The sequence below is a fragment of the Brienomyrus brachyistius genome, chromosome 13, assembly GCF_023856365.1.
Source record: "Brienomyrus brachyistius isolate T26 chromosome 13, BBRACH_0.4, whole genome shotgun sequence".
NCBI lineage: Eukaryota > Metazoa > Chordata > Actinopteri > Osteoglossiformes > Mormyridae > Brienomyrus > Brienomyrus brachyistius.
In genome coordinates this window covers 10,736,755-11,025,112 of record NC_064545.1, presented here as the reverse complement: position 1 = coordinate 11,025,112, position 288,358 = coordinate 10,736,755, and the positions used below count along the sequence as shown (strand labels likewise).

The window sequence follows — 288,358 nt, the reverse complement described above, 5'->3', positions numbered from 1 at the left end:
CCCCTAGAACAGGAGTGTCAAACTGCAGTATTGGAGGGCCGGAGCCCTGTGTAGCTTAGTTCTTTCCCTGTTCCATCACAAATGATTCAGCTCGAGACCAATGTGGTAATTAATACAAGGAGTTGACTCAGGTGTGTTAAATGAGGGGAAACCCAAAAATGTACAGGGCTCTGGCCCCCCAGGACTGGAGTTTGACACCCGTGCCTTAGAACATCCAATTGCTGATAACACCAACCCAGTCCATGGGGTACACATTAACTTTAAGCAAGTGATGAGCTTTTGGATTTCCTCTCTATCATTCAAATAATTACAGAAGATTAAAGTGCTGGGGATTTTAATATTCATCCTATAGATTTTATATTCATCTTCAAAACTTTTATCTTTCCATAATACAAGTCTAATCACACTCATTATTGGACTCACATTTCAATTTGGCAGTGTGTTTAGACCATGGAATTAAGGCATTTAATGTAACTTCATGGCTTTCTGAGGCAACTGTGAGCTTGTTTTGAGGCTACAAAATTTGTATCTGGTATCGCAGGTCAGACCTGGGACACCAGATACCAAGTTTATTGATTTTAGTCAAGCATTTAAATTATATTTTAAAAGACGGCTGTCAGTCAGGCTTGTAACCTTAAAAATGACAAGCGTGCTGTTTGATTGTATTCATAACAAGATTGTTTCATGTTATTTAAGAAAACATTTGCAATGCTTCTGTACTGTGTCTTGTGCTCAGTCTAAAGCTTCTGGGCAGCTGCAGCTGTGACTTACACAGTACACATCCATGTTTGTGAGGTCTTGTTGGGCTGCCTGTTTCACACACGAACTGACATCAGTACACAACCATCTTTGTGAGGTCTTAGTGGTCTCCCTGTGTCACACACTAACTGGCATCAGTACACATCCATGGTTGTGAAGTCTTGGTGGGCTGCCGGTGTCACACACTAACTGTCATCAGTACACATCCATTCCGCACATAAACACAACTTGCTCTGTTTAGTTGCTTAGAACTACATGTCATTTCTAGTTGCATTTTTGCCTTTCTACACAAATTATTCCTTTACAAAGACACTGCTTTGACAACATGACTGATCTAAACTGTATCTGAATGCTGCTTTCATTCATAGATCTTCAAGACAAGAACTATTTTATTAGCAAACATGTCTTTACGTTTTCGTAATTTTTAAATGAATATCTAATCTAATCCTTTACTCTTTGCAATGAGTAGTCATTCATTCCTTTTAGGGAGGACTATTTTTTTCTTCATTGCAGGTAAAAAAATCCCATTGGACATGAGTGAAAAATGCATGGGGCTCAATGTGATTTCAGCTGTGCGATTCATTCATTCAGTCTATGCACAACAGCAACAACTTAACCAGATGAAAAATGAGTACAAGCAGTGGGAGCAGATATGTATCAGGCTCAGTATTATTCAGCCTGATGAAAAATCAAGCCCAAACCATCACACGCTATAAGGTAACATTTAAACAAGTCAGAACACTTGCTTGGCTCTATCGCATTTTTGGCAGCGCTAACTTATCAAGGATCAGATTTGTCAACATAAATAAGACCTACATTACTTTTCTCAGCCTAAAGGTGGCGCCGTGAAGGTTGTTGCATGTTTATGTTTCCGTAGACGATACCTGGAAACCTCAAGCGAATGGCACTGTCATCTCTCAGTAATAATGCACCATGTTAAAAATATTAGATGCAATTATTAATAAGTAATTATTGCTTTATTCTCAAAATCTGTATTCATTGCCTGCTTATGCAGGTCACTCAGAATTTTTAAATATTCTAAATATTTATACCTTGCTATATATTTTTGTTTCCTAGATGTTTTTAATCGCCCTGCATGAAAGAGTTATTATCACATTTTGTAGATGATAGAGTAGCGACACAATTCAAAATAGCTTGACTAAGTAGAGGTCTTATACGTAGGAATTTTCTTTTTTCTGTAAATGTATCACATTATATACGTCTTGAAATGCTGACTAAATGAACAAATGTAGCAGATTGTTTGTACTATGCATTATGCGTTGAGAAATTGAGAAAGATTTCCAACACAGGCCGTGGAACAAGCCAATCCCATTTGGGTAACTGGTTATTTAGAAAGAATGGACGAGCTCAGCTCCTAATTTGCATGTTCGCATCTTGGTTGCTTCAGTGAAGATTCACTCCATCCATCCATCCATCCATCCATCCACCCATCCATACATCCATCCACCAATCTAGCTGTTCAGTTACATCCTAGAGACGTTTAGCCCGCAGAGCCTGTAGAATATGATCCCTATTTCAAGCTTGCTAGATTATATACCAATTCTGATGTGTCCAAAAGGACTGACAAATAGTTAGTTTAACACATACATCGGCTGTGACTCTCCAGGACCTATTAAAATTAACAACGGAAAAACTGAAATTGTTCATGCGTCAGTAGGGCTTATCATTCTACACAGAAGCCCTGTTCTGTTACAGATTTGCTATAACACCATCTGATCTCTTCACTTCACAGGACTAACACTCTCTCACGGACTCCATGTTCTCGCCATCTACTGGATGTATTCTTGTGTGTTAGGGTTGATGGCAGCATGAACGCTTTGGTCTTTTGATGGTAGTTTTTCTTCAGAAGGTTTTCTGATGATCATAGATCTAGTGCAATGACTGAAAAAATGAAGAAACTTAATGTCAAATATGACAGATCACATATATACAAAATATGTGCATATATACCCAAACTTTTCCCCTGCGTTTGTTTCTTTAGCTAATTCAAAAAGACACGACCTCAGAAATGAGTACAATTAGGTCCAATGGCTGGTAGTAGCTGTGTTAGATCTTTATGGCCGAGTTCGTTTTTTCAGCTGAAATTTTGAGAACAGTCTGGGGAAACATCAGACATCAAAATGGGACCCCATCAGGATGGTAACATGGCATAGATTCGCGGTGGTGGAAAAGCTACGAGATGCGTTCGCAAGTGAGCATCTGGAGGAACGGAAACAGCGAGAAGCAATGCTGTCACGCTGTCTGCAGGGGGTTGGAGGAGCGTAACCGTGAAATGGCGCGTATTTCACAGCAAGGCCAATCGCTGAGCTCCACAGAGCATTTGTGACACTATCTTGAGAGAATGCCATGCTTTCCATCACTGTGAAAGCAGAACAAACCGGAGAAGCTCTGGAATGAGCTTTCTTGGAGGCCACATCCTCCTTCCCCCACACTGCAAATTCACTGCACACAGTGGTCAGTTGTAAATTCTCTGTTCGCATGCACACACATACATACATGCAAATATATATAGTGCCCTCATTCCAAACGGACTGTCATGTTATAAGTGGCAGCGCCAGAGTGGTGTTTTGGGGCAGGATGTCTCACATATAGTAACATAACCACACAAAGGCCAGAGAATTGTATTCAAACTTTTACTTAGGCCCAAAATTGGGTTGGTGTTTGGCTACGAGAAAACTAAACAGAGGGCAATCCTCGTAGAGAAAGAAATTCAACAGTCGATATATGAACGGAAAAACATATATAGTGTTTTTGCAAAATGGCCGCCATTGCGTCATCCATGTAGGTGCTACGCAGTGGCGGTGGTTGAGTTAGCTTCCCCCTGGTTCTGTAAAGTGCTTTGGGCGTCTTGAAAAGCACTTTTTAAATTTAACATTCATATATTCATTCATACAGGAGAGGATGGCAGGTGTAGCTTATTGGTGAGAATGAGGCTCTCAGTTCTCGTGTCTTCATCCAGCTCAGTACAGATAATGAACATCCACCACACATGGATAGTAAATGTAAATGCAATCCTGGTGTTATTTTCATGGCCAAATTATTGTATTTTACTACCAGTGTTGCACTAATCTTGAATACAATTCAAGTCTGATTCATGAGAGTCGATGGGTTTACACAGAATGTCCAAGTCATGAGTCACAAATGCTAATTAAAATCCTAATTATGAGGCACTGCTTGCAGTTTTTGAGCTAAAACTCGATCCTTGCTTCTGAGCTTCTGACTCTGCTTTGCCTCAGATTTTATCAAAGGATCAGAACTGAATTATTCTTATCAACACAATGACCACACCTGTCATAACCTATGAGGAAAGATGTGACTTAAATTAAAGGAATGCTTTCCACTTACCCGCCATGAGAACCAAAATCGCATCTCGGATTAGGGAATGTCTCGATAACAAGAGCAGGTGTGCGATGGATTTATTTATTGCGATGAGATAAGCACACATAATACTTAATGTTTCCATATTCCAAATCCTGGCATCACAACCCCTGGTACTTGATTAGTAAAAACCTGGAGTTCTTGTGCAAAAGAGCATAAAAATGTAGTGTTGCTATTTACTAGTCACAATGCTTGGATGAGCAAACTGAAATGTGCGCCATGCATGGTCCAGTCTGACGTTACTGGGTAACTGGCAGCCAAAAGGGGAAGCAGGCCATCTTGCAAAGTCCCTAATTAAAATCTCTATCCTGCTCTCTAGTTATTTCTGAATGCTGCATCCTTTATAACGTCTGTTATTAACCATGCTGCCAGCTCTGAATTAGAAATATATTTTTTTCAAGTACACTGGATACCATTCTTTCTGATTCTTCTTTACTGTTCTTATATCTTAATTCACTCCTAATGTTCTTAAGAGCTACAAAAAAATATACAAATGCTATGTTTTTTTTTTTTGGTAAGCCAAACAATTGCCTGGATTGAATTCAATAATATTGTAGATATACTTTCAATAATTAAACTACAAAATAAAGATTGCAGTTGAATTTATTTTCAAATAAAAATTCCATTTTAAGGGGTTGAAGCACAATTAAATGAAAAAAAGGAAAGATTTTTATAGTCTATGCAGCGGCTGTGGCAGTAACAAGCACAGAGCTATGAGGCTGATATAATATTCAAAGCACATTCAATGGTTTGAAAATAAGTAATGGTCTGTCTGCAGGTTAAAATGGCCTCATTTCTCCTGACTGGACAGGTTGTGGCTTAAGCACAGAGGTTCCACTCTTCAGCTCATTTAAGATAATCTTCATTTTGATGCTGTCCAAAAGGAATATTTCATGTGAAACACTCAGACACAATATATTTGCCTTGTAATAATGAGCAATAAGCCTATACTCTGTTGACTCTGTGAGCCCCCGCCCAGTGCTAAAGTAGGGCTGCTACAGGGACCCAGGCGTTACCCAGACAGTTTCCAGGGCGACACAGTCCTACCGAACAAAATTAATCATAAACGAAAGCCGAAGGATCAGGTCATAGCCCCCTGCATGGGGCTAGACCCGCAGCGTTTGGCCTGCTCTCTTTGATCATCGCTGGTAAAATGTATGTAGGATGTGCCTCAGTAGCTTTGCATAATTTCCAGGGGCTTGAATCTCCAATGTGTGTATATACACCATGTCAAAGAGGGAGGTAAGACCAGGTTGGAGAATTCATTGAGGTAGAAGAAGTGGGCCTTCTCTTTGAATAGCAAAGTAATGATTGAAGGCATTGAAGTATTCTATATCACGCTGGATGAGTAGAAATAGATAAAGCATTGGTCTCCTTCAAACCATTACGTATCTTCTCTTTGTTGGAAAAGAACCATCATTCCAGAAAATAGTACCTTGTTGAGACGAATGGTGAGAATGCATGCTATATGTCGTCTTACAGAATGATCTTCTCCTTCTAGAAGAAAGGAATTAAAGGTTCGCTTTGTATGTGTCTTGGTGACATGCGTCAAAGGACAGTACAATCTTAATTATTTAAGCCAAAATAAAAAGGGATAATGTATTATTGCTGAATTATTATTTGCATTAATTAAATTATTGAAATGAAATTCGAAGCGTTAAAGGGAAAGGAGATGTAAAATGAAAAAGCAACTGGAAAAAGAAAATGGAAAAAAATAATTTCACAGAAAGATAAAATGCAAGAGGAAGGTTCTCAATCTGAAACCCGATTGGAAATCATATGAAAGTGTTTTATTATTACTGTCCTTCAACTTTCATTTTGTATTTCAAGCAGTTTTCAAATGACTATAATTCATACAGTCTCAGTCACAATATGGAAAAAAATGTGTTTTTCCCAGCCAATAAATAACTGTCATCTTGCTTTATGCGTGTCCTCAGAGATGCATTTTATTTGTCTCTTGACCTTTTCGTTTTTAAAATTTTAACAAGCTGTCTCCATCCAAATCAATGGTCATTCATAATTAAATAACCATATACTATTACTGGAGAGTAACAAGGTAATAAGTGACAATTTCTCAGGTGGACAGGTTATAATTCAATTCAATTATACCCAATAACCTGATTAGACAGCTAAGAGTAAACAAAAATATCAGCTGTTTTGAATGAACATGTGAGTTTAAATTACATCTGTAATACGAGCCGTCCAATCATTTGTTTGTTTATTCATCTACAGTACTGTGCGAAAGTCTTAGGAAGGCAAAGAAAATGATGTTTAGATTATCCTCGTGTTGGTGTAAAACTATGATATTATGCCTGTCAAAGTGTGTCAGCTTAGCCATTTCAGAACCTCTGCTAAAATCATCCAAGTATTTGCAACGACCGTCCAGTGCAGCCATGTATTTTTTGACTTTTTAAAACGATGTATTTAACTATTTAATTGAGCTGTTGGTGAAATTTAACAAAATCATGGAACGACTGAGGTGAGTTTAGGAACTGAAGCGGTGTTCATCTAGCCATCCAACTAGATATCAGTAACTTTTTAGAAAACAGAAGAAATTGTTTTTATTGTGTTACTCTTAATTTGCACATGTTCTAATGTTAAATTGTGTTTTTGTTCTAAGCCAAAGTACATCTGCTACCCAGATAAACAGCATTAAACATTTCTTTGGACTGCCTAACACATTTGCACAGTACTGTATATTTCAATTAGTCAAGATGGTCACAGTTGTGCTTATGTTTTATAATCACAGAACAACTTGGCCTGCAGTGAGGTAATAAAAAATGATAAAAACAGCAAAACTGATGCTGTTGGCAGCTGTTAAATATTTTTTGCCTTTCTTGCTGTACACAGAATAAGACATAGCACAGTAAATAAACACAACAGTGTAGCTTAGCTCTTGCATTTTTTCTGTGTCTCTTTGAAATCCTTTCGATGCACAGATTCACACCCACGCACTCCACAGCACAATAGCAAGCCCTGGGGATCCGTGCCGGACAGGGACGGCCTTTTCAGCATTAAGCGATTCCCTGATTCTGCTGAAAGCGAGACCTCTGCCTCAGAGGGCAATCCCCCAGTTACCCTCATAAATAAATTAAGTTCTGTCCAACTGGCCTTACCAGCACCCCCACATGTTGAGCTGTTTAATTGCGTGAGTCGGACCCAAATGATCACTCTGAGAACCACAGTATATCCACATTTCTGTAGCGCAGTGGCTCTCAATCCGATCCTTTGGCACCTCCTGACAGTCCATGTTTTTGCTCCTACCGGGAGCTGAGAGGAAGCAAAAATGTAGAGTACCTGGGGGTCCCTGAGGACCGGGTTGGGAAATGCTGTAGAGGAATATAAGCATGTGTGACACCCGACCCTGGGAGTCCATTCGAAACCTAATTGTACTTGTTGGTCTTCAGCTGAAAGTCACACCACAGGAAGGAGCACACCTTGAGGACAAGGTCATGGCCTCATTCTTTCTACAAAGCTAAAAAAAAATTCCTGCGACGCCCAGTCTTGTCTCACAGATGGAATATTAAAATCAACCCAAACCTGCCGAGAAAATGAAAGGGAGTGCGGAGGATCTTTTAAAGACTTACAATGAAGGGTCACTTTCATCTGTCCTGAGGGCTGTATTTCACGGTTGACTGCTGGGTGGAAACAGACACACATATATATAGATTTGGGGAAATAAGGGTCAGTCAGGAGTAAATATTGCTCGGATGTGGAGCTGTTGTTGTCCTGTCTCAGCCTTTAGTGGAATATGACGATGCCCCAACTCCCACATAAATCCCTTTTGCAGTACAGATGTTTCCACAAAAAAATTGCAGCAAACAGCAATTATATTGCCTTCTTTCCAACATTCTTTAACTCTATACATCCATCTGGCAGTTGTATTCTACAACATTGGTTTATCCTCTTTAATTTTACATGATCCAATATCATAGTAGGAAAGTGCACAATTTAATGCTGAGAAGATGTTTTATTCAAAGCCATTTTTGATGCATTTTGTGATTGAAAGAAGCCAGCTATATGTGCTTAATCACCAAGTAGGGCGGATAGTCAGATATTAATCCCCTGAAGTGAAACAGAATGTTGTTTTGAAGCCTTCATCTGTGAAATATGTGTAAGATGTATCAATAACTCGCTGGACGAGTGGCCATGTCCAGCCGGGAGCCCTGACTAGGGATTCTGGAAGAGATTTCATTGTGGAACAAATCTCTACAAAGGGAGACAGGCCCGCAACAAATATTATTTCTTGTGTAATTGATTTTTTTCTAAGCTGTGGCAACGGATGTATGTAAGATGTCATAAAATATTCAGAAACCAAGCGGAGGCAATTTCCAGGGTCAGCAAGCCATTCCTTTCCACAGTAACCCATAGTGATAAAAATACAATACATAAATAATACCTTTTTTAAAAAAAAATCAAAGAATCAAAGAGACCTGTACAGAGGAATTCTTCAGTGTTTACCACTGAAGTGGATTTATCCAGGTTGAATTATTTAAGAATGAAACTGCAACATGATCAGCAGGGAATTCCAAAATATTGGTTAGAAGGGAACTTAGTTTTCTTTACGAAGGCATGATATGTTCATTGGTACTGCAAGCTTAGGATTCTGGGTAATCTGCATAAGATCCTTGTACATATTCACCTTCCATATTACACTGCAGTCAAATTTAAACACAGCAACAAAGGAGTAAATAAGCAAATCCTGGCGTATGTGGTAATGCTGTTGTTTAATAGTATTCTTGCATAACTATTGCATAACTTTTACTTATTTGACAGATGCATTTGTCAATAGCAATGTACAAGCGAGACAGATAATTCAAAACAAGCATACGGTCAACAAGCCAAATTAGGTGCTGTTAGCCTATACTTTCAGTGATTGGCCAGAAACTATTGCAGGTTAGTTGCTGGGGAGAAGAGCTAGACAAACACCACTCAAAAGCTCTCGTCAGAAAAGCTATACAGCCACTCTCTCAGGCCTGCACCATAACTGTGTTTCTGACTCTTGTTTGTTCTCCACACAGTGGTACTCCTGTAATGGGTTGTCACCTATTTCTTTAAAAACCACACAAGGTTTATGTTGATTCAACAGCTATACTTAATCAATAAAACCATGTCCGGAATTTCCACCTTTTCTTACAATTTGTAAAACTTACAATTCGGCTCGGCAAGTACTTTGAATTAAAAAGGACAGCAAAGACTACTACCAGTATTATAACTGCGTCACATTATGTTTTATTACTGTTCATTTATATGCCAAGGCAGGAGAAACATAGTTATTTGACTAGATATAAGGTGCTATAGAAGCATGCATGCCACAGTTTAAAATTAACACACCATTATTTATTTCAGGTTTTTTATATGGAAAAATATTTCTTTTTCAGTGAGCTATTGTTTCATGAGGATTTTATAAGGTACTTTAAAGTTGGTTTTTAAATATAGCTTACCACAGCTTTGAGGGAAAAGTTGCCCTACAATGGTTCCACAATCCCATTTTAAAGCCAATAGTTCATTTCCACCAATTTACTGTTGGTTTATAAAATATCAAAGCAGTGATTAATTTATTAACTGCAGAAAGCTAATATTTATCTTGAGACTTTCTTGTGGTTAGCTATTAATATCTGAGGTTTTCATACTGGGAAGTGATTTTCCATTAGGATATAGTATTGTCCTTGGGGACAAATGAAAACAGGACATTAAAGAGGTTTAATGCAAGACGAATTATCTCCAGATTAAAGGGTAGCAATGAGAGAATGAACAGCTAGAGTGAATTTACATCTATGCAGGTAGAGTAGGAGTTAGAGCAGTAAGCGCTGTACTTAGGACACAGTGAATAATTTGCCTTTGCAGGCATTTCCTGTATGTTTCAGTACAATGTTACAATACACGGCTCTGGGCTGTTTAACTGTCGATACGAAGGTGTCACCAGGGACCCTGTGTTTTCCCTCATATGGCCATGTGGCCTTTTACTCGCTGGCCATATGGAATGCAGGGATAGTTAATATGACATCAGCAGGGTCATTTCCCCCCCCCTTTTCTTAATTGGTGAAAAATGTGAGGCACCCCAGGGAGTGACCAAATCACCGCAAGGAGCCTAAACAGGCAGCTCAGAGTTAGCAGGGAACTTTGTGTTAGTGTGTAGCTCAGAGTTAGCAGGGAACTCTGTGTTAGTGAGTAGCTCTGAGTTATCCGGGAGCACTGTGTTAGTGTGTAGCTCAGAGTTAGCAGGGAACTCTGTGTTAGCGAGTAGCTTTGAGTTAGCTGGGAGCACTGTGTTAGCAAGTAGCTCTGAGTTAGCTGGGAGCACTGTGTTAGCAATGACCTCTGAGTTATATGGGAACATTGTGTTAATGTGAAGCTAAGAGTTAGCAGGGAACTTTGTGTTAGCGAGTAGCTCTGAGATATCTGGGAACACTGTGTTAGTGAGTAGCTCAGAGTTAGCAGGGAACTCTGTGTTAGCGAGGAGTTAGCTGGGAGCACTGATGCCTATGCGGCCTGTTCAACCATCAAGATGGCAACCGTATGTTTGGACCAGTTAGCATGGAAGTCAGCCACTTTGGTGGTAGAGGACCTTTAGTTACTTTCCAGGAGCTCGCCAGCTAGGCTTTACTACTCAGTCCGCAATGACTTGTTTTGTCGAGTTTGTAAACAATTATCAGGCTGTGACAAAATATTACATCATCGCATGGGAGATGTCAGACTGTGATGATAAGTATTGCTTTGGCTTAAAGTATCACCAAACAAAAACATAATGAAATGAAACTCTGTAATACAACAAGCACTACTCTGATTAATCGTGAAACACTCATTGATGATTTCAGCAGGCTAATTAAATTAAACATCATACATTCTCTTTTGCATTCAAAAATTTCCAAATTTGTTGTTTTACCAGATACTAAAATGACAGTCACCTAGCTGGTGAGTGTGAATATTGAAAATCAGAAATAGGTTAATAACCAAGAACAAAAAACTGTAAAAAAAAAACCCAATATTTTTCTGTCTACATATTTTCTTATAATGACTTATAAATGGCAGTTCATCACTCAGCCAGTGTCAAACAGTATCTGACAGACACTGCAGGTTGTCTACATGTCATATCTACACAGTGGCAGTTAACATGCTTTACAACATTAGTCAAACATTAATAAACTTCTCATTCGTTCACCATCTTTAATAAGTATCTGTCAGTTTCTGTATCCCTGTGGCCTTTAAGACCTGTACTCTGTGTGAAGGGGATAATCACTCCGAAGCTGAATGTTCTCACCAACTAAACTCCAATCTGTTTTCTTCATTTTCCCAGAAGAACTCTTCTGGAAACTCAATGACAAATGACACCATATATACCTTTATAGTAGGTCCGAATGGCTCAGGGACGCTCTACTTAATGCTCCCAGAGGGTACAGCCTTCCTTTGATACCCTCTCCAGCGGGAGAGCAATGTGTCAACACAACACTAAATCAGCCTGGATCCTTTTTGGTTTTTAAGCCCGTCTTTCATCACTCTTCTCAGCAGAGCCGGGAGAGGATTCTGATGAAGACGCTCGGCGTTTGTTAGCCGACCAGGGCTCTTTTAATGCTGCTCTTTCAGCTTCTTCTCCAAAACCAGCATCGGCTAATTTTCCTAAGGATACGTTGCTTGTACTCAGTTTGTAACTCAATGAGTTGTCATTATGCCCAAGAACGGGGGGGAGGAGCATAATCACACTACATACAGCCCTCGGCATGAGCGCCTTCTGCTGCTGTTTTCTCTTTTTAAATGTATTTCGGGTTCCTCTGTGGACCGTATAGGGAGATCGGATAATTGGAGCTGACGGTTCAGGACCAGTCTGCGATCAACATGAATGTTTTTATCCCAGAATGTCTGTAGCACTTCTAATATGCAGCAATTACAGGTTGCTAAATATCACCCACTCCCCACAGCGCAAAGAAAATTAGCAGAGTCGAAACAATCACGCTGAACAATGCTCTGCCTTTGTTTGCTCAACACAGATGCGTCGAGCACATCTATCACGCTAAGCGAGAGCATACGAAGATGATTGAGTTTCGGCCAAATATTCTGGAAGGCAAAGTGCTTACACATGCGTGATCCCTTTAACCCTAAGAACGCATTTCTTTCATGTGAGATGGAATGAAGATTTGTTTATGATTCGTTTGGGAATGGCGGCCGTGTCGGGCTGGGAATGTGGACGCCTTTCCTTCTGCGTTGTCTGAGGTCCACACTTTCACAGACTGGGTTTAACCTACAGCGTTTTGCAGCACATCAGCAGCAGAGATGGTCTGCAGAGTGTCCATGCACGTTTACGACTAGCTTGGAGCCTATCCAAGGGAGTACAGGATGCATTTGCACAAACTCACACACACGATATGGGCAATTCAGAAACACCCAGTCACTTATCAGCATGCTCATGGACTAGGAGTGGAAGTCTGCAAATATGGAGGGAACATGGACTCAGAGAAGAAACTGATCCCCATTCCCAGGAATACACAGAAAGGTCATTACACTGTAGAAGATTATGCTTCAGAAATATTAAGAGCAGATTCATCACATGATGAATAGATCAGTACAGTCTGTAAAATGTAAGCCCATAACTATGATTAAAATATGACCTATCGTTAAATTTTCATTCAATATTTTTTTAAATATGTGATCTTCCCAAATACAGAAGCTGGCCAATGCTGATACTTCACATGCAATGCAGAATCAACTCTGCTGTTGTCTAGTTAACAAAATCAGTCTTCATTTATTTCTTCCAACAGCCTTACTGAAGAATCGGTTGTGAAATGAGGCCTGCAGAAAACAGCAGGTGTGCCTGATGAAATCATCTAAGGGGAAACTTCACAGCTTAGATTAAAGAGGGATTCCATTTTGACTCGTTTTGTTCCTTAATTACTTTTTATGTTATTTCCTCCAGACAAAATTGAATGTGTAATACATGGGCCTTGACCCTCAAAGCTGTGAGTCTGTTTTCTGAAAAATCGGACCATCACAGAACCTTGGGTCCGGATGGTGGGTGGAACCACGTGACAGAGGGACTTGGCAGCATTCAAAGGGACCCCCCCCCCCTTTCAGGCAGGGACAAGGCCGGCACAAAACAAAAGTACATGCCAGAAAATAAAGAGGCTTTGACAGGGGGGGTGAGGGGGGGGGGGGGGGCAGAAATAAATCACAGTCAGGTCCTAGATTGTGGAAATAAACCAATACATATACAAAAAGGTCTGTGAACATGATTGTGAGTTCTGAGATGGGTCTCCATATTTCGGTCCAGGTTACAGGGGACATTGAGAACATGACACGCCCATATATACAGACTGCCATCAGTGAGGCGGTAGGCAGACCAAATGATTACTGACAAAGGCAGTCGCTTGCCTCTACATTCCAATGGCTGTGCCTCCCCCCCACATACACAGACGTTTCTGTTTAAATAATAATAATGTTTCATCTGTTTCCCATGCTAAAATTTCATGGAAATTTTGCAGGCTATTCCAACACCTTTCACATGTATTCCCAGCTGAAAGTGCTACTTTTCCGTGAATCCTGGGTGCTAGGAAAGTGCTAGTTCAGATAATAGTGAAATCAGTACCGGGAAACCAGCCTCGATAAGAAAAATACATGGACACACAGGGACAAGTCTAATGTGTATATGCTGCCCTCTGAATTTAAGTTAAACTAGTTAACTCAACCAGTGATGGATCACATAATAAGATAAATTGCTGTTGAAATGATACTTCAGTATATTACAAAGATTATTATTAGAAACATTTGACTGAATGGCCTGTATAATAATGGTATTTAATGGGGGGGTTGTTATTTCTGACATTGATTGATGACCACAGTGTTAAACAGATCAGTAGAGAGATATCTGCTATTTACGGTTGGCAGAGAAGCATTGTTGACTGTGTCTGTAACACCACCACCCAGAATGCCTAGCGTGAAAAGTGCAGAACGCGTGTGGCGCTCCGCCTTTGTGTGGAAGGTGTCAAAGTCCAGCCCCTCCCTGTAAACAGGACGACTGGAAACAAGACTGAACAATAGGCGAAAGGGACACGGACACTTGCGAGGGTCCCTGGAGACCTGTGCCGCTCGCTTCTGCTATCATCTGGTTTTGTCTTAGATTGTGCTGTGAGTTGGGAGGGAGGAGCAGTGCAGGTAAAGCGTCGGTTACTAATGATATGAAGAGAGCCGGTCAGAAACAATACTGCGGATCAGGGCGGTGTTTCACTGTAAAACGCTAACCTTCAAAGACGGAACTTCGGGACCCGATTAAGCTATTTTAATTAAGACAGGTCATTTTAAGCCAGAATAGTACTTCTAAAAAAAAAAAGGTGAAATTAAATGCAAATTAATTGGTAAAGACAGCGGCTTTGTGTGCTCGCAATAGGAACATCTGACAGTGCGAATGACCCAAAGACTTTGGTTGAAAACGCTGTGAAGGAAGATAAACAGGCAAGTATTTCATCGTTCTTGTACAAATGGCAGTAAAGCTTCTGAATCCATGAATGTCTGGGAGACGATCAATAATGAGAACATGGCGGCTTTAGTGAAAATGAATTGTGACCGTAGTGTCACTGATTGAATGGGGTTGGTCTGTTGGAACACAGAGCACTATAGTATATCTCACATGTCATGAAGGTAAAAATATGTGTTGCCCCCCCACACACACACACACACTCCCCAATTGTGGTTGTGCAGCAGCAGCAGGTGTGAACGGACTCCAAAAGGGTTAAGCCTCTTACGTCATGAGTGTTTCTGCTCCATTACAGCAGTGTCCCTGCGGCTGGATCGGGTTTCTGCTCAGGATGTGGTGCAACAATTAATGCTCAGATTGTTCCACTTCCTATTGAATTGCCCCCAAACCCATCTGTAATTCAAACTGTCCTTGTGAATCTTAGACCTCTCCTTCAATTGAAAGAAGGCTGCTTGTTTGCATGTCTTCGTGTCGATCCTCCTCACCAACACACGTTCTTTCACTCTGCGATAAATTACTGATGGAGCTTAAAAACCATGGTGCTGCACTAAGACAGAAAAGATTAAATGATGGCAAAGCCTAATAGAGCTCATATGTTGTAAAAATCAAAGGAAAATGGGACAAAAAAAAACAGTCTAACATCAAATGTGTGGTAGGTGTATGGTATCTTCATGGTTCTTTGCAGATAAACATTTTAATTGAGTCTGGTTTTTTTTATAGCATGACATCACAAACACTAATATGCAATACGCATTGCTAGCCTGACTGTCTATGTTTATTAAATGTAAATTGAAAATACATAATTACGTTTAACCCTAATCTGAAAAGGTGACTAACTGGATAAGTGCACGACAGTAGATTTTACCCAAAATGCATCTGCAGCTAAGAATCCAGCCAGGAAGTCAGTAAAGGTGTTACCAGGTATAGATTACAATCTGGCCAAATCATGGCTCGATTTTAAAAAAGGAAAAATATCCGTGCTCTTGCTTACTCAATGCCTCTCCCATGTCCCTCCCCGCCCCCCAGCAGAACAAGAATGAAAACAGAGAAGAGTTAATTGTGTTTCACTTTTGCACAGCACATAACAGAGACTGACAGTAAATGCTTTCTATTTGTATCAGGGTCGAATAATCTCCAAGAGGCCAATTTATGGGGAAACATGATCTTAGAGGTCTGCACAATAAATAGTTATTACAAGATTAAACTAATGGGTGTCAGATTCTGCATCCTTCCCGTCTGCCCTAAGAAATTTGGGCAACATTTTCAGGCGAAGGCAGCTTTGTTGTGATGGTTGGAGAGGCTGGACGAGGGGCAGGCGTTCAGCCGTGCGTGACCTCAGCTCCACGCTGCTGATGGGAGCACAGCTGTGTACCGTGGCCATCATTCTCTGGAGTGTGTGTGTTTGTGGGGGGGGGGGGGGGGGGGGGGGGGAGTATATACTGTGTGCATCTAAATCAGTTTGCTTCTCCTCCAAATCCTGACAGCCCGCTCCCCACACAGTCCTCCAGTGCATAGTGAACCTAGTCGACTCGGCAGAGGGAGGAGGGGGGGGGGTTACGCAGAACTGGCTGTAGATGGAGCTGGTTGGTGCCCCAGAGAGCAAACCCTCAGTTGCTGCTGGAGGGACGGTCGCAGGCTGCTTCTCCCCTTTCCCCGAGGAATCCCGCGTGACCATTTGCGCACATGCTAGTTGGCTAGCGGGTGACGCTAGGCGCTTGCGGGGACCGGGGACGTCCCCAGCAGCAAAAGGACACTTACATCCAGATTACTTCCCTGGATTTGGACAGCCCGGACTAGAATAATCCCGAGTGTGGCAGCAGCACAGCATCCGCATCCCCTCCTGTAAAAGCTGCCTTTTGTAGTGAGTCTGGAATTGCCGGATTAGATAGAGGCTAATGGCTAAACGCCCAATCTCAGATCTCAGCAGCATACAAGTCCTCCTTTCGATAACATTCGCACAAAAGACACAATTTTAACTTTGTAAAAACGACTCTGCCTGAACCTTAAATGACTGTTATCCGTCTCCTTACAGTCTCACTTCCCAAATGACAGTAAGGGAAATGAATGCAGTATGCTTCAGTACGGCAATCAGAAATTCCTGTTTAATCGTTTTGTTGACAGCTATTTGGAGGTAAGTCTAATCCTGTCAAGAAATTTTCCCTGAGTATTCTCAGAGATGGTTGTGATTACTGTGACGTGCCAAGGAGACTCTGGGAACACATTCATTACTGTCCTCTGTCAGCCTGTCCCAAGGAGAGTCATGCAGGACGACACAGGCTGGCTTATGCATGCGTACAGATTATAGGGTTTAATATAAGGTCACATTTATATTTATAAGGTGCAGCACATAACAGAAGCTAAACCACATGGATTATCCTCCGGGTTACACTGATTCACACTCCTTCAGTCGTCCACTTTTCCCATTACCTTTGCATAATAAAACACTTGAACAACAGAAATCAGCCTGAATGCCCAGTTTCCTTTATGATTTCTATGCAAATAGTATCAAATGGTATTGCTTTTTTGTATCACTATTGTAATTAACCAAACAATAAATCCCTCAATAACCTCTCAGTGTTACACCAAGCACAGTAATGCGTGTATATATGTTCCATAATTTACCAGAAGAAAATGTAACTGTATGGCTTGTAGCCAGACTGCATATGGCACTGGTGATGGTAATTGTTGGTAATGATAAACGCTGGTAAACATATAGGTTGGTAATGGGAAGCGTTGGTAATGGTAAATGTTAGTAATGGTAATTGTTGGTAATGGTAATTGTTGGGAATGGTGAAATGTTGTTAATGTAATTGTTGGTAATGGGAAATGTTGGTAATGGTAATTGTTGGTAATGGACCAAATGTCCCCACAATGTAAATGTAATGTGTACCTGGACTACACACACACACATACACACACACACAGGTTTGTAATTATATCTTTGTGGGGACTTTCCATTCGTTTCAGTGTAGAAAACTCTAATAACAATATGACAACCTTAACCCCTACCCAGCCATAACCTTAACCATGAGTATCCAAACAAAATACAAGACTGCTGGTATTTTTACTTTTTTGAATGCATTCACAGACATTTGTGGGGATCAGGAAATGGTCCTCACGATGTCAAAAACAGGTTGTGCACATTCTACACAATGTAACATAAAGCTAATCCACACACACACATGCTCACAGACAGAAAGACACACACACACACACTTACCACCACGCATATGCAAATGCACCCATGATCTTGAACTTCAGAGCTTGCAAAGCCCCTTTGAAAGATATAGGCTTAAAATATTTATTAGACATCTATTTAATACATTTGAAAGATGTCTTAATCTTGACAAAATCCATGTGGTGATATTGATTTTCTGCCAAGGCGCAGCACACATCCCTCTCCTCATTTCCGTCAGAAGGGGCAGCGTTACATTTTACGAGCAAAGAACAGTCAGCGCTGACCTGCATCCCATAATAACCTTTGACTATTGTACATACTGTTCCATGTCTAAGTTTCATTTTACAAATGGAAGAAAAGCACTCCAGCAGCAGCATGTGAGTTTGGCTTTCTAATGCATGAACGGCTTCTTTCACCTTCACACTGTATTTATGTACATATGCGTCCAGCAGGAAGTGATGATTTCCTAAGCCAAGTGCAGCAGGTAACCAATGAGAGCATCACAGAACTTCAAAGGACCATGGCAATGCATTTAAACACCTTACCGCCTAGATAGTCTGGTGGATGAAGCACTACAATACAGTGTATGTGTGGCAGCAGCAGGGTAACATTCAGGGTAACTTTCAGTGCGCATTGCAGTGATGCATCTCCCTGACTGACATGAGACCTGAAAACCTCCACATGGTGAACTCTTATCTTGAAGAAGATATTGATTTCTACAGGCCGGCGAGTGATGAGGCAGCCTTGTCCAAGATCTTTGGTCTGTGAAACATTTAATAGATTCTTTTATTTTTCTTTCTTTAATTTCATCAGGTTGCCACTGCAGTGTTCAGAGTCAGAGGGTCAGTGAAGAGGCTCCGATGGCTGGGAACAGTGTGGCGCGCAGGCAGATAGGACTCAATAAGATCTGATACACTTGGAGATGTAGTAAGATCCTGAAGTATGGCTCCAACAAACCTCTGCATTACCCCCTGTCCCTTGCAGGGTAGGTTGGGGTGATAAAAGTCTACTAAGAAGCCTAAAAATGGAGCTAAATAAAATTTTAAAGAGAAAATGCAAAAGGAACAAGAATATTAATCTAGATAAAAGCTTAAAATATAATAGAAAGTTAAACATCTTAGTCTTTTCTTAGTTTAATTTGGAGGGACTTTAAATGACGTGTCAAATTATCACACATGCATGAATAGAGTGTATGAGCAATTATAGCCATTCAGCCAGCTATGTGATGTAATGGAACATAAACATAAATCAAATGTATCTGTCCGTTTGTCTATCTATATATCTGTCTTGCCTGTCATGTAATACATAGCAAGCAATGACCTTATAACTGGGATGTGTGTATTTATAATGTAAATGCAAAACAAGTCAGTGTAATTACAGGTAATGATACAGTACGGCCAGTCGATCAAGGGAGGAAAATCAGGCCGGGGGGGGGGGGGGGTTGCCCCAGGCGACAGGCGGGAGGGCAAACGCCAGGTTATGAGTGACTCAAGTGTGCTTGGGCCCAGAGTCCTGCCATTTCCAGCCGTCCACTCATGGCCAAACGTGTGTCACACCAAGCCAGACACATTTCACTCTAATCACTTGCAGATTCATAATGTCATTTTTTTTTTTTTTTACTGTTTTCATGTGTGATGTTGCCTGAATAGGAAAAGCGGTTTCAGAAAATGGATGGATGCATGTGTAATGTTGCTCCTTGACTGTACCGTGATGTAATTCACTAGGACATAGCTAAACAGTGTTTAATTATTTTGCTATAAACACTTCATACTCAGGTGACCCTAACTCTCCATTAAAACAATGTCAATGATAGACAGAGAGAGAGAGAGAGAGAGAAAGAGAGAGAGAGAGAGATGTCCATCATGGCATCTCTGGGCAGGTGATTTATTTACGTTACGTTAAGTTACTTCATGTTATATTTTCACGTTGATTGCGCTTTGCTGCATAAGAGCTTTTCCACTTTTCCAGTAAAGCAGCTACCAAAAATGTATCTCTAAAACCATTTCTTTGGCCCGCTGCCTGTACATTAGGCGTGAACCGGCTCAGTATGGCAGCGGCAATTATCTTACTGATTGAGCAATTAGTGAGGCCGCTAACAGGTGAGGGAGCGCGTGAATCGGGGCACACAAAGGGCCGGCCCCAGCTCCTGTGTCACCCGCGGCTTTATTGTGCTGTAGCACTAACTAGTTTCCTTGCAGGTACTTAAAGTGAAAAATACCTAGAAACACAAAAGCAAACATGACAATAGACGAACAATCAAGAACATGTATGTATGCTTTCTTCTCATGTTAACGCTCAGACGTTTTCTCAAAGATTCCTATTACCTTAAACAGGTGCCTTCCACTCTGAGAGCTCATGTGTCAGGGCCGAGCCCATATATGGGCGCTAATAAAACAACAATGGATATAAACAAGGAAATGCAAGCCATTGCTTCAGAAAAGAAAATTATTTTTAAAACTGTAGATAAAACTGTAGGCAGGTTCCCATAATTCCATTTTTTCACAGGTTCTAGAGCCCCCATTCCAACCCCCCCCTCCTTTTTAAAATGAAGCCTTCTAACAGGTTAAAAAATATGAAAAACACAAGTGTACGAGCATCACATTATTTTGATACAGCTATCTGTTTTATAATGCCGTGATTTACAGTCCGCTGGAAGAAATTGGTAAAAGCGAGTACATTTTTTATTTTGGTTATTATTTCTATTCTGAGATGATTATGCCAGTTATTACTAAAAAATATTATGTACAAGTTTGTGAGAAATCAAAGCCTGTTTTGGTCTGGGAACAGACCGATGTTACATGGGGAATTCTCAGAGGAGCAGAACTGTATTTTTGCAGTTCCCCTTTTAAGGGATGGAGAGGAGGGGCGGGGTGGGAAGGAGGGAGAGGCGAAAGGGCAGGGGGTTTAGCACGAAAACAACTGCTGCAACTGCATGAGCGCACACTGAACACAGATGGTGAGCTTCTTTGCAGAAGGAAGCTTCTCAGCGCCTCGGGCTGGGTAAGGTCAGGTCATGACCAAAAAATAAAACGCTACCTCTCCATTGTACTCCTCAGCTTCTGCCCTGCCTCCTGGCAGTATGCATTATTAAATTGATATTCATCCGGGGTTTGAATTTAAAAGACACAGAAGTTCTTTAAGAAGGACAGGTGTAGGTTTGATCCACGCTGACAAACCTAGTACACATAATTATACAAGAACTACACATTATTTATCTTTTAAAAGATGTAATTCGACCTACTTTGGAAAAAGGGTCATATTACTTCTCTTTTTGAGTGCTGCTAGACTTGAGCTAGACTTTTTTTGAATAAAATTTGTTCTTTCTCCTTGTTTTGTTGCATATATAAGATTTTTTGTACATGGAGTGGCTTCTTCAGTAGGGCAGCATGGTGTTTTAGTCAGTAGCACAGTTATTGTCAGGATCGGTCCCTGCCTCATCCCATCCTGTTCATTTCCCCATATGGCCAGCAGGTGTCGCTGGCCATTCCGTTTGTTCCTCTGTGTTTAGCAACTTCACTATTTGTAGTGTTTTCCCCAGCTGCCCATGCTGCCACATGGTTGAATGGGCTCAGAGTGCATCCCTGTAATGAAGTTTGTACCATTGTAGTGGATATTTTGAGATGTCGTGCCCCAACACTTTATCTTTTCATTCTATGTTTATCACATTTGTTGTGTGTTTGTATTTCTGTATCGATTCTAGTTTTGCATCCTTCCCCATGTCTAGTTTCGTAGTTACGTCCTGCTCCTTGTCTCATAGTGTATGTATGTTTAGTGCCTTGTAATTGTTAACAGTCCGCACCTGTCACTCGTTTAGTCTTCATTACCCATGTATACTGTATATGTGCCGGCCTGTGGCCTGTTACTCTGTTAGTCATTGTGTGCTAGTCTCTCACGTGTTATCTTAATGTGCAGGTGTTATATGTGGTTCTTGCTTGGATTTCCTTCAGCACTTCCCCGTGTTTAAATATTGCTATTTCTCATTTAGAGTTCCCATCATTGTTTTGACCCCCCTTTTTTTCTAGTGTAATTTTTGTTCAGTTTATAAGAAAGAGACCCTGGTTCCTGAAAGCTGCTCTGTGCATCGTCACTCCTTCCCTGAGGTTAAGGGGGGGATGTGAATTCCACTCCTGCTCTCCTTGTGTTGTGCTGACTTCCTCCCACAGACATGCAGTAAGGTGAACTGGTTTCTGTAAATGACACACAGTGTGTGAATTTCTGCACGTGTGCCCTGTGAGGGGCGAGCAGGAAGATTAATGGATTCTTAAGTATTCTCAGTGTTAATTACAATCAGAACAATAATCACTTGTTTCATCTACAAATGCCAGCTCATTTAGTCGCATTTAGCTTTGAAGTCATGGAATATACAAGTTTCTTCAGGAAAATGTGTACGAATCATTACACTGAAATACGAGGAAAAAAGACACAAAAACATTCAGTTTTCAATGAGTCATATATAATGTAGAACACCTTGTAGTTTTCAAACAAAATCCATGGTATACACCCCCATACTGGAAGTTCAGATGGTTTCTTCCTGTTCCCTGGCTGCTTAGGGACACCTGTGTCTTCTGGGCCCGGCAACAGGCGTGTCCCACCTATTACTCAATGGTATCGCTACTGCAGGTGACTTTGAAGAAAACCTAAGGGCACAGTGCCGAGAAAAAGCAGAACCGTATTAATCTGGGGAAGAAAAAGGCACCTTCACCCTGACACACGCATTATTTCGCGATCTCGTTCCCGTGCCCGCTTTCGTCTGGCAAGTCTGGGACTATGACCAAAAATAAATGGTTTGAGTTGTTGGCAGTGACCGAGGCCTCAGACTGTCGCTTTGAAAAACGACAGTGTTGCACGAATGTTTGTGATACATTAGGAGGGAGTAGGAGATATGCATCACTGTGGCCCCCGGGGACATCAAGATAGCTTTATCAGTTACCCTCCCGAAAGCCAAGGATGAATAGAGGTTGAGCGGCAGAATTCAACACCGACCAGAGTACAATTTGCAATTTCATGGCCAATGCAATCTGCAATCAAAACAATAAAACTCAAACGGCACACAAAGTCTTTAGAAAGAGGGCATAATGAAAGGTAATAAAAACATGTTATATAACTGAACATTACACATGCCCTATTCAAACAATCTGTGTATACATAAAACGTTCAAAATGACACTGAGGCACCCCAATTTATCACCCGTGTTTTCCTGCCAGGCTTGTGTACACATTGCATGAGCACGCTGTACCTTAAGGTCTGATGTGAGGAGCCGCATGTAGGATTGTACAGAAACATGACCTCCCAAGGGCTTCTGTGATGGCGTGTTTATAAACTGTGCTCCAGCAGTTAAGTCCTATAGAAACCTCGACTGTAGGGGGGACTCGACAGTCTCTTCAGCCTGGGCCAAGAGTCTGTACTGCAGAGGCACCATACAGCTGGTCACAACTACACATGTGGTCCTGCTGGCCTGCTGGACCATCAGTAGAAATTGTTCTGGACAAATAATATAACGGCGAGAGTCGAATAATGTTGACAGCTTGAGATATTTTCCATTTAGTTTCCCCAATCCAGTTGTAAATATACAATTTTTTTTTTATTACAGCTTCTCCTGCAATGTCTCACTTCTAGCAGGTTCAGCACTTGTGTTCGACAGAACCCTGAGTGACTTGAATCCTCTGATGTGCCACATTTCTGTCACCGAGACAGGCTCCGTCCAGTCTGAGAGGCGGCCTGTCCAGGTGAGAAGTGCAAAGTGAATTTAAGCATTCCATGGACCTATTTTCAAATAATAGAAGCCAAAAAGGAAAAAAAATGCTTATTTGGATTTTTAGCATTTATGCTTTATGAGAAAATAATTATTCCATACTAATGGCCCAGGCTGTAAATACCAGCAACACTTCAAAAAAATGTATTAATACTATGGAATAAATTGAAGTTGGAACACAAAACCGTCAATAAAATGCAACAGCTTCTCTCAGATGGTGACCCCCTCAACTTCTGAAAGGGCATTATTTCGAACTGGAGAACATTTAGAAAGCCGAAGGGTGATAGGACATTTGGCCTTCAAAGCTTAACTAGGAGGACCGAGTAACTAGGGAAACACAGAGAAAGAGTGTTGGACAAACTTAAAAACCCGCTGTCACAGTCCCTAAATCACACTGTGGAAGTCAGAAGACACCGTCTAGTCTGAGCGGAGTCCTAAATGCAACACACATGTTGCAGGGGCCCTCGGCCAACCGCTGCCACACCAGAGCTGTGGGATGCAGTTTTGGGGCGACCCAAACTCCAACACGGGTGGCAAAGGATGGTTTGCTCACAGCCATCCGCTCCTTTGATCTCAGTTCATTGCAGTTTATGGCGAGTGAGCCAGTGGCTTGCATCAGGGCAAAACGACAGCAAAGGCGAAGGCCAGGAAACGTGTTTCTCTGTCTAATGTGACCACGGGAGCAGAAGATACTTCCGTGTTTTAATACGACTCAAACGTAGCTGTCATGTGACCCAATATGCGTTTTTATTCTAGTATACTAACATCCATCTATCCATTCTGCATAACCATACATCCTCGTTGGGAAGGCGGCGAGCTCAGAACCAATCCCACAAAGCACAGGGCAAGGATACCAGTCCATCACGATGCTGGCAGTGTTTTCGGGACTCTGTTTCACTTAAACCGCATGTTGCTGGACGGCGGGGGGGGGGGGGGGGGGGACCCACACAATCACGGGGAGAACATGCAAACTGCAAACGCACCGAGTCAGGGGGAGCAGGGATCAAACCCACAGCCCAAGCCACGCCGCTAACCACCCAGCCACTGCTGAACTATTGACGTTTGCATTGTAATAGTCATGGGAAGTGGAATAGTTTGTAAAACATAAAAGAGGGTAAAACTCAAAATATACTGTGAGCTACGGCATTCTGTCACTGAAACTGATGCCTGTTCCATTTCCCCCATGACACCATTTCAGTACATTTTTCTTCACTGGAGTGAACTGTGATACTGTAATTTACCTGCTGCACAGTGTCGGGTATAAAGTTGTATCGGTGCTAAAGGCGAGTCAGTCCTCAGCTCCGTTCAATGCACACAGTCTCCTTTGGTGTCCATGGGGACCGGTGTCATGGCAACAAATCCTTTTATGCTTTTAATCACCTCCTGAACGGAAGCGAAATTAATTCCTTCATATTGCAGCTACACTTAAAATCACAGTTCAAATTTGGAGGAGACGTGCATAAATTCAGTTTTGATGGGTGGCCTTTTGTGTTTAATTCATATTTGTAATAAACTTTAGTGGTAATTAGATGAATGTGGATGAATTCACAGAAAAAAACCTCAAATCACGCCCAATACTCAAATAGGTCTGGGGTACAAGTATGGTACACGGTATATTGACTGTCAGATAACTCCTGGCTATCTAATAAAGTCAATTAATCCTTAATCTTGTGGTGCAGACGACGAGACTGGTCACTGCAAACTGCGGTAAGAGCCGTTGCAGTTATGACGGAGAAATCTTCTCATTTAAGCTCCTTGTGTTGTGCGAAAGCCAGTTTCCATGGATACGGGTCCCCTGAACCAATGGAGTAATTTCCTGCTGTCTTCAAATCAAGCTTTAGGAGTTTAGGGCACAATACACTATGTTTGGCTACTCGCATGTTGCTCCGACCTTGTTAAAGACACTTATTCAGAGAAAGTGCAACATGTAAGTCATGGAGGTATGAATGCCGCTTTGGGTGTTTCTGCATCAGGAGGCATTCAATACGCACAGAGTTTATGGTGCCTGAGACTGGCACAGCTCCCGATTTCATGGGGAACACAAGCTGCGTGCCAAGAGATAAAAAGGCGATGCTGTAAATCACATTGATCACCATGATGTAACTACCCGCACTTACATTTCACTCTGCCAGATGGTTGAACGGAAGAGCAGCTCAAAACTAAGATGTTTTTCTGCATAAAATGGGAATTTTTCAAAGGGGGACTCGATCTAGACTATTTAAATAAAGCTACATTAAATCTAAGATTTTTTCTAGGAAACGTTTTCAAAACAGTGTAGCAAAAGATGAGTGACTGGAAACTGAAGTGCATTTCTACATGTAAACGTTTGTGACTGAAGTACTTGTGTGTGTCTCTGTGCATGGCATGTGTGTACCGTGTGTGTCTGTGTGTGTGCATGCGCGTGCACGCGTGTCCTGTCCTTCTACATGCCTTTTATATTTCAGGTCGCCATACTGTGAAAGGAATAGGTGGCCTTTCTATATATTGAAATTTTTCCCTTGTTTAATTCTATCATTTAATTAACATAAAAGCTCAAGGGGGATTTTTGCTGTCTATCATTCAGGATTTGATTCTGTTCTGTCTGATATATTCCCGGAAAAATGAAGCTGGTGATTCTACACCTTTTGACATATTCCCAGACAGCTGAAGCTGGTGATTCTGCATTGTCTGACCTCTTCCCAGACAGCTGAAGCTGGTGATTCTGTGATGTCTGAGCTCTTCCCAGACAGCTGAAGCTGGTGATTCTGTGCCGTCTGAGCTCTTCCCAGACAGCTGAAGCTTGTGATTCTGTGCTGTCTGACCTCGTCCCAGACAACTGAAGCTGGTGATTCTGTGATGTCTGAGCTCTTCCCAGACAGCTGAAGCTGGTGATTCTGTGATGTCTGAGCTCTTCCCAGACAGCTGAAGCTGGTGATTCTGTGCCATCTGAGCTCTTCCCAGATAGCTGAAGCTGGTGATTCTGTGATGTCTGAGCTCTTCCCAGACAGCTGAAGCTTGTGATTCTGTGCTGTCTGACCTCGTCCCTGACAGCTGAAGCTGGTGATTCTGTGATGTCTGAGCTCTTCCCAGACAGCTGAAGCTGGTGATTCTGTGATGTCTGAGCTCTTCCCAGACAGCTGAAGCTGGTGATTCTGTGCTGTCTGAGCTCTTCCCAGACAGCTGAAGCTAGTGATTCTGTGCTGTCTGATCTCTTCCCAGACAGCTGAAGCTGGTGATTCTGTGCTGTCTGACCTCTTCCCAGACAGCTGAAGCTGGTAATTCTGTGACGTCTGAGCTCTTCCCAGACAGCTGAAGCTGGTGATTCTGTGCTGTCTGACCTCTTCCCAGACAGCTGAAGCTGGTAATTCTGTGATGTCTGAGCTCTTCCCAGACAGCTGAAGCTGGTGATTCTGTGCTGTCTGATCTCTTCCCAGACAGCTGAAGCTGGTGATTCTGTGCTGTCTGACCTCTTCCCAGACAGCTGAAGCTGGTGATTCTGTGCTGTCTGACCTCTTCCCAGACAGCTGAAGCTGGTGATTCTGTGCTGTCTGACGTCTTCCCAGACAGCTGAAGCTGGTAATTCTGTGATGTCTGAGCTCTTCCCAGACAGCTGAAGCTGGTGATTCTGTGCTGTCTGATCTCTTCCCAGACAGCTGAAGCTGGTGATTCTGTGCTGTCTGAGCTCTTCCCAGACAGCTGAAGCTGGTGATTCTGTGCCGTCTGAGCTCTTCCCAGACAGCTGAAGCTGGTGATTCTGTGATGTCTGAGCTCTTCCCAGACAGCTGAAGCTTGTGATTCTGTGCTGTCTGACCTCGTCCCTGACAGCTGAAGCTGGTGATTCTGTGATGTCTGAGCTCTTCCCAGACAGCTGAAGCTGGTGATTCTGTGATGTCTGAGCTCTTCCCAGACAGCTGAAGCTGGTGATTCTGTGCTGTCTGAGCTCTTCCCAGACAGCTGAAGCTAGTGATTCTGTGCTGTCTGATCTCTTCCCAGACAGCTGAAGCTGGTGATTCTGTGCTGTCTGACCTCTTCCCAGACAGCTGAAGCTGGTAATTCTGTGACGTCTGAGCTCTTCCCAGACAGCTGAAGCTGGTGATTCTGTGCTGTCTGACCTCTTCCCAGACAGCTGAAGCTGGTGATTCTGTGATGTCTGAGCTCTTCCCAGACAGCTGAAGCTGGTGATTCTGTGCTGTCTGATCTCTTCCCAGACAGCTGAAGCTGGTGATTCTGTGCTGTCTGACCTCTTCCCAGACAGCTGAAGCTGGTGATTCTGTGCTGTCTGACCTCTTCCCAGACAGCTGAAGCTGGTGATTCTGTGCTGTCTGACGTCTTCCCAGACAGCTGAAGCTGGTAATTCTGTGATGTCTGAGCTCTTCCCAGACAGCTGAAGCTGGTGATTCTGTGCTGTCTGAGCTCTTCCCAGACAGCTGAAGCTGGTGATTCTGTGCTGTCTGATCTCTTCCCAGACAGCTGAAGCTGGTGATTCTGTGCTGTCTGACCTCTTCCCAGACAGCTGAAGCTGGTGATTCTGTGATGTCTGACCTCTTCCCAGACAGCTGAAGCTGGTGATTCTGTGCTGTCTGACGTCTTCCCAGACGGCTGAAGCTGGCGATTTCTTTGAGTCACTGGACTTGGTCACGGTTCCATAGAATGAGGAGCAAACATTGGTCCTTCTGGGGTGCTGGAGGGGCCATTCCCAAGACTTGTTTGCTCCTCCTGACTGCTCTGGGAGGGGGGGGTTTCCATAACAGGGTTGCACCCCCCCCCCCCCCCCCCCCCCCCCACGAGCAGAGCATAATCGCAGCTGGCCGCATGGTAGGTTCTTAAATGTATCCTGCGGCCTTGGGGTTACTGCCAAATTTCAGCCTGCAAACAACCCACCGGACCTGGGGATGATCACTCGCCCCGAAAGAGAACAAAATTACGCTGCACGCCACTGTGCAGTGTGTGTGTATCACTATGAAATGAGGCTGAACATCTTGTTTTGCATGGCGGCGCCATGACGTAACCTCCCGCCTCCCGCCTCTGCCCGCTGCCCCCTCCCCCTTTTCCTCTGGGGTCCCCTCACAGACATGAGCTAAGCTGCAATAAAGTCCCTAAATTATAAAAAGTTGATGATTCACTAATGATGAACAAAAATAACATCAGTATTTCACTTATGTTATTCGTTACCTGCTCCTTAAGTAGTTTTATAGATTTTGTAGGTTTATAGATTTGCTAGATAGTAATAGATAGAGTAAGTACAAAAGCAGTAATTTGCTTGAAATTATGACTTACTTTGGGGTTAATTAATACATTATGCAATTAAGGCATTAAGAGTTGATTCATGATCAATTAAGAGCAAAATAGTATGTTATTTGTGCACTCTCAAGTAAAGTGTTACCAATTCGTTTGAAAAAATTAGCCGATAAATGTGTGCATGGCCAGTAATGGACAGGTGGTACCGAAGGTGGATGGAGACTGCAATGGCATGAACATGAATGATGAAAAATATGTTAACGGTTAAACTTAAAGGGAGCGTCATATCATCGGACTTAAAGAAAAGAATTATCACTGTAAACCTACAGCAAGATCCTTACGCCTTTAGAAAGGAGGTCAGCACTGCTTCTTATTCTGCGCTACGGAAATGAAAAGCTGTTGGCGTGACTCCAGGCCGCGTGCGTGGGAGCAGCTATTGTTTGTGTCTCCAAGGAGTTGCGTCTCCGCCGGCATCAGCCGCCCCTGTCAGCGCCTGCGTGCCCGACCACCCAGCAGCAGGACAGAGCAGCCAGGCATTCTCTGCTTTCTACGGCGAGCGTCACGTTAAAGGGAAGCAGCCGGCTGTGCACCGAGGCCTGCGAGAACGATGAAAGGCTACGAGCAGATGACAGACACTGTAACCGCATATGGAGCGTCCTACAGTACTGCAATACTCTGCAGTGTTAAAGGGAAATTACACTGGAAAACCACAACTGAATATTACCAGCTTGATTATATCCTAATGGAGCAGTACCTTATGAAGTAAATCATGCAGATAGGCAGATTTGGGACTGCCAGACTAGTCCAATCAATGGCAGCACAGTCCAAATCTACATTCCTGGAACTGTGAGGGGGGAATGGGATCCCCCTCACGGATCTGTACTCATATCTTTGTAGGGTTGTGGGGACCGTCCAATCATCTCTATGGATCACAATACCAGCCCTAACCAAACAAAATACAAGTCTTTTGCCATTTTTAGTGTTTTGATTGCAGTCACTAATTTTTATTAAATTGAATTGACTGAAAAAATTGTCAGTACAGCACCAAAATAACAGGTTTTTTTAATGACATTTTATGGACGTTTGGTTCCCAAAATGCAGTGGACACCTGAACTGCACACACACACAAAGAAATTGAGGGACCACAGGAAAGCAAAGGCCATTGGCCGGTTTACACTGAATCGTGAGATGTGGTTTATAATGAATGAATGGATGTAATCATTTCCGGGAAGAGAAACAGGAGACTGTCTACTGAGGAAGGATGCGTCACAACAACGACAGTGACCAATCCACCACCATAGTTAGCTACGAGCTAACTGACCAAACGGGACCTGAGATTTTCCCGTACAGACTGATCACAGAAAATCTGAAGGTAGACAGCTTTAACAGAAATATAGCAGTGAAATCAGATCATTTTTGTTCTATTGCATAGATAAATCCCTTTTAACTGGGGGCTGGCAAAGTAATTTGTTCGTTTCCACTCAGCTGTAATGCAGAGCGAGATCTCATATGTGAAGGAAGGGAGTGAGACCCGGGTCCTACAGAAGCCAAGGCCATCCCACCTGCGGCCTCGCTGCTTCACAAATCACCCTTTATATCAGCCAATCACATGCTTTATCCAGACTAAGCGTCGGGCAGCATAGAATCAGGGGCCCCTTGGGGGGGGGGGGGGCTGCATATTTGGATCAATATGGAGCCACTGCTGGGAGGTGGGGTCACGACTCAGCAAGGCAGTTTGTGCTACCTGGCTCTCTTCCACCGGGCCGTGTAAGATGATGAGGTCGAGCAACCCCAGACTTGACAGGGATCCATGGTGCTGGGGGGTGGGATCAGCAGCCATTCGAGCATCAGTGGTGCGCATCACCGGGGGGGCCGTTCTCAGCGAGATGCACTGCATTTCCAGAGAGGGGTCGGTAGTGTTCCACCAGCCATCTCTCCAGGAAATTTTAAAAAATTCTGCACAGTATTGAGAAATGTGACTGAAGTGTTGGAAACCAATAAAGACTCATTTTGTGGAGCAATCACATCACATGTAATCTATCCCCTAGCCTGTGCCTTTCCGGGATCGGCACCAGGTCTGCCCCGTCCCGGACCTGTCAGCGCATGTAAGGAATGCACCCAATTTAAACAGATATTGACGGTACCCGCCGGAAAACAGGCGATGCCAGGAGAATGGCGGCTCGCCAGGATGGGCTTCAACACGGCGGCATTTCTCTTCATCGCCCAGCTCGAGGAGCAGCAGAGGTTGTCTCACACAAGGGTTTTTAGTCAATGAAATCCCCAGTGATGATTTTATTTTAATTAATGTGACACCCCAACACTGGAAACTGCCTGAGCTGTGCTCATTTTTACACAGCTTTGCTTCAGGGCCATTCAAAGCAAAGATCTCGTGACATTTACCGGCATATTAAACTTTGCCTTCCTAATTCGTACATTTAAGATGCCCTCTTTGGTATCATGCATGATCCATCTTCAAGAGGATGTGTCCTCAGCTCCATCAAGAGGACAGCAGGTGAAAACTATCTGTCTATAAATAGATCGAGCTCATCGCTGCTCACGTTTCACACTACGGGGCATGTTTCACTCTGGACACTGCAAGATAATCCTGTTGGAGTTCAGATGAGCCTTATTGGTCCCAATCCACACAATGATCTCAAAATGGGGGTTGGGGGTGTGGCTGCCGGTCCTGCATGCTGGGTATGACCGACAGGCCGATGTAGCAGACCGCTGTATGTTCTTACCACGTTCTACAGGTTCCTGCAAACCCGAGGCATGCACTTTGGCAAACGATTGTCTCGAATCTGCTCATAGGGCGTGATCATGGGCAAATGTGCCAAATGACAGCCTGAAATCCTTTCCAGCCCACCCTCTGCTTCCTGTGGTTGAAAGATGAAGGGCTGGCATTGAACAGAGGTGGGGAACCTGACCCATGGAGGGCCGCTATGGGTGCAAGTTTTTGGGATGGCCTCTCAATCAGCCAATAACAGTGGGTCCCCAAGGCTGGAATTGAGAAATACTGCTTTCTTATTGGCTGATAGAGAGGTCATCCCAAAAACTTGCACCCATAGCGGCCCTCCATGGAACAGGAATGATAGGGTACGAAAGGTCTTTATAAAAATTTGCTCATTAACAAATACAGTATTCTTGATGTCTCTACTACACTATATAGCCAAAAGCACACCAGCTTACCCTCATCTCATTACGAAACCAAAGGTATTAATATGAAATTGATCAGTTCACTGTTGCTTTAATAGCCCCTACTTTTCTGGCAAAGCTTTCCATTGATGTTGGAGAATTGTTGGATTTGTTCCTATTCATGTTGACTATTGTCATGTTGGGTCTCTTTCTGTGAGTATGTGTGGCATAAAACTTCACAAATGAACTTGCTCCCAGATGTGTTGCCTATCACAATCACTTCACTTGTGTTTGAGAAAAAACATCTCTAGCAGGGCATAAATGTGGCAAGCTAACGTGTTGGAAAGATGGTGTCCTACCACGTGGAAAGTCACTAACCTCCCCTGTACAACAATCACCCATTCTGCTGATGATATTTGTTGCAAAAGATTTGCATAGCTTTGAGCTTAATTATACAAATGTCAGCAGTGGGTGTGGATTAAATACGAAATTCCTCTGATTATGGTTTCCACATACTTTTGGTCATATAGTTTATCATCATTATATGCTGTATATTTGTCACCATTATATATACACATCTCATTATATAGGCAGAGGATGGATGAATAGATGAGGATGGAGATGTTCTGTGTGCTATGCAGAAATGCATCTTACATACGAAAAAAAAACAGCTGCAGTCAAAAATGGGCCCAAAACCTACATATCTGCAAATCAACTAGTTAAGCATAAACCAGTATTACATTTGGCTCTGTATTTTGCTGATAAAGGCAGGTATGGAATTTGTAAAGGGGTATTTCCCTTCGGGGCACAGGAATATTTATGTTATGGCAGGGCCTGGCAGAGGAGAAAGATCCACGGATTGGCACACGGCAAACAGGACTTTGTTAACAAAACAGAACACAAAGGGGAAACCACAAAATAAGAGGGACCACGAAGGGTAAGAAACCAAAGTGGGCAAACAAGAACTAAAAGTAGGGAAACTGGGAGCCCTCCTAGGGGAAACCACAGCTACACACACAGAATAGCAACTACAATGACTGACTGAAGAGACGAACAAAGGCAGGCACTTAAATATACTGATCACAACGACTAACAACTGGCAGGAGTGGCCATACAGAACTATGGGCAACGAGGAGCAGCTGAGGTCAATTAACAGGTATGGTAGGTTCAAACTCCAAAGGAAACAAAACAAGGAAAACAGACCATAATACTGGGACTGAAGCTGCAATACATACACAAGAAAACCAAGAGAACATAAAATAACAAATTTTATATAAAAAAAAAGCAACTAGCCTTGAACCCGCAATGAAAGGGAGCCAACCAAACAGTGGCCAACCACTTAACCCATAAAGCGACATGGTGACCCAGGGAATAGGTAAGCGCACTAGGGACTAAGGGGCTACAAAAACAAAGGAAGGAACAGGATGGCCAGTGACACCTGCTGGCCAGACAGCAACAAGACACATGGCTCAGGGCCAGGCCGGCATCGATCCTGACATATTTATGTGTGAGATATCCCTTGTGACAAGAACACGATTAGCCCTGAGCTGTCTGCAAAGAAGCAGACCACTCCTGAGCTTCTGTTAGAGCCAACAAATTACTCAGAGCCCAGCCCCCACACTCGCCTCCCCACCGAGGGACCAGGCGGATTATACTTACATTTCCAGCCGGCCAGAAGCACAGGCACTCAATCCCCTCCATCTAAGGAACATATGCATTTGTAATTAGAAAATATCCCCCTGCAGTGCTCCGCCCTTCTCTCTGAGTGGAGGAGAACCCAGGCCTGACAGCTTAATCGCAAATGTCATTGTTTATAAAGTCATCATTGTCCAACTTGGGAGGTTCATTACTCCTTTTTTCTCGGTTGTGTGACAAAGTTCCTGTTCTAAAACAGAATGTTCTGGAAATACAAATGCATTCAAACATGCATCCATGTGTCTACATGTGCACACACAGTGTGGAAGAATTCCTTACAGGAAGGTAATGCATTCCTGGGCATGTTTTCCTACTTTGGGAATGTTTCTATATAAAGAAAGGATTGGGGCTGGTACTGTATTTCCAATCTGTGGAAGTGAGCCCCAGAAAACAAATATCCCATAATCATCCTCAATTACTTAATCAGTTTCTAAATGTAAATGGGCGAGGGGGGGGGGGCATCCAAATATTCTCTTACCTTATATCTCAGGTGGACACCTACAGCATAAGGAGATCCCTGCCCCCCTCACCCCTCGAGCAGTTACCCAAGCTAACGTGCGACAGACATCTCCCTGCAGTGCTCCGCCCTTCTCTCTGAGCGGAGAAGGACCCAGGCCTGACAGCTCAATCGCAAATGTCATTGTTTATAAAGTCATCATTGTCCAACTTGGGAGGTTCATTACTCCTTTTTTCTCGTTTGTGTGAGAAAGTTCCTGTTCTTTTCCGTCAAATACTCCTCCCACATTAAAGAGGAACATAATACAAACGGCTTTTAAAAGGATTAATTTGCACATATTTATTTCAGGATATTTTTTTCCCTCCTGAATATTCCTGTACTGTGCCGCTGAACATACACAGCACATTGTGAAGTTACAGGTGTCAAATTATACTGTCGCACTGCAACAAAAAAAAATATGAAAGGGGCAGAAAAGGGAGTATGTTACACTAAATGTTTCCCTCCAGCAATTTCTACAACAGGTTCTCTGGTTCCCAGAGTGTTGTCAGCTATCTCCGGCCCCCTGAGACTGACATATGGCCAGACTGAATTTACCAGGGATCCCGAAATTTCTGACTAATCTCAAACTCGGCCGCCCACAGTCACATGGCGCTAGACGGGACCGCTGCTGTTTTTCCCTTCAACCAGCAGGTCCGGTCCGTGCAGCTAATGGCTCGTTCAGAAAATGCACTCAGATCCAGTCGAGATGCTCGGTGACTGATGCCTGGCATCCCCATGGAAAACTGCAAATCTCTGGAAGCTCCCAGTTCAACCCCGGTGCTTCTGGAATCCAGAAGGGTTACCAGCAATCTGGGTCAGTTGATATGCAAGTGGGTAGGATGCTGGAAAGGAAAGATAAATCGCCGTGATAATTATGAACGACACATATCAGAGCTGATAACATCTCCCGTGGAGGGGGCGGTTTCGGTACCCGTGCACCTACATGTGGCCTTTACTCATATTTTGTGGAACAAAAATCTGCCTTTTATGAACCAATACTACATTGACTCTCCATCTTAAATGCTCTGGAATGTTAAGTATTAAGTCTAATGTGATGGCCATATAAAAGGATATCATGTTTTTATATGTTGCTTACTCAACATTTAAAATTATTTCTTGAGCGTTGGGAGTGCTAGTGTTCAGTGTCGGGAGTAAAATTGCCAAAAATTCAGTCTGATATATAAAACTATTCACTCACTAATGCTCCTGTTCCTTCCAATGGCACGTACATCAGAACAGCACAGTTATAACAAAGAACCAGACGGTCTGACACAAGGTTCTCAATATGCAAACCACTGGCCAGATCTGGCCCATGCCATAAATTTGTGAACCCAGATGTTATTGCTGCAGTGTCACTTAAGTAATTACATGGAGAATGTTCTGGAAAATAACTGCTGTGGAGCTGAATGTCACCAGCACTATAAATAATAGAAAATTGCAGCATTACAACGACAGCATTACAATACTGTACCAGGCCGTATGTTTTTCAGTGGACTCTTGTGTAAATCAGCTTTGAGCTGCAGGTGGTGCAGTGCTTAAAAATAATAATATAAATAATAATGATTTTTATGATTATTCAGTTGAGATGAGAGCGTGTGACCTTTCGAGTCATGAATGCTATTTCCCTTCTTTTCAAAGGTAATAGCCATGAATTATACATGTTTGATTTAACCTTCTCCCTGCAAGGTCAACACACATTACCAGCACTTTCAACCTTCACATTCGGGCCCTTTGCAAGACCTTTTCAAGAGAAACATGGGCCGATTGCTGTATCGACGCCGGCTTAGAACAGACATACTCAGTGTTTCGCCCTAACTACAGAAATGGCCTTACATAAGATCTTTATAGCTTTGAAAGCACTTTTTGCATTCAAAAACCACACATAAATGTTTATTTCGACAACCAGTGATCGCTGGGTGGAGCTAGGGATGCACTATTAGAGCTTTATAAGACAGCGCATCATGTCTTGAGTGGATAGCTTATAAATGTGCCATTCAGCACTATCAACAAAGAATGAGGTTGCATCTATCTCTAATGCAATTAGACTGAATTTGATAGGGTGTCCAGGGTGTAAGAACAAGCCACAGTCACATGCATAGTCTAGATAAAATAGCTAGTTTCTGTAGCAGCAACTAATCCCACAACACAATATCTAGTTTCTATCAGATAAAAAGAGCAATAAATTTTCTACAAAAAAAAAAAAATGCACAAACATCTAAATTTAGAAGTAGTGGCTAGATTTCAAGTAGCCTGGTTGGCCTCTTCCCCGGGCTCACTGCCATCAGCAAAGCATTGGGTTTTTAATTTGCAAATTATATACCTAGTTACAATGGTATGGAATATTAATGGCCCAGCTTCCCTCTAGGGACTTTCAGCTGAAACTGAAATAAATGACTAAACGTAATAACGGTATTATTTTCTTGCCACGAGATTTAGTGCTAACCCCTGGCTCAACAAAGACGTTTTCTAGATAGCGTGGTGAAAAACTAAAACAGAGGTGGTATAGCTTCCCGACCTACAGGGCGGCGCCCTGCTTTGCGAGCCATCGGAATGGCTGCGTTAATGGCCATCCCTGCTCCTGGTATTTACAGCTGGGTGCCCGTGGTCCCATCTTCTATTTCACCCTTGTGGTGTACCTTGATATAGCGCGGTATGACTCCATAATTGAACGAGCAATTATATATGGGCCTTTCACAGCGAATCTTCCTTTCTGCACATTTCCGCTGTTATACCTATGAGCTGCGCAAAATCTAGACCTTCAAGCATTAAATGTAACAAACATAAACTATCGGCTTAGATATGATGAAAGGCAGCGGCTTGACTTTGTCGCTTTTGAGACACGCTGGCATGTTTAGGAAGATCCCCAGTGTGGCCTGGCCTTGCCCTCTGCGATACGATCCCTTCTCACCCAAGGCTGTTTCTTCACCTTTGGAATCACCCCGGCCCAGGGTTAAGTAAACTGGGGCGCCTTGCTGGTGATGTCATAAACGGACTATAATTTAATGGCGAGTGGATGTGAGTGTTCAGACTGCCTGTCGCTCAGTCTTAAAGGAGACCTCCTTGGGAACACACACAGCCTGCAAGCAGTGCCCAGTGACAACACCGGTGCCCAGTGCATTCTCTGTAGCAGCGATGCACTTCGGCTACAACATGCAACACATGCAATGCAGCTTGCATAATGGTTTACATTGTACACACGCATATGTGCACAAAGTGGACCTAAAATTACACACAACCGCAGATTCAATGTCTGTAGCACAGAGAGATTTAAAAATGGAAATATACACAGGAAACAGTTGGCTTTTATTTGAGCTGGTGGCAGTTTCTCTCCAAGGGAACTATCAGGACATCAGGCACAGCTGTGGCATTTCCCAGCAAGGCCTCTGAGGGGCGCTAGAATGTTTTTACAGCCTGGCTGTGACTCCCAGTCCAATCACCAGAATCACGTCTGATATTGATCAGTGGTCAGTTAGATAAAAATGTTAACAGGTACATGCTGACTCTCGACTTCTGGAAACAATGCATGTACCTATACCAATATGCTATACCGATATCTCGGTCTTAAAAAATAAGACCAACATTAAAAAAAAAAAAAAGCTTAAAAGACTAAGGTCTTTGGTGAGGAAACCACAGCTAAATTTAAGCAGCTAAATGAAGCATTTTTCAGGAGCAGGAATTAAGATTTTGTGCTCTTGGAGAGGAACACTGCGCGTCAGACCTTTCAGCCCAGCGGAGTGGCCTTGGAGCCATCCTTTAGGGACTGCAGCGCCCTCTGGTGGTCGCAGACTGCGCTGGCCTTGTGGCTGTCACTGCATACATACAGTCAAGGCCCTCATTTAAACAGCCCCACCGACATTACCCTAGCCACAAGTGTAGATACTATAATTTTGTGGTTTAAGGGCTTGGACTGGGAGGCTACCTCACAGAGTGCTGTGCCTAGCTCTTTTTAACGAGATTTATCCATCTGGATTATTTGACCCCCTCAAATATTTCTGCTCGGGTATACACAGGAAATGTCAGTTTAACCGAGCAAAAATAAAAGATTAACGTACAGCAAGTAGAAAGGATAATCTGTCCCGTTTCTCTTTTCAAATATCTTTAACAGTTTTACCTGGAGCTGGATGTGACTGATGGTGTATTGCGGTCACCACCACGAACACTTTGGCCTGGACGTCGCACTTTGGTCGGCGGAGAAAAGGCCAAGCCAGCGATCAGTGTCAAAAAGAAGGTCTGGGCTGTTCCTTTTTGGATGTGTAAGGCAGGAGACCCCTTTGAAAGAGCCACCTCATTACATTTGTAGGGAATGTTCATATTTATCTAAGAATTATGTGGAAAAAAGGAAGTATGCCGCCAGGCATTCTTATTTAGGGTTTGTTTCCTGCATTCCTTTTTGTAGAGTACAGTATTTACAAATATTCCTTGGTGTCAAAATATGTAGAAAATAATATTAACATTCATTTCATTTTTGTTGAACCTCCTTTAAAATTGGATGTTTGGGCCAGAACACGAGGACAGTGAAAACACATCACACAAGCTAATTTTGGCTCCGACAGAAAGTCCCAAATACTGTCCCAGGGCGGTGCCACTGGTGCGAAGGTATGGGAGGGAGAACCAGCTCCCCCATCAAACGGGGAAAGTGAACGTGAGAGAAGCCCTTTATACAGCACGATAGCAACCTCATCAAAACTCTGCAAAACATCCCCAGGCCGAATACCTGGCTGGGATCTGATCACATATTCTGGAGGTTCTGAAGGTCTCCCTCTCTGTCTGCCTGCATTTCTGTCTCTCTCCTTTTTTCATAACACGCGCAACTTGCATTACATGCGAAAAAAGCAGAAAACCAAGCGGCGATGCATTCCCATACATTTTAAGCTCGCTGGCTCTGGTGTCATACATCAAGGTGAATTTCGCCCTGTCAAAGTAAAACGCAGCAATATGGAGCTTGTTTAGAGTTGCATATTAAAACCAGATGCAGATTATTATGAGTAGTTTATCTTTTAGGAGTCTAGTGTCTGATGGAACTTAATGTAAATTTGTTCCAACGGCAGTCTTTCTGTCCAAGAGACGAGATGGGAATAATTACCGGACTTGTGAATCTGAATCTGATAGACAATGGATTCCTTTTCAGTCATACACAATTACCAGCCGCAGACAGGATTCTTGCATTCTAAATTTCGGAATTCAAGTGAGACCAGCAGAGAGACCAGGGCCAGAGTGTTTTTGGCGTAAGGCTTTCCAGAGAACCAGTTTAAACCAGAGACACAGCCTCGGATTCTTCATCCTGACCAGGCAAAATCGTGGAGCAAAGTATTGCACTTACTACTGAATGAGACCAGTCGGATCTCGGATGGTCCACAGAAGGAGAGGCGTCGACGTCATTCCAGTGGTCACTGGAGGAAATGCAATGTCACCCTGTGGCCAGGAAGCAGTTCATCCTTCTGTCGCGAAACTCTGTATCTGTCTAGCTTTCATCTGCATATCCAACGCCGGGTCACGTTGGGCCTGCAGCACTATCTAGGAAACCGGCCACAAGGGAGGGGGACACTCCGAACAGGACACCAGTGTCACACAGGGCGCACTCACTATGGGCAAGTCAGCAATGCTAACTGCATGTTTTTGGACTTGCAAGGTGACACCAGAATACAAGAAACAAACACACAAATTCTACAGTGGGGGGCTGGTCAATGAGACCAAAGCATTAAGAAGTTCATATAGTTTTGCTGACCACTTTCATTTTTCTTTAAAGGTATAAAAGAAGGTGAATATGTCTTAATAAAAATAAGTACAACAAAAATGGGAATTTGTCAAGCCCAAATAAAGTTCAGAGACGCCATTTATTTATTGGCAGGCAGAGGGAAATAAAATCGTTTTCCCACTGGCGTTAGAAACAGGCCCCTCTAGAGGTTTTTGTTTCTTTCGACGGCATCTGCTCGTTCACTGCCTCAGGATGAAACCATTTTCAAATCCTACCTAAGATCTGACATGTCTAAGCAAAGCAATTTCAGGCACAGCTGCCCCAGCCAGTATTGACATAACTCCACGGCCCAGTCTAGCAGGAAGACAACAATTTGTCTCGTTATGGCAGAAAATGAGGTCTCTGGTATGGGGGCGGGGCCCATTGCGGAACATGGAGCACGTCTGAGTGCCTGAAGGGAGAGCTCTACAGTGCCCCCCTCTGGCATACTGGCGCATTGATTTGATGTTAGAGTGCCAGCAGACCAATGGGTTCATCGGGGCCTTAGCAGACCTCTCAGCTAATCTCACGGCCCACTGCATGGAGTGACCGGATGGCTGCCCTGCCAAGCGAGCGCATTGGCTCCCGGGGGGAGGGTGTGTGTAGAGGCTGCATGTGACAGGAGAACTTCGTCCTTCACTCTCCTTCTCCTGTCTGCTCTCACCAGTGCGTCTCAAACGCAGGTGTCACGTTTGACAACAGCTGAGGACACTGACGGGGGTCAGCGAAACTAAGCGTGATGTGACAGGTGCCCTGGAAAAAGAGCAGTGCGTAAGAGACCGGGGGGGGGTGCGAGGGGAGGGGGGAGGGTGGCAGGAGGGAGTTGGCAGGAAGGCCTGCTGATGGGCTCAGAACCTGTGCCGGGGGTGGGGAGGTAACACTGCAATAAAGGCTCAAATCTTTAGTGAGGAAAATAACCTACATTCATGAACACAAAGCTTTACCTTACATTTCCCAAATGGCGACTGGCAATCCTCCTAAATGACACAAATATAAGCAGGATTGTTGTCTGTTTGGTTTACAGCATCGGGAAATGTTAATTATCACCACTCTTAAGAGTGTGAGTTATTTAAGGGAAAATTATATATAGACGTTAGTGGTTCCTGATGTAATCTCCCCTGGTCCCTGCTCTCTATCATCACCTCCACCCCACCCTCCCACCACTCCCCCCTCGGTCGTCCTTCATCATCACATTCTGCTCTCCTTTTGTCCATCTCCTCTTCTCAGTCTCCTTGACACTGAAAGTGACTGCATGTAGCTAACAGGCCGGTCTGAGTGGCCAGAGGACCGCAGTGGGTCAGGTGAGGTTTCTCCGGGTGTGGCAGTACTGCGAGAAGGCAGGCAGACAGCATTAACAAGCTTCAGCGTCCCTGTATCATTGCCACTCTCCCAGCCAGGCGAAGCTGACACCTCAGCAGAAGCGCTTGTCTAATTTACGACACGCTGTGCATCATGCATTTTTAAATGAATGACCGTGTTATAGCAGTAATCCATTAAAACTACGGTCACTGCATATTTGGGTCACACGTTCGTACCTAAAGACATTATCATCACATTTATGAACCAAAAGTAAAACTCGCTTTTGGCAGCAATTAAACATTTTGCCTATATGACCCGAGCCACCATCATTATTTTAAAAAAATCATCGTGTGTTAGTCATAAATTAGTCTTGGGTTTGAAATTGCCCCTTGCTAATCGCAAAGGCTGGTCTTTTGCTATAAATGTGGAAGCCAAGTGTGCAGCTAATGTTCTACAACCCATGCATTATAGGTTTTTACACCTTTGCAGAGGCATATATATTATTTTATCAATTTAGTATTATGTAATTCTCGGTATTCAGCTGCAATATGGGTAAAATCTGGGTTTTTTACGGTTTACCAGTTATTAAAACCAGACTTGCGTGCCATCTCATTTACACAGATAATTCAAGGCTATAAAAGTATGACTGATCTACAGGTGCATTACATTGTAAATTATTTTGGTATTAAATCACTGACCTCGGCCTGAAGTAATGTGTATGTCTAACTGAGCTGTAGCTTGTATAGTTTGCGTAAATATTAAATTGTGTTCTTTGTTATATTTATTATCACCCTTCTAACCAATCAGATTCAAGAATTCAACAACATTGTGGTAGAATTCTGCAGGCAGGGACCATGTTTGACTTTCTTGACAAACTGTCTCAGCTGACCAATGACACGACCTCCTTATAAAGAGGCCCCCCGTTTTCCATGGCCTCTTCTTCATATCAACACAGTCTACAGTGCTAGTTCTGGCAAAATGGTATAATCTCATCTCTAAATTAAATTAATTGTGTCCCTAATTGGACTCATTCACCTTCATCTCTCAGCAGGAAGGTAGCCTGCAGTTTAAGGACTGCTTGGAAGCCAAGACGTGCACCAGGATTTCAAGTGTCCCGGGGCTGCCTTTGTCGTTTGGTTGTTGTAATAATATTTATGCATAAGGATGGCATGTGTAACATCACTGTAATCTCCCTGTGTACTTTTACTCATTCCATCAAAGGAAGTTACACCTCTATAAGAATGTGTTTTATAAATTTCAATAGGAACAACAACTTTGAGACTGCAGTGATTTTTTTTTATTTTTTTTTTGGGGGGGGGGGGGGTGGTGGATATGACGTTCCAAGGGACTATTACAAATGCTCTGGGCCCTCAGAGATAATTCTGTTTCTAGACAGTTCCCTGACAGAATGGGGACGCATCACACAGACGTATTCCCCGAGGCCGGTCACAGATCCATCAATCCATCAGCCTCAGCTGGGAAAACCTGCCTGCCTGTGCGTCACGCGAGGTGAGGAACTGTTTGAACTGGGTCAAGGAGCCGTCACTCAGTAATCTGTTCTTGGATCAGAAGTCAGTCATCCATGAAAAAGTGACCACTGGCAAACAACACAAGCCAAACAGCTCTGCAGGTCTGAAACAAGCTATGGACATGGTACTGGATAAATGTGCTATCCCGGTGCAATCTGTTCCCTGATCAGCAGTCACTCAGCCATGAAAATGTGACTCTCCACAAACAAACCAACTTGAAGACCTCTACAGGTCTAAAGCTGGCTGAAAACCAGATGAAGGTCCAATTGCTGAGTAATTTGTTCCCAAACCAGCAGTAACTCAACAGGCAACTGAAGAGCCCGACCTCCTGTCCAACAGCCAATAGCTAGCCAGTCTATCACACCCACAAACTCTAGTATCTTTTCCTTGCTGAATATATTTCTGCGATTTTTTTCCATCATATGTCTGCTATAATCTCAAACTGCTGTTGCATGTCACCACATGGGGAAAGTAAACAGAGACAATACACTGGATTCACAAAATATATTTTTAATGCAAATTCTGAAAATATTATAACAGAGTAAAGTAGAGACACTGAACAATGAAACAAGACATTAAAAATCAAAAACAGAAAACAAGTAATATTGCTTAATTGTTAGTTCTTGTAATAATTCCTCAGATATAAATAAAAATACAGTCTTGATCGTTGTACTACTGCTCCTGTTCTATTTTATTTCAATAACTTTTATTCAATTGTATTTTAAAAATTTTTATAAATGCACATACTTTTCTTGGACAAACACACTATTGGAAGCGTTGGTCAGAGGCCAAGGTTTCTGTTCACTATCAGAAGGATTCTCTCCTGATTGGTCAGTAGACAGCCTTGCCAGAATCTAACACAGCCTGTATATGGGTGCTGAGGAGGACCTGAAGGAGGCCTTGCTAACTGCTCAGATTAATATGTCTGCGTGGGGCTGAGCCAGACCTGGACACCCCATGGCTGAACACAAAACGTTTTTCTCCCATGCGCTTTTTCGGCAACATTTGCTGCACAGCTGCACAGGGCTACGTCTGGCACAGCTGCGACACCAGCATTTGCTTATTTGACGTCCGCAGAATGTTTTTTCGTTCGCTTCAGCGAATCGGCTCAGGGCTCTGACCCCGCACTCCCCCCCCCCCCCCCCCCCCCCCACCCCCACTGCGCTGGAATTGGCGCAGGCCGCCAGCAAGTGGCTCTCATTTCTAGTGTCATCTTCTTAACAAATTGCTGCCCAGGTCCCACAGCTGGGACACGCCTCCCTGGAAGCTGTGTTGCACTAAGGCGTGGAGCGGACCTTCTGCATCTGATCATGATCCATTTATCCGACTGCCCCCCCCCCTCTCCCAAGCAATAATAATTCCTACCTCTACAGTTCTGCTTTCTTTGGAAAGAGAGAAGGAGACACAGAGTAAGTCATAAAACCTGATTCAAGTCTTCTCTATATCTATAAACCTACGCCTCTATAGTTTACGTTCTCATTTCTTTTTTTATAAACTGGCCCTCAAAGAGAATGATATACACTCTCACGGCCCTCTCCCACAAAGCCAGAAAGAGAGGACAGGGCCAGAATGCAGCCTTTAATGTGTATTTAGGATGTAGACACACATCTCTTATATAAACACAGTCACATGGCCCGGATGAGAGGAGTTCTATCGCTGCAGAGGTAGTTCCAATGCATATTTACCAGATGTCACGTTTCATGCATCAGAACGGCTGCTTTATTCCGAATCAGAGGTTTATGTTTTTGTAATAAACTCTGGCGAAACGTTATAATGGAAGAGAGAAAAATGCAAGGAGGTGGAAGAGCCAGTATGTTCTGCACGCTGCTTTTCGTGGTGATTTACAGCACACAATATTTAAAATAAGCAGTTTTGGGCAATCTAATTTAGGGCAAAGGTGCTTGACGTTACAATACAAACATCCCCCCCTTTCTCTAACATGCCTGACTGATGCCGCACAAGATGTGCACGTAGAGACAATCCAGATGAGTTTTTTTCAGCGAGAATCGCCGTTGCGAAAGCAGCCTGGAATTAACTGATTTCATCTGGAGTTGGCTGGCAGCTCAAAGAGATCCTGGAGGAATTCTGACTGAGTGGGTAGATCATCTGAGGGCACCTGAGCTACACCGCTGGCTGCAGCACAGCAAAGATGGAGACAAACACTCTGCTAACTGCCACGTTCTTCACTGCCAAAGAATAAAGTGGTAACTCTGGCCATTTCCTATTCTGACAAACTGTCTCATTATAATCATGATTGGACTAAAAAAAATAACTTTTATCCATCTGAAATTCCTTTTGGCAAAGTCCAGTTCATTTTGAGCTGTTTGCTGCTTTTCTCAAACAATGAGGAGAATATTTACATTAACAGTTCAGGGAATATTGTCTAGGTCGCATCAGCGCTTAAAGCGTGTCTATAAAAGGGTGACAGGTAGCACAGGGCCCCAGGCAGGGGATACCCCAGGCAGGGGATACCCCAGGCAGGGGATACCCCAGGCAGGGGATACCCCAGGTAGGATGACAGTCCATCTCAGGGCATACACATTCACATAATAAGGGCAATTTTGAGATATATAACCACGCGTCTTCCGACTGCAGGAAGAAATCTCAACACCCAGAGGAGTGTGAGAAGTAAATGCAGAATAATGAACTAGTCGCATCCAGCATGGTGGGCGGGCAGGGGGCGTGGCTACACGTGGGCTGGGGTGAGCGTAGTCTACCCAACAGAATCATCTGCTCATCCAATGAAAAATCTGAAAAAATTGCATTGCATCATACTATACTGAGGTTCCAAACCAAAATTTGCTCTCAGGTTGTCCACTCTAATGCATCGTACAGATGCTTATCATAAAATCTAAATCTTACAGAGTTTAAGCTCTATTTTCCTTTTCGCAGGATAATGGCCCCAGGACTCCCTGCACAAACTGGATTCCGTCATTGTATTCCGCCCGCCCCCCCCACCCTGGATTAAACAACTCCCTTGTTTACATACCATATTTAGGAAAAGCAACATTTTTTTTGCTGTTGCCTCCCCAAATAATCCAGATGTCTTCCCAAAGAGAACATCCTAGTGACGCCGCAGCGGGTGGTGTTGGCATTACACAGTGACTTTGGGGGGAGCCCTATTGTGACTGGCTCCCCAGGTCACATGCATGCACATTCATATAAGTGCACAGTCAATAACAGGGTTACTACGTAAAGCATTCTACTATTACTACTGCAGGCAGTTAATACTGTCAGTAACATTTCATATAGGCACCACAGGCACGGAATTATGTTAATTAGTGGAGACAAATGTTCGGAAAATGGAATATACTGGAATGAACAAGTAAAGGCACAACATTGACAGGGGAGATTTTCAGGGAAACTCGTGTCCTCTTTGGGGAAGGCGAACTCCCCTTAACTCCCTTCGTAGATCGAACCGTGGAGCTGAGTGAGTTGGGATTCAGCACTGCTGCAGTTCGATTCCTGCTCCTATACTTCAAATGTCCTCTCCGTGTTTTGTGGGTTTTTTCCTGGGACTCCGGCCACCTCCTGCAGCCTAAGCACATGCACGTAGCTTACTCGGCACCTTGAAATTTCCCATAATGCAGTGCTCCCCAACCCGGTCATCGGGTGCCCTCAGACAGTCCATGTTTTTGCTCCCTCCCAGCTTGCTAATAGCTACAAAATGCAAGATGGATGATAGGAGACGCATAAAAACAAGCATGTCTGAAATGATTCAAGAAAAACAACTGCAGATGCAAATCACTTGTTACTCCGACAAACAGCAGACCAGTTAATAGCATGATTAGATATCACAATATGCGCAGCTGAATAGTCTTACAGCTGAATTATGACTGACTAATGAATAGTCAAAATTTAGTTCCCTGCATATTAAATACACAAACCTACAAAGTACTTGAATTGAAATGAAACACACTAATTTTGATAATGTCAGACTTTGTGCTTTCATTTTGTAAGCGATCTCTCACATCTGCACCAGGGCCAGTAATATCAAGGGCAAACACCTTACTCAGCATAGTAGGTCATGCTTGAGGTCTTCTGCTTGCTCCTTTGATCAGTTGTACATGACGGTAAAAGTGGAAGGAGCACCCCAAGCAGCCCCAAGGAGCAAAGCCCGCAACAAACACTGCACAGAACTTTGTGACCGGACGGAAAAGGCTTTTTTACAATGACAGAGACAGTTTGTGTCCACGTTGGCATTCTTGACTATAATCTCACAGGGGAAATCAAGCTCCGTACACCAACCCCCCCCCCCCCCCCCCAGAACAAAATGAGCCTGAAAACATTACCAGGTGTTTCTGCAAATGTAGTTACCTGAGCACTGAAGCAGAACCCCAAAATGCAGAAACACTCAAAATGCTGTAGCTGTGATCCAACATGTGCAAGCTAAGCTCCCTAAGACTTAGAGTTAGAACAGAAGGAAATGCAAATAATCCAGAAATGAGTTATAAGATTTTGGGTAGCTAGCCATGCTAAAACCAAGGTGGTCACTTATTCTGTAACAATAAGCAACAAGCAAGCACAACCTGAGGGTATAATTCAGCATTCTCTTGCTTTCTGTGACCCCCTGGCCTCCCTGAAGCTTAGCTTTCGACTGAAATGCAGTATATGCAGGGACACGGTACGGACAAAGAGACCCTGGTAGATTCAGGGGGCCTGGCACTTTATAGGGGGGGCCCTAGCGAGGGGCACAAGGTGACGTTTTGTCACGGAACAGGGAGAATATGAGTGCAAACCAAAGCAAAGTCTATGTCAATATAAGGTTCAGAGCTGCCCTCGGCTAGCGACTCCTGAGACGATTGACGGGCCTCGAAACGTGACTTGCAGGTACAGGCACTGCATTTTTCCAGATAAAGGCATCGCACCTCTGCTGCATCAAGTTAGGTCTTGCAGCCCGATTGTTTGCAGTGCCTTCCAGTTGAGCCCAGGAGATGAGTTCACAAGGATGTGAACTGATTCATGTTCCAGCCGTCTCAGTAGGGTTTGTCGAGGACGTGTCAAGCTGGACGCAACTGGGAGCAAACTGGAGGTTGCTATTGCAAGGAATATATCTGCCAGAATCAAGAAGGTCCATAAGTTGCAGTTATTTACTGTTGTACTGGGGACTCAAACGTACAGTTGATGACAGGGCTGGACTGGGATAAAAATTTGGCCCTTTTTGACGTTGATACATTTTGCCAACCCGCATACCCATCGAGCCACCCAGAAAATGCCCGATATACCAGATGGGTAGTCGAGCTCTGGCTAATCACAGTTGGTCCCAATGACAACTGCAACCACACAACAGCCAATCAAAATTTAATTAAACTAATGGATAAAATGGTGCACACTCTGCCTACCCTTGGCATTTACAATACGCTTATTATTGATAAGCTAACTCGACATGTTTTTTTTGCCTCCCTATATCTGCTGTTAGGTACCTTATACATATTCTTCTAAGGAGTTTGGCAGTGGGTTTCCAGTCAGAAATGGAAGATTTAAAGTTGCCCTTCAATATGAGGCAGTGTAGCCCTGTGTGGTGTAGAGTTCAGTGTTCTTGCACTCTATATACTTTGTTAATGAACTTTAACACATTTTTTCTATATTTGTACTTAAGCACGTTTGACTCCCAAAGCCTTTGTTGTTGCAACTTTTACTTTTACTTCATTACATTTCTGAGCCAAATAACAACTTCTTATTCTGATGAACCATCTTTAGTTACACAGTTTAAAAAATATGCAATTACATCTGTATGTTTTTTATTTTTTTTGCTTAGAATCAAAATTATCAGTCATGATTCTTTAGCAATTAATTTCTCTTTATCATTATTTTGCACTATATATTGTCTTTAAGAAGGTGGAACAAACAATATGTAGAGATGCACGTTATATCAGTTAACAAACCGATGTGCTCAGTGCTTTACCAGTGTTCGACGTTAGCAGCACGGGAACTAAAGACACTGCTGTTTTAAAAATGGAGATGAATGCATTGGATGATCAGTCATTTTCCACAGTGGAGAGCACAGGATTTAATCGGCTCACAAACCACGTATAAGAGGTCTCAAGTAGCGGCCTGCGACATGTTTATAAGTCATTATTAAAGTCTGGCCCGCAGATTTATGATTCATTTTCCACAGAATAAGAATCATCCATGATGGAATGTTATTCCACTAATCTGTGCCACCAAGCTAGGCAAGTTTCACCGATATTGGCAATATGAGACTAGAAAATATCAGTATCAGTCAAAATTGTCCGCATCAGTGCACCACTAACAATATGATAGTTACTAAAATGGGATAAACTGTGCGGAACAGAAAGGGCACCTGCTGTCACATCGCAAAGACAGCTGACGCCACCTACCACCACTTAACAGACGGTACTTAAACCCCACACAGTGTGCGGTATTGTCGCTAAGCACGTGCTGAGTGGTTTGACTCTGTTTTCTCTCCTCGGTTGCGGTCTGTCCTCCTTGCCCTTCCTGAACTTCCCGTGCCTCCTGCCAGCCCCTCTGCTCTTCCAACCCCTTCCGAGAAAACCCCTCGTGTACTTCCCCGTGTTCGTCGTCCACGTCCTCGGATCGATCTACCGGCTTCTCGACCTTCGGCTTCCTCTCTCCCGACCCCCGACTTTGGATTGCACTCGGGCTTTTGGTGATACGATCGGACGGCAATTGGCAACGACTTGGACCCGGCTCTTGCCGACTCCTTTTGTGACCCCGAATAAACTTGGTTGCCTGGATAACCGTGTTCTCATCATGGTTGTCAGGACACCTGCACACCTGGCTTTAAACAAACAAAATATTCCCAAGAAATGCTAAACAGAAAATGAAACCTCACCTGCTCTTTATTATATCACCTGTATTCCTATCCCATCTTCTGGTCACGTGAACTGCAATGCAAAGCTGCGGGGGCAAACCCTGAGATAACATCCTGCAGGTACCCCTGGTTCTACAGTATAGAATTCATCTATAGCATTCATCACAGAATTCTGTTGATGGGATTCATATAACAGCTATATTATAAAACTTAACATCCATCCATCCATTTTCCAAACCGCTTATCCTATTGGGTCGCGGGGGGTCCGGAGCCTATCCCGGAATCAATGGGCACGAGGCAGGGAACAACCCAGGATGGGGGGCCAGCCCATCCCAGGGCACACTCACACACCATTCACTCACACATGCACACCTACGGGCAATTCAGCAACTCCAATTAGCCTCAGCATGTTTTTGGACTGTGGGGGGAAACCGGAGTACCCGGAGGAAACCCCACGACGACACGGGGAGAACATGCAAACTCCGCACACATGTGACCCAGGCGGAGACTCGAACCCGGGTCCCAGAGGTGTGAGGCGACAGTGCTAACCACTGCACCACCATGCCGCCCCCTAAAACTTAACATTGCTATGGTAATATTTTGATTACATCATGTTTAATTCAGCTAAACTTGGGTTTGCTGAGCCTTGATCCGTGATTGCGTCAGGTTTTCCAATAGCCATGCACGCCCATAAAAATGAAGCGGGAAACCCATTTAACAATGGTGAACATGGGATCTGAACCCCACAGACATGATATGTGACCCTCCAGCACAAAACTGTACACTTGGGTCGAAAATTAGAAATTAGGATTATGGTATCAAATGAAAGAGCACAAAAAATCCTCAAAAAATATCTAAAAATACGGCCATGCGACTTCCGTACAGTTTTGTTCTGGAGAGTCACATATTAGCATTGCACATCGTGCAGGCTTATCAGAGGTGGCGATTTCAGGTCCAGAAATTTAAAAAATCCAGACCAGGATTTTGTTTCAACCAACCAGTTAAGTACTATGTGACTGTGACTCTTTATGCTCAACTGCTTGGCTGAAACAAAATCCTGGTCTGGATTTATACTCTCTGGACCTGAAATTGCCACCTCTGAGGCTTAGATCATACGGATATTTATGTCTCTAAATTCTTGGCACATACATGAAATCTGCGATACTGTTTGAATGTATAACAAAATCTAAGAGTGGTATGGAAACCAAAACTGCACTTTTACATTTAATCACCTTACAGAAGCGCGCTTGGCTTACGTAGCATCATTTATCTGTTTCTCATCAGGATTTCGTTTTTTTTTTTCATTTTGAACCACAAATATGTAACCGTCTTTTGCTGTTGTGCCACAGTGAGGTAATTATGCAATATCTTTGCTTCATTTGCTACATATTATAAAGCTCTTGTAATTTCAGACTAATGAGTCACACATTGCATTACTGAGTCTTAGAGCCTGCAGATTTCGGAAAATCTGAGAGGATAATAAGCCGTCTCTGGGTAGCATTGTCCAAAAGAATGTATTATGATTTTCTTTCGTGCTACGTAAATAGTCTTTAGAACTGAAATATCTGCCCTGTCATGAACGTTACACTGTGGCTTCAGGAGGAATGTTATTTCGTATTGTACATGGCAGGGATGACAATAAAGCTTTACTTGACTTGTCTTGATATAGGTGCAACAGGCTGAGAGTTTTGAGTTTCACCCAGTGCTGAGGTTGCGATTTCTCCCCGAGTCCGTGAAGCTTTCGTGCCGCAATCCAGAGACATGCTGTTCTAATGGCCTTGACAGTGCAAGCAACCTAGCAAATGACTGGCATAATTCCCTTAACTACTAAACCCTCGATAAGATAAAGCTTAGCACAGAAGTTTATTCAAAAATCCTGCAAGTCGAAGTGAATTCATTTTCTTATCGAAAGGCACTTACAATATTATTAATCAGTTAACAATATTAACAATCAGGAAGCTGTCAGTTCTAATTGAACTTGTATTGGGTACTAGGAACACAGTGTCTACAAGGTGTTTGAGCTAATTCAGGTTTTATGCTTCAGGTAAAAATGTATCTATTTCAGGAATTTATATTACATCATCCAGTTTGTAAGGTTGACTTTTCTTTTGTCTGTAAATTTTGTGTGTGTGTGTGTGTGTGAGAGAGAGAAAGAGAGAGAGAGAGAGAGAGAGAGAGCGGGTATACCTATCCTTATGGGGACACAATGTCCCCATAACGTGATAAATATCCATTTTTTTCCTTTATGGGGACTGGTTTCCTGGTCCCCATTAGGGAAAACTCATCCATCCATCCATCCATTTTCCAAACCGCTTATCCTATTGGGTCGCGGGGGGTCCGGAGCCTAACCCGGAAGCAATGGGCACGAGGCAGGGAACAACCCAGGATGGGGGGCCAGCCCATCGCAGGGCACACTCACACACCATTCACGCACACATGCACACCTATGGGCAATCTAGCAACTCCAATTAGCCTCAGCATGTTTTTGGACCGTGGGGGGAAACCGGAGTACCCGGAGGAAACCCCACGACGACATGGGGAGAACATGCAAACTCCGCACACATGTGACCCAGGCGGAGACTCGAACCCGGGTCCCAGAGGTGTGAGGCGACAGTGCTAACCACTGCACCACCATGCCGCCCCTAGGGAAAACTCAATTTTATAAAAATCAGTGACTGCAATGAAAAAGTTAAAAATGCAAAAACTCTTGTATTTTGCTTGGTTACTTGTGGTTATGGTTACGGCAGGGTGGGGGTTAAGGTTGTCATAGTTAGCGTTAGCATTTTCCCCATAGAAGTGAATGAGCGGGCCCCATAAGGATAGGTATACCCTACGTGTGTGTGCGTGTGTGTGTGCGTGTGGGTTGTTTATATATTACATTGTGGGAATCCACACAATATGATAAAAACCTGTTATTCTGAAGTTGTGGGGACCGGAAAAAAAGGGGAAACTCAATTTTATAAAAATCTGAAAAAACCTAAAAATGCCAAAAGTCTTGAATTTTGTTTGGTTAAGGTTATGGCTGGGTAGGGGGTGTCATTGTTATGCCTATAGAAATGACTGAATGGTCCCCACATGAATATGGGTAAAAACGTGTGTGTGTTGGTTTGTATGTTTGAAGAGCACCTTTGAGTGTGAGAAATGTGCCACATAAATAAAACATTATTATTATTATTATTATTATTATTATTATTATTGTAAACTGTGGAAATTAATTAGAGGCTACATTAAAACATAACCTGAGTCACCCTACGTGTCCTTTTGTCTTTAACTGAATTTCTATTGAGGATAAACAGAAAAAGTGGTTTCTAAACAGTCACTTTACGTCCCTTCTTTTGATGTCAGTGGAAAACAGAAGGTGAAAGAAGAGGTCTGGGTAACTTGCAGCTGAAAGGTCCGTATTGTGGGTGTTTGTGTTTCTTTCCATGTTCCTGGAATAAAACAATGACTGAGTAACAAAGACTCTTTACAGAGTAAATGAGATCTGAAAACACACAGCTGCTCAAAGTCGTGACTGGAAAAAAGGCAGCAGGCAGGCAGTACAAAGACGCCGCAAAGGCAGCTGTACCGTTAACTCCAGATAATATTAATCACTTTCAAAATGTTAATGTTATTGTTTTTAACAAGGATGATCTGGCAGTTCATAAATCTAAATTGCTTAATTTAAAGCGACATATTGAACAAATACAGAGAAAAGATAAAAAAAATTCTAATTTCACGGAGAATAATGGGTAACAATACTGACCAATGAAGTCAGCATGGTGCTGTTGCCAGAAGTGAGGACTCAAGTCACTGACTCAGAACTTGACTTGGATTTAAGTCACAAATTTGCAAAACTGATGGAAAGACTTAGACTTGACTTGGCCTTGAGTGCAGATGACTTGAGACTTGGACCTGACTTCGACCCTACGACTCGAGAAGACTTGAGGTTATAATCCCCCCTCTGGATACCATAATGTTAATATTATAATTTCAGTGTATATTAATTCTTTGCTGTCTGCATTTTCATTTAGCTGTACGCAAGTTCTCCTGATAGTTTGTTGGAAAGATGCCTCACTACCTGCATATTCTTATATACATGGATGAAAAAGCTGTGTTAGGACAACAATGACAGAGTGGAGACCCTCACCGGAGCAAGGCCAGATCTGCCCAACTTAGAGCCAGGCTGGATCTGCTCAGCTTAGCCCCAACTGAAACCAGGTTCAATCTGCCCAGTTTAGCCCCTACAGGAGCTAAACTGGATCTGCCCGGTTTGCCCCCAACTGAAGCCAAGCTGGATCAGTTCATGGGTTTCAGGCAGCTAATTGCCTTCCTTGTTCTCTTGTTACGCCCAACCTCCCAGCCACCTGCAGAACTCTTCCTCCTGGAAATTTCACTACAAATTGTTCTGTGTCCTTTACCCCCAGTTATCCCACCCGACCTCCGCCCCCATCAAAGAGCTACAGAAACATGACCCCAACCCCTCCCCCCCCAAGCTGTGTTAGACCTCAGTCTCATTCCTTTACTGCAGAGACCGCTGCAAATTCTTTGCGTCTAGGCGTATTGTCTCTTTTTAATACAGCAAATTGTGAAATGTGAGGTTTTTAAGGAGAAAATTAAAAACAATGGTGACTTGACCTTTACTCGAGTCAGGAGCTGTTTGTGTTCAGCTAATTAGCTAAGCATGCAAAGTACTAACACAGACATTTGCATGCAGTGTTCTTTGCTTTTGTGATTTGATACATAAATACACCCTATAGCGGATCCAGTTGCACTTCACCTGGGGTGTGCATTACCAGCTGTACAAAAAAAAAAGCACGACTCACTAAATATATTTGGACACTGGAGAGAGTTCCATGAGGCACTCTGCCCCCTGGTGGTTATCCTGCATAGCTTTGGAAGATTGGCAGCAGCATTGTGTGACTCACCAGCGAACGTGCCAAGAAGATGAGTGCTGAAAGACCCTTGGAAAAAGGATTAAGGTTGTTTCAGTGGCCAGCTGCCAGCTGTGCAAATGTGTGCTTCTTAAAGCCATAGTACATTCTAGACACACAAATTCTTTAGGCTGCACAAACAGTACAGACAGAGCATTTATTTATTTAGTGTTATGGATGCAGAGGTTTGGAGGATAAAACCGAGCCATTAAGGTGTTGCTTCGGGTGCAAAGTAAAACTGGATTTAGTCTAGCATATGTACAAGAAGGTGGCAACCAATAAACAAAATATTTAATTTAACTAAATCTGCATTCGGCTTCAGTCCGGATTCCATCATCATAGTTAACATCACCAGAAGACGAATCAAAGTACCAAAACAGAGAAACTAATCAAATAAGCTGTAAAAAAACTCTTTATTCTTAGAATCATATAGCAGAAAGATAGCTTGTTTCTGGATTTTTAGTACAGTGAACAATTGAGTATAATGATCGACATTTTAAAAAGTTACTAAATATTCTGTGGTATATTTTGAAATAAATTTTAAATGTTCACCATTTTCATCATTTGAATATTGAAAAGCAAGTGAATTGTTATTCTCGCCAGAAATTACCTTTATAGGTGTTAGTTTGGCTGCATTTGATACATAAAGATTATTACTCTTTATACTCATATACATTTTTATAATCACTGTGGTTAAAAAACTATTGGCGTTGCAGCCTTTGAAATTCGGCAACTATAATGCCAAGCCTTGCATCTGAGAGGTAATGTCTGCTTTTTTAAAAACCTTTAAATCTCAAACGTTGTTAAAGTGCCTAATAGTGAGGAAACCCAATGTATACAGATGCTAACGTTTCCCATGCAGATGCCCCTTTCGAAAGCTTTCCCCCGATTCGCTGTTTATATTTCTGCAAACACGTTATCAGCCTCAGGACAGCTGGGCGTGTTACGACTCTCACGCCGACTGAGAGAGATGGTCCCCATTTGGCCAGAGAAGAAACAACCTGCTGAATGATTTCACTCGGCCCGGGAGTCAATAAAAGCTTTTGTTCAACAGCTATAAAAAAAAAAAGTAAATGGTAAAATCCAACAAAGGAAAGTACTAACTAAAGAGCAGTGTGGCAGTGAAGGTGACAGGGGCTTAATCAGAAAGGTGAAATGCTGCTTCACTGAAATGAAGAGGGGGAGGGGTTTCCATTGATTGGGCTGGGGAAGCACTTGTCTAGCAGTGGGGGATGTGGCTCTCAGTGGGGACCGGGGGCTGGCAGGGCGCCAAGGCTGTGGGGTCTGGCTCAGGATCAGAGCAGGGGCTGTTGCCTTAAACCCACGTGAGAGACAGAGGTCTCCCATTGAGAGAGACCTCCAGCCACTGGCTCCTGCAACTGCAGCTATTCTGTTTTTCGCTCCATAAATTCACAGCCTGTTCGGGGTTCGGCTGGGTATGTCCCAAAGCCTGTGTGCCTTGGTTTCCAGTTTTCTGCACAATATTCAATCTGAATAATGTGAGGCCTCGCCGATGTCAAGGCAAGAGAGAAAGCAAAACAAAAGCAGCACCTGCAGAACATCTTCTGCAAGAGCCCCCGCCACAATAAGAATCTCTTCAGAGCAGGATATACACACTGGCTTGTGAATTCAAAGTGCATTTGTCTGCTTTCCTGTTAAGTGATGGGAAAGATGGCAGATGTGTCCATAGACATGGAGTAAAGCGAGACTCAGCAACAGTTAGATGCCAGAATATATGTTGTCTCTTCTTATAAAGTGGCAGTGTGAGGTCAGAGCACTGCAAGAGAGAAATATATATATATATATATATATATATATATATATATATATATATATATATACACACACACACACACACACACACACACTGGTGTAACATTTTGATTCATGTGTTTATTGACACAGGGTGAAATTTATTGCAACCTCTACAACAGAATAACATTTTAAAGCTAAGCTTTAACTCTAGTGAGATACTTGACATTTACATTTATTTATTTAGCAGATGCTAATTTGTTCGAAGCAACAAACACACAAACCACACTTCAGTGGAGATTTTTCCGGCGGAACAGAATTAAATTTAATTGCAATCCTGTAGTTAAAGTTACTGGGGGAAACCTTTACTTAATGATTTTTACTTCACCGTAAGCACTTCAGGTAATGTCAGCCGATACGTTAAACCTTCCAACACAAATAAAATATTAAACAGCACTGCCATCTGGTGGTGATCCTCAAAAACAGCAGCGACATAATGCTAAAGCGCACGAGCAACCATAATATTAAAACCACCTCCCAAATATTATGTATCTCCCCATCGTGCCGCCAAAACAGCTGTGACCTATTGAGGTATGGTCTGCACAGATCTAGATCCTAAAACCACAGTTAATTGTGAGGGGGGGGCTGCATGTTTTGCTTGTCCAGCACATCCCACACATGCTCGATTGGATTGAGCTCTGGGGGATTTGGAGGCCAAGTCAACACCTTGAACTCCTTTTCATGTCCCTCAAACCATTTCTGGACAATTTGTGCATTGTAGCAAGGGTATTATCCTGCCGAAAGAGGCCACTGTCATCGGGGAACATCGTTGCCATGAAGGGATGTACCTGGTCTGCATCAATGTTGAAAGCTGCCATTGTAACAAGACAACCAATATTATTCACTTCGCCCATCAGCAGGGTTGCCAACTCTCAGGCAGCTGGTGTGACACTCATGCTTTCAGACTCTCACGCTCACGCAAGAAATCCTTTGGCAAAACTGCGTTATTCCATTTTAAACCTAGATTTAGCTACATCAAACGCACTGGGTTACTATGCAAACCCTACAGACTATTTACAGGATAATAAAACTGTTGAATACATGTAAATGCATGTGCAGACTTGTCTAGAATTGAAAATCTCACTCCAGCCAGCTGACCAAAGTTGGCAACCCTGTGATTTTAATGTTATGGCTGTATTTTCTAACTTGCTATATCCTCAACACAATAGCCAGGTTCCTGCTTGCCACTGCCATTCATTCATTATTTTCATCCATTTTCGTTTATGTCCTTGTCAGGGTTGCAGGATCATTGATTATTTTGAAAGTCTAATTATGGTAAGAGATAAGAGAAGGTTTATTGGAAGTTTATTGATCTTAGGGGGGAGCTTCCTGAATAGACAGGAGCAGTGGGCAGTGCTGTGGGCAGCACATCTCCCGGGTGGGAGCCTCACTCTCCCCCAGCTCTGACTGTGTGCTCTGTGCAGGTTCTCCCCACGACTGTGTGCCTTTCTAGTGAAAAGCCATCTCTAGTGAAAACAGATGTTGCTTGTCTGAAAGGGCCTAAACTTTACCTTTAAATCAGAGTGTTGGTGAGACGTTCTCTGGCTGAGATGGTGACCAGAACCATTTGACGTGGTGATGGGAATTAAAGGGGATGTATTTTTTCTTAACATAACTGGCTCCTTCATCATTCCTGGAGTGGAACAAAGACAAAAAACAGCTGCTTTAGCTCCAGCTCAAGGGAAAAATACACAGTGAAACGAAACACTCATCAGCACTTGGGAGGGGCTGCGACTAGAACCAGAGAGACTGCTGACCACATGCCTGTACTGCATGTTCTGGTTGTTCAGGTGACAGTAACAATACCCGAGTATCTTGCCTTGATGTTATTAGGCAAATTCAAAAATGTGTTTATTGCCATTTTTTGAAAGGCATCTTTGAAGGTAACCTATTGGTTTGTTGTATAGTACCGGTAAAATCAGGCTACGTTTTACCAGCTTTTACTGGGCAGCTTCTCTTAGAAAACATGCGTCAACGACCAGTTATTTTCCAATCACAGCTATGCGTGATGCTTTTTTTCTTTCTTTCTTTTGCTTAAAATGTAAAAATCACACATTTAAGCAACAATCACAGCTGGGACAGAAAGAATGAAATGGTACATATTATTACTACTACTCTTATTAATCATAAGTATAATAAATACATATCATAGACTGATGTTCCCCGAGTAAAAGCATTGTAAAGTATGTCAATGCATTTCAATTCACTTCCTGGAGTTGGAATTAAAATTGGTAATGCTCACTGTCCTTGGGAAGCCCTGGAACTGCATTGGAAATACGGGACACATGAGTGAATTCCACTAAATAAAAAAAAAAAGAGGTTGCCTTGATTTGCTAAATATTGCACATGTAATATTCAGTTATCTGTAAAACAGATAAAATATGATTCTGTGCAAACCCTCACATGTTCTGCAGGGCTTCAAGTCCCTGTTTAACTCACAGCAAATGAGATCAAGCTAGTCAAAGAACTCAGTGAGACGCTGGAGCCTTTTGAGGAAGCATCAGATCAATGTAGCATGATAAAGTCGAGGCTGTGAGTTATGTTATGCGTCTGAGATCTTGGCTATGCTGTGACAACCACGTGACTAAGTAAAATTGTCATAAAAAATTCATTCATTGGAAAAAACAGTGTGCCCTGCGATGGGCTGGCCCCCCACCCTGGGTTGTTCCCTGCCTCGTGCCCATTGCTTCCGGGATAGGCTCCGGACCCCCCGCGACCCAGTAGGATAAGCGGTTTGGAAAATGGATGGATGGATGGATGGATGGATGGATGGATGGATGGATGGATGGATGGATGGATGGATGAAAAAACAGCTGGGTTGGTTAGAAGATTTGACGGTCAAACTTGACTGGTGCATGGGTAGTGAAAAAGACAATGTTGAGGAGTTAACGATAAACAAGATCTCCTCTCTGTCCTCCGAAGTATTAATTAATAAGGATCCCACTACACCATCACAGAAGAAAGGAGAGCTGTTTCAGGTCATGGATTTCCAAGTTGCATCCAGAACCACACACATATCAGCATCAGGCTAGATGTCAAGTTATCTGAGGTTACCGTGCCATGGCGAGGAGTCTGATGATCCCCATCACTGGAAACAATATATACGTATACTTAAGTAATGCTTAACCAATTCATGACTGATGATGATTTAATGAATGAATTAATACAAGATGTACCATGAATTCCTGTTGCTCGCCAGGAACTAATCATGGAGTCACAATGACTTTATGTGATTACTTCACACTGACTAGATCATCAGTTAAGAAGTGTTAATTCACAGCTACTCCATTCATTAATTGATATGCCACCGAATTCGCTGTTTTCAAAGTAATGGCAGCCGGTGGCTACAGTGGCATGCAGTGAGTAAACCTCATTCCCTGACGCATTAATTAAGAGACATGCTAACGACAGATGCTAGCACCCATGGGTTTTAGCTTCCTTGCCCTCCTCCCAGCAACTTTGAACCACATAATGCAGGTTATATCCACAAACTTTCATTTCGGGGTCCATGCATTTGAACAGCTTGTCAGTAAGAACAACAGTACCTATGAATTAAACATAAATGTACTATACTGGAAGGACTTCATTTTAAAAAGAAAGAATTTTCTGTTTATTTTACTTAAAAAATAGATTTTGCAGGAAGCATAATCAGTGTATAGTAACTATTAAAACTGTATTATTACAAGTATTATAAAAACTACTAATGCAATCTTTTTCAGAAATAGATATATAGGTATATAGTGCTGACTGATATGATGAATGTAGATTACGATAAATAATGCAGTGAAAGTGTACTGATCATATCGAACAAGATATGCTAATGCTCAGCAAAATGAGCTCACACATGCTGACATGTTTCCCCTTTTAATATCATTTATCATCAACAAAAATGATTCAATATAGGACGTGACTGCAGACTTGACAGGAAAGCAGACAAATGCAAAACATAAAACAGAGAAGTAATTATGAAGCTGGACAGTGTGTGGTCCTTAGAATGTAACAGTATATTTTCTCATTAAATGTCACAATTGAAAAATATGATGATATTTACCATGAGTATATATATATATATATATATATATATATATAAGGGTTGCAATAATGTGTAATCTGATTCTCTTTAAAAGGTCACTTGTTCTCTCTCCTTCTTAAATGTCCCTTTTTAGTAAAAGGGGCACCATGAAGTACATACATTAACAAACCAGCTAAAATAAAATCGTGTTCGTACAGCTAAGCATGCAGTAAGTATAAACGTAGTCGAAACTGGGGATGCCCATTGCATTTTAAGTCTGCTGTTTAGAGCTATTTTGGTTTTCCTATAAAAAAAACAACAAAAAGAAAATTGTCGATGAGTTTGGACCCCACAATGTCCCCCCCAAAAAAATATTTTTTATCTTGTGTGCACAAAAAATTGCATTGTTCACAAAAGGTATTTTCTTGAACAAACAATAAATTAACTTCTGCACACAATACATTTATCTTGGCACACAATATTATTCTCTTCTGCAGCTATATTAGGTCTATCGCGAGCACACAAGAAATCATATTGCGTGAACCAGATAATCAGAAAATCGAACACATAATAGAGAAAAGGGGTCGAATCGAAAAATAGTCGGTGTGAATTGGCATTTTTATACCGGACATCAAGAATATGTGATTACAAACCATATGCCTTGCTTTTGTTAAAAGATATTATAGCTGAATATAGAATAAGAGGAATTGAACTGCTTTCTCAATATGCAACACTAGCCTTTCACATCTGTCTGTGATGTGTTTTTATTATACTTATGGTTAATGAGAGCAGTAATAATAATATGTTCCACTTCATGTAATTTGTCTATTGTTTCTGTCCCAATTGTGTGTGCCTAAATGTGTGATTTCTAAATTTTAAGTAAAATAATGAAAAAAATTAAAAACATCAGCCAGAGCTGGGCTTAGAAAATAACTGGCCTGTGACACATATGTTCCAACTTTATCGTGGTCTAACAAGAATGTCTTTGTAAGACATTCTAAGATTTAAATAAAATTTTATGAGCTGTGTTCTCTGCTCAGTGTTCACAGAAGTGCACGCAATATGCTAAGTATACTATAGAACAGGATAATATATTGTTTGCAGAACATAATTATTTTGTGTGTGCAAGATAATTATATGATGAACACAAGTTAATTTATTGATTGCTGAAGATGATATTGCAACATGACAACTCTCCTGCAGCACAGCCCTTACTGACAGTTTTCTACCAGAATGACCCAGACAGTGTCACCCATACAGTGCATTCATCTGTCTGCTTCTGCTCCTGATATCTGGCTTAATATGCAGATTCACTCACAATATCTTGTTGAGGTCTTACAGGGTATAAAGAAAGGAAAAGACTCGTCCTAACTTTATATTTCAGGTTCCTTTCAAAACCTGCTACATGTCTACATTGTATCTATCCCCATAACCACTTAATTCCAACTGGGGTCACAGAGCCTATCCCAGGAACGAGGAGCACAGGCAAGAATCAACACATACACACGCGCGCACACACACACACACACACACACACACACACACATACACACACACACACACACACACACACACAAGTTGGTCTACCTATCGATGGGGAAACCCCTAATCCCAAGTATGACACCCTAACCCCCTACCCAGCCCTAACACCCACCCATTCCTAACCTTAACCCTGAGTAACCAACCAAAATACAAGACTTTTGGCACTTTTACTTTTTTGATTGCATTCACAGATTTTTATAACATTGAGGTTATCCAAATGGGGACCTGAAGAAGTGTCCCCACAAGTAAGGAAGTTTCAGGTTTTATCGCACTTTGGGGACATTTTGGTCCCCAAATGTGATCTGTGCAAACCCACACACACACACACACACACAGGATCTTCATGCTGTGATGCAGCAGCCCTAACCACTAAAACTTGCCATGTCTTGCCTTACCTCTTCTTGTCCTATAGAGGGACCCCTCACATAGAAATTTCTTGGACAGAGCAGAACCCCATTAGGCAAAAAATCAGTTGCATTAAAATATTGTTCTGTTTTCTTTAAGGCACAAATCTAAAGTTTTGGTCTGAATATCCTGGCACAAACCATCTTTTATGACGTCAGAACGTCCTTGATGTGCAGCATTTATGAGAGGCATTCTCTGTATAGTATAAAAGTAATTTAAATGTTAAATTACATTTTCCCCAGTCCCAGTACTTTTCTTTATTATACTGATGGTTTTTTCTAATGCTTTATTCTTATTTATTCCAAACACCAAGACCAATCATTCAATTCTACAATGAATATTGAAACAATTCATTATGTGAAAGCATACAGTAAAATGCACAGCTGACGATCACGTGCATAACTGTGTCGACATTTTGTTGCAATCAACCATTAATTTTTTTACTAGAATGGAAGAAATTAGCAGATCTTGGTGGCCCAAAGCCCTACTAATACACTTAGTACTGTTTATACAGTTTTTGTTACTTTTAACATTTTAATTCTGTTTCCAGCATATCTAGTTTAGAACTTTTTGTGACTTGAAAAGGGTAGAAAAACTGAAAATGTGTGAAATGTGTATAGAAAGACAAAAAATGTGATATCTGTCACGCCCAGCTCGTCCGATCCTCGTGTGTGCCACGCCCCCTCATCGTCCACGTGTGCTTCCCCGATCGTGCCCAGCTGTTTCCTGTTATTTTCGGCTTGTCTCTTGTATATCAGTCCACGTCTTGCCCTGTCTGAGGTCGATCATTGTTGAAATGTACGTCTCTCTACCCCCGTTAGTCCGAATAAACCCTCGTTTGCCCTCATTCCGCCTGTCTGCCTCATCCTTCGCCGCTTCCAGCCTGCCCGTTCTCCTTGGATCCTGACAATATCTGTAAAACATTAACTCACTTTTCTTCTTCATTAAAACCCAGGAGCTCAGAAGACTATTCTCTCTGCTTTGACTGTTTATTGCTTACAGAGTATTATGACTGGAAGAGGGAGTCTTGGGGACCAGTGAGACACAATATTTCTAGGAATCCCATGAGCACCTGCTTTTCCATGCCAGTGGATCCAGAACAGAAGGAAGACAGATATACTGCCATCTATTCTGGGTGCTGTCGTACATGCACTAAACCAAGCACCCAGCCAGACACACCCAACCTCTCCTGAATGCCAGACACACCTGTAATGTAGCAAATTAATCAATTAGCACAGGTGAAATGCCCCTGTTTTCTATCCACTCCTTGTAAAGTGTTGAGAATGAGAATTTGGTTATTGAGCAGCTCTCTGTGTGTGACTCCTGTTTGCTTGCTTGCTTGGTCTTCATCTAGTCTTTCGAATGCTATTATTGCTCTGATTTCCCTCTTCAAACCTTTGCCTGTGTTGTACTACTACACCAGTGACACCCAGATTTAACCTGATGATAGAGATAGCGATTTTGAGTTTTCACTTTTAAAATTTAAAACATTTAAAACGACCAGTGTTCCAAAGAGCTTTGAAGCATTTTGAAATGCTGGCTGTGCTCCACCTGCTGGCAAAAACCAGAGCTGCAGCTATAGCAAATATGCCAGAACAAACCATTGCTGCAGGTTTGGAAGGACGTGAAGCTGTAATGCACTCTCCGAAGTGTGTGTAATAGAATATAATTTCATTTTGATTTATTTGTTTATTTGTCAGGATCCGCTGTCATTTTTCCGTTTGGCCAGCAGAGGTTGCTGCTGCTCATCCCTTTTCTGTTCTATTGAGTCGATTACCCACACCTGCATCTCATTTAATCCTCGTTAGTCCATGTGTATCATTACCTGCTCGCCTTGTGCTCCTCAGTCTGGTCGTTGTCATCATATACATTGTGACCTGAGCCCTTCCTCTCAATGTAACACCTGTGACTGTATAAAACTCTTACACTCTCTAGTCATATCAACCAAAGAACACCATTACTAGGCTACACAAAGTTGATCAAACAACCGCTGAATGGAAAAGGTTAGTGGTGAACATACCTAGATATGGAGCAGCAGAGCAGGCATTGCTGGAGTGGAAATGCAAGCAATATTGTCTACATTAATTACCACTCTGTCTGCTTAGATCAACTGAATGTTTAGACTGTAGGTATCTAAACAGAGAAGAGGTGTTGATATAGTATTTTAACTCTGCACTACACTTTATCTCATCCATGGATATTAACTCAAATTAATCCCAGGCTCTAGACCCCCTCCATTCAAATCTGGCTCTCAATTCCAAATCCAGGCCTTGTTTTCAGTTCTCCCAGGTAATTATTTTAACAATTACTGATTCTGATTGGCCACAGAGGCTTCATACCAGGCTCACACATAAAGGAAGGCTGGGAAAACAGCAATGCTTGGCCCTTGAGGAGCATAATTTGATAGCCCTGCTCTAGACCACGGTCTCTTGATGCCTCTTCCCTCCATTATTCCCTAGTATTACCTAAATGCAAACTGGTGGTAGTTTTCCACTGCAAAGTGTGCAAACCGTAGCCGATCCATACCCACGCTGACACACCCATGCTTACTAGCATCTCTCCAAGAATGAATGTCTTGTCTTCCCTGCCAGCCCTACCATCCATCATGACATCACCGTTCAGCTGGGATTATCGACACTCTCTCCATCAAAGTCCACCGGGAACCTAGGGGTAATGATAGATGATCCTTTGCTGACTACATAATGGTACTCTCCCAGTCTTGCATATTTACTCTGTAAAGCATCAGCAAGATCTGGCCTTGTCTGTCTGAATATGCAGCTCCGCTTCTTGTTACCTCGAAACTGGACTGCTGCAACTATTGCAAGCACTGCAGGTTTACCAACCTGTGATGTCAGACTGCTGCAGACGATTCAAAATGTGGTAGCACATCTGATTTTCATTCAGCCCAAGTCCTCGTTGTCTCTCTTCACCGGCTTCCTATTTTCGCTCAAATCAGTGCTGGCTTACTGTCCATTAAAGGACAGACACCCCTCTCCATCAAAAAGCTCCTTAATCAGATGATTTTTAGAAGCCGTCTTGAAAGACATCTATTTTCTCATTACGTCAGTCACACAGGAAAATGAAAGGAAGTGTCTTCTGGTCGTCAAAGACCAAACCCGAAGGCTGACGTGTGGTGATAGAGCCCAACGAATACACCACACACAAGTTTTGCTAAAGATTATTTACTATACATATATCCACCAACTAATTTCATATTCCTTAACGATTTTGTACTTTAGTTAAAAGTATGTTTAAGACAGGATCCTTGTTCCTAAACCAATCCAGTTTAAAATGACATGCCATGCTTCCAATACAAATTTCTCAGTATGGGATACAACAATCGTCGGCTGCTAAGTCATTCTACTAGAAATCTGTCCAAATATAAATCTATCTATCCTAAATGTAATTTATATACATGTGGTGTTCCCCATTTCAAGTATTTATTATATAAATTATATGCAAATATTGCTCTACCAACAGTTGCAAACATGCTACTTGTATCAATCTCGTAAAGATATCCGGTATCACTGAAATTCACTACCACCATCAGAAGGTGAGCCCGCATAATGCACTGGACTTTCATACTTTTTCCTAATATGCTTTTGGATGCAGTGAACTGCACTCTGTTGCTATGGACACAGATCACGTGGGTTTGTGAAAACTGTGTCCATGACAACGAAATGCGACAATCACGGAAACCTACATAAGCGGTGCTAGGAATTTTTAATTGATAAGGATGGGATAGAAAATAAATACACAAAATTTTTATATAACATTTTAATAAACGTAGTTTTGGAATTTATAGATTTTCAAAGAAGGAAAAATTATTTAAAGATGAGTTTCACTAATATTTGTTTGTATAGTGTTAATCAGCTTGTATAGCTTGTATGTAAATACATTTTCTGTTTACAGCAACGACACAGAGTTCAAAAGCATACTAGTGTACATTATACACTGATAAGCAGTTACATTAACGCCACCTGCCTCATGTTGTGTAGGTTCCCCTCATGCCCACAAAGCAGCTCTGACCCACTGAGGCATGGATTCCACAAGACCTCTGAAGGTGTCCTGTGGTATCTGGCCCCAAGACATTAGCAGCAGATCTTTAAGTCCAGTACGTTGCGAGGTGGGGCCTCCATGGATCGGACTTTTTTGTCCAGCATATCCCACGTGAATTCCAGGACCCAGGGTTTCCCATCAGAACATTGCCCAGAGCATCACACTGCCCCTGCTGACTCGCCTTATACCCATTATGCATACTGGTGCCACCTGTTCTCCCAAATAAACGATGCACACACACCCGGCCGTCCACATGATGTACCAGAAATTATTGCTCATCAGATCAGACCAGCACATTCTTTATTGCTCCATGGTCCAGTTCTGACGTTCACTTCCCCAGTGTTGGTGCATTCGGCAGCGAACAGGGGTCATCGTGGACAATGTCACTGGTTTGCAGCTGATGCACTGCGTTCTGGCACCTGTCTATCATAGCCAGCCAGCATGAATTTTTTTTTTGCCATTTGTGCCTGATTAGCTCTCCTGTGGGACTGGAGCAGACAGGCAGGCCTTTGCTCCCCACGTACATCAATGACCCTTGACCCTGATGCCAGTTCACCAGCTGGCATTCCTTTGACCACCTTTGGTAGGTACCGACAACTGCGTTCTAGGAACACCCCACACGACCTGCTGCCTTGGACACGAGAACCCAGTCATCCGGCCGTCTCAGTTCTGCCCTTGTGAAAGTCGCTCAGATCCATACACTTGTCCATTTTTCCTGCTTCCAATACATCAATTTCAACAATCGACTGTTCACTAGCCTAATGTATAATGTCACTCATGACTGGTGTTATTGTAATGAGATAATCAATGTTATTCACTTGACCTGTCAGTGGTTAAAATGTCATGGCTGCTCAGTGTACATACAGAGAGACATAATGACATGACTGCACACAGAATAATGCTGCTTTTCTAATCAATGTAATCAGACCAAAAACACATAAAGCACGGATCACATAAAGCCATGTTAGCACTCTGGTGAGGAGAATGACCGGGGGCGGGGGGGGGGGGGGGGGCATAAGCCTCAGTGGGCTAAGCCTCTGTGCCTGTGATCAGATGCTCTCCGGTTCAAACCCAGCCTTGGCGCATCTGCAGGTCCTTCAGCAAGGTCCTTACCCCCCATGCTGCTATGGGTGGCTGCCCTTCACAGCCAGCTTACTCTCACCTACAGAGAGCAAGTTGGGCGATGCATAAGGAGAATTTCCCTACAGGGATCAATAAAGTATCAATTATTATTATTAATGATTGGGCTCATATGCTATACAGGGATTTCATTTTTCATTCCTTTATTAGTCATCTACAGAGGGTTTTGATGGCCTTGGATTTCATACATTGTGCAAAAATGTTACAGTGACATTATTCACAGTGACCATTTGCTCCTCTCTGTGATAACAAATACTTCTTCAGTTAACCCTGTGCAACTTTTCTTCAAACAGACTGCCATACACAGATGAATGTGGGGTGTAGGTGCAGAGTTGTTAACAACAAGGCTGTTCCTTGGTCAGTAGGGGCATATCTGTGGGGGGAGGCCTATGTGGGCCCACCCATTCAGATTAATGAAAAGAAATGTTTGTATGATACACTTTTTACATTTCCACTACACTGAATGTGAATTGTTTTATTTTGGGAATTATTAGAATTATGTATCATTGATAATAAAATTCATAACTCTTACGTCTGCTGACTGTAGGACACGGCAGTTGTGGCTCTATTATTGTTGCAGTCAACATATTGTATATATTTAAGCCTGTTTACGAAAATGTGTTGTAATAAGCCTCACTCAGGCCCACCCACATTTAATCCAGGCCCACCCACATTTAATCCAGGCCCACCCACATTTAATCCAGACCCACCCACATTTAATCCAGACCCACCCAGATTTAATCCTGGCCCACCCACATTTAATCCTGGCCCACCCACATTTAATCCCGGCCCACCCACATTTAATCCCGGCCCACCCATCGGCCGCCTTCTGTGTCACATGTTAGCGAGACAGCTTCGATGGATGTGTCAGCCTGTGTACACATCTTTTAGGGAAGATGTTTGGGATTTAAACACACAAACTATAACACTGCACAGTACACTGAAAATTCATCAGCATTGCTACTAATAGTCCAAACCACTAGAGGGCACACTCCACTATTTAATGTGCTGATTTCTTTATCTCTTCCCTGTCTCAGTGTTCCTGGGCATGCTATGACAATCCTCTGGGTGCTGCCTCTATTCTACGCATTTATAGATCTTTTCAAGGCAGGTCTCTGCGTAATAGCCCATAGTAATATCTGTACTCCTCTGTGCATAAGTGAGAGAACACAGCACCAGACGGCCTACGGTTAGAACAACAGCAAGCTCCCAAATTAGCTGTAATATGTGCAGCCGAACTGGGAAGCATGGTCGAGGTGCAACGGGGGCGTTTATATTTGTACTTGACACTTGTCTGCATTTTCATTGGTCATTTAATTAAAACGGAAAACTTAAATGATGTTTTTATCATTTAAAAAAAATTCGTGCAGAAAATCCATCTTGGTTGATGACATGACAGCCAACCAGCTGCCAGAGAAATGGTTGACCGTTGGTTGTCATATAAGTATATGAAACATCTGCTTTTTTCCAGTGCTATGTGATCTCACTGCCTCCACGCCATCAGTCAGTGTGGGATCTGTGCACTCTGTCTTTAAAATGCGGAAACAAATGCGGACAACAGTTCCAACAGCTCAAAGCAGGCAGACATTGGTTCTCATGTCACTCGAATGTCACTTGGCACCACGAACCATCCTTGGAGGTACAAGATGGACTGGCATGTCATTTTGGGATCCAGGGCATCGCCTATCTTATTCCAGCCTTATAATGGGTAAGGCATGTTATATACTATACACAGTTAATAACTGCCAAAGATTTCTTCTTTGAATTTTTTTGTATTTTTATATAAATTTTATTTTTATATTTTTATTTATATATACAATTTTCATTCGATATTTAATTTTTTTACGCATGCCTACACACCACAATAGAGAATCTTCTTAATCAGCAGGATATTCTAAATTGCCTGCATGTCTTGTCTGTTGTTCTCCATAGCTTCCACCAGGGGGTGCTCAAACACATCATTTAACGTGAGGCAGCAGAGTCTGGCCATAGACAGCAGGTCATCGCAACGAGAAGGCATGTTCTGTCACAGGAGGTCTGCTGCAGGTGTAGGGTGCAGCAGCAGGCAGGTGAAACCGCCATGAAGGGCACGCAACCAAGTGCACGTTGGAGTTTTGCTGGAGGAAAGCGACTGTCATTGTTCTATCCATACACTGGGTCAAGTAGGGCATTAGCACAAAAACATCTGCTTCACTACGTCATATGTAAATATAAAAACATGATACAATGCTTCAAACATTAATATAATTTCAAAGCATCCAACATTACTAGAGGACAGAAAAATAAGTATTAATGTAGTATTTACCTCACGTGTGCATTGCTTTGGACAAAAGTATCCACTACATAAAGGAAATGTAATGTAAATATAAATATTGCATATAATGGTTGCAAAACTATATCTGCTGGGATTTTGGTGTTCAAGATTCAAATGACTGAAATACAGTTAACTGGGCTCATGAACGATGTGGCTGTGGTCTTGTGTAAGGTATTTCTGTGAGAACTGATAAGCCAATGAGCATCGCCCTTACCCGGTTGCATCACTCCGATACGTCTGCTTGCCCCGCCCACATGGACCAAGCTCCTCCCACCAAACGACACACCACGCCCTGCACGCCCCATCACCTCTCCTTCTCCTGCATGCCACCCCTCTTCAAGCTCCCACAGTGGTGCGAACCCTCACATTTAATGGCAACTCAGTTTGCTGCTTTGATAAATTTGGTTTGCTGCTCTAAATGAAAGAAATTCTATCAAAGGGAGCAAAAATAGAAGACGTAAGTGGCACACGGCCACATCGTCTCAGGAAAGGTTGAATTAATGTATACAAAATGCCTAATAAGACGTTTTATGCTTAAGCATAAAACAAAAACTGAGATTCGAGGCAATATATAAAGTTTCATTTTTTAAGGCTGTGTTCCCAAGTAGGAGGTCCAGTTTCCCTTAATAGTAACAGCACTAACAGCTGCAGTTTGTCTATGTGCTTCCCTAATATTGCGACAAAGCAGAAGTTGGGAAAAGACATTGAAATGCATTTCGGAGCACAGCTGCAGTGGATGAAGAAGAGAGAAAGGGGGTATTTAAGATCACAACCTCCAATACATTTCCTGCCATTCTGTTGCCACATCTTGTTGCTATGGTGACTGCATTCGACTGCAGGTGTGTGATAGGGAAGCTGAAGCCATGTTCTCTCTCTCCCTCTCTCTCTCTCTCTCTCTTTCTCTCTGTCTCTCTCTCTCTCTTTCTCACTCTCTCTCCCTCTCTCTCTCCCATATGTGCTCACACACTCAAAGACATACCTACATCAGCAAAAGAGCGATGTATATAGCAGGATAGCTCAGCTGTCTGAAAAATAATTGTGAACAATTAGAGGGATTTTTAGCAAAATGAAAGGACGTGTCGTCACTGGGGCTATTGAGGGGCTAATTAAAGACTCCATGATCTGGATGGACTGAAAGCAATCAGATTTCCTCACAACATCAAAACAGTCACTGCAGCTGGCTTGCAAGTTAAGTACAGTGGTAACTCGTTGCCCTCTAGGGCAAATACAATATTGTCACCTGATTATTAGAGGAAAACACTATTGGGAAGTAGCCCTAATTTAAGTATTTATGGGACGTAAAACTGGTCACCACTGAGCAATTATAACAGCAGATATTATTGACATCAGTTAGACAAGCAACTTAGGAACTGGTGTTGGGGGATTAACAGACACTGTCAATCACCAATCGGATTGAGCCCTATTTCCTTGGGCGTTGGTGTTTCCCATTGGCTCATCAGGCAGTGATTGACAGTGTACAGTAATACCTCCCACCCTCAGATTTGTGTCCTCATTTTCCTCTTACTGATTAAATTACTGCAGTCATTTTCCTGCATGTTACATAAATGAGTCGCTTTCTTAATGGTTCTTGGGCCTTTTGGTAGATTTTGTTCAAGCTGAATTATTGATTAATTATGCTTAATTACTGCTCATTAATGTCTGACTATGTTTGATTTGATTTTATTATTTTTTTCTCCGAGATACATTTGTATTGGTATGTTTTACAAATGTCTCTTTTGCTCATACATAATTATATACATATACATAATTATACAGTGCTATCTATGATCATTAGTTATTATATTAAGCAGATTAGTGAAAGTTCAGTGCCCCCAAAATGTCTGTTTCATTATAATGAGTTTGAATGGAAACAAACAAGCCAAGTTCACACAGTATACAGTAAAAAGCATTCATCCCACCATCCATTTACCATGTTACTCAGGATGGGGGGTTTGGACCTTACCCCAAGCAGCTCACGCAATAAGGCTGAAATATACCCTGGATGGGATGCCAGTACAAATAATTCAGAAAGTCATAATTCAGACGGACACAGTGCCCAACCTCACAGCAGATAGTAACGTGGCGACTGCAGTGTCCGGTGGAAGCTTATGCATCATGAGTGAAACCCAGTAGAGCCTGTGGTTTTTTAGGATCTCTCCTCCAGGGACCGCTTCATGGGGGCAGTTATCGCGGTGTCCTGTGGAGGGCGCTGCCGTCAGAGTCCCTACTATGCCGGTGACTCTTGTGAGGTGGGTGCATGCTGTTAACTTTGGCAGTGGCAGCATAGCACTAGTGTCAATAAAAGCAGATCTGGGGCAGTAACTGAAACAAGAGGACTATCATTCAAACCTGGCCAAGGTAAGTGCACTGATCCAGGAACTGCAGGAGCTTGCACTCTCTGTTGGCTGTGGCTGATCAACACAGCTTCTCGCACTACATATAAGGTCCAGCTGCCTTTCCCTTGGTCTGCAGGTTCTATGTGTGTCTGAGTTACTGTACAGTACTTATGCAGAGCAAGCTTTCTCAGGAAACAGGCCATAGCCGGTGGCTTTGTGGGCACGTACATGTCTGGTCTGCAACGTGACAAAACATATAATAAACTTGGAGAAAATGCAGTATTAATGTTCAAAAAATCATTTTATGGTTTATCTATTATGAGCAAAACTAGGCATCTAAAAGACAAGCACAGGTGAAATGTAAAATCCATATATAAAGCATGAAGTGATATTTTAACACATTTACAGTCAGCTATTGGCATCCATCATGAAAATGAGCTAAAATTAATATATAAAAAGAACCACACATGAAATAGGTGATTTGTTGGGGTTAAACCAATGGGTTAGCCTCACGCTGTTATTTTCAAACAGATTTTTGGTGCAAGATATAGTTTTCCTTTAGTATCACAAATTGTTATTGAAAACGTGGATTCCAAAAATATTGGCACCCCAAATTTCAGTACTCGGTGGAGCCTCCCCTGGCGAGAATGACATCACTCTACTGTTGCGATCGTGGGTAGACGGGCAGGCAGGATGCACATTTCCAACTCATTGAGATTCTTTGGGGTTTCTCTTCTGACCTGTCCTCTAAAATTGCAGCCACAGATTTTCAATTAGGTTCAAGTCTGGAGACTGAGAGGGTCATCGCAATACCTTGATTTCAGGTTGCTGCAAGACTTCGTCAATTTTAATGTGTGCTTTAGGTGGTTGTCTTTTTGGAAGACCCAACCATGGCTCAGTTTCAGGCTTCAGGTACGGGCAACCGGATTTCGGGTTAAAATGATCTGGTATTAAATTAAATCTACTGTGTCACTGATCTTAACAAGATGCCCTGGACCACTTCCAGGAAAACAGCCTCAAATCATCAAAGCCACCACCATAATTTACCGTGGTTATTAGGTGCTGTTCTTTGTATACAGTCCCCTTTTTTCACCAAACGTGATGAAGATGTGGCATGGCCAAAAAGCTCAAACTCATCTGATCAAACACACAATTCCAGTTGTAACTGTAATGTTTGCTAGGCAAAGCTGACACTGGGATTTGTGTCTTGGTCTCAAGTAGGGCTTCTTTCATGGAACTCATCCAAAATGGTTCTGGTCATGAAGGTGGGGTGAGTGTGTCTCATTGTTGACTTTTGAAGAGTGAACCACCACACTGCGGTTGTCGGACTGTCACCTTTGGGCTCCGCTTTGCCTTCCTCATCATCCTCCTCACCGTGCACAGAGGCGGTATGTGGATGCGGTCCCTGCCTGGCAAATTTTCAGCAGTTCCTTGCTTTTCAAACTTCTTTACTATGGCCCTGATTGTGCTTACTGATAATTTCAACTGACTGCCATTTTTTTGTAGCCATTCCCCAATCTACAGTGGGGCAAAAAAGTATTTGGTCAGCCACCGATTGTGCAAGTTCTCCCACTGAAAATGATGGCAGAGGTCAGTAATTTTCATCATAGGTACACTTCAACTGTGAGAGACAGAATGTGAAAAAAAAATCCATGAATTCACATGGTAGGATTTTTAAAGAATTTATTTGTAAATTAGGGTGGAAAATAAGTATTTGGTCAATTCAAACAAGGAAAATCTCTGGCTCTCACAGACCTGTAACGTCTTCTTTAAGAAGCTTTTCTGTCCTCCACTCGTTACCTGTCTTAATGGCACCTGTTCGAACTCATTATCTGTATAAAAGACACCTGTCCACAGCCTCAAACAGTCAGACTCCAAACTCCACTATGGCCAAGACCAAAGAGCTTTCGAAGGACACCAGGAAAAGAATTGTAGACCTGCACCAGACTGGGAAGAGTGAATCTACAATAGGCAAGCAGCTTGGTGTGAAAAAATCAACTGTGGGAGCAATTATCAGAAAATGGAAGACATACAAGACCACTGATAATCTCCCTCGATCTGGGGCTCCACGCAAGATCTCATCCCGTGGGGTCAAAATGATCATGAGAACGGTGAGCAAAAATCCCAGAACCACACGGGGGGACCTGGTGAATGACCTGCAGAGAGCTGGGACCAAAGTAACAAAGGTCACCATCAGTAACACACTACAACGGCAGGGAATCAAATCCTGCAGTGCCAGACGTGTTCCGCTGCTGAAGCCAGTGCATGTCCAGGCCCGTCTGAAGTTTGCCAGAGAGCACATGGATGATACAGCAGAGGATTGGGAGAATGTCATGTGGTCAGATGAAACCAAAGTAGAACTTTTTGGTCTAAACTCAACTCGTCGTGTTTGGAGGAAGAAGAATACTGAGTTGCATCCCAAGAACACCATACCTACTGTGAAGCATGGGGGGGGAAACATCATGCTTTGGGGCTGTTTTTCTGCTAAGGGGACAGGACGACTGATCCGTGTTAAGGAAAGAATGAATGGGGCCATGTATCGTGAGATCTTGAGCCAAAACCTCCTTCCATCAGTGAGAGCTTTGAAGATGAAACGTGGCTGGGTCTTCCAACATGACAATGATCCCAAACACACTGCCCGGGCAACAAAGGAGTGGCTCCGTAAGAAGCATTTGAAAGTCCTGGAGTGGCCTAGCCAGTCTCCAGACCTCAACCCCATAGAAAATCTGTGGAGGGAGTTGAAAGTCCGTGTTGCTCGGCGACAGCCCCAAAACATCACTGCTCTCGAGAAGATCTGCATGGAGGAATGGGCCAAAATACCAGCTACTGTGTGTGCAAACCTGGTAAAGACCTATAGTAATCGTTTGACCTCTGTTATTGCCAACAAAGGTTATGTTACAAAGTATTGAGTTGAATTTTTGTTATTGACCAAATACTTATTTTCCACCCTAATTTACAAATAAATTCTTTAAAAATCCTACCATGTGAATTCATGGATTTTTTTTTTCACATTCTGTCTCTCACAGTTGAAGTGTACCTATGATGAAAATTACTGACCTCTGCCATCATTTTCAGTGGGAGAACTTGCACAATCGGTGGCTGACCAAATACTTTTTTGCCCCACTGTATATAGCTCGAAACAGCTTTTTATTTTCCTCATTTGAGCTCAGGGATGGCAAAAGGATTTTACCTGTGTGTTATCTCATATTTATATCCAAGTGAAAGAGGAAATGGTCATAGACAATAATAAAGTTACTAGACACTAAAAGTAATATCAAGAAACATTTTTTTTTCTCTAAAGACACAAATTCCTTTGCTTTTATTTATAGCTTTCTTCAAGGGTCCCAGTCATTTTGCCACATAGGGATTTGACAGAATAAGCTATACTGAAGATAAAATGACACATTTCCAGTAATAACTTAAATAAATAGTTCACAATCTCTCCAAACATTTGAGGAAAATTAGAATCATTGTATGTATTACCTATGTTGCATTAACGTTTTTGTTCACTTTCTTGAGGGGTTCCAATATTTCTGGAGTTGACTGTAGCTATACATACAGAATATGTGCTTTGTGAGGAAACAAACAATTTTCAGTGGGCAAAATGCTCCTTTGCTCTAAGGTCTGCTTCTGTATGTGATCAATTACTGAGAAGCAGAATCTGACTTCCGCTGCTCACTGGAGATGCTACAGTGAGGACCAGAGTCAAATGTATTTAGCTGCTAGGGGGAGCAAGAGAGACCACGAGGAAAGCATGCAGAAGTACAGACCAGGGGCACCTGGGTGGCACTGTTGAGATTCAAGATTCATCTCATGTACAGCATGCAGTGAAATGCATCCTGAGCCGACCTTCACAGACTGTGCAAAAATTTAAGTTAAGTAGGTAAGTTCAGTAAGTAAAGTTTTTTAGTAGGAAAAATAAAATAAGAATGAAGTTACAGTTATAATTCAAAAAGGAGGAGTATTCCAACAAATTATTTTGACCAGAAAGTGCAAGTGATTCACAATTACGCAAAAAGACAAAGTACCAAGTCCCAAAAACAGTGGCAGCAGTGATGGTGTTGAGTGAGTGAAAGAAATGCCTTCTGACTCCTGAACCTTTTCCCTGAGTGGAGCAGCTGAAACAGGTTGTTACCAGGCTGGGACGCATCCTTTATGATCTTTGTAGACCTTGCCCTGCATTTCTTGTTGTAAATGTCCTTTAGAGATGGGAGGGCTGACCTACGGCCGTGTCATCGGTTTGGGGATGAAGCCCAGTAAACTTTACGGTGATGTTGGAGCAACGATTGACCATACAGTCATGGGTGTAGAGGTTGTACAGCAGTGGACTTAGCACACATCCTTGCGGAGCTCTAGTGTTGGCGATAATACTGCTGGAAATGCAGTTACCAACTCTCACCACTTGCGTTCTGCCTGTGAGGAAGTCCAACACCAACACACACAAACAGTTGTTGTCTACTGGGTACTATCGTAATGAGTGCTGAACTGTAGTCAACAAACAGCAGTCTTACATAGATTTCCTGTTTCTTTCTCCACGTGGCGGAGGGTGGTGGGCAGGACGTGGGAGATGGCATCCCCTGTAGATGTGTTGGGGCGGTAGGCGAACTGGAGTGGGTCAGTGGAGCTGGGGATGGAGTAGGAGATGATGACTTTTAGCAGCTTCTCGAACACCTTCATAACTACAGATGTAAGTGCTGCAGGTCAGTAGTCATTCAGGCAGGAATGGAATTCTTCGGTACTGGGATGATGGTGGATGTTTTGAAACATGTGGAGACTACGGACTGTGCCGGAGACTCGTTGAGGATGCTCGTGAAGCCTCCTGAGAGCTGATCAGCGCAGCAGGGGCCTGGAGATGCCGTTTGGTCCTGCCTCTTTTCTCACGTTCACCTGTTTCAGCTCCATGCACACATTGTGTTCTGTTATGCTGATGATGTGCTCGTCGCCGATGACATCACTGTCTTCCATTCTCAGGCTGTAGCTAAACTCGTCATGCAGCTCAGACTGGGTCGTACCTTCGTCCGCCTAGGGTGGGATGTGGACTGAGGTAACCTCTCGAGGCAGGTAGAATGGACAGCACTTGAGGCTCCGGTGGATGACATGGAGAACTGGATGATGGTCATAACCTTTTGTAATCTGTCCTCTCCTTCAGCTACTAGAATTTTACTCATTAATCAGCACATTTTTTAAAAAAAGTTACACAGTTAGAGGATCACACAATGTAACATCAAGCCAACGCTTCATTAAAGTGACATTTTGTCATTTTATCAAAAGCAATACGAAGCCTGTCATTCGCATTTAAAGAGTATTGTAAAAAACTGGTCTGGGATCAGTGATGGATCAGCTCCTCGTTCGGCTCCTTCTATTCTGTAGTAGGCTCACTGTGTGACCCTCTTTGTCCTGTGGCTTTGAAGCTAACCAGGGAAGACTGAGAGAAATCTGGCAGCTCCCCCCCACCCCCTGTCCCATATCCTCCAAAGGCTGCCCTACATGCTTGGGCGTGGGGGCGTGGGAGGGGGTTGAGGCTTCATCACAAAAAGGTGTCTAAATGTGGATCGCCTCATGTACAAACCGAGGCAGAGGAATGAGCCCTGTGCTATTCTGTGGCGAACGAAAGAGTCGAAACGCAAACAGAAAGTGACACTCACTCCTCACCCCGAATATGAGGCTGCGGGTGTTCATGCGTGTATGTATTCACCCAATCAGAAGTGTGGCTCCCAGAGGAATTTCTGGAAGGCCAATAAAGTGGAATATAATACAAGATAACAGTGCTGTTGTTTTTCACTATTTTTGAAGAACATAGAAATGTCCATTTTTACATAATTGCTTAACCAATTTATGATTGTACAGATCCTGGAACGTTTCCCGGGAAGCTCTGGACATGATACAAGGAACACCTTGGACAGGGTGCCAGTCCACCACAGGGCACACTGACACACTATACTGTAGAGACATGCATCCTCCTGTTCCACTTCTTTTTATTGCCGTAGGAAAATGAAGCACTCATGGGGAGAATTAGACCCCAAGCCCTGAAGGGGTAAAGCCCTGCTTTATGTATAAGTGCGACCTGTATGTTACAGAACAGGAGCATGTGTCTTACATGTCAATGGCCATAACTGCTTGTTGACTGATCAGCTAATAACAAAGCAGACCTTCATCATCACTGTCTTCCAGATTAGGACTCCTGCCCCATCACTCTGGCACATTCCTCAGTAGGTTAACTCAGGGTTTAAAGAAGTATGTTTGGTAACAGCTCACTGCCATGGTTTTGGTAATTTATAAACACATGCATAACAAATAATGCATTCATAAAGGATTATGAACATGGCTATAAAGATTTATAAATAGCTCTCAACTACAATGCACTACAGATACCTTTGTAATGCAGTATAATGGTTGGTATAAGCATTAAGAATGCTTTGTACTGCATGATAAAGGTATGCATAGTGTATTATAGATGAAAGCTTCAGCAATGTTTATAATGCTTCATGAATGGATGATAATGAATTATGAATGTGTTTATAAATGACCACAAACATGACCTTAAGTAAAATGTTACTGTATGATTCAGTACTAGTGAAAAAGGAATGTGTATCTAAGTTTGATTTAAAATGCTGAGATTTTTGGGCATGGTTTACTCCGGCCTCCATTATTCTGCAATGTACTATTCTATTATTCTGCATAAAATAACGTCTCCCAGAAGCACTATAGTGCTATGACCATTAAAATCTCTCACAGAAGAACCACTGTTGACTTACGGATATGTATTAAAATCAAGACATCTATGTAATATTACAGTTTTAGGGGGTGGCATCATTTAAAATGTATTTTAAGTACTTCCCCTGGTTTGAAAATAAATCTAGGTGTTTCAAGGAATGTAGGTGAAGGTGCTCCCTTATAAAATCTAAAATGAGATCCTCTACAACTATGCCCCCCCAACACACACACTCATTCCACAATTCTTGATCGTTGAATGCAATTTCTCAACTGAAACTATGCAGCTCTATGAACTCTTCAGTCACTGTATTCAAGAGCAGTTTGGTCAATAGTTATGAGTTTTCAGACCAAGCAGTTTTTTATTAATTTCAAGGGATCTGTCTTTACTGTTGGCTTGTTTGCAGGAGTGATCGTACCAAACCATCGAAGCACGATACTTTTCCTCACCCTGAGCCCCATAAACCTCAGAAATAGGTGAAGATGGAAAGGAGATGAGATGCTTGAGAGACTTACACAAAACCACAAGCATTGTAGGTCTTTAAATAACTATTCATACCACCAGCCTCCATCAGATGCCGTTCAGAAGTTCAGGGACGGTCTGAAAGCGTCACTCCCCTCTCCAACGGTACCTTAATGTGAAGAATAAATCTTTATAGAGACAAGAAAACATTATAATGAGGAGTTACTTGTTAGATTGTCACCTGTGACTGCATGGAATCCTGCTCTGAGTGTACTTTGTGTCGAGTGACGGCTGCTGACCAAAATGGTAAGTCAAGTAAACGCGAGACTGTCTTGAAAATATGGGACAAATCATATGCCAAATTTGTTCAAAACAGGACATTTTATTTTCCAATACGGGACACTTGTGCAATATATGGGACGGGTTCAAACCCTAATCCTCACATTTCCTTAATTGCACAACTGAACTTACATGTTGCTCCTGTATAATAAAAAATGGCCAAAAAAATTGCATTCTTTTATGTAGTACATGCACTGGATGAGCTTCAACAAACAAGAATAGTATATACAAATCAAAGAATTTTTCACTCTTTTACTTATGTATATGTATACCTATAGGGGGCAGCGTGGTGGTGCAGTGGTTAGCACTGTTGCCTCACACCTCTGGGACCCGGGTTCGAGTCTCCGCCTGGGTCACATGTGTGTGGAGTTTGCATGTTCTCCCCATGTCGTCGTGGGGTTTCCTCCGGGTACTCCGGTTTCCCCCCACAGTCCAAAAACATGCTAAGGCTAGTTGGAGTTGCTAAATTGCCCGTAGGTGTGTTTGTGTGAGTGAATGGTGTGTGAGTGTGCCCTGCGATGGGCTGGCCCCCCATCCTGGGTTGTTCCCTGCCTCGTGCCCATTGATTCCGGGATAGGCTCCGGACCCCCCGCGACCCAATAGGATAAGCGGTTTGGAAAATGGATGGATGGATGGATGGATGTATACCTATATTCCTTGTCCACAAACTAACAAGGAATGTTGGTGAATAGGTGAATTTATCTTGCCCGATGGTTGAACTGTCATCTTTGTGCTAAGGAGACTAGGTGAAGCATGCTTCACTGATTGGGCTTAAGAAGAAAACAATCATATTCCATAATTATCAACTGCTAAATAGAAGGTGATGAAACAGACATTGAAGTCTAAGAGTTTGGTGAGGCAGAGAATGTTTTGCTTCACTGAAGTTACTTTTACTGACGTACGGATGGTGTCATTTGGCACAGTACTTTGTTAGACATTTTTTGAACAGCTTCACTCATTACAGGACTTTGGTTTGATGGAGCTATCTGTGATATTCTATAATAAAATGAATGCAGTCCCATTTCATATGATAGTACTGCACTGATTATGCATTGCTTTCAGTTTAATTGTGTGCTAAGGTGCTGAACTATGTACTTTGCATGGGGTTGCTAATATTTAATCTAAATTCCCACCTGTTCAAATGTGTGAATACAGCTGTTAAACTCCTGATTTGGCACTCTGTGTGTTCCTGCACCAAAAATAGATCTTTTTTGCTTATTAATTAATGGAGTGGCAAAAAACTCCCTCACAATTCCAGGAGTCAACATAAAGCAGTCCTTTGTTCGGCCATTGTTTCCTGTCATGAGATGCATCTGCAGTTGGGAAGCGTCCTGTCAGTGTTAGAGTCCTCTGATTCTGAACAACCAGCGAATCCTGTGAGTTTGAACATCCAGTGACCTTGGGCATCCTGCGATGTGAATACTCCATCCTGCGATGTCAATACTCCATCCTGCGATGTGAATAGTCCGTGCCACGATGTCAATCCTCCATGAAAGTCGTATTTAATTTTCTTGCGTGTGTGTGCCTGGTGACTGTATCCTGTGACAGTGAGGACGTAACATCAGTGTGCTTTGAATGCGACGGCACTGTGGCAATCATGCTGTGAGGGTTACTGCTATGTCTCATTTTGCACACCTTCTACAAACTAATGTCATGCACTCTGGAAGCACTTCTTAGAATCACACATAATTAACTGCGATCTACTATAACTGGATTATTAAAGCCTGACTGTGTACTGGAACAGAAATGCTTCTAAAAATAACAGTAAAACATGTTGCCAAAAGCATTAAAAGCCTTAAAAGCATTTAAATATGTTATTAAAAGCATAAAAGAGGAGATCCACCTTCCTACCCAGGGGAGGAGTACTGATACAACTTTTCTGTTTCTCCTCAAACTTAAGGCCAATGCCTATCAGAAGCACAAAAGCTCCAGGATTCTTCAGGACGGTGCTGCCTGTACCTTCTGTTGTCGCCTTATACTAACCATCTCTATCACCACACCCTTCTCTCTGGTCCATAACTGCAGTCATTTCCATTTAAAAAATTATTGTTCTTTTTGTTGTTTTGAATGTGGATCTTGTCTTCTTTTGAATCCTGAGTCTAGTCAGTAGTAATCTTGGAATAATCTAAATTTAAAAATGAGATCCTTGGAACAGCAATATAAAGAGATCTTCTCAAGATCCGGAAGAGATCAGTTTCTTTGGTCCAACTTTAACACCAGTGAGATCAGTCTTGGTGGGAAGGAGGAACAATCCACATGCAGGCTTTGAGGGAGTCAGAGTGGAACAAAAATACACACACAAACTGAAACAATAGGGCCTCTAGGGATCAAATCAAAAGACAAGAGGAACAATCAGGAGGCTCCAGGGTTAACCTAACATGGGGATGAGGTTCAGGCCAAGAGGGCAGAAGGAACATTAATTATGAAAGGAAACAAACCAGCAGCATCAACACTAACCTTGATAATGGCTAACATTTACAATGACTTAACTAACGAACACCGCAGAGGTGGGTACTATATACAGGGATGACGAGGACCATATGAGGGACAAGTGCCAGTGATTAGGAGCCAAAGGGGAAGAAACAGGATGGCCACCTGAGACCCCTGCTGGCCAAAAGAGATCATGGCAGGAGTGACAGAGACAAACCCGGACAAGATTATTTCTCAAGTACAAAGTCTCTTGTTACCTTCCACAATAGTAGTTTGTTGTTTAACCTGTTTTCTCATATATTTTTCTTAAACTGTACAGGACCTGTGCTTCACCCCCAAATAAAAAATTCCAATTGATAAAATAAATGATAAATATTTTCATCGTGATCACAATTATTTTCCTGGTGGTCAGACCAGACCTACTTTCCCAAGACGAAAGACTCCTTTTGGGAGATCCCCAGACCTTCTTGAGCCAGTTGGGAGATATCCTCCCAACTGCATGTCCTCGGTCTGCCCTATGGCCTCTGACCAACTGGAATCCTAATTAGATACCATCTCAACTGGACCCTCTAGATCTGACGGAGCCATGGCTCTATTTTGGTGCCCCCCCCCCCCCCCCCAGATTTCCAAACTCCTCATCCTGTTCCAAGGAGTCATTTCAGCCCCCTGTACTACAACCTTTATCTTTCAGTCATTACCCACAATTTATGACCATCTGTAAGAACAAGATCATAGATCATCCGAAGACCTTGTGCAAAGGACTCACCACTGCAGTGCCTTGGGCAACAAAACTGAATTGCCCACCAATGTCACATTCCCTCTTGCCATCACTCGTTAAGATCATGAGGCACTTCACTAATTAATTAGTGAAGGTAATTCCTTCACTAAGGGTAAACTGCCCCCCTCACCCAAAGAGAACAACCCACTCTTTTCCAAGAGAGCAACATGGCCTCTGCATTTGAAGCTGTGGATTCTCAACCCTGCCACTTCACACTTGGCATCAAACAGCTCAAGTTGGCTGGAGGTCCAGGTTGGATGAAACCAGAAACACAACATCAGCTATGACTAGCAGAGACATACAGTCCCCTCCCCAGCACCCCCCCCCCCCCCGCCCCCCCACTTCACACTTAGCATCAAACAGCTCAAGTTGGCTGGAGGTCCTGGTTGGATGAAACCTGAAACACAATATCAGCTATGACTACAGTACCCTGCCCAGTCCCTATCCCCAGTCCCCCCTTGGTCTTGAGATTGGTCTCAAGACCACTATTTTGTGGTCTTGGGCTCATCTCAGAATCAACTTTATTTTGACTCTATCTTGTCTCAGTCTTGGACATAGAGATCTCAAGGTTTTATTTCTGAACCAGTCAAGAAATAAATTTGCTTATTACTGCAACACATTTCTGTGACTGGGTGTAAAACGCCATGCTTCAAAGTTCAAATTCAACCAATATGGTATATCTTAGTTGAAAAGATGTTAAATTTGTACAGAAGCACAATACTGCCTAGCCCCAGGGTGGTGCCTATTCTCCACATTCTGTTTTATTCTCCACAATGCCGTTTTATGTAGACTCAAACATTATGTTTCTGATCTTGACTTGGTCCTGCCTTGGTCTTGGCCTTGTCTCAGTCATACCTTGCTTTGGTCTTAGTCTTGTCTCGGTCTCGATACACTCTGGTCTTGGTAATGACTTGGTCTCAGTTTAGGTGGTCTTGACTACATCACTACTTCCAGCCCCAGCTGTGCCCTGTTATCCTATCCATGAAGAACAAGATTGGAGACAAAATACACTCTTTCCAGAGGTCAACATTCACTATAAATTACTTGTACCACTGCCACGGATGCAGACACAACTCTTACTGCATTCATATAGGATCCAAATTACATGCAGCAATAACCCTCAAATTTCTTCAGTTCCTCCCACAGGAAGAGTTCACTCACTAGTCATACACTAGTAGAGGTATAATCAGTCCAGTGTAACACAGAACATATTGTATATGAAGTCAATTCAGGGATCCTCTGCACTTAGAAGCCCATGTAGAAGTTCTAGTTTACCGCATTACTCCATGTCTGCTGTTTCCATGGCCAAAAGCTCATTTTTCATTGGTCAGTCTAACTAAACAAATGTTTTATCTCTATTCCTTCCTATGTCTGTATTCAAGCAGTTTTTTTAAACTCTTCTCATTTGATTTTGCCACCACTGAGTTTTTATTAAGTACAATCATCTCACTCACACCCCCCCCCACACACACACACAGACAGACAACCTCATTTTTACTTTTTTCACATCCATCACTAACGTCACACTTCAGCTTTTCCTAATATTGTATAAGTGTCATATCTATTTAAATCCTGCCATATATTTCGAAGATTAGACCTTAGCTTTTGCTTTTACATAGTGTGTTTCTTCAGACAGTGCATCCATCTTTCCAAATAAAGCAACAGCCAGGCAAAAGTGTTTCACATTTTGTACGAAGTTCGGTCCGCCGCTTTGCATTTAAACACAGGGTTTCAGCAGATCTGGGATAGAGGCTGACTGAGTGCTTGCAGCTGCCAGCTGTTTGGGAGAAGCGATTTCTTTTCAGAGTCTGAAGAGGAAGCATTTGGGGAAGAGATGGCGTGAGGCGAGACGCTGTGGCAGTCCTTCAGGGGGACAGAGCTGTTTTCTGTGGGTCGCCATATGCTTGTGACAGCACTTTGGCCATTGGCTGCTACATTGTGCACATCGTGCACAGTCAGACCTGAGAGCCACAAAATGACCGGAGAGTGCAGGAAAACTGGAATTCTGGGTAAAGAAAACGCAGGCATGTAAACTAAGTACCTAAAGTTCACTAAGGATTCACAAATACAGCACAAATGCCGTGGATTTTAAATAGAAAATGCAATCTGACAGAAATGTAGAGAAGGACTCTATGACACTACTGAATTAATATAGCAGCACATACACACACACACACTCACTGCTTCAAGCGTGCCACATAATAACCGAATTTGTTAAACTCCTAAACTACTTTCGCCAGATACGGTCAGCTCAGCTTGCCACGTTTATAGCATAATAACCTTAATTACTGCACTGCCAACCATAAGATTAAATAAAATAAAGACAAAATGAAGAAGACAATTAAACCAAATTTATTTAACTGATTCAGTCTCGAGACTTTCGATTCCCTCCTTTTTAAAGTACATTTTTAAATTCAATATTTTACATATTTTGGATATATTACTGGATATATAAATAGAACAATTCTAGTAATGAAATAGGTATGATTATCTGTATATTATTCTTCATATCCATATAATATATATCTCATATATTTTAATTACTTTCTGTTCAAAGGTGGTAGTCTTATAGGTAATTTCTCCACTCAGCAGGTTCAAATTGCATTTGGCCGCAGAGCTGGATTTTAACTAAGTTGTTACCGGTCCATTATCCATGCGGCATAATCATGATTAAATGACTAAATTTATCCTATGGTCCTTCTCCAGGCTGAATTTGCTTGGCACCGCTGAGGCGATGAGCATCATTTCGATTCGGTTCTGACTACAGGGCCCGGATCAGATGATCTGTTGGACTGTATCCCTCACTCACTCCAGGCCCCGAGCAGGAGTGGCTCTGCAGTACATGTGCGAAATTCAATTATGGACACGCCGCTGAGGTGTGGTTCAAGCCTCGTGGGTGTGGAGAAAGATCTGCCCAGGCAGTGAACACCTCACGCCCACTGCATTGCCCGGGCAGCGGCCTTGGAGGGGGGCACGTGCAGTTCACTTATTCCATAAGGGGGCATGAATGCCAGAATGACTGTAAACAGTGATGATTATTCTCATCACTGCATCACGGCTTAGAAAAGAACATTAACAATGAGACTTATTTTTTCCATATACAGAATTGTGGTGCCTTTTCAGTTAACTGACTGCATACCTTGGTGCTCAAAAGGCGCAGCGATGAGAATGCAGCACCGAAACTGGTCCACCGGGGGGCACTCTCACCTGATGGAGCTCAAGGCGTCACGCTCCACAGGTGTCATGCCCAGATGGGAGGTGAGGCCAGACGAGATCTCTGCGGTTCACGACAGGAGCTGAAGATGAACCCTGGGGCTGTTATTTCTGCAAACACCACCTCCCAGAGTGATTAGACCGTGAAAAGGAACACAAATAATTATCTAATACATACCACATCCCTGCCACCCTGAGCCTTTTCTAGGCCTGTGCACTATATCTATTATAAAACATATTGAAATGTTCCTTAGGACAGAAATTTAGTCTAGATCATTGTTTCCCAATCCGGTCCACAATTTTGCTCCCACTGAGTTCCCTGCCAGACAGTCTACGTTTTTGCTCCCTCCAAACATTAAGGAGCTGGGAGGAAGCAAAACCGTGGACTGCCTGTGGGTCACCGAGGATCAGATTGGGAAACAGTGGTGTAGATCAAACAGTAGAAAATCAGCTTACCATTGACGGTGTCCTCTGCCTGATGCTTTTTGCTTTCTGGGATAAGTTCCAAGTTTGCGGCAACCTTGCTCTGACTCAGCAGTTATGGAAGACGGATGGAAACCCTGGAAATATCAAGGACCAATGTGTCTTTATGCAGGTATGTGTTTTGTCCAAATGGTGGCTGCATCTGTTCAAACTGTGGTTTGAAAAGCTGTACTTAAGAACCAGATAATAAAACAATGTCACCATTTACAATGCAGAGCAACATTAAAGAGTTAAGAGTGGACTGCTTTATTTAAGGAGAAGTGCTTTTGTTTCTAAGGATAAATGGAAATACCACACTATTACTAGAATGCATGCCATACAGATTTGCTTAAGAAACCGAAATCAAGCTGCTTCAGTAAATCAGGTCATTTCAAGCCTCATTGGTGTATTGCATTACTGCATTCCAGTGGAACAGTATTGCATTACTGCATTCCAGTGATACAGTATTGCATTACAGCATTTCAGTGATACATTATTGTGCGCAAAGTAACTAATCAGTTATGCATAGATGTTGATAATGAAAGCGAATACAGATGTCTTGCAATAGCAACCATTAGTATTAGTCTTAATAACCATTTTGGGATACTTAATTACAACAGAATTTAAGATCAATGCACACAACAGAAAACAGAAAACTTTGTTCAATTAAACTGTGACGAGATGGATGTGCAAATTTTTAAAGGCAGTGGTGGGGAGACAAACCCCCACAAACTAATATGTGGGCCAGTGACACAGCATATTTCAAAGCCATTATACTTTAGTGGCCTTGAAAATAGTAACAGAGGATTAAACAAAGGTACATCCACCCACCAAATGCTTATCCTGGACAGGGTCATCTGCGGGCCTGGAGCCTATCCCAGGCAACACAGTGCACAAGGCAGGGGTACACATCAGAAGCCAGTTCATCACAGGACACGTACCTGCACATACCGTCCCATACTAAGGGCCATTTAGAGACACCAGTTAAACTAACTGCACATCTTTGGGCAGATGGTTGAAAGCAGAGTAACTGGGTAGTCTCACAGCATGTTGAACTCCTTACACACAAAGCAGAATACCTGGGTACTCACGTAGCATACTGAACCCTATACACACAAAGCAGAATACCTGGGTACTCACGTAGCATACTGAACCCTATACACACAAAGCAGAATACCTGGGTACTCACGTAGCATACTGAACCCTATACACACAAAGCAGAATACCTGGGTACTCACGTAGCATACTGAACCCTATACACACAAAGCAGAATACCTGGGTACTCACGTAGCATACTGAACCCTATACACACAAAGCAGAATACCTGGGTACTCACGTAGCATACTGAACCCTATACACACAGAGCAGAATACCTGGGTACTCACGTAGCATACTGAACCCTATACACACAAAGCAGAATACCTGGGTACTCACATAGCATGCTGAACCCTATACACACAAAGCAGAATACCTGGGTACTCACGTAGCATACTGAACCCTATACACACAGAGCAGAATACCTGGGTACTCACGTAGCATACTGAACCCTATACACACAAAGCAGAATACCTGGGTACTCACGTAGCATACTGAACCCTATACACACAGATCAGAATACCTGGGTACTCACGTAGCATACTGAACCCTATTCACACAAAGCAGAATACCTGGGTACTCACATAGCATGCTGAACCCTATACACACAAAGCAGAATACCTGGGTACTCACATAGCATGCTGAACCCTATACACACAAAGCAGAATACCTGGGTACTCACGTAGCATACTGAACCCTATACACACAAAGCAGAATACCTGGGTACTCACGTAGCATACTGAACCCTATACACACAAAACAGAATAACTGGGTACTGATGCAGCATGCTGAACTACTTACATACAAAGCAGAGTACATGGGTACTCCTGTAGCATGCTGAACTCTACATGAACAATACAGAGTACTTAGATTCTGATGCAGCATGCTGAAACCCAGACACACAAAGCAGAATACTTGGGTATTCACGTAGCATGCTGAACCCTATACACACAGAGCAGAATATCTGGGTATTCACGTAGCATGCTGAACCCTATACACACAGAGCAGAATATCTGGGTATTCATGTAGCATGCTGAACCCTATACACACAAAGCAGAGTACATGGGTACTCAAAGCAGCATGTTAAACTTCACACACAGAAAGCAGTGGGGGGGGATTCTAACCTTTGGCTAAGTACATCAGGATCTTATCAGCAGCACAATGACAACACAACACAATCCATGCTGCCTGCGCTATGAAATATATATGTACATATATTTTTATGCATTTATATATGTGTATACTGAGTGGCCATTTAATCAGCAACACTGACTGGCCAATGCAAACAGCCTGTCTCTGAGAACAGAGAATCATGTCTCTGCAACTAAATACATACTTACTGTTTGACTAAGCATTAAAACGGTTAAGAAGCAATTTTGAAAGTTGGTGTGATTGGTGGTTATGGAAACAGCTGCCCTCCTGGGATTCTCATATACCACAGTGTCCAGGGCTTACAGAGAGTGATGTGGTGAACAAAAGACCATAACAGTCAATGGCATATCTGTGGCAGAAAACTCCTCATTAATGAAGGAGGTCAGAGGAGAATGAAGGAGGTCAGAGGAGAATGGAGGAGGTCAGAGGAGAATGGAGGAGGTCAGAGGAGAATGAATGAGGTCAGAGGAGAATGGCTAGAGTCATTAACAGTGAAATAATGAGTTTTGTTGTTTACTTTATTCTATGTAAGCATCTTCGAGAACATGAAAAGCACTATATCAATAAAATATATTATTATTATTATTATCATTATTATTAGGAGAAAAATCAATGACAAAATATTAGGAACACCACATAAAGGAGTGTTTCCCTGTTCCCCGGGCTGCCACATACAGTAGCTCAATAGGTTGAGTATGCAGCTCAGAGGCTGTTCCCCTCCAGTACTGTCATTTATAATTATTTTTTACTTAGGGTTTGTTATGGTTTACAGTATCTTTCTGTCCCTCTTTTGGTTTACACTGCTTGTGCCTTGTTTTATCTTGTTCCTAGTCTTTCCTTAGTGTTAACATCTGTGTTTGATAATGTTTCCTAATTCCCGTGCGTGTTCATTGTGATGTATTCCACCTGTTTTCTTGTTGCCCTGTGTCTGTACTGATTGGTTAATTTCGTTATGGTCTACGCCTGCCCCTTACTCGTCTTGTTATCCGTATGTACAGATGCTCCACTACTTACGAATGAGATACGTTCCAAATGGCCGTTCGTAACTTGAAATGTTCGTAAGTCATTATTCAGCATCATTTTAACGGTATACAGAAGTACGAAGAACTAGGATGCTGGGAGTACGCACGCTACGCTGCTGCGCGGAGGAGCGGCGGCCAGAAGTCGTACTAGGCGGGATTGTGTGCAGGAATTACGGACAGGAAACGGGAGCCCAAGTGAACACAATTTGGACTTACAGTCCTCTTCGTTCATATGTCTGAAAGTTCGTAAGTTGAACGTTCGTAAGTAGAGGAGTGTCTGTATTGCCTTTATTCAGTTCCTCGGTCAGGCATTGTAGTTGTTACCCGCGTGTTAATACATGTTTCCTAGTGGCTGTTTCCTAGTCCTGCTCCCTGTTTTGCTCTGTTCCCTAGTTGTGTTTCCTTGTGGTTACTTTTAGTTAGTTTATACTGTATTTTTCCTGCTTTGTAATAAACCCCTTTTTACTGCAGCTGACCCATAGATCGTCCCTCTTTTGTTGCCATGCTGCGTCGTAATAGTTATACAATGCTGGGGATGGGGAAGAAAGACTAGCTCTCTTAGACCAGCCCACCAGGAAAATTCCTGCACCTGATTAACAGTAGATAACGGTTATAAAAGAGAACGGACAATCAACAATTCATAAGTAAGTTTTTATATTTGTGGTTTGCACGTACCACATCTCCTATGAGACACACAGGCTGAGGAGAGAGTGAAGCTTGGGGCCAGACATTTATACAGCTCTCTTGAAGCAGGGCGGGGGGGTTGTGCATTAAGGACTTTGCTCAAAGGCCCAACAGCAATGTGACTACTGTGCTGAGTAGGGGATTCAAACCCTCGACCTTCCGATCACAGGCACTAACCCAAAAAGCCACACACTTCCCCAGAGGCCAAAGTGTATGAATTGCAAGTGTGTTTCTAACAAAAAGACATAAATGAAGATATGATAATTTCGCACTATTGACTGAAAACATTTCACTGAGGCCTTAAATCATAGGAGACGTAAAGAATTCAATAGTCACGGGAAAACCCATAGTGTGTCTTCGCTTAATGGTCTTCTAAGGTGTTTCAGTTTGCTGTGTAACTTGTGATCAGTTTTATACATTATAACAAGAAATATGTACATTTTTAAATGTGTGCAACATAATATTTTCCAATCACAAGTCCCATGCAAAATTTATTTAAGAGTTAGATCACCATCACAAAACCCAACTCATTCTGTCAGATAGTAAACTGCAAATTCTCTTCTGCCATTGTGAGAAGAAAAAAATTGCATTTGAAATTTTACCTTCTTGTTTGAGTTTTAGTTTTCTGAATATCATTGGATTCCTTTGATTTTCCCCTAGTCTCCTCTATGCTGTGTTTTCAGTTGAGTTATAGCAAGAACAGAGTTATGACCTCAAAATGTCCAGCCAAATGGCTTAATTAAATATGCTTGGTAACTTCCACTGGGTGTCCCACATGATGCAGGCGACGCCAGCGATGTTCCACAGCGCTGCCAGCCAGTTCTCCCCACTGTGAGGCCTGGTCTGAGGTGCTTGGCTGGTTATCTCCATCATTAGTAGCCAGGACACAAGGAGAACGGAAAGCTTTCTGAGAAATTGGACCTCTTCTTTTTCATTAAAGTGGGCCTGCTTCAGGGCAGCTGCTAGGCAAGAGTTTAGAGCTAATCTTAAAACTCATAATAGACTTGTTTGGTGAATTAATCTATGTGGGTAGCAATAGAAGGGCATCACACTTTGGACTGAATCGTTACTTGGTAGAAGTGAAAAGAAATCAAGTTTAGAAATCAGCTTTAAGGAAAGACTAGGCAAGAAAGAGGTTCTGAGTTGTGAGATTTCTGCTTTTTTTCTGGTGAGTTAAAAACTATTGGGAAAGTAACGTTTTGCATGTATCCTTTACGGAGTACGCAGTGGGATGTCCATCTGTATGGTTTCTCCAGGTTTCTTACCACAGTCCAAACAGATGCATTCCAGGGGAAAAAAGTCACTGCAGAATGCATGTGTGCCTGTGAGTGCAAGCACTGCTACCCCGAGTACACTGCTGCATAAAGCATAAAGCAAGGATGGATGTATGGATGGATGGATGGATGGAAGAATAGAAAGAAAAGTCAGATTCATTAAACAAAATTATCAGGTTGACTGTGCCTGTTATGAATGGCAAGTGCAAATACATAGTTAGTAAAATAACAGGAAGGCCAGGAAGTGCATGCATCTGGGAGCAAAATAACCCTCAGTTACAAATACGTACTTCAGGATGGCGTCATCTTTAACACTGATACCATCAGACTTTCATTTCCCATACGCCATTATTTCCTGCTCAGTATTCTGTTTGTATACTTGTCTACACTATGTACACTATCTTTGCACTTTGTTTTTGTACTGTATGTTTGTATCTATGGCCTATCGTGCTTCTGTACCTTATGTTAGTTTAGCTTACCATGCCTTATCTTAGTCTGTCTCTATAAGGCCATCTGATTGGAAAATCGGCTGTTTTCATAACCATACACAGGACAGCCCTTGTCCGCATGCTGCTGTTGACCAAGTAGCCATCAATCAAAATGTGTAGCTGAACCACAAAGCCGCCATCGTTCTTCATGTGGCCTGTGCAGGTCGGCCAGAAGTATTTCAGGCGAGCGATGCATCAGAGATGCTGTTAAGATTGTGATGGACAAATTGAGCCAATCGTTTGTACCTTTGGATTTGGCGAAAGAGGAAGACCATCCAGTGAAGCCATACTTCTGCTATACCTCTTTAATAAGCAGTGCCCCCCCCCCCCCCCCCGAATCCAAGGTCCTACTGGACCCCAACCTTCACTCTGACTGACCAAGCAGCAAACGGGGCACACTGAGAAAAGGACACCATCGCTGCACCTCGCCACACTGACAAACGAACATCTGCTAGCTTTGTAGCGACCAAACACTTTGGTTTTCATTGTATTTTGTCTCCCAGGAGGCTTCCATACATGATGTTAAAAGCTTTGGACACAGTAAACATAACCTTCTGAAAAAAAGGCTGTTTGAGGGTGTGGGAGATGTTTTCCCTCCTGTTTCAGAGCCAGATTGTTTGTTTGGTCCGATTGCATTAATGTGATTGAGGAGGGGTGACTGAATACTCATCACCTGCCACAAAACGCCCCCTGCAGTGGAACAATTACACACACAAACACTCCTGATGGTGCAGTAACTGTCTCTCTACCCGCTTATCTCCCATTGTTTTTTTTTCTTTTTAAATTAATAACAAAGCCGTGTTCCCTCTCTCGCATTCTCGTTTTCCGGTTCTCTTACTGGCTGCCACACTCCTGTTTGTTTACAGTTTCGGAGAGTTTCTTCTTCATTTCCACGCTCTTCCTCAGCTTCACCTTGCGCTTGTCACATTATTAAGGTCGCTCCTCTTAAAGAAGCCCTTCGCTAAAAGGGAAAGAGTGGCATATTCATTTTATATTTTGATTTTTAACATACAGAAGTTGGGTGGTTCTCTCATAAGCCCCCGCTACTGCAGTTCCCCCCCCCTCCCCCCACATACTGTCGTCTTCGCTGACACTGTCACCACCCGCTGTCAGTTGATACACAGGAGGGGGGGGGGGGCAGGCAGGGTGGTGTGGGCCTGTGGCTTTTGAATGGGCAGGATGAGGTTAACGGCGGAGCCCCTGCGCCTTCCCTTGCAGCTATGCAAATGTCACGGCAGCACCCCCCCCCCCCCATCCCCCCCCGCCAGCAGAGCTGGTCTGCATCCAGACACGGGAGAGGGGGCATTCAGGCACATTATGACACCCAGTTATTGCTGCAATGCAGCTCTCTTTCTCACTCTACCGGCCCCCCATCTCTCTCTCCACCCCCCCCCCGCCCCCCTTCCTCTCACACACACAGCACCATCTTCTCTTCCCCACCCCCCCACCCCCATCCTGCCTCCAAAGGTGCGCAGATCTATCCCAGCTTCTGGGCACCTCCGCAGGGTTCTTATATCTGGGACCCCCCCCCCCCCCCCCCCAAGCCGACGCAGGCGACCAGCTCTGTTCATGCACGTCTAAGTGCAAAGGAAACAGAAAAAACCTGCGTAGATGAGAGGGAATGTAATGGTGTTACAGCAGAAGGGCTGCTAAAAAAGGAAAAGGTAATTAGTGAGTGTTTTCTGATAGGACACAGACAATTAGGAGCCCACTGGATCGTACAATTAGGGGTCTGCCATTCATATGTTTCATACGGCTGGCTGTTTCTGTGCGGATTTTCTTCATCCTGAACATCTTCGCTGTGGGGCTGAATTGCCTAAGAGCAACAGAATCAGCCTGTTGTCTATAAAACAGCAGATACATCCAATATCATCAAACTTTAAGCCTCGGTTTAACTGTGTTAATGTGGAGGGTTGTAAAGAGTATATGTGACACGGAGGCACTTGGGCTTGCGTGTTGTATAATGCAACTTCAGCACCGTTGCCTCAAAACAGGTGGCAGCTATTTTCTTTTCTGCCCAAACAGGGAGTGGCAGGCGGTGCCGGTAGCATGCCCGGCTCACTGACGCAGGTATGCACATGCCGAAAGACACACGTACGCTCACATGCATGCACACACACACACACACACACGCATGCACACTTCATAGTGCAAATATACACAAAAAAGCCTGAAAACTTATACTGGAATATTTAAGGCAAAACATGGGCTTCTCAGACACACACACGTGCACGCACACACACACTCCGGTCCCACGCATTTCCCTGTGGCTTCTGCTCGCAGGCCGGGAGCAGGGGTGACTTCCGGCAGGGCTGCCAGTCCTCTCCTCGGCACGCGTTTCCTCGCGGCTCGACAGATTGCCGCTCCGCGGCGCCAGTTGCTATAGCCGCAGGGGGGGCTGCTGATTCAGACCCTTCCTGTGAGTGGCGGCTCTTCCCAGCCAGGCCGGCGGCGCCAGGCAGGGCTCGCCCGCATTTTTGCTACGGGTACCGTGGACGCAGGATCGATGCGAGTGTATTCCAAGCGGAAGGGGCAGGGCCCGGAGCCTGGGGAACGTTCTCGGGCCTGGCGCACGGAGTCACGCCACTCCCGGTTCTGCATGAGCACCGGAGCTTATGTAAGCCCCAGAATAGTGGAATATTAATTCCATAAATAGCAGTCAGAATGAAAAATAGAAAAAGGCTTATTGTGCCTGAATAGCTGAATAGAGTTTGTGGGAGTTATCTTATGAGTCTGGGGGAAAGACGATCATTAATTTTCCATCAGCCCATTAAAGACCATCAGTCGACTGATCCAATGGCTTCTCCTTTTAAACGAATCAGCTGCCGATATGAATGTAACGCAAACTCACAGACTGGACACATTTCGGGGGGTGGGGGGAGCATCCATTTTTCTGCAGACTTTCTCAAACTGGATAAATGATAAACGACACGATGGTTGGCCAGAATGAGCTCAGTTCCACCTCCTCCTCCGTCTATTGTGCCGTAAAAGTGAGAGGAGGCATGAGCAGAGGTAGTGCAGAGTGGGGCGAGGGCCCCATCGCCATCACTGAGCGAAGGGTGACCTCATCACTCATATGGCAATAGGTCCTTAAATATCACAATGCCTGACGACATTGTCACTGATCATGTTAAAATCTTCCATAATCCAATACTTATCCAGTATGTGGTCACAGTGAGTTTGGACCTCATCCCAGAGAGCTCAGGGCACGGGACAGCAGATGGAGGACCGGTGCCTTACAGCGCATACATGCAGACGCTATGGGCAACAGAGAAATGCCTGTTCACCTAATTGCACATTTTTGGAATGCAGGAAAGGAACTGGAGTCCCTGTGGGAAACCCAGAGAAACATGCGCAGAGCACGCAAACACCACACCTATTGTCACCTCTGCACAGGCCACTAGGGCGCTAATCAATACCGTCCCAAACGAGTACTGAATATTAATGTTGTTTAGCGTAGCCATCTGGGGTATATTGTGTGTTTGCCCGCTCATGTCATTTCCAGATGACGGAAGATGAATGTGGCACCGGGAACTCCCATTCCGGGACGCCTGTACATCCGTGTGCTGCTCCCAGCTGCTGAACACGACTCCACCGACTCCAGCTGCGAGGGCACAGTGGAGGATGCGCCCCCTACAGGAGAAAGACCTCTGCCCCCTCCCCAGATCCAATAACACACCCCACTCGCATCGCAGTTCCTGATCATTCCAGAACATTCCAAGACCTGGGACCAAAACAGCTTCTTAAAGAGAAAAGAAAACCTTCTCAGTCCACTTTAATTTAAACTCCTAACAGACATGTAAATATCAAAAACTCCCCTTACATTTTTGCTGCAAATAAAATGCTTGCAATTGCTGAAAGGTTAGATTATCTTGCCTATAAATATACTTAAACTGCACATCTTTTTTTCCCATTGACATATGTTTATATGGTGGACTTATCTGTCTGGTATTTATCCATATATTTATTTGGATTTACATACCTCTGGTTCTGTCTGCATTACTTTCTAAGCACTGAACATGCAGTGAGAAATGTGATGAAATAACATTCATATTCAGGATGCAAGGATCAAGCCTTCGTCTGGGGGTGGGGGAGAAGGGGGCAAAGGTGATAAAAACAAGGAGACGCCCTTGAAGAGAAACAGAAGCAGCGTTTCCATAGCGCAGACAGTTTCTCTGGGGTTTGTCTGCGGAATGCAGTTATGGAGTCACAGGCTGAGCGCAGGGTCAGTGGCGTCACCATTCAGATCAAAGGGGGCACAAAAACAAATGCCCCCTCCAACCCTAAGCCACCTGTGTGACATGAGTTTCCCCCTCCTCTAGGTGCGCACACACCTACTGCGCGAACAAGGAGAGTTTACCGGAGAGCCGGTAGCGACCTCTCATTAGCATAATCTTAAGTGCCGACTGCACGGGAGGCCAGGCTCAGGCAGGGAGACACTGTTTGCAGCCAAAGCTCCAAGCACCTTGTCCTGTGTGTGAAGTAGAGAAAATGGATTTCCTTTTATTCTGCCAGAATAAGCACTTTGATCCGCAGCAAGTGAAATGACAGATTATTGCCTACAATGCTAGCAACACCACGCAACAACACATGATTCACCCGCATTGATCATTTAAGTATGTAAATGCCGCCAATTAGCCGTTTCATAGATGCCTATGCGGTTAACTGAGATGAACCGATTACGGTTGATGTGTTGTCTTTCATCATTTGTAGGATATTCTATGCTAAATAAGAAATCGGTTCAGTAATGAACACTGTAATATTGTCATTGCGTCTTGCTCCAAATTCTTTTCAGTCCATACAATTATGCATTTTTAATATTTTCATTTAGTTGACATTCCTACTGTACATTAATAAGACACATACATACACTTACGTGCATATACGTTAGACCTAGACAATACATAAATGCATATACTTCTGCATGCACACACATATTTTGCACCCATATGTGGTAAATACAGCTATCTAGTAAACTGGGATTGTTTTTAGTATTAATAACTATTAATAGCTTGTTCAATACCTGAATGTGGAAACCTCTCGCGCGCCAGAGGCTTAGGAAAAAATGAAATTGTTTTCCGCTTTTGATGCCCCCGGATTAAAACGGGGAAAAGCAATTGAAATGCATACACAGACAGGGGGTTAATGCTTTAACTGTAGGCGCGCTGTACTGTAGTACGCCGGGTGCCGGTCCAGCTTCTGTCCGTGGTGCTGAAATAAGCCTCTTTCCCGGGGCGCGTCACGTGACCGCGTTGCCTCACTCAACGCGGCGCGCTTTGGATGCTGAACACTTTGCACGTGAGGCAGAGTGCAGCATTCGCCTCTATCCAGCGCCTGCACTTGCATGCGACAGCACGCTCGTTTGCAAATACAGCGTCTAAAACAGAGAATAAGTTTTAATGGTAAAATTTAGGATGCTGGAGTCTTTCTGTTCTTTTTCACCCTTTTTTACCGTGAGACAAAAGCGTAATTGCAGCGTATGGGCAGAGCGTACTTTAGTTCGTGGCTGAACGAGAAAGTGCACGCCTGCTTGGGGGTTCAGCACTGAGAAGATGTAAGATTAACGACATCATTTCCCCAGTGGCTCCAGAATAAAAAAAATGCAGAAAGGAGTGCGACTCAATGATGGCCATGTCACCTACTTGGGTCTTTTGGCAAAAAAGGATGGAACGAGACGGGGATGTTTGAGCAAAAAGAGCTCGGATAACACAAAATGGCACACCAAGTGGTTCGCTTTGCTGCAGAACATGCTGTTTTATTTCGAGAACGAGTCCAGCTCTCGACCCTCGGGATTATACCTGTTGGAAGGATGTGTGTGTGACCGGGCACCGTCACCCAAACCCTCGCTGACAGCTAAGGAATGCTTAGAAAAACAGGTAGGGGCAACCTGTCCGTTTTATGTCAGCTAAGTGGGTTTATTTTAAAAGCACCAAAGGCAAATGGGAAGGAAGAAATGTTCACGACAGACCGGTGATAATGCAATAACAAGAGTGCCAGTGGATGCGCACAGTGTGTCCGGTCATGCATCCATCCGTGCATCATATGCGGACGAGACGCAGAACAGAGTAGAACCGCGGGAGACATCAGCTTAGTATCATGTACCCCAGCTCTGCATGTGTGATCAAGTACTCTGAAGTCAATTTCTGCACATTCTTTATTAGCAGGATGTTAAAAACACACCGTTGTGTTTTTCCTGCGATTCTTGCACCAGTATCTGGAATCGCAACCAGTAAGAGGTGCTCAGCCTTTAACACTGTGTTCGGTGTTATGTAATAGCAGCATCAGACTAGCCGCTAGTAAATTATAAGATCAGTTTTTTTCATTGCAGTCAGAAAATCTGCAATATAAATACGACATAAATGTACCAACTTTAAATTTAATAGAAAATGTTACATTTAAATATTATACGGCTTATTTAAGCCTTTATGATTATACTAAAATTTTTAAGTTATTCAAAAATAACCCAAATATATGATGCTACATTTCGTTCGGCCGATGTTGACGTGCAAGGAGATTTGTTTTTCTTATTTTCTTCAAGGAACAAATTAAGCTAAATAGAGCGCAGCCTCGACGTCGCCATCTTGCGGATAACGGCTGCAATTTCACTGTCAGCTTGACGTATTGATTTAATTCAGCATGTTGATATTAATAGCATCCTACCTTGGCAACTGCGTATAGTCGCAGTTATTTTTTTTTTATTTGGGAGTGTCGATAAATTTTAAGCCGACATTGGTATTTTACTTTAAAAACAATAATGCAGTAAGTGCAGACCCCTTTGAAAGCTTTGAAATATACGCGCTATTAAAATAGATGTTTTTTTCATCACCAGTAAATGAGACGGCAAAAGCCGCCTCGCTTTCCGTAAATAAAGTGTAAACGCAGACTGTACAAAAAACGTGACATTTTCGCAGTGTAATACATCGGTCAAGTATCAGTTGCGGGAAATGATCGATTGTACTAATTGTTACTGGAAAAAAACAGACAGCATAAATCAAATGCTTTCACATAATTTTGTTACAATTTTATCATTACACACACGAAACATTGAGTATGCGACAATTATTTTGTTAAACTTAGTAAAAAGGTATATATACTTTTTGGGAACTTAAAGATCGTGTAACAAAATGATATAGTTGAAAAAATCTACAGCGGAAATTGAACAGCATACATGGGATATTCCAATAATATGCACACATTTTCGTCGCCAGCCAATACTTAAGTATAAGTCGGTAATTTTTCTGGGCGAAATGGCACCCTGTCTGTTTCTGATGGCAATCCGTGTCGTTTCCGCCGATCCTGTGCCTGGTCATGTCCCGGCAGCAGAGGGCTTAACAGTCGGATCTGTACGGGCCAGCCGCTCAGACGCTGCTCCCCGTTTGTTTTGACTGTGCTCCTGCCAGGAGGAGCCGGCGCTCCCCACGCTGCGCCTCCTGGCCGCGGCGCCGCTCCCCCTGCGCTCAGCACGGCCGGGGCCGGTCTGCGCAGGAAGCTCACTCGTTGTACCGTACAGTACCGTACAGAACTCACAAAGCACCTGTCAGCAGCAGTCATGAGCCTTAGGGAGCTGCTCGCCTTGACCGGTGCTCTTAAGTTTGCCAGTGGATTTCATTGCTCATGGAAAGGTATTATCAACATCAAAGGCATGTTTTTTACTTTGGTAAAATGACTACATCAGTACTCAACTCAATAGCTGGAACACATTCTTGGTATAGCCTATGCTAATTGGATATTGACTATGTTACCTGCCAAGGGCATAAATTATGGGAGGGTTATAAGCCCCTCCCCCAATAATCAAAACCGGGCAATACAACTGTCCGAACCCCCAGAAATGGGTGGAAACCTCAACCGTCCCAATGTTCATCCCAAAGTTATGTCCTTGCTACCTGTTATATATAAAACAGAGAAGATATGGGACTTGAGCAGAAAGTTAGTGATGTACAGTTACAGGTATTACATCTATGCACCAGTTCCTTCTAACTAGCAGGGGTTGCTGACAATATTTACAAGCTTAGAAATAAGACCAAAACATTGAGTCCAGACCCCTATTTTAAAGCTACTGTACTGTAATGTGTATGTCTGAAAGGTCCGTTGAGTTTGGTAGCTCTGAGCGCTGCCCATGTTAGCAGTGCTGTGTTTGTTTCGTTAGTTCAGCTGTACACAGCGGCACGCCGAGAAAGCCATTCGTTTGAAGAAGAGTTTCGGGACATACGGATTATCGGACACACCGGTAGTTTCACTATACTGTTGCTGAGAACAGTATCTTCTTTTTCTCTGTAAGTATTGAGTATTAAAGAGCAACGGGACTTTGGGGCCACGCTGTGGATTAATTATCATGGCAGGGATCAGAGAGTCACGCTTGTGGAGCGTGCTCAGCGGACACCGGCGCCCTCGGATCAGAGATGGTCAGCATGACCTCAGCCGAAAGGGATCACTAAGGGGGACTCGGGATGGAACAAAATGCAGGGGAGCTTTCCACTGGCGTCCGTGTCGCGTCGCTCCTGCGCCCACTGGAACGGCCCAGGTGTGTCTCTGCATGTTTGGAAACCACTGTGGCCAGGTTGTCTTCTAACTGGGCGATGGAGACTCCGATGGCACCTCTAAGCCCGACACTAGAAGGCCTGCGATCATTTTTCTTCACCTTACATGATTTCTTGTTTCTCCCATTTATTAAAATTATATTCTTGGACAGAGTGTTCTACTTTTCGAACATGCTTATTCCCTATTTAAAAATAACTACGGCTGAGCGTACAGTTACCATGGCAACGTCTGTTTGCATAAGAGAAACTTACGTGAAAAGGGGCTCAGAAATGCGTGGTCTGGTTCTGAACTGGGTCTGACTGAGTGGCTTATTAGAACATGGCTGCGTATCAGATCGGTTCTGGGCCCGGCTTTAGGTTGTGGACCCAGTAGGCAGTGAGGTAATCTTAGTCCAGCAAGGAGAACAACCAACTGGGCCATTTTCTTACATGACATCACACTTGTGGCAGTGGATGAGGCAGGAACACTAACCGGTGTGTCTGTACCTGTGGACTGAGGCACGTAGAAAAACAAAAAACCTTGGAATCTGGCTGAAACAGAGGCGGAGGGAAGCATTTGCACAATTCCTCAGTCAAACTGACATTTTTTCAGAAGAACATGCTCTTGACATAATGACAGCTTATAAATAATGCTGACGCTGCCTCCCATGACGTACCGTTGAGAAGAAAACAAGAAATCATGGCTCCTTCGGCTTTGTCGCCAGGATTATCCTTTGTCACAGAGCTGGTCTGCGAGGAAGAGGATCTTTGGCAGGACAGGCCAGCAGAGCAGGGGAAACACCACAGAACTGTACTTTCATGATGAATAAGTAACAACGCTGAATATTCCTTCCTTTGTGCTGCCATTGTAATAACTCCACCACTGGGCGAACTCACAGTTTTTAATTATTCACTAATTTATTGTTTGATTTGAGTGATCAGTGACAGCCAGTCAAAGGGCGAAAGCTGCTTTTCTTTCTCAAATAGTTTCATTCTAATTTCTCTCCCAGGCACAGTTTAAAATGTGGAAAAGACACCAAAAAGTGCATTGCTGAAATCATATACAAATGTATGCATATATCAGTGAGTCTAATTACAATTTTCCGATGAATCATTGTAGTCCTTTGTGTAGTGCTCACCTTGCTTAACGAAATAGCGATATTATTTAACACGTTATATATGAATCTCGTGATATTTGCTTGAAAAACAATAATAATCCGAAATCCTCCTGTGTTGAGGCTGAGTGAGACATGATGGCCCAATATTTTCAAGTAAAAAATGGTTTTCTATGAATGCCATGCTATACGACTCCACGAACACATTCATAACACATTATAACACATTCATAAAGCATTATAAACATGCCTATAATTATTTAGAAAAAGGCACAACACATTAAAGCCATGTGTATTATGCATCGTATGCTTCATGAAGCTCTCATCCATAATCTTGCATTATAGATGCCTTCATAATGCAGTACAAAGCATCCTTAATTCTTATACCCACCATTATAATGCACTATTAATGTATCTATAGTGCATTATAGATGAGAGCTGCACTGGAGCTTAGGAAGTATTAGAATCAACACTATAATGCCTTATGACAATAGAAGATGCTGTAGGGCTATATTAATTCTCATGCCAACCATTGTAAGGCATTATGAAGGCATGTAAAATGCATTATAGATGACAGCTTTAAATGAAACGGGCCCGAAAAGCCCTACAAAGACACTGTTTACCTTTTCCCTTCCCAAATGGGAAAGCAACAGCAGGAGCTGACTGTGGCGGCAGCCGTCCATCTCTCATGACGGGTGGATGAATCTATAATACTGTACTGAGATCCGAGTAAGGATGATGGACGTGCGTGTCAGCACCAGTGCCATCTGGATGATGAAGATTAGGGCATTTTCACCGAGTGCCAGCGTTTATCAGCAGGGCTGTGCTTGACCAATGTGGCCTGGGACGTCCATCTTTTTACTTCCTGTGGAAATCTCTGACGTCCTGTATCGTGGTCCAGCTTCGAGGACCAGTCCGGGTCGTTCCCATGGTCCATCACACAGGAGCATTACACACATTATTGGTGCAAGTATCACCAGTTAAATTATTCTTACACGACAATGTGCACCATATCCAATCAAACCCGAATAAGAAACTTAGAGTGAGAATTTTGAAAATCTGAAATAAAAAAGCATAATGAATAATAAAACAGAAAAGTGTAAGTATCTGCCAGCACAGCATGACCTTGCAGTTTCACAACAGCGCGAGACGCAGCCCGATAGCTTGCTACCAGCTTTCTAACGGGGGGGGGGGGGGGGGGGGGGGAGCATGCAATTCCTGAGGAGGGCTCCCACAGCTTTGGACAGTATCAGAGCAAGCCATCCAGACGCAGTCCTGTGGAGGGGCGCGGGGTTTGGGCCGGACGGTGCTGCCCTGTCAGGTTAAAGTTAACATCTGCACATACGACGATCCAAACGCCGGGGCTGTAACACATGTGGTCAGGCGGGACAGGAGGAAATCGTACCGCCGAGACTTTTCTTTCTGACGACGTCAGCACTTTGAAAGGAATATACTGCTGTGATGAAGGGACGTGCCTCACACACAGAGGCAGGCGGGTGGAAAAAAATCCTGCTAGCAGTGAATGAGGACGACACTGGGGACACTGTGAGAGGGAAACCTCACATTTACACCTTCTCTCTTATATTAGTCTGCCTTGGCTCCAAAGAGCGAGAACAGAATTTATGCCGGGGGTCTGTCACATTTGGTGGCATTTTGACAGATGGATGTTCCTGGAAGAATGCGTACCTGGAAGGAACTGCCACCATTTTGTTTTGGGAAAACAGAATTCCTAAACAATAGATAATGGAGAAACAGTCTGATGGATGTTTTGCTTGGAGATTGGAAGGATTATGGAAGTGGTATTATGAGAAAGAGCAAACGTGACTCAAGTAAATTGTGAAGTGATCGTTTATTGAAATTTCTTCAGCTGACAAGCAGTGTTCATTTAGCTTGTTGAACTGGGATTCACCCTATGGAGGGTGAGGGGGGGGAGGTAGACTTAGAATATATTAACTGATTCAAGATTTTTTCCAGGAGGCTGGGTTAGCTGATGACAGCTGAGTCCTACCCTTCCCCATTGGGTAGGCTAGCCATGCCGTCACAGAGGGATGGGGAAATGCCTGTGGGGTGCGACAATTTCAGAGCGGGGAGCGAAACGCCTATCACCTGCACCGGCCTTGCTGGCTCTCCAGGACACTATCCAGAGAGCGCTGCCTGTGGGGAGCCCTCTGCCACATAACAGACGTCCCTCGCCGTCTAAGGCAAAGCTCCTCCAGAGGGATCCAGCCGAGCAGAGCCATGAGGAGTCTCGCTGAGCTCGGGGATGGGGAGGGGGGGGGGGGCAGTGAGACAGGGGGAGAGAGAAGGAGAGGGTGAGCAAAAGAAGGGGAGAGAGATTGAGAAAAGAAGAGGGAGTGAGAGTATGTGTGTGTGTGTGAGAGAGAGAGAGGAAGAGTTAACTCAGGTCGTAACCTTTTCACCGTCTTTTTTATGTCCAGTCTGAGCGTCTTGCTATGACTTGCCATCTAAAAACACAACGCTTTCTAGTTTATTTTTTTTGGAACTGTATCAAGGCAAGAATTTGCTGTGATGTTAAAAAGCAGAGCCTCTCTCAGGTATGAAAATACCACGAACTCTGCCCTTTTTCGGCCATCTGCGCGCTGGTGCACAGAATGTCCCGCTCTGGGAGAGGTACGGTCTGTCCGTGGAGGCCTGCCCGCGAGTCGGCGGGAAGCACCGAGCAGGGGATGGAGAGGAGGGCCTGTGTAAAATGGAGGCAGCCCAGCCATTGGCAGAGAGGAGTTGCTAGGTAACAGGTAGTGCATCCCAGAACAGAGCTTGCAGCTTATGTACCCTATAGGGTTATTCGTGGGAGCTGAGTGCGCTGTGGGTTAACAGAAGCTTTATAACAGGGATGAACAACGAGGAAACATACGACCATTTATTTTCTCCTTCTTTATCGTCTAAAGCAGTGTAAGAACCAACAGCTGCTGATAAATGACAACTATTTCTGCAGGCCCTCATGCATAATGCAGGCATCCTATTCCACTATGGGTGGGGGGGGGGGGGGGCGGAGGGGGGGGGCAGCATCACCCAGCTGCACATGGTTCATCAAGACTTGTCACCTACGGTATTTTCAGGGTTATTGTCTCGTTGTGCATTTTCCCCGTGATTCTGATGAATTTGACCTGTAGTAATATTTTGAAACAGTTTCAATTCTCTGGGTCGACGGATGATAACGAGTCGAAGGATCAGATTGCAAGTTTTTTGAGAAAATAAGTCGCCACTCACTGTCACACGTGTGTCCTGCTGAAGACTGAAAAAGCGGAAAGTAGCGGCGTGGTAGAGAAGAGTCCAAGAGTAGCAGAGCATCTAGAGCGATGCCATTGTAACAGAAGTCCAATGAATGCTAATAATTTATTAATGAAGATGGTTTAGAAGGTTGCAGGAAACAACCAGAAGCACCTCACTGTGCAGCTAGAACTTTAAATATCTACGCCAAGACCTTTATCTTATAAAGGACCCAGCCAACTGAGACACCTTATGAACTTATATTTCCAGGTCACATTTCCAGGATCTCAAAAGTCGATCTTCAGCTTCACTAAATCAATGCAGTTTTTCCGTCTGCGTCCTTTGCAAATGGAGGTTTGAATGGCTGCTTCTTCATCACCCTGCTGCCGCAGTGTCATCCTCCTCTCCTTTGTTTCCCTCTTTTCTTTCACTGGTTCAGTACTACTTTACGATCAGCTTCAACCACGAGAGCCAGAAGCCCCTGGAACTGCGCACGGAGGATGCCAAGGACTGCGACGAATGGGTGGCCGCCATCACGCACGCCAGGTAGGGCAGCTCGTCCGGAAGCAAGGAGGTTGGGGCCCACAAATACACGCACCCTCCTGTAGGTGGTGCCTCATGTCAGATAATTCTGATTTGGCCGTCGATGGGGACTGATGGGGTGCCTCTCATTGGCAGAGCTCTCTCTGACTAGTCCTTAGAGAATCACCGCATCATTATTTCTTTTTCCTGCTTCCAATTAGCAATAAACACACAATGTCTGAGAATCAATGGAAGCTGAAAGTTTTGCCAACCAGGAAAAGGAAAAGTGCCATTTACTGCCTAAATGGATGTATGAAATGTTTTGACTAAAAAATAAAGAAATAAACACACTAAGCTGTGTCCCTCCTAGTGGTTTTCCCCCTTCTGTTTGGACTCATGTGCCAAGTTTGGCTCATTGAGTACATCCACTGTCGCCAATGATGTCATCCTTTGGAGTTTGTTTTGCTCATTGAGTACATCCACTGTTGCCGATGATGTCATCCTTCGGAGTTTGTTTGGTTCATTGAGTACATCCACTGTCGGCGATGATGTCAGCCTTCGGAGGTTGTTTGGTTCATTGTGTACATCCACTGTCGGCGATGATGTCAACCTTCGGAGATTGTTTGGTTCATTGTGTACATCCACTGTTGCCGATGATGTCATCCTTCGGAGTTTGTTTGGTTCATTGAGTACATCCACTGTCGGCGATGATGTCAACCTTCGGAGATTGTTTGGTTCATTGTGTACATCCACTGTTGCCGATGATGTCATCCTTCAGAGTTTGTTTGGCTCATTGTGTACATCCACTGTCGGCGATGATGTCAACCTTCGGAGTTTGTTTGGCTCATTGTGTACATCCACTGTTGCCGATGATGTCATCCTTCGGAGTTTGTTTGGCTCATTGTGTACATACACTGTTGCTGATGATGTCATCCTTCGGAGTTTGTTTGGCTCATTGTGTACATCCACTGTTGCCGATGATGTCATCCTTCGGAGTTTGTTTGGTTCATTGAGTACATCCACTGTCGGCGATGATGTCAACCTTCGGAGATTGTTTGGTTCATTGTGTACATCCACTGTTGCCGATGATGTCATCCTTCAGAGTTTGTTTGGCTCATTGTGTACATCCACTGTCGGCGATGATGTCAACCTTCGGAGTTTGTTTGGCTCATTGTGTACATCCACTGTTGCCGATGATGTCATCCTTCGGAGTTTGTTTGGCTCATTGTGTACATACACTGTTGCTGATGATGTCATCCTTCGGAGTTTGTTTGGCTCATTGTGTACATCCACTGTTGGTGATGATGTCAACCTTCGGAGTTTGTTTGGCTCATTGTGTACATCCACTGTCAGTGATGATGTCACCCTTCGGAGTTTGTTTGGCTCATTGTGTACATCCACTGTCAGTGATGATGTCACCCTTCGGAGTTTGTTTGGCTCATTGTGTACATCCACTGTCGTTGATGATATCGCCCTTCAGAGCTTGTTTCGCTCATTGTGTACTTATACTTTCGGCGATGATGTCATCCTTCGGAGTCTAGGTCATGCAGTACATCAGCTGTTGGTGATGATGTCACCCTTCAGAGTTTGTTTGGCTCATTGTGTACATTCACTGTTGGCTATGATGTTACCCTTCAGATTTTGTTTGCCTCATGGCATATATCCACTATCTGTGATTATGTCACCCTTTGGAGTTTGTTGTGCTCATTGTGTGCATCCATAGTTAGCTATGATGTCACTCTTTGGAGCTTGTTTAGTTCACTTATTAACTGGGAGTCACAAGCTAATTTTATCCCTTGTGGTTACAAAGTAGGTGCGGTTTTTCAGGATGCTCTAATTCCATAGGTCCCTGCGACACTCTGTGACACTTGGGGTTGTTACCTAGCAATGGGTCATGTTGTTATGCGATAATCACTGAGCATGTGATAGCAGTTTGGCCAACAGGGGGATATCCTACAGTCAATAGATTTTCATTGGTTCCCTCCTCTGGCGAGATTCAGCACAGCAACGTCTATTTTACATAAATTACGCAGCTTCTTATCACTAAAAATGTAGGTCTAAAGCTTCGAATGCAGTTTTAAAATAATATCTTTCAAAGCTAACTCCCCCATTGTAATACTTTCCAACGGACCTTAAAAAACTGGAATGCCTTTATAGAGTAATTGGAGCTGCAGTAGCCATTACTGAAGAAATTCGATGACTGTTAGCACCCTCTATAGTCTGTACAATGCAATGCTTAGTTGCAGTTAGAAATATAAATTTCATTTGGAACTAGACATAGAAACACAGTAACTCTACCAGCAGGGCCAATTCCATATTAAACATGTACATCCACACAACTTCCCTGCAACATGTGCAGAAAGACAAACACAAAATTATACTTGCAATCGCACACCAAAACAAATGTACAAAAGCGTTAACACAAAGAGACAGCCATTGCCCAGAAAAACAAACGGTGAATCGCAATACCAAACATGCAAAGACTGTACTTGTGATCTTGGCAAGACCAGTCATATAGATTTGCCTTCCAAGAACGATCGCGCACGCTCACGAGGACAGAGAACGCACCAACTGTGGATTGAGAGATATGAGTACCTGTGTACTTGATGTTCCACTATTCCGTGCACCCAGTCGATTACACCAACTGTAATTTCATAGTACTTAATAAATGATACATAATACAAATTTCCAGTTTAAATGACTAATTACAGTATTCCTGGTTTGGTTACTTGTGCTTTTTTCACAAATGCAGTTTCTACTTAAAATATTCATATTTATTTCACCTCTGTACAAACGTGCTATGCGGGTGTTAACCATTCCAGTTCAGCATTCTCACAAGCCTAAAAAGTGAAAAACAGAAGGGGACTTACTGGGGCGATGCAAACATTACCTCGATTAAGGTAACTCTGATTAAAGTAGTACAGTTATGGTTCACGCCTTCTTCCTCCGCCATCACAGCAACACGCAAAGAATCATGAGATTGGTTTTGTTCTGGCAAGGATGCTCCCAGTGCATCCTTGATATTTGGGATGGAGCAAGACCAACATCCGGGGATTTTTTCCGTGATCTTGTGATCTTAGTATTGCTACTGGTCATCGGCAATGGAAGATGACGTAAAACGAGTACATGAGAACACAAGTACGGTCAAGTACGCATATTGAAATTCGGCCTGAACACATGACTGTACCTAAGACACATGCAAAGGCACCAAGAACCCCACATTCCAGGAGAAACGCAGATACGTGCACAGATCTAAGACCGATATAGAGACGGTCAAGGCCTGCATGTCAGCATTCAAATAAGTAGGCAAAATAAAGCAGAAGTGGGCACTAACATCCACGGCTGAGGGTCTGGATATTGAACCGAGTCCATCAAGCAAATGAAAGAAGCCAGGACACATTTAGAATCAAATGAAATAGGAAGGGTACGTACTGTAGGTACAGTGGCTTACACACTCCAGCAAGCACACACATCTGTTCAAGCAGTCTATTGGATCCGTCTGGTTTCAGCTAGGTTTACAAATCACTTGTTTTTCAGCTTAGTGCTTCAAGCACATTGGATCTGCTACGTCCAAGCGCAGAGAGGGTCCTTTCAATGTTACTGTGCTGCAGTTCGTCAAGTTCTAAGGTCTGATACAACTAATGAATTCAAGATACACAGAGTTTCGCAACATTTAATGTCTTATCCTTATTGTAAACTAAATTTAGCCAGAATCCTTATATTTGTACATTCAGGGTCTGTCTTGTCAGTGAATTCATGGTTCTAGTCACATCCTGACAAAGCAAGGTTTTGGAGTTGCTTGCCCATGATGCATCGGACGGGCGTGTGTTTTCAGCTACAGGAACCTGGCCACGGAGCATGAGGCTCTCATGCAGAAATACCTCCATCTACTCCAGATTGTGGACACGGAGAAAACAGTTGCCAAGCAACTTCGACAACAAATCGAGGACGGGGGAAATCGAAATCGAGCGCCTAAAATCTGAGGTAACTCACTTGCCATTTTTGCTTAACCCAGTAAACTCCAGGATGGTCACATGCTTAAAGCTACATTAGCCAACCAGGCAGAAAGATAATATAGATAAGGCTGATCTCAGAGTGTCACCATCCATTAATTAGATAAAAGTGAACATGTACAGTACCAGGACAACCATTTAAGTGGAAATGAAGTTCATGGATCCGCAGGACCAGGAAGCAGGCCTTCAGTTCTGGTTTGGTTACACAGAGTTCTGTTTTGCTGAACAGGGAATGGATAGACCCAACTTTATATCACCGCTAATATAAAATCACTCCAGTCATTTTATTTTTCTGTCTGTATCCTTTACTGGGCAGATCAAATAGTGATTCTGCTTTAATGTGCAAATGTGTAGCGGGCAGTATGACCCTGGGCTGAATATGCATGAGGGTGGCCCCATTGTACCTGTCGCAGCCCCCTGTGAAACATAATAAACTCTCTCAGCCAATACAAAATAAATGGGGCACTCGGCGGCTCTCGCCTCCTTTATAGCTTTAGCGATGCACCTTCTCAATGGAGATGAGTGTACCGTGCGCACACTGCACCGTGTACTATGTAAATCCATTGAGGCGTTGCATTTGTTTCTCTTTCAAAGCAGATCTGTGGTAAATATGTCAAGGAAATGCATATATATTTGTGCTAATGCTACACCACCCTGCTAATATGACCAGATAACGGGCCTGTGGTCGCTTAGTTTGGGGTAATGGACGCTAAATATGAAGCCTTGGTGTGTGTACATGGGGCAGGGCAGGTGGGTGGGTTTCTGGCACCTCTGCTGGTTAGCCAGTTAGTTGCAGGTTTCTGGGTTGCCAGTACTAATGGGTAGTGTAGTTGTCTGCATGGCATCTTGGGTGTATAGTAATCAAGTAGCTTGCAGGAATGTATTGATGGCACAGTGCTTTATGGGTAGCTGTGCTGATGTAAGTGGGTGATGATGCAGCTAAAAAGAAATTGGTGGGGGAGGGGGTGATGGAAGGGGAGGGAGAACTTGCAAAATGTTAACTTTGCCAATGTTCTGCTCCTCTATCGACAGATTGCCGGGCTACTGAAAGACAATGAGAAGATCCAGGCCAACCCAGCGACGGCTCCCAGCGAAGACGACTCAGAAATCAAGAAAATCAAAAAAGTGAGTGATGGTGCCTGCTAACCAGGTCACAGATGGTCTTGTGGTTGAGTTGTACAGCCTGGCTTGGGAATCTCGCTGAGCTGGATCTGGTCTGGCATGCTCACTACGTAGCTGTGAACACACACACGCACACACACTGACACACACATCCACACAACCTCAAAGTTTATTTAATCAAGAATCAGAATCCTTTTATTTGCTGAGAACAAAAAGTACCAGGAATTAGTGCAGGTGGATGTGTGACACAGTCCTATTCCTGCCCCCAGGTGCAGAGCTTCCTGCGCGGGTGGATGTGCAGGCGGAAGTGGAAGACCATCATCCAGGACTACATCCGCTCGCCGCATGCAGAGAGCATGCGCAAGCGCAACCAAGTGGTGTTTAGCATGCTGGAGGCCGAGGCTGAGTATGTGCAGCAGCTGCACATCCTTGTCAACAACTTCCTGAGGCCCCTACGCATGGCTGCCAGCTCCAAGAAGCCGCCCATCACCCATGACGACGTCAGCAGCATCTTCCTGAACAGGTACAGGATGCACTTCACATTCATCTTAGATGCTAAGTTGCTGATCAGATGGCCGTCATTCATTCTTGGAGATGGACTTGAAGCCAGTGCTAGATTTCTTTGTTTATTTCAGTGAAACCATCATGTTCCTGCACCAGATCTTCTACCAGGGTCTGAAAGCAAGGATTGCCAGCTGGCCTACCCTTGTGCTGGGTGAGAGGAACCAGTTCTTCTTCTGTGCCACCATATCTGCCTGACTTTCTCCTGCTCCAACTGGGGATACATCTGTCAGGAGTCCCTGAGGGGGACTGACCACTTGCTTGTAAACCTTGAATTTTCAAACCTAAGATTGACTTTATTGATTACAGGTGGATATTCTGGAATTTCTATTAAACAACAATAATACCCCAGTGTCTGGGCTCTCTGCATTTAATTTACTCTTTGTTTACCAAACAGAAGAACATGATGTGTTTCTACAGTAGATGATTGGATGAATGTATGAATAAATCTACATTAAAGAATCGCAAGATACCATGTAATGTTTTGGATCGCCGTGTCTCTCTGTCCAGCTGACCTCTTTGACATCCTGCTGCCCATGCTGAACATCTACCAGGAGTTTGTGAGGAACCACCAGTACAGCCTGCAGATCCTGGCTCACTGCAAGCAGAACCGAGACTTCGACAAGCTTCTGAAGCAGTACGAGGCCAAGCCGGACTGCGAGGAGCGCACGCTGGAGACGTTCCTCACCTACCCCATGTTCCAGGTGAGCACCCGCTCCTTGTCCATCCATTAAAGCTTGTAAGTCAGTTTTATACCTCAATGCAATCAGTGAAGTTCCCTTTTCCTAAACACTCCATCGCTTCTGCGGCCATGTGCATTCAGCACGTCATCCCAGATGAAGCTGCCCACTTCCCAGCACATTTCTCACTTACTTCTCTTCTAGGACCTGTGCATGTAACTGGCCAGTTGCATCTACCCAGCTGCCTCTTTCATAAGCTGTCTAGCAGCTGTTCAGGGGCCTGCTGTTGTATAATGATCTGTTTTTCCTGCCAAGGCCCTCATTTGCTTTGCATTCCTCTGGGGCCTAGGCTCTGAGCATTTCTGGGGTCTAATCCGGGCATTTCTGGGTCCTAATGAGGGTGTTTCTGGGCCCTGTTCTGAACTTGTTTGCTATAGTGATAAACTGTTTTTCCAGTCTGAGATGCAGACACTGGGTGTCACGATTTAGATGCTTCACATGTCATTTTACACATTCCCACAGATACAGTCACAGAGATGAGCTCTCTATCTTAGCAGCTTCCTTCATCCACCACTCACGTCCCCCACACTTTGCAGATCCCTCGCTACATCCTAACTCTCCACGAGCTGCTGGCGCACACCCCACATGAGCACGTGGAGAGGAACAGCCTGGAATATGCCAAATCAAAACTGGAAGAGCTATCTAGGTAGGTGGCCCATACACGTCCTCATCATCCTCAGCTCGCAAACAGGCCATCGGTCACATGACCCATAATGTTTCATTGTATCAAAGCAAGGGCTCGTTGCCTTACAGTTTCCATCGGTGTTTGTGCTTTGGACTCATAGGGTCAGAGAATGGTCTCAATGTGAAATGTTTCACCACAGGATTATGCATGATGAGGTCAGCGAGACAGAGAATATCAGGAAGAACCTGGCCATCGAGCGCATGATCATTGAAGGCTGCGAGGTCCTCCTGGACACCAGCCAGACGTTTGTCAGACAAGGTAAAAGCTTCCCCAGTGCTTCTTTTATACTCCTCCTTGCAAAGAGCCAGTAGTAATATGGAAGGTACAGTGACCTGTGCCATTCCATACTCCATCCATACTCCATCCATACTCCTGAGCTGTTATCTGGAGAGGCACAACACTTAAGGCCAAATTGAGCAGTATTGTAAGGGTCCATGGAACAGTGCGTTCCGAAAGTGTATTGGTGGACTGCTTCTCTCATCACCAAACATAATTAGACAGTTGCAAGTCAAATCAGTTGTGAGTCAAGGACAGCAAGTGTCATAGCTCTTCAACAGGGTTCTGGGAACTTCTAATGAGAGAGGCAAAAAAATACATTTAATTCCATAGATGTCCGACAAGAATTTGTATATGCCCCACACGCACACACGCACACACACACACACACACGCACACGCACACGCACACACACACACATACACACACACACACACACACAAGTTTGTAATTTTATCTTTCTGGGGAATCATTCATTTCTATTGGGAAAACTGTAATCCCAACAATAACGACCTTAAACCCAACCCAGCCCCAACCTTAACCACAAGTAACCAAACAAAATATGAGGGCTTTGGCATTTTTAGTTAATGATTGCATTCTCAGATCTTTGTGGGGACCTGAAAAATGGGACATTTGGTCCCCTATAATGTAATATAAACCTAAACCACACACACATACACACACACACCTGCCTGCAACTTGCGACTGTCTGTTTTCTATGAGGTTCCTTTCCCCCCATTGCACAACAGGCTCCCTGATCCAAGTGCCTATGACTGAGAAAGGCAAGATTCCTCGGGGGCGTCTGGGCTCGCTGTCGCTGAGGAAGGAGGGCGAGAGGCAGTGCTTCCTCTTCTCAAAACACCTGATCATCTGCACCAGAGGCTCTGGGGGCAAACTACACCTCACCAAGGTGGGCCATGCCCCAGGGAGCCACCATGCATGGACACACCTGTGTGTGTGTGTGTGTATACGCACGTGTGTGTGCAAAAACTCTTATATTTTGCTTGGTTACTTATGGTTGTGGTTAGGGCTGGGTAGGGGTGAATAAGATGAATGAGCGGTCCCCAAAAAGATATGTTTACCCAACATATGCGTATGCGTGTGCGAGTGTGTGTCCGCGTGGATGTCTGTGTGTGAGCATCGGAGCCAGGCCTTCTTTTCAATGGTCAGTGCTAAGAAGGGGCATTTCATTCCAAAACTGAAAAAGATATGTTTTAGACGATAAGGGGGGTGTTAGTGCATCTGTCCATCTGGACTCTGCTGGGAGTTGCCTAGTTTTGGAGATATTGCCCATAGAAATGTCGGGCTTCACTCGAATATAAATGGGAGTGAATGACATTCTTTCTGTGGCTATTAAAGCACCAGAAAAATACATTTGAAAAATTCAACAGCGATGTCTCTTATCAGACATCATGATCCAGTTACTTTGACTTTGTAGTGAGCAGTTTAATATTTCCCTCTACCAAACTCCACACACCAATCGTGTACTGGGGTGCTCGTGGTCGTACCTTCTGTGGAGTGATACGATTAGTGTGTGGAGTTTGGGTTAGACAGACATATTTACTCTTTATATTCTGTTTGATATTTTTAAAAAATGTTCCAGCTGCTGTATTTTATAGCAATAGTCAGGCATGGGAACAGCACATCATTTAGGATTATTATGTGGGTCAGTGTGCTGAGCCGGCAGGTCACTGGTTTGAGTCCCGCCTCAGCAGAGTAGTCGCACATCCATGAGCTCCTTCAGCAAGGCCTTAACCCCCAGCAACTTGGATGTTGCCCTTTTGCTGTGACTCCCTCCGCCCACCCCCCCCCCCCCCCCCCCGCCCCTCCGAACCCAAGCTTCATGGAGAGCAAAATGGCGGGAAAAGTGATAAAGAGGATCACTCTTGTGTTCTATTTGGGATCCAGCCCCACATTCTGTAAACGAGCAGCGTCTTCATGGAGGTTGCTGTAGATGTGGGTAGATTGCTGTAGGTGTGGGTAGGTTGCTGTAGATGTGGTTAGGTTGCTGTAGATGTGGCTAGGATGCTGTTGATGTGGGTAGGTTGCTGTAGATGTGGCTAAGTTGCTGTGGCTGTGGGTAGGATGCTGAAGAGGGATGCAGGTAGCAGCAGTGTGATGATCTTGCTACCGCTAACATGCCCAGAATACCAGCAATCACTTTCCCTACATTTGTCTGTCCTAGAATGGTGTGGTGTCTCTCATCGACTGCACCCTGATGGAGGAGCCAGAGGGCACCGATGATGAATGTAAGCCCTGTCTGATACCGTCCTGGCGGTCAAAGCACCGCCTTGTGCCAAAGAAGTTGGCATTAGCACGTCAGGGGAGTGTGACATGAATGTCTCGTGGCTCCGCCCCTTTAGCGAAACCGGACAAGAGCGGGCAGGACATGGAGCACCTCGATTTCAAGGTCATCGTGGAGCCCAAAGACGGCCAGTCGTTCACGGTCATCCTGGTGGCCTCCTCGCGTCAGGAGAAGACAGCCTGGACCAGTGACATTAGCCAGGCAAGCGTGCGCAGCGCAGTTATCCACTGTCACAGGGTCATCTCTCTGTCACTGCATGGCTTCAGGGACTGCCGTTACATCCTAGTCACCCGTGTGCCCTAGATTAGTTTATCAGCCAGTTCTTCGTAAGCTCCAGAAACATCTCCTAATGCGTGGTTTCTGTTGTGCTTCTCCAGTTTTATAAAATCTCTGTGTATCAACTGGCCCCCACACTGTCGTATTGGGCAAAGGGAATGTTTAATGGATTCAAAGATTTTCATACCTTTGCATTATGGGTAGTTCAATTTAGCTTTTTATTAAGTTTGTGATTTCTGTTCTCGTTTCATTTAATCTAATGCCATTTCCCTGCTGACCAAAATTTTATTCAGAGAGATGTATATGGTTGTCTTCTGTTTCCTAGAATAAGCTTGCATCCACTTTCTTCATATGTACACTTCTAGAATATTATAATTTTAGCTTTATTCATGTGTACTGGCTGGGCCCAGTTCGGTCCATAATGGCGCGGCACATCCTGTCCTTTGCTGATGTCCTACCTCTCTGTCCGAAACGCAGTGCATCGACAACATCCGCTGCAATGGGCTCATGATGAATGCCTTTGAGGAAAACTCTAAAGTCACCGTTCCACAGATGATCAAGTGAGTCCTTGTTGTGATTGTGCCAGTGGCTGGCAGCCTCTGTAGTGTGTGTGCGTGTGTGTGAGTGAGTGAGTGAGAAAGAGAGAGAGAGAGAGAGAGAGTGACCTCGTGCATGTCTGAGGGCCTGAATCTTTTATTTTTCTGTATAGCTCACAGGTGCTTGTTTGTGTGAGGGTGAGTGTGTGTTTGTAAATAGTAAATTATTATATTGTGGGGACCAGAACCTTTTTTTACCTTGTGAGGAGATTTTGGAGGAGATTGGTCTCCACAAAGTTAACCTCAATTTTATAAAAATCTGTGACCACTGAAATAGGTCCGTGACCATAAGTGGAAATTAGCGGAAGAACATTTTAAAACGAATTTGAGGAAGCACTTCTTTACACAGCATGTAGTTAGAGTATGGAATAGTCTCCCTGTTAGTGTAGTGCAAGCTAAAACCCTGGGTTCCTTTAAATCAGAGCTAGATAAGATATTAATAACTCTGAGCTATAAGTCAAGTTCTCCCCAAATGAGCTCCTTTGGAAATTTCTTATGCACAGTCCAGAAACTAAAAATGCCAAAAGTCTTGTTTCTTTTCTGGTTACTTATGGATAAGGTTCAGGTTGGGTTGAGGTTGTCATTGTTGGGATGAGGATTATGCCCATAGAAATGGATGGACGGATGGATGTCAACCCTAACCCTAACCCTGACCCTAACCCTAACCCTAACCCTGACCCTAACCCTAACCCTGACCCTAACCCTAACCCTGACCCTAACCCTAACCCTAACCCTGACTTTTGGCATTTTTAGTCACTCACAAATCTGTGTGTGACTCTGCGCATCTGTCTCTATATGCATGTTCTTTTGTGTCTTTAGGCTACAGTCCTTCACTGCGCACGTCTGCACATTTGCCTAAGACCGTGTGCATTCGTGACACCCTCTCCTGTCTTCCAAGCAGGTCTGATGCCAGCCTGTACTGCGACGACGTGGACATCCGCTTCAGCAAGATGATGAACTCCTGCAAGGTGCTGCAGATCCGCTACGCCAGTGTGGAGCGGCTTCTCGAGCGGCTGACGGACCTGCGCTTCCTCTCCATCGACTTTCTCAACACCTTCCTGCATTCCTACCGCGTCTTCACCAACGCCGATGTGGTGCTGGACAAGCTCATCGCCATCTACAAGAAGCCCATCAGCGCCATCCCCGCCAGGTGTGTGCCATAGTAGCCGACTGTTTCCGCCCGCCCCCCCTTTCTCTCCTGGTTCTGTTACCATGGCAACGGGCCACTCTATGCGGCAGAGCCCTGCCCAAACCAGTCCGCTTTCCACAGAGGACCTAAAGTGTTAAATTATTGATCTCAGCTCTTAGCGCCCAGCCCCCAGCTCCGACTCAGCGCCTCCCCGTTCCGTGAAACTGCCCTCGAACAGCACAGCCCGCCCCCGTTTGGCTGCCGCTGCTAGTGGCCCGAGCCTCCGGCACTGTCACTCGTCGGGCTATTTATAGCCGCTCATGAGCGGGGACTCTCTCTGTGTGGGAGCGCTTTTCTGCAACAGCGCGTCTCAAACAAACGCCTCGAGACTTCGAGCAGCCCTCCAATCCTCCCTCTCCGCATTGTGTTTCGCCACTGAAATTAGCGTGCTGCTTTTGAGAGCTCACCCTCAGAAGCCCGGCTCCCTTCCCGTATTCACTCCTTCATCCCTCACCGGCAGCCCATCTATGTCTAATCATTCCCATTAGCTGCGCTGAAAAACTGCACTGTCTCCCCTCTACCCAGATCCCTAGAACTGTTCTTCGCCAGCAGCCAAAACAACAAACTCCTTTACGGAGAGCCTCCGAAATCTCCACGGGCGAGCCGCAAGTTCTCCTCCCCTCCCCCGCTCTCCATCGGCAAGTCCTCGTCCCCTAATCGCCGGCGCAAGCTCTCGCTCAACATCCCTATCATCACGGGTGGAAAGGCCCTGGACCTGGCTGCTCTCAGCTGCTCTCCCAACGGCTACACCAGCATGTACTCCTCCGTGTCGCCATTCAGCAAGACCTCGCTGGATATCAGCAAGCTCTACATCTCCAGCAGCGTGTCCAGCAAGATCCCTGATGAGGGCGAGGCCAAAGCTGACAGGACTGAAGAGTCCGCCCGCTGCAAACAGGGTTGGTGCCAAGAGGGAGCTAAGAACAGCAATGAATTTTATTACATATCTGTAAAAGCTCTAAATGTGTTGGAAGTCAGTGATACAAAATCTACTTCAGATTCCTACTTCCAATGAGTGAGAAGTGTGTGTTTTGAACCTACCGCAGATAACTCAGTTAGAGAGGAGTGCGATGTCGACCAAAACCAGAGTGATGATGCAGAGACGGACACGTCGCCCACCAAGTCACCCACTACTCCTAAAAACGTCAAAAGCAAAAGTTCCTCAGGTAGGATTTCACAAAGAGGCCACAAAATCTACCTCAGACCCCTGAGCAGAACACAACAGAACCTTAATTTCTTTTCCTGCACTTGTGAATTTGCATAATTCAGATCTCCTTATTGCACTCGGGGTAAGCTGCGTTGCTGACGTCTAGCGTGGAATCTGCGATCCCTGTCAATAAGGGATTTCGTGGCTGTGTTGGCGGTGTCTCCTCGGCCTCGCAACTTGCAGAAACACGGAGGAAAACGCACTGGTGTGCTGTGGGAACAGACCTCGGTAAAGCACGATTTATGCAGATTCCCTTTGCCCTGCGTCAAGAGCCCACTCAGTGCAGGGAACTCCAGAGCCATCTGTGAGTAGGTGGCAGGAAGGCTTGTACCTTAGCAACCATCTGTGTGCTTCTCTGCCACCCCCAAAGGTAGACGTATTAGAGCGTGGAACACTGTCGGCCGTGGGCGGTACACTGTTCCCAAAGGGTGGTGTTCCGTTAGCTGATGTACTGATATCACTATCTCGGTAATACACTGTCTATGATGGGAGGTGTTCTGTTAGCTGGGATACTGTCCCTGATGATTTATACATTGTCTCTGATGGATGGTATTCTGTTAGCTGAGATACTGTCCCTAGTGGTCTATGCACTCTCTCTGATGGGAGGTCTGTTAGCTGGGATACTTTCCCTGATGGTCTGTACACTCTCTCAGACGGGTGGTGGTCTGTTACGTGGGACACTGTCCCTGATGGTCTATACACTCTCTCTGATTAGTGATGTTCTGTTAGCTGGGATACTGTCCCTGATGGTCTATACACTGTCTCTGATGGGTGGTGTTCCGTTAGCTGAGACACTGTCCCCGATGGTCTACAAGCTCTCTCTGATGGGAGGTGGTCTGTTAGCTGGGATACTGTCCCTGGTGGTATGTACACTCTCTCTGACGGGTGGTGTTCTGTTAGCTGAGATACTGTCCCTGGTGGTCTGTACACTCTCTCTGATGGGTGGTGTTCTGTTAGCTGGAACACTGTCCCTGGTGGTCTGTACACTCTCTCTGACGGGTGGTGTTCTGTTAGCTGAGATACTGTCCCTGGTGGTCTGTACACTCTCTCTGATGGGTGGTGTTCTGTTAGCTGGAACACTGTCCCTGGTGGTCTGTACACTCTCTCTGACGGGTGGTGTTCTGTTAGCTGGAACACTGTCCCTGGTGGTCTGTACACTCTCTCTGATGGGTGGTGTTCTGTTACGTGGGACACTTTGATGGTTAATACACAGTCTCTGTATTTGTTAGCTGTTCCTGAATGGCTGTCGGATAAATGGCACTTTGTTACTGGTAAACCATAAGCAGTTAGCTTCTGCATTGTCAGAAAGGGTGCAACAGTTCAGTCCACTGCTTTATAAAGTGCAGTACGTTGCTTTGGATGACTGTGACTATGTTTATGATCTTCAAAGATCTCCAATAACACACTTTTGGTACTATGGGAGGCAAGGAGCTGGGGGATCCCATCATCGACATGTAAGAGTCTGTCAATAGCTGAAGATGAATTGAACACAGAGACCTTCACCCCCCTCCACTGCTGTAAATCATTCACTGAGCCGATGCTTCCTTTTCATCTTAGCGCAGCGTTAAGCAGAGTCCCCCCATCCTGGCAGAATTATGAGTCTTATTTAGACAAATGCAGAGGCAGTGTGCTACAGTTAATAATCTGTGTTCTTTTGGCGACCCCTGCTGGTGACGTGTAGAACACGCACGCATAATGTTCAGCATGTGGTACTATTGTTTATTCATTTACTTTATACGTGATTTAAAATATGATTAGCACTTGCCTGCTGTTGACAGAACACCTGAACATTATTAACATTCCTTTTAGATTAACTACCGGTCAACTCACCACAGAGATGTGGTTTTAATTACTACCATTATCCATGCAAATCATATCACCATAAATGCTGGTGTGTATGCTAATGTGAGTTCAGAACCAGAACCATTTTTTCAGTAAGGGGAGGGGAAGTAGCATTTATTCTAGGGCACGTTTTATGTAATAGGCTTTACGTTTATATATTTTAAGAATAGTAGCATCCTATCCCTGTGTGTGGAGGTTTCCATTTGGGTGGACTGCTGTGTCACAGTTGCTGATGCTGATTTTGCAAGTGCTGTGGTTTAGTTGGGTATCCCCTGTCCCCTCTATGTTCCCTAACTTTGTGCATTGTGGGATAGGCTCCAGATTTACTGTGACTCTGCACTAGACAAGCAGCTCTCAACAATACATGAATAGATTGAAGTGTTATTAAGTATATTTTGATTTATATTTATATTTTGTATTTTGAGTGGAACAACTTTCAACTTTCAAATATTCTTTTTTGACAACTAGTTAGTAGTAAGAAGTCTTTTCTGACATGCTTTACATTGCTATTTTTCATCATACGCCTGTTTGTAAGTGTGTGCCGCTTACCTTATCTTACCTGCTTGTAAGCCTGTTGTTTTTCTGCCAGAATTCTCTCTGTTCTCCTACAACAATGGCATGGTGGTGTCATCCTGCCGCGAGCTGGACAACACGCGCAGTGCCCTGTCCGCCGCCTCGGCTTTTGCTATTGCCACCGCCGGCGCCAACGAAGGCACTCCCACCAAGGAGAAATACCGTCGCATGTCGCTGGCCAGCACAGGTAAGCCGGCACGGACACTCCACCCTTAGGAGACGGCAGGGCGTCATCCCAGACTCCCCAGCTAACCTGCTCATCATCTATCCCCCTACCATCAGGTTTTCCCACCGACCAGAGAAACGGCGATAAGGAATTCGTGATCCGACGGGCCGCCACCAACAGGGTCCTCAACGTTCTCCGGCACTGGGTGTCCAAGCATTCGCAGGTAGAGCACTTATGCTGGGCCACTGCTGCAGTGGTGCCTGTCTCTGGTATCGATATGTAGCTGAGGGCACCTTCCGGGGGTTCTGTGCTCCACCTAGGACTTTGAGAGCAACACGGAGCTGAAACAGAAGGTGATCAGCTTCCTGGAGGAGGTCATCCACGACCCTGAGCTCCTGACCCAGGAGAGGAAAGCAGCGGCCAACATCATCAGGTCACAGCCTTTCCAAAACTCACCACAGCCTCCACTTCAGAGATGACTAAGAGTTTGTTTCCAATCACTTGTCAGCGGCGGTTCTGTTATAAGCCTATAGGGGATCAGGGACTTAAAACCACACAGGACAGCGTAAGTCTTTGAGTGAGGGAGGAGATGTGATTTACGCCTGTGTGGTCCTTGCAGAACACTGACCCAAGAGGACCCGGGGGACAGCCAGATTAGTTTGGAGGAGGTGACACAGCTGGTGAGTGCGACTCCAGCGCACTAGAGTCAGGCACCGAAATTCTGACACATTTCTGTCGTGTTTGGAACCCAGATCGCATTAATAGAAGGGCAGTACATTTCTCCTCCCCTCGAATTGGTTTTGCTGGTGGTCTGCTTCCTTTACACACCGTTAGCGGGAATCTAGCGACACTATTTATGGGGCTGAGCCATGCGCGGAACGCATGACAACCGGTAACCATGCGTGTCTGTTGCACATCTGACAGGCGGAGGCTGGGAAGGCGGAACCCTTCGAGAACCACTCCGCCCTGGAGATCGCTGAGCAGCTCACCCTGCTCGATCACCTGGTCTTCAAGGTCATTCCTTATGAGTAAGTGGACTGGAGGGCTGTCACTGGGAGAAATGGAACAGCATGCTCATAGAGAGCGGGAATGAGGAAGGAGATAAAGTCACGCGTGTTAGGAGCTGGGGGGAGGGGGGGGGGGGGGCGCTATGGCAGGCGGATTCAAGAGGGAAGATGCCAGAAGAACACAGTGGCCCCAACATGAATCCATATTTTTGCTACATACCATCTCCTCAGTGGATCAGAGCTCCCACGCTGAGTGTTTTTATACACTGCACTTGGAAATGATGTGCAAATTGTTCAGCTATTCAAACTTGATCAACGCATTTCTTCGGACAATATCTTGCTCCATCCATCGACTCACACAGAAACATGCCAGCTCCACAGCTTACAAGGCAGCAGAACAATAAAAATATTTTCAAGATCAGATAAAAGTCATTTTAGAATTTTTAATTCTAAAGAGCAGTACTTACATTTTTTTATGGTCCTGAGGCAACCACCCCCACCTCGCAGCTATAGGGGGCTCTTCTGGGACATTCGGAGTAGAATTTGGTTAGTATAGTCTCAGTCACGGTCATATCACATTCATTCCACTGAAATGATAGTATTTGGATCTACTGGACTTGGTGTTTGCGTGTGATTTCATCATTGTGCTCTTTCGCAGGGAGTTCTTTGGACAAGGCTGGATGAAGAATGACAAAAGTGAGCGAACCCCCTACATTATGAAGACCACGAAACATTTCAATGATGTACGTACGGCCTGCTCTATTCACACATCAAAAAGCAACCTGCAAAATAATTATCATAATAATTGCGATGCTATTGGACCTTCTGAATATCTTCCCGGAGATGTGATATTTTAGATTTGCATTTGCAATTTAATATTCCATTTTAATGACATCCATTTTAATGATTATTTAAATGATGGTACTAATTTGTAAGCGATGTTGGTAAGTACTATATAAAGATTCTACCTACACTCCGCTAAATCATTACTCCAGCACCCATCAACTGCTTAAGTGTAATAAAAGCTTAATATTTCCTGTTTTAGTTCTTTATTTTGGTCATTCAGATTCCGCGCCTCCCCAGTGCACTTTGCTTGGTCAATTCAGTATTAAAACTGAAACTCAATAGCACCACACCTTCTGTACTGAATGAGCAGTTGTGGATGGTATCATGTCCATGGAAATTGTGTAGAAGCAGAGATCCCTTCTTCAAGGCCATGGTTTTTCCATCTGTGTGGTCTTGGGTGGATCAACGCTGAGGAACCATCTATGTATTTATTACGATGATCTTCGTCTTAGATTTTCCAACGGAAATAGTTAGGAAACTTGAGACCTGTGAAATAAGCCAGTCCATTATTAATGAACGGCTCACACGACAGCCATGAACAGCAGAAGTCACTTAGTCTGATAAAGCTTAATTGTCATCTCAGCCGTGTACAGTACACAGTGAAACGAAATAATGAAACAGCATTTATGACGGGACAGATATTATAGTGATAAAAGTCAGGGCACATAACATACATTTCACATCAAAGAAGCAATGGACAGGCATAATACATTATTCTGGGAAATTAGTGCATGGAAGAAGTGTCCATTCTTAGAGTCTGCAGTGTAGCAGATATAAATTATATTTTTTAGTAGTTCAGTATGGGCTGCAGTAATTCAGTCCACTGCACAGTGAGTGAAGTGCGTAAAGTCATGCCATGTGAGGCATCGCTTACTGTATGTTCTTCTCTATGCTGCTGTCCTGGAAGATAAGCAATCTGATCGCCACGGAGATCCTGCGCTGCGATGAGGTGAACGCGCGGGTGGCGGTGATGGAGAAGTGGGTGGCGGTGGCCGACATATGCCGCTGCCTGCACAACTACAACGCAGTGCTGGAGATCACCTCGTCCCTCAACCGCAGCCCCATCTTCCGCCTGAAGAAGACCTGGCTCAAAGTGTCCAAGCAGGTGGGTCACCATACTTTGGCCGTAGACCAAAAATATGAAGTTCCTTCCTACAGAACTGTTTCTGTCGATGTCTGTGTACTTCTCAGCATAATTACAACGACAGACTGTTCCTCACTGCATAGACTATTCTAACTAATGGCTAGAAGGTGCAGACAGCAGGCCTTTACTTCATTTAATGAAGATGAATTGTTACAAACACATTCATAACAAATAATAATGCATCCATAAAGCATTATAAACATGGCTATAAATATGTATCAAAATGCATAATACATTATAACCATGTGTATTATGCATTATAAATGCTTTATGAGACTCTCATCTATAACGCACCATAGATACTTTTCTAATACATTTTAATGATCAGTAAAAACATTAAGGATGCTTTGTACTGCATTATAAAGGTGTCTATAGTGCATTATAGTTGAGAGCATCATAAAGCGTTGACAATGCACTATAGATACCTAGATACCTAACAGTGCATTATAGATGAGAGTTTCACAAGGCATTATGCATTATGTCATAATGCATTGTGTCATAATGCATTATAAACATGGCTATAATAACTTTATAAATATTTATAGCCATGTTTATAATGGTTCATGATTCATTACTAAAAAGATGGCCTTCAGTAAAGTGTTGTCAGATATTACAGCTGCTGTGATTTTTAATGCCTGAAACTCAAGGCTTATATTTTTCCATTAGACAAAGACGGTGATCGACAAGCTACAGAGGCTGGTATCATCTGAGGGCAGGTTCAAGAACCTGAGAGAGGCTTTGAAGAAGTAAGTGTCAAGGTGCCCTGATCTGTTTGATGTATTGAATATATCATTGGTCGTTTTTGTTGTCTTCATAACTATAGATGCAAGGTTCAGTGTAACACTCCTGTATCAAAACAAGGTCATGGGGCGATTACGGTGATGTCAGGGCTAACTAAGGTTGTCTTGATAGGCACAGGTGTATCCTAACTGCCTTTGTATGTCCTGTCTGTCAGCTGTGACCCTCCCTGCGTCCCCTACCTGGGGATGTACCTCACAGATCTGGCCTTCATTGAAGAGGGGACACCAAACTACATAGAGGACAACCTGGTCAACTTCTCCAAGATGAGGATGGTCAGTCAGACCGGAGCATACTGAGCCCGATAAACATGGTGTCTGTTCAAAATTGGCTGTGGCAGTATGAAGGAATATTGTCAGCAGCCATTTTACATGCTGCTAAACACTCGTTTTTGGTTTCTCCTGTCCAGATTTCCCACATCATAAGAGAAATCAGACAGTTTCAACAGACGGCTTATAAGATTGACTACCAGCCAAAGGTAATGCCTTTTATCCTTTCATTTAATTAAAAAGTCTTTTGTGGTGTAACAGTGGTTCGGTGCATAGAAATGGAGATTAAACAGACGTGTCAGAGCACTGTTATGGACATTAGGCCTAAATACGTCACATTATAGTAAAGCTAAGAGCAAAGCTTATTCAATCAGAATAATACGCCACCAGTATACACCTGCCCAACAGACAGTTAACAGGCAGGATTCTGTGACAAAATAATGACTTGAGAACTTTCTGCCGAAATGCCCGTGCGCAAGAAAACCGGCTTTATGTCGTTAAGATACAGGAATATTGTCATCTCTTCTTCTCATCGTTCGAGAGATTTCGAGCCAAATACAATTTGCGAAGTACAGAAAGACAGGGTGTATGTGTGCGTACGGAGACAATGCTGGCATTGAGATCAAACCATATTGCGTTGCAGACTTCTCAGTATCTGCTGGACCAGAGCTCAGTGCTGGATGAAGAAAGCTTGTATGAAGAATCGCTGAGGATTGAGCCCAAAATGCCAACCTAGGAAGGGTGATGCTTTCTCTGAAGCCTGTTCACTGTACAGACACTATATCACATGTACATAAACTGTTTCTTTGTGTTAGATCATCTTAGACATCCTTTTACTGTGTGTCTGAAAGGACCCCCTGTATCCTTCTGAATAAAACTTGTGTAGAAAAACAGGCTTTTGTACACATGGAGGCAGGGGAGCTGAGGAAATCATTTTGAAGCTCATTTCCTGTATATGGTTTGCCTGCTTTTTATCATATAGTCTGCCATATCATTTTCTTTTTCACGTTTTCACCACAGTTAAAATTCCAAAGGATAAGAAAGATGTTACCAATCATGGCGGTTCTTAATGGTTCTCAGCAGTGTGTCTTTAAATTTAGTTTGCAGAATGTGTATTTTAATATTCGACCACTTTAAAAAATTATTTCTACACCACATTTTTTTTTTATGTAGGACTCAACCTTGCATGTTAATCGGTTTCCTTATTTTTATTTAAGTGTTTAATCAAGTTACGGCAGCCAATGTAGCAATTTAGAAAAGAAAAGGTTTAAAACCAGGATAAACTATGAAGATATATTTATACCAATAAATAAACCGAGTGATACCAAAACATGTGCATGCCCAGAATGAACAGTCAGAAGCAGCTGGTGAAATCTCCACCAACTAATTTGCCGTTCTTGTGATTTACTGCTTATCACTGAGTCAGCTGTGATATGTAATCTGTAAAAATCCCACTATTTATATTTTTTGTGTCAGTCCCAGCTGGTTGGGATATTAAATCATATAATTCTCAGATACATGCCTATTATGTTTCTTTCTGGATCCACATCATAGGTTGTTGCTACTCAAGTTTTTTTTTCTTGATTTATTTTTTTTTTTATTCTCGTAATACACCTTCCTAGGCAGGTATTTAACGTACTTGCAGTTTGCTGTAGGGCAACAGGGGGTGTCGAAGTTAGGGGCATGAATGGGTTGCCTTTTCCCAGAAGATGCCCTGCTATAGCACCCTTAAGCAAGGTCCTGAGTCTGAATTGCTTCAGTAAAACATTCAGCTGTATGCATTTGTGAAAATCATCTCATTGAACTGATGAGATCTGTAAATGAATTAACCAGCAGATCGAAGTCCCTGGTTTCACTGGGCACGCTGACAATTTTAATATACAATGTAACTAGCTGGACTAAAAATGCCTGTTTCTTGTGACAAAGTGTTTCAAGGGTTTTGCATGTCTGATGTGTTGACAAGTGATTCTTTTGTCCCAAATGAACCCAGTTAAATTTGTTAATGAGCTGTAAAACAGTTTGGTTATTTAAGACGCAGTTGATCATCACAATGTCCTTATGTTGTCCCCATTTGGGACATTGAAACAGCCAAAGTCAAAATGCCATTTAGAAAAATAGGTAAATAAGTGACAATGAAGTATTTCTTTTTGGCAATAATGTGTTTTTTTTTCCATAATTATTTTCAGGAAATGTTTGTTTGTGAAGCAGAATACATAAATATATTTAATCCTGTAGTTTTTCTAACATTGTCAAAGCTCATTTTCTTATTTGTATTGGGGGAGAAGTATATGTAAAAGTATAGAAAAATTAAATCATTAACACATTTATAATAACATGACTATGGAGTACCAAGTATACATACATATGTATGTATAAATATCTATGTATGAAAGACAAGATCTGAAAGACAATCTGCTGTTTGTAATTGTTCTTCCAATAACACAAATAATGACTCACGTCGCCAAATGGGTTATCAAAGAACACTATTGATCAATTAACGAGTCCTTCTTAAACAGCATTTGAAATGTCATTTATAACGAGGCTGAAGTCTGGATAATAGAATAGATTCTACGTCTTTGAGCGAATATTTTGTACACACTTTGCGATCCACCTGATAGAAATGTCATGCTGTATATTTTGTACATGCAGCCTTATATATTTCTTAATGTGTAACAGTGTGAAGCACATCTCTTTACAGTAGTGTATCCTGACAAGCTTAAAACCCAAAATGCTAAGCAGTTTGTGATATTTAGAACTATGATTTAGAAGTAGACGATGACTTTCAAGTGTTTTGCATATACTGTAATCCTGTCTATAAGTACTCTCTTAGCAGGAATATAGTAACGTAGTGCTTCTTCTGTTAATATTTGTAGGATTTTTACAATGTACAGTATAGGAAGACACTCGACGCTCACGTGCCAGGCATGCTCCACTGTAACAGTCTTTAAAATAAAACTATATATAGATATACATACTAAACACACGTATACATGCACATCTACTTCTATATTCACATATAAACTAACATTTTGCTGTGAGCAATACCCACTGGTATGAGAATTATCTTTCAATTCTTCAAGTTTATTTCCACAGCTCGAGAAATATTTTCAGTTTTGTATTAAAATGTATGTTTCCTGATTACCTCTTGCTAATAAATCTATTCTATCTCAGGGGGAACGTTGTCGTTATGCATTCTTTACTTTAGTATCTGTTCACTTTCACAGACTGCTTTCAATTAAAAGCCTACATTCGATACATCAGGCACCTAAAACCAAAGACAGCCCCCGCATTTTTGTCCAAACCGCTAGAGGGAAGTGCAGCTTGTGACGAATCCCACAAAGCAGGTACTACCTCTGAAAAGTGGAAGTTATTTAACGCTTCTTCCATATTGCCAACCACGGACTACAGGCAGGGACGGATTACAGACCGGGCCAGTGGGGCCGCTGCCCAGGGGCCCTTGGGGTGCAGGGGGCCCATGGGGCCCCTAGCCCAAAACAATTTGCAACGCTTATCAACAATGTATTTTCGTTTGTCTGTTTTAGAGGGCCTACTTTCTTTCATAATTTATTGTTGTACAAAGTGTATGTGTGTGTATGTGTGCGTTTACCTACCGTGTGTATAAGGAGTAAACGGGGTGATGAGCACACTGGGCAGTGCGAGGTTTGGGAACACCTGAAAACCGCAAAATGACATCGGGTTGGCAAGCAGCCTGCCTTTCTAGGAAGACCGGATAGTGCCGGCAGCACTAGAGAGAGCAAGGCCTGCGGTGAAACTCCCGCACTATGGAGGGAAGACACCCCTAGACACTTACCTGGTCCCAGTGCACCTAGCCTTGGCGCTAAAGGGGGAAATGCTCCAGGCTCTCCTCACCTTGGTCCCCAGAGAGCAGCAAAATCTTGCTGCCCTGAAGGAGGCGCTGGAGCTGCGTTTCGGCCGGGGGCAATCCTGTAGGGGGGGCGCCACCCACAATGCACGCCAGTCCAACCCCAACAGCTGCATATTGAGTGGGCCGGCTTGGCGAGGCTACAGGGCTATACATTAACTGCCTGGTAGCGGAAACACCTGACAAGCCCTCGTGAACACGGAATCCACTATCACCCTGATCTACCTAGGCATGCTACCAGGCACCAGCAAAGCCGCACCAACCGGCTAGCAAACAACTGCTGTGCTGTGTAGTTGACATCAGTGACTGGCGTGCACACAGCCATGAGGGGGAAGAGGTGGCTGCCTGTCCAACTGGCTGGTCGCACCGTATTGCAGGAAGTCTGGCTCGCCGACATCGCAGACCCCTGCAACATTGGGCTGTACCTGCTGACTCGACTAGGGCCCACCATCGATATGCCAGGTGAAGTCCTCCACCTCGCCGCAGTTGTGGTGCCCCTCCAGCATGACAGCGGCTGCTGGGGGCAGAGAGTGAGGAAACCTGCTCGCCGTGGGGAGGGGGCGGCCTGCAGCACCCGGGAAAAGAGCAACACTGACACAGCCCCGTGCTCTGAACCAATCGCAGAACACAGCAACATTGCGGTGGGGACACATCCCGAGACGGTGCAAGGCAGGCAATCATCAAGCCATCCTACAGCCCGTGGGCGGCTCCAGCAGTCCTCGTCACCAAAAAGGATGGAACATGCCGGTTCTGCATCAACTACCGACAGCTGAACATGGTGACGAGGAAGGACTTCTACCTGCTGCCATGCATCTACAACACACTGGACTCCATCGCTGGGTCAACGTGGTTCAGCACCCTGAACTTCCAGACTGGCTACTGGTAGGTCGAATTGGCTCCGGATGCTCGTCCCAAGACCTCTTTCGCCATCAGCCACGGACTATGGCACTTCCAATCGATGCCATTCGGCCTGTGTAATGCCCAGGCCAAGTTCAATAGGCTCATGGAGCGAGTCCTATCCCACATCCCCCAAACCAAGTGTGTCGTCTACAATGATGATCTACTGCTGCACGCCTGCTGCTGCACGCTACTGACTTCGCTTCGGCAATCCGGAACTCATGGACTGTGTTCACCGCGATCTGGTAGGCAGGGTTATGGCTGAACCCCCAGAAGTTCACCTTTCTCCAACACCGGACACACAACCTGGGCCATGTCATCATCGGGGAAGGCGTGGCCACCAATCCCAAAAAGATGGCAGCAGTCCGGGACTGGTGAACCCCGCGTAATGGGAAAGAGGTACGTCGCTTCCTGGGGTTGGCGTCTTATTACAGATGCTTTGTAAAAGATTTCGCCAGCATCGCAAAACCGTTACACCATCTTACAGAGAAGGGAAGTGGTTTTGCATTGCCTGTGCTTCGGCTTTTAACCAGCTTTGTGTGGCGCTCGCCGCCAATGCCCCTGTGCAAGAGTATCTGGATCCATGTTTCCCCTTCATTTTGGACACAGATGCTAGTAACATGGGGCTAGGCGTTGTGCTGTCGCAGGCGGGACCCGAAGGGGAGTGTGTAGTTGCATACTTCAGCCGGACACTTAGCCGGCAGAAGCGCAACTACTGCATGACCCGACGGGAACTGCTGCCCATGATACAGGCATCCAAGCACTTCCGTCCCTACCTCTGTGGCTGGTGGTTCCGGTTGTAGACGGACCACGCGTCACTAGCATAGCTCCTAAATTTCTGGCCCGCTGGTTGGAGATGCTGGCGGATTATGACTTCAAGATCCAGCACTGCTGCCGGGAAGCTGCACGGAAATGCAGATGCCCCTTCCCGCCGCCCCTGCACCACCGACAGCTGCCGTCCCTGTAGCCATCTGATGATTGAACCCCGAACGATCTCTGCTGTCCAGTAATTGAGAAATTGGCTCAGCGACTAACCATTACAATACTGACAATCCTAACTTTTTCCACAGGGAAGTCATGTAGATGGTATGTGCATTTTCCACAAAGATATAAAGATACCCCGCGACCCAGTAGGATAAGCGGTTTGGAAAATGGATGGATGGACATAAAGATATATATAACAAGACTACCAAAGGACTAACCGACATAATCAGAGTGACACACATGTTAATAGGCTAATAGATTGAATCTTCCATCCAAAAACTGTTCCTTGTACCCGCTTGTCCGATGCAGGTTCGCGTGTTCCCCAACCTGTAACACCGGTAAAATGGTTCTGCATAGCGGAGCCTATTTGCATTTCCTGGCATGCTCGTTAGCCTTGTAAATAGCATCTGTGCCTTTGTGTTATTCTAAATAGTTGTATGTAATTAGCGTGTATTGTGTTATGTCTGGTATAGTGATAAATGTTATGTGTTGTATAAATTGTTCGCATGCGCCCACCGTGTGTTGTTGAGGCGGTCGGGATGCCACACAGTGGGTAGAGTGGTGAGTGGGTTGGTGTTGGAAGTTTGTGTTTGGCCTTTTACTGGGTTTAATAAAATGGTGTTTTTTTCAGTTTTCTCGTATTTTACCACTGCCTCTATGTTTCAGTCACAGACAGTATAATTAGTTATGGCAGATTTCTACTTAACGTCTAGTACAGTAGTTGCCGGGTTTTGTCATAATACTACCGACATGGTGGCATTGTATAAATGCCCGCATTACCATAAGATTAATCAAGAGCGTAAGTTTGGTTTCAACACTGTAACGAATTTCCAAATCCACGGCCCTGAGATTAAATCAGCGCAAAAAATATGGTAAGGACGGTTTCTTACGAATCACGCACGCGCAAAAGTTTCATACTCTTTTGGGGTCCTTAATTCAGAAAAAAAAATCCCGCCTTAGAGAAATCAGAACTGACACGCGGGTGACAGCGTCCAAAAAATAACCGGGTCACGTGACCTGAACGAAATTCAAGTTCACTTCCTTGTACTTCAAGCGGAGGGCAACGATGAAAGCTGCTGTACTTTTTCTCCTGTCTTTTCTGCACTACGCGGATTTTTCTCCGTTGTTTTCGGAGAAAGGTGAGTTATTAAATGTTAAAAAACGTGTGCCTATTGCAAAACTGTTCATGTCCGCGACCGCCTGTTATTACAAATACACTTATTTGATTTAATTTTTCTATACACACATTATGAGTTTTGTGGTACAATGGAAACTTATGGATCCCCTAAGTAGACAGGGTTGGAAAATATTACTTTCATAACAGTTTTGCGTGCGTCGCAGTTGTGTTTGTGTTCCCTTTGAATTGTTTTTGCTTTCGCTTGTAAATATTTAAATTTTGCCACGGAACGCAACGGCTTTGCGAGGAAACGACTCAGTAGAAATCAGACCAACTAATGATTTTGTTAAACTATAAAATAAATAGCAATTGCTCTTTAAATAATGTTTTGCATATACATCTTTCAGTACTGAAATTAATTTATTCGTATTTGTCGCCTTGCTAGTGTGACTTCCCCATCGGCTACTCTGCTGTTATTTGCGGTACTTTACGTGTTACAGGAAGGCTACGAGTAATTTGTGTTCACCAGATCATACTTTTTCATACTGGGTACATACACACAAAAACAATAAAATATGGCGTTTTTTTGTCTTCTTGTTCTTTTTCAGATGAGTATCATTTTAAGTCATGGATGTCACAGGTAAAAAAAAAATCGCAGAATGTGCATGGGTTAGGAGGGCTGTCGGATTCTCGCCAACTAGAATCAACTATGAAGAAGTATAAACCACTGGGGCTTTTAAACTATTTTTTAATCAACTCAACCAATGGAGAATCCAACGAGCAGTACTGGTTTGTGGTACAGTAGGATAAACAAACAAAGAATGAGATAAAATAACATAATAATGGAATAGTAAAAGGAACCGTGTAAAACTATTATTAGTTAGTAGTTAGTTTCACTTTCTATAAAAAATTAACTTCTGCAAAAAACACCTTTAGATCACCTGTTAACGTCTGCAGTTGTTTTATAGGCAACATGTGACACAATCTATGATAAAGATTTTCTTTAAACCATGAACTTTACTATATTACGTGTCCATCTCAGGCAGTGTGATTGATCTGTTTCTTTTCTTGTGCAGTACAACAGAGCTTATGACCTGGAGGAATTTTACTACCGACTACAGATATTCACAGAGAATAAGAAAAAAATTGACCGTCACAATGCAGGAAACCACAAATTCACAAGTACTGTTTATGTGAATTTGTTTGATTCCGTTTGATTCAGCTTGGTTTTACTTTATCTTATTTTCTGCAATATATTGCTCCACAGTGGGATTGAATCAGTTTTCTGATATGACGTTTGCTGAATTCAAGAAATCCTTCCTACTAACTGAGCCACAGGTATGATGCCCCTGTTGTTGGAGTTGGTTGTCGTTTACAGACAAACCTGCCGATATTCTTAATGGTGGTTAGCTGTCGCTTACCGACATGCAAACACTCCCATTGGTCGGTGGCTGTCATTTACCAACGTGCAGACACTCCCATTGGTCGGTGGCTGTCATTTACCGACATGCTGGCACTCCCATTGGTCTGTGGCTGTCATTTACCGACATGCAGACACTCACATTGGTCGGTGGCTGTTTCTTTTTGTCAGAACTGCTCTGCCACAAAGGGTGGTCACATGACCAGAGATGGTCCTTACCCAGATTCAGTGGACTGGAGAAAGAAAGGGAACTATGTGACACCTGTAAAAAATCAGGTAGGCAGACAGTTCTTACATTGGTTGTCGTGTGTTAATGATGCTAAAAATATTAGCATTAGTATATATATATTTCACCACATTGGTGTTTTATTATCTTAAGGCAGCATCTCCATAGTTAAACTGCAGAATAATGCTGTGCGTTTTTATATTAACACTGAACACTGACAAATAAAAAATAACATGTTTGTGTACAGGGTTCCTGTGGTAGTTGCTGGACCTTTTCTACCACGGGATGTCTTGAATCCGTCACTGCAATATCTACAGGAAAACTCCCCCTTTTGGTGAGAGATGTAGTTGTACCTCAGCTTTGATCCTTTCCACAATTTGCACATTTCTGTTTGCATCGGAAAATAGTGTGATGATTAGTCTTTCATTTTCAGTTCAGTTACGTTGGACTGCTTGGAAAGCATCTGCTCCTGCCTGCACTCTTTCAGCTTATTTCAACACAAATAAGTTGTTTGATCTTGCTTCCTTCTTGTGTGTGCTCAGTCTGCACTAGGGATGAAATAGTTACCGATTTCACGGTAAACCACAGTAACATTCCTGACGGTTAGTATTACTGTTTCAGGTTTGAATTATCATGAAAACCATGGTCGATTACCGTGCTTTGAAAAACTCACCTTAAATGCTTTCTAGCATTAACTAAAGTTAGCAACAGTCTCCCACACACAGGTGCACAGGTGTAGCTTGCAGTGTGTGCATGTTTTTTGTCAATGGAAACATGGCGGAAGGCAGTGACAGTGCTCTGGAGATTTTTTTTATGTTAATATGCATTTGAAATAGTTTTCATATGTTCACATAAGGTATAGGTTGCGTTTTTATTCGTATGTTTATGCAAACAAAAAGTCAATAGTGCTGCTAATTTTATTTGTGGTATTCAATATAAAAATTGGGGAACTGATTTCAGTTTGTGTATCAGTACTTTTTGAACAGCACATTTTAACAATAGCACCATGATACTGTTCTGTGCTATTACCAGTACTGTGCAGAGACATTTTGTGGGGCAGGTACTCTAAGCTTGTGACAAATACACTCTGTAACTTTAAAGGGAGGCACTTTGGCAGAATAGTCACATGTCTGTGGGCCCTTAAGCAAGGCCTTTAACCCCCAGCTCCATGGGCCAGTTTCCTTATCTCATCCCCACCCCATGAACATCTCTTCTTCTTTTTCACAGTCTGAGCAGCAGCTGGTGGATTGTGCCCAAGCGTTCAATAACCACGGCTGCAATGGGTGAGTGATGCATGGAGAAGATGGCCATCCTTTTTATATCCCTTAGTCACCAGTCCCCTTTTCAATGCTCTGCATGTGTCTAACTCACAGCATTTTCCGACAGTGGACTTCCGAGTCAGGCCTTTGAATACATCAAGTATAACAAAGGACTCATGACGGAGGATGACTACCCATACACAGGAAGAGTGAGATACTGTAGTACCACTGCTGTGTTTGATAAGCCATGTGGCTGATTATGATGTCACCGATCTCAGAATATGATTAAGCAGGACTTGTAAAATGTTGCAGTTTAAGACGACAGTGATTGTTAAAGCCTTGTGTTTTTTTCTGTGTTCTTTGAAGGATGGCACCTGCAAGTTTAATCCTGGGAAGGCAGCTGTTTTTATAAAGGAAGTTGTGAACATAACCAAAGTGAGTGGGTGGAGATTCCCTAGGTGCCTCTGAATGCTCTGTCAAACATGCAATCAGTTTAGGATTAAAACCTTAACACTTTCTATTCCATTTGTGTCAGTATGATGAGATGGAAATGGTGGACGCCGTGGCGAGATTGAACCCTGTCAGTTTGGCGTACGAGGTGACTTCTGATTTTATGCACTACAAGGATGGTATATACACCAGGTGAGAATCAATAACCAGGAGGGGGCTATATGTTCAGGTTACGCACTGCCAATGTTGTGACAGATTACTTGACATTTCCAAGTGCCACTTGCAACTGGGAACAGCACAAACATCTGTTAACAAGGAATTGACATCCAACTATTTCATAAATCTGGTGCTCATAGTGTAATTTCTTCTTCAATAAACATGATCTGTGGGATTATTTCTCATTTCCTCATTATTAATTGAAAAACGGATGTCACTAACGATGTTTACTCTCTGTAGCACTGAATGTCATAATACTACCGACATGGTGAACCATGCTGTGCTCGCCGTGGGTTACGGTGAAGACAATGGCACCCCCTACTGGATCGTGAAGAACTCATGGGGAGCTAACTGGGGACAAGAGGGGTACATTATATAAAATAATTTAATTTCTGAAATATAAAATGTAGTACCTTGATATAACTTTCTATTAATAACAGACACGCCTTTACTTTAGTGTGGGAAGAAATAAAAAGTTAACAAAAAAGGAGACATAGTTAAAAAAAAATCATTATACTGACCTGACCAAAACCTTTTGTTCACAGATATTTTTACATCGAACGTGGGAAAAACATGTGCGGCCTGGCAGCTTGCTCATCTTACCCCCTGCTTCTGGTGTAAAATGTGAAATCGTTATGAAGGAGATATAATTGTTATGAATGGATGAATCATGTATGCATCATTATTGTAACAATGCTGAGTTTAAAGTCTCAAATTGTTGTTGATTCCTTTCTAGATTTATGATACAAAAGGGAACAGTAACCAACGTGATTACACATACGCGACGTGATTACATGATACAAATGAGATTGATAATACAAGAAAATCCTGATGTTAAATATTTAATAGAACACGAGACCTACGGAAATTATGCGACATAATTTTGGGATACTGTTTTTTTTTTTCTTTAACAGCCCGTTTGTTAAAATAATTACTGGACAGGTTGCAGCAATGTTGCTAACTGCTGTTTACTTAATAAATATATCATTTACATATTTCATTTAGCATGTGTGCTTTTTTTCGAAGTACTTAAAATGTCAACATATGCTCAATGGACTTCTTCGCTACCAAGGGTCGAATAGTCAGGTGATCTGTTGGCGCGTCGAAGCTCTGACCCGGAAGCATTTCATTCAACCAATCGGTGGCGTCCAAAAAGAAGCGGACAAATTGAGCGAAGGCGCTTCTTGTTATGGAAGTCATCTGTTTTTCTAATAGCACGTTTTCTGGTAAGTCCTTTAGAATTAAGAAGTATAAATGTATTTTGTGATATTCAAAATAGTATGGTCACCAAGGTCTTTTACCGTAACTTCGCATTTCATCTCTGTTTTGTTATTAAATGCAACGTTGGCTAGGTAGGTGACAGCGAGCAAACACCTAACATATTTTTATGGCTGAATTTTTTTACCAATGATATTTCTTTTATTTTGCAATGTATCGATTTGTTTATCTATTGACCCTATTAATGTCAGCATTGTAATAATTGTAACAAGTTACGTTGTTTCAAGGTTCAGTTTCTTACGTTGACGTTGGTGTTGTGCTAGATGATTTATCTTCGCTATGCCGGCTCTCCCGCAAAATAATTTGAAGGAACAACTTGAACGACACAACAGCAATGCTGCCCAGAACAAACTTTCGCTTTCAAAAGCAAAAACGGGGTAAGGCGAACCGACTTCTGTTTCAGACAGGCTGTAATTTGTATGCTGTCAGAAATTACATACTCGGGAATTTAGGCCAGCCTATAGTATTGATTATAGCCCGTGTCATCCTCATAAGAGCAAAAAACCGTAACGATGGTATTCCAAAGTATAATGAGAAAAATGTGCTTTTTCCAGTTGCCGTATATTTTTCTTTAATTTCCTGTTTCATGCTGTTTGACATGTTTGTAATAACGTCCACTAGAACAGCACAATAACTATTTATCAGCAACTGAGGCAAGTACTGTTTTTAGTGTCCTTTTCACGACTAGTATTAAAAGTTCACTTGCTTCTTGACATTGGTGTCTCTTTGAATGGTGATGGTTTGTACTCAGTTAACACTTAAAATGAAGTAGTGAGTGAAATGTGTTCTTTCCATTTGTGGAGCTGTTTCTTACCTTAATGAGAAAATATTGTTTTTGTTTTTGGCACAGAACTTTCTCCTTTAAGAAGAAGTCAGAATGTGGTGTTAATAAAGTTACGGTTTCATCAAAGGTAACACATCCAAACGCTTTAGCAAGCAGGAATGTCAACGTTCCTTATGGCAGCACTGTGTTTAAACGTCTGACGTTTTTAACCAAGCCTGAAAGAGATCCAGCAAAAGCCAACAGTGTCTTGAGTGCCAGTGCGTCGCAAACACACTCTCTGGGATCAGGCGGATCGTCCCAGTGCAAATCCAGACTTCAGTCACCTGCAGATCCCGCTGCAGGAGTCAAAATTGCCAGTGCTGGATTCACTGGAGGTGGAAAACCAGTGCTGGATGCCTCTTTAGGTGTCGAAGAATGGGACGATTTTGATGACTTTGAGTCTCCCGTCCAAATTAAAACAAGCTTGCTGTCCAGCCCTGAGGGTCCAAGACGAGGCACTAGTAAGGAGAGCGCTTCCTCTGTGAGTAAACAGGATGTTAAGACTGATACAGCTGACAAGGACGTTCAGAAGAGGTCCTTATGTGCCAAGGCCTCTGGGGCTCTGCAGGGTGGGGAGGGAATGCTAGCAGCATTACCTTGCCCAATAGACATACAGGACACATGGAGAGAGGATGATGTCGCTATAGTGAAGGAGCATCCAGCATGTGAGAAGGACCAGGGGGAGTCCGGGGTGATGCCGGTGACGGGACACCCCTCCCTTCATCTCAAGTCACCAATAATTTACAGGGATGAGGCTGTAGCTGAGCTGAGGTCACCCAACAAAAAGACAGGTTGGCATTCTCCCATCTTATTCATTGCTCTGGTAGAATCCATATTTGTTCGATTTACTAGAATATTTGTGCTTATATGAGTTAATTTTGCCCGCTATTTTTCTCTGACTAGGCACCAGAAGTTCTGAGATTGATCCATGTGTTATAGATGTTGATGCCCCACCTGACATTCCAGAAGATGGAGACTTTATTCCCCCCTCACCAGAGGGTTACTCCTCAAAGTCATCTTTTTGTTTTAGGTAAAAAACATTTTTCATTAACAAAAAAACTCGTAATCGCCGCTTTATTTTTTAACCTGTAGCTGAGATAAGCACGCATGTGAAGGACCCAAGAATTTAGTTTGTACTAATACTCTGTGTAATTGCAGCAAATTCGATGCCCAGAACTCTAGTGACACCAGCCATGTGTCACCAAAGAGATCCAGCTCTAGCCTACCAGGGAACACCAAGAAGCCTTTTATTTTTGAAGAGGGAAAACGTAAGTTGTTTTTCTGTTTGTTTCTTACCTCCTTCCACTGTGGAATAAATCTCTCTTTAGAAGTTAGCTGCTTGAGCTTCCTTTGTACTGATTGCTCAAGTAGATTCAGGCAGGTTGTTTGGGTCTCCATCAGGCTCCCATAAAGGTGGAGGATCAGAGATGGGGGGACAGCTCTTCAGCATCATGGAATCCATCTGCCGGCTTGTAGATTGCATCCCTGAGGAAGAGCTCATAGTGCTGCCGTGTGGAACAGAGCTCCTGCTGCAACGAGCTCGCAGGTAAAATAAATAACTGTCAGTGAAGTGTAAATGAAGTAGCTCTGGTCACCATGACACACTGCGGCTGTTTCCATTCTCCTTCCAGGAAGAAATTACTCTCAATGTCTGCTGACACTCCACTGCAACGGCAACCCAGCTGTGAAGCCACTTCTGCAACCAAGCTTGAGAGATTTCAGGAAAGCAGCAATTTTTTGTTTACCACTCCGCAGCACGCACTGTCTGCTTCCAGAACGGGGCTTTCTGGGAAATCCTTCCAGTTCAAAGGGTCCTCGTCTGCTGGTGACAACACGGTCTTCAACGATTCTGACTGCTTTATTAGCAGCGTTCAAACAGAGACTTCCGGAAAAGCTACTTCATTGTCCAGCCCGACCATCACAGTGGGAAATGGGACAGGACCCACCCGCAAAAGCTATGGAGGCTCCCCTCTGGATTGCAGCTCCGCCACACGCCGCAGCTTCCCCGCTGATCAAACTCATGAGTCTGAGATGAACTCCACCCACTTCTGGTCCACAGAGAGGCCAGTGAGTAGCCCTGAGAGCAGGCTGGACACGCGCGTCCAGGTTTTGGGGAGTTCTCACGCCTCAGCGGACTTGGACCAAGATGATATCTTCATCGACGACTTTGACATTGACGACTTTGACGAATCGGACATCCCAAATTACTTCGAGAGTCCCCAAAACCAGCCATCTAGGGCCACGACTGGGCCAGTAAGAGAGGGAGGGCCGACCAGGACACCTCGGGAAAAGGGGCACATGCCTCCAGCTTCAGCTGCGAAGCCAGGCAAGCTTCGCTCTCCAGGTGAGTGCGTGACGTCAGCGGCCATGGGTGGTGGGTGCATCTCGGTCTGCGTGTGTCAGCTCTCTTCCCTCCTCCCCGACCCCACCAGAGCCCATGGCTCCAAACCCGACCCACGACCGCTTCCGGGGCTTCACCTTCCCCCACTCCGCCGAGATGATGAAGGTCTTCCACAAGCGCTTTGGCCTGCATCAGTTTCGTTTTAATCAGCTGGAGGCCATCAATGCCGCGTTGCTGGGCGAGGACACCTTCGTCTTGATGCCCACAGGTCTGTGCGGGGAAAAATAAATAAATATTAGCTTGTGGTGCGTTTGTCATATTATACTACGCAGAAGCCATCATATAAGTGTATTCTTTGGTTTTAAATTAGAATGTTTCTACAACAATAGCTAGCAGATACATGTTGATCTTTAAACAGTCCTCTGCAGATGGGCATGTTGCCCTGTAGTATCCGTTTACGCTGGCAGAATGATTACTCTGAAATCTGCGTGACGAGTCGCGTGTCATTGCTGTGTTGTTGTTATAGGAGGGGGGAAAAGTCTCTGCTATCAGCTGCCTGCGTGCGTCTCCCTGGGAGTCACTGTGGTCATTTCCCCTCTGCGTTCGCTCATTGTTGACCAGGTGCAAAAGCTGACAACGCTGGATGTAAGTCTTTTTTTTTTTTTTTCTCCTTTCATAGTCTGCTGCGCTGCATGTTGTCTGGTCTCCTGTGCTTTGGGTGCCAGGGCCGCATACCCCTCTGTCTCTCCGATTACTGTGCGCGTCCCCATGTCCAGATTCCAGCCACCAGTTTATCGGGAGACAAGCGTGACAGTGAAGCTGGGAAAATTTATATGCAGCTGTCCAAGAAGGATCCCATCATTAAACTGCTTTACGCCACACCGGAGAAGGTGACGTCCTTTCAGGGCTCATACTGTCGGTTTTTAATTTTCGCGTGTCTGCGTTTTAACCACAGTTCATTTCTGAAACGGTGCGACTTGCTGAATCTGTCCCTGATTAGCCTCTGGAACTGTCCTGCAGGTGTGTGCCAGTGGCAGGATGATAAGCGCCCTGCAGAATCTCTATGAGAGAGGCCTCCTGGCTCGCTTTGTCATCGACGAAGCCCACTGCGTCAGTCAGGTACGTGCCCAGCGTGCGGCAGCAGTATCCGAAAGGGTCTGTCATGTGCCTCCTGCATCCACGTACCTAGATTTTTCATTTGACTTCACCAGGGTTTCCAACGGACATGGAATTTCTGGAAAATCATGGAATTTTTAAGTCTGTTCCTGACATGGAAAGTCGGGGGATTTGATTTATTGATTAGATCAAAATTTGTGTCGTCAGAATGTAATATTTTCCCGTGCAGTATTTATCTTTAAAAGGTTATTTCACTCGTGCCTCATGTTGCATGGGTGGTTGTTATTGGTTATTTAATTATGTGGCACCCATTTATACCCTCCCTGCTCATCACAATAGCAAATCACTTCAGTCAAGGTGTGCGGTGTCCTGTAGTTTGCTAAGGCAAACATGCCAGCGAAATGAAAATTGGCCACGAAATGTGCTTCAGCATAATCAAATGGAGCAGCTGGCATTCAGGAGGTTATTCAGGGGGAAGCCATTGCTCTTGAAACCTTTGCTTTATGTATGGATCCTTGTGATACTGAGGGAATCGGGCTGAGAACGGCCATGCCAGCCGTCCTGCCCGTGCCCCTCGTGCCAGCTAATCTGCCAGACCAGGGGTCATGGTGGCAGACATGGGAAGGGACCCGTTCATGCGAGACACACGAATCTGGAGCACATAAGCCAGTTTATGTGCCTTTTATTCAGATAACTGATAAGATATCAGAGGCTGATAAGCGTTGGCATTTAAAGAATCCCACCCAGTTTGTGCCTCACTTTTGCACATTACATGCAGCAACAACCACAATAATGTAGATAAAAATAAACATGCATGTTCTTTTGAGTTTCATATCTATATGTTGGACGGCTGTGTTTAAACAAGCCTGTCAGGCTGTTCCATGCGCTTCTGTTCCCACCGAGTCCGATAACGTTCGCTTCTCCAGTGGGGCCATGATTTCCGGCCGGACTACAAGCGGATGTACGAGCTCCGGCAGAAGTTTCCCAAAGTGCCCATCATGGCCCTCACTGCGACGGCGACGCCCCGCGTCCAGAAGGACATCCTCAACCAGCTGCAGATGAGCAAGCCGCAAGTGTAAGTGTGAGCGGGTGTTTGATGGCCACCAGGTGGCGCCTGAGAGTCGTGCCTTCGGACACAATTTAATGCACTGCATTGACTTCCTCATGTCCTCATTACTTCGGCAGGTTTACGATGAGCTTTAACAGGTATAACTTGAAATACACCATCCTGCCAAAAAAGCCTAAGAAAGTCGACACTGACTGCATAGAATGGATCAAGAAGCACTACCCGCGTATGTACAGACCGAGGCCGGTTTAAGCAGCTGTCATATCGACTGCCACACTGAGCTCTTGTATATGTGCCTCCTTACAGGGGACTCCGGCATCATCTACTGTTTGTCACGCAACGACTGCGATTCGATGGCAGAGAGCCTGCAGAAGGCTGGCCTGGCGGCGCTGTCGTACCACGCGGGTCTGAACGACAGCGACCGCGAGTACGTCCAGAGCAAGTGGGTCAACCAGGACGGCTGTCAGGTAAGCGTGGCGTCTCGCTGTGCTTTCGGCGCCCTAGATCGGGAGCTGTGTGTCAGCTCTATGCACAGCCATACTCCTTCAGCCTGTATCCACTTTCTCAATTTCTCCAATGACCCCCGCCCCCTTTATCTCATTACACACCTGTTGATGTTTGACAGCTAGTCGTTTGTTGATGCTTAATGCTCAAATGTGTGAATACAGCACCGAAATTCAGATGGTTCATTAAAGTCCTTGAAATTGTATTTAAAAAAATTTCTATTTTACTATTTTTTTTTTTTTTTTGGTCACCTCACTTACCCATTAGTACTAGATCTATGTCTGACAATGTGATAGATTTATGTTTCTGACTGAATGAATGTAAAAATATAATCTCCATGCTGAGGTTTTTGGCTAACAGAGCCACACAGATGCTCGTATCTGGAAATGAAGGTTTAGATTGGCGTTTTCCTAACCTGGTCCATGTGAACCATCAGGCAGGGTTAGCGGAGAGGGAACAGAAACGTGGACTGTGGGGGGGGGGGGGGGGTCTCCAAGGATCAGCGCCTTTGCCGCTTAGTTAATACGGCCGACACCCCCTGCCCACCAGGTGATCTGTGCCACCATCGCGTTCGGCATGGGCATCGACAAGCCGGACGTGCGCTATGTGATCCACGCCAGCCTGCCCAAGTCTGTGGAGGGTTACTATCAGGAGTCCGGCAGAGCCGGCCGAGATGGCGAAGTCTCCCACTGCGTGCTCTTCTACTCCTATACGGACGTCATTCGCATCAAGAGGCTCATCACCAGTATGTATTTTAGGGTAGTGGGTGGTCTGGCAGCCTGGAAGCAGACCCTGACCTGCTCCAGTAAGCGGGCATTCATGCACTTCGGCTACAGTCTGGAACCCAACCAGTACAGTTTTAATCGTTCTTTCCACACACAGTGGACAAAGAAGGAAACCATCAGTCAAAAACTACCCACTTCAACAACCTCCACAGCATGGTACATTTTTGCGAGAACGTAATGGAGTGCCGGAGAATACAGCTCATGGCATACTTTGGGGAGAAGAACTTCAATCCCAGCTTCTGCAAGAACCATCCGGAAGTCATCTGCGATAACTGTGCACGGCCGAACGTAAGTGGCTCTCTTACTCTCTGCGAGTTCACAGGACGCAACCCTCAGGTGTCTTGCTTGAAATCGAATTAAGTGGAGTTTTGGTTTCTTTAGCAATACAAGTCCAGAAACGTAACCGAAGATGTGAAAAGGATCGTGAAGTTCGTGCAGGAGAACTGCGAAAAGGTCGGAGCAAGATACGGAAAAACTGCACAGCAGAACCGATTGACTCTCAACATGCTGGTTGATATTTTCTTAGGTATGTTTTTTTTAATGTGGCGCGTTTTTATTTTCAGTGTAGGTTTTTTTTCTTTTTTCTTTTTTCCTAATTTCCTAATTGTTTATGATGTAACCATCTCACAGGAGCGAAAAGTGCTCGGATCCAGTCTGGAATGTTTGGGGTAGGCAGTGCGTACTCCAGACTCAACGCTGAGCGGCTCTTCAAGAAGCTAGTTCTGGATTACATCCTAGAAGAAGACCTGTACATCACGGTTAATGGCCAGGCTGTGGCCTACATCTCGATGGGGCGGAACGCAGGCAGTGTCCTTAACGGCTTCATGCAGGTGAGAGGCGGGGCCGTCGTTTGTAGCCAACTTCCGTCCTGAGCTGACTTTGATATTCGCGGCTTTATCAAGTTTCAACAAGGAAAAAATACTCGGATCAAGAGACGCGCAGTTGCTGAGACGTACAAAAGTTCCTTACCTGTACACACCGACATATTTCCCGAAAGCTTAAGGGGTTGCCAACAAAACGCTTTGGGGTCCAAACCTTTTGGATGACGTCACTTCCTGTTGTCCCCAAGCGAAGGTGAGATGATGTCATCCGCTGCAGGTGGAGTTCCAGGAGACGGAGAGTGCCTCCAGTATCAGGAAGCACAAAGCTGCTGTGACCAAAGCAGTCTCCCAGAGGGAGGAGATGGTCCAGAAGTGCCTGCAGGAGCTCAACGAGCTGTGCAAGAAGCTGGGCAAAATCTTCGGGATACACTACTACAATATATTTTCTACTGGCACTCTTAAGAAAATTGCCGGTGAGCCGGGCTTTTTGCCTTTCATTTCCCCCTTTCCCATAAAGCGTTCCAGTGACAGATGTGATGCGTCGCTCACTGCGCCCGAACCTGACAGTGTGGCCTCTCTGTAGAGACCTTGTCTGCCGACCCTGAGGTGCTGCTGCAGATCGACGGCGTGACCGAGGACAAGCTGGATAAGTACGGAGCTGAGCTAATCGAGCTGCTACAGAAGTACTCGGAATGGCAGCTGCCAGGTGAGCGGCCACGGAGGACGCTGTGCTTGACAGTTTGACCATCTCTGTCTCCATCCATCCATCGTACCACTGGTACAGTTGGTGGCTCTTTTCCTCTGCCGCCACGAACGGACTCGTTTCCGAGCCGTATCCCTGCTCACGTGGCCTTTCCTTCCGACCACCATCCGATTGGTCAAAATGCACAGGAGAAACTAGTGTTCTGCACATGGATTATCTAAATGAAAGCATATATTCCGTATGATTCATTATTAAGTCGCATATTGCAATATATTGATGCATTCCCGATAACTCATTAAAAATTTCCGACCTCCCACTTAAAGTACTACAGAACAGCTGAATGGAATGGATTTGTCATGCGAATTCCTCCTAGTGGTTGATGCTGACATAGCACTGTGATTTTCGCAGACGCGGTAGCAGAAATTAGCACACAGTACAAAAACAGTTATTGCAGATAGTAAATCGCGATGTATATTTGTGAGGAGTTTCTCCTCAAGGTACGGCTCAGGTACCGGGCGGTTTGTATGTTCGAGCAGAAAAGTCCCAACAATGAGTCTGACACTTGTCTCGCGAAGGATAGGGTGCAAGGCAGGGGACACCAGTCAGGAGGCACCAGTGTTTAACTGTACCAGTGCGTGGTTTATTTCTTTTCGTCCATGCTGGTCTTTAGTGCTGTTATGCTCCATCCCTCGCAGTAGAGGAGCAGGGTGGGGGTCCCAGCAGCGCCCAGGACTGGATCGACACATCATCCGGCCGAGGTGACGATGGTGAGTATGGGGGCGATGAGGATGGAACATCGGGCTATTTCGGAAGAAGAGCCGCCCGGGGACAGAAGCGAAAGCAGGCCTCCAGTTTCCGGAAGCCAAAGAGACAGAGGGGAAGCTCTGCGAGCGGGCAGGCCTCCTCCAGTGGGTGAGCGCTAGCTTGCCGTTCCGTACACGATTAGTTAATCTTGCTTTCATCTCATCTGCAAAAGCTGGTGATTCCTCCCCCAAATGCTAACCTGGCTGGGTGTGAATTTATTTATCCATTTTTTGATGGAAAAATAGTTTATACCATGAATAATTTATGGTTATTAATTTAGGCTTTTTGCTGATAATGGTTTTTTTTTTTATTAAATGTAATCACGTTGCTCTGATGGCTGATCAGGTCCACTTGGATAGATATATATATTTATTTATATTTATAAGTTTTGTGAAATACATTTTTTTTTTTTTTTTTTTTTTTTTTAATTCAAAATTTTTCCACATCAGTATGAAGAATAGTGTGCTGTTACTGTTCACATTGGAAAGCAGTGGATATAATTTCCTATAAAATTGTTTTAATTGCTACTTGTCACATACACCGGAGCTGTCGTACTGTGAATACGGCGATCATCCAGATCGGATTTTGACATTATTAACTCTCTTTTGTTTCCATCCTGGGGTGGCGACAGCGGTGACAAGCCCTGGGCGTCTTGGAGTTACAGAGGAAAAGCCAAAGTCAGGCCCCCAAACACGGGCAGGGGATGCGGGTCGCAAGCCGCAGCCTCTGCAGTGAGGAGGCCGGGCATGATGGCCCTGCCCACACCCCGCTCCCACCAGCGGCCCTTCCTCAAGCCCGCCTTTTCACACCTGGGCTAGTGCTTAGCGAAGTCATTGAGAACTCACCAGTCAGCGTCAGTATTTATAAATACTTGTGAACTATGTACGTGTTTAACTTTTACCAGTCTGCTGCTTTGTATGTAAAGCTTTCTGAATACTTTTTAATTAAACCAAGATTACATTTTTATCGGTTTGAGTTTTCTTAATTATTAAATTGTTGTTATTATTAAATGCAGTAACTCCTTTATTTAACAGACCCCAATATAACAGTCAAAATTGTACACTGCTATGTATTTTGTCAGTCATGCTGCGAACATAACTTATACATGGATCATAATGTCCATCCATCCATCCATTTTCTACTGCTTATCCGGGGCCAGGTCACGGGGGCAGCAGTCTAAACAGGGATGCCCAGACCTCCCTCTCCCTGGCCACCACCTTCAGCTCCACCAGGGGAATATTAAGGCATTTCCAGGCCAGCCGAGAGATATTATCTCTCCAGCGTGTCCAGGGTCTGCCCCGGGGCCTTCTCCCAATTGGACATGCCCGAAACACCTTCCCTGGGAGCCATCCAGGAGGCATCCTGGACAGATCCCCAAACCACCTCAACTGGTTCCTTTCGATGCAGAGGAGCAGCGGCTCTACTCTGAGTCCCTCCTGAATGTCTGAGCTCCTCACCCCATCTCTAAGGCTGAGCCCAGACACCCTGCAGAGTTGGCTCATTTTGGCTGCTTGTAGCCATGATCTCATTCTTTTGGTCACTGCCCAGAGGTCATGACCATAGGTGAGGGTAGGAATGTAGATTGACCGGTAAATCGAGCGCTTTGACTTCCGGCTCAGCTCCCTCTTCTCCACAACAGTGTCCACATAGGGGACGACCCGATTCTGATGCACAATTGTTAATATATGTTCCAATACAAGAGCTCTTTTTATTTTAATATTTCAATATAATATATAAATAATACGTAATATTAACTAGTAAATACAAATGAAAAAATGTATGCCAAGAAATTCTTTAATTATGCTACTAGAAACGTAATGTACTGTTCCACCTCAGTTGTACATCTCTAACGCGTTTTGAGGTGTTTTGCAGTTCTTCTCTAAATATAAGTGAGGACTCATATGTAGTCAATGCATAAAATGCCCCACAATTTTTCTCCCACTGGCAACAGCATCACTTACACTTCGCTGCAATAGTAGCCTTCGTGTATCACAAGCTGCAGCGAGTGCAAAACAGTCTGAGCTAGCGACTCCCAAATCATCTGTTTCTTTTTCATATTACTCGCGTTGTCTCGCACAATTGCGTGCAATTTGTTTAGTGGGATTTTCCACTAAACACTCCTTCCACCTCTCAGAACTGTGTTTTTACAAAGATTGTTTAATAGTTGTTGTTACAAGCGTAAAATACTTCCAGATTGTCCCACTCTTACCTGATCTTCTTATGCTCCTCCTGCTACAAAAGGTATGCGCACGACATCACAGCAGGTGGAAGTGACTGTGCTCACACCCACTGAGTGGCAGCATTAGTGTTCAGCTTTAGTGCCGTGAAAACACATCTAAGGTGGGAAAGATTGATTGTACAAATCGATTTTACAGGAAACGGGCCATCGTTTTACTGACTACCGAAAACTACATAAGTAGTGCTGCAACTATTTAATATTTTTGCAATCGAGTATTCTGTTGATTTTCCATCGATTAATTGAGTAATCGGATAAATCATACTTTAGTATTTTCAAACAACTATATCAATAGTGTTTAAACATGAAAGGCGTCTTAAAATGAGCAAGCAATTGGCTGTTATTCCTCACAAAAACAGGCTTTTATTCAAACTCAGCACTTATTATATCAAAGCTTAAAACCTTTGGCTTATTGGCTCCAGAATTAAGCCCATTTAATCAACCTTTCTGTGAAACATTTATCATGTACATGAAAAATCTATGAAATACAACTTCACAAGCATAAGTTAGCCCATTTGTCCTTAGTTTTATTTAAATAAAAAATAATTTTTATATAAGCTGTAATTAGCAGAGAAGTCCAATTAAATACAAACAGGTCTTTCCACCTGTCAGTGACCTGTTCTGCTGCAACCCTGAAATGCCCTCTTGAGGGTGGATTTCTTGTCGCTCTGTACCAGCTGTGGAAGCGCAGACAGGGTCACATATTGCTCCCCACTCAGGAACCCTGTAGCCCCTTCGAAAGGTTCAAGGATCTGAATCAGCTCCTCAGTCATGATCCACTTCTACGGCTTCCGATCCAAATAGCGATGCTTTTCCCGTGGGTTGACTGCAGGGTCGGAAAGAGCTGCAGTCACTGGCCATCACTGTTCAAGGAGCCTGCATAGCATATGAAGCGTACTGTTCCACCGAGTACTGACATCCTGTACCAACATGTGCTCTTGCACTCCCATTTCCTGCTGCTTTTCTTTAAGCTTTGTGCAGACCAATTCACTCTTTTTAAAGATCTGACAAAAATATCCGTTGCCATTTCTCTCTTGAACCGTCGCTTAAATGTAAGCAATTATAACTACTGCACGAAGGCTGCGTACAAATTGACACGCATACAAAATACAATTGCAGCCGTGCATAAATTGTATAGAAAACAGAACATATATTTCTGGAAATAGACCTTATTCCCCATTAGAACACATGGCATCTTTCTGTGCTCTGCGTATCGAGGCTGTTCATGTTTTTAATGGTTTCAGAGAAATACTTTCTCATCCTGGTTCATAATTCACAGAGCAGTGTTTCTCAACTGGTGGTTAAGGTTAGGACTGGGTGGGGGTTATGGTCGTCTTAGCGATTTTCCCCATAGCAATGAAAGGAGAGTCCCGACAAAGATATACAAAGATATAATTACAAACCTGTGTGTGTGTGATTCTTTTCTGCACAATAATTGTGTTAAATATATTAATAATATGATGGAAATTAATAATAATGTAGTCCTCCAATAACGCAGAATAAATATAGTTTATGTTTCTTTTTCATTTCTGTTCTTGTTACATTATTGCATATTAATATTGTTAAACTGGCAATGCAATTCTCTTAGTAAACCTTTTTTTAAAATTAATATCATATAAATGTCCTTTAAACAGGGGCGGCATGGTGGTGCAGTGGTTAGCACTGTTGCCTCACACCTCTGGGACCCGGGTTCAAGTCTCCGCCTGGGTCACATGTGTGTGGAGTTTGCATGTTCTCCCCATGTCATCGTGGGGTTTCCTCCGTGTACTCCAGTTTCCCCCCCACAGTCCAAAAACATGCTGAGGCTAGTTGCGCCCTTGTGGCGTAGAGTGGGCTATCCCACAAAAACAAGGTTTTGAGAAAATGAGCTCCAAAGTTGAAATTTCTTCAAAAAATCAGTGTGCCAATACCCTACAATTGATATATATCATAGGTAGCACAGATCTCAGTATATTTAAAAGACAGATAGACCCTCAATAATTAATATTGGATACTAAACTCATTTTTGACTGACACGTGGGATAGCTCACTTACCTCTCAAGGGCACAATTGGAGTTGCTAAATTGCCCGTAGGAGTGCATGTGTGAGTGACTGATGTGTGAGTGTGCCCTGCGATGGGCTGGCCCCCCATCCTGGGTTGTTCCCTGCCTCGTGCCCATTGCTTCCGGGATAGGCTCCGGACCCCCCACGACCCAGTAGGATAAGCGGTTTAGAAAATGGATGGATGGATGTCCTTCAAGCACTGCCAAAGGACCCTTTTTGAATTTATAATAAGCTTGCAGTGTAATATGCTGCCTCTTGATGGCAGTATTGCATCGCACTATTCAAAACCAGTCCCAGACATGGTGGCTTAATATTTACAGTAGCACCAAAGTGATGTCAGGACTGAGTTTGTCTCCCCGATCCCAGCTCTCAGTCTGCATGTTCTCCCCGAATGTGTGTGGGTTTCCCCAGAAGACTCCCAAAATGCCCTGTGACAGTCTCCCTGGAGAGTGAGTCGGTCTCTTGTCGTGCGTCCCCGGATACGCTTCAGGTCACGGCCCCGTACACGATGAGTGGGTAACAGGAAGATGGATGGAATTTCCAGAGCTTAAGAGGAGACTAACTTTTCGTTTTACAATGTTTATTTCAAGGTTTTATATTCGTATGGCACCAGTTACAAGGGACTACCAGAAAGAAACAATATCTCATACTGTTTCATATGGATGGAAGGTTTCCTACCATACAAAGATGGTTTGGAATGAATAGGACTGAACAGGAGCTGGACTTGGCACACAAGTTTGTATATATATATATATATGTATGTATATATTTATACATTAAGTACATGAACAGCAATCTCCAATCCCACATTAAAAAGACGAAGTTTTGTCTTTGACAGGTATAGGCCAACCACGTCAGCTGACACTTGATGGCGTGTGTGTGTGAGCGTGAGTGTGCCTTATGCGTGGCAGATGCTGATATGATAAAAGCACTATTCTTCATAAGGGGCAGCCTGGCCGGGCCTTCACCGAGTCGTTAAGCATTCACTGGCTGAAAAACAAAAAACAAACGAAACAAACAGCAGGACGACTCGAGGCTCCTCTGAAAACCGTTCCCTAACGCCACTTGAATCACTGCGCACGTATCGTATTTCTTCCATATTAGGGCTCCACCTAGAGGTCAGTGGGGCCGTGACACACTGCGACCAGAACGCACAGCTGCATAATGAATGCTGGCATTTGTCTTCGCCTTTCTTGGATATGTGCTCAACCTTATCATGTTTTTAATCATTGGTCATCATGTGCAAGTAATCAGCCACCCGTCTCACTACCTGAACTGAATGGAATCCGCTGTTATTTCTGCTTTTGGTTCTGGTGTGTAGATATGGGTGTTTCTGTCTTAGCTTAGTACCTTCTCATCGCATTAAACATGTGTGCCTATAAGGAGACATTCCACTCCTCAGTGTCCACAACTACACCCTAATTAACATCATTATTACATCAACAGCATAGTACTGTAATGCTTTGTTGGTGAATGCTAACAGTTGAGACATCGATTTCTGTCGAACAGTGTACCCTTGACTATTGGCCATCTGAATGATACACATCCAACTTCCAATATCAACATTTATTAACCATTTACACAACAGAACATTTCCCTGCTTCACCTCAGGTTAAGCTCCTCCCTCAGTGATATGACTATATCCTTAACCACTCTGCTGCAAAAAGCAAGGTGGTTCAAAGCAATCAGACTTAGGCAACTTATTGTCCACAGCTCTCACTGGCCACCCAGCAAGGTAATGAGATTGAAATTCAGGCAGAAAAAGCATCAGGCAAACACTGGCAAGCACGTAAACACGCGCCAGAGGGGAGTAACGCATTGTGCTCTACTTACGGTGAGTCACTGGAAAGTGAGAATCGTTTAACAAACAGCAGGTATCATTAGGGTCACGACTATCAAGGATGATCAGACACTATTCAATGTAACAGTGTAACTACCACTTTCCTTTGTCAACTGAAGAAATTAATGTCAGGGTCCATTTATTGCAAACGGGTGTCAGGGTTATGATGGGATGTCTGTAACGGTGTTGTTGTTTTTTTGTGAAACATTGCAAAAATTATTTTTGAAGAAAAAAAAAAACGCCAGACAAATGCCAATACAAGTAAAAACACATCAAAATAAATCTATAAATAAAATCAATTTAAGCAGCTATATTGAGGTTCACCCATTTATAAATGAAATGACAGGATGACCCCTAATGACAGAAACGCATCCATGACCTACAACCCACAGCTGTAACTGAAGAAACCATATCCAGTGACCTATGAAATCCTGTGTCACATTTATATTGTTATGAATTTTTTTATTTTATTTTAACCATTATTGCTCATTGAATAATGCTGCTGTTTGTTTCACGCATGGAAAGACTGATTTAGCTACATAATGCTATTAAAGCAGTAAAAATGTCGATCATCGTAAGATCATTAACAACACTTCCCCCTTTTAAATCCCTTTAGACCCAACAGAGAGACATATTAATCGCCTGCTTTTTATCAACAAAAAAAAAATCTGACATCCTTGTTAGAAAGAAAATATTAAAACTGTCTGTACAATTATGTGCTCGTAAAATACATTTGTGGGGTAAACTATGTTCAAGTTTATGTTCAACCAGAAAATAAAAAAAGATTCATGTTTACATGAAAAATAGTCTGCTTGTCATTTTTGGTTTCTCTGAGCTTTTAGCTCGCATGCGTGAGTGTCAAACAAATCCACATGCTTTGTCGAGATTCCGAATTTGATTCTGGCGGATAGTGTGCATTTTCTGCTCGCAGCACCAGCATTAAACATGAGAGATTTAGCAACTCCCAGCAAATTTCCCAGGCATAGTGTTTGTCAGAGCGGTATTTCACAGTGACTTGGTGAATGAGTGGTCTCTCTCTCTGAAGCCTCCAGTCACATAGCAAACCGCTGGTTTTACACAGACATCTTCCGGAGCCCAGTGCGTAATGGAGATTACAAGCAGGCAATGCACACAGAACCTTATCTTTTCACGTCCTGTCAGCTTCTTCTGGGGGTGTGGGGGGGGGGGGGAGAGCTGTATTTAGCACATTTACCTTGTTTTAAATATTTATTTTATTTTTTTAAATAAACCATCCAATTACTCGTTCATGAACCATTCATCGTCAGGCTTTTTTTCCTTACACACTCTCTCACACACAGACGCACACAAACTGGTAAACACACCAGTACTCCAGGGAAGGGAATATAAAATTAAAACAGGTTGTATCCAGAATACACAGGGTATAACAGCATAATTATTGCCTTTGGGCGGTCAGACACTTCAGCTCTGAACTCGTCTACACTGATCACAATGTCCATCCTCAAGCCTTTAAGACCTTATTCAATGTACGAGGGACACGCCGTTCGCGTGGACAGAACACCATCAACTTACAGCACAACGTGAATGGAGGAAAGTCGAGTAGCATGGAAAGACAATCCATGCTGGACCATTGAACCCATGTCGCGGTGGGTGTGACTGGATCCATCCCTGTTTTAGCTGTCTTCCCTGCCATTTATCCCACAAATTCTTCACCTCGCCTAATCCAGACTTAAAAAATGTATAATTTAATTTTCAATAACAAAATAACATTTTGGTTCTCTTAAAATATACATGGAAAAACTGTTAATATATTAGGAAACAAACGACTCGGTACAAAAGTACAGCGTTATTATTTTCATACTATATTTTAGTGCTTTCTATAATTAGCTGATACGGAACTAAACTCCCAAATAATTGTTCTTGCGTGACTTAAGAAAAAACAAAAAAGATTTTACTCTAAAGCTTGGAACTTTGAATAAAATAAATTTGAATAGAATTACTGAAAATACAGCAAAAATGCACACATGAAAAATGTTTTAAATTCTCACCTTGAGATAATAACACTGTTCATAAAGTAAACAGCACATCTAGCTTGACCTATGGGAGCTAGTGAGATTTTCCAAGAGGTTTGACCAATATCACATCCCTAATCAATGACTTATATTGCTAGGTCACACAACACAATGATGTCTATTTTATTTAACTTTTTGTGAAACTAAATTATTAAGAAACAGAACTCTGCAACAGAGCTCGCTAACGCTCACACCTAACTGAATTTTCTACAGAACTGAATACCTTTGCCATGACAGCAACAACCTTCCTTGCCACTAACGATTTATTGAATAGATAAAAAAAAATCACCTTTCTTGCAGCTTAGTCAACCTTTTCAATCCCAACAGGTTCACTTAAGTCTCACTTTGATTACACTCACCTACTGTACCACAGCCTCCCTCCACAAAGAAAGCAAATATAACAGTGTTTAAAGAACTGGCATAGATGTCGGTATCACAACTTAAAACAAGAGGGAGAATCTATGTAACTTGCTAAAGAACCATTTCGTTCCGGGTGATTCTGTCGCATATTCATTCTCTGATGCCAACATTACAATGATTCTTAATGGAAAATAACGGTATTTTTCCCGCTCCTTATTTTGCCGGTGTGACCATGTGAACCATATTCATTCTTTCACGTTGCTTCTCTCCCCTCCCCCCCCCTGCCCCCCTCCCCGCCAACCCCAGCCCAATTTTTTGTAAAAAATAAAATACCTGAAATCTGAAATGACCTGAAATTCCGGAGAGGAAAATTAAAAAAAAAAGTTCTCTGGCATTATACAAAAAAAGTCAAAAGATAAAAAATTAAAAAAAGCTCAAAATAAATAGAAAGCAAATAGCAGGAAGGGCGGAGTCTTTTGAGAGGATCCATGGCGAGAGTCTGTAGGTGTTTCATGAGAGAAGCTGGGTTCAGTGCCAGGATGAGGCTGCTCTCCTTTGCTCGCTTGACATACCGTCTTCCCAAAGTCCCCTCGTGGGCCAGGCTGGGGGGGGGGGGCTTGCATGTCCCCCTCCCTCGCACTCATTTAACGAGCGGCCCACCCAGCCATCGGAGCTTGCAGGCAAACCATCGCCTGAGGGGACAAAAGTATTCGTAATGGAATTGCTCAAACTCGGGCGTCTGTCGGATATCGCGCAGAAACGCCACGTCGAGGTCGGACTCAGTGAGGATGATGAGGAGGAGGAGCAAGACAAAAAGGAGTCCAACAGTCACGAGCAGCAGGCGGAGGACACTTAAAACAAACTTATTCACCTGTTCCGTCTCGCCTATGGAGGGAGCCTTGCTCGCCCAGGGGTTTAAAACTCTACCATCTGGTCCGAGCTCAGACATGTCCCCCACAGAGGGGGTGCCTGCCTCCGACTCCTTCTCCTCCTCGATGCTGCAGGGGGCGCCGTTGATCTGGCGTGACGGGGCCAGTTCCAGGCCGTGTTCCGCAGTCGGTGTGGGCAGCACGCTGTCGGAGGGGCTGTAGGAATCGTCGGCGATGACCGCAGACCCGTCGCCTCCATCCATTGATATCCCACGCATCCGCGACACAAAGGAGTCGCCGTGTGACACCGAGCGCACCGGCGTGGAGTGGGCGCTGTCCCGCAGGGACTCCAGACCTTGAGGACGAAAGGGAAGGGAAATAAATCACCCCCATGTTCAATTTATTGCAAAAGCATTAAAATGACAAAAATCAGAGGCACTCAGGAAGGATTGAATATATAAAAATCCTTTATTGTCACATGGCTATGAGCTAAAAAAAAAGGTTGCTGGTCAAAGTTCAGACTGACTCAGTAAGAAGATGATCCATAGTACTGATGCTGTGGTGTTAAGGTTTTAAACTCATCTCTGTATGTTATGCTGGTTTCTCTCAGGTACTCCAGCTTAATCCAAAAAACATGCAATTGCCCATAGTGTGTGTATGTGCCCTGCCATGGCTGGGATCCTGTCTGAGGTGGACCCTGCCTTGTGCTCTGTGCTACATGGGATAGACCCTAAAACCCTATGAACTACTGGGTGGCTAGGTTATGTATGTTAATTTATGTAAGTCGCTTAAGTGAAAGTATCATGTGAACAAGCAAATGACCAAAATTATCTACATATTGGGACACTCGACTGGTCGCTGTAATGGTACTGTTAGGCAGACAATTAAGTCTAGCAAGTGTGAAGAAAACTAATTCTTCACCAGTTATTAAATGTTTGCACATATATATTCCTAGGCCTTAAATGTCATTGAAAAATAAATGGGGCTATTAAAATGTGTTCACGCTAAACCTTCACACTAAAAGCAATTTGGTGAGGATATAATGAATAATTAAACCAAGTGAACTTGTGTTTCATGTGATGGATGTTTACACGATATGCCAAGAGAGAGACGGTGAGTAAAAGCAGAGAAACGCTCTCACCACTAAAGGATTATTCAAAGAACAAACACATTGATTGCAGACCTATGGCAAATGCCAGGCTGCTCAAAACACACGAGAAAACCGTTCCAGCTCACTGATGGGCATCCAAGCGAAATAGTGAGACTGGGAGGACAGGGTTAGGTCACGAAGCTGGACATGACATAGAAATATAAATACAGAAATGATGAGAAAATTGTAATCCATGCAATATAATGGACAAATGCGATTATTCACTGGGATTTTAATTGAAATAGTCTCCTTTTATTAAGAGATTTATCATGTTCCAAGGGTCACATATGAGATTCCTGAGGTCAGAATTACTTTGGTAATTTTTTATCCTTTTTGCAAATTAAACAGCAAACAATAATAACTATAACAAAAAACAGTAGCTCAGTGTTTAAAAGTGCAACCTCACCCTTCCAGGTGTGGGGTTCAATGCCAATGTCTTTGGCTCTGTGTGTATGGTGTTTACATGTCTGCAGGCTTACCTCCATAGCTCAAGAACAAACAAATAGGTGAACCGGTATTACAAATTCACAACTGTTACAGATCTGACAGGATTATGAACACCAGAGTGATTTTAGGACTGTTACACATCTGACAGGACTATGAACACCAGAGTGATTTTAGGACTGTTACAGATCTGACAGGACTATCAACAACAGAGTGATTTTAGGACTGTTACACATCTGACAGGACTATGAACACCAGAGTGATTTTAGGACTGTTACAGATCTGACAGGACTATCAACAACAGAGTGATTTTAGGACTGTTACACATCTGACAGGACTATGAACACCAGAGTGACTTTAGGACTGTTACAGATCTGACAGGATTATGAACACCAGAGTGATTTTAGGACTGTTACAGATCTGACAGGACTATCAATATCAGAGTGATTTTAGGACTGTTACAGATCTGACAGGACTATCAACATCAGAGTGATTTTAGGACTGTTACAGATCTGACAGGACTTCTCACACAGTTCTCAGGTGATCAGTATAACCAGTCCAAATGAGGAAGTGGGCAGCCTCACCCTCCATGATGGAGATGTGCACGGCTCTCCGGCGTGTTCTGGGCACACTGCTGAGCCGCGGCCCATGGGTGATGGACGGACAGCTGCGACTGGGCACCAGGCCGGCTCTGTAGGAAGAGAAGGGATCTCAGTCGGTGGCTGATACGTTTGGTGACAGGCTGGACAGGAGGCGCGTGATGACAGACGTGGCGCTAAGAGCCGAGGGTCAGAGTCACACCATACAACATTGTCGGCAAACCTTTATAGCTTCAGTCTGCTAGTCTGAATTGCAGACCACCTTCCAGATCCGCTGCTAACAGGCTCAACAAGGTCGACATGGAGTTATAGTAGGATACGGGATCTCTCTGACACCTGCCAACCACCATTTTTCAGGGATTGAGAGGGTGATGGAGCAGCAACCATTCTTCTTAAAAGCCGTTTAAAGCGTAAGCTTGGTCACTTATTTAATAAAACTGCAAGCCTAAGTAATTAAACGCCATCCACTGGTCCTTACTGCTTTTATGAAACGTTCCATAAAGGACGGACTACGATTACAGAACTGGCAGCTCATGATGCGGCTCACAGCAACTGTCCGCATGCATTTCTCATCACAACAAAATGCAGCTGGTCCTCAGCCGAGACAGGACAGGAATCCCCCCAAGTCCCTTACCTGTGGATCTCCGGAGGGTCCCGCTTGATTTTGGCACTCTGCTCCATCACCTCTTTTGCGACCCTCCCACTATGCCGAGACAAAGACACACATGATCGTGAAGGTCATCCGTCATCCACTGCACTTGTCTACACCCAAAGCACTTTAAAGACACAATGCATGATCCACAAGTGTCCCAGGACTGACAACTGTTATTCTTCTTCTAATTTAACGTATAAACATTCTCAAAATGACTGTCTTCACAGATGTTCTCCTCTGATTCAACGAAAGAACAAATACAGAAATGTCAGGCTAAATACTTAGTGTTTTCCCTGCATTTGATCAAGTTCTTTCTTTATAAGCACGGCATCACAGGACAAGGAAAGCAAGATAAAACCAAGAAGAATACAATAGCATTTCTGACAAATAATACAGCCTGTAGCCAATGGCACACTCCGCTAAATATCAGGGTAGAACACAGAGAACACCTAAATTATTCCATTCTATAGAACTGACATTAGTCTGTTACCACAGACAAACGCCTGTTTCTCTGCAGAATATCTGCAAGGCCTCTACTTGCTGTCAGCCGTTACCTGTATCGGAATCGACTCCCCTTAAAGAAAAGGTTACTGCTGGAGACAGTCCGCACTTGGCTTGACTTCTCCAACCTGCCAGAGCCAAAAGCAGAAAGAACAGGTCAAATGCAAAATGATACTAACAGCCCTACATATCAGGTTATTTCTGCTGTTTTCCTAACAATGGAAGTAGAAGGACTCCACTGGGTCCGTCTCGTCATGTATCATTATCGTCAAAAGGCCCCCAGTTACTATCCTGCTTCAGAACCCATGAATAGCCTTTTTTCAGACATGTGGGGGTCAGCACCCTGTGTTCTGTGGTAATCAAACAGAACTTGTTGACTGTCTCCTGGCAACCATATCACAGTGGGGAGACAGCATTCTTTAAGTATTTATTAGGGTCATATTAAACTAATAAGGTAGATACTTTCAGTCTGTTCTTCTTCCCCTCTAATAGCCTGGTCCTCTTGACCTACCTGCTGGCGGATCACACAACCTCTTACAGAAGCTTCCCTGACAATGTCGTTTGAAGCACCCCTACAGTCCTTTTCGTCTGTTTCTGACATTAAAAACACCCATCACTTTAATAGCCTCATTCCTACTGACGCAGAGAGCCCAGCCAGACCACTGGTCAGTGGATCAAACAGCAGCAAAGCTCTGTACATTCCACAGAGCACAAACCCTGCAACTTGGCAAGTATCCTTCCAAATGCAGAGACCACATTTTTAAGGACAGGGGAAGCACTTTCAGTGGCATCGCTAGCAGACACCCAACTATGAAAAGTGACAGCAAGAAAACATTTCTGCTACTGTAGACAAACTGCTACCTTCCAGAAACATAGGAGTATTCTCATAACAACAGGACTGAAGAATCTCCATATCAAGGTGGAGGCCTCATCAAAATGTGCTCTACATTTTCAGGGCTTCTTCTGCTGTCTATGAGTGGCTTCCTCAGAAGAAGCTTCCATGCAAACGAGAGGAGTAACGCATTAGATCTTCAGCTGGAACTCACTTGTAGAAGGCTTGATTCTCCACCCCGCACTTCCACAAGTGCTTGCAGGCCTCTGGCGTGGGAGCAAAGTAGGTCAAGATGATCTTTTTATCCTGCCCACAGGAGAGCTGGGTGAGGGGTGATTCTGCCTGTCATTCACAACCTAAGAATCAACAACACAAACCTACTTCTTTGTCTAACAATGAATTTGCATGTCCAATTCTGGTAGACTGTAATGTTCTGGAAGAAAAGGAATAATGGTATAATGGTATATTCGATTATGGCTTCATAATATACATTAGGTTCGTGTCTTTATTCAGCCCAACTAGAGACAAGCAAGAATTTCAATAATTTAATATCTCACCTCCTTCTGATTTGCATATATATGGAATGTCTTTCCTTCAAACTTTAGTTTGGTCACCTCATTCCTGTCCAAACAAAGATAACTGTTGGTATGTCATCTTGAAATATTCATCAGTATCACCTTCTGAAAATGGGGACTGTGTCATGTTAGTTATACAGAAGTGGCAGCATTTAGAAAACAGCAGAAAACTGGGAAGGTTTTTAAAATAATGTATACTTTTCACAGGCTTCCATACCGTAAACCAGAAGAGGCAATTTGATAACTTGTAAGGTGCTGGGCAGATGTAAATGCCAGTATATGTACAGTACTGTGCAAAACTCTTAGGCAGTCCAAAGAAATGTTTAAAGCTGTTTATCTGCATAGCAAGTGTACTTTGGCTTAGAACAAAAACCACGATTTAACAGTAGAACATGTGCAAATTAAGAGTAACACAATAAAAACTAGTAATAATTTCTTCTGTCTTTTAAAAAGTTACTGATATCTAGTTGGATTGCTAGATGAACACCGCTTCAGTTCCCAAACTTCTCCTCAGGGGCACCTCAGCCGTTCCATGAATTAGTTTAAATTCCCCAAATGGCTCAATTCAATAATTAAATATATTGGTTAAAAAAAGTCAATGACAGATTGACTAGCTGTATGAGGTGTGTTAGTGGCCAAGTCAAAAAATACATGGCTGCACTGGACGGTCGCTGCAAATACTGGGATGATTTTAGCAGAGGTTCTGAAATGGCGAAGCTGACACACTTCGACAGGCATAATATCATAGTTTTACACCAACATGAGGATAATCTAAACATAATCTTCTTTGCCTGCCTAAGACTTTTGCACAGTACTGTATATCATGGTCTGACTCCTCAATGGAAGGTAGCTTTACTATGGAATCCTACCTCTGCACTGGGGTCATATCATCCCAACCCACAATATGACAAAGTGATTTTGTTCAGAGAGCCTAAGTCTCTAGTTCTTCCTGCTGTTCCCTTTCCATGCCTTTTCTTACGATATCTGAACAGAGGAACATGCTTGGGCCACATCACTCACCACTTGAGGAAATGCACTCTCTTGTTCCCCTGAAGCACCACAAACCCAAAAGGAGTGAAAGCCAGGAAGGCAGGGTTTCCAGACACATCCTGGTGATAAATATTCACATTTGCACAACAGAAAGAAGATCCTCTCTTCCACAAGTCTTACTGTCGCACATTTAACCCATTTCCATGTTAGATGAAGTACTGGAGCCCATCTGCTTGACTACCTTACTCAAGGACTCAAGAACAGCATGGTCCCGCTCGCGGGCTGAAGGAGACACTTTTTGGCCATAAGCGCACTCTCCTTGAGGTTATACACAAAGCCAGATGGTCAAGGGTCATTTATGGAAGGCAATCTCACTATTAGAACCAGGGTGTCCTGACCCTGTCCTGGGCTGGACTGATACACCTAGAATGGCCTCCTACAAATGATAACCTTTCATAAACTGTGCATTCCATAATATTCCGAAACAAGAAAACATGCAAACAAACAAATATTCATCCATCCATCCATCCATCCGTTCCTGGGCAGGACTGTGGGGCATGGTGGATGTGATATAGAACATCTACAATATCTGGGATATGAAATGTAAAGTACTGCAGTAAAATAGAATTAGATATCTGGAGCAAAATTGCTGATGAATCAGTACTTAAAAATTACTAGTAAATATCAAATAATATAAATACTATGAAGAATAAGTACTCATCTCTCCACATGTGTAAGAGCCCCATTTTAGAATACATATGAAAAATTCTAAAGCATTCATTCCCCTAATTACTTAGTTAGTGTTTACGAGTCATAGTGACCGACATCTAACAGCACCTGTTGGCTGACCTTGCATGGGTGAGGATCCACTCCATAGGTCTCCAGCATCTGCGCCTTCTGCAGGAAATTCCGCTCTGATGTTTCGGGTGTCTGCCCACTAAACAAAAAGCGAGAGACAACACAAGCCGTGTGTGTCGGACATGAAGAAAAAAAAAAAACATACAGTCAATCCGCCAAAGCAAAGATAAAATTTTGACAGGAACACATTATTGTTAAAAAGAAATAACTGCTACAGTAACCAAGAGGTTAGCAAAGAAAATATCTGAAGCTTATGGTGGCAAACATTTCAAAGTCAATATCTAAAAAAAAGCGATTACTTCAGCACTAACAACGGAAATCCAGATGCAAATTTGCCCAGAAGCAGGTTCAGGATTGAGCATCGGTATACAAAGACAAAGGAGCTGTACGTGGATGATCTCAGAGAGTCAGATAAATTGCAAGTGACAAGAAAAGCTGCAGTGAAGGAAAGAGCAATACTTCAGAGAGTACTTCCAGGGCCGTGAAGAACGGTGGCGGCGATGTCACGACCTGCCAGAGGCAGAGCCCAATCGGAAACGCGCTTGTTTGCTGGGGCTGAAGACATAACCACAGATGACAGCAACGTAATGGACTGAAAAGCCAACAGGAAACTCTTTGCTTGTCTACCCAGGAAAAAAAATGATTCCCGGCTCAATGCTCGTCACTTCATCTCAACATGGCAACGACACAAAAGCTACGAGACCCTGAAGACAAACATGCAAAATCTCACACATCCACATCTCATGGAACATAAGCTGATTCAAAGGTAAAGGCTGAAGTCAGCCTCACATTATGGACCAGTGACGTTTAACCCGGGCACTTTCACGCCATGATATGTGTATGGAGTCAGTCCACTTCAGCACTGTCTAACTCATTATCACACTAATTTACCTTTGCAGTGCTGAAGCAGGGAAAGTGCACACACAGCAGTGGGCCAATTCATGCCGGAGAACCACGTGACTAAACAAAGAATCTCAAGTGAATACACAATTGATGTCAGTGGGCTGCAGGCATAATGCCACTTTCATTACCAAGAGAGATCTGTGAACAGGCAAACTGCACACGCAGAGCAAAGACCGGGTTAAACCCCCAACCCAGGAGGTGTGAGGAAACAGTGCTACCTGCTGAGCCAACATGCCCCCCCCCCCCAAAAAAAAAATGTAAATTAGTTTTATATACATTCACTGGCCACTTTATTAGGTACAACATCTCCACATGGACCAAAATCTCTGAGGAATGTTTCAAGCGCCTTGTTGATTCGATGCCACAAAGAATTAGGGCAGTTCTACCGGCAAAAGGAGGTCCAACGCGGTACTAGCAAGGTGTACCTAATTAAGTGGCCAGTGAGTGTATAACAATAACACTTTTCAAATACATTTGCAAAACACTCTTTCAAAAGCAATAAAAAATCTAAAATCTTTAAAAAACTAAAAACAACACTGAAATATTACGGGAAGGATTCAAATTACCATTATGATATGTTGCTTGTAATTAGTGGAATAATTACATATATTGTATTTTTTACGGTCGACATGACATGTTTACCACTAGAGGGCAGCACAGGTTTTCATTACCAGTGAACACATCATTTGCACCATTTGTGCAGTTTGGCTCGCTGCAGTCATAACCATCTTGCTACCTTCTGGTTCTGCACTGGCTGGTGAACGGTTTCAGTAGATGTATATTCAAAGACCTCCCATGAGAGCACATACTGTCAGGGAGGTAGGAGCTCAGCCTAGTCGTAAGCAACCCAGCTCTGACTCACGCCTATCTGTGATACACACCCCATCATGTGATACTCATTTCAGAATATATAAGGTAGTAGTAATATTTACATCTGAGGCATTTCCAAATCACCCAACTTATATTTTGACTATTCCTCATAATTGTATTTTTCACTCAGATCTCACCTCACAGTGGTTTGCATACAGGCTATTGGAGCCAAAAGCAGTTTGCCAAGAATATTGCTGCCTTTGTACTGTAGGTCACATGATGCCTGAAGACCAACTGGAGAAGCAGTAAATTTCTCTGCCTATTCTACTGGCATGGAAACGTTTATACAAGAGCAAGGGTGGAATTCTGACATGATTTTCTTACATGTATTGACCTATCAGATTAAGGGCCACAACAACCACGCTAAGGATCACCCTAATCAAGGCACACACTGGGAATTCTGTGTACAGGGATATGTGTTAGGTGGTGATTAGGGGGATTATTAACCCAGTTCATTAGTCTGTGTAACGGTTATTAGGGCAATACGTTTGGGAAGTAAACAGATATACAATAAAATTTTACATTTGAAATGACCCACCTCGCTATTGTTGCACTGTTCTAAGATAGTAATTAGATTAGATTAGACCCCAGTCTAATCCAATCCTTTTTTTTTTGTGCAAGGAAGTAATTTGTTATATTCCCAGTTGACAGTTGTGTACCTTTGCATAAGCCACTATCAACCTCAATATTCAAAGACTAAATTAGCTCATTTGGGGAAAGTATTAGTTTTAGATTAAATGGAAATTTGCATATACATCAGCCTGGCAGAACTGGGATATGGGACTCTGGTCTAGCATAAACACACAGCACACAATCAATACGCCCTAGACCAGGGGTAGGGAACCTGATCCATGGAGAGCCGGTGTGGGTTTTTGGGATGACCTCTCAGTCAGCCAATAATAAAGCAGCGATTCTCAACTCCAGTCCTTGGAATCCACTCTTATTGGCTGATTGAGAGGCCATCCCAAAAACCCGCACCGGCCCTCCATGGATCAGGTTCCCCACCCCTGCCCTAGACAGTAAAATATGAAGAATGATGATTGTACTATAACCTTACATCAAGAAATCAGAAAATATAACTGTAGATGAATATAGAGCAATGTACAAACATTACACCAAAGCATTAATTAGCATTTAGCATAAACACTGTCACACCTGCACAATGCTTCTTGCACAATGTAAAATTCTGCATTACATTTAGTTCCAAAACTACAATTTTCCATTTACTACAGTAGGAAATATTTTCTTGTTTTTTATTTGGAACATTATTTGTTCAAACAAATATCCAAAAAGATCCCTTATAAAATAGGTCACTGATGCATAATAATAACAGGCACTATTCAGGCAACAGCCCACTGAATTGGTTAAAGGAAAAGCCCACAAACACACAAAAAACTGATACTTAGCCCCAAAGATTTAGCATAGTTTGAAGCTGAGGGGTTCTGTACTCCCTGACAGGCTGATTAAATCCATCCATCCATCCATTCATTTTCCTATCCACTTATCCTACTGGGTCGCGGGGGGTCCGGAGCCTATCCCAGAAGCAATGGGCACGAGGCAGGGAACAACCCAGGATGGGGGGCCAGCCCATAGCAGCTGATTAAATCATCCTGATTAAAACATCTACACTTCCTGACAGGCTGATTGAGAACATATATCTGCCAACACACACACACACACACACACACACACACACAAACACTATTCTGTAATTATATATTTGTGGGTACTCTCTGTTATTTCTATGGGAAAAACTGTAATCCCAACATGGTGACCCTAACCGCTACTCTGCCCTAACCTTAACCTCAAGTAACCAAACAAAATACAAGACTTTTAGCATTTTTAGTTTTGATTGCATTTTTATAAAATTGAGTTTCTGCTTGAGGGGGGAAAAAATGGTCCTCACAACATCAAAATATATATATTTTTTAATTGGGGGCCATTTGGTCCACATAATGTAATATATACATACCACCCCCGCACCCACAAACACACACAAACACACAAACACACATTTACACACACCCTACGAGAGTCAATTCCTTACTTGAATGCTTAGAATCAAATCATTCAGGATTTCTAAGCAAATATCACATAGTTATATGAATATAAACAGGAAATACTTCTTTAAATGGATTTTATTTGCTGACGTAAGACACACTGCACACTATCACCCTTCTCTCCTTCAGCAGCACCAGCAAGGCAAGTAAAAGAGGCACCAGTATAATTCAGCTTCAGATTGTAAAGGTTTTATGTTTCCTACTGAAACGGTTCCTCCATCCCTTTGAAACACACCAGAGAAAGAAGATCAAAGTCAACACACCAACTCCGCAGACAAGCCAGGAGAAAGGGTGGAGCGCAAGCAGGCAAACGAGGTTAAGGATGGAGCCGAAGCAGACCAAAGAGGGTAACTGTGCAGCGAGAGAAGGGGGTGGATGTGGGGCGAGAGAGCGCGTGCGGAGCACGCCCCCCAGCCCAGGCGACGCAGGTGCCCTCACATCAACTCCGTCTTGTGGATTTCGGCAATTCGCCGCTCCAGCTTCTCCGAGTGCTTGGGGAAGAACTGGAACTTGGAACTGTATCCTTCCGGGTGCTTCCCGGGGTCATAGTCTCCGATCTCAGCTGAGGGGGGAGAGAGAAGCATCAGTGCAGGACTCGGCACACGCCGTCCTGCACAAGCAGCAGCAGCAGGCTCAGTGCAGGCTCTCTTTATGGATCTCACGTACATTCAGGCACAAGGACACGCAGGCAGCCCTGATATCCCTCAAACAATCTGGCCTCATTTAGCAAAAACGCAAGCAGAAACTTAGTTATGGTAGCAGGACTCGCGGCAAGTAAATCCACATTTGCTGCAATTCAACATGACCCAGGTGAACCACACTGCATCATACATCCAACACCATCCATCCAACACTTATCCAGTTCAGGGTCACAATGAGCCTGGAACCTGGCTCTAAGGAGGGACAGGGCACAAGGCAGAGGACGCCCTGGACAAGACACCACTGCGGACACTCAACATTAGCATTATGTAAATGATCTTTCTAAGCAAATTTCTGAATGAGTAGAATGCTGTGCTGCACTGCACTGTACTGTACCAACATACGCAGAAATGGAAAGGAACTGACATCCAGGCAAGGAGCAATGGCAGTTTAAATAAATAAAATCAGTATATGACTGAGTGTTAAAAGCACACATACAGCACTGCACTGGAACTTTGTTTTCCTAACAGTGTTTCACTGGAGTTTTTGCTCCTGAAATCCTCCATCCAGTTACCCCATGCAAGATTAGTTCCGTAAATATCCATTAATTAGACAGAGGTGTCAGTAAGTCCGCACCATTTTTGAGTCTTGAATTATTCTGTTGCAAGTAAAGTGGTGCATCTTTTTCGGAAATCCAAGTCTATACATATGATGGTTAGTAAAGCGGACTTTTTCAGGAAATTCTCCTGTAATTTCTCACAGGCAGCAAAGAGCATTTTGGCCTTAGATAGGTAATTTCATACATTACAGCACAATAGAGAGACTCTGGTGGGTTTGATGTCTGTGGTCTGCGGTATGTCGATTGGCTTCCGTTCAAGCGGCCTGACGTGACAAGCTAAGCTGAAATGATAACGTGAGCCTTCACCTTGCAGAATGTGTGCGGCCAGCATGGCGGCGTCTGACGTCTTGCACAGGAGGCGGCCGTGGTACAGATCCCTCTTGATCTGCAGGAAGACGAGATACCTGCAACACAATGAGGGACAACAGCCAATCAGAGCTCGGCATCCTTCCTGACCTACCGAGAGGCAAAGAAGACCAAAGAATTCTGGGATGCTCTTTGGTGTCGCCTCAGAATGGAATAGCGAATGTCACCCGTGAGAGTCTCAGAAGGACACCGATTTAATCAGAGACCTCTTATAATGGTTTTTGTGATTTTAAGTTTCTATCCTTGGGAGCTGAAGATGTTTTCTTTTGTTTTATTGTTGTGCATTTGAGAGATGAACTGACATTACGTTGAATGGTGCAGTTAAAGTGTCCCAGAGGCTAACGATTACTCACCTGCTGCACGTCTGCAGAGGGCACTTGGAGGATGGACACAGTTCAAGCTGTAACACTGTGAGATCACTACAGACACAGGATATGTCCAACAATCTCCCTCACATTCTAGAAAACAAATCTCCATTCTTAGATTTTCCTGACTGAGATTGCTCTGTTTCTTCAATTTCAAACTAGATATTCAATTTCACATCAGACTCCCTTGCCGCTACAAGAAAGCCAAACTAGAAATAAATCATTCACACAAAAGGGCTTAACCTAATGACCCAGCAGAGTACTCGGCAGAATACCCAGAGTAGAAAAGAAACATGTAAGTTTTTCTTCATTTCTCTCATAATATAACACTTCGCCGTTCACTTCAGCAACCTTTCCTTGGTCTACAAGAGCTACAGAAACTGAATCCAGAGCTTAGGCAAGAGCACAGCACTCTGGAAGTATGTTTCTGTTCTTGTCTCCTTCACTTTTCAAATGCAAAAATCTCGAAACGATGCAATTTGCGGTTTTTGAAAACCCGAGGTGCTGCGCCGCTCCCTGCCAGCGAGTTTCCACCCAGATTTTTTGAACTGTCAACAACCTCAGTCGCGAGTGAGAGGGTCTCGGTGCAGAGAACATCATAATCGGTTCAGCTGAGTGCTTATATGTTCAAGTAGACTGGAGCTCAAACCAATTTTGCTTTTTATATGACTCCGAATTACCGTTTGCGCAGCAGTGATCTGATCATTAGGAATAATTGATTATAAGGAACTGTCCAAATTTGATTGGCAATAATTTAATTGTTTTTTTAGTCTTAAAAAAATACTCCAGCGTTATCAGAACTAAATAGAGTACCTCAGTGGTACTTAAACTGGGTCCAGGAATTATTGTACTGCCAGTAGTTTTGACAAAATAATCTTAATTATGTTAAGTAGAATCTGTCCAAAATGGTAATTAGAAGTAAGATATAAAACAACATTAGGCATCCTTGGGTTCATTTAACTGTGTTCTTTTAAATTCTCATTTTAATCATAAAGAACATAAACAATTTTTTTAGCATTTGAGACATACCAAACACCACTGCGTTGCTTGAATGTAAGTGCACAGCTATAAATAGCAGATAATGACTTGCTAATTGGACCTATTAAGCCAGTGAAATTGGCTTGAATAGAAACCCACTTGCATGGCCCTCTGGGGACTGAACTGGAGACCCCTGAAGAGCCAGCGCTGGCATGGAGGTGCCCCTCACCGCCCCATGCGGTGCTGGCCAGCAGGCGGACATGTCTGTTTGGGTCTCTGACGGGTTCCTCCATGAGTTTCCGGCCCCTAGAGCGAATGGCCCCCTTTGCTCAGGACACATGAACATCTTGAGCTTCACAAGTAGAGCACCTCTATGAACGCTAATAGTGCTTAAGGTGCCATATGGGGCTGGGGAGAAAAAAAAAAGCAATTATGGTTCCCCTATTCTCTCATGACAGCGGCAAGGAGGCTATTGCTGTATCCACCAGTCAATTCTTGCCCTATATTTCATGTCCCTTATCACCAGATACCTATAATACAACCCAACTTAACTCCATCCAATCCATGACATATTAAATGGCCTCCAAAATCAAGCACACCTACGACAGACTACTGAGAGAGCAAGATGACTTTCCTCAGATCTTTGGGATCAGGGACTGAGATAACTGGTACGCAAGTACGCATTCACCTTTAAATGTTTACGTATTTTATGTAGATTTGCGCCGATATGACAAGAAATTATCATGCATGCGTACTTGCATACCAGTTATGTCAATCCCTGTTTGGGATGCTTCGAGCTAACAGGAGATGTGATTTTAATGTCATCACAAAGTATTTAAAGTGCACAAAGTTAGTATTAAACATGTTAGTGTCAGAGCTTTAGTTGATGTTCTTAAAGGGCATGATTTTACTGGAAAAATGCAAATAGAACTCAACATACTGTTACCTCATGGAAATGGTCAGCTCTGACTCATTGAAAGTGACATCATCAGTTACTCTGTACTTTGTCACCCTCCAGCCCCTACAACACCTAGGACTAGACGCCGCCCCATTGACATTTGCCTAATTAGATAAAACCTCCAGAATATCCAGCTATTTTATTATAAAACCTCAGAAGACTCAGCTAAGAGCTCCTTTAAAGGATTTCTTTATCTCTAACCCGAAACAAAAACATCTCCCATCATGGACACCCAAACTCAAAATTCTTGTATCAAATTCTTGTATTTTTCTGTCCCTGCTACATTGTCAGAGTTGTCTTTTATAGGCACTAATAACGGTTGTCTGAAAACATTTTTTGCTAACTGTTGGAGGCTTAATCGGTACAGATCATGTTATGATTCAGTTAATAATAATAATATTGATCCCCGTGGGGAAATTGTCTTCACCCCTCCCTCAACTCAGTCTTTGTAGAGTAAGCCATCCATGAAGAGCAGCCACCTGTTGGGGCACCCAGGGAGCTGGGGGTTAAGGGCCTTGCTTAAGAACCCACAGCCATGCTGAGGCTGGGTTTGAACTGGCGACCTTCTGATGACAGGCATGCAGGCTTAGCCCATTGACCCACACGCTGCTCCTGATCAAACACAGACCCGTATGATTCCCCTGAAGCTATCAACAGACTGTCAAACTGTTCAGGCTAAGAATCACTAGAGATTCTAACTCCCCCATTAGCTTAGTATAATCAAACAATAACTTGGGAAGACTTTTCACAGACAACGTTGCCATAGCGACAGGAAAAAAGCATCCACTGGAAATCAAACTTCAATCAGCCACTATAGTCATACTTCTGACTCTCGTAATGAGTTTAAAAGCACTCTGTCAACTTTAATTATAATGACCCAGCCACTTGCATACGGTCCATTGGGAAAACCTCACATCCGCCTTTCCTCAAGCCCCTGAAGAAGAAGGATTTGTACTAAAAGGAAATGCTTAGGGATTACGAGACCTTGTTTTGATGAAAAGGGTCCAGGAGGTTTTTGTGTTATCCTAGACTTAGTTTCCAGAATACATACAGTATTTAAATATTCGAGAATTCCCAGTTTTGAGCTTGTTCTCATAAATTCTGATGTTTCTGAAATGGCTTTTTAACACCCAAATGGAATCTTGCCTTATATGAACCCCCCTTCTGTTCTCTCTCTCTTTCCTCATTTCTCTCTCTCTCAGAAAGTTTAGCAGACTATGAGAATGGACCCAGAGGCTCAGAGCAATACTGGCTAGGTAATATCAGTTCTTGAAGTCAATTTTAAAAAAAAAAAACAATCACTAACACATCCAAATACATAGAGTGTGACAGAAAATATTTCTGCAGGTCCCATATATTTGCAAGATACAGGAAGATGTCTTCATGTCTACACCAGGGTTTGACGTCCACACTTGCCAACCTAGCATTTTATTTACGTCTCTAAATCCTGCCAAGGCTCACTTCACCCAGAGTTTAAATACAGAGCCCAGCTCCGCCTCCTTAGGTTCAAATCAAACCTTGCTGGAGCGCAGCTCCGCCTCTTTCAACATTAACATTGTTTTTCGTAACAGATACAAAAGATTCAGTGAAACTTAATTTTCATTAGTAGTTCTGATAAAAAATATTTTTTTCGACTGGATGACACATTCCTACATGTCTAGATACCTTTTGACTTATTTTGCTCACTGTACTGCTGCCAAAACTTCACTTAGCTAGACTCTGCTTAGGGTTAGACGTGTTAGAAGAAGACGGTGAATAACTCCATGTTTTAATGCATTTCTATAGGACCATCACAAATGAAGCAAGAATTTTACTTGTACAGTAGCCATTCTGGTGCATTTTTAAGTTTAATTTACATGTAATGTTTTCAAAAATCCAACTACTATTTAACTACTCTGCAGTATATGTAAAATACTCATATCAAATAAAAATTATTTTTGGATCACATTTATTTGGTTTATTTTGTATTGCTTTAATGTGGTGAAACACGCCAACAAATGAACATAAAACATCTTTAACACTGTATTCATAACAGCAGATGATAAGTAATAAATTAATATACAGAGTGGCTTATTCATGACCCCCCTCCCCCCCATAACTGACAAGGCTCTCGCTCCTCTCTGGTTCTGCTTTGACCTCCGACGCCACCACACTCGCAAAAGCCTTCTTACCATCTAGGGAGGTTCCATTCAAGCTTAGATTCATCCTACCAGGCCTCACACAAGGCTAACAATAGCTCTGCCTCATCAGGTGTCTCAGCCTCTGGGCCATGCAGGTTTTACAGGCCAGGCTGGAAGAAAGGCCTATGAATCGGAACCAAGATGGCGCCAAAAAGAAAACCCGGGCGGCTTTGATGGTATCTGGAAATCTGATTAGCGATTGATATGTCCACGCAATACACTACAATACTGAAGGCGAGAGCAGACAAGCAGAATCTCACTCAGTACAGATATTGGCTCTGACCTCTGATCGCTGGACATGAAGCCCCTGGTTCCTTACCTTGTGATTTCCTCTTTCAGGGCAGCAGGATCCGGTGGGTAGAACTTGACACGCAAACACATGGTGAACGGGGGCTGGGCTATGAGGGCAAAACTGGGTCAGAACTGGAGGCACGTCAGAAGGCGGCTGTCTGAGCCGACCTGAAATCTCAGTCTCGGTGATTAATACCTAGGAATGAAACTCTACAATCCTTTTAACTACTGATGCAGATGAATTCAAAGTGCTGTGCTTGGTAAATACTGTATATTCTGCTCATCTGAGAGAACAAAACAGCACATGATGCATGAGACTAACCTGTAATAACTTAATAAAAAACGCAGAGACTGTCAGCTGAGCTGAAAATGCTGCAGTGCCTGAGCATACTTACACTTCATTTGTTTGGCGATGGACTTGGTGAACTCCAACCAGTGCTGAAAGAACAACACAAACTCCATTGGTCCCAGACCAGCTTCCATCCAGTTCCTGCTAGGTTTGTCCCGCAAGCGAGCCTCCACTTCTGCCGCTACCCAGGCAGATTACATGCACGTTTTTCATGCATAACTGATCGTTTACCAATTGCGCCAGTTAACTAATGCAGACATCTGTCTTTATAATAACATTGTTAGTGGTTTGTTAGTGGAGCACTAGAAATCCTGTATATTAGTCAGACCAGCAGGACTAGGACTGCAGACCCTTGTTCACATCGATTTTTAATGAATGTTTTTCTCAAGGTTTCTAATTACCTCAAGAATAAGCAGAATAAGCTCAATCAGGATAAGATGGATGGATGGATGGATGGATGGATGTTTTCTTATTAATTGGAATAGCCAATTGTTTTAATTAAATTGTTTAATAATCATTAGCATTTTCTTATAAAGGGTTTATGGATGGTTTACTATCAGGTTAATTATTAATAGATAATTTATAATAATTTGATTATTAATAGTCAATTATATAAGTTATAACTTTTCTTTTTATGAATGACTCACTACAGTTTATAAAAGGCAAAAGTGAGCCTTATTGTAAAGAGGCACCATTTCAATTAATGTGCAAATTACCATTTGTGTTAAGCTTCTATGAGGTAAATCAGAGATATACCCAGGGGTGCAGTAGGGGCACGGATACCCTGGCAGATTCAGGGGGCCCAGCACTTTACAGGGGCCACAGTAGGGGTACAGATACCCTTGCAGATTCAGGGTGCCAAGCACTTTACAGGGGCCACAGTAGGGGTACAGATACCCTGTCAGATTCAGGGGGCCAAGCACTTTACAGGGGCCACAGTAGGGGTACAGGTACCCTTGCAGATTCAGGGGGCCAAGCATTTTACAGGGGCGACAGTAGGGGTACAGATACCCTGGCAGATTCAGGGGCCCCAGCACTTTACAGGGGCCACAGTAGGGGTACAGATACCCTTGCAGATTCAGGGGGCCAAGCACTTTACAGGGGCCACAGTAGGGGTACAGGTACCCTTGCAGATTCAGGGGGCCAAGCATTTTACAGGGGCCACAGTAGGGGTACAGATACCCTGGCAGATTCAGGGGGCCAAGCACTTTACAGGGGCCACAGTAGGGGTACAGGTACCCTTGCAGATTCAGGGGGCCAAGCATTTTACAGGGGCCACAGTAGGGGTACAGGTACCCTTGCAGATTCAGGGGGCCAAGCATTTTACAGGGGCCACAGTAGGGGTACAGGTACCCTGGCAGATTGTGGAAGCTGAGCACAAGGTAAAGGCCACACCCCTGTACATACTCCCGTTGATACACCAAGACTACACCTCTTAAAGTGGAAATCAAAATTATTCCAAAAGGATTACAACCTCACATTTATTTAAATTGCTTTAATTGGATGGGGCCTCATAAGGAGACAGGGGTGGGGCTTGTGTGACATTTAAGTGGATGCTTTTAAAAAGGTTGCCAATGGGATGGAGCCAGATGGACACAGGTGTCTTGCGCCCACTGCCCTCTGCGAGGATCACTGACAATCGGAGGGAAATCCCAGGTGTGGGACCTCAGCTTTTCACATTTATTGGAAAAAGGAGGTCAATGGGGGCTTAATGCCTCAGTGATAACATAAATAAACAGTGGCAGTGAGAAGAATGATGGTAAAGGGTAGGCGCTGCATGCTGAAGGTCAGGGTTGGTCCTCCTGACCAAAGACCTTAAATGGAACTTTTGCAGTCCTACCATGAGTTGCAGAATGAAGTGAAAAAATGTCTAACTGAGGCAATCTAATTTATTTCATGACATTTTTTTTTTTTATCAATCAGAAGAAACAACAAAGTATTTTTAATATTTAAATATGTAAAAGACTACATTTTAAATACCAGTGACACAAAAGGCCTGAACATGAATCTAACATCAATCTTTTTGCCAGTGTACTCAGATTTAATGCCAGTTTACACTGAATATCATTTAAGTATTTACTTTTCACCTCTATTCAGACATATTGGAAGCATAAAGAGAGCTAGCTGCATAAGGAAAAGAGACAGCTAAAATATATTATGAATTTTCAAAAAGAATGGAATGCTGAAGCAATATGTGGAAATGATTCATAATTCATAGGGGTTGTGACACAGAGCCCTAGTGCATTCTGGGTAAGTAGCACACTATAAATTACAACAATTTTTCATCAATTCTTCATACTGTATATACTCCACAAGTGTGTGGAAGATGCATACATCACCTCATAAAAACTACAGAAATGTCCATAAAACATGTTTATTATGATACTTAAGTGAAATTTCTTCCATTTTTTTTGCTAGGTTTCAGAATTAATTTCAGCCTCAGCAATTTTAACAATAAATACAGGACCTTTTATAATAACTACATGAGCTTCTTATGTGTTCAGAGAACTGTAGTGCATTACGGTTATAATATAAGGCTGTCTTTTTGAATGATACACCTATTTACATCATTACATCATCACATCATGTGATGAAGGGCAGACCACCTTGCTGGGATTATTGTCTAAAAACACTGATATAATATAAACGATGTTCCGGAATCACACTGTGGCATTTTAAAAAACAGTCGAGAATATAAATTCTACACTGTGATGATGCACTTGATTGTGATTGGAAATCTGAGGCCCTCTCTTAACGTATCTAGAAAGAAACCTGAAAAGCGATTCCCCTAAAATGTGACATTATGCTACACCACCGGTTTAGCTTTTTAATTTAGGTGTGTAATGGGCAGAAGGAATAATTGGGAGGTAGGGTATAAACCGGTAAGGTAGGCACCGGTGACAGCAGCGGAACGTCCTGCCGCCCTGCAGAGGTTACAGCTGGATGCCGCGCAGTGCCGGTACTCTGACAAGAGCGAGGGGGAGGGCAGCAAGCCTCCGTAAGCACAAAATCGTCAGCTGGTTTGTGCCAGAGTTGGCAGGCGGTCGCTTCCCAGTTTCACTGCGAGGACTCTCCTAATAGAAACAGCCTACGCTTACTGTACTGGGAGTGGCCCCGTTCGAATACAGCACCAGGAAGACTAATCTACTGGACACAAACACAAGGACTGGTGTAGTTCGCAAAGCCAGGGGTATCTTCCAGAAATTAACCTCTAATGTGGTGGCATTTGGTTATAGTATTTTTCTGTTCGGTTAAATGATTTTTAGTACTTGACCGCGATTGTCATTAAACACATTTAGTCACTGGCTAACATCCTGTTTTTACCATAAACACTATTCATGCTGTTTTTCTAACGACCCTTTTTGTTGACTCCGTGTGCATCACTCTGATCTATTAAATAAATTTAAGAGAGAAAGTGCATTTCCCTGCATCGCCAGGTCCGATGAGGGAAGCTCACCCTCTGCTTGTCAGGGTCCACATATCTGATGCCGAAGTAGTCCTTTTCCAGGAGGTTCAAGTGGTGACAGATGAGGTCAAACAGGTACTGGCCTTTAGCATCTCGCTGTGAGGAAAATAAAAGCGACAGGGAGAATAAAACAACAACAGTTTAAATGCGCATTATACAACTCAAACCCATGGATAAATGCCATTTCAATATAGAAAAATGATGGGACGAGAATGATGCTCCGGGGAAGCGGTAGATAGGATCTGGCGAGAAACAAATTAGAATTACATGCACTAGAGCAGTTTTTCCAAACCCAGTCCTCAGAGACCCTTAGACCGTCCACATTCTTGCTACCTCCCAACTACCAACCTGACAGCCCACATTTTTGCTCCCTGCCTTCCAGGAGCAAAAATGTAGACTGTCTGGGGGTCCCTGTGGACTGGGTTAGGAAACACTGCATTAGAAGGCAGTTAAGGTTTGAACAACATTTGTACTGCCCCCCCCCCCCCCCCCAAGGCCCCACCCTCCCAACCACGGGGGATATCTGAACTTTATCAAACATTAATGTGCAGGTATGGCTGCCCTAAATGTCGTCCACGAGAACTCGGCAGCAGACACGGATGTGAGGCGAGATAAAAAGATCAGGGAATGAAGTCTCATACAGATGGCAGATACGGTTTTGCAATCCCTGTCTGAAGCTTTGCGGGCTGGCGGCTTGGCCTGCAGCCGAGAGAGAGATGGGGTGGGGGATCACATAGGATATGCTCCCCCAGCAAAGGATGCCTCATTGACAGTCTACAACCGTCGGGATTGATGGTATTGATTTGGTGGAGTCGGTTTGGGGTTTGGCATGAGGACACAATTTCTTCTCTCCTGTTTTGGTACAAACAGACACCGGGGAGCATTTATGTCCATGAGGGGACTTTTACACTCGCACTTAAATGCAATCAGCCATACCCTCCCTCTCTAACACAACATCATTACAGAAGAAAACGGATGACAGTGTTCGTCTTCTGAGTTTATACCTTTTCTCAAAATTTACCCTCATAAATAGCAAAACCTATAAACACACTCAGATACAGACAGACAGATACACACACACACACATTTGTAATTACATCTTTGTGGGGACTGTACATTTATTTCTATGGGGAAAACTTTAATCTGAACATGATGATCTTAACCCCTACTCAGCCCTCACCTCATCATAAGTAACCAGACAAAATAGAAGACTTTTTAGCTTTAGTTTTTTGGTCGCAGTCACCTTTGTGGGAACTGAAAAATTATCCTCAAAATTACAAGATAACAGATTTTCATTAAATTGTTGGAGACATTTGATCCCTACAATGTAATATAAGCATTATCCAAATACACACACAAGCTACAATTCCCAGCATACATATGTGCTTTCTCTGATTAATATGCATAAGGCTACAGCACAGTTTGTATATGCAGAAGGAGGCACTGTGCAGTAACCTGTGAGAACATTGAGAGGGAAAAGCCTGACCAGGACCACCCTGAGTCGGAGCCCCCCCCCCCCGAAAAGCCACACAGGGCAACCGTATGAGGGACTAGGAACGCCCAGGCAGAGATGGCAAAAAGTGGTTCAACCTGGTACCTTTAACCCAAATATTTTAGTCACGCAGCTCTGCTTGTTCAACCAAAAGGGCTTGAATAAAAAAAAATGACAGGCTTCACAACGAACGTACGTATGACGAAATGATGAAATATGGGCCATCAATCAAAACTCAGCTGGCACCTTAGACTTTACGGCCCGAATTCACATTTTCATGGGCACCCAACATTTGCTGTGGAGAGGAAATGCTTTGAGAAGGCAGACATTTAAAGTCACTTATGAGCAGGGGAATCAAAGTGCAGAATGAGTCATGTGATTGCAGTGGAATCAAAGTGCAGAATGAGTCATGTGATTGCAGTGGAATCAAAGTGCAGAATGAGTCATGTGATTGCAGTGTCTCCATAAATCCATTTACGCAACAAGCCTGAACCAATGATGGACTGAGGGTTTGGCTTAATCACAGTGTTGCCCAAGTGCTGATTCCTTGCTCCTTCATCAGAAGCAGCGACAGTCTGCGCCAAGCCACCTGAGGCACAAAAATTAAGTGGCAGACACTTAAACTAGTCCGTTCAATTACACTGGTCAATGGGCGCAGCTGCACACAAGCCAGTCAGCCTACTGTCAAGCATGGAGCTGTTTTTGCGAAGAAAACTCAAGCCTAATATCTCTTTGTGAATTAGATATAGGAGACACAGTGCACTTGCAAGCAGAACACGCCCGCAGTACTTCGTAGCCTTGAGTAACCAGATAAGCAACAAAATGTACACTGATACCCTGCTACATAAGCAGATATAGCGTATAATGTGTAAGAGCACAAAAATTAAATATCTCTGATTTAATGCATCTGGAACACAAGATGCCATTTCGCAGCGGTTTTGTTTGGGGTTTCATTGGTGCAGACAGGAAGTAGATAACATTTAGGCTTTTTGTTTTACTTGTAGGAGGGAAGTTAGCTAAGACAGGCAAGATCTAGAACCAAGAATCTGTACCGGTGGTGGTGATGAGGGGGTGGGCGCAGGGGGCTTAAATCCCAGAATTTTTTTTTACTCAACCGTTTTCCTTTTTGAAAGCCAGCATGGCCTCCATCACCATGCCACTGGACTTCTGACGCTCAGCAGAGATGACAGGCGAAATCCATTAAGCTCCACTGCCAGAGCCTCCAGAAGTCTCTGTCAAGACAGAGACGTCTGGCAGTTGGCATCACTGATTAAAACCCAGACCGACTCACCCACTGGGCACAGGCCTACGGAACCACTGGGCAACCCTGACCGCCTACAGACCCATCGCACAAAAAAGTCTACCAACAGTGCAGTGCCATGTCTTTCAAAGTGTGTTGCTCTTTGAAGAACATCTCTTCAAATACCACAGCTGCCCCTTTGTACAAATGCACCTTCATCTGTGAGGGCATTCAGGGGCTTCCAACGCAGTGGGCCTGCATGTGTTTACCAGACTTATGCGCAGAGTTAATTTCTAATCCACGTCTGTGACACAAGCCAAGCATGGTATTATGTCAGTGTCTGATACTATCTGGCTTGCTGGATGGATGGATGAATCTGACTTAACATAATGCTCTCACGTATAGTGCTCAAGCCAGAAGGAATTCAAATGAGTGATGAGACAGTCATTCATTGAAGGCTCAGTGACCACACAGAGGTGCATGACCAAGGAGTGACTCAAACTGAACAGGAGGTGCTGGCACCAGGAAGATCTCACTGCAGTGACAGTCCAGCACAGTAAATTAAGCAACCAGGAAGAGCTCACTGCAGTAACAGCATAGCGCAGTGAATAAAGCAACTTGGAAGAGCACTTTGCAGTAACAGCCCAGCACAGCGAATCAAGCAGAGCTCACCCAATGAGGTGATAGAAAAGTCCCTTGTTAAACATAAGAGGAGGCCTGAGACTCCATGATTGGCACATGGAGGACGTGTTCCATGGTTCTGCCATCCCTCTGACTATTCAGAACGAGACTGAGTTTGGACACCGTCACCTGTCTATCACGGGATCCAAGACACCTGCTTGTATAGATGAGTACAGCGTACTGATTTGATAAAACCTCTGACAAAGCATTTCGGATGTAGGTTTGTACCGGTAAAAACCTTTGAGTGATGGACCCGTATGACGCTTTTCAACTGCCATACAAGAACTGACCTACACCCAAGCCGTACCGCGAGAAACATTCGTTACAGTGCGGTTCCAGCTTGCTTCAGTTTTTTACTGCAGAAGCGTCGGCTCCGTAAAGGTAAATTGGCCGTGTGCGGGTGACTGGCCAGGGCTGGTTCCTGCCTGCTCCCCTTGTTTGCCAAGTTAGGCTGTGGTCCCCCCCATAACCCCAGTTGGGAGTATGTGGTTATGGTGATGGTCGGATCATCAAACGCTAGCAGAATTAGCATTTGCTTGCATTATGGATCCATTTCTTCGACAGTACCTTTTTAAATAAGGGAGTTGGAAATTTTCAGGTTCCTAGTTATCAGGAGTCCATCAATGCATTACTATATGTGATACTACTAAAATTAATAATATATACAATATACTCTCTTTCCTTCAGATAATCCATGCATATAAATGCAGACCACAGGTACCTCCATGCTTTTCGATCAGATGGTGGTGATGCAACCAACTCTGTTTGATCACGTAAGGCCATGTCAACGAGGGTACGGCTTGGGTACGTCTCCGAGGAAAAGCACCATTAGTTACACACCTGGGTCTCAAACTAGCCTTATTGCCCAAATGTAGGGCCTTTCGACTGCCCTGTATTGTGTTTACAGTGCAGCCCTCATCTCCACACACACTTAGTTCCTCCCACAGGAAATGGTTTAATAGAAGGGGAACCACAAACACCCAGAGAGGAAAACTGTAATTAATCATAGGGAGACTGGCAAATTGTTACTCCTGACCGCCTTGTAAATGGCCCCTTACACAGAGACACGAGGGCTGGAAAAATACATCTGCTGCTGTGCTTGAGCTTATTAGGAGCCAGTGAAGACACGGGTTACAGCTCTCTGCTCGTGAGGCCGGAACTGAAAGCTAATATTAGCTTTTAGAGAGCTAACAGGTATGGATATATGAACACACACACACACACACACACACTGTTTAATCTGCTGAGCATCACTTGCACTTCTCAGCAATATCATTCAGCGCAGATAATCCACTTCAGGAGGATGGTACTGCAGCAGCATGAAGCCTAACGAATGGGTTTGCCGAGGACCTCGTTAAAGCACCCTCATCGGCTGTGGGTAAAAGCTAAACTAACACAGTGCAAAAACGCTGAATTCTACAAATTACTGTGGAAATATTTTAAACATTAAGGTGTCTGTACTTTTCATAGTGCAACAAGAAATATTGTTTCGATGTATTGCATTAATTTGAATTAGTAAAAAATTAGTACTACTAAAATTGAATTGGATGGTACAGAGGCCTCACATGTCCATGCTGGCTTTTTTTCCATGATCTTGGTTTTTTATATATAAAAGAATCCATTTATATATATATATATATATATATATATATATATATATATATATATATATATATATATATATATATATATATATATATATATATATATATGTATATGTGTGTGTGTGTATATCGAAACAGAATCTTCTTCTTGTAGCAGGGAGGCATTTAAACCCATTGAACTGACAGCATTTGTGTTCCTGTGTGGGTTAGTCCCTGATTTGAGAAACTGCTGAATGCAAATATCAACATTGTTTTTGGTTTGTCGCTCTTGCTACAGTATGTGGCTGTTAAATAGATATAGTGGGTATTACATCCATATCCATTCATGTTAAAAGTTGCATGTACTGCACTAACATTTTATTATACAACAAAATATTTATACAATGGGACCCCAGAGCATTTCCCTCCTCAAGAGAAACCCTTTGTTTCCACCCCAGGCTACATTATTTGATACCAAATCTCCTTAAAGTTATTGATTATGTTAGGAACCACTTCATTACTGATTAGTTCAATGCGATACTCACTGTTTACTACATCAGAATATACTCAGAAATCAGTTCTGTGGGTTCGTACAATGGCTAAGCCAGTGAAGTTGTTTGTTGACAGGGGTTGTGGGTAGGAATCCTGCGCGCGTGTGTGTGTGTGTGTGGATTCAGTTTATATTACATCGCGGGGCCCAAATGTCCACCACAATGTGATAAAAACCTGTTACTTTGACATCGCGGGCACCATTTTTCCGGTCACCACAAATATCTGTGAATGCAATAAAAAACTAAATATCTCATATTTTGGTTGGTTACTTATGATTAAGGTTAGGGCTGGGTGGGGGTTAAGGTCATCATGTTGGGATTAGGGTTTTCCCCATAGAAATGAATGGAGAGTTCCCACAAAGAAATAAATACAAACCTGTGTGTGTGTGTGTGTGTGTGTGTATGTGTGTGTGTGTGTGTATGTGTGTACATCTTGTGTTTCTGTATATCCTGGTTTCTGCCTTCAATCCAAAACTAATTAAACTGAATCGAACTGGTAACTCTACACTGTCCTTATAGCATGTGTGTGTGTGTGTGTGAATAATCAGTATCCTGGCCAGGATGTTCCCTGCAAGCCTAATTTTGGAAGCAGATGGATGGATTTTTATCTTTCATTTCCTACAGTGCAGCAGGCTTTCCAGATCTCAGCAATTTGTATCATTTCAATGTTCCACCTAGATTATTCCTCATCGTATGACAGCAGCAGGGATTCGCGGATTTGCTTTTAATGTCAGGGCACTGGCGTTCCAACATTCATCATTCAGGAAACTCCAGGATATATGTGCCTAAGTTTAAGGAACATGAAGCATTTATTTGTCTTTCCCTGTTGATTTTTAAACACATATCATAATAGAAGCTACCCCAGGTATGTCAGGAACTGATATTTTGGAAAACAAAAGGCCAGTTGTCGGTTCCTAACATGAGTAATAGAACATTCTTTGGAAGTCTGGTCATTGTTGTACGACAAAGACAAATCATCTGCTTCCTCACTGAAGCCCATCACATTCATCCATTGTAGCTGAAACTGGCCACACACCTTCAGGGTTGGGGAACCCCTCCTCCATTATTTGAGGAATTTGTGTATTTTCCTAGTGATGTGTAGGTTTCTTACACATACTCCAATTTTCTCCTGTAGCCCAAAGACATGCCAACAGGGACTGGCATCCCATCCAGGCTGTAACCCCCCCTGGGGTGCAATACTGCCTCAATAACCTTGTCAGGGAAAAGTGGTCAGAAGACAAATGTATCTCCATATAGGAGAAGCAAAGACGTTCAGGTTCTTCATCTTCTTGACTCAATGAGACATTGCAGGCACTCGTTTGTGGATGATGCATTCGAGAGACCTGCAGTAGAGGCCAGGAGGCTTTGCGGAGGTCTTTTCCGTAAACTGGACTAACCTGGAGAAAAACATCATCAACAAAACATTTGCGGACTATTGATTAGCGTTCTTCTGCACCACGGGTTGATTCCATAAAGCTCGCGTGCCAATTCCCACTCTGAAATCAGGAAATTTTCGCATGACTGTCCGTATTCATTTACAGTTAAATATATATAAATAAATAAGGTTCACTGGGAGACGGGCGATTCTCAGAGTGTACGCAAATTAAGTGAAGCGTATGTCTGGAACCTCTGTGCCATTACCCGCCTGCTTGGAAACAGCCTTAGTGATTCTCATTTCCTTCGCAATATTTAAAAAACTACTTTGTTTAATATTTATTCATTTATTTATTTAATTTCCCCAGATTTTACTCCCAATGTCTGTGAACCCAATACTAGCATGGGCGACCATCCAAGGACACTCTACCCACCAGGGAACAGGAGCCAGTGGACATGGACCCTTCTGATTCCTGCACTGTGCATGAGTCGTGTGCCAAATGGAGAACCTGCTGCAATCCTTCCTTCCTGCAGTCTGCGACTCGCAAGCACCTGACCAGTGTCGCTGCTTAGCTGCAGACAGCAATTTTATTCTGGTTCTTTTCTGCTTGGACTGTGTCGTTTGCTTCTCTGCCTGTGGCCCTTTTGTCACAACTGAAAAACTGCCACACAGTGCAGATTCCAACCTCAATTCGGTAAGCAGGACTCCATGCGCAAGGAGATTAAGTTGGCCATGCGGATGGTGCACGTTGATCGTTATTTCAAACCACAGCCACTGCCTCCAAGTGCAGCACCCAGACCATGGCTGAAACTTGAGGTCCCCTTATTCAAAGGGATTCACCATCCAATGAGATGTTCCCCAGAAAATCTAGCATGGGCTAAGGATAATGGGCTAACGTGCTAATGGCTGCAGAGGGATTGTGGGGGAAAGACACTGATATGCTAGGTAGAGGCCTGTCTGCCACCGAACCCCATGTGCAATGAAAAAAAAGCAGGAGGGAAAGACCCACAGAACATGTGAGAGCTAAACGAGAAGCAGCATCACATCGGCGGCCCCCGGGTCCCTCTACACCACGACTCTGTTGGATGGTTCTCACTTTACATAAATTATTCAGATGGTTTCCGTATCAGCGAGGAAACCAGAGCATGAATAAATCATGATGTTGTGAGGAGCAGGAAACCAAAGCCACTCTGAACACGTGTCATATGTAAATGTGCGTGTTAAGCTCGGGAAGTTTCAGCATTCAGGAGTTTCAACAAAATTTAAGAAGAAGCCCGCATACACTTTCCACACAAACACATGCATATACACCCCCATGAGCCCTCTGCTGGTCAAGGGTCTGTGTCTTTAACAGGACCACCCAGCCAAGCATGCTTGTGGCTTCATCCTCCATCCTGGAGGTTAGCAATGTGCAGGCAGAGGGCGGGGATATCATTAGACAATCCCCCAAGCACTGATTGGCTAAGAGCAGCACCACGCTGAGTGGCAGCTCGTATTTTTTTATACTCACTCTGTAGCCTCACGCCTCCAGCTTGGGGGTTCAAATCCCAGGCTCCCTCTGTGTGTGTGGACTTCTTAACGTTACGTGGGTCTTTTACAGGAACTTTACCCCCGCAATCCAAAGACATGCAGTTAAGCTAATCGGTGTCTCTAAATTGCCTGCTGTGTATGTCTGTCTTTGTGTGTGTGTGTCTGTGTGGATTATGTTTATATTACATTATATTACAAAGATCTTCGAATGCAATCAAAAAACTATCCATCCATCCATCCATCCATTTTCCAAACCGCTTATTCTACTGGGTCGCGGGGGTTCCGGAGCCTATCCTGGAAGCAATGGGCACGAGGCAGGGAACAACCCAGGATGGGGGGGCCAGTCCATCGCAGGGCACACTCACACACCATTCACGCACACATGCACACCTATGGGCAATTTAGGAACTCCAATTAGCATGTTTTTGGACTGGGGAGGGAAACCGGAGTACCCGGAGGAAACCCCAAGACGACATGGGGAGAACATGCAAACTCCGCACACATGTGACCCAGGAGGAGACTCAAACCCGGGTCCCAGAGGTGTGCAGCAACAGTGCTAACCACTGCACCACCATGCCGCCCCTATCAAAAACTAACACCGCCAAAAGTCTCGTATTTTAACCATGGTTATAACTGGGTTTGGGTTAAAGCTGTGAAGTTGGGATTAGAGTTTTCCCAATACAAATTAACGGGGAGTCCCCGCAAAGATACAATTACCATAAATATCCATAACTGCAATGAAAAAACTAAAAATGCAAAAACTCTTGTATTTCGTTTGGTTACTTATGGTTAAGGTTTTCGGCTGGATGAGGGGTTAAGGTTATCATAGTTAGCATTAGCATTTTTCCCATAGAAATGAATGAGCAGTCCCCAAAAGGATATGATCTCATGACTGTCTGTGACTCTGTGTGTGTGTCTGTGTGTGTCTGTGTGTGTGTCTGTGTGTGTGTGTGTCTGTGTGTGTGTGTGTGTGTGTGTGTGTGTGCACCCTACGATGGACTGGCATCCCATCCAGCCCAACTCTTTTCCTCTGTTTTGTCAGAGAGAAACTCCAGCTTCCACCCATGTCCCAGACCAGGACACATGGCTGAGGGATTGGTGCTATATTCCCTTTGGGGGGACAGAAAGGAAAAAGACCTTATCAAAGCACTAGATATACAATTCTGTACGGAACTTCTGATGTTATGTGTTACTGTTGTCTTTGTTACAGCTTATTCTATCTAGACCATAAAGCAGTAACAAGCAGCCCGTCAAAGTACATGAAAGGCGACGTTTCTTCTTCCTCGGCGTGTAGAGAGCCTGTCAAAGAGCAGAGCGCCTTCCCCTGTACTCTCCACCTCCAGCCTCGACACACAGCCTGTCAAAGAGGAAATCACTCAAACCGCACGACGCAAGCCATGCGACCATTTTAAACTGGACACGTTAACCAAAAAGGAAAGGCTAAGCGGTAACCTGCTTATGGGTCAAGGGCCGTCTGTTACTAATGGGGTTTTCCATCCAACCCGTCCACAGTACGAGAGCCGTACCCGAGCTGTAACCATGCTGACATGGCTTACCAGCAGGGCCGAAAGCGCGACCAAACTCAGCCGGTTGTGTCACCACCATCTGACTGGAATCTCTGTGGACTACAACCAATGTTCTGCAAATGGATTATGTGAAGAAAAAAGGCGTATATTTGATATATTATTCAAAATTAGTATTACTGCACATCATGATGTATTGATTCATTGCTGGTAACTTTAAACTTGAAAACTTACAACCTCCTACTTAAAAAAAGTACCACAGAACAGCTAAACAGAATGGATCTGCAATGCAAATTCACACAACGACTAATTCCACAAGCGTTTAATACTAACATACGATTCTAGCAGAAATTAGCACATAGAAAATGATGTAAACCGTGTGAACGATCAATAAGGGTCTCTACGGTCACAGTTGCTCTCCAACCCCAGTAACGCCTTTACCGAACCGATCTTTCTGCGGTGGAAAATCGAAGCGAGTCAGAACCGTGCTGTGAATAGTGTGGTTTGGCTTGGGTACAGCTTTGATCCTGTATGCCAGCAGAAAAGCATCAATTGACTTCTGCTTCACCAAGGATTTCCTTCATTTCCCATCATCTCTGCTTCACGTGTATCACTTTAGGTAGAATGACACTCTGGTGGAAAATAACACTATTGTGCATAGTTAAAATTTTGCACTCCGTACAGATACCAGTTGGCTGTTTTCTGTAGCTGTATCTGTGTTTATGTCTGTGATTTGGTGCAAGTGACAGCCAATCAAACGCCTGTGTTGTTATGTGTGCTTCTGGCTAAGTTGTGTAAGCGAAATTCTATAGAACCCCTCATGTCACAAAGGGAAAAATTCACCGTAGGTGTGACAAACCGTCTGGAGAAAAACAGCAAGGATAGGATGAACGTGTTTAGGCCCTCATCCATTGGCATGGAGACTGCTTGACTATTTAAAGTCCAACAGTGTTCAGGTCAATTGTCATTGCAAGACTGGAGGATGGTTTTTTTTTATGATTTAAGCCTGTATCACTACAGAGATCCCCAAACCCATGATTTTATAGTTTCATACAAGTGCAAACACTACAGTACAGTACTGTAAAAACACTAAGCAGAAGCCAAAGATTTACATTAGGATGATCAGGACGTAAAGGTGAGAATACAGCAGCACTTTTTATAATAATAATAATAATAATAATAATGTTTGCATCCATCCTTTTTCCATAAGTGTTTATCCAAAATAGGTTTGCATAGAGCCTGGAGACTCCACAGTGCACAGAATGCCAGGCCATGGCAGGGCACATGGTCTCACACACAAGCACACGTTAAAGGCAATTTAGAGACAGCAATACCATATCCATTTGGACTGGAACATAGAAATGCATTTTGAACATAGAGAGCACATACACACTTCACACACAGATATATCTATATTATTTACTGAAGCCATTGAAAACCCAGTGAATTTCCTTTGGCTATTTGCATTTTATTATAATTTATGATCATGCTATATTAGATTATATGATATATTATAGAATCTCTTATAAAATAAGTATTATTTAATGTATGATCTATATCTCCCAAAATAATTTTTAATCGTGACAATTATTCTTAGTGATGTCACCCAAACCCTACTGACTCACCCATTCCTGAGCGATATGAGTAACCGCACCCACTCCATCTCAAAATGGACAAGGAAACAGGAAGCAGCTTGCAGTTAACAGAGCGGTTGGAGGCATGGCTTACAGCACCATTAGGAAGACCCAGCAATCCCTGACAGACACAGTGTGACAAGAATCCCTCAGCAAATGATCGGGAAACCAAACTTTTGATTTACTCAACACAGTCTGCCAACTAAACAGGCACCATCGAAATAGTGAAACAATTCTAGTGACACTGAACTGGGTCTGACTAAGAAGCTGAGCTTAAGTTTAGTGTATGTGTGTTTAGGTTACAGTATGTATATAATCACATTTTAGGTCCCCAAAATGTGCTAAAAACCTGTTATTTTTATGTCGTGGGGACCTTTTTTTCCAGTCTCTGGAAAGGAAAACTCAATTTAAAAGTAAAACTTCCAAAAGTCTTGTATTTTGTTTGGTTACTAATGGTTAAGGTTAGGGCTGGGTAAGGGGTTAAGGTTGTATTTGGGATTAGGGTTTTTCCATTAGAAATGAATGGGGAGTCATGAATAGACGACATGAATAGAAACATGCATCTTTGTGTGTGAGCGTGCGTGCAGTCGAGTAAATGCGTGTGTGTTTGCGCATGTCTGCAAGAGACAGCGAGAGCGACTGCGTTTTTGCTCACGGGCACAGCAGAGCTGAGCCATGACTGGCAGCCCTACAGGCTCCAATGATCAGCTGTCAGGACACACAGAACAGCACAATATGACGCCCATCGCCAGATAGACACATATGCACTGAAAAGAACCATCTGAGAATCTGACAGCCTGCCAAATGTGTGAGAGTGCATGTATGTGTGTAACTGAGACACGACACACAGCCTACATACACCAGCTACTCCCACACAGAGCTGTGACCTCATCGTTCACATCCTACATCCCCATAAAACCTGTATTCATATGCAAAATCTGTATTCATTACAATAGCGATGGTACTGCCCTTGTATCCTTACTCATCCAAAGAGATCTGAAAGAGTCTTTCTTCAATGGGATCACACTCTAACACACTTACTTGGTCCTTTGTGGCTCCTGGAAGTAAATGAGTTACTACATTCACGGAGCAATTTAGAAGTAAGGAAAGGAAGAGCAATTCAGTTAATTAAATGCTAAATCACTAGGGTTGTTTAAAGGATACAAGAGCCAGGTGCAAATGGGGGCATTTAATGAGGCTTAAGCGCGAGAAAAATTAATAAAAAAGGACGAGCTCCTGTGAAATATGTTAGATATCTACATATAGAACCATGGAGAAGCGTTTTAGGAGACCATGGTGAGACACATATTCATTTTCTCATTTTCTTCACATCTCTTCTCTTGGTGAGGGTTGTGCTGGTGGCATGCTAAGTTGGTCAGATCAGACCTCCCACATTCAGGCCACAGAGTTTAGCTCCTTCTGGGGCATCCCCAGACCTTCTGTAGCCAGCTGGGAGATACACTCCCTCCACTATGTCCTGGCTCTGCCCCGGGGCCACCATCCAGGAGGACATGCCTGGAACAGCTTCCTTGGAGGCCAACCAAGTACTGTAGCTTCCTAATAAGATACACAAAGCACCACAACTGGCCCCCTATCATTTCAAAGGAACAGGTACTGTTTTTCGAGATCCTCCTGGATCTCCTCACCATATCACAGAGAGTGAGCCCAGCACAATGAGAGGCCACTTCTTAATACTCCCAACCTTGTAATTTCAGTCATAAGCACAGGATAGGGACAAAGATTGACTGGTAAACTGTGAGATTCATCTGACAACTTCACCACCACAGAGCTGCCCACAAGGGTCTAAAAGGGCCACTCTTTTCTGAGAAAGCAGAGATGCTGATTCTCATACCCGCCGCTTCATATTTGGCATCAGACCACCGAGGAGTGTGCCGGGAGTTCTAGTTAGATGAGGCCAGAACAACATCTTCCACAAAGAGCACTGATGTCACCATTAGTCATTCTTCCCAAAGGCCCGCATGGCCATCCTGCCCATACAAATCACAAACAGGAGTCTGGACAAAATTGTATACAGGTATAATTCTTGCTACGTTTGTAGATGAACCAAACAACACCCAACAGTTTGCCCCAGTGACCCATATACCTGCAGCACCTGAAGTATACACTGAAGCATTTGGTCATATATCTTAGTATATTCCTACGAACCCACCCACACTGTGCAAAGGAAAAGCGTTCTGCTGGAAGTCCAGAATCCTTGCCGATCCCCCTGAATCTGATGCTCAGCCATCTCACAAGGAGCCTGTCATAGACATTCCCAAGGAGGCTGGGAAACGCAATGCCCTATAGTCGGAATGCATCCCGTGGTCCCACCAGCCCTGCGTGCCAGTCCAGAAGTATTTTACATGCTTTCCAGACAATGCTCAAGAGTTGTCTCAGCCACAATACTCCAACACCATTCAGTGCTTTCAACAACCCTAACCCTAATCCTGACCCTGAGGTCTCTCCACTATGGACGTCACTGACCTTCATAGCAGCATCAACTGCAGTGCTACTCTAATCTACCAAAGTTTCGAACACTGCCCCCTGGTGAGAGGGCTGGGTTGAGGAGTTCCTCAAGATGATCCTTCTACTATTTAACAATATCTCCACAGAACTTCCCTACTCTGGATGACACATCCTGAGCAAGATAGTACCACCTCCTTATGAGTTGTCAAATGGGGCCATCTCTCAATAGCCCCTCCAAACTCCATCAATACCACTTCCAGTGCCCCAAAAATCTTGTTTTTCAGCTTGACAGCTTCCTTCATGGCAGGGGTCCTGATCCCTTCGGGTAATTCCGTCATCCCCCTACAGTATGTGCACTGAAGTCTCTTAGCATGACCATAAAGTTTAACTATATTTCAGTTTGACTTTTTCAGGCTCTTCATCAACTTTCTTGAAGACAGATGCATCCTCCGAATTACCATTCGGTGCAAGTTCTCCTCTGTACAACTCAGAGTCACATAGAGGAAACCCTATTGTCCATTGGGAAAACTCCAGTTGCTCAGCCCACAGCCCGGGTACTTCCGAGTATCCCTGCCTCAGGCCCTTCAGAGAAGAAGAGACTCCAGCCCTGATCAAGAAGTCTGGTTTACACTCTATGTGAAGGTAAAACTGATTACATCCAGTCGATACCTTTCCATCCCCAGGCTCCTATCCTACCATAAAGGTAACACTCCATGTTTCCAAATCTGCTATTCATTGCCAAGGTGTGATCCATGAGTCCTTCTCAGTCATGCTTGCAGCCCAAACGACACTGCACCTCGCCGTTATGTGCTGAGCCCACAAGATGACTTCTCGCAGCCCAGTTGGACTATGTGGGTGGCCTGGCCCCCAGGCGCTCACTGCCAAGCAACACCTCCAGGCCTGGCTCCTGGCGTGGGTCCCAGTAACCCTATTTCTGGGATGTTACTCTTTTTTTGATACCTTCCACAGGGTTATTTTATGGATCGTAGTTTGTCTCCTGTTTGTCAAAGGAAGTCCTGCTAGGAGATCAAACTTCAAGCTTTAGAGGAGATACCTCTGGAGCAGCAAAGCACATACTGTAAGGTTCTCCATCTCGATAATGTCACAATTCTCAGAGATGTTACCGTCAGCAGAAAAAAAAAAGAATAAAAAGTTTAAATAAACCATTTTGGAAATCAAAAGGTCTTTTTTTTCATGGCTCAATAACATTTTTACTTCCTGCAAGTCTCAATGCTAAATAAATATAATAATTGCAAGACAATAACTACAGCAGGCGGCATTAAATAAGATTAACACCAGCCCAGACAAAGTCAGCGGGTACGTGTGCAAGAGCTAAGTTGAATTGTCATCTGTAGCAGGATTTGTTATGCAATTAGCGTTTGCTGAGTAACCTAATTGAATGCGGGCAAGCTAAAGAATCCCTGAACCTTATGGACTGAGTGCTTCAGGTCCTTTCCTGTCTGCCTCAAGAGAAAAGGGAGGAAAGTAGCTGTGTAGGGTGACAGGAAGCCTTCAAAATGAGCAAGTTAGCATGTTACACAAAGGCTCTGGTCTGGTGCAAGGTGCAATAACAGATATAAATGAAGACATTTCAATATACAAGAGACAGGCGTGAGGGAATGTTTCGGACGATCCAGGTTAGCAAGTGCTGACTGGCAGGCAGTAAGTTGGGTGCGGCAATATGGATAACTGGTAACTTAGCAGCGAGGTGGCAACAGAGATGCGAGGGAGGAGGAATTTAGGCCAAACAGTTCAGTTTTGTGCAACACTGGCAGAGCAGGCAGTACATGAATGAAGGTAGATATGAGAAGAATCCTGGCAATAAAAGAACAGTCTTGACATACATCATATTTCTGTCAAATCACAACAACACACGCAAATGATTCCCATGAGGCGCATTACTGCAGGCCGGGAGGTATCAGTGAGAATGTGCTGTGAGTTTGGGGAGTTTACGGGATTAAAATAAAGCTAAATAAGCCCAAATATGCTCTTCAGTGATCTTCTTAGACAACAGCTGTGAAATATGCCCTCAGCCAAGGAACAAGCCATGGCCAGCGATGATGACAGACAGGCCAGGTCAGAGGAACTTCAGCTGGAGGAAAATGAAGAACAGGCACCTCAGCATGGCATCATTCCTGAAACATTAGATAGCTGCGAGGAAGGTAAGCCTGTACACAATACTCTCAGGTCTACTGTTACACAGCTCCCACCAAACAGATCCCAGTAATCTTTAGAATGGACCATAAAGGGCCACTCGACATCCCTACACACTACTTTGCTGTCCAATAGTCCGTCTTTACTCAAAAAGTAATAAGATCACATGAATCTATATTACGAAATATTCGCCACTTACATCATCATCATCCCCGCAACGTCAAAGAAATGATCCAATGATATTTATGGTTGGATACATGATTAATGTGTCAGGAGATTAAGCCCAAGCATTATACAATATCTTATGTATTTTTTTCTATAATGGCAGATTTCCACAGATGTTAAGAACATGACCTTCCATGAGATTTGTGCTACTGTATGTAACACTTTGAGGTGTCTCTGATTAATGAACGCAAACCTGACAAAAACAGAATCAACACAGATTAATGTAACTGACAAGAATCCACAGGAAGGGATTAAAAAATTCCATCAGCTTCATAATATAATTTGCATGCCCCGTTATAGATTAATGATAAAATGTAATATTAAATAAACCATCCACCCATTGTCCAAACTGCTTATCCTGCTGGGTCACGGGGGGTCCGGAGCCTATCCCGGAAGCAATGGGCACAACCCAGGATGGGGGGCCAGCCCATCACAGGGCACACTCACACATCATTCACTCTCACATGCATTCCTACGGGCAATTCAGCAAGTCCAATAAGCCTCAGCATGTTTTTGGACTGTGGGGGGAAACCGGAGTACCCAGAGGAAACCCCACGATGACATGGGGAGAACATACAAACTCCACACACATGCGACCCAGGCAGAGATTCGAACCTGGGTCACGGAGGTGTGAGGCAACAGTGCTAACCACTGCACCACCATGCTGCCCCTTAAATAAACCAATCACTGGATATGCTAAAAAGCCAGCCTATTCGTGGTAACAGAGGGTACAGCAAACGTGATCCTGAATTAATCCAGGCATTCGCAATGCTGGCAGAAAGATATTGCTGTCTGTAGTTTGGGGCTCACATTAGGCAACCTGTAAACAGTCCATGAATATAAAGACAGATAATGAATGATACAAACAGATTTAAAGGTACTTCCCATCTGAGTGCTACAGAATGTGCCAAGCAGGAAAACAGTGCCTGGGCGTAGATCATGGAGTGAACACCTCTCAGCATATAGAGCAGAGACTGTCTGTGCCATAGACAGAGCTCCTCCCCCAGGAGCACTGAGGATTCCCACAAACATCATCAAACCAAAAAAACTGGGAGATATGCAAGCTAGCCAGACATTAACTGGGTCATCTACAGAGGCGAAAATAGGATAGAATACGGATCGGCCCCAGAACCATGACAGCAAGCATCCTGAGCGTTTCACCATTGCCTTAACGACGGAGGGTGGCACAAGTTCACGCAAGTGAAGCCTGTTATTTGCAGTTAAGTAGGAAACCCTACCAGACAATTGGACCATATTGGAGCTTCACAGAAGCTTGTACTCAGGCTTTAGCTTCTAAGTCAAATACTTTGTCTTTTGATATTCAGACACTGTAGAGAATAATGATGGTTCTTCCCACCCGCAGACCTCTTGGGCTCTTTGGCTAACGAACAATTTCCAGTGCTGCCCTCGGAAGGATAAGAAGGAAACATCTAAGCACCGACTCCATCGCTGACCACACTTACTTCCACTGTCACCTCCCTGTAGGAGCTCTAATAAGGACGGCTGGTGGGCAGGGCTGAAGGGAAAATACAGCAAGATCCAACTGAGTTTGCTCCTTTAAAATGATAAAATATGTTGCACTCAATAGCATTTAAGTGGAAAAAGACGACAGAAAGAATCTGGGTTAAGAAAGGAAAGGTAACACAGCTGATGGAGAGCGGTCAGGGTGCGCTGCAAAATCCAGACAGGACAATAAATTCAATATAGTTATCATTGCTGAAGTACATCAATCGATCAAGAATAACAGTACATTCAGCATTACACAGACGCCTGGTCCTATATAAGGAGCGACTTGTTTAACTTAATGAAGTTATTTCTGGTCTAAAATTATTTCTGACTGGGTCCAGGTCTGTAATGACTAATTTTCACAGGGATACTTCCAGAGCTTCATTAATCATAACTGGCAGAAAGTTAAGAGGCATCACTAGATTCCGTGGATGTCTTTGTGGAAAATGTCTTGCTGTATTTCAGAGAACAACATGCCCATATGGTCCTAATGGAGCACCGTCTATGTGATATAAATAGCATCTTTGTGGTCTTTGTAGAACAACTTGTATGGTCTTCGTGAAGAACGTACCCTCTACGGGGTAAAAGCAGCAGCTTATGGTCTTTGTAGATCCGCCTATGTGCTGTTTACGGAGCACCAACTGTTGTATTTCCAGAGAATCCTGTGAAGTTTTTATAGAGTGGCACCTTCGTTTTTCGCAAAGAATAAATAGATGTTTCCTCAGACTGCTTCGTAGCAGAAAGTACCTGAGCGAGGCTCTCTGTGGGATCCTGGGCTGCATTGGTCTTTTTTTAGACCTGGAATGCACACGCTGGCAAGCGAGCAGCCAGACATCTGCAGATGAGCACAGCGCACTGAATAAACACGCAACAGGACCGGGAGACACTGTGACGCAGAACCCGGGCAGATCTGGCTGCGCCTCCCCCAGGGGGCGTGGGGGGCCTCGGAGGGGACGCTCCGCAGTGTCGGCCCGTACTCCAGCGCACCCTTCCCATACGCTTTAATGGGACACCCAGGGAACGACGTCGCTTAACGGACCCCTTCGGTATGTGAAGCTAATCACACTCACCGTTCTGCGCCACACTCACCGGAATATTTCTCCTGTTGCTGGCCAGCTGCACAGCCTGATGAGGAAATTCAGTCACAATGATGAGATGCTCAGGGATTCGGGGAGAATTCAAACATGCAGAGAACAGCAAAGAGATTAACTGGGGTTTACCAGCCAGTTACAAAAGGCAACCTGAGGCCTGAATCTAGCACTCTAGATCTAAGGCACAATGCGTACAACACATTTGAATTACTGCATTCTTTTCTGCATACAAGATGGCACAGTCTTACCTCATTACCTTCCAGGGCTGTATTTAATGTCTGTTACAGATTCCTCTAAGCACACGTCTATCTTGACATGCAAAAGTAAGATCAGGTGGATGCTTGATAATAACAGAATGTTCTGTACAGTAAACAACAGCTATTTGTGCATTAATTGCCTTAAAACTAAAGATTTTCTCCTTGAGTCCCAAGGGTCTGCTGCTGTACCACTGAACCAGGCGAAATACTGCAGCAAAATGCCCTTAGATGGCAGCAGAAGCATAGAACGGGTGCGCAAATTTAGGGCCCAATGTCACAGCAAGGTGGATGTGAGACTACCTCCGCTGAGAGTGGTACTGTCAGAGCACATCAAGCCCAAACATCAGGATGACCAGCTAGGCTACGTGCAAGAGACAGAATAGCTCACCAACACGGAATCCTTCCCGCAGGGGGTACAGGAGCCACATCGACCATAACGCAAGCCAAGTTTTTGCTGAACTTTCAGTAATGAGTTTACTGTATGTTGTACCACCTAAGAATGAGTCATTGGGCTACAGAAGCCAACAATCATCTCTTATTGAACAACAAAAGCCAGTGGTTCTCATTGGGCCACAAAAATAAGTGATTAATTCATTGAACCACAAAGGCCTAAAATAGCCTCTCATTGGCTAATAACAATGGCTGGTGGTATGTTTTTTGGACCATAAACCCTACTGCAAGCCATGCGGTGTCACTCCTAGGTGGAAAAGTGAACCTTACACAAGCACGATGACTCAGCGATTCTTTCTGAGTAGAACAACAACCCCGGTGAAAAAGCTGCCCCCCGCAGCATTTCTGCAAATGTGTCCCAAGGAGTCTCAACCACCCAAAACGTGGCAAGTCTGTGAACCGTGACTACAGACAACTATCAAACACAGTAATGGATTCATCTACAAATTAAGTGACAGAATCGGTATTCATACGCATAGGTTCTGCCTGCATCTACACTGCGTGAATTGCTTCACAGTTCAGTCTCAGGTTAAAGCGGTAGGATATTCTGACAACACACTGAGAACCAAAAAGGCAGACGGCCCCGTTGCTGAAGGAAGAGCACCGAGGCAGAACCTGTTACCGTCACTCCTTCTTCAAAATAAAAAGGTTCCGCAAAGTTGAAAATCTTTATCCTTGGAAGTCTTAGAGTTGCTATGAATTTCCGCCACCGTGACAGATGAACGCCATTAACATTCTACACTGGGCACGATAATTAAATCAGTCTCAATCTGGACCTAAAATTTTCATGCTGGTCCAGGACTTCATTATTGTTTGCTGGCATGCAGAAGAGAGAGCCGTGTTCCTCCAAATGAGAGCAGCAGAAAGCTCTGGACGTAAAATTTAAATTGTCAGTTTAACTAGAGAGCAATTAATAGCAAATAATTTTGTACCCTATATAGATTTAGAACCAGAATACAAAGCATGATGTGTTCTTCTACCCATCAACAGAGAACATCAATTTACTGCAACATTTCCTCCCCCTGGGGTGGCTGAATGAAGCACAAATTTTTGTGAAGACCTCCATAAAAGAGGAGCACGCTCGGATTCCTCCATTTTCCTTGCTGTTATGTGAGGGTCTGAAGGCTCATGTTGCACGAGAGAAACACCCAAAAGCTTCACCATCTGATTCATGTGCGTCACCAAGATGCGTTACTTTACACAAAGTAACCTAAGATGTGAAGCTTACTGACCTGTAAGGTGGGAGACGCGACACCTCAGGCTACGTCAGAGTGGAAGAGAAGTGTTCTGGTAAAAAGGGGACACGCTGAAAAGGGAGTGGGAAAAGCTAGACCCTGTCAGTGGGGGTAATCTTGGTACTGATGCGTATTGTGTAGTGAGGCAGGTGGCCTGGTTGTCAAGGACTTGGGTGTGATGGATTACATACAGGGTCCTTCTGATGCACACGGTAAACAGCTGAACGTGTAAAACTGAATCTGAAGCTGATTCCCTACTAAGACTGACGGACTGATATTTTGATTGCGTTAAAAACGTGAAACAGACACACACCCACTTTACAGTTTGAACCAGACCTGCATTGAACCTCCCTGTATTTTATAGCACTGAAATCCCACAGTCACCAAGGACAACCAACAAGCCCTAAATACAAAGCCTTAAAGCCATTAGTCATTCCAGATGCGCAGCCCCGCCCTACTAGAGGAAGGCCAATCAAATGAGAATCTGAGCAGGTACCGTCTTGCCCGTGACCATATGTGGACATGGGTTTATGGTCTTTGTTGCAGCCTTTGAGTTACTGAATGCCCATGATGACGGGTTGTTAAATAATCCGAAGTAGTAAAATCAGTATCAAAGGAGCCCAGATGCCACGGAATTTGCCATCGTTTCTATGGTAATTCGGTGGACAGCCCTACCACACTAAATATATTGTGCTCTGAGGACATTGGCTGTGTTTGTTTATAACGGATGTTTAAAATATATGAAAAATCTAGCATTGTAACAAAGAGAGAGGAGAGGTTTACAGTAATGAACAACCATATCCCCCAGACTTCCCTAAAAAAACAAACTATTACAGGATATTACCAAAGCAGTACACATAATGCGGTAGAACTAAACCTCCCCCAAGACACAAATTGAACGAGTATATTCTCCAGTGCAAGGAGTAATTTATGAATTGCCAGAATGCCCTTTGTTAATAGGGCAAAAGCATGTTATCTAAAGTGGAGGCTGCATTTCAGGAGCTAAAGAGAAAATTCTATTTTATTAGATTGGGAGCTTATTTAAAGTGCAACTTAATCAGAGGTAATTTCACTGCCCTTAGGTCACTGTTGTCAGACCAATTTTAAATTCTAACCGTCCACCCTAACAAAGTACAGATCAGGTTTGTTAGAGCGAAAAGTTTTTTGATAGTTTTTACTGAATATTTTAAAATGTTAGGGGAAAAAACAGGCAAATATCAGGCACATCAATGGCTTCATTTGAGAATAAAGTGACATCATAACTATTAATGCACACAGGTATGACTCACATCTACTCTACTGAGCTGCTTCACAGTCCAGACTCAGGTTAAAGCTGGTGGAAATTCTGACAACAAATGTTATGAGACATATTTAAGAGTTCAGTAGTGCACAGCTGATGTACAAATCAGTCCATGAACAAATAAAGCATTAACATACTTCATGAACTGCATCAAAACTCAAACTATTCGATGCCCCAATACAGAATCAAACTAGAACATACATTGTTCTGCATCCCAAGCATCGCTTGGATGCTTCTAAATGCTACCTTTCTATGTGCAAATTAATTATTTCCCTGATGGATACAAACTGAGGTGGAAAGTTCAGATCCAGAAAGTAAAAATCCAGGCCAAGATTTTGCTCCAAAAAACCAGTTGAGTATAAAGAGTCACAGTCACACAGTACTCAACTAGATGGTTAAAACAAAATCTTGGTCTAGATTTTTACAACACATCCAGATCACAGTTCAAAAACCCATCCATCCATCCATCCATCCATCCATTTTCCAAACTGCTTTTCCTTCTGGATTGTGGGGGGTCCAGAGCCTATTCCGGAAGCTATGGGCACAAGGTGGGGAACAACCCAGGATGGGGTTCGCAGGGCACACTCACACACCAGTCACTCACTCACACACACACACACACACACACACACACACACACACCTATGGGCAATTTAGTCACTCCAATTAGCCTCAGTATGTCTTGGGACTGTGGGGGGAAAGCGGACACATGTAACCCAGGCGGAGACTCGAACCCGGATCCCAGAGGTGTGAGGTAACAGTGCTAACCACTGCACCACCATGCCGCCCCCAGTTCAAAAATCATGCAGACCTATTCCATAGTAGATAAGAAATGCAATAACTAGACAGTGCACCTTGTAGGAAGGGATTTTTAAGGGGATGCAAAAACTCAGTATTTTCAGTTTGTCAGCAAAAAAAATAACAGGACTGTGTTCTAACAAGCCATGCCTTGGTGATGCACAAATGATGCTGCCATTCCCCTCTGCTGCATAAGGCTTTTGCTTTGCATAAAAATCAGTATCTTAAATGACTAGAATTTAAATGTAATAAATAAAGAATAAGGAATAATTATGTCCTAAACAGTAGCAGACGTTGGGCCAGCATTGCAGCTGGTATCTGATTCTTCTCTGGACTAACTGTGGAGCAAACCTCAATCTCTGAGACTAGGCAAAGCATCATGGGAAAAGTCACACCTGCTCCAGCCCCGCCGTTCATTTCTTTGTCCCGTTGATTTTCTCATCTCTTTGCATAACAACAATGATTTCTGAAAGATACAATGACATGTGACAGGCCTGACGCTGGGAACAGAAACTAACAATGCAATCGTAAAAAGCCATGCAGTACAAAACAATCGTCCATTTGTTCGGTATTAAAACGCGTCTGCGACGCTCTCTGCTTTCACATAGTGACAATATGCTTCCAAAATTGTCCATCTAAGATCTTCACTAGTTTTATGATCCTTAAAGCTCAGATAAATAGCATTAACCCCAACATCCTCATGACCTTCCTCAGACAGCAGAGGCTGGGTTTGCTTGGATGTATCATGCGACCACTGAGACCTCTCTCCCGGTCCGGGCGTGGGGCCGTGCGGCCACTGAGACCTCTCTCCCGGTCCGGGCGTGGGGCCGTGCGGCCACTGAGACCTCTCTCCCGGTCCGGGCGTGGGGCCGTGCGGCCACTGAGACCTCTCTCCCGGTCCGGGCGTGGGGCCGTGCATCCACTGAGACCTCTCTCCCGGTCCGGGCGTGGGGCCGTGCGGCCACTGAGACCTCTCTCCCGGTCCGGGCGTGGGGCCGTGCGGCCACTGAGACCTCCCTCCCGGTCCGGGCGTGGGGCCGTGCGGCCACTGAGACCTCTCTCCCGGTCCGGGCGTGGGGCCGTGCGGCCACTGAGATCTCTCTCCCGGTCCGGGCGTGGGGCCGTGCGACCACTGAGACCTCTCTCCCGGTCCGGGCGTGGGGCCGTGCGACCACTGAGACCTCTCTCCCGGTCCGGGCGTGGGGCCGTGCGACCACTGAGACCTCTCTCCCGGTCCGGGCGTGGGGCCGTGCGGCCACTGAGACCTCTCTCCCGTCCGGGCGTGGGGCCGTGCGGCCACTGAGACCTCTCTCCCGGTCCGGGCGTGGGGCCGTGCGGCCACTGAGACCTCTCTCCCGGTCCGGGCGTGGGGCCGTGCATCCACTGAGACCTCTCTCCCGGTCCGGGCGTGGGGCCGTGCGGCCACTGAGACCTCTCTCCCGGTCCGGGCGTGGGGCCGTGCGGCCACTGAGACCTCCCTCCCGGTCCGGGCGTGGGGCCGTGCGGCCACTGAGACCTCTCTCCCGGTCCGGGCGTGGGGCCGTGCGACCACTGAGACCTCTCTCCCGGTCCGGGCGTGGGGCCGTGCATCCACTGAGACCTCTCTCCCGGTCCGGGCGTGGGGCCGTGCGGCCACTGAGACCTCTCTCCCGGTCCGGGCGTGGGGCCGTGCGGCCACTGAGACCTCCCTCCCGGTCCGGGCGTGGGGCCGTGCGGCCACTGAGACCTCTCTCCCGGTCCGGGCGTGGGGCCGTGCGACCACTGAGACCTCTCTCCCGGTCCGGGCGTGGGGCCGTGCGTCCACTGAGACTGTGTCTCCAGCATTTATAGAATCTGTCATTCATTCTGGAGAAGACTAACTTATCAATGTCAGTTCCATGGGTGCATGTGAGGTTGGGGGGGGGGGTCTGCAGGTTTGCCATTCCACCATAAAGGTCACTGACGGTATCTGGACAGTCACATCCCCCTTGAGCGGCATTCAGAGGAAGATTAATTTGGGCATTTAAAGGACAATAGAGATGTTAGCAGCTATGCTGCTTGGACCACTAATAAAATGTCAAATAATAAGGATCACATATGAATGAAGAATTTTTTAAATATATGTAAATGCATGTGATTTTCGGGCGGCCATATGCCCAGCAGTGCTACACTACCTGCATGCGCTACACGCTGTACAATAGCTGTCACAGGAAAATACTGCACTGTGTGGCAGTGTGACCATCCCAGCCTCACACACATCTCCCAGTCTCATTCTCACACCTAAAAGTCTGTGAGATTATCCTGTTCCGACATACTTTAATTTTCACGTCTTTTGGAATGGAATCCATTCATAATTCGGGGACAGTATGTAACAGTAATAGTGACACCTTGTTCAAGGTTATGCGGAAGCTGGGTAGTTCTTGCACATCTCATCTTGCCCAAGACACACAGACATAATAACAGGTAAGAGCAGGTTTTGGGGTCAGAGCACAGGCTCAGCCAGCACACAGAGTCCCTGAATCAACTTGGGCAAAGCACCTTGTTCAAACCCAAAAATGACATAAGGATTTAAACCGACGACCTTCCGGTCACGGGCACAAAGTTTTAACTGCCAGATCCACATACTTCTCAAGGTCAAGATAACACATAACAAATTATTCTTGGAGACATTATTCTGTGGGGAGCAAGACACACAAAAAACTAAAAGGACGGTTTTATCAGGGATGCGTCCCTTAACCTTGGTCTGCTTTTCCCATGAGGTCGGCTCTGAACCGAGCTCCTTAAGCAGCTCTGTCTCTCTAGCTATTTAAAAAAATTATCATCTTCTTCACACCCATAGTATTTTGCATCGAAAAACAATAGGCCACTTGGGTGAATTTTTATTTATTTATTTTTTTTATCTTTTCGGGACTGTACTCTGTGGAAACCGCCCTGGGACATTTGCATGGAGTTATTAAATCGTATGAGACAAGGCAGCCCAAGGGAAACGTGACGCGGTTTGTCATCTGCTGCACAACATTAGGTCATCGCCCAATCACCAGTCTGATCAGCTTAGTGCCCAACAATAACAGGATGCAAAACTCACTTAGCATGGGGACCCTTAAAACCTAAGAGTTCAGTCCCATGATCATGTTTCATAACGAATCAGGGAAGAAATTACTTCATTATTGAAGCCTTAGCTACTGAAATATTTAAAAATATAGGTCATGATATGGCTGTCGAGTGTAGTGTTTCTCAGTCCGGTCCTCAAGGACCCACAGCCGGTAAACATTTTGGTCCCGCCCAGGACACCGGAACAATCAAGGAAGAACCAGTCAATCAAGAACATCAAATATCTGGTACAGGTGTCTTGTGAGCTGGGCGAGAGCAAAAATATGAGATATCTGGGGGTTACTTGAGAACTGAGCTGAGATACACTGTCTAACATGAGCGTTTCTGCTTCCTGCAGTCAGGAGATGATGAAAGCCACGCCCCCCAGGATGCGTCGGCACTGATTGGCCAGATGGTGATCAGCGCTCGGCGTTTCCCCGGCGACAAACATTTGTCGCAAATGGATTCCAAAGGTCTACCAAACAAGCAATGGCACCCCTCGAAGTCCAGCAGCTGGAGCAAAGGGCTGCATGTTTGTGAAGGACGTAATGAACGTCCTCAGCCTGTAGCGTGACGGGAGAGACGACAGCCAGACGAGGGCAGAACATGCTCTTCTGATTACGCTGGGAAACAGCCGAGGATAATAACGTCAGTGTCATTTTCAGTTATATAAAACCCCCATATCGTGTGGCATCAATTGGTACAATATGTGACAGACAAAACACACCCGTGCTTCAGTAAAAAGCATCAGAGATGCAGTTAGAACGATTATGTTTTAAATCCACCCTCTGAGACTGATTTACTTTGCCAATGTGACCTTCAAAACCACACAAGTGATTCCTACCACTGAACCAGAACTGGAGCACTAACCTAGTACACACATTTGGATTAGACGAAACATCCGTTTTAGTCCAAATCCTAACTTGTCTGAGTTTCAGGTTGCAGTTAATACAGAATGGAAAATGTACAACACCAGTCTGGGGCTAACGGGCTGCTTTTATAAGGCGGGAATCAATCATTTGACATGATGGCTCTCGAAGGTTGCAGATAAAGTCCCCAAAGACACCAGTCATGGCAGTAGGATGGCTGGCAGTACGACTGAATAATGATACGGGCTTCAAGTCGGTGATTAACGTTCGAGAGGCATCATGATCCTATATACGGGCCCATAACCAGAACAGCAAGAGTAGAACACATTCACATGATCAGCCCTCCCCCCATTTTTTTGATGGTGCAGTTGTCCATTGTCGAGGGAGAAGAGGGTGGCGACTGTAAAAAGGATCAACCGAGTGGCCCCTTCTGAGAGAGCGAGCTTGGGGGTCACTGTGCAGGGTCAGCTACCATGCAGCACCCCTGGAGCTGGGGGTTAAGGGCCTCTAACTGCCGACCTTGGGATTAAAACCACTGGCTTTCCAATCACGGGCACTGAGCCAGTGAAGCACATACTGTCCCCAGTGCTCTCTCTCTCTCTCTCTCTCTCTCTCTCTCTCTCTCTCACACACACACACACACACATATTCATATCTTTGCAGGAACTATGGGGAAAAACCCTAATCCCAACAATGATTACCTTAAACCCTACCCAGCCCTAACCTTAACCATGAATAACCAAACAAAATACAAGACTATTGGCATTTTTAGTTTTTTGATTGGAGCCACAGATTTTTATAAAATTGAGCTTCCACTTCTGAGGACCGAAAAGTTTATCCCTGCGATGTCAAAATAACAGATTTTTATCACATTGTGGGGACATTTGGCCTCCACAACGTAACATACAGTAACAGTACCATTGAAGGTTGGGCACAACAAGCTCCATATAAAGGATGATGACAGTGACCTGGCCATCTCACCTAAACATAGAATTAGTTTTGGAGGAGTTTGATCAGAAAGTGAAGGAAGAGTGGCCAGTGAGTGTTTAGCATATGTGGAACCTCCTTCAGGACAGCAGGCAAAGCATCTCAGGAGGCCACCTCATGAAACCGGCGTAGAGGAGACTGCAGGGTTGGCCAATTCCTGGAGCAACTGGGGCTAAAGGCCTCGCTGAAGGGCCCAGTGGTGGGATCATGGGATTTACAACCTTCAGAGTTCCAACCCACCGAGCTGCCCCCTTACTCCAAAAATGTAATATTTTTGTTTAATTCTTTTTTTGGTTAGTGCATAATTCCATATGCTATTTTAGTCTTTTATATGTCTTTATAATTATTTAAAAATTGTACAATTATGAATAGTACAATTAAACCTTTCTATGGATATGTGCGTCCAAAGGATTTTGACTGATATTTACCACCCCCCCAACACACACACACACACACACACCTGCCAAAGACATTTACTGTATGCTTCACGGCTGTTACAGCGTCATTGGCGGCCAATTGTAGATTCTGGGCGAACTACAAGAATTTCCATAGCTGAGCACTGATCTCTTCCCCTCCACATCATCCTCGCCGAGTTGATTCGCTTCGCAGACAAAAACATCTTAATAACACAGAACCGTATTAGTTTCGTGCCATTAAACACATTGGCCGCAGTCACCTGTAAGATGAACACATTCCCTTTTACTCTGACCCATTCTATTCTCCCCCCAAAAAGATACAGAAAAATTTAATTTCACAAAAAGTTATTTTAATGAAGCTGATTAAAAGGAGGGGTGGCATGGTGGTGCAGTGGTTAGCACTGTTGCCTCACACCTCTGGGACCCCGGGTTCGAGTCCTGCGATGGGCTGGCCCCCCCCATCCTGGGTTGTTCCCTACCTCATGCCCATTGCTTCCGGGATAGGCTCCGGACCCCCCGTGACCCAGTAGGATAAGCGGTGTGGAAGATGGATGGATGGATGGATAGATGATTAAAATGAAAGAGATTAAGAGGTGCCCTCTTGACTTAAACACAATCAGAAAGGAAAAAAAAATTGAAAGTAAAGACATTATATTAATTGCTTATGTAAAAAGGCACTGAATGTAAAAGTCCAACAAACAGTGCATCGTGGATATGGGGCATAAGTGAATTAAAAGCAGGGAGCAGAGTGATGCAGGGGACATGCAGTGATAAGTAACGTGAACAGCAAAGGGGGCTGTGCTGAGAGACTGAAGGCTGTCCCTTCCTCTTAATGTCCGCTGCCCCCGATCGCAGAATATGACAGATCAGCTGATGCCACATGGTACAGGGCAGGTCCGAGCGTCGGTCATGTATAAAACCGACACGGCCAGTACACTAAAGTGCTCCCACGCTGTCCAGGTATCATCAGACACGTTGGATTGGCTGAGTGATCCACCCAAGAGCTGCAACAGCACAGTGGAGTCACTCTGAGGGCACAAGCAGGTGCACTGAGAGAGGAGCAGCCAATCACAGCTTAGACGGCATCTGAGCCTATGGGAGCGCCGGCTGCCCGAGGAGAAAGCCATTTAATTGGTCGGGGCGCTTCATTAAAAGCGTTTTAAACGTTGATCTAATAATGGACTGAATGCTCTCTAAACTCCCAAAACAGAAAGACAGCAAAAATAGACATTAGTTTTAAAAATGGCATTTCAATTTAGAAACTTTTTGGTTTAATTTCTGGGACAATCTAACTATTTCCCCAAGAGAAGCACAATGACAGTGAATCTACTAGTATTTAGCTCCATTTCTCAGGGCTTTAACACTGTAGCAGATCATTAACTGAATCATAGCCTTTCACGGTCTCCACCATGCAACAATCACGGGGTTACACGATTCAAATAAGCAACCGCCTGACTGTGAACTCACATGATGAACTCTGCTTTCAACGCCCACCATTCCACCCTCTCCCCAGCACACACATATTACATACTTTTACATTTACAAATATTTAGCAAAGTGCTGTACAAATGAAGATCAGAGAAATCGGGGATCTGCAAGCCAAGGGATGTAAGCTAGCAACCTTCCGATCACAGAAACAGATCACGGTCCTAATAGCCAGAGTCACGCACCCTCCACATACCGACCCCCCAGCTGCCAGAAGCTAGAAGGACCACAGGTGTGCAGGTGGCCTGATGTTTGGTCCCCTGTGGATCAGCCCCATTTAGCAGGAGCGCAAAACAAGCTCGGCTCCATGTGCCGCCGAAGAAGAAGCAGCTACATTTTGCCGGCTAATGCAGGTGTATGTTAGTGCACCCCCCACAACCTCAACTCCCAAATACTCCCCCACCCCAAAAACGTAAATCTGGAAACGACAATGCTGCTGTTTGCATATAGCTCCCAGGTCCAACCAAAAGTGGGAGGGTAGAATCGCTGAGACGAGATCTCACGTGATGTCCGCTCTCCGGCCACGAAGCAGTGTTCTGGACGCACACGTCCACGTCCACGTTTAAATGCTACTGAACTACTGAAGGAACAAGCCATGAATAACACTAGTGAGATACTGATCTCATGTTTGTTCATCAGTAATGAATAATGATGCATCTTTTTTTCTCAAGTAGTGACTATATTTGTCCATGATTTGTATTTCAGTAGTAACCGAGTTATCAATCAGTGTTTGTGCCCCATCAATTAAGTGATACCAATGTTTTGCTTTCAAAGATTTTATACAATGTTTTTGTTATTCTGTAAATCGGCAGTTCAACTTCCAAAAATTAACTAAATGTTATCCATACATCCATCCATCCATCCATTTTCCATTTATCCATACAAGATCACAGTGAACTGGTGATGTTCAATAACAGGGTGATTTCATACAAAGGTCCTCAATGCCAATAAAATTATATTTTTTACTACATATATACATGTAAATTATTATATGAATTCTGATTATCTGTCAATAATCTACGCAAAAGGTGACAGGATAAAATATACAAGCTGCCTCATTGATGCTACGCTTCTCCAGGCCGAGGCATTTTGTTTGTCAATATGAGTGTAAACGTCATACCCATAAAGCTGGAACTGCTCCTCGTCATCTATCATTTCCGGAAGGGAGGGAGTCGCAGTCACTGGTGTTTTGTCCTCGAGTGAGTTGGGGTGTGGGTTGGGGTGCATTCCTGTCACACACTGAGACACATCGCACTGCATTGTCGAGCTCTTTATCCGAAGGCCATCAAAAATACCCAGGATCTCTCATATTTATTTCAACCAAAGCAATTTGGGTTTATAAGGAGCATACAATGTTTAAGGACAAATCACTTATGCTTATAACACTGCTATTTCGCAGGAGGGTTTTAACGTGGCATCACTCAGAGAAGATAACTATCCTGAAGTTAAACACTTAAGCTGACATTATCTTCATGAACAGAAACATAACAACTAAAGCAGCAGCATGGATCCCGCATGAAACACTCTCTGTAAAACCTTTTCTATAAAGAAAGCGTCTCTTTCTTGCAGGCATTCGTGTGCGGCAGACTTTCACTAATGGCTTCGCTCTCTTTTCATCAAAATGCGACAATGAAAATATGCAGGACTGTTCGCTTACAGGAAACCATTAGATTTCTCCAGAAAAACACTTCACTTTACTCCTGCCAGTATACAGCTAATCTTACATTCATAATTAGGGCTGAGAATCCCAAGCTGTAACTCTCCCAGAACTGACTACAAAAAGCTGTAGCCAGTCTCCTGTCAGGTAAGCGTGATTGGAGCGTTTCAGCAACATCTCAAATGTGAACACAAGCACAGCTCTCAAAGCTGATCAACCCCCCCTCCCTGCTGTCTCACACCTGCCATATTAGCAAACAAATCCGCTAATTGGTTAATATCCAATATCTGCTGAAAATGCCACATTTTGCACATGAAATGTATTTTATGCGCATCTGTGTTTTTTAGGGTGAGTCACTGATTCTGCACGTACTCTCTTGTCCACTTGAAGTGCCTCGGTCTCTTTGAGACTCCAGTGACTGAAATTTCAGTGCATCCTTAAGTAATCTGATGCACTCCACCGCCTAACACAGACTCCTCAAAAATCGTCCATCCTTATTAAAATTGAACACCATCTGTCTGCATCAATATTAACTGGCCACAGCATGCTTTCCACTCCCTTCCTTCCAAAAGCCTACTTCTAGCTACCGTTTTGTCAGAAGATGAGGCTCGACCCGCTGATGCAGGTTCCAGGCCGCTTGGTTCTCCCCGCAGTCTGCCTAACCCAGCCCAGCCCAGCCTGGCCTTAGGAGGCTCTTCCCAGGTACGCAATGCCTTCAAACTCTTGCAAAATGTTGCCATACGTTTGAAGATCTAAATAACAGGAATAATTCACAAAAATTCCCTGCGAGTAAAGCTTCCTACACCCTCCTTTTAGGAGGTTTCATAAATATTAACCTTTTCTTCTCACAAGCAATGGCTCACTTTGCCGAGAAAGAGGCAAAATACGACAGATGAGATGAAAACAGCAACTCCTGCGGTCACTTCCTCATTCCGTCCCTGGAGGCTTCGCTCCAGTCCCACACAGTACGAGTGTCTTCAGTTCACTGTCTGCAGCTAATTACACTGTGCGGTTGTGTGTAAAAAGGCTACTCTACGTACAGCTCAGGTATGGCCAGAAAGGCCTTGTGCAATCTTGAACCTTTTCTTCTAATGGGTTTAGGCTGAGGAGCTAACAGGCCCTGGATCACCATCACCTGCAGCCCAAGACCATGACAGTAGGGGGAGCAAGTGAGGCTGACGGTGTGAGACCTCAGGTAATTGGACTGCCGTCCTGTCCTTCACGTACTCAACCTCAAATTATAGGCTGCTCTTCTAGCCTGCCCTCCTCATCGCTCTGAACAAGAGAATAATTACCCAACTCTGAAGAAGTTCGGAAATTCTGAATGGAGGGTGTCTTGTGGTGACCCCTCTGCTTGCTATAAAAATTGTGATTCCCCCCACCTTAACAAAAGCACCATACATGCCCTGTTCCACAGCTAAGTGAAACTAATCATGCAAAAGTAAAACAAAAAATGACAAATCCTGTGTGACACAGAAGTCCCCAAGAATGGGACACGGCACAATTTAGGCTTTATGTGGGGAAGCACAGCAACAAAGCATCAACCATATATGCAACTGTGGACCACTGACCACAAATGTACCCGCAAATGTTACTTCCCAAAAGATGAAAAAGACTAAGACAGACATCACAGTAGGGAATGTTGTGAGATTGCAGTCACATGTCTTATGAAACAAAAGGTATAGGCTTTGACAGACCTCTTTGAATGCTCCTCACATTGGTCATGGCTAATCCTCAAATATGTCCATGTCAGGATTGAAAGGTTAGAAAATTGTGAGATGTTCCATTGTTCTTTTGTTCACATACTACATATCACCATCATGTGATGTAATTTCAACAAAGCTAATTGCAGAAATCGGCTGATCTAATGAGAAAGCTACCCCTACCCATTACAGCCAATCTAAAGCAAAGCTCTGAAACTCTCTTGACAAAGTTTCCTATTATAATATTAACCGTCCACTTCCCCATCTCTCTACAGTTCTGATTTTCATGGAACTGAGCTTGACGTAAAATGATCTTCAAGCGGCGAAAGCTAACTTCAGCAACAAGACAGTGAAAGGTACTGCAAAGGTACTCTCATTAAAGGTACTGCAACAAAGCCTGAAACCTGCAAGGGAAAGAATGCAGGAATGACAGAGACCTTCCCAATAAACTGCCGGTAGCAGCATCACCGTTGTCAACACCCTCCTGTCACCATAAAGATATGGAGATGCTGAGGGTGATCTGCGATTGCTCTTCCGGTGACTGATCAGTGCAGAAGTGCCGGTGATTAATAATCTTGCTTATGTATAAGATTATTAATGCAGAGAAAGGCAGGAGGAGCATAAACAGTGTAAACAGTCCAAAGAGGGATGTGAAAATGCACTGCACTGTCATTCCTGGACACTGGATTCTTTTGCAGCTGCATTGTGTCACTGTGAAGGGTTTGGAGAGCCTCCTCTGGCTGTGTACTGTGTATTATTATAAAATAGAGGTGTTGAAGCGATGGGGATGTGGGGGGAGGGGGGGTATCGGGCCACCCTCACAGCAGACGAAAACGTCCATCGGCTGAACTCCCAGTTGGGAAGGACGTCCTCGTTATCGCCACCTTGACTCCCCCTTACCTGCCAAGGCCTTCAAGGACAAGAGGAATGGATCCCGGAATGGCTCTGGGTCCCGCTGGTACTGACACTGTCATTTTCCAGCCGTCCCTCTTTTTTACCGCGGTACACCTCCGTGCCGCTTTTTTTCAGAGTAAAACCTGAACTCGTGCACGAGGCTTGACTTCATTAATCATGGCTGGTAGGCAGTTGCACACGCTTTCCGGCGAGCTATTCGGCGTCATCTAGTATCCCGTACCCCTTACCTCGTTTCATAACAAGGAGAATTAACAACTGGGAAAGAGTAGGGGGGTGAATCGCAATATGCGTTCTTGACTGTACTGCCGAAAACCAATTTGAATACTCAAGAACAGGGGTACAGAGGATGGTAAAAATCCCCAGATGCTGGTCCTGCTCTTCCCCAAATATCAAGGATGCATAGGTTGCATCCTGGCTGTATGAGACCAATCTCCCTGGTCTTCCCAAGACCACAAGTACGGTCTTTAGCTTCCTGGTATTGAGATTCACCCCTGGACTTCATCTGTGAAATGCATACATGCGGATCTAAGAATGTGTCACATGACACTTAAGACCACAACATCAAAACATGACATTTAAGAATGTGGTCTTGTCACTCAGAAACTCTCTTTCTCAGGGTCGCTTTGTTGTAGTGCCCTTCAGTAAGGTCAAAGAAATCTTCCACAACATAAATGGGTAAAACAATTATCTTTGCACTAAAGCATCTGCTACGCACATTAATGTTAATGTGTTTGTTTCAAAAGGCTTCACTGAACAAATTCACTGTTTATTTCATTCAAAAGCCAACAGCCATTGTATTCAAAACAAAATACATCCATATATGCTAATGAGCATCTGATTACACGCCACTAAGATCAAAATACCCATGCAGCATACAAAAATAGAAAGTATTGGAGGAATTAAACAAGGGATTGTTACTCTAAAGCAGTGATTCCCAACCGGGGGTACGCGTACCCCTAGTGGTACGCGAGCACATTACAGGGGGTACGTGGAAAAAAATTTTATATTTAATTTCCCTGATGATGGGTAAATATTATCAGCCATTCCATTAGCTGTGCCCTGGTATAGAAAGAAAATCTATCTGGGATGTGTTGCTTAATGAATTAAATGTTCAAGTTATTGAGATTTAATAAAATGTTTTAAATTTGATAATCAGTTGTACGTTCTACTTTTATTGAATCATCAACACATTTGACAAAGGGGGTACTTGTGGTATGAGAAAATCTCTCAGGGGGTACACAATTCAAAAAAGGTTGGGAAACACTGCTCTAAAGAACATAAACAGACAACAGCACTCTGTGTGAGAACGCCCGGCCAGCCAGTTCAAGGTTATCTCGCCATTGCGGAGAAGCGAGCGAGTAAGGAGACCGCCTTGCTTCGCTGGGACGTCCTGTCAGGGAGCCCTGAACTCACAGAGGCCAGCAGACTGCAGTGAGATGCTGTGCCAGTCAGCCGGTCCACTCTAAGGCCAACGGGGCTCCAATGTCACCCCTGCAAAGGCCCCCAGCAGAGCAGCGCCCCTCCATTCATCACTGTGCTGTTAGAGGGGCTCCCCAGGGAGGGGACTAACAGCCCAGAGCAATGTCACGGCTGCTCTCGAGCTTATTATCACAACACACTCATTCATGTTCCATGACGGCTCACCATTTAGGGACACTGTGCCCTGTAACCCTTCATGCTGTCTATGGCCTGGCAAATTTCTACAGCTCCACCCAAACAGACCAAATATAGTAACCAGCAGGTCATGGGTTAAATAAGTCAGAGAAGGACAGTGCTTCCTGGGTGTGCAGGGCTTGTTGTGGACGTACCTGGAGGGAAGGAAAGAACGGGTGACAAGACCCTTAATGTTCATGGAACTGATGACATAACCGATCTGCTTGGCTTCTCAGCTGGAATCCACATGCACAGAATTTGTCGTCCCATCTGTAGACCCAGAGCCCCTCATCCCTTAGTCTGTTCAATTCAAATAAGGTAGCCATTACTTTGGGATTAATAAAGTATCAATTTTACATCCATCCATCCATCACTTCTGCAAGGATCTGTTCATCGTCTTGCCTACAGGAAGTTTTACGTCTCACTAATCCACTCACAATCCTTCAGACAATTCTCTAATTTAACTCTCAGGTCAAAAAAAATCATGCTGTTTTTATGAATGCAGCAGAACTGGATAATGGCTGATGAAAATCACAGAGTAATTAGCTCTGTGCGATTCTAGGCTGAAACAGCAGCACCATTCTGGCTGCAGCTCTCCTAGCATAAACAGACTAAATTTCCTCTGAAACATACTGGGATATGGTGCAGCAAGCAACAAAATCCAGACTGCAAAAGCACACAAAATCACTGATGGGATACAGGTCACAAACGAATAAATCTTCTTAAAGGATAATGTCCCCTAAAATTAGTTTTGCTAATCCCAGCAAAGCTTCCGATTATGGGCGTACTCGAAGTCGTACTGGAAGATATTATAGGTAGACCAATCACTCCTTTGACAGACTGATCTTATAAAGAAGAAGACTGTGTGATAATTCTGTGATGTACAGAACCAAATCTCCAGGCAAAAGGACAAAACTGGATTTAAAAGTAGTTTCATCACAACTGACCAAGCTAAAACTAAATGGACTGGTCCAGTCAATCCCAGGATTTATGGCAGAAAGGGACCGCATAAAGCGATTTCCTGGACTAACCCGTTAAATCAGACCATCAGCTTTGTCTCACGGGTTCAGTGAGTGGATCTACTTGCCAGCATACATCAAGTAAAACATCTAGTTTTGTCCCTGGAATAAAAAAACCTGTTTTTACCCTTATGTTTATGAGCAGAACTGACAGGGTGAAACAGACAAAAGGAGTGTTGGAGCGTTAGTCAGTAGTGACACCGCGGAGGCGCTGCGAGACAGCGCGCCTTTGAAAGGGCCTTGAGGCTCTGGGAGCGACGCCGAGAGTGTGGACGGCGTGTGGGATGGGCGTCATGGCTCTGTCCCTCACGGCTGCTGCTGAGAAGGCAGCGTGGGAACAGGAGTGCGAGCAGGGCACGCCGGCATCGTCATGTCGGGGCGGATTTCATCCTCGCCGTAGGACGAGTCCAACTCTCCAGGTACGGCCCACGCCTTCCGTGGTCCGCCATGTTGGCAGCCTACCCAAGAAACCTCCCCCCGATTCAGCTCCCCCCCCACTCCATCCCCATGTCCACCACCCTGGGCTTGCCCTTGCCTGTGACCCACTGTGATGCTGCCACCTTCTTGTCACCTAATCCAGAATGGAAAACACACCTGCATGGTAACCTACAGCCAGCAGCTGCCATACAGCAGGAGTCTGCAAAGCACTCAACACGTTGGCAGGAAGACGGGAGTAAATATTGGAGGATGCTGGTAATAGCTCAGCGACCGAGACCCGCCCAGGGAGGGGGCCCAGCCCTGGCTTCTTAGCATCCCATCCAGTGGTCCTGCCACACAGAATCAGCTGCCACACCCACTATTCAGCTACATCCACAGCAAAGGCTCTCTCACAGGAGGAATGCTTGAAATTTTTAAGGTAGGGGATAACCTTACCATAAGAGGGCCCCTAATTCATACAGAGGGGCCAAACTCCTCACATTCATTAGTCAATGATATGTATTGACAGGGGAGGTGGCAATCCAGGTGGCAATCCAGGAGCCAATCGGCTTTCAGCTGGGGCCAGTGGCCCCACCCCCATACATACCTCCACTCTCTTAATGTACAGATTTAATCATTAAGCCAGGGTCCTCATCATATCAGCACTCCTGCAACCTGGATGAGAGCCTGCTAGCTCTCCCTGAAGCATGTGCAGCCACGGTTTGTAAACACATACCTCACACAGGCAGACTGGCATACGGCTACACAGGGCGGCAGGCATGAGTGTGGACACTCCATCACAGCGCAGGCGGCTGGCTGTCCCGCAGACACGTCCGCGCCGCTCTGCATCTCACCTTCCCTTAGGCCTCAGGAAGAACTAGGCCAGACACCATCTCCAGGGCAGCGAGCGCCGTCTCTACATTCCAGGAGGAATGACAAAGTAACCGTGACCCGCATTAGCTTGACAGGGTAGTGGTGCGGGGTGGGTCTTTGTCCTATCTGTGACTCTTACACCACATAAGAAAGGCTTCTGACTCACTTCTCCATACACCTTTCCGAAATGGGCCGGAGACTGTCCCATGCAGAACCTCATGCTCTTTACCTGCACTTCCGAAACGACTGCTTCGGAAAGGTCCTTTCCAGGCCTACGGGCCCTTCAGCACGGAGCTGTCTCGCTGGATTTCACGCCACCTCCGAAACGCTGACAGCAGGCTTTGCCGAACACGAACGCGGCGAGCGCAAGCAGGACACCTCAGCGCGACATGCCTCTGAAGGCAGCGATAACAAAGCAGATTCATTAGATGCGTAGGCAGGAACACGTGTCGCTATCGTGGCTCTCAAGGGAAACGGGCCAGACAGGCATCTCTGCAGAGCGCTTCTCGAGAACTGACACATGTGCATGACCACTGTGATTTGCTTAATTCTGGCTGCCGCAGAGACACCTTTGTTAAGCTGATCTCTCACCTCCTGGTTCCGAAAGGGTCAATGCACGGTGACGGCGACAGGGAGGGAATGAAGAAACAAGCTGTTGCCGTGGAAACGGGAAGCACCACAGCATCGCATAAAACCAAGGACAGGAGAATGTCATTGTCACAGGCTTCAATTTGGAGGTGCCAGTTTCCTCCGCTATGACTGCTATTAATTTTCTCCTTATACTTCACATCAAACCATAGTCTCAGCCCTCATGTCAATCCTTTCATTTGCCCTGCAAAAGCATTTTATATCCAGGAGTGTTTTGGTAATTATTTCATTTTCCCATCAGTACATTCTTGGTAGGGATGCAACAGCAACTGTAACAATTTTAGGATTAAAATCTGAATGAATGCACACTGTCAATATTAAACATAAGATATTTCAGGTGTTAATAATACATTATTAGTATATATTTGTGTCTCAAGGATATTAACATGTGATGTCATCATTTAAACCGTGATACAGCAGCTCGAACACAAACTTTTTCACATGTTTGTATCATGGTTAAGGCTGTCGTGATCACGTCGCAACATAATCGCAATTATATGGCGCATCGCATTTGTCCGGAGAGCCGGGATTTCGGTACTTTGCGCACGTTTACTTACGCACACAACTTAGTAGGCAGATTAGTAGGGTGCCTGAGATATTAATGAGATGCTTATTGTGATGCCCAAAGGTCAGTAGTCTGCATAAATTCAGCGTGTCCGTATGTTTATTAAATTCAGTTAGCAGACCACACCACATGCTATTGTTTTAGTAAATCATGGGAGCGATAAGCACTGAAGTGGCACTGAAGAAAAGAGCAGCTCGACAGCTGCGTAAGATATCTTCTGAAAGAGGAGACATTATGGATAAACAAGGTAAAAAGATGTTGGTAATGCGGTGGTACTTCTGGCAGGTTATTACTTAATTTGGATTGAAGTGCATGTAAACCAGTACAATTTGCTTATGTGGTGCATATAACTTGATTAGACATGAATATTGTCTCTGAAAATCCCACAGCCCAGGCTTTAGTCATCACCCCCAATCACCAGTGCATCTACACCTCCTCACCTGGGTGTCTTGCAGGCTTTTAATAATCTCAGAAATGTCTAACCAGGAACATTTTCCATCCTGTACCTTCCATTAAGACCTGACGCATGAGGTAAAGTATTATTCATGAATTATTTGAGCAGTGAGGACCACACGTTGGGATCTGGTACCTTCTGCATGTTCCATCTTTAGAATTTCTCATAAATCCCATAAATTGTTTGCTGCTGACATACATTCAGAATCAGGCCAAGCTCAACAGGGACATCAGGACAGGTCTGGCCCACCCAATCATGAGCTTGCCCCACCACAAGGCTGGGCAAAAGTCAACCAATCACAGATTTCCTTTATTATTGTAAATAGAAAGGTAGCCATGTCCTTTACCATGGGCTTCTTGAACCCAGACACACCCTGGCCCCAGCCCATCCAGAAAGACCCAGAGCTGGAGCTGGGCCCATTCCAGCATCAGTGATGAGATCATATGAACGTCATGCAGCAGCAAATAAGCGATCACGTCCTCAAATGAGAGTAGCTGACCTTACACCATTCACTGATGCTCACGTTATCACATGCATCTTAATTTAGTGATCAGGAGGCACTGATCACTCTAGCCAATTACATGAAGCCACTCCAAGGACTACAGTGCTCCACCGTGAGGCGCTGTGCTCACAGCAAATGAGGAGAGCGGCAGCAGAGAGCGGCTGGCAGGCACTGCACTCAGATGACGCCTTCTTTAGTGGATATTATTTTCTTGGCTTTGGCTGAAAAAATGGCTCCACAAATGGATTTTGCTGCATCAGTAATTAGTGGCAATAAACTGCACAAAATGAGCATTCCCCCTCGGTCGTAAGTATTTTTAACACCACAGGGGGGACACTCAGTATTTATGATTAATAGACAAAAATGAAATTACAGAACATATTTGTTATTGACCTCAGTGCTGCTGTTAATAAAATGTAAAAAGACACAAATCTAAAACAAGTCTTACAATGAACTGGCCATCCGAAATAGCACATCTATGACCCTGGACTGGATAAACAGTGATGGATGGATGAAGGGAGGGAGGGATGGATGGATGGATAACATTTAGTTCATTTTCATGAGCCCATTTACACATAAATTCTTCAAAAACAAATATGGGTATCACTTGATGAGGCACAAATACTTAGCAATAACTCTGTTACTACTGAAATACAAATCATAAACAAATCATGAAAAAACATAGCTGCTAATTTAAATAAAAGATGCGTCAAGATTCATTAATGGTGAACAAACATGGGATAAGTATTTCACTTGTGTTATTCATTACTTGCTCCTTCAGTGATTCCTTCAGTAGTTCACAAAGGTTTACAGAATTAAGATATAGTAAATATAGTAACAGCCAGAGATAAAACATGCAATCGCAGTTCCTTAATGATGTCCTTACATGATTAACTACATGGTTAATTAATTCACAAGTAATGAATCATATTCTAATACTATATAATACTATGTTACTTGTACCCTGTACAGTGTTACCCAAATATTAATCAAATGCATTAAGAACAGTGTCCTCGTTGAGAAAATCAATACTTTGTGCAACATGGCCACCGCTTTTTAGCCTGCAAAAAAAAGTAAAGCAACTCTGCTCATCTTCTCAAAAGTTAATTACCCTTGATATTATGCAATTAACACAGCTGTGATATCGCGCTCTGTAATACCACTGGCGAATGGCCGTGTTTGTGCGGCTCTCGTTCTCAGATGGCATTTTCCTCCCCCTCGATGCTCAGGAATTAGCCACTTAGCCGGAGCGCGGGCTTGCAGGGGATTACAGAAAATGGAAGATCGCGGCAGGTCCCCCCCCCCCCCCCCCCCGAGAAACGCCGTCGCCACGGAGATAGACTGCAGCATTTTACGTGACCCTTAAGACAGGGCACCCTCTGCTAATCCGAATCGGAGCCGGTGACAAACAGGGGACAGGTAAACAATCAATAGCATAATAAAAAGTGTTTTTGTAGCCTATAAAGTCAGAAAGAAAACAACTTACTCAGCCAGTGAGGTGAAATGAGATCCTATTCCACAGTTGTATCCACAGCATGTATTTCACAGTCTACACCTGCTGTGCATATAATTCCAATTAAATTTCCACTTTACATACATTTAGACCCAACCCACGAAAAAGGGACCCAGTACCCATAGGAAGGACCTTCAGCTACATGCTGCCTTCAAATCCAGGATCACGATGGTCTCCTCAGAAAAATGTCCAGCTTGCTCACACAGGCAGCAGACAGACTGGCAGCTATACACCGACACATTATGGATTCCAGGAAAAGGGTATTTTTGCAAAATTCCTTTTTCGGTTGTTTTGTGATGAGACCACCTGAAGTCAGGCTTCCTCATCCTATGTTACAGTGTCAGTAACCGAAAAAACTCACGCAGTTCTCATGCAACCCAACAAAGAACTTTGACTATATTTGCAAAACTCACTAGCTCTACAAACATGGTACTAACTTACATACTTATCCTATTTACAGATCTCGCTGATTAACCGAGTTTTGGAAATTTCCTCTTCAGTTATGAGGCCACGAATCCATTCAGCAAAGGCACATGTAGAGCACATTCCTACAAGCCCGACGATGCAGACACACCATCACACCCTGTTGCCGTGACGCAGTGCATGATGGGAATGCCAGCAGTCCCACTTCTTCCCGCCCTCCCGGCAGGAGATACCTGACAGCCCCCCTCATTATGAGAATCTGAATGGGTCCTTCACAGATTCCTTATCATTTCTATCCGCAGCTGCCATTTGGCAATTATATCCCAAAAAAATGCAGCAGTAGTACGAGGTGTTACGAAGCCAAGGTGTCAAGCGAAACTGAGAAAAGGCGCAACCGAGAGTGTTTTTCCACTTGTCTGCAACTAAGGAAATCTGAAATGCAGCAATTAAGAGGAATGCTGCTTACGGAGTGATGAGAATCGCTTCTTCTTTTTTTTTTTTATTCCTTTGCAGTCTTAGGTGTAAAATCGGAGCCGTCTACAGCGGAACGCGAACACGCCCTGTAGCGGGACAGGAGGCGGTCTGCAATATGCTGCGTGACTGAAGAGTACGGGATCCGCTGAAATGCGCCGTACAGCTGCAGATAGAGCACTGAGGCTCCCTCACGTGAGAGATGAGGAGAGAGTGACAATTTTAAAGAGAAAGCAAAACCAAACACAAAGCCTGCAGTGATTAAATAACAAACACACGACAATACTGAGCAAGGGTGATTCAAACTGGACGTCCTCACGCTGATTCTCTGCGGTCTTTTCCTCCAGGTAACCTCGGCTCAGAAAATCAGGCTGTTCTCTCCCTAGATCAGCTTTTTCCAACCCAGTCCTTGAGGGTCCCCCAGTCCATGTTTTTGCTGCGGGTCTTAGCCCTGTATGTAGGGCTGGCGTTTCTCCATGCGCCCGAACATGTGCCTGTAGCGGACTGGCATCCCCATCCAGGGGCCGGGGCCCCTCAGACACAGCATCAGGTTAGAGGTTCAGCACCATTTACATACACAAAGCTGTTTAGCCAACTTGCACGTAGCAGGATAAAAAAGGAGTAGCAAAAGAGGAATTGCAATGAATTAACTCAGATATTCAGGCAAATTAATACTTAGGTATCAAGTTAATTAGTCAGAGCCAATAAAATGAAATGTGAATTTTTGCGAGTCTTGCCCTCTCTTTCTGGGTTAGTGAAATCCAACATCCCAAAATCTAATCTTCAGGGGACCTCAGGAAGTGAGCTGCAAAGGTCATCAGCCATAAAAGCCCTATACTGTATATTCATTTTATTGGGATTTTGCAGTCCAATCCATCTGGGAGACACAAACGGAGGATAGTGTGCATCATTACTACAAATGGGAATGGGCATCAGCAACAAGGATCCCCGTCATGAAGTTGACTATCCAACTTTATACCTGCAGAAGACGATTCAAGCTGATTCATAATGGCAGTCATGTGAGGTCATCCAGGAGGGAAACATGCTTCTCTTAAGTTTGCAGAAACCAACAGGGTGATGCTGCAGTTTTCTGGAAGATTACGGACGAGTCTAAAATAGACTCATTCTAAGCACATTTTCTGAAAATGCTCCCTTACCACCAAATAAATGGTATTATCAAACGTCACATACAGTGAAAAGACTCGAGGTGACTGGGGGAACTGTAAAATCCGAGTGACTCACAGTTCGGTAGAGGACAAATGAAGAATGACAGCGAGAACGGGTGCTGCCGCGTGACAACAGTCCAGCAAGTTCCACATGTTCCAGAAAACCTCCCCAGAATGGATCAGGAGGGGGGAACTTGTGTTGGAACAGCTGAGTCAGTTTTCAAGTCAATAGAAGTGTGGAAAGACCTGAAGCAGGGTTTTGAGGCAGAATTTCGTCTAAAACATAGGCAGACAGTTTCTTATACGTTAAGCTTCCAGTGCAAATATAAATTTGAAGACTTTTCCAATGAAAATAAGTCATTAGAAAAGTTTGATAACCACATTTTGTTAGTGCAACTGTGTTAGGAAATCAGATATTAACAAACACTTCAGATATTTTCCAATGACTGTGTTCTACTTGATGGTGTCTGTAACGTACCGGACTTGACTGAATGGCAAATACTCTAAATAATCCATTTCATCAAAAATCGCACATTAAGCATGTTTCCACTATAATTTCTACCCTTAAACATTAAACCAAACCTCCCTTGTTTCATTATCATGAACTAATATTTGTGTTTCTCTGAGAAATGCATGGCATTAGTCCCCTAATCGACTACAGTTTCCCTGTACATGGTTAAGTTGGTCATTACAGCGCAGAAACCCAAAATGAGCGTCCAAGTCCAACATCTGTAAGAAGGTGATGCACTTACAAGACGAGGGGAGAGAAAAGCACAGCATAGCAAACTAGGCTTTCGTTAGTTAAGTCCCCATAAAACACCTGCTCAGGACCTGTCCTATCTTAGGAACCGTTCTTGGTTCTAGTCTCCTGCAAATGGACATGCGATTGTAAACTGCAAGAGACGCCATTATTCTTTGTTGTATATAACAACTAGCAATTGGGTTAAACTACTGAAACTCCCATCATACCAGAGCCAAATAGTTTAACTGATTAAAATTATTATTCGACTTCTCCAGATTTGCCAGCTAAGCACCAAACGAGGACTGCCACAGTCAATTGGGTGGATGAAATTTATCGAGCAGGTGGGGAGGAGGGGTCCACAGAACAGAGATCATCAATAGGTTTGATGAAAACACTAAACAGAGCTTAGCAAGCTTTGCAATTTCAAGCTAAAAAAAAATGAGTGTAAAGTTTACCGCCACTGCTTTTACATGAACTCGGCATGCGCTCTCCGAGCCAGTCATTCTCTTCCTGCTGTTTAACTTACTCCTGGACAGTGTGGAGCATCTGTGCAAAGTTTAGCAAAAATGACTGAGGAGGAGAAACGCAAACGAGATCAGGTCACTGAAACACATTCGCCTTCCGCTTGAATGTGGAAATTTTGGATTCCATAGAAACAATATTGACCATACCCCCCCCCCACATAGGACATAAGGACGAACACCAGCACTAAATGTGTGCTCTAACTTTACCCCCTTTCAATTCAATTCGGCTTATTTTTATATAGCGCCTTTCACAACAGAGTGGTCCCAAAGCGCTTCTTGACAACTTCCTTTATATCAGATTTCACTATTATTATGATCCCCCTTTGAAAGGGGATTCTTGACCGTGTTAAGCGCAGAGATTAACAGTAATAGGTCCGTAACTGCACATCTTTCTGAGACAGTTACTATCAGGCAAAAAATACATTTTAAAGGCCCATTACAGAAATGAATGTGAATGACCTGATATCTTGTGTGACGGCTGGTCCGGTGACTGGCACCGGAGGAAGAGAAAGGTGCCCAAAACAAGCCTTTTGGGGGGCATCCGGAATGAGCAGTGGCAGATACTGTGTCCCTGCAGCTCTGTGGTCACTGCTGTGAAACAAGCTTTACCTACTATTACGTATTTATTAATCTATGTCCATTTATGTACATGCAATGCATTGGACACCAACAGTCCGAATGTCATTATACAACAGTAGAGAAAAATAATACGAGACTGCCTGCACTGGTAAGACATAGATGTGCTGCTAGCCTGCAAAAATTTCATGGTGTCATGGCAAACACTGATGAGATCCCACTGACATCAGAGGTCAACTACACCTCTGAAATTTGGGACCATTGTTTGTAGAGCCTGGCCCCACACCGGCATGTAGGCTACAGTCGGAGAGAGCCTTTCACAAGGCATCGGCAGCATGCAGAGCTGAAGGTCGCAGTGCTCCCAGATCACTGGAGAGGCTCTGCCGTAGAGCAGTGTACTGGAGAAGGACATGGCCATCACCTCGGCGCCCACCAGGGGGCGCTCTTTTCCATACTAATGGAGGAACTCAGGTCAACCGTGTCAGCATGTAACTGGCGACCGTCACCAAGAAACAATTATAATTAAATAAGAAAGAAAAACATGGTGAGGTGCTTTAGTTAATTCATGCAAAGGCTACCCTCAACTGTTCCTGAGAAGAACCTTTTATTGATTTATCCATCTGTCCATCCTAACCAGAAGAGGGTTACAGTGAGCCAGGAGCACAGGGCTGAAGGCAGAGAACACCCAAGCGTGCTGCCAGTCAATCACAGAAAGATATCTTCAATCTGCTATTCCAAGCCCCTTACTTGCTTCATGCTCCTCTTCCTCAGTATGCTGGATGCGAGCAGGGGAATTAAGGAGCTGGTACTCAGGGTCGGGAAGCCAGGGAGTCCGGAATATGGGGTTTTATTCCCAGCAAACAGGCAGACAGGTACAGAACGATAAAACAATGTCAATGACCGGACAGGGGAAACAGACTTGAACGCAGACTTAAATACACAGGACTACTCAGAAATAACAAGAAACAGCTGGTAACAGTCTGGGATTCACATGAGGTAAATGAGGGGGTGTGGCACACAGGAGGATCGAAGGAGCAGGTCATGACAGCTTCCACGTGAGGAATAAAAAGACAAAGCAGAAGGTGACATCAAGAACCTTCCAGTGAATAAAGAGAACCTGAGATCCACCAATCCCCAATATACATAAAATCATGGCGAACAAAGAGGTTCCCGCGGATTTGAGTCCTAATGGGTAAGGCCTGCTGCATGGAGTGTTACTGATAAGATACAGCAAACCTTACAGGCAAATCGTCAGCTGCTTCAGCGCTATGCAAAAGATCTGTCTGTAATACTGCTTCTTTGCAAACATTTAATGTCATCTGTTGTCTACTGATACACTGAGCCCCAGTGATAGGTTGCAAAAGACCACATCTTCACACGTAGCGCTTTTGACGATGAATTTAGAAAGTATAATTCATCATAATCCCTTTGAAACCGTTATCATAGATCTATTAAAGATAGAAGTGAACGAATGCATTTCTCATTCCCAAACGCCTGGGTTTCTGTTCATTCCCGAATCAGTATTAGGTAGCTGGTGCTGCGATACCAGGTGCTGTAGGCATCTCTGTCTCTGCTAACAGCTCATCAGTCGTGCCGTGGGACGAGCCTGGGCGAAGGCTGACTCAGCGTTCAGCGGAAGATAACACTGTGATGAGGTTGCTTTGAACCTGGTCACAGCACCGGGAATGAGCCCAGCAATAACGAATCGGCGGCGCCCCCTTTGCTCAGCCGCTAGAAGGACGGCTAAAATGCTGGAAAATCTCCAGTGTAAGAGGCTTTGAGCCCCTCGGCAGATGGGAGCGATGCACACCGTCGCTGACTGGCTGCTTGAAGCCAATGAGGATGCATAGTACAGCATTCAGTGATTAACAGTGCACGGAAATTCCACCCGTAAGAGGCTTTAAAAACCTCACATCGACATCGCCAGCTTCTACAAAACGCACTACAAATGCTCTGCAGAATGGTCCAGACATTGGAATACATTTACACTGGCTTGAAGGAGGGAGTAAATTTTCCAGGAATAACTGATCTCAGATCAGTGCTGCACCCACCATATGATGACTCAGACCTATGGAGTAGCCTACTCAGAAATGGCTCATGTACCATCACATCAATAACAAAACACAGAACACAATAGGACCAGAAGCATAATTAAGTGAATTAAATGCTCAGAGAACACCATAATTATAATTCAATACTTAAAACTAAGAAGGTATTGTCATATTGCCATAGAACTGAAATCCAGTAAAGATATTGAATTTGATGTCAATGTCAACAATTCACGTTCAACTGGCCACGCCCTTAAAGACCAGAAAGGCGCAGCGGCAGGGTGTGGGAGCTGAATGGGGCTGAGGGGCTTCTGCACACAGGATTTTAAAGTGGCGGAAAAGACTCTCCTGATGTGCTAAGGAAAGACATCAGGCTGTTTCTGCACATCATCAGATGGGATCGTTTGTTAGGGTGACTGAGCAAAAAAGGGCTTTTGCTCTCTCTCTCTCTCTCTCTCTCTCTCTCTCTCTCATACACACACACACACACACACACTCACACAGATTTCTAATTATATTGTGGGGACTCTCCATTCATTTCTATGAGGAAAATTCTAATCCCTGCAATGACGACCTTAACCCCCACCCAGCCCTAACCTTAACCATAAGTAATCAAACAAAATACGGGATACAAATTTGTGGAAACTGAAAAAAATGGTCAAAATAATTTGTTTTTATCACATTGTGGGGACATTAAATCCCCAGAAGGTAATATATACATGACCCACACACACACACACACACACACAGACACCCCAAAGCCCGTCCTGAGGGTCTATGAGGACTTCCTTTCCCGCTGCTGTTCACTGTGTCCCCAGTGGACACCCATTCTCCCGCCATCTGCCGACACTCAGGCTTTAATGGGAGCACAGCACACTCCCCCAGGAATGACCACCCATCACACCACCCCCCCGATTCTAAACCACGCTCCCCCAGCACAGGGGGCAACTCCCTAATGGTGAAGCAGACCTCCAGGCCTCTTTTAATGAGCCTCCTGTCAAACAGGACCATCAACAGTTAAAAAAGACTGACCACATAAATAAAGAAGGAGAGCAAAGGCAAAGGAAGCAGACCGTAACTTTTTAGGCTAACATGATGCGCCCCTGAGACCTTGACCGGGATAATCAGATGGCAGTTGGCTAGGCAGCCAGATGGATGAATAATGCCCTGTGCCCCCCCCACAGAAAACAGCTGGACGACACTAGAGCCCACGTCTGACACAATGACTCCTGTTCCTCATTTAACTCTCTCCATACGTGCCCTCATGACATCGCCATTTCCAGGCACCTATCAGCACGAAAAACTGCCAAGTCTGCACCAAACTGGAGAGGAATGTGGAGTGACACGCCATGCTTCACTTTCACTTTCAGGTCTGTCACAGGAATCATTTCGGCCACGACACCCAGGATCCACGGGGCTCAGTCCTTCAGAATCACACAGATGGAGACGACGGGAACGGGACAATCGTTTCTCAGCCCTCCCTCCAGAGCGAAGCATACGTCCTTCTTCGTGTCTCCTTGGCACACAGCTGTGGAACTTTTTGGTCATAGCGCCCCCTTGTGGTGGGGTCGCATGCTACCCCGAGACTCAGCTGCTGGGTGTCCACTGGCTGACTGGATGGCATTTCCAAAACGTTCCAAAGTCCATCGTTTGGCCCAGGTGTGTCAGGTCTAACCTACTCATCGCCCGTAGCGCTTTTTAATCGGCGCTCCGACTCCTCAACCTGGACAATGTGGCAGAAGAGGACAGTGCGAGACACACACAGGGAACGAGGGCAGCCATAGCACAGGCAGCATGTACGGGTACAGCAATATAAATAGCAGCAAATATGTCCGTTTCTGCTGAGATGCAGAGCTCCTCACCAGCTGGGGGGGCGGGAGTTAGACGGATGAACAGCTGCTGGTTTTGTGAGAGTCAAGCACAGGACCCCCCCTCAACCCCTCAACACACATGCATGAGCTGTAAGCTCCCCCCATGTGACACACAGCACAGTGCCAGAACTGCATGTTCAGTGCACAACATACACACACATACACACACACACACACACACGTTGGTGTACCTATCTAAATGGGAAACGTCCATTCATTTCTATGGAAAAACCCTAATCCCAATCACGACACGCTTAACCCCTACCCAGCCATAACCATAACCACAAGTAACCAACCCAAATACAAGAGTTTTGGCATTTTTACTTTTTTGATTGCATTCACAGATTTTTCAGGTTATTCAAATGGGGGCCTGAAGAAGTGTCCCCAAAAGTAAGGAAGTTTCAGGTTTGGGGACAATTTTGTCCTCAAATGTGATCTATGCAAACCCACACACCCACACACTCACACACAGACACACACAGACACATACGCCAAACACGCAGACACCACACACACACACAGACACCACACACACACACACAGACACCACACACACACACACACACACAGGCACACACCACACACACAGACACCACGCACACACACACACTACACACTCACACACACACATGGCAGTGGAACAAGGGCCTCAACAAAGCCAATTTAGGTTGCATGTTTCACCTACACCGTTACCGGTGCCGTTTAGTGTCCAATGACACAGATAACAGGTGACGAGCCCGGAAGGACATCAGTTTCCTGGATACTGCCCGAGGGCTGTGTGTGTGTGTGTGGGGGGGGGTATAGCCTCACCCATCCTGACACAAACACAACTGAGCGAACAGGTTGGGTGATGAAGTAGTTAATGAACGCGCGCTGAATCACCACCCCCACTGCAGAGCCTATCAGGCACGCCAAGCACGTATTCTGAGCGTTACCCCCATCTAACGTGTGGGACAAAATAAACGTTATTCTCCCATCATCATTAGGGGAGCCAGTCTAGCGGGGACAATGAGGAATAACAAAGAGGCAGAGCTGAGCACCCTCGCTTCCTCGCATTCTGCTACTTTACATTCATTTGCTGAAACACAGCGTAAGCTCAGGGCTTTTGTGACGTCCCTCCGTCTCCGAGCACAATGACGCTGGGGGGACAGCAGGACGCGGAGGGGAACCGGCTGGTGTTTCAAACCCCCGACTCTCCCCCCCCCCCCCATTTTAGGGCCGGATTCTATTGTTATGCAGCGATGAATCTGCGTAGAGAGATAAATGTGGGCGCTGGTTATCCCCAAGCCTGACAGAGCCAGATCGAGACACACCCCAGCCCAAAGGAGCAAACAATGAGGACCCCCCCTGGCTGTATGCGTGGCCAATAGGCACCAGCTGCTTACAACCACCCCCCCCCCCACACATCCAATCCTCATATGGGCTTTGATTCATTGCTTACCGCACAGCGGGGGGTTGGGGGGGGGGGGGTCTTTGGTGCGTCACAGTGAGCTCGCTCCACCCAAACCGCTTTGCCAGAGCTGAACGTGAGAAGTGGCGCGACGTGGGGGCCGGCGTGCTGAGAAACTCTCCATCCAATCACCACGAGCGGCCTGCAGCCTGCAAACACCGGTAGACCAGACACTCGAAGTCTCCCCAGGGCCACAGTACAGAGGGAAATAATCTCCTCTTGCACAAAGAAGAGTGTGGTCAGTGTGGTGGACGAGCAGCTTCTGATCCCACTGAAAAGATCCTCAGCGGCAGTCGAGAAGGGACGCAAGGGGACCAGGAGGCGATGGGATCAAATCCTAATTTCACACAGCAGAAAAACATTCAGGCGAAACCGTTATGCAAATATTCGGCTGCGTAAATGAGTATAAGTGTCATCTGTGCCAGTCACTTAGAGTAAAGGCAAAGCAAATAAACAATGAAATATTCATCAGCTTCAAGCCTCTGCCTGTTCATTTGGTGCACAGACGGTAGTCTCTGGTTTCGGTGGAGAATCCCTTTCATGGTGTGAGTTTCAAACGCCGCGCTGAGTCCACTCTCTGTCTGCGACCAAACTTCCTCCTAACTGCCTCCCTCGAGAGGACATGAGAGACCGAAGACCGATACGACGCCTGCTACACGCTGCCCATTGGGGAGGTCAGAATTTGCATCGGCCCCATGCCCAATCACGATCAAGGATCAAACACTAGAAGAATGTCATTGATTAATAATACTTATGGACAAATCAGGTAAGCCATCCAGTCACACAAGATGACACAGATTCATGCAAACACATGAATGCAAACTATTCCATTCACCCCTGCTACCCTTATACTGTATCTGATTCCCAACTCATACATTAATGTAGGAAAAATATATTAGCTTCAGAATACAACTTGATTAATCAAACAAATCTCATTTTAAGCAACTCGCCTAGCTCATGGGAGTTTGTTACACAAAAATGTTCTGAGGGCAGAAAGAAAAATGATTATTTCAGAGAGATAACCAATCAGACTGTAGAGGAGGCGGGACTAATCAAACAGATGTCTTTGGTCCTGCCTCCTCTACAATCCGATTGGTTATCTCTTTGAACACATCATTTTTTTTGTACTCCCCTAGTAAAACTCCCACAAGCAATCCCCTACACAAGAACTGCTATAGCTCTTATAGAACACAAAGACATAAGATCAGTAAGGAGTGACTATGCATGCGACAATGAGGACGAAAAGGTGTCCCTAACGTGCATCCGGCCCGCGGTTCCTAACACCCCACCTCCTGCCGCATGCTCCTGCAGGAAACATCACCTTTTCTTCCATCTGTGTTGACAAAGACCTGCATCTCCATCAGGAAGGAGAAGCCACATGGTGGGCAGGAAGGTGGAGTGTGCCGAGTTGCAATGGAACAGAGAAGGAGTGAAAGGAGAGGTATGATGAAAGGAGGCGCTGTGGAGGAGCGGGCTGGCAGTCAGGCTGCCGTTTCGGGGAGGGGGAAAGCCTTTGTCACACATCCTGTGCTGGCTCCACTGAACAAGCTGTTTGTCCACAGCCACTCATATCTCCTGGGGTTCATGCAAACCCCTTACGATGGCTTCATTTATCTAATTAGCACTTAAAGGAGGTAGCAGCTAGCGCGGATGATAAGGACGCCAACCAGTCTCGAATTCTGCTTGTTCCCTGTACGTAGGACCCTTGCAGCACCAATCTCGAAGTACTGCAAGGGTCCTACTGCCGTAGTCTGAAGGGGGAATATGATGTGAAAGTGCTCCAGTAAAGCCAAAGCTGTGGAATCACACCAGCGAGACTTCAGGAAGAAGATAAGCCCTTCAACAGCAGCAGGAGCGACACTTAGCCCCACACAAGAAGCCCGTCCCATGTGGCAGCGGCCTGCCGCATAAACGCAGCCCTATTCACCCCCTGAACTGGGTCGGTGGCTGACATTCACACACCCCCCCCCCCCCGGTAACGAGACACTCACTCCCCGGTTTGGTGGCCATGGCCGTGTCTGGGCGCTGTGGGAATGGGCAGAGCCCATCTGCTAGGCCCAGGAGTGCAGGAAGTAGTCGACCACAGTGAAGGCCAGCGACCGAGAAGCAGGCCGGTTTGCTCTGCTAGGGGGGTGGGGGGGGGGTGGCACCACTGCTCTGGTGATGGTGGGAGGGGCGGTGCCATGCGGCCCGCGCTCAAGAGGAAGCAGCCAGAGGCACTAATTCTCTGCACACCAGTGACTGAAACGATACAACTAATAAACGAAAGCCCAGGGACTGCAGGCCACAGCAGGCGAGCGCATAGCGACTACCACCGAACACGAGATACAGGAAGAGCACAGAATCCACCCTGGAATCCACCATTACACGTCAGGAACCCATCCGGCACATTCCGGAGGTAATCAGCCACCTGGCTGCGCAGCGGCCTCAGTCATGCCTCCCCAAACATGGGCTCCCGCCACACCTGCTGACTTCACGTCTCACCATTTCCTCCCGGGAGGAGGGGGGGGGGTCTCTTTCCCGGGGCCCCTCACACCTCGTTAAGCGATCCATCACGCGTACGAGCCGTTTACATCCACAGACTCAGGCCGCCCGTTCCCTGCGCTGCCATCCGCCGTTTCCCGGGAAACGATCTCCAGGTCGCCGGCCTGCTGTAAGGATGCGACACCGGGGCTGAGAGCGCTGAGGAGGCGGCGGGGAAGAACGGGAGTGATGGATTGCGGAGAGGCTGGTCATCATGGAGAGGAAGGCCCCGGCGATAGTGTCACAGGAATCAAAAGCTCTTTATTCGAAAGTCAACAGGGCGACACAACACACACATGCACATGAGGGGCCTCAGACGAGACAGATGGCGGAGAGCTGATCTGTCTCTCTCTTCTTAGAAGCACCCTCCTGATTCCAGTGACCAATGACAACGCGCCGTCCGTTCTCCAGTAGCCAATGAGCATCAACACTGACTGGAAGCAACTGGAATTCCACATTCTGTAAAACCCAAGGACGGCTTCAAGTTATGGTCTGTGCCTGGTGCTAAGCAAGCAAAATAGTACAGAGGAACTACAGCAGTAACAGGGAAAACCAGCACAAACCAGTTTCAGAGTCATTCAGTGGCTACCACTGCATGCAAACATATAATAAGTGGAATAAAACAGTAGAACAGCTGCTAGTAATTTGTTTTCTCTCACAAAATCCTAACAGATAATGATCACTGTCCTTTCCATGGACAGGCTCCTCTTCATCCACTGTTTGGTTTTGGTCATTCACACTAGGCTTGGGTAGTATGACTGTATTACTGTATACGCCGGTACTGTAAAATCCCAAAGGAATTATTTTTAATACCAGCAAAAAAAAGTTATCTGAAACAAGGAACTGGTTTTTGTTTTTTGTTTTTTTAACTGATGGACCATAAATTTTAAATTCAATGATTTTATTGCAACAGCCAACAGAAGAATTATTTGTAAGCAGAAAAGAAATCATTTGCTTACAATGAACACTTGCACACAAAACCAAAAATTATATTATTTGTCACAGTTGATGTGAAGGTCCATGCACCTGTCATCAGATAGAGACACCGCAAGTTTACATGAGTGGTGTGAAAAGACGAATCCCCTGCTGTCAAAAAAAACAGACCAAGACTTAGACCAAGACCAGGACTTTTGGAGTTATGTGCTTTGCACAGATGAATCTAAAATTGAATTATTTGGGCCCAGTAACAGAACCCATCTTTGGAATAAACCAAACAACCTCATACCAACTGTGAAGCATGGAGGTGGAAATGTCATGGTTTGGGGCTGCTTTGCCGCAGCAGGACCTGGCCAACTCACCATCACAGAATCCACTATGAAGTCTTCATCATATCAGAGGGTGCTTGAGGACAATGTGAGACCATCTGCCCAGAAGTTGAAGCTAAAGCAGGGGAGGACCATGACAAAACATTCAAGTAAATCTTCTAAGAAATGACTCAGAAGATAGAAATGGACAGTTCTGGAATGGTCAAGTTAAAGCCTGGATCTGAATCCTATTGCGATGCTGTAGGGTGATTTGAAATGGGCTTTGCGTGCATGACACCGTTCAAACATCACACAGCTTTAGGAATTCTGCATTGGAAAGTGAGTTAAACTATCTGCCAGGCGATGTCAGAGGCTGGGAATGGGATGTCAGATGGCTATAGGAAACGTTTCATTGAAGTTATTTCAGCCAAGGGGGTCAACTTTTTCCTCAGTAGTAACTGGCTTCTTAGTTAATTTCTTTTGTTAATTAAGTGAATTTGTTTCTTATTTTTGCGTAGGTGATGCCATTACATCAAATGTATCTACAGATATAATTTGAAAGATTTAATATTGATATGTTGATATTTCTTAATAAAGAACTAAATATTTAATGGGGCATCCTGATTTTTTCACATGACTCTTTATTATTTATGCCCCTTTAAGCAAAGTGTTACCATAAATTGGTTGACTACAGTTTGGCACGAAGGCTGATCTTTTTGACTCTTCGTTTCCCTAGTGTTCTCCTTTCACACTGAGCCCGTTTAGGGTCTCAGATTTCAGTAGCCTAAATGATTTACGGTTTATTATTATTATTATTTAATACCGGGGCGAAGTATCTAGAAGCTATGACAGTATAAAGAAGCAGATAACACTCAAACCAAATTCAAACACTTCTTTTGGGTGGTACGCAGACCGTAGGTCATTCCAAACATATGTTGCTCTTTTTCACGTCCAAGTCCATAGCAGTGCTTTCTGTTGTCTTGTCGTCAGCTATTTAGTATCAGTTGCACACGGGAATGCACACTAGGCTCAAAACGAATAACAAACCTGAATATGAAAACAGCAGATGAGCACGGAGGCAGATCAGAGGTCAGGCCGAGAAGGCACAGGACATTTCTAAGGACGGCTTACAGGCGGGGCGTGTTGCACAGTCAGACACAAAACGCTGCTGATGTCATGGAGGAGAGTTACGGTACCACATCCAACGATGCTACTTTAGAAACACATTTCAGTGCGTAGACTCGGGTTCAGACACAGTGCCGGCGCGTTGTAGAGGTAAACACGCCATGCGTAGGTTAATGACGCGTAAAAGATGCACGGCTGGCCCACATTTTAATCTGTCATGACCGCTCAGCAGTGAGTGGCGGGGGCCGTAACCCCCCAGGGGTGGCAGTCAGGCAAAACATAATCCCAACATCGAAAGAAACTGACAATGTGGTGAGAAATGACAAATATCACAATAGGAATGACAGAAGTAACAAATATATTTTTTATTGCCCCACAACCCTGCAAAAAGAGAGCAAAAGTATATGTGCATGAATGCATGTTATCTTTTTAACTCTTTTTATCTTATTTTATTACCATAGACCAGGGTTCTGTATCATGAAACTGCCGTAACAAAGTCAGGGTTAGTAGATACATTTCGGCTTCACAAAACTAAAAAACCGCAATCCGAAGCAAAACGGTAACACGACGCTGTGTCAAGCCGGGGTTTTTTACTGAAACCACGATGACTTCCCGAGGGATTGCACACAAAAGCATGCCGTGCCCAATGATCAGCCAACCACATAAGCTTTGTTCACAACAGGACAAAGTACAGTAGTTCTATTAAGTGGAACAGAGAATAATTATAGTAAAGTATGAAGAATTCTAAAGTACAATAATGATAAAAAGCGGGCACTGCTTGAGATCCGTGACTCTGAAATCTAACCTATTCCAGAGCAAGTTATGCATATGGCATATAGTTACCAGGGTGAGGTATCCCTCTAAGAAATAAACCAGCATCGTGATATCGGAAAGCCAGAGTTACCACTACTTAACCTCAAAGTTATCTGGCTAAGCAAGAAATCTGGTTTTTTGAAACTCGTTTGTGGCAGTCAAAGTGAGTTAGTATTATTATTAGTAGTATTAGTAGTAAGAATTAGTATTATTGAATGTTTCATCTTGATTTTTGTCAGTTGTTTGATATTACTATACTGCGGAGTTAGGGGGGAGAAAGGGGAAGATGTTCAAGTGCCCTGACACTAGAAACTAGAGAACTGTAATGAATGGTCCGCTGGCATATGCCATTCATGTCAGACACACACAATGATGCTCAGTTAGGTGTTGTAGGAGCACTGACGACAGCACAAGGGTGAAAATTTTAAATAAATTTCATAAAATTAAAAATTCTACTAACTACAAAAATTACGGTTATTGTTATGTAACAATAATAATATTTGGGTGGCCGATGGGGCAGCTATGCCTCAGGTTAGAGTGGCGCTGGGCACCCCCAGACACTCTTTAGCTCTGCCCCCGGTGAACGAGGTATTGGATCTCGCCCAGAAACCATGAAACCACTGCCTTATTGACAGTGGGCAAAACAAAATAAAAAATCGCTGAGCCACCAGAAGCCCAAACCATGACGCGGATCGACATTGTCTGGATCTGCCCCAAAATCTCAGGCAGAATATGCTATTTCACCGGGAAGGGTCAATGCTAAATTTGGTGCAGTACCTTAGCAGTCTGCAGCTATAAGGTCCCCCCGGCCCACCGAGTGCTTAAGAGTTACAGACTGTGTGAGGCAAGGAGCCCAGCAGTTGTCTTTGCCCCAGTGAGAGATGCCAGGATTGAGATGGACGTCACATGCACTGAGTTTGTCAACATAACCTTCTAGCAGTTAAGGAGATATGGAAAGTAAATGGATGGATGCAAAAAAGACATGCAGAATATGAAATGCTGAAAACTGGCAAAGTTGTTGTATCCATCACTGTGGATTTTTGCATGCATCATGGGTACAGAAATACTACATGCACTGATATCCATCCAGTTGGTACGCTCCTCCAGTATGGTGGCGGGATATTCATCCAGTTGGTATGCTCCTCCAGTATGGTGGCGGGATGTCTATCCAGTTGGTACGCTCCTCTAGTATGGTAGCCTGATATCCATCCAGTTGGTACACTCCTCCAGTATGGTGGCGGGATATCCATCCAGTTGGTACGCTCCTCTAGTATGGTAGCCTGATATCCATCCAGTTGGTACGCTCCTCCAGTTTGGTGGCGGGATATCCATCCAGTTGGTATGCTCCTCTAGTATGGTAGCCTGATATCCATCCAGTTGGTACGCTCCTCCAGTATGGTAGCCTGATATCCATCCAGTTGGTACACTCCTCCAGTATGGTAGCCTGATATCCATCCAGTTGGTACGCTCCTCCAGTATGGTAGCCTGATATCCATCAAGTTGGTACGCTCCTCCAGTATGGTAGCCTGATATCCATCCGGTTGGTACGCTCCTCCAGTATGGTAGCCTGATATCCATCCAGTTGGTACGCTCCTCTAGTATGGTAGCCTGATATCCATCCAGTTGGTACGCTCCTCCAGTTTGGTGGCGGGATATCCATCCAGTTGGTATGCTCCTCTAGTATGGTAGCCTGATATCCATCCAGTTGGTACGCTCCTCCCGTTTGGTGGCGGGATATCCATCCAGTTGGTACGCTTCTCCAGTATGGTAGCCTGATATCCATCCAGTTGGTATGCTCCTCTAGTATGGTAGTCTGATATCCATCCAGTTGGTATGCTCTGCCAGTGTGGCAGCCTGAACCTTCTTTGCCTATTTATGGCCTACGTATATAGTCAGGTGTTCACACAACTGGTACGCAAGTACGCATTCACCATGTATATTAAAGCGATACGCGCGGTGAGTTCCAGTAATAGCAGCACAAATGTGTAGCTATTTTATGCACATTCAAGCAGTTATGAAGAAATCAAATTGCATTTTTACCTTTATGTAGCTAATTTGTACTTCTTTCACAATATAAAAGTTAAAATGATTATTTCTTGTCATAACAACGCAAATGAACATAAAATAATTACGCATTTGCGCTGCTATCACAAGAAACTGCAGAGCTTATCACTTTATACGGCAAATACATACTTGTGTACCAGTTATGTGCAGCCTTGTATACCATATATTATAATTAAGTCTATTTGATATTACTTTAACTTCTAATCAGCACAGAAATATATTTTACATGTGTGTGATTAGACGATCTTGTGAAAATATTTCAGTTACAAATATAAAATATTTTACAATATTGCAGTTATAAATATACAGTTAGCTCTGCCGTTGCCCTTTGCTAACTTGTTTGTAAAAACATTTCACATTAACTGGAAGACATTGTTTAATATATCTTGCTAGTACTTATAGGCTACATCCCAGACGGCTCACAAGCTAAACAACTACAAGCTAAACAGTTAAATGGGTTAAACTCCAAAGTTAAATGAGAAAATATGGGGGTAAAAAAAAAAAAATATGTGATGTCTTGGCCTAATTCACCTGCCTTTTTGCAGCATCGGCCATTGTGTCATTATGCCTCAGAACTGAACTGGAAGTTTTCCTCATTTATTCGAGTTAACTTCAAGTATGCACTGGAAGAATTTAGCTGATTTGTTTAAATCAAGGGTTAGAGTTCAAAAGCGATGTACAAGTGAAGCAGAAAGCAAACATATAGCCGTCGAGGATCTGACTGGGCGCAAGTGCATGCAGCAAATTAAGCAAGTAACTCTGCACCCTCATAAGTATCTTGAGGTTTCCATGTAAAGAAAGTGTAAATTTAAGGGCTGTTCAACTGCATCTTCCGTGTGTGAAGTCTGAACACGCACACACTCAGCAGAAGTGGCAATATCTGCGATGGCAATAAACTGTACACTGTAAATTGTATGAAAAGTCAAAGTACAGCAATGCTGGTCACTCTGCGGCTATATTTTGTCGTATGATACCACCTTACCCACCCCCCCCCCACCCCACCCTGTAGGTTTTCACATTTTGTTCAGTCACACCTTAAAATTCATGAAATGATGGGAGTACAAAATAATGCATAAAGGGGTTTTTGTACCTGCATAATAAATTAATCTATTTTCCAGCACTTAAGCTAATACAGGGTCACATGGAGCCCTGGGCCTGTCCCAGCGTCTGCAGCATGAGGCAGGAGGCAGGATAAGACTTTAAGGGAAGCGAGTAAAAGTCACGGCAAACACTCACTCACTCTCGCTCACACATTCACATCCATCCACCCGTATATGCCCTGAGATTCCAGGGACTCCGGTTTCCTGCAATAAGAACTGAGGGGAGAGGGGAACACAAAGGGGAACATACAGGGAACAAGAAAACCTCTCTCTCTCTCTCTCACACACACACATACAGGGAACAAGCAAACCTCACACACACACATACATACATACACACGGAACAAGCAAACCTCACACACAGACACACACACACACATACAGGGAACAAGCAAACCTCACACACAGACACACACACACACACACATACAGGGAACAAGCAAACCTCACACACACACACACACACACATACATACACACGGAACAAGCAAACCTCACACACAGACACACACACACACACATACAGGGAACAAGCAAACCTCACACACAGACACACACACACACACACATACAGGGAACAAGCAAACCTCACACACACACACACACATACATACATACATACACACAGAACAAGCAAACCTCACGCACACACACACACACACATACATACATACACACGGAACAAGCAAACCTCACACACAGACACACACACACAAGGAACAAGAAAACCTCACACGCACATACACACACACATCCTTCAGAAGTTCAGAAGAACCTTCAAGTTCAGAAGTCATCCGGAACACGAACATGGGGCAAAAATGTTTCTGCTGGGTCTTTTCAGTCACTGAATCATCATACTGTTGGTACATGATGCTCAAACATAGATCTCAGGTAGAATAAACCAGTTTCTCCTTCAGCATTTGTCTCAGTTTGACCGCATTGATGTCGCACCTCCCAGTACTTCCTGCTGATAAATACCCCCATAGGAAGGGGCTACATCCCCCATGCTTGAGTGCACGCTGTTACCTTGGCGATTAGCTGTGTTTGTTTTGTTCCAAACATAGATCTTCGTATAGAGCTCGAAATCAGCTACACCGCAAAGCCACCTTCCTAACGGAGTCTATGTGGTACTGCAGAGGCTGCTCATCTCGAGATGGATATTCCCACGGCGGTTAATCAGCTCTGTCAGTGTTGTAGCTGCCCTCTTGGTTACTGCATGAACATTCTCAGAAGGTGCTCGTTCTGGGCAGACGCATGTCAAGTGTCTGGGCCAGTTTGTTACAGCAGACTGACTTATATTCTTTTACAAGCTTTAGTAATATTTAAATATCCCAGTCCTTTTTTTTCAACAATTTACATTTTTAGGGTTAGTTTCTTGATCTTTTACTCATTGCTACATTTTATAAGACACTTTTGGGCCAAAGCAACATATCAGAGAACAGTCACGGTCCCTGGAGTCACTTGCTCAAGGGCCCAATGGTGACATCGCTGTGCCGACCACAGGATTTCAACTGGTGACCTTCCAGTGATTTTCGTTTTAATTTTTTTATCTACCCATCAGTTGTCCGGTTTATTTGTCCTTGTCGCGATCATGTGAGACCTAGAACCCATCCCAGGCAGCACGAGGTACCAGGCAGGGTTACAAGGGCGACCCTGACCAGGGCAAGCAATGAAAGTATGGATGGATCGAACATAGCAAAACAAGATATAATCAATGGGGAAGAACACTTTCTCATGACATGGTAAACTACACGATGTTTGGACGTCTGTTTTCAAGGGATAATTCTCAAATCTAATTTGTCCAGTGTTGAGGTGCATAAATTATTTCTTACCTCCTCAAGCTGATCCAATGTGCCCCCCTGGGCTCGATAAAGGACGTCAAATCTTATTTTTAAAAGTTATTATTATTATTATTATCTTATACCCATAAGGTCATGATCTGGCATAAAACAGCCGTTATAAAATAAACACGGGGGGAGGGGGGCACCATGCTTTGGTACATTTACGGGTTTATCCCCTGAAAAATTACATAAAATGTCTATATAAATGGCAATTAGTACACATGCAAATACGATGAAACAGAGAGGAGGTGACATTATAAAAAGGTTCACATGTTAGATGACTTCTTTCCGAAGGCAAAAGCGGTTTAACACCCTTCCATGTTTAACCGTGTGACGGGGGCCAGGAGGGCCTGCGCGTGTCTGACCACGGTGTCCGGGGCACGGGGACGCGGTCCTGGCCGCCGGGTGCCTCACCGCTGGGCTCCGCGGAAACGTCCCCGCGCGGAATAGCTGCACAGCAACAGCTCTGCTGACGGTAAGAGCACAGCGCCCTGCAGACCCCGACGCAGCCCGGCGGCACGCAGCCCAGACCCACTGCAGTCCGCATGGCAGCTGCTCCGCACTGCAGCCCAGCCGGACAGGTGAAGCCAGGGTCGGCCATCTTGGCCAGCGATTACACAAACCCCCACCCCACCCACAGCCGTATGGGAAGCCAGTACCTCATTGAGCCGACACAGGAGGAGGAAAAATGTAGTAAATGTATAAAATTCACCATAGTCATTTGGTTAAAAAATGTGGGCTAGAAAAAAAAAGATTATCATGTAAAAGGCTTCACCATCTACAAGGTGCTGCTGCTGCTGGTGGTGGTGCTACAGGAAACCCACACTGAGTCTGCGGGATTCATTTAAACAAGACACAAAGGACTCAACAGTGACCAAATTCACGGCTGCTCCGCACACAAATCACCGCTTTCCAAATGCTGCCCACTCTCAGGTCTCAGCCAATCGAAACGTCGCCCGGGGGCACATGACCGCCACCGAGATACAGCCGTTTCATTCGTAGGCCACAGTCACCATTCAGTACTGGGGGCCGGTTACTTTCTAAACAAAAAACAGTGGCAGTAAAAGGAAAAAGCTGAGGCCTTGTTGCCTCAGATAAAGTTAAACTCTGGGTAGATGTCTCATTTATCAGGGGGTTGTCAATGTGGGGGGCAGACAAAGGCATAAAGGGAACACAGCGAAGAGGAAATCAGGAGGTGCGGTACAAAGCAACACTACGGTCAAAAAGTGTCAATATAAAACTCCAAACGGTCAGAATCGGAGGCCGTCTTGTGAATCATGCTCTCCTTCCCATAATACACTAGCGACTGAATCTTCCAGCACTACACATCTTAGTTGTATAGGATGTGTAAATCCAGGACGACACTAAATGTTTGCAATGTCTCCAGGAAGTCACTGTGGCAACGGTACAAATGTGATCTGCTTAGTCTGTGTGATCAGCTGTCACCCCCCCCTCCTCTTCTTACCCTTTCCCATATTTGAATCACCCCCCCCCCCCCCCCGCACCCCCCGTGCCCATTGCTAATCACCTAGGAGACGCTTTGCACCTAGGAGCAGTGGGACCAACCTCTGCCTTCTCATAATCCCACCAGGATTCCAAATAAGTGATGCAAAAAATGTATGAGCACCTTAAAAGAAAGTTCAAAGGAGGTTTCTGTATAATGTGAGCAGAAAGTAGCTTTTAAAGGGGAAAGCTCTAAAAAAAACTGACAGTCCCACATTCTGTGAAAGTCCATGATGATACTGTCTGTCATTCCATAGCTCTTGGGAAAGATGAGAACCCTACCGTAACTGCGAACGGCTGCATGTATAAAGATCTGACTGTACAGGATTGTATAGTATGCATGAAAGGTGTGGCTTTAAGATGCAGTAAGTGTGCAGCGAAAATGCAGGTAAATTGTGTGTTTTTTAAAATTACCCTCGGGGGCCCAGTAAATTAATTTCATTCCTCAGTGAATCAAATCTTTCAGGGACAGATTTGTTCGCATTTCATTAGAGGAGGATTGAATAATATTTCCCCCTGAAGCCTCAGAAGAAAATATTTAGTAGATCACTGATAAAACATACTTAATGCTGATTAATCAAGTCTCTGACTGCAAAATCACTAATGTGATTGTTAGATGCTTAAATCTGCTATGCACTTGCACTCTTTATAGAATGTACCAATCAGTCAGTCAGTCAAAGAGATAAATGATATTTTAAATGTGAGCAATTATAACCTTAGATTGACAGGATTTATTTTTGGAGAGAAATCCCACAAAGATGAAATGAGATTAATCTTTCCGGTCACAATGAGGTCTTGTTTGCATGCTTAGTATAATATATTACTATAGTAAAATACAACTGACATACCCACAGCCACACAACCATAATACTGGCTGTATTTGCATCACACTTAATCCTGATGAGGTGAAATGCTTTAATGAAATTCGGGTCAATATCTTAGTTCTGATGATAATATTTCAGGTTGCAGATTAACGCATTTTTGCGCATTGGGATCAGTTCCGGCTAAAGGTTCAGCTTTTTCGGGTTCAGCCTCTGCACCTTCGCCGCTCCTTAAACGAATCTCCTTAGAATGATCCAGGTTCTCTGGGATATCTGGCATGGCGACACCTGTTCGAAAGGAAATCCACAGTACAGTCTTCTCTAGTGCCAGTTCATTCCGACTAGGAGACATTTCATAAGAAATGGGAGACGAACCAGAATCCATTTTAGGATTGGGTCTGGTAGCAGGGCAGCCGTCTCAAAAAACGCTCCCCACGGAACCTGACTTTCAGAGCACGATAGGTGTCGGTTCCACCAGACCCAGCCAGCGTAGCACCACCATCAGCCTTGGAAGGGGGGGTAGTGAGGCAGCGCCAGCCTATCAGATGCTAACATGAGCTGATGCTGATTTCCCCCCAAACTTCAGCTGCGTTCCGCGTTCCGCGTTCCGCGCTGCAGCATCTCCGCGTACGGTCACGGCACTCAGGGCGACCCGGCTGGTGGCTCGCTCTGAATAATGCATCGCCCAAGGACCAAATTAGACCGTGGGCTCGCTTTAGGGACCAGGCCTTCAGGTTCATTATCAGCCAGCGTAGCACACTGGGTGGGAACACGGGAGGACAGTCGGGGTCAGCAGAAACACAAACCTCTAACTCAGTCCCAGGGGTCAGGGAAGTGCACCTGAAATGAATATAAACAAATGCAAAATATAAAATGGTAACCCACGGGAAATGATGCTCCTAAGCTAACATGCTACATCCATCCATCCATTTTCCAAACCGCTTATCCTACTGGGTCGTGGGGGGTCCGGAGCCTATCCCAGAAGCAATGGGTACGAGGCAGGGAACAACCCAGGATGGGTGGCCAGCCCATCGCAGGGCACACTCACACACCACTCACTTTTTTTTATAGAAGTGGAGCTGTCCTATAGCTCTGTGCTCCTCATCAGAACCTTGCCCCCAAACCACACATGCGCTATGACAAACCGTCATTACACAAGCGTCAGACCCTAAGCTGTTTAGCACATGACCCTATCGCATAATTCCACAGGAAGTATTAAGATCAGAATACCAATAATGTGACTTGCAGCACCATGAGCACATCGCGGTGTGCAGTGAAACGTGGTGGCGAGGCAGTACTGGGATGTGCCACACAGTATGTGTACAGTACGGAGCAAAGATGTGGTCCCACGGCATTCTGGGAAGGAAATGGAGCATGCAGCCCTTAAAGCGGCAAGACAGAAAGGAGAAGAACATGACAGTCATGGAGCAGGCAAGCCGCAGATGACGACCTTTGAGTGAAGTCGCTGTGCTTAACAACTATAACAAGAGATTAGGAGAGACAATATTAAGGGGCTTTACAATTACTTATGGGGGGGGGCAGCAGGCACTAGTACACCTCCCCCTAAATATTCCCACAGTTTGGTTAATATTAACTGCATCAGCAGATCCAGTCACCACAGTCCACTTTCCTTCTCAAGGACCATTCCTAAGAATCAGCCGTTTTGCATGGGAGACACACTAGGGGGCGCCGCATCACTGGCCAGCAAACCAAAGAGCCCAAAAAAACACACACGGCCAGGAAAGCGGTGGCTGGAATCTGACTGCACTGCGCAGTGACAGTGACAGCAGAGAGGGACACCATACTGGCTTAGACAATCAGAACCTCCCGGGAAGCAAATTTCCCGAAAGCGAAGACAATGTGACCGCCGATGAAGAGGGGCGGGGTCTCCTGCAGGTAGGTGGAGTCAGTGCTGAGTGAGGCGTGGCTTGCATCTGGAAGATAAATGCATTTGGGAGATACACCCGGTCGTTTTAACAATCAACCTCCTTGAGGAAAACAGAGGCACGTAATCCCCACTCCAAAATCACTGAGAGCTAATCATGTCACAGAGAAGAGGAAACAGCGTGATTATTTGCGTCAAAAGCCATCACTTCAGTTTCATTATGACTAAAAAGACAATGACGGTAGTTTTCTGCTTGGCTGTCCTGCATTTGCTAAATGACGGCCATGATGATAATCATCATCACAATCATTATTATAATCATGACACAGGCCAACACCACAGGCTGTGAATTCCTTACAAATCATGGATCCGTGCAGATGGGTGGAACTCGGAACTGGAGGCGAAAAAAAACGCTTAACAGCATGGAAAAAGAGATCCTACAGGGAATGGCCGGCAGTTAGTGGCAACAAAATACAGCATAGGAAACAAAAGAATGACCTAGTTCTACTTTTCAACTGCTCATCCTCTCACCTAGATGCCCTAAAACCCTGGTGGACATTTTCTGGCAGAATATCAGCATTAAAAAAAATTTAAATGTGCATGTCTGTGACCATCGATGCTGTTCCCTATTGATGTTGACGTTGATCAAACAGACCAATCACCAGTCTGCACCTGAAAGGGGTGTGGCCAAAATGAACCCAGTCATTGCTCCAGACTGCATCGGTTGCAGGCTGGCTCTCTCTGCTGCCATGACGTCACCCTCCCAGACAGGAGAACATTCTTCCCGCTGCTGCCACTGTGCGCTCAGGACCTCATCCTGATGATGCCCTACAGGCTATTTCAACAACACTAACCACAGGGGGTGCTAGACCACTCATCCAGCCACATAATTCCCTGTGTCCAACTACTCGGCTCTGTGTCGTTTATGCAGATTCCGCCGCATCTCTGGAAAACACGTTTGCCTCAAAGGAGCACAAGAAAGGTAGAATTAATGTGAAAAGCACAAGTGAGCACCGCCCCCCCCAGGGGGACACATCAAGGCACTGTCAAAATGGTGGAGAATCAGTCACAGCTAAAAGCAAAAACAAAGACAGCGGTCAAGACCTGCACCACCCATATAATCAAAATGTACATATAAAAAAAAAACCCACCTGATTGTAATGGATCAGCCCCTGCCCTCTCGTTCAGAGCAGCGCGAACAAAGCGACATTGCGAATGAAAGGAATCTCATTAAATCTGTTCACCTTTTCGTGCTGCTGCTGCTCGCATCCAATGACTTTTGCGTTTTCTCATTCACCAAAACGCCTCAGCGCGCATTTACTGCGACTGCCAGTTCTGTAAACAGCCCCAGAAACCTGAAACCAGCTGTGATTATTCATGCAGACTGCATAAACGCATGATGAATGGACAGCCCTCCGCAGATTACAAAGAGGATGCGATACAGCACAGCACTTATTGTTAAGCAGTTTTTCTGCAGTCATCTTTTTCTCTTACTATTGTTGTTACATATAGTAATGGCATTAGTAAGATCCTACCAACACAAACACTTGATAACTGCATAACATTCCATAACTGGGGGTTAATCCTGCCCTGGCCAGTCTTCCAGTCGTCCACACGGATTGTGAACACATGTACATATTCCTCCAAAAAAAATCTCTCATTCGTGCAAAGTGCTTCGATCCCCCAAGCCGACCAATGACGACACTTTCTTCCAAGCTGATTCGCAATGCTCTGCCATTAATACAACCAGATATTAGTTCATGACCTTAATCACTAATGATACCGCAGGGTACAGTGGGGGGGGGGGGAACTGAACCAACAACCTTGAGGTTCACAGCCCCTGTCCTTAAACGCCTCACCACACCCCCTCCCCTACAACCAATCTACAGCTAACACAGGATCCCCCCCCCTCCCAATTCTTTAACAGCATTTACGGTTGCTTGGGTACCTATTAAAAGCCTCTTAGTTAGATTGAAAATATATTGGGCTGAATAAAACTAAGAAATCAATACAATATTGATTGTTTCTTTGTGAAAATGTAAGAAAATCATCATCAAAATTTGTCTTATATTGGGTTACTTCCAGATTCCTGGAATGGGAATCCAGCAGATTGAATCCCACTGGGAAATTGGGATTTTACTCCGGTCGATAATTTTTGATACCATTGATGGGACTATCATAACATCATGGCACAATGTCACACGAGTATATAACAGCTCTCATATTATGAGGTCTGTGGAATACCCCAGAATGTCTTCCTCTAGAGCTTTCTCTCCTCATCTCTTCTGTCAATCTTGCCTGCTCAGTGACTGAATATTATGAGAAAATACATGCTGCTGAATACCTGCATTACAAATAAATTAAGAAAAATACAATTACGGATAATTCAATTATGCTCTCATTCATAGATACAATTCATTTACAAGTAGCCAGTCCAGCTCTTTTCTAAAATCACAACATTTAAACACACTGCCCAGAAACAGCCCCCGGTAGGTAAGGTACAACCAAGACCACGCACGCCTGACGGCGCGCAATTATTATACCATTAGGAAATGAAATTGGGCACTGCGTGAGTGAACACTCTTACTTGTTTTTGTAAAAAAAAAAAAAAAAATTGAGAGTGCTCCTTAAATGTATAAGTAGGCTATATCATATGAAAATAATGAGATGTAGTCAGACACAGCACTGCAGGGCTTAGCAGAGCCGAGCCGGAGGCGCGCACCGGCGGTCCGCTGCCGTACTGCCCTTCAGAGGAGTCACTGCATGCGCACAGCGAGCAGAATGAATCTTAATAGAGGCACTTTGGGATGCCTGTTGAATAGCAATAAGCCCACGAGTCTGTCCCTATGCGCCGCCTGGGGTCTAGTTTCCTTGTAAATATAAACTAACTATCCCTTTTCCTGAAAAATAATGTATTTTCAGGGCTCGGATTGTGACAGACCATCAAGGGACGTACCTGAGCGATAAGCCGCGCACAGCGGCACGCCGGTCTACGGCTGTAAATCAGCTCGCTTTCAGTTGGAATCACTGCAATTATTAATTGTTACGAACAATACAATGGGCACTTTCTGATGGGAAAATCCGACAAGGTCAAACCTTTCAGGGGCGGAAAATGTCCTGCAAGTATGCATACATATGTTTAATTGCCCGTGGAAAGACTGAATAGGTAAAAAAAAAAAAAAAACTAAAATCATAATATTTATAAATGTAGACCCCTGTGCAGGTACGCGTTACATTATTTCTCTCATGTGAACATGATCGGGTCAGATGTTTATCTGACTTATGCAAGACAACTTGAACACGCTTAAGCAGCCCAAAAGTGCCCGGTCCTTATTTTTACATGCATTTGACGAGAACGAACTGTTTTCGGCAGCCGGTGCAAGTTACACAGGATAATAAATTCGTAATGATCTCTTCCTTGTTTGGGGATTTCACCGTGTCCAAGGTAGTAAATTTCAATGTCCCATTAACTGTGCAGCTAATTTCTTTTGTGGCTTTAAAAGGCACCCGGGTCGTAAGCCACAAATACTTACAAATCATTCCCCTCGACAAAAATGTTCATGAACCCTCTCTAAAAGGCCCCATGCAAGTATAAAAACTAAACGCATCCAATATCACAACAATGAAATACAGCGCGGCCAACTGTTCCTGTAACTATCAATGAACGATCCCGTGAATTTTTGGGGATTCTGGTCGGCGCATAACCAACAAACATTTTTACCGTTTTTAACTAGGAAATATTTGTTGCAGCAAATGCATAAAGCCGCTTGGTACGTGTACACCGACTGACCTGGATCGTGCAGGTATATTCCGTATCGTCCAGAAGCCTCACGGTGCAGTTGCATTCTCTTTCCAGGTTCCTGATGCTGCCGCTCATCAGACGACTCAACATCTTCTCACACGATTGCTGGGTCTGCGTCTGGGACCAGAACAATAAGCCGAGCACACCATAGAAAGTAATGTCACATTGATCAGCTTCTTCGGCCACCGGGCTGAAGGGGGACTGAGGCGCAAGGTTTGAGCATCGCTACCAGGTGGATGCGGACATGCTGCTTTCTAGGTGACTGTTCTGTATCACAAGCCTGTCATGCCCCCCATCCCAAGGCTGGCCACTATATCGTAGCTGCACGGCACCTTTCACCATTCATCGCTTGTTACTTAAAAAAAGTGGGCGGGGATTAGGGGCGCACAATGACGTAGGCGAAACCCGAGAAGGCTGGGCTTCTCAAAATGACATTTTAACCAACAACACGGAATTTAGCATATTTCCCCCTTTTGGGTTCATTTGCGCCTATAGGAGTGGGGATTGGCCGTAGACGTTTTGGAGCTCTTCTCCGTCATCCCGATTTCATGAAAGATGTTTGAGACAACGAACCGAAATTGCGGTATTGTGCCATAAGTACATGTTTTCCCCATTCTTCAAATCGATGATTATTTTACAGGTTATGTTAATGCATTTTTTATGTCCTTTAGGATAATGCATTTTTTAATTCCGTTAAGCTTGTATGAAGCTGGTTTTGATAGGTACGCTGGAACGTTTTCTGCGGCCGCCGCTTAAAGACGCCCGCGTGTCGCAGAGGAGGCGCAGTGCTGCGCCGCGCACTTCAGACGTTCATTCCATGACACTGAACGATACTTAACAGTTTCTCTGTGTTTACAGTGTTTACGTAAAAATTGCATATAACGAAATGGGCGTATAACACCACTCCAATACAAGATTACAGTTTAATGGAGAATTTTATGGCATTTCAGAATATTTTTTTGCATTTGTGTATTTTTTTTTTATTAGACTTTGATTTATACTTTCATGTATACTTTCATGTACTCTCACATATCCATTCTAAATGCTCCCCCCCCCAAACGCTTATCCTGGGTCAGGGTCACCTGGAGCATAAGTCATAAGTTGGTCAGCACAGGTACATCCTTGACAGGATGCCAGTCCATCACACGGCACATACATGTCAGACTCGGGAGGTGGAGACCAGAGAACCCAGAGGGAACCCACGTCCCACACACAGGGATGCACCACTCATTCCTTATTTTTAAAACAGTTAAATCATGAATAAATATCAAATTAGGGTTATACCCATTTTGCACCAGAAGCTACTTACGTGGTGGTTTTCCCTGATACTAACAGCACAGAAAAATAAATAGTATTCCTTAATATGAAGAAGGCGACAGAGTAGCCAGTGCTACTTGCTGATCAGAAATATGTTCATTGCATCTCCTTACAACGGGATCGAGCGCCCCCTGTAGCCTTCGTGCTGTAAATGCATCTACCTGGTTTCTCTTCAGTATAGTTGACGTAAGATAAACAATAAAGGGAAGCCGGCGTTTATTCTTCTAGTTATCTAGGTAACCAACAAATATCGCTTCGTAATAAAGGTCCTTTGTAATATGGAACGAGTACGTTGTAAAGGATCCCAGAGCTCTATGCAAGCATGACGAATACCATTAAGCGCTGAGTTCCCACTAGTACAAATATATTGCAGAACCGGTACGGTCAAATGTACTCTTTCTCCATACATATGCCTTAGTTGATAGGGATATTTTTCCCTTTGAAACAGGTGTTTGTTATTGACACACGTAGCATTGTAAGGTTTGGGACCATAAGATGAAAGAGCTGCATTTTACACGCGAAAGAATCTGATGTATGTATTCTTGATTGATATTTTGTGAGTGCCTTTGTTTTATGCTGTCTAATTCTGTTAGATATTACTGACTGCATGGTGTAAGTAAGATTTCCTATGTGTTGACTTACCAAAGGGAAATAAAGAATATTGAATCTGGAACTGCTCTGGCGAATTAATTATTCATTAGCTGTTCACCTGAAATCCAAATGAATGACTGGACACATTTAGATTTACATATTTAGCAGACATTTTTTTGTCCAAAGTGACGGTGAAGTGAGTCAAATCGCACATTGCAAACGTTCATCCTGTCAAGGGGTTAGCTATGCGTAAGCACAGCTAGGCTGAGGTTAGAATGAATGCCCAGGTACAGGTGTGAGCAGTACTGAAGCAGGAGCTACCCAAAGCTAGAAAACAATGACACATACAACTATTAACAAAGTAGAAACCTAATAAAACTATTCAATGTCTAGGGGTTCCTTGTGAAAATCAGTGACTAGTGATTTTTTCTAAACTTTTACTAAAACGTTTCAGAAAATGGCACCAGGCATTAAATGCATAAAATGGGGGTAACAGGCACTGCAGACTTACAGTGTGTTTCTAAGCGTGTTTGGTTAGCTCATTGACGTTTTCCTTTTGCACATTTCATAGCAACATATTGTAGCGTTCTTCGTGACAGCACTTCTCGGTCTGTGTTTTTGTGCAAAATACTGGATTTTATAACGAGTATTGACTTGACTCCTGTCCTTCGAATTTTGGGTTTCAGCTGCCCTGACATGGCACTGACTATCTGTCAGACTTCTCATTGCATTAGACCGGTGGTTCTCAAACTCGGTCCTCGAGCCCCACTGCCCTGCTTGTTTTCCAGCTATCCCTGCCCTACACACCCCAAAAACTAAAATGAAGCCTATTGCCGTGACATTGTTCCACAATGCCGTGACTCGGATTCGAACCGAGGTTGCTGCGGCCACAACGCAGAGTACTAACCACTATACGATCACGGCGAGCTACATAGGCTTTCAAACTACCTGGCTCTTTTTGCGGCTAAAGACTTAATGAGTTACATTACGAAATTATTAGCTATGTTTTTAAGTCTATTATATATCGGCAACTAATACGAAATTCGTATTGATTTACTAATATAATTAAGCTTTTTCGAAAAGAGGGCTCCTCATTAGAATTTCACAGAAGTCTACTACGATTTAAATTCCGTCAGCGACGTCGCAAAGTAAAGGTGCGGCTATCGTGGAACGGAGGGGATTAACTAGTGCTTCGGTATTGCTGCAGACCGGAGTCCTTTTAGTACCTATCTGCATGGTTTTTTACTGAGGTGGTAAACGGATAAGACAAAGAAATGAGTGATTCTTTAGAAGTTGCATTGGTTTTCATTTTTTATTTTTGCTAAGAAAAGCTAACAATTTTTAAAATACATTCTGCATTGAGATATGAAAACAAAATATTACAATACCGATATACTTAATCAAAATATCCAGCTGATCTTATACACAGAGTTACAACACTGAGATGAGTACACAGGACTGACATAAGGTAGGTAAACTGATCATTAGAGTTTCTCCGAATCTACTCATTTCACAGAGTAGACCTTAGTAAACATGCTAAATATATGATAAATAAATGGATTACTTATATCATTTAAGTATTTTGCATTAGCTGCTTAGTTGATACTTAAAAAATCATTTTTTACCCATTTCTATTATATCTTAATATTACGGTGGACCGATTCAGGTTAACTGCTCGGCTGTACTGCACAGCAACAAGATTCTCGTCAACCGAAAAAAACCTTTCAATATAGCACACTGGCTAATTAATTAGTTTAAAACCATTGTATGCAATTAGCTACCTATAATATTGTCGTACTAAAGTTTAAGATTCGTTGTCAAACATTGCGATTAAGTGCATTTGAAGACTTTCCAACTAGGATACATCTCTGTAAACATTTGTGATTAAGTCACAGTTCAAGCTATGAAATACTACGATTAAATCAGTAATATATATACACAACTGATTATATTCACATATATATAACAGCAATGTTATAAGGGCACACATTTTATGTAGATTACAAACATCTGATAAAAGTTATTACTCAACATAATTTATTTTCAATTTTAAATGGAATGATTTAAATAAGAATCATGGGGGGAAGCTCAACAGTCATATTTCAGTGACAGAAAGAGTATCTCAGTAAGTAACTTTGAATGTGGAGGAGTTTCTTGAGGAGTAAAGAATGTTTCCAGGTGGTAGATGAACCTTGTATTTAGTGGGCTGACACAGGGTTCCACTACAGACCCTATGCCCGAGCGTGTTTCAGAGGGCCCAGCCCAACGCCTCACTTTCATCATTTTCCTCTGGTTCATTGCCCCTGGGGGAGGAGCTCTGGGTGGGCCAAGCCACAGCGTTCTCTGCCTTCCGGGTAGAAGGCCGACAGGGCTGTGATGATGGTGGGCGGGGCCGCGGCTTCTGGTCTGTGTGCAAGGTGCCCACCGCCACTGCTGCTGCAGCCCCCTCCGCCACTGTCCTCTTATACAACTCGCAGCGGGCCACCAGGGGGCGCCCTATGTTCTGCTGCCTGTTCTCCGTGAGCCGTTGGTGCTGCCTGACGCGAGTGTAGTGCAGCTCCACGGTCAGCATCAGGGGTTTCTGTGAAAAGGAAAAAAAATAAATGAAAAGATCAGGCAGCTCCCGAGTCACGTGTTCCAGCCAAGAGCAGCCGGATCGGAAAGCAGAGGGGGTGTGCGGCTTTTTTCTTACACACCTGGAGCTTCTGCAGACCACACAGCCTCAGGCTGCAGTCTGGAGCGTCAGTACTGTCCAGCAGCAGGGAGTTCATTTCATCGGACCACCCAGCGATGGAGAAAATATCCTCCAGTGCCTGCAGCGACCACAAAAGCGGCAGGAAGCGTTAAAATTCCACTTACTGTACGACTTACTGTACTGGTCACAGCGTGCATTTGTTCGCATACATCAGCTAAGGAACATAAAGAATGCAGATACAAAACACACAACACAACACTCATGACAAAGTGCCAAGACAGTGCAAATAAGGCTGTGCAGAAATACATAAAGAAATATATTAACAAGAGGTATACATGCGATGGAGTGTCACAGGATGCCGTTGGTTTTGCCAAAATAAGAGCAATTATTTCATTGGGATCCATGCGCAGTCTGAGGTTCTTCCCGCATAAATCAGGCTAATTATGTGTTCATATAAGCAGATGATTTGAAATGCGGGGGGGGGGTATGGTGGTGCAGTGGTTAGCACTGTCGCCTCACACCTCTGGGACCCGGGTTCGAGTCTCCGCCTGGGTCACATGTGTGTGGAGTTTGCATGTTCTCCCCATGTCGTCGTGGGGTTTCCTCCAGGTACTCCGGTTTCCCCCCACAGTCCAAAAACATGCTGAGGCTGATTGGAGTTGCTAAAATTGCCCGTAGGTGTGCATGTGTGAGTGAATGGTGTGTGAGTGTGCCCTGTGATGGGCTGGCCCCCCATCCTGGGTTGTTCCCTGCCTCTGGCAGAGTGTCTGAGAGGAGATGCTGAAAAAGCTTCTCAGCATCATGGACAACTCCTCCCACCCCAATCACGCAGACATGATGGGTCATCAGAGCTCCCACAGCAAAAGACTAACTGCCTCCAAATGCAGAACCGAACGCCACAGGAAATCCTTTCTACCGGTGGCAATAAGACTGTATAACTCTTCCTCATTCTGTAGATGACTTTTTCAGAATCTGTCATTGAGACTCATTTGGATCGGGCAATATTACTCCTCTGTTTGTTATCGAATGTTTGTTTTATCCATCATCACATGCTGCTATTGCAATTATTCAAGGCACAAACACTTAGTCACTTTTCATTACACATGCACTAATAATCTGTTATTTTATTATGTTTGTTATAGCTTAGTTATAGTTTTTTCTTTTTTAACTTTTTACAGAGTATGAGTATTTATGTGTATTTATATAGTTACAATACAGTATCACTCATAGCTATTTTGCACTATTATTTTCTTCACCTTACCTTTACTCCTATTGTTGCACTGAGCATGTAAAGGACAAAAGAATTTCCCTCGGGATAAATAAAGTTTTTTCTTATCTTATCTTCTTATCTTATCTTATGCTCACTGCTTCCGGGATAGGCTCCGGACCCCCCGCGACCCAGTAGGATAAGCGGTTTGGAAAATGGATAGATAGATGGAAATTGTAGTGGACATAATGCTGTATTTGTGGGAGCTGGCTAGTTTTGCGACTTTGTTTAATTTTACTGCTTTACTATATAGTGGCTGCAGGTTGAGAATCACTGCTCTACCACATGTGTTGAGTGTCTGTGTACAGGAAGTGGCTAAGCATCCCTTGTGAATACTATTTTATACAAACCCATGTTTCATCTGCTCTCCACCAGAATTATTCTTCTGAATAATCTCGCCCTGCCTTTGTGTTTGTTTTGCAACAACCGCAACAGCTTTTAACACTTATCATCACCACCAATCACCGTTTGTCATCGCCAAACTGTTGTGCATTTATCTCTCCGCTAGGGGTCAGTATGCAGCAGGAAATGACAGCATTATCTGATGTTTTTAACAGTTTAATCATAGCGTTGAGCAATATCCTGCTTTCGTTTTCCTTTTCTATATTAGTGCTGCTGAGAAAGTTTTCAGCTTGTCTCTATATAGTTACTATATTTAATTTTATATTGTACATGTAAAGATTACACAGTCAATTACACATGTTTGGAAGTATTCATGCCATATGCTGTATAAACTTGTGTATTAAAACAACTGGATGTAACTTTCTGAAAATAATGAGTTAAAATTTGAAATATTTGGGCTTCCTTGTATTTATGCTGCAGAGGGTGCATGTGCAGGAGCTGCGCAGGTGTCATGTCCTGCTAGGCACGGAGGAGAAGAAGCTGTGTAATGGACATCCACAGCAACCTAAACCAGCATGGCTCTTACACCAAACTTCAAAGATGTGCCATTCGAAAAGGTTTTTTGAAGATAATTGGGCAGTTTTTCATTCTTTAAAAAAAAGACAAACCCCCTAAAAGCTGTACTGGAAAAAAAGAAAAGAAAGTACAACTCAAATTGAAGCCCAGGTCTGCCCAGTCTGCAGACATCAATGCCACAGGACAGGAGAGTCGGAGCAAAGCAGCCCAGAATTACCCCGAATCTCAGAATATTGCCGCAGAACAGCTGAGATTAGTTACATTGACTTTTAACGCCATGCCAGCAATCAGGGCTATATTCATGGAACAATTACTGTTACGAACAGTCAAAGTAATCTAAAGATGTTTTTAAGATTGCTAGTTAAAAAAAATCTTGACTTTACTAAAAGCTTCAGTTAAATAACCAGAAAGATGATAAACATGCCAAATGGAGCTCAAAGAAAGGCAATACAACTAAACGTGGATCTTCAACTGTAAGTAAAAATACGTGAGTCAGCCGGTTCTGCCCAGTAAGACACCTTGTATAAATGATCTGGTCCCGTCGGCTTTTAAAACTGACTGTTGCACCGTTTGCAACAGGCGTAATTTCAGTTTGTTAGTAATGCAATTATCTCATTCATTTTGTCACACTTATGACATAACCATACAACAGAGGTCTGAGGTCAGATGGTGGCAGCAAAAATTTCTGTGTATCTTAACTGAGTAGCTCTTAGTGACCATGTCTGTTGGTTTACTGCCAAGCACACAACAATGATCTGAGCCCCAGCAGAATCAGACGAGCTGGGAAAATGCACTTTTTGAAATATCAAAACTCAATCTCCTATCTGGCTTTTCACATTGACTGTGAAGCTCATGAAAAACACATCAGCTTGGTCAAAGCAACACTGCAGGCACAGGGAGCAAGATCTAGGGTTATAACCACAAAATATTGTTGGTTTCTTCTACATGTTTCTCATGTTTTGACTCACAACAGGAAGTGGACGGCAGAGTTGCACTTACAGGGGAACTTCTCAGGGCAACGGAGCAGTCTTGGGCCTGGGATCCTGTGTCCTTCACCGTGGCGAACACCACCAGAACGTTGGAGAAGAGTGCAGAGAAGCTGAGCTCCACCACTGCGCCACATGGGAAGGTCACTAAACACCGGGCCGGTAAATCTGAGGAGGACAAGACCACGGCATGACCATTAGCAGGCAGGCAGATGGAGGCGATTTCAGTTCATCCAAACAGCTCACTGGGTCTCCCTCTGTTCAGGTGACACATATCACTTCCAAGTCCACCAGCCTAACGCATGGTCTTAAAAATCAACTTCTACATGCAAATAAAAATAAGTGAAAATTCCCTGTCATGCTAAATGCCCCCATTTCCATGCCGGCCCTCCTCCCACAACTTTCACCATGACTCAACCCAAAAATCGCTGCATATACCTCGCCTCAAGATCAAAGTGTCATGTGGGAGTGTCTGATCAGGGCCCTTAGAAGAGGGGGGTGCTCTTCAACCTTTCATTTGAAGCGGACTCTATAATCCCCGGTCCTGGGAATCTCCCAGGTCATCATTTAGGGCATGGGGTTAGCAGCAGACGTTTAGACTTTTTACAAGCTTTTCTGGGTTTGTGCTTAGTAAACAAAGCATGCGGTTAAGTGGTCTACCAAGTGGGACCAAAACAGTGACAGACACACAGCACCTGGCAAACTTTCTCAGCCTGAGCTACTCGCGAGTTCACAGCTACAGGAACCACAGCTTCACCGCCAAGCCTGGCCCGGGTCGGGTCGGGTCAGCAAGCTGTCTCGGGGCTGCAGCACCACGGGGACGCACCGTTGGCCTGCTTCCAGCACTGGTCGCGCAGTCGCAGCTCGGCCGTGTGCCCCGCTGCGCTGATGGGATCCGCTAGCGAGCGCGGGTCCTTCAGCGTGTGACGGATCTCCATCACCTGCTTCCCAGTTACCAGGGGGTCTTTACCCAGATCTGGAGGAGGAAGGACAGCGATTACGTTACAGCGATGCTGTGGAGGAACACGATGTGGGCGTCACTAGTGCGGGTGGTGGTGGCGATGCTGGGGGGGGGGGGGGGCACTTCCTTCCTGATTCATAGTTAAGCCTGAAAGTTCCCCTGTGGCTCACCTCAAAAACACGGCCGTCCATGACACAGGGACTCAGGGGGCAGAAGTAACTGCAAACCACATTTGATATCTAAGTAAACTTCCTTAGACAGTGAAATATTAATCTGTTTGACCTCTAAAAAAAAGGGGAAAAAACAAGGAAAGTCTCATATTTCCTGAATGATACGGGATCCTCTTGCTTGAGTCACATTTGTCATTTTGAAAGGCGGCAAACAGTGCAGTGGAAAATCTACTCCCTGCTTTACAGATATTTTAAGCAAAGAGAGAAGCAGCTTTTTCCCCCCCATGGCCACATTCTCCCAGGTGGGATCGACTCTGACACAGCAGCAGGGTGGTCCCACAGCGCAGATGGTATAAAAGTCCGTCCACCACAATGGAAACCCAGCAACGTCTCTCCATTCAGGCCTCATTTTAAGGATAGGATGAACACCGAGTTTACAAAGTGTACCGACAGGCAAGTGCCCAGCGATGAGTTTCTCATTTTACCATGAACGCTAAAAGAAGGCTGCGCTAGTTTCACTCTCTTTAAATAAACACTTAAATAATCCAACCATGTAGGGTGATGTAGCTTTGATACAAAAAAATCGGAATCTTGCGGCTCTCAAAAAAAATGAATGAATGGAATAATTATAGGCATCATAAGGGACGAGCAAACCGGTCAAGCAGCTTGCAACAGAGAAACGGCTGCCTCCGGAATCCAGAAGGGCTGTAGATCTTACATCAGTGAAATGTGATTCTGGATAAAAGATAAAACATATTATTGTGTGTTAAGCTCTAGAAAAAATATGTGCCACACAGCCTGATAAGCGGGGAGCCTGAACACCAGCGTTTCCTTTTACGATCTCGCTAACGTCAGAGATAAGTGCGGCTCGGGGGGGGGGGGGGGGGGGGGGGGGGGGGCCTTGGCCTTTTAATCGTCGTCGAAGCATCTGGACCAGCGAGTGGCCCCCGGACCGGAGGACGCTCACAGGGTGTCAGGTTCCGGATGCCCACGCGGGTCGCATCCTTGGCGCTACACCGTGCTCCGAGCTGCGCGTGAGTGCCCGGTCCATGGCCCCCGTGCGGCGACCATGGAGTGAGCGAGAGCAGCTGTCCCTGGGACGTGGGCACTCGGGTTTCAACAGCAAGGAGGATGGGGGGTGTGAATAACCAGGAGATGAGGTCACAACGCCCCTGTTCCCGGCATGCAGCCATGTAACCATAGAGACTCAGAAAACAGCAACAAAATCTTCTCCCAAACCGCCAGTCTCGCACCTCCATAAGGATGGACGAGCCAGGACCAGTCACGCCACTCCAACTGCCAAAGCAGGTCCAAAAACACACACAGTCCGTGACCTCCTGCTGTCCCACCCTAACTGCCCCCCGCCCCCAGGTGCTCCTGTTAACTGCTGCGGACACTAAACCTCGGAAACGCCCGATTAAGAGCCAGCTGTAAAGGTGGAAGACATCCACAGAGAAAGTAAAAATAAAAATAAATTAAAAAGTGCCTAAACAGCGATATAACAATATTAAATGTAAACTTACGGCAAAAAAAGGAAATCATAAAACACAAGTTCCACAAATGACTCTTCTGTAAAGTGTGATATAGAGGGGAATTAACATGCCTCTTAAACGGCTGGATAGATCAACAAGAATGCAGATAATGTAGGCAGGCCGCTATCATTGCTGTGTTTCCCCCTATCGAGCTGGGTTCATGCATGTTGCCCAGCTTACAGACACACAGGCGCCCCCGAGATGGGTGGGCGGGTTCAGCTTCATGAGTACAGAATGGCGGATGAGGAGACTGACCCTCAGACACCCGCTCCAGGACACACGTGATCTTCTCGGGACGCAGGATGTTCATGTTCAGGTACTTGGTGAACACGCCTGTGCTCCGGCTGCCGTCCTGCACCTCGAATGCCTCTGCGCCCTCGCACCTGCAAGCGGAGCACATGTCTAATACCTCCCTCTCCGTATCCGTACCATATACCATGTCAAAGCCCCGCCCCCTCTAATATTTAGTGGCGGACCCAATCAAAACCGCCACACCCTATAATATATATATATATATACATATACACGTAGCGGCTCACCTGGTCAAAGCCCCGCCCCCTGACGTATGTAGCAGCCCACCTGGTCAAAAGCCCGCCCCCTCACGTATGTAGCGGCCCACCTGGTCAAAAGCCCCGCCCCCTCATCTTTGTAGCGGCACACCTGGTCAAAAGCCCCGCCCCCTCACACATGTAGCGGCCCACCTGGTCAATTCCCCGCCCCCTCACACATGTAGCGGCCACCCTGGTCAAAGCCCCGCCCCCTCACGTATGTAGCGGCCTATCTGGTCAAAGCACCACCCTCTCATGTATGCAGTGGCCCACCTGGTCAAAACCCTGCCCCCATGAAATAGTCTCTCAAAGCCCACACAAGGCACCACTCCCCCTTCCTTTAACTCACGTGGCAAATCCATATACAGTGTTGCCCAAAGGGTCAAGGGACTTAATTTCTGATGGGACACAGTGCTGGTTATACCTGAAAAACCAAAATGCCAGTCAGACACATGCCAGAGTTACCAATAAGACGAGGACTGGGAGTCAATCAAAGGGAGGTCATATCAGTGGCAGCGGCTGGAAACGCACCACTTCCTGCAGGTGTCCAGCAGGACCACGTTAAGTGCCGTGTGCTTCTCCTGCATGTGCCGCATCACCCGCTGCACGCTGATGCAGTTCTCAGGGCGGTACGGCTGCGGGGCATCAATGGGCACCAAATAATTCCTCCCCGAGCACTCGTACCCATGCCCTGCGTAGTAGAAGAGGGCTGGGGGGGGGGGTGGGGGGGTGCGGAAGAAGGTTGGTTGAAGTGTTGAAACACATATGCACACAAAATAACCATGAAGGCCTGGAAAGCTGCGTTTCACTTTCATTTTGAGGCCTGTCTGCCTTTTTCCCCCCGTGGGTCAGAATAACAGACGTCTTCAATTAAGTTCAGCTCATGATTCAGAAACGTAATAAAAACCTACCATATGACATGCTGTTAATCATGCGGTAAATACGCCCATTGAGATGGGGGGGAGGGGGGTCACTCCTGTGAGGGAGTACTGCGATTTTTAAAGCCAAGATTAGTATCATTAGGGAAGAATTTGAATTTGCAACAAATTCTTTTCCAGAAATATTTAGTATTCAATAATAATTGCACAGGATATTGTGCAACTTCAATCTAAAGTCCTGCATTCTTATTGCGCAATTACCGGATGATAGAAAACACAAATACAGTCACCGGTACATTGCCTTTTATATTTCTAAATCATGCTTTCAGTTCAGGGATTTTGTTGGACATCACTGCCGAATTACACAAAAAAAAGGTATGTTTGCTTACACCTGCTTTGCTGCGGTACTGCAGCATAGCAAAGGACCCAAAAGAGCCAATCAGTTCAGCTCTGCTGCATGACACAAGACCCGAGAACAGCCAGTCAGAGCAGCTCAGCAGCGTGCGACAGGATCAAAGCAGAATCACTCCATACAGTAGTAGCCATTCAGTGAGCTACTGACTCAGAGGAAACGACAAGAACTATTAATGGTCATGTCACACTGGCACGTATTGCAGAAGTTATCTCATCTTGGATGACCACTCACCAGCTAAAACTCAACACTAGTAAAACTGAGCTGCTTTACATCCCGGCTGACTCATCCCCCCTCTAGGACCTTGCGATCTCTTTCGAAAACTCCCTGATCCGTCCTTCGGTTTCTGCTAGAAACCTTGGAGTTACCATAGATGATCGGTTGTCATTTTCCTCACATATCGCCAGTCTTTCTCGCTCTTTCTCGGTTTCTCCTCTTTAACATCAGGAGGATACGTCCATTTCTTTCCACTCAGGCTACCCAGATACTCGTCCAGTCCCTCGTCATCTCACGCCTTGACTACTGTAACTCGCTTCTAGCGGGTTTACCACTGAGCACCATCCGTCCCCTCCAACTGATTCAGAATGCAGCTGCTCGTCTTGTTTTCAACCTTCCCAAGTTCTCCCACACCACTCCCTTGCTGCGCTCCCTCCACTGGCTTCCTGTAGCTGCACGCATCAGATTCAAAACACTGATGCTCGCATACAAAGCCAAAAATTCTCTGGCACCATCCTACCTAAAGGACCTCATCACACCCCGCTCTGCACCACGATCTCTCCGATCCTCCAGCACTGCTCGACTGGTCCCACCTCCCCTCAAGGCACAAGGAAGACACGCATCTCGGCTCTTCTCTGTCCTGGCACCTAATTGGTGGAATGAACTCCCCCTAGATGTCCGAACAGCTGAATCCTTGACTGTCTTCAAGCGACGACGCAAAACTTTTCTTTTTCAGAAATACCTGACGTAGAACTTCTATATTCTTACTCTGCTCTTTTTCTGGTGTGTGTTTAAAAAAAAAATAATAATAATTCTGCACTACTCAATGGAGTTCTCAGAGATAGTATTCATAGCTTGGGTCCTTATTGAGCTAGCATCGGAATTCATTGCAGAGTCTCAAAGCACTTATGTAAGTCGCTCTGGCTAAGGGCGTCTGCCAAATCCTGTAAATGTAAATGTAAATGTAAGTTCTGTTACGGACATTTTCAAACCAAAACGTTATCACTAAATGGATACAATCACTTAGAGTCTTTCATGTTTCTGAATCTTTCTGGTATTCTACTGACCCTAAGACACAAGCCTCCAAAAGGATCTCTCTGATGGCTATATACTGATATATCGATATGTCTGTTTGCATCGTATTCATTTCAGTGTGTCCCCGTGTCCTCAGGTCCCCAGGACCGGAAATGCTCTGTATGATCTGTAACAACTGTTGGCTTCGTTTTACTTCATATTATTATATATCTGGGGGGAAACTGGAGAACCCGGAGGAAACCCCACGACGACATGGGGAGAACATGCAAATTCCACACACATGTGACCCAGGCGGAGACTCGAACCTGAGTCCCAGAAGTGTGTATATATGTGAATAATAATGTGTATAAATAATAATAAAATAATGTGATTGACAGATTTAATATAAATAAATAAAATGTCTTATTTCTTTGTCTTTTCTTTTTCCTGTTTTTGTACGACTCTTAATGATGTCGTGTCAGCACACCCATGTACAGTGCCTTGGGGTGACTTGTGAAAGGCGCTATATGAAAATAAGTTGAATATAAATGTCATTAAATCTGTAATCCAGAATCACGTCACAATTTGATCTCAATTTGGTTTGTCTCAAAACCTGACTGTTACTTTGTATTATTTAAAGATTACTAAGAGAGTAAGAGTTGATATTGCGACAGAATATCTCTCTCTCTCTCTCTCTCTCTCTCTCTCTCTCTGTCAGTCAGTCACACACACACACACACACACACACACACACACACACACACACACACACACAATTCAGCATATTCAGCATTTTCCTAGCAAGCACATGACAGAAGTGGTCCGGTGCTTTTTTCTTCTCACTTATATTTTCCATTTTTGGTCACCAAACTCGCCAAAAGCCTCGAAGTCTCCCACACAGAAAACTACTGCAAAAACTTCATAGAATCCAACCAATCTGATTTCTCATTAAAATCAACTGGCACTATTTCCCTGAACACCAGTGAAATAATCTTTAATGGTAAAAACTGTCATTTTAAACAGGCATGATGAAGCCGGGGCCCTTCCTCAGGGAATAGGGGGTGGGGGTCCCAGACTGACACAGTGGCACTGCAAAACACTGCAGTACATACCAGCTGATTCATACCTTTACAATCGCAGAAGTATTGCATCAAAACAATGGCAAAAGGAAGTTTTGATGCGTTTGACATTTCCCTGTATGTGACGTCACAACAGAACTGCTACTATAACAGGAGGTTACTGCACAAAGAAAAGGTTTCGCAACTGCATGCTAGTATAAAAACAAAAACAAATCTACATCAATGAATCGGCATCACTTCCTGTGTAGTGGGAAAGGCTCCGTTTGAAACGTACCGTATACCCCTCTGTCCAGCAGCTGCAGGAACTTCTCAATGGACGCCAGCATCTCGGCCTTGGTGAGGTCCAGCAGAGACACCACCCTGAAGCCAAGCCCTCGCAGGAGGTTCGACAGCTCGTGCACGTCCACCATGGGGGCCATCAGCACAGGATGGTGCTGGTAGTTCAGGTTGCCGATCAGCAAAGCCACTTTGTCAGTTGCTAGGTAAGAACCAAGGCACCCAGGTTACCTAAACCCTACGCAAAGCCTCCAATCACTTCAACGTATTCATCCATCAGTTTGGTTTACGTCTGATTCAAATCTTCCACCAAGACTGGCCTTTAATAAACAAAAAATGTGGAACAATGCAGAAGGCAGATGGGATTACTGTTAAATCTTGCATCAGACTATAGCTATGCAGCGGGGAAAATATAAAACAGATAAAAAAATAAAATTGCACTGCCCCTTTTTCTGTATGAAATTTAGGCCACTAATAATAGCAACTTACCAGCTAGTCTCTTTAAGGTGATGTTTTCGGGAAGCGCTAAGGGACAATAAATGAGAGAAACATATGGTCAAACTTTACAGTTTAACTATTTACCTCTTTTCAGAAACCAGTTGTTTTGACCAATAATCCGGAGAAAGTGATCAGCTGTGGGATGACTCTAGTAAATCTGTTTTGCATGCACTTGACACAGTACAAAATAATATAAGGCTGGAATTGGGGAAGTACGTATTTTAAGTGCCGTTTTCACTTTGCATCACCCTGCTGAGCAAATATTCACAGATTCCAGTGTTCCCTGATACTGCAAGACCTTAAAGGGAAAGTACCCTCATGGCCTCTGGTGGAAATACCCATTAAATGGCATTATACTAAAACAACACACCACGTGATGTATGCCGCGTAAACGTCAGAAATTTTCACAATAGCTCTTATTTCTTCACACAAAAGGTTATAATGGACTGACTATTGTCCTCAGTTCCTCCTAGCAAAAGGAGACTAAATACTGCAAGTATGTTTGGCTTTTTGCCAATTTTAAAATAAGTTTCCCCAATTAAAGAAAAAGAAAAAGGCAGTGTGGGGTGGTCAGTCATCTGCTACTATAGCCCCAAATACGTTCCCAGGAATATAAACGGGCCCCCCTCGAGGAAGTCGTGCAGTCAGGGCTCACACATACCCGTGTTCCCCCATGTCACTGGGCCCCAAACTGACCAGATATCCTGCACATTTCCTACCTATGTTAATCTCAGCTGACTCTGACCACTCCTCTCCAAGGACATTTGATGCAGAGCAGAGGTAAGACCCTGCATGCTCTTCAACTGCGTCTTCAATCTGCAAACGAAAAAACAAATACGATTTGCTCAGCAATAGATTTAGTGAAGTATAATATTTCACATATACTGCTACTACATATACTACATATCTTTAGCATCAAACTCACCTGGACATTAGATAATTGGATATTCTACTGGATGACCTAATTCTTAAATTATTTTTACTATCATTACCACCTAACAATAAGCAAAAAAAAAGAAACTTAAATAATAATACAACAGCAACTAAAACCAGTTAGACAATTTGAAAATGTCACTCTTCTGATGTGATGCAGCATATTTTGTCTGATTGATAATGCAAAACGGTCTCATTGACATCCCTTCCCATTCTACATCAATGTCACCTGTACAGTTTCAGTGACGTCCCTGTTGTCCTACATCAATCTCACCTGTACCATCTCAATGACTTTGAAACTCAACCTACATTTCACATGTAGTCTCAGTAATGTCCCTCCCCATCCTACATCAGTCTCACCAGTACTATCTCAGGAACGTCCCTGCTGTCCTACACCTGTTTCACATCTACAGTCTCAGTGACATCTATCCCTGTCCATTTCCACCAGTGGTGGAAAAAATACTCAATTTCCATACAGAAGTAAAGTTACAGACACTGCACCAAAATATTACTCAAGTAAATTATCCACTAATTTACCAAAATGCCTCATTTTTGAAATATCAAAAGTAAAATACTTTCAAATCTACTGATCTATACCTATACTTTTAAATGCATTAAATACAAGTTTGAATATAACAATGTTATGCAAGTTACAGTGCATGACAATAAGCAAAACTGAATTGCAAGAGGATAAGTGAATATTTTCTTTTTATTCCAGAAAAGAAGTTGAACTTGTCGAGCTTGCTGGTGCAGATCAGCAGAGTCAAGTTTTTATTCCGTGGAAAATTCAAGATCGATTTACAGGCCAGATTTAATAAGGAATTATAAACATTTCGAGGGCTGGTGTTTTTAGACCCCTTATAATTGTGATTAAGCTGACGAAAACCCTCTTCCTACACTATAGAAAATGGCTGATTCTCCAATGCCGTCGTCTCCATTACTTTAGTAGTGGTGTCATTACTTCTGGTGGTGCTAACGTTGAAAACTGATAAAGCTAAAATATCAAGCAACAATATCAGTATATTAATCGATAGATGATATATATCTCTACATATTATTTGTTCCGTCGGCATAAAGAGAATATGTAAAGCAAATTGATATGCTGGAATAAAAACGAAACAAGTCGTGATTCACACATTGGCCAGAATCGTGCAGCCGTCCTGCAAGCAGTTTTTTATTATTATTATTATTATTATTATTAAATGAGAAACAATGGTCTCATGCAGAATATACTTGACTGAAAGCCATTATTTGACTCAGAAATATAGTGAAGGGCTAAGTGAAAGAAGATGATGCAACTTAAAATTCTCGAGTTAAGTAGGTTTTCCTGGATTTATTCTGAAGTATTTGCACTTCATCACTTCACACCTCTAATGCTGCTCCTCCGCGTCCTACTGCAGTCTCTCCAGCAGGATCTCCCCAACCCAAGCAGTCCTACCTCCAGGGTCTCAGCAGTCGCTCCCTGCAGTAACAGCCCATTGCGATACCACTGCAACTGTGGAGCTGGGATCCCGAAAGCCCAGCACTGCAGTGTGACGCGGCCCTTGCGTTGGACCCTCTGCGACTCAGGCTGTAGAGCAATATGGGGTTCCCCCCGCCATGACGCATGAAGACCTGTGGAAGAGGTGTCACACAGAGACTGTGAGATCAGTAAGATCATCAGAGAACCCTACAGATTTAACCTTTAAAAAGAAACCTGGTTTGGTCTTTGACTGGACAGACCAACATAAAAAAAAAAATGTTTACGTAATGCCTTGTTACTCTTCTCAGCATTCAGAAAAGCTCACTTGGAACACCAAGATCCAGGATCAATACCTGTAAAAACTTCAGCCTTTAACACCTTCACTTTCACCCAGTTGCTGAATACGCAGTTATTCCGCTGGTCGTTGATTCGGCACACGAAGTACTGCTTCCTCTGAGCGCTGATGACCAAATCAGACCTCGTACCACCGGGAACCTTGGAAAAACAGCCCAAGCCATTTAGTTCTCCACTTGCAAAGGGCAAGTCAGGGATAGCAACCAGTACAGTGAGTTATGCTTCTCTAAACTGCACAGATTGTGTGTATGTGTGTGCGTGTGGGTGCCATATAATTGATCGGCATCCCATCTGGAATGTACCCCTTGATCTGTGCCCTGTGCTACCTGGAATACGACCCTGACCAGGGAAAAGCCACTGACAGACAGATGATTAATGAATGTCACGCATCAAAACCTGGTACACATCAAGCCAATGGCAAAACGCGAGCACCAACCAATACCAATGACTGGTCGGCATCTGTCGATGGTGAAAATCTCTGCTGGAACACATCAGCATGCCTAGAAGTGGTGGTTGACATACAGCCCAATCAGAGAGCTCGCCTACTAGCTCTGATGCTAATTCAATATGCTAAATCGGCCAAAACAGTGCCAACTGTGGCCAACTGTGTCCGACCACGTCGCTCACACCGGCACGATGAGCAGTCACCGACTCTCATCGCCACCCCAACAGCTTCCAAAGGCCAAAGATCGGCTCGGTGCGTTCCAGGATTATGACCACTGCAGAATGTTTTTTGGCGACTCACCATTTCCTCTTCAGACTGGAACCACTGGTATTGTAATGGCTCCAGTCCCACAGCCCGAACACTCAGAGTGACCGTGTAATTGTATGGGACACACACGGACAGGGGCTGCTGAACTATCATGATTTCTGCCAAAAAAAAAAAGGTAAAGGAGGACAATATTCATCTGGTTTGGGTTTCCTTTGGTATTCGTTGAAACGCTCAGTGTACAGATTACGATGGAGAAATGCCTACCATTTATCATGATTTTCAGCTGTGGAACGACAGCATGAACACCAGCTTCAGATATTGCTACATTGTGCCACCTGTCAAAACAAAAATATATGCAATGCATTTACAGCACAAACTACACACTCCCTGGCTTTGACAATTGTACAGTCATAAAGGCAATATTTTGGTTTGTGTGACATACTGTACTTTCCCACAGCACATCACAGAAGCAACCTTCAATGCGAGAAATCCTTCACTCAGCATTTTTTTTTCCATAATAAATTACATTCCTATATTGCATAACACAAACATGACGCTTCATGAAAATATTCTTCCTTCTATTGCGTTTGGTTACAGATGCCTGTGACGTTCGCTGTGTACATCGTTATGTACACAACTCGTATTTAATATTGATATCTGACTGCTGAAGACTTGATGGTTCCCATCTACAGTCAGACTTTGACTTGTACCTTTTCTGGTCGTCTTTCCCAACAACACAGCCAAATGCTGACAACAGAGACTTTCTGTTCACGACAGTCCAACAGCTGTACTCAGATACTTGTCACCTTGGGTTAATCAGTTCCCTCACTCAGCTGCACAGAGCATTTAACTTTCATACTTTTATGCCATTTTCTATAGAATATTGAATAGTTAAATTAAAAATAAAAATGTTATGACTCATTTACATACTCAAAAAGCTTAAATATAATTGTATAATAGTAACACACATAAATAGAAATACCTAAGTGCGTTGCTAGTATTTATAATCATATAACCATTTTATATCAAATATATAAATATTATAACAGTGTTTATAAATTTATACATCTTAACAACCAAACATTACATTACTAACATCAATCCAAAAATTGAATGCAACGAAATTTAACAAAACATTTTAAGTGTTATAGATTTTCGGCTTTAGTCTCATTACAAATAAATACCCATATGTTCACTGGAATATGATAGATACTAAATCTCGCAGACAGCAAACGAAACAACATTGAACAACCCTTAAAAAGACACACGTAGCAGGTAACAATTTTATTATTCGATTTATGCTTGTATATTGCACACGTCTGACGTTAGAAAGTTAGCACTGAGTCAAAAACAAACTTGATAAATATTTTTCTCAATACATACCGGCTGCAAGACGCCACAGCACACAAGGAGACATTATGAAAAGCATTACTGTCAGGTCTGCGCTACTATACGGCAGTATAGACAAGTGAAATGAATTTACCTTTCTACTGAAACTTTCAGTACGCTTGATCATAGAACAACCAACAACTAATACAAATCTCTTCTCTCAACCAAAAAAAAATCCTTCCCTTTCCGGAAAGCATGTGTAACCACACCTATTACCGTATCATCTTGTATATTGGTGCCAAAAAGTTACATTGACTGAACAACTCAGAAAAAAAGAAACGTGGAACAAGATTCAATGTTTTTACTTCACATGTCATATTTATATTCGAGACGCTTTCTCTAAAACAGTAGTACTTCATTAAACTGTTTAGTATAGAAAACATGAATGTGTCCTGTATTTTTTTTTCAGGGCATGATTTCACCAGTTAAAAATGAGGCGAAAAGTCTTCAGATCATTTTTTCCTGGTTGAACGTCAACCAGCATTCTTGTTATATCTTTTGGCAACTGTATGATATAGAAATTACAAAATAAGACTAGGATTATCTATCTATCTATCTATGTTGGTTTGCTCATTTATTCATTTGTTTCTTTGCCTATTTATTAATTATTTATTAACATTTTTTCTTGTTATGAAGATGACAATCTTGACATGAAACCTTAATGCTTTTTAGCAGAAACTACAGGTTCTTGCAAAAGAAACATGTTTTGTTATAAATTTCAGGGCAAGGTTCGTTGCCAGTCCTTTTCAAGGTCAGCGTGTAACTGAAGAACTTTTATGTTTGTCAAGCAAACCAATGTGACAGTAGACTTAATAGAGTAGAACTTATTTCAGGGGTTTTCAAGGGCAGGATCCCGGCCTAATTAACAAGATCGTTTCAAAACATTTGTTATGCAGTACGGGGCTTTTCATCATCAGCGTCTTTAGTTTGAAAGCCCACAAACAAACAAAGCCCATAATCAAAAAGCAGTAAAAAAGAAAGAAAGGTACCAGCAAACAAATATATATCGCTGTTATTTTTAACTTGTCACTTCCTAATTATGCACAATAATTTTATTTTGATGCGTATATGTTAATAAATTTACGTCTTTTAAGTTTTTTTTTTGAGACAGATGCTTTCTGTCCATTCCTTTGAGTTCTCTCTAGTGAGGACACTGGTATGAGGCAAGTAGTGTAAAATGTGATATGGTCTTGTGTCTATTTATGGGCGTCCTATAAATAGGGTCAGCTCTTGGGGGAGCGCGTGCACATGTTTGATTGATAATTGCGAACCCCCTCGGAATATCAGCCTCTCCAAAGGACAGTAAGAAACATACGAATGGTAAGTTTCACAAAAAAAAAAACGCAAGAAAAAATGGTGTAAAATAAACGAATTAGTTCAGAGCAAAGTTATTCAAGTTAATGCGAGACTTTATCTGGATGATGGAAATTCTGAAAACAAGACTCCTTGTTTTCAAGTGATTTGTTTGTTTCGGTAGCAGAATATGTATGTTACTTGTACTTTATATGACTAGACACGTGTTCTTTTTTCCAGCAACGATTGTAACACGGACGCCGTTTTTGTAATAGGACTTGATTTCGGCGCATCACGGAGGCGCTGAGCCGCAGCACCAAGAGGCTTGAATTTCTGCCCTAAACTGTGATCCGTGCAAGAGGCTGATCCACGGCACCATGAGCTCCAGGAGACCTATCGGCCGCTCCTTCTCTTTGAACGGGAGGAGCGGCAGCGAGAATGAAGAGGATGCGATGGTCCCGGCTGTCAGGGCGGACAGCAGGAACTACCTGATTAACGTCAGACCCGAGAATCGGTAGAGCCTCCCCTCACTTTCTAGGTTAATTATAACCATGGGACCAAGCTGAAGCGACGTTTATTTAAATATTAATAGGACATGTATAATCAAAAACATTTGCTCAGGGTTAACGTTTTTAAAAAATAATATTTTCAAATGGTAATTATGGCATGGGCTGTCTGTGATCACATAATTCCACCGAGTCCCTAAATTTAATACTGTTCCTACGAAGAACTGCATAAAAGGTGAATCACCGTCGTTAGCAGAAGCTTATTGGTTGGTTTAAAAACTGGCCATGAAGGCCATCTGGTTAAAAATAAACAGTATCACACTAAAATTAGCTTTTGGAAGTACAGTTACCAAATACTCTCCAGCGCAAAAGTTAAAAGTTTGAAAGCAAAATGTAATTTCATGAGAACTGTAGCCCTCCACAGACTAACTGTATTTAAAAATCGTATAATATTAATTTTAGACAAAGGACAGCGCGTATGATATCGTGTCTCAGCAGGTTGAGTTGGCATGTCCTAGTTGGTTGTTTGCAGGAGCTTGTAGATTAAGTCGTTTGCATGGGGTTCCTCTAGGTAATCCTGTGAAATGGACTCTAGTCAATGTATGTGCACGTATGAACACGTGTGTGTGTGCGTGCGTGTGCGTGCAGACCCTGTGATCCTGTGATGGGTCGTTGATGTTGGATCATACTTCACCACTGGTTATAGGTTAAACTTAGAATTTTAGGTTTATGTTGCTTTTATATAGAAAAAGCCCCTTTTATTATTCTCATGTACGTTATAGTTGACTAGTTAAAAAATTTCCAAGACTAGTATACATAAACTGTGAAAATTGCTATATCGTGTGGTGATTTAATACTGAAAAGAATATACATTATGCTGCCATACATCAGTGCCTATATAGGGCATATTATACCAGTTTATTTTAGATTGTTTTATCCTTTTCTTTGCATGGCTGATATAATCAAAGGAATTCATTTATGTCTCCAGACATAAAACGCTGAAACATATTGTTTTTGCAACATCCTTCCAGCTCTTCTGAGATCAATAAATTTTTTTTCGGAATATTAAAAAAATGAAGACATGCAGACTACATAATGGCAGCGTGATGAGCGTCTCTCGCATCTGGGGTCGTGCATGTGACTCCCAGCCCAATGTGCGTGGAGTCTATATGCCCCTCCCCTGTGGGTGTGTGAGCTTCCTCCCCGCAGAGAAAAAATAATGTGATATAGGTGAACCCGAGTACCTGAATTGCCCCCGGTGTGTGAGTGTCTGCATCCATGCAGGGAATCCGCTGCCATCTTTCCTGTGATCACTTGGGTAAGATCCAGGCTCTGTGTCATGCTGTTCTAGATAAGGATGAGGATCGATATTATGAAATGCTGGTATTATGAATATATGAAGACAATATTTACAAACACATCTATAGCTTGTGATCTTTCTTGAGCACTTACAGCCATGAAAAAAAATTTAAGAGACCACTCTATGTTTTTAAATAAATCTGCATTTTTAAATCCTGGTTTAATCCTGGTTCTGCTGGCAGAAGGCTACGCTGAGCAGCAGGTTGATTCCAGGTTCAAAATTTCCAAGACAGCAGCACACAGGAATAAGGTGAAGCAGGACAAACTGCGAACAACCAGAAACCAGTCAGGTAGAGGGCAGAAGCAAATTTCTAATGCCAGAGATGACCGTTAACTTATCCGACAGTTTCTCAGGAATTATAGCATGACATCAAGTGACCTTCAAAAGGAATGGGAAACATTAAGTGCAGGTGTGAAGTGCACTGCTAGGACAGTTCATATCAAGGTCCTAGAAGCAGGACTGAAGTCCCAAAAAGCAAGGAATGAAAAATGGAGATGAACCAGGCTGCAGTTTGCAAAACAAAAATATTATTTACAGACACACACCCATAAACTGAGAAATGAGAAACAAAAAATTGGACCGTGGTCTCTTAATTTTTTCCACGGCTGTATTTGTATAATGTGTTACTTCAGTTGCCCCTGTCAGTAAAAATTACACAGTTCTGCTCCATCCTTCACACACCATGGGCAATTTAGAGACACCTATTAGCCTAAGTGCATGTCTTTGGGCTGCGGGAGGAGACTGAAGTATTCGGAGGAAAGGAATCCTGCACGACACAGGCAGAACATGCTGACTCTACAAACAGAGAGGGATGGGATTCAAACCACTGACCTCACGGCTGATTTATACTGCCGTGTCGGGGCTACGCAGAGCTTACGCCATGGCCTACATAATCATACTTGTGTGCTGTCTATCGCGCCGTGCTGCGTAGTTACATTTCTGTGGAGATGCCCGTCAGACTATGGTGTAGGGCACGCGGCTTTGCCGTACTTACGCCCATGGATGTCGCCGTCATTAAATCTAAGGGGGACGTGTCCCCCTCACATTTCATAATTATTCCACATTTAACATAAAATATTAGTTTTATGCCAGTGTGTGTCTCCCACCCCCCACCCCCCCCCCCAGTCAAAAAGCTTCTGACGCCCCTACTTACGCCGTAACAACGGCGTAGATTCTACGCAGTTGTATAAATCAGACGCCTTCAGAGGTGTGAAGCCACTGCGCTGCCCAGTGATTACAGTTGTTTCCGTTCATACTTCTCATAACTGCATTTCATTTAATAGCTAGTCAATTAAAATTGCGGGCTTGCTGTGAGCATTTATAATTCATATACATTTGAATTTTAATAACAGTAAGTATGTTAACAGACTGCGGTATGTTTAATTTAATTTTTCCATCTCATTATTAACATGAATAGCGATTTGGTAATTGTCATCCAATGTGCTTCTTCATAGTTGACTAGGCGTGCTGTAACAAAAGTATTTAAGGTGACCCTTCCTGGGTTCTGCAGGAGTACATTGTCCAGTGTGATGGCCCATCTGACTGAGGAGACGCAGCCCTTGTTTGAGACCACCTTAAAATCCAGGGCAGTGTCAGAGACTGCCAACGTGAAGTTCACCTGTGTCATCTCAGGTTAAGCTTCAATGCGAATGTGAATACGGCAACTGACTGAATCCTTGCTTGTATTATTTCAGACACATACACCTGCATGTGTGTTCCGAAGCTGACTTCCTAACATCTAAAGCTGTGTGGAGTTTAAACAAAACTTACCTTAAAAATAAAGATACTGTATGTCTTTTTAGGAAATATGTGTACATGCTACGTTGCAATGCATTATAATTATGTACTACATTTATATTATAAATGCAGATTCAGTTTAGCCACAGCAGCAGTAACCATGCTTAATATGCCATCCACGTTGTCTCTCTCTCAGGCTACCCAGTCCCCGAGCTCACATGGTACAAAGATGACATGGAGCTGGATCGATACTGCGGTCTTCCTAAATATGAGATATTTCGCCATGGAAAAACCCACACTCTCCACATTTACAAGTAAGTCCAGGCTTTTTGGCTATGAAAGATTCTAATGAAGAATTCATATATTATTGACTGTGGGAAAAGACAGATAAATAAAAAATATACTCAGTTTTCATTATACACAATTTCTGGTAACACTTTACATTAACTGCACCTTCATATGCCTTTATAATGCCAATATATTTGTAATTATCATGTTGTAAAGCTATAAGGTATATTAGGATGTTAAGGTATATTTACATGTCACTTTTGAATGTTCTGTGAATCCATTATGAATGCATTATGAAGGCGCACTGAACGTTCTCTGAATGCATTATGAAGGTGCAGCTAATGTAAAGCATTACCAAAAAGATAATAATAATTACAATAACTATAGTCAGATGTTAGGTGTGGAATGGAGTGTGAGTGCGCTATGTGATGGGTTAGGGTTAGGGTTTGTGATGGGTTAGCACCATGGCTGGAATGTTCAGGTTCAGAAAGTACAAATCCAGATTAAGGTTTTGTTTCAACTAACCATTTGAGAGTAGTACTCAACTGGTCAACTGCTCAGGACACCCATGACCTTGAATAGGACAAGCGGGATTAGAAAATGGATGGATGGATGGATGGATGGATGGATGGATGGATGGATGGATAGATGGATGGATGGATGGATGGATGGATGGATGGATGGATAGTCAGTTCTCATTATACACCATTCTAAAATAACATCATGTATCCCCATATTCTGTTTAAGTTCTGGGGGCAGCATGGTGGTGCAGTGGTTAGCACTCTTGCCTCACACCTCTGAGACTCAGGTTCGAGTCTCCGCCTGGGTCACATGTGTGCGGAGTTTGCATGTTCTCCTCATGTCGTCGTGGGGTTTCCTCCGGGTACTCCGGTTTCCCCCCACAGTTCAAAAACCTGCTGAGGCTAATTGGAGTTGCTAAATTGCCCGTAGGTGTGCATGTGTGAGTGAATGGTGTGTGAGTGTGCCCTGCGATGGGCTGGCCCCCCATCCTGGGTTGTTCCCTGCCTCGTGCCCATTGCTTCCAGGATAGGCCCCGGACCCCCCCCCCCCCCCATTAGGGTAAGCAGTTTGGAAAATGGATGGATGGATGTTTAAATTCTGCCGAGTGAGTCAGAAACACATGAATTCCATAGTTATTCCATTTTTATGTATTTTATTTCTCAGTAAGGGGGTGCTTAAAATAGGCACACATTTCTAGAATGCAGCTCCCCTCCCCCTAAATTGAGAAACTTCTGTATTGTATGAATCCATTGGCATTGTAAAACTTTCTAAATAAATATACAGTCCTGAGATGATCTGCTTGCTTTACTGTAATTTTTTTGTCCAGCTGCACTGAGGAGGATGCAGCCGTTTACCAGGCCTCCGCCAGGAACTGCAAGGGCATTGTGTCCTGCTCGGGGGTGCTGGAGGTGGGCTCCATGAACGAATACCGCATCCACCAGCGCTTCTTCACCAAGCTGAAACAGAAGGCCGAGGCCAAGCGTAGAGAGCGGGAGGAGAGCCGGCTGCGGGGGGAGAAGGCCCAGCCGAGGGTGGGCAGCCCTGAGCGCGTGCAGAGGAAACGCCGCTCCCCAGGAGAGGCACACCCTGGGGTGCCCCCCCTGCCCCGAAAGGCAGGTGTGCCGGCGGTGGCCGAAGGCGCAGGGCATCCGGTTGTGGAGGCAGAGATACCCAATGGGTATCCCTCTACAGCTGGCAATATCCCAGTGGACGTGCCCAGTGATGCGGGGAAGGAGGAAGGTGGCCAGTTCTTCCGGAACATGGGCAGCCCAACCAAAGAGCCGCTGGCCAAAAAGAAAATCAAAACTACTAACGGGACAGCCAGCGAGAACACCTTCCAGAAATCAGCACCAGGATCTGGACCCGAGAAAGAACCTAGAGATGGAGGAATGAGCCTGTCCCAGTATCTGGCTGCCGAGTCCCAGCAGGCTCAGGTGTCACCAGAGGAGACACTGAAGAGGGGCAAAGAGAGATGGGAGGCCGTGGAGCAGCTGCCACCGAGCTCCAAAGGCTCACCAGTAAAGGCCAGGGTGGCCTGTAAGGAGCCGGAACAGCACAATGCCCAGTCTCCTCTCACCTCAGTCTTCTTCTCTTTGAGGGACATTTTCTTTCGTGGCAAGAAGAACGCTGAAGACGTAGTGCAGGATGGTACTGCCGGCCCATTGCTCCCAGGTACCGACTCCCTGCCAGATGGTATCCTGGTGGACTCTAACCAGGTTGCGGAGGTTGGAGAATTGGTGGAGCCTGAAGAGATGGAGCATCAGCCAACTGACGCTCATGTGACCCACTCAACCTCAAAGGCCGTCTGCCCTGATGTCCCAGACGGCCTCGTGCAAGGACTCATGAGTAGGGAGGAATCTACACAAATACTTTCTGAGAACCGGGCCACCTCAACCCAGTGGGAGAACGAACAGGACAAAATTATGGCGTCCGTGAAGGGCGGTATCATCAAGCCAGATCCTGTCCCTCGGCCATTGCAGGAATGTACGGTGAGCATGCTGTCTTTTTCTGCCTGAGCTCAGGAGTTCTGTCTCCAACTCTAGCTAGGGAAAGAAACACGATGGGCACTCGGAGGGTATTTATAGAAATCTGCGTCTATGGAACCGCACCATGTGACACAAGCTCCGACTGACAACAACACATAGTTACACCAGCAGCACATATCATAAAGCCCAAACTCAAGTACACACAAGCCCCAGTCGTTTATTTGCAAACAAACATGTTAACATGAATTCGCAAGGCTGGGACATACCAGATACTTATGACGAGCATGAATACCCAATACATATGACTTTTAAATGATTCATTGCATTAACCATTTACATCACGGGAGGCCAATCTTACCTGGAATGGGCCGCTGTATACTGTATATGCTTGTTTTTGCTGCTACTCCCTAATTAGATTACTAATTAGAGGACTGAATGATTGAAGACTCCTTACACCTGGTTTTGAACAGGTGACCTAAAGTTTATCCCAAAAACCTGCACATGCACTAGCCCTTTGTGGGTAAATTTGGCCACCTCTGATCTAGATATATTGCTCAAAAGAACCGGGCAGGAATTACTGAGAAATGAGGACAGCAGAAGATGCAGAGATTTATGAATAAGCTCAGAATACGGAGGGAGAATCCAGTCTGTTTTTTTTTTTAAACTTGGGCATTCACTGTGATTTTTGTCATGCTTGAGTGTTGATTCTACCTTAAATGAAGATCAGGGGGATCATTGGTCAGTGTAGCGTGGAGACGTTCCCTAATCTTGACTTAAAATAGACCTCTGTCCAAATGCTGGGCTGGTCTCAGTCTGATCATAATGAGGGTCAGTGTGAATGGGTGCCTCTTATGGTTACTGCTGTCAATATCAGAGTCCCATACATTAATATAAAGAGCTAATGTCAATGGCAAAAAAAATGCTGCTTCCCCAGATTGCAGTAGGGGAACTTCCTGGGGAGCGAGTACTTCAGTTAATATGGTAAATACAGACCATTGAGTACCTACCAGCTGTATATGTCATGGGAAAAACAAGTAGATACCAGTTTCCAAGTCTTGGTCCTGGTTGCCATTCATATTCAGATGGCATCCTGGGTTGTTCCCTGCCTCGTGCCCATAGGCTCTGGACCCCCCGTGACCCAGTAGGATAAGCAGTTTGGGAAATGGATGGATGTATATATTACTACAAATGCATCTATCCCATTTTAAACATTTTTATCTATTTTAAGTAGAAATAAGCTTTGTTCGTAACCATACATTATCTGCATGCCCCGATCATTTTTGAGAGAAACACCCATCTGTCCACTTTCCAACCACTTATCCTGATTACGGTTGGTAGACATGGGGCACATTTACATCCTATGTGAAATTTGGAATAAATGGGGGAAAACTCACACAACAGAGGGAGAACATGCTACAGCACGCAGAGTGAAAATGGGGTTCAAACCATCAGACTGTGAGAGTAGGACTGCAGTGCTCCACACTGAGTAACATTTAGAGTAGTATTTCTCACCCAGGTCCTCAGGGACCCCCAGATAGTCCATGTTTTTGCTCTACAAGAACAAAAACGTGGACAGTCTGGGGGTTTCCGAGGACAGGGTTGAGAAACACTGACTTGAGTGAATCGACATAATAAATAATACACATATAAACAAATGCTTTTGTTTTAAATTTGATGTTTATCTGAAAAATGCTACTGGTGGTTTAGCTTGTAAAACGGCTTCCTCTTTTCCACAAAGGTTGTGAGTGTGATCTTTTCAGTAGTAGTAGGTGTGGAAACCGTTTCTTCCTGCAGTGCGTGTTGCGACGCTGGTGCCTCTGAGTTTCGGTCTCTCAGCCTCTGGGTTCGATTCTTAAATTCTGACGGAGCACACATCTGTGCTGTGACCCATGTTGCGGTTTTCCCTTTAATAGGGAACTGCAACAGGTCGATCCCTGTGCCCACGTGATGGGTGCCACTACATCTTCACTGTGCATATATGCTTGTGAACATCTAACTTCTGCAAAACGGAAACTGATTGAAGCTGCCCCTTTCCTCCCATGAAGTTCCTGTATTCGTTTCAGCGTGTTCTTCCATGTGCAACTCCATTATTAATCTTATACCACAAAGAAGGAGTGTGAGCATCACTACAGAATGTTGCTGAATCCAGTTCAAACTAGTCCGGCGGGTATATATTCATTGCTATCTAGGTCTTATGTATATGTATGTTATCCCATGAATCAGAAGTTAAAGTCAAATGTCTGGTGAAGATTTTAGATTTCTGCCACCTGTTTGGGCGCTGAGCGTTTTCTCGACAACTCAAGATCAAGAACAACAGGGGAAGCAGGTGTTATTTTGGTTAAAGAAACTGGTACTTTAAAATCTTGTGGTCCCTGGCAGAGGTTTTGCTTTCTGGAACAAAGTGATTAATCTACATTCCTCCGGTAATAACGTGCAGCTGGACAAACTGATCATCAGTAGAAATTTATGAAGTATAAATCAGTTTGGATTGCTGCTATTTTGTGATCTTCTTAAGCTTCAGACTAGGGATGACAAGACGTCTCTTAAAAATGGCCACCTGAGTTAATTCCATTTCTGTGCATGATTTATCACATGCTAGGGAGGGGAGCTGGGGAGGGGCTGCTGTTTCATTACAAGAAACCTTTGCTGAGTGCCATCAGCAGCATGGCAACATGCTTCAGACACAGGCAAGGAAGTTCACATGCTGCCCAAGGACCTGGCTCAGTACCAGCCTTGCTCCACCCTGCCAGCCTGACCAGCTGCAGTGGCTCTTGGCATCAGGGGCCAAGGTGGAAAAGGACCGTCATTGCACTATATATAGGGCCACAATCTCCATTTTGCCTCTTTAGGCTTTTCACTTCTTCTATGTCTGTGAATCTAGTGAGCACCAGCATCAAGAGGTCTGCAGACCTTTCACAGGAGCTCTGATGCCTCTGAGCTTCAGCAGATGGGCAGATGGTACAGTTACAAAGGTAGATAGTGAGTTGTCAGTCACTGAAATGACATGAAGGGGTCAAAGGTCAGACGAGGCCCCGCTACTTCACCCATGACAGAGATTCCTGACTCCCTCAGTAACTGTACAGCTGTTAAGATTCATACAGAGAGGAAGCAGCTAAACACTGAATCGCTCAGAGATGTCTGCCGGTAATCATGTAACAGTGTAAACCGGCTATTTTTAGCTCATCTTGCCACACTATTTCTGATTGTGCGAGAGATGTATGACGGGCACAGGAACTGAGAATGCTTTTAAACGATATTGTGATACTTGAGAACAGCTTTTCCAGTGACATCTTTAATATGTGCATCGGATGTCAAGAGCAGTATGTGATCTGCATATGACAGGTCGTAAATATTGAAGTTTTTCCATTTTGTTTCTATTAATCAATCTGTTGCGAAACAGCAGCATAGCAAAAGCTTGAAAACAAACTCAAACGCAAAAACAAGGCGTTTGTTCTGTACTTACAGTCTCTTATTATTGGTATTTCCCCTTGGTACCAGTCAAAAGTGTTGAAAGTGCTGAAAATTATACATTTTTCAACAAGATAATGACCTTAAGCATATTTTGAGGTTATATAGTATTATCTTGTAAACAAGGAAAGGGATGGAATGACAGATGATCAGACCCCCACAATCCCCCGACCTAAACACAATCTCAACCTAATCACCCAAACTAAACACTTGTCAAAACTTTCCCCAGCCAAACATACTAAATATCTAGGACCATTATATAATGTCTGACTATATATACTGTTCTTCAACTAGCAATTCATAAAATAATCCCATCTGACACTAATAAAATTATACATATGTTGTTCAAATATTTGTTATATATGTATGAAATGCAGCTACTCACATTAACCTCAACATGCATCTGTCCAGCAGGAAAACAAGATTTAAATCAAGATGACATCATCAATGTGTGCAATGTATTTGTTTACAGTGTTTTACAGCGTTCTAGTACATACTGTTTGTTTGTGTCTCAAGGTTCTACATGACCCATTGCCGACAGAAGGGCACGACACACATGGGTCCAGTGAGATGGAACTGGCCGTGCAAGTGATGCAAGAGGTCACTCCAACAGGAAAGTGGGCCGCAGTCCAAGAGATGGAAACGGATAAATCGCGTGGGGGTGTCCTGTCAGCCTCGAGTGAGCAGACAGAGAGCACGCCAGTGTATTTCAAAGAAGTGGCAGATAATTCTGAGCCAACAGCAGAGCCACTGAAGACTGATCTTGTAAATAACCGCGTGACCTCGGATCTTCTTGACAGGGAGGACTTTCATATTAACGAGGGTCTAGACAAAAATGCAAATAATATGTTTGAAACCCGTGGAGATGGTGTCTCCATTGGGGATGGGAAAAATGAGATGGAAATAAAGGAAACTGCCATCAATGGTGATGAACTGGGCACTAGATACTTTATGGAGACACCAGTATTTTTGCAGCTGACACCTCAGATTCATCAACATGTAGAAGAAACCATCCAAAATGAGGTGAAAGACACAGGAATCCAGATTAAAGTTATTCATGAAAGCGATAATCTAAATCCAGTCTCCCCTAACCTATTTATACCTGAAGCACCTGAAGCAGAATTGTCTGCAATTGTTCCCAAGGTAGACGTTGTGATGGAAACCAAAAACAAGTTGTCGACAGCTAAGGATGCAGATCAGTCCCATTTACAGAGACAGGAGAGGGAAGTTTCTGAGCTGGTGGCAAAGGAGAGTCATGTACTGGTTGCTCCAGTGGCCCCTGATGTTGCTGCCAACCTACAGAACATGCGGAATGATGTAGCACATTTACTATCAAATGAAGACAAACCAGAAATAACACAGCAAGGTGAAAAAGACGGAATGGAAGATAAAAGGCTACTTGAGACACGCAACAGCAATAATGTGCCGTTTATAAATGTTTTCTTCGAAGATCCTATTTTGCTCAGTAACACTATCTCTGAGCCTAGTTCTGCCTTAATAACTTCAGTACTGCCACATAATACTGAGAAGATTATAGATGCAAAAGATGACTTCCACAGCAAACTTACACTGGCTCCAGACAATGCAAAAGTACCCCAAGAAGCTACCGTGGACTCGAGGTCTATTTTTGATGAGCTCCATACAGATAAGTCTTCAGTTGAAGTGCTCAGTCCTACCAACCTCAAAACACCTCTGTTGAGTCCCACAACTTTGCGGCGGTTTGCTTCTCAGAGAGCTGATGATCTGGGGACTCTGCAGGGATCTGGGGTCCCTGCAATTCAGGTTGAAAGCATCCCACTGGAAAGCACGGAGCCATCACGGACCCCATCCGCCATCCCGTCCTGCGAGAGCAGCCCGAAAATGAGGAGGAGGGACAGCCTGGGCGGCATCCCATCAGCCACCCCAGAGGAACTAGCATCTGGGGCACGTAGGAAGATCTTTGCCCACAAAGCTAAAGGAGAGGACCCTGACGGGGCAGAAGAGCAGGAAGCCCCAGGGAAGAAGGAGCAGGAGCCCTCCTGCAGGTCACCTCCCCAAACTCGCAGAGGATCCACCCTGCACACTCCGACTGGCCAGAACACTCCTCCTACTGAGAGACGCTCCCCTTTCCTGAGTCGCAGGAGAAGCACCCTTGAGGTACCCAAAAACCACGAGGAGACACTCAGGGAAACTGAAACTCCTAAGACTGATACCAGACCAGCAGAGAAGGAGAAGCTAAACCCCTTCAAAGGTAATTTTTTAAGTGGTTGCTTTTGACACTGAATGCCAAACTTTTACCTGTAAGGAAAGAGGAACTGAAACTCATGGACATAGTAGACGGAAAGTGAGAAGTTTGTCTCTCTCATGACAGCTCCACAGGTTATCCGCAAGATTAGAGGAGAGCTCTATTCTGATGCCTCCGGACACCTTAAGCTTTGGTGCCAGTTCTTCAATGTGCTCAGCGACTCCACTATTAAGTGGTACAGAGACGAAGTGGAGATCGCCGAGGTGAAGAGGAGGTAAAAACTGAAGCGACCAAAAGATCTACACCCACAATAAAACTGCCCCAGCTGTAGAGTCAGCATGCTCATCAATAGCAACATTTCACTCCTGGAGGATGTGTGTGTGTGTGTGTGTGTGTGTGTGTGTGTGCGAGCATGTATACCTATCCTTATGGGGACTCAATGTTTCCCGGTCCCCATAAGGGGAAACTCTATTTTATAAAAATCAGTGACTGCTATGAAAAAACTAATGCAAAAACTCTTGTATTTTGCTTGGTTACTTATGGTTATGGTTATGGTTATGGTTATGGTTATGGTTATGGTTAGGGCAGGGTGGGGGTTAAGGGGTTATGGTTGTCATAGTTAGCGTTAGCATTTTTCCCATAGGTGTGCCCTACGTGTGTGTGTGTGTGTGTGTGTGTTCATTTCCTAATGGAACATCTGTGTTTTGCTTTTCCGCTAGATTTTTTTCAAATGATGTTTGAAACCTGCATTGTCATATCATGCAACAATGCAGTCATTCATTTCCTCTGCCGGCCCCTGGAGGTTGGTCTCCCCCTTTGAGTCTGGTTTCTCCCAAGGTTTCTTCCTTCTAGGGAGTTTTTCCTTACTACTGTCGTCTTGCTCACTGGGGGCTTTGGGCGGGGATAATGTAAAGCGCTTTGAGCCGACGTCATGTTGTGAAATCAAATCAAATCAAATAGAATGGAATAGTATTATAAGGCAAGTGATAGACACTATTACAGCATCGAAAACTTTGCAGTAAGCTTTATGTGTATCCCCAGGCTCTTGGTGTTTCACAGTTATTTGCAGTTTGCAACCTCTTGGCCTTGTGACTATGAAAGCCCACATCGGTGACACTGAGAGGTACATGCCCAGGCCATGTAAACCAATGCTACTTGATTGCACCATCCCAGCCTGGCGGCTCTAGTTAATATCTAAATCTGTTCTGTGGGCTGCTGTGTCAGCTAAAAGCTCATGCTCCTGGTGGGCTCCTGTGCGCCAGCGACCCCTGGAGGACAGGAATGGGTAGCATGCTGAATCGTACTGGAACATGACTGGTTCTCTCATCTTGATTCCCCAGTGCAGGTGACGAGAGGCCACTGGCACTGGCCATTGTGCAGGTGAACACGTGGGACTGTGGTGTGTATGGCTGCTCCATAAAGAACGAGTACGGGAGCGACTCCACGGACTACCTACTCAGCGCAGATAGTACGACTTCCTCAAACCAATCAGCATGTGCTTCTTGTTTTGACATACAGAGGTTAATTTGACTGTCTCTTGCTTATTACAGTACTGTCTCAGTTCTTCTTCAGGGAAGATGTAGAAGGTAAACAGATTTTCACGTCCTGAAGTATTTTCTGAACAGTAAGCCCAGGTCAAACGGGACATTGTTACTCTATCTGAGCCCTGAGATTGTGTTGTCTCATGTGTACTGCAGTTGGAGAGGAGGTGGAAATGACCCCGTTACTGTTTGCCAAAGGCCTGGCAGACCCCGGGTGTTGGGGTGCCAAGCTATTTGGGCGCATCATGAATGAGGAGTCCAATGTGGGCGAGGGCTGCGGTCGCAAGACCAGCCGGGTGAAGGCCATTTATGGCCTAGAGCCCATCTTTGTGTCGGGAAACACCTGCATCCTCAAAGTGCGCAACCCCATCACTTACGGGAGCCAGGAGGAGAACGCCCTCACCGAGAGGAACGTGGAGATCACGAAGCAGGTCAGCGTCATGGAATACGATCTGAGTTATGAGAGCCCTGCACAGTAAGGGGGATCTCCATCTGAATCTGATTGATGAATTATATTCATAATTTTCAATGAAGTAGGAATGAATATAGATTAATTACGGTGCTAAAATTGGCATTCTACTTTCGGGATGTGTGGATCAGTCAATGTGTCATCACCTGCTCTACACCTTTTAATAGCTTTTAAAAGATCAGAAGATAAAAAAGGCTTGGGATCACGGTCTTTAAATACGAAAGGGATCAGGGTGTTGTTGTTTTAAACTCCAGAAACAAATTGAGCCCAGCAGTTCATTTACTGTATGATATAACGACAACACAAGTTAAAGAGGAAACGTTTACTGTATGTACCTCACTGTATATAACTGACTATATATAATAGCTACTGGTCTGATCGACTCACCTCTGAATCCCATAAGCTTCTCAAACAAGGTTTGAATCTTTAATTTTGTGATTATTAGCTGTGGCCTTGAGCTCAGTGTTGAGTTTTTTGTACTATACGTGTGTCAGAATTGGATTCAGGGGAAGTGGAGGAGAGGATAACTGCTTTAAAACAAAGTATGACAATGAGCTGGATATCAGGATGGAAGAGAGTAAGTGTTCGTGCAGAACTCAGTTGATGTCGGTGAAGGTAATTATTGCTGTTCAGACTCAGGAAGCCATTATTGTTATAAGCCATTATGCAAAACCTTTTGTAAAATCTGGTGGATATCTTGGTGGTTTACAGAACTGCTTCTTCCCCACTCTGGCTAGCATGACCACTTAGCGCGCGAGGGGTCCGCCTGTGTTCGACCGTGCCACATGGAGAGATCCTTAGAAAGGCAAATCCATGGCCGCCTGCCTTATCTTGCCTCAAACCTGGGTGAACGTGAGCCCTCTCTCCCTCTCAGGAGTGTAAGATACAGAACACGGTGCGAGAGTATTGCAAAATATTCGCTGCAGAGGCAAGAACAAAAGAGAGCTTCGGCCCCTCGTTGGAGTGAGTATGGTGACAATGCCGATGATCAAATGATGGTGATACAAGTTTTAGTGTCATGGAGACAAATTTAAAAATACAACTATAAAACTAATAATTAAGGATAAATACCAAGTATTAACCTGAAACAGTAACCAGATTCATTCACAATTTCATTTTTATTGCTGTTATACAGTTCAGTTAGGTCCTGAAATTGATGCTCTTCTGTCTGTTTGGACCTGTGCAGAGTGAATCCTGTGTATCTAATGTACCGGCCTGCCAACATGGTCCCCTACGCCACAGTGGAGATTGACCTTCAGGGCACGTACGTGAGATACTGCCGACAGGACAGCACCGGGAGGCTTGTGATGAGGAACTCATCCGAGACGGAGCAGAAGTGTTGTGCCTTTCAGCACTGGATCCACCAGTGGACCAGCGGCAACCTGCTGGTCACCCAGCTAGAAGGTAGAACAGGCTGATCGACCCGACATGCTCGCCCAAGGGCACCTCTCCCAGCTAGCCGTCCTTTGGCTAAAATCCCTGTATTCTGTGTTGCAGGTGTTGATATGAAGATCACAAATATTTCAGTGGCCACCAAATCAAGGGGGTAAATCTTGTTTTTAATACAGATTTTTAATTTTTATTTATTATTTTTATGCATCATTGGCACACTTTTGAGATTTTTGATGATATGGTGCACATTTTCTTATGTCTTCAGGAAAAAATAAATCAATACAATACTTTATTGCGGGGTGTCCAACTTATAATATTACATGCTTCACATTTTAGAAAAAGACATCTTAAATCCAAATGACATAACTTTTGACAGATGATTTCCCATTGGTCATCTGCTGGAACGGGGAGGGACATCTGTGTACTTGATGTCATTAATACAGGGTTATTGAGCGCAGTTAGTTTGTCAGATTTAATTTGCACTGCTTGTTGTGAGTTTTAAACGTGCACCTTAGAAAGGCTCAAAGCGCAATCATCACACGCGTGTGACATGTTGGGGCCCCCCGTTACAGAGGAAACATCTGTATACTGTAGTTAAAATATAATTATGTCACATATTTCTAATGGGACAATAATGAATAATCATAGTGTATTATCACCATTATTTTAGCAATTGCAGAGGCATTCCAGACATTTTCAGAGGACCGTTTATTGAATTTTCTGTTTGCTCTGGGGGAGAATTGATAAGCCCCTAAAGGATGTCTTTGTGTTGCAGGTACCAGGGCCTGTCAGATGAGGCTTCCCCACAGGTTTTTGAGCAGTTCCCCTCCTTACACCAGTGTAACTACTATTGCGGCCTTCTCGGCCTAAGGACCCTCCGGTCCACGGACTCCATGCAGCAGTCTGCCAAGACGAAGCCCTCCAGAAGCCCCCTGATCGCCCGCAAGATGGGGGGCACGTCAAGCCCCCAGCAGCAGAGAAAAGGCTCACATAGCCCCCAGACCGCCAGGAAGAGTACGTCTAGCCCAAAGGTGGTGAGGAAAGCGGGGGAAGTAGGTGAAGGAAAAGCCACTAAACAGAAAACAGCAGAGATAGAGCAAGATGTGTAATGCAGCATCACTGATCTCTCATATAAGAACCCAGCACAGACTGACCTGTTTACCTGACTGAATTTTTCACACATTGGCCTTTTATTCATTAATGGAAGATGGTTGTGAGCTGGGAGGGAGGGTCAGCCTTTGGTTGCCTTTGACTGGAGAAAATTAGGCACATACAGAATGTTAGAGCGTGTAATGAAAGAGGCATCTCATCGACAGCTGAAATCCTGGACTGTGGTGTTGAGGAGCAGACAGCATAGTGGAAAAGGAGACAAACCTGGTATCAAATGGCATGAAAGTCTGGGAGAGATGACGCTCTTGTAACCTAAAGGAAGACGTTTAGAAAAAAACGTTCAGTGTACTATAAACCTGTATATGTAGGTAAAGTGTAAAACATTTAGAAGTCACATAAAGAACAGAATATAACACAATACAATAATAGTAATTCCAAGACTTTTGATTGTCTGTGACAGTACTAGGACATTGATAGCGACCATTTTCTTTTGTGTGTTGGTCACCGGTTGAGTCAACTGCTAATTGAAGAAGTAAAATTCTTTAATGAAAAGTTCTCAGTGTCAGACCAGGTGCATGCTGGGAATTTATGCTCTGGACTAGATGAGCTGACATGGTAGTTTCTCTTTGCCTGTATAAAATGTTGTGTTTTTCCTCATGTGACATTTTGATTTTCTAACTGCTCCCATTTCCACATTAATTGAATTCCTACTAACGAAAGAAAGCAGCCGGGATAAGCAGGATAGATGGAAATGAACAGAGATCGGATTGATTTAGGTTTAATCATGAATAGGGATTTGAAATTTCCTTTGATTAATGAAATTTGTCCTGTAAAAAAAAAAACTGAATTTAAAGCTGAGATAATTATGTGGTTCTACTGCAGGACCACTGAACATGTAGGAATGGAAATATTTGGGAAAATCTTTAATGTTTTAAAAGCTTGTCTGACTATAACTGTTTTTGTTTTGCACCCAACTCAAAGCAATTTAGAATTTAGTATTTTTGATTTTTTTTTTTTTTAGCTGTACAATAACAATGGGGAAATTAAATAACTGTCCCATAAAGGCATGTAAACCCTTAAATGTGCACTTTCATGGCACTGAGTTAGTAACATTGAAGTCACCATGAAGTTCTCTCCGGAATGTGTAGACTGGGGGCGTACTTGGGGCCTGGTGTTTGTGGCAGGTACTACAAATGTTACAGCTACTTGTTCTTTGTCTGAGTGAGTGTGTGGGATCAGGGCTGGTTTTCCTGTCCTCTGTGATCCCGGTTTGACAGTGGAAATGGACACTGTTGCCTCTTTCTGTAAACTTGTACATACCAACTTGTCATTTGTGAAACTGTGGCAATATAGCAAATGTCTTTAAAAATGATTCATGTTTTGTGTAAGCATCATTTCTGATACGAAAATAATGATACATTTTTCATTTCCGTTGTTTTTATCTCTTTATTGAAAACACTGAACATAACCATACTCTTATTTTCTAGATACAAGAACTCAATTCTTAAATCAGATAACGATAAACAGAAAAAATATATATTTTATCATAGAGGGACTATGTGTGTAACATAAAACTGGTTATTCTTTTAAACCTGGTAAATGTCTCATTATACTCGGTATTCACTGATTCGCTGGTTAAGCGGGTGTAGCGCACGGGCAGGCAGGGAGGCGAAATACGGGGAAAACGGAGGTTTATTAAAGGTACGGCCAGGGCAGGACGGAACACTAGCACTGACGCGAAAAAACATCAATGACGGACCGCAAGATAGGACAAGACGTGGACTAAATAGACAAGACAGAGCAAAATAACAGGGTGTAGCTGGGTACGATCGGGGAAGCACACGTGGATAATCAGGGGGGCGTGGCAAACACGAGGATCGTACGAGCCGGGCGTGACATTCAATAGTTAAATATTATATGCAATAGTAATTTATTGTAATAGACCCCTTTGAGGGTGCACCTCTGTTTTGTTTCCATGCTGCCTGTGATAGTTTCCCTAAGATCCTGATGGTGATGAACTGTTGTAATATGGATGGATGGATGGATGGATGGATGGAATTTATACAAAAGTAATTTTAAATATTTATAAGATAAATCATATAATAAGCAGTAGGCTGTGATGCAGCCCACGGATTGCAAGGAGTGAGAGTAGAGTAGGAAAAAAGGAACAGAAAAAGACTGAACACTGAGCGGAAACGGGCATTAAACAAACGCGCGTCTCAGTCTGACGTATGTACATAGAAATGGTTCTTCTTTACTGGGCCGTGTAGTAAAATATTATCAAACCTTTACTTTCACTGGGGATAAAGTAATGTTAAAATAAAGTATTTAACGCTTATAAGTTATGAAACACACAATGCTATCTGTTAAAAAGATACAAATTTGAATGGGTGAAGATTATTAAAAACGTAATAATGATGACAAGAAAACAGTAAAATACCAAATTATATATTGTACTTTTTTTTTTTTTACTCAAAGCATAAATTACATTTCCCGCTAAAATCAATAAAGTTTATTAAAGTTACTCTTGGCTTTCAGAGCTATATGGATACCCTGGCAGATTCGGTGGACCACCGCTTGGCTGAGGATCTTCAATACGTAAAACGTAAAGTAACATTTTGTCAGGATTCTAGAACTTTTATTTAAGGCCTTGCCCACGCATTTTAACTTCTACAGTACATTTTTCCTACTAGGTGTCAGCGCTATACAACTCTCTTTTTAAAATCCTTGGCCAGTTCCAGACTGAATGTCTTTGTACTGCGGAAAGAAACCGCTGAGACTCGGGGAAAACCTGCAAACTCCACAAATGCCACAACAGCGCCGCCCACAGAGCTACCACAAGAACATATGCAAGCACGGGCAAATTTAGCGCGGCGTGTCGTTTACGTACATGATGCAAAATCACATTTAAATAGCAGAATGCAAGCCACATTATTTCAGTAATACTGTGCTCATGCGCAGTTTAAAGATTCAGGGATTGAGTTATGATGATCAGAAGCCATTCTGTAGCCCAGACGGTTGCTTTAATAACAATACTATTTTACAAGCTGACGATCTGGACTATAAGTGATTTTGATGAATTTTAGGGTTCGAAAAGTACAAGGTATTACTCCATGTTTATATAACTTGCATCGATGTTAAGAATTTGATATGAATTTCAACCGCTTGGGGTGTGACACACCTTTTTCTTCACAATTTGCAATGACATGACAAATACAATCTCACACCAAGATGAAACACAAAAGTTTAAAGAGTGTGAAACTAAGTAAATTTAGTAGATCTGACGAATGCGAGTCACTTTACTGAAGCCATGACGACCTGAGGCTTCTAGAACATGTCATTGAAAAAGCGAAACTCAAGTCTACCGAGTGAAAGTAATGACGTCTGACTACAGTGTCATAAAGACTGCACTCTTCACTCCGCAGTAAAGCATTTTAAGACCAACCAATATTCATTTGCATTCATGCCATTGAGAGTCATAGATTAGTAATACTGAAGCACTAATCACCTCAATTTGAACACAGAATAAAATAATTTAAGTTAATGTTAAAGTGACATAGAACATTTTAAAAAGTGGTCTCACTTGATTTTTCAGTCTTTCTTTAGTATCAGTTGATTCGGTTTTTTAAAAAACTTATTCGAATAATGATTATTTTATGATGAGACAATAATAATGACACGTTATTCATTGCTGTGGGGAAATTCTCTTTTTACCTATCCCATCCTGCTCTCTTTGACACACATGTAGACAAGAGCAAGCTTGGCAGCGAAGGACAGCCACCAAGAATAGCACCTACGGACCTTGCGGTTAAGGGCCTTGCTCAAGGGCCCGCAGACAGCTAGGTGACTCGTTTATCAAAGCCAGGCTCCAAGTGGCGACCCAATCACAGGCACAGAGGCTTGGCCCACTGAGCCACACTGCACCAGTACCTCAATATTGAAATTAGATCAAGTAAACAGCAATTAAAATGAGATTTAGGGTTTAGCTAATGACTAACATGTTGAGATCAGTCACCATGACATGCATTTAATTTTCAGAAGCTAACAAAAACTGTAAAAGCACAATATTATACACAAAGCGATTCAGAAACTGCCTTCGATCCGTTCATTTGCTTCAGAATTCAGATGTTTGCATGTTCTATATCTGAATACAGATTATCTTGACCTCTGCTTCTTCCTTCTTCCTTGCCATCTCTGAATACTGTCTATCTTTCCCTTCCCCTGAAGAGTGAAACTTTAAGGTCAATTCAAACTTTTTATTTATGACTTGCCAATTCTCAGTACATTTCCGGAGATTATTATTTTTTTTTTTATGAACTTTCTTCTTTCTTAGTATCGTTGTGCTTCTCGATGTTCTCCATCCTGTCTTGGAAACCCTCCAAACTGAATGTGCAGTCTCTTTGGCAAAGGGTTACGATTGCATTTAATGAGCTCTTAATCAATAACGCATACGATTTCATAATGTGATGAAAATTAACTTTCAGCCTTCCATCACTCCCTAACATTTGAACCGCGCAACTGTGAGTTTTATATTTTGGGCATTTTATTATATAATTTTCTGCATTATGTAACCAAGATATCTGCTGATCACTGTACAAG

The 288,358-nt window shown here is 44.0% G+C and overlaps 6 protein-coding genes, 1 long non-coding RNA gene and 1 other non-coding gene across 20 annotated transcripts; 4 read left to right on the top strand and 4 right to left on the bottom strand.

Annotated features, from left to right (window-relative positions):
- Positions 1 to 22,253: 22,253 nt before the first annotated feature.
- LOC125706375 (uncharacterized) lies at positions 22,254 to 34,192 on the bottom strand. Its single transcript, XR_007381984.1, has 3 exons — positions 34,076 to 34,192; positions 33,562 to 33,603; positions 22,254 to 22,435 (listed from the first exon to the last, which is right to left on the bottom strand). It is a non-coding gene; the product is annotated as an uncharacterized LOC125706375 (long non-coding RNA).
- Positions 34,193 to 97,390: 63,198 nt separating this feature from the next.
- On the top strand, positions 97,391 to 128,268 carry rasgrf1 (Ras protein specific guanine nucleotide releasing factor 1). Its single transcript, XM_048973238.1, is given in 28 exon segments — positions 97,391 to 97,971; positions 105,397 to 105,503; positions 109,315 to 109,429; positions 109,431 to 109,463; positions 110,525 to 110,617; positions 110,884 to 111,137; positions 111,250 to 111,329; positions 111,686 to 111,879; positions 112,452 to 112,561; positions 112,740 to 112,858; positions 113,626 to 113,786; positions 115,062 to 115,125; positions 115,240 to 115,382; positions 115,935 to 116,017; positions 116,955 to 117,203; positions 117,768 to 118,138; positions 118,286 to 118,405; positions 120,878 to 121,048; positions 121,144 to 121,250; positions 121,348 to 121,460; positions 121,647 to 121,707; positions 121,952 to 122,055; positions 122,693 to 122,777; positions 123,788 to 123,985; positions 124,691 to 124,770; positions 124,980 to 125,097; positions 125,232 to 125,300; positions 125,735 to 128,268. Coding segments are annotated over 28 exon segments (3,771 nt in total). The 5' UTR covers positions 97,391 to 97,695; the 3' UTR covers positions 125,828 to 128,268.
- Positions 128,269 to 131,845: 3,577 nt separating this feature from the next.
- On the top strand, positions 131,846 to 136,538 carry ctsh (cathepsin H). Its single transcript, XM_048973012.1, has 12 exons — positions 131,846 to 131,994; positions 132,581 to 132,612; positions 133,049 to 133,154; positions 133,240 to 133,310; positions 133,564 to 133,668; positions 133,866 to 133,952; positions 134,846 to 134,901; positions 135,005 to 135,086; positions 135,244 to 135,312; positions 135,413 to 135,519; positions 135,784 to 135,909; positions 136,089 to 136,538. Exons 1-12 carry the CDS (start codon positions 131,922 to 131,924, stop codon positions 136,162 to 136,164), a joined length of 990 nt encoding a protein of 329 aa, XP_048828969.1. The 5' UTR covers positions 131,846 to 131,921; the 3' UTR covers positions 136,165 to 136,538.
- Positions 136,539 to 136,628: 90 nt separating this feature from the next.
- blm (BLM RecQ like helicase) lies at positions 136,629 to 146,750 on the top strand. Of its 5 annotated transcripts, none has more exons than XM_048973010.1 (23): positions 136,629 to 136,769; positions 137,085 to 137,198; positions 137,672 to 137,732; positions 137,820 to 138,435; positions 138,548 to 138,674; positions 138,803 to 138,912; positions 139,046 to 139,190; positions 139,276 to 139,988; positions 140,077 to 140,253; positions 140,512 to 140,630; positions 140,762 to 140,875; positions 141,006 to 141,104; positions 142,028 to 142,176; positions 142,287 to 142,393; positions 142,474 to 142,634; positions 143,221 to 143,416; positions 143,554 to 143,744; positions 143,838 to 143,982; positions 144,087 to 144,286; positions 144,555 to 144,750; positions 144,861 to 144,983; positions 145,676 to 145,892; positions 146,416 to 146,750. In XM_048973010.1, the coding sequence occupies exons 2-23, from the start codon at positions 137,101 to 137,103 to the stop codon at positions 146,600 to 146,602; spliced, it is 4,251 nt and encodes a 1,416-aa protein (XP_048828967.1). In that variant the 5' UTR covers positions 136,629 to 136,769; positions 137,085 to 137,100; the 3' UTR covers positions 146,603 to 146,750. The 5 variants fall into 5 exon arrangements, with proteins under 5 accessions (XP_048828967.1, XP_048828968.1, XP_048828966.1 ...); XM_048973011.1 differs by having other exon boundaries at positions 137,672 to 138,125; positions 138,213 to 138,435; XM_048973009.1 differs by having other exon boundaries at positions 137,672 to 138,435; positions 138,584 to 138,674.
- Positions 146,751 to 154,629: 7,879 nt separating this feature from the next.
- LOC125706042 (FERM domain-containing protein 5) lies at positions 154,630 to 246,000 on the bottom strand. 4 transcript variants are annotated; one of them, XM_048972491.1, is made up of 15 exons: positions 245,645 to 246,000; positions 175,820 to 175,924; positions 172,409 to 172,451; positions 172,042 to 172,120; positions 167,182 to 167,279; positions 166,056 to 166,179; positions 161,776 to 161,863; positions 160,957 to 161,045; positions 159,919 to 159,982; positions 159,576 to 159,703; positions 158,583 to 158,657; positions 158,011 to 158,079; positions 157,362 to 157,468; positions 155,186 to 155,538; positions 154,630 to 155,006 (listed from the first exon to the last, which is right to left on the bottom strand). In XM_048972491.1, the coding sequence occupies exons 1-15, from the start codon at positions 245,744 to 245,746 to the stop codon at positions 154,959 to 154,961; spliced, it is 1,572 nt and encodes a 523-aa protein (XP_048828448.1). In that variant the 5' UTR covers positions 245,747 to 246,000; the 3' UTR covers positions 154,630 to 154,958. The 4 variants fall into 4 exon arrangements, with proteins under 4 accessions (XP_048828448.1, XP_048828445.1, XP_048828446.1 ...); XM_048972488.1 differs by having other exon boundaries at positions 154,630 to 155,538; XM_048972489.1 differs by having other exon boundaries at positions 154,630 to 155,538; positions 159,576 to 159,682.
- A 2,416-nt stretch (positions 246,001 to 248,416) lies between these two features.
- Positions 248,417 to 248,488, bottom strand: trnah-gug (transfer RNA histidin (anticodon GUG)). Its single transcript has one exon. It is a non-coding gene; the product is annotated as a tRNA-His (tRNA).
- A 374-nt stretch (positions 248,489 to 248,862) lies between these two features.
- On the bottom strand, positions 248,863 to 266,062 carry LOC125706041 (mucosa-associated lymphoid tissue lymphoma translocation protein 1-like). 3 transcript variants are annotated; one of them, XM_048972485.1, is made up of 15 exons: positions 265,959 to 266,062; positions 264,740 to 264,810; positions 264,509 to 264,633; positions 263,763 to 263,904; positions 263,386 to 263,561; positions 261,734 to 261,830; positions 261,006 to 261,041; positions 260,515 to 260,718; positions 257,173 to 257,350; positions 256,991 to 257,065; positions 256,349 to 256,476; positions 254,257 to 254,406; positions 253,444 to 253,598; positions 250,261 to 250,377; positions 248,863 to 250,145 (listed from the first exon to the last, which is right to left on the bottom strand). In XM_048972485.1, exons 2-15 carry the CDS (start codon positions 264,747 to 264,749, stop codon positions 249,813 to 249,815), a joined length of 1,926 nt encoding a protein of 641 aa, XP_048828442.1. In that variant the 5' UTR covers positions 264,750 to 264,810; positions 265,959 to 266,062; the 3' UTR covers positions 248,863 to 249,812. The 3 variants fall into 3 exon arrangements, with proteins under 3 accessions (XP_048828442.1, XP_048828443.1, XP_048828444.1); XM_048972486.1 differs by having other exon boundaries at positions 265,859 to 265,996; XM_048972487.1 differs by lacking the exons at positions 256,349 to 256,476; positions 256,991 to 257,065; positions 257,173 to 257,350.
- Positions 266,063 to 267,075: 1,013 nt separating this feature from the next.
- alpk3a (alpha-kinase 3a) lies at positions 267,076 to 285,189 on the top strand. 4 transcript variants are annotated; one of them, XM_048972479.1, is made up of 14 exons: positions 267,076 to 267,184; positions 267,433 to 267,671; positions 270,534 to 270,655; positions 270,957 to 271,074; positions 272,397 to 273,558; positions 277,540 to 279,253; positions 279,374 to 279,521; positions 280,588 to 280,715; positions 280,798 to 280,833; positions 280,945 to 281,219; positions 282,132 to 282,220; positions 282,444 to 282,661; positions 282,755 to 282,803; positions 283,425 to 285,189. In XM_048972479.1, the coding sequence occupies exons 2-14, from the start codon at positions 267,535 to 267,537 to the stop codon at positions 283,756 to 283,758; spliced, it is 4,530 nt and encodes a 1,509-aa protein (XP_048828436.1). In that variant the 5' UTR covers positions 267,076 to 267,184; positions 267,433 to 267,534; the 3' UTR covers positions 283,759 to 285,189. The 4 variants fall into 4 exon arrangements, with proteins under 4 accessions (XP_048828436.1, XP_048828435.1, XP_048828437.1 ...); XM_048972478.1 differs by having other exon boundaries at positions 267,100 to 267,184; positions 267,398 to 267,671; XM_048972480.1 differs by lacking the exons at positions 267,076 to 267,184; positions 267,433 to 267,671 and adding an exon at positions 267,689 to 268,981.
- Positions 285,190 to 288,358: the final 3,169 nt, after the last annotated feature.

What these genes read in the sequence shown, in the direction of transcription:
- ctsh (XM_048973012.1), top strand. Translation starts at nt 131,922, where the DNA reads ATGAAAGCTGCTGTACTTTTTCTCCTGTCTTTTCTGCACTACGCGGAT. An exon ending in AAGTTGTGAACATAACCAAA is followed by an intron (nt 135,313 to 135,412) that starts GTGAGTGGGTGG and finishes CATTTGTGTCAG; the next exon opens with TATGATGAGATGGAAATGGT. An exon ending in AAGGATGGTATATACACCAG is followed by an intron (nt 135,520 to 135,783) that starts GTGAGAATCAAT and finishes TACTCTCTGTAG; the next exon opens with CACTGAATGTCATAATACTA.
- blm (XM_048973007.1), top strand. Translation starts at nt 137,101, where the DNA reads ATGCCGGCTCTCCCGCAAAATAATTTGAAGGAACAACTTGAACGACAC. An exon ending in AAAAGCTGACAACGCTGGAT is followed by an intron (nt 140,631 to 140,761) that starts GTAAGTCTTTTT and finishes CCCCATGTCCAG; the next exon opens with ATTCCAGCCACCAGTTTATC. An exon ending in GGGCAGGCCTCCTCCAGTGG is followed by an intron (nt 145,893 to 146,415) that starts GTGAGCGCTAGC and finishes GGGTGGCGACAG; the next exon opens with CGGTGACAAGCCCTGGGCGT.
- LOC125706042 (XM_048972488.1), bottom strand. Translation starts at nt 245,746, where the DNA reads ATGTTGAGTCGTCTGATGAGCGGCAGCATCAGGAACCTGGAAAGAGAA. An exon ending in GAGAATCAAGCCTTCTACAA is followed by an intron (nt 158,658 to 159,575) that starts GTGAGTTCCAGC and finishes TGGCTCTGGCAG; the next exon opens with GTTGGAGAAGTCAAGCCAAG. An exon ending in GCACATCTCCATCATGGAGG is followed by an intron (nt 155,539 to 157,361) that starts GTGAGGCTGCCC and finishes TTCGTCCTCAAG; the next exon opens with GTCTGGAGTCCCTGCGGGAC.
- LOC125706041 (XM_048972485.1), bottom strand. An exon ending in AAAGGCTGAAGTTTTTACAG is followed by an intron (nt 263,562 to 263,762) that starts GTATTGATCCTG and finishes CCTCTTCCACAG; the next exon opens with GTCTTCATGCGTCATGGCGG. An exon ending in GTCAGCTGAGATTAACATAG is followed by an intron (nt 261,042 to 261,733) that starts GTAGGAAATGTG and finishes ATTGTCCCTTAG; the next exon opens with CGCTTCCCGAAAACATCACC.
- alpk3a (XM_048972479.1), top strand. Translation starts at nt 267,535, where the DNA reads ATGAGCTCCAGGAGACCTATCGGCCGCTCCTTCTCTTTGAACGGGAGG. An exon ending in GGCCATTGCAGGAATGTACG is followed by an intron (nt 273,559 to 277,539) that starts GTGAGCATGCTG and finishes TTGTGTCTCAAG; the next exon opens with GTTCTACATGACCCATTGCC. An exon ending in ATCGCCGAGGTGAAGAGGAG is followed by an intron (nt 279,522 to 280,587) that starts GTAAAAACTGAA and finishes TTGATTCCCCAG; the next exon opens with TGCAGGTGACGAGAGGCCAC.